Source organism: Sardina pilchardus, chromosome 19, assembly GCF_963854185.1.
Source record: "Sardina pilchardus chromosome 19, fSarPil1.1, whole genome shotgun sequence".
In the NCBI taxonomy this organism is placed as follows: Eukaryota; Metazoa; Chordata; class Actinopteri; order Clupeiformes; family Clupeidae; genus Sardina; species Sardina pilchardus.
Genome location: NC_085012.1, coordinates 14,570,542 through 14,828,041, shown reverse-complemented (window position 1 = coordinate 14,828,041; position 257,500 = coordinate 14,570,542). Strand labels below are relative to the sequence as shown.

Here is a 257,500-nt window from a genome sequence, read left to right as displayed (position 1 = left end):
CCTCCCTCACTGATGTGTCATCTCGATAGAGCTGTTTTTAGGCGTTCGATATTTATCAGACGCAGGTAGGCGGACAGCGGCTCGGAGATAAAAAAGCGCTCCGTGGAAGAAATAAAAAATGAAATATGACTCAAAAGGTTAGCGCTTAACGGAACACCGTGTATCCACTCGCTTTTTAGCCCCCAGAAAGCCTTTTACAAGAAAATAATATTTTCTTATGCCGGTTCTATAATTACACGTCTCCATAGGCCTGACGTATCTTCAGCGCGACCATATCAAACGCATGTGCGTGGAGTGTGGCGTCTGGTTCTCATTCCGCTGGATTAGTCCTGTCTCGCTCTCCCTGCCCAGTCTTTTATAAGTCCCATACTTTTCTCTCTTTTCTTTTTCCCTTTTCTCCCCCCCCCACTTCTTTTTTTCTTTCTGCTCTACTCTTGCGAGACGTCACCCCGCCTTTTATGTATTTGTGCACACAAACGAAGCCGGACCCAAAAAAAATAATTAGAAGATGCTCCGGTTCTCGACGTGCCTGCCAATATGGAGGCCCTCGTGGCACGGAACAGGAGAACCGAGACCCAGAATGTCTTTGCCAACAATAAAAGCGGCGAAATGCTGTTTCTGTCATCATCAGCGATGACATCATTTCACTTTATATCTGAGAATGTAGCAAATAGGCGGTTTATGGTCCCTTCGCTGGCGCACACTCATGAGTTCACACTGGAAACCTAAGTTGTATTAAATTGTTTGGAAGGCAGCGCTGATTTTGAAATGCGCTCAGTTCAGCGTGTTGTGCCTTTTATCTCGCTCTTGCCCCCTTCTCGATGCCTCTCTCAAACTTTTCCGCTCTCGCTCTCTTTTTCTTTACGCTGAACTTAATGCACACCAGGTTGTGACACACAGACACAAAAAAAAAAAACCAGACACACGCCCTTACCCTGGCACTCACAAACGCACACACACACACACTCACATTCACACACACACACATATGCCCAAGCTCGCAGAGTTCAACATGTGTTGACGTGGTTTGTTGATGTGGTTGGAACGTCTGTGAAGTCGCCTGGAGGCTGCCTGCAGTGCTCATTTCTTGAGTGACTGGTTCCAATCGATGGCGTCCTTTCTTGTCTTTCTGGTCGGGCAGGCCCACGGATGACAGCAGCCAGCCCCCGGGCCGAGGGGTCCTGTCCATGAACGGGCTGAGCCACGGCGTGATCCGCGTGGACTCGGAGGAGCGCCTGTCCGTCCTCACCGTCCAGGACGTGGGCACCGTGATGCCAGGAGGTCAGGCCACTGTTTATACACACACACACACAGTAACGTAAACGCCTACTCGAAAACAAACACACACACACGAACAGGTGCAGGTTCAGAACGAGTACGTACACATGCACAACATGCCATAGACTGCCCACGCTGCCCTCAGTGCTAAATACAGACACAGAAATAGAAAAACCTCACATGCATGGACATACAGTACAAACAAACACACACACTCTCTCTCTCTCTCACACACACACACACACACACACACACATGCATACACACAAATAGCCTGGCACAACCACACTTTGGGAGATGCAGTCATACAGTCAAAGAAATTGTACACACCCTTTGGTGTAAGCTGTGTTCAGTCATGTACTGTAATAGTGCAGTACTCAACACTCCCACCCATAAAACAGGTCATTTATTTCAGAGCAAATTCACTACTCTCCTCAAATGAGAAATACTTAATGTATGCATAGATGTTTATATAATGCTGTATGTGCGTTCACTTATTCATGTGTGTGCGAGCGTTAATGTGTGTGTGCACAAGTAACAGCATACTAATAGTGACGTGTGTGACTGTGCCGCAGCTATGATGTGTGTGGTGAAGCCCGAGGGAGTTCCTCAGCTGTGTCGAACGGACGAGATCGGGGAGATTTGCGTGTGCTCCATCGCCACGGGAACCTCCTACTACGGCCTCTCTGGCATGACGAAGAACACGTTTGAGGTGCGGGGCGATGTTGATGTCCTATTGCTTGCCTCGCACACACACACACACACACACACACACACACGCACACTCACACACACAGGCATATCCAACACAAACGCACGCTATGTCAAGCTTAAGTGGCTTCCCAGAGTTCACAGTGCCACAGGCCCTCATGCGGCACCGCCAGAAAAATGTTCCTTTTTTAGAGGCTGCCATTAGATTGCTCAAATTAATCTAGCGTGATTCTTCAAGACATACCATTGGTTTCAAAACAATCGTTTTTGTTTTTACTTGTAGCTGTAGCTACTTGCCAAATAGATATAAATAGAAATCAGATTAAATGTATAGAAATGAAGGAATCTATGGAAATATGTATCGTGTATATATACAAATCAGATGATGATAAGGTCTTAACCTACACAGATCCATGGCCTTGCTCTCCTCACGACTCCTCCTCTTCCTCCTCCTCCACCTCCTCTGCAGGTGTTCCCCATGAGTGGCACGGGCGCCCCCGTCAGCGAGTACCCGTTCACCCGCACCGGCCTGCTGGGCTTCGTGGGGCCCGGCGGCCTGGTCTTCATCGCCGGCAAGATGGACGGCCTGATGGTGGTGAGCACGCGCCGCCACAACGCCGACGACATCGTCGCCACGGCGCTGGCGGTGGAGCCCATGAAGTTCGTCTACAGGGGCAGGTAACGGAGCCGGCGCCGCGCTGACCCGGGGTCAGCCTTGTTTAACTGTAACCGCGGCGCGCTGTTGATACACAAATCTATTTCAAAACAGCGAAAGGATGCTGTAGTAGCGCGCCGAGGCTCAGAGGTTAATAGTCTAGCAGCAGAGGTTGCATTAGCAAAAGCTTAATTAGTTTTTTAAATTACTTTTCAGGAGCGAGCCTTCATGCAATATGATATCCATTATTTATCATTATCTGAAAGGCCAAAGCTGTTTCATGAACAGGAATTTCACCTCGAGTGTGTTCATAATGCGAATGCAGCCCCCTTTTTTTCCGTCTAGCCCAGGCCATTGGTCCCACGAGGTACAGTGTTATTGACTAAGTCATTAGCTAGCCGCAGTCATAGTCCAGATGCTACAGCAAGCACTAACTGTCTGGGTGATCATTAGATAATTAACATGCTGGCCTGACGCAGCACGGGCGGACTGGTCAAGAGAGTTCAAGCGCAGCCCGTTGCCTTGGCACAGTCGGACAGCGCACACCCTGGTTGGGTGAATGAGGAGGTAATTATGGGAAATGTAGTATGTCCACCACGCATGAACGGATGCCGTCTAAGAGGAAGTGCAGACATGAAAGGTGTGAAAGCAAGAATAGACGCAGTATGCAGGTTCAGTAGAGGTTTAGGCATATTTTGATTTGTCTCTTTTCTGACTCTTTCTTCTTTATCTCTGTCCTTCGTTCCCTCTCCTCCTGTCTTTCTCTCTCTCCTTCCCCCTCTCTCTCTCTGTCCGTGCGGCCCTACAGGATAGCGGTGTTCTCGGTGACCGTGCTGCACGATGAGAGGATTGTAGTGGTGGCTGAGCAGAGGCCAGATTCCACAGAGGAGGACAGCTTCCAGTGGATGAGCCGTGTGCTGCAGGTACACACACACACACACACACACACACACACACACACACACCACTGCCACACTACCAGCACTATCTCAGCATCCCCGTTTGAGCCTAGTTGCTATTTATATTTACAGAGATGGCCCCTCTCTTGGCACACACAGCCCCCCCTCCCTATTCATCACGGCCTCTTTCTGTGTTGTTCTATCTCTCTCTCTCTCTCTCACTCTCTCTATCCCTCTCTTCTCTGTTAGACAGGCGCAACACTCAGCACTGCGTAAATTCCCCTTTGCAGATTCAATTAGCGGACAGGCTACGGGTGACCTGCCCCGGTTTTGGGATCAGCATTTTTTTTTTTTTTTTTTTTTTCCCATAAGCAGTCCAAGCAGGATTTTAAAAATAAACCGCCACGCCAGGAAAGCACAGGCCCTGGTGTTTTCTCCCCGCTCCATATGGTTTGACTTAGCTGTGGAGTTGTAGGTCATTAATCTTGTAAATGTGATTGTACCCCCCACCCCACCCCACCCCACGCCACCCCTCCGCTCAGAAAGTGATGCATGCAATGCTTGCTCTAAAGGTCACTGCCTACACCTAGCCCCCTGCGTTCTCACAAGTTTGGAGCCTAAACGCTCCTGTGTACCGCTCTCATTATTTCACTTTGGTCATCTTTCTTTCTCCTCTGTTCCCTTGCTTTTTGTCTCCCTCTCTCTCTCTCTCTCTCTCTCTCTCTCTCTCTCTCTCTTGTTCCCTTGCTTTTTGTCTCCCTCTCTCTCTCTCTCTCTCGTTCCCTCTCTACTCTCTCTCCTTCTCTCTGTCTCTTTCTCTCTCTCTCTCTCTCTCTCGTTCTCTCTTTTCTTTCATTCTCTCTCTCTCCCTCTCTCTTTGTCTCTCTCTCAATCTCTCTCTCTCTCTCTCTCTCTCTCTGTGGTTGGTGGGCCTCTCCTGCAGGCCATCGACAGCATCCACGGCGTGGGGGTGTTCTGCCTGGCCCTGGTGCCGGCCAACACGCTGCCCAAGACGCCGCTGGGGGGCATCCACCTGTCGGAGACCAAGCAGCTCTTCCTGGAGGGCTCGCTGCACCCCTGCAACGTGCTCATGTGCCCCCACACCTGCGTCACCAACCTCCCCAAGCCCCGGCAAAAACAGCCAGGTACAGTACATGCTGTGTGATAAGCTTTCGACTCCATGCAAGTGTGTATGTGGTCGTGTGTGGTCATATTGTTGCATGTTTAGCTCTATGTGACTTCTTGAGTGGATGAAGAAGTGTCTGCATTTATGTCCGACAGTTTGTGTGCATGTGTTTTTTTTTTTTTTAACCTCTCAGTATTTGTGATTATGTCCCTCAGAGTCGTTGACCTTTGCTTATATTCTATTTCTCACCGTTGTGAGTGTTTGCGTGCCGTTTTTACGGCTCTTATGAGGCCGCAGTATTTATAGCCAGACTCGGGTACTTCAGATCCATAGTCACTGAAGTGCGTCGAGACACACATTGCATTGTGGAGCTGTCTCGTGTGATTTTGCGGAAAAACCGACAAGTCGGTTATAAGTGGGCGGCACTAAGTGGCATGAGCGTAAAGATGTAACAGGTTTTTCTGAGCCACTTGTGCACATTTAATTTAATTATGCTCCATTTTCCCCAACTATAAACACCAAGCTAAAACCTCACACAGGCCCCAGCCAAACCTTAGTCTATTCCACTTGCTGTACAAAAATGCAGCGGACCTGTGTGGTTTGGATGTTTGTGAGAGGGGTGGATGTCTGCGTTTTGTGCGAGTGACTTTGTGTTTGCTGACTTTGTGTAGTTTATTGTGAAATGGTGTTAGTACACATTTGCGCATGGTCTGTCTGTGTGCATGTCATTAAAATTATGAATAGTTGTTTACCTCTGTTTGTCTGTGTGCGTGTGCATGTGTGTGTGTGTATGTGTGCGTGTGTGTGTGTCTGTGTGTGCGTGTTTTCTGCAGAGATCGGACCTGCCTCTGTGATGGTGGGGAACCTGGTGTCGGGGAAGCGCATCGCTCAGGCCAGCGGCAGAGACCTTGGTCAAATCGAAGACAATGATCAGGCAAGGAAGGTGTGTGTGTGGCACCTCGGGGGCCCTGATTTTCATTCATCCATCTCAGCCTACCGCAATCCATCCATCTCTCCATCCATCCATCCGTCCGCCCATCCATCCATCCATCCATCCATCACGTCCCATTAGAGCATAATAACCCAAAGAAGTCGCGCCGCTTTGGGGTCGTGGGAAGTAGACGTTCTTCCCCCCACGTAATTCGATTCCACGGTCACGCTTTTGTCTCGGATGGATGGCGTATTTCTGGGGTTGTTTGTGTCATGCTCGGCTTTTTGTTTTGGGCTTCCCTTAAAAAGCTCAGAACTGATTACGGAGACGAGACTCCTCATTATTGTTCGAGGGGCTTTGTTTCTTTCTCCTCCAGTATGACAGAATCAGGTGGAGGTTTTTAATCCCCCCCACACCCTCCCTCCTCCTCCTTCCTGCTCCTCTGCTGTATCCAGGAGACAGAGCCATAGCGGGAGAGCGCTCGTGATTCAAATGTCAGCTCTGGAAGAACGCAAGACGGCCTCATTAGCCTGATCCTCGCTAGCGTATTAATCTTGGCGATCAATAGCTGTCATGACCAGAGACTGCAGAGCGGGCAGTGCGGAGGCCAGAGGCAGGTAGCTGAGGCCCCCCTAGTTCGCCTGCGAGTAGTCAAGCATGGCCGGGGAGATGGAGACCGTGAGGCTTTAATGTTTTATCCGCGGGTCCTTTTCAAAGATGGTTGGAGGGTTGGACTCTGAGGTAATGCCATTTGGGAGCTTGGCTTCGGATCACGGCGTCTGATATTAATCCCTTCAAAAACTTTTTTCAGTCACAGAAGAAAACAAGTGTGGCCCACCCTGTCACCTTCTTGTAAAATGACAAAAACTTTTCAAACTTTGTCAAGCGGCGCTGACGTTTGATGGAAACTGCCCTCCCTCCCTCTCTCCTCGTCAATCGTCCAGAACTCACACATCAGAGTAATTACTCTGTACAGATGTCTGTTTCTGCGTTGTTGGGTTTTGGGGATGGCTGGCGCGTCGGGTTGTCGAGTTTGTTTATTTATTTATTTGGCGTCCACCGCTGTCAGTCATGACAACTTTGCCCATGACAGAATTCATTACTCTGTCCTCTCAGGCTGAAAGTTGCCATCCATTACCATTTCAGGTTGCTGTGTGTGTGTGTGTGTGTGTGTGTGTGTGTGTGTGTGTGTGTGTGTGTGTGTGTGTGTGTGTGTGTGTGTGTGTGTGTGTGTGTGTGTGTGTGTGTGTGTGTGTGTGTGTGTGTGTGTGTGTGTGTGTGTGTGTGTGTGTGTGTGTGTGTGTGTGTGTGTGTGTGCATGTGTGTCATGCCAGTACAACACAATGGCATAGCCTAAAGGCAGAGAGAGAGAGAGAGAGAGAAAGAGGGAGAGAGAGAGTGTCCTTCTACATCCACACCTTTGCCCGCTGTGTCGGATCAGAGCTCTGGCTGTCTGAGGCTGATGCGGTGCACTGGTGCATGCATGTGGCGCTGCCACCCTCTCCAAGCCACTCCTCGGGAATAACTGCACCCGCCACCGCCTCTCCACCCGCCACCTCCATCTCTCTCCCTCCTCCCCCTGCCCGCACGACGAGCATGCCTCTTCTCACGTCTCCTCTCTCTCCATCTCCCTCACTCATTCCCGTCTTCATTTGGCATGACTCAGCTGTCTTGACAGCATCCTTCGTGTGCGTGTGTGCGTGTGTGTATGTGTGCCTGTGTGTGTGCCTGTGTGTGTGTGTGTGTGTGCGTGCGCACTCTCTCTCTTGCGTGAGCAGTGGTATGATTTGGACGATAAGGTCTGCTCCATCCTCCCGCCTGCTCTTTTAAAATCACTGCTATGATTCCTGCGCTCATCCGCAGCCTTTCATCCATCCATCCATCCATCCGTCTCTCTATCCGTCTCTCTATCTATCTATCTATCTATTGCTCCATCCATGCTCAGCCATTCATGAAAATCAGGCCCTCTGTGTGAGTGGGAACGCTGCTGCTGCTACTACTACTACTGCTACTGCTGCTACTGCTGGTGATGCTATATAGATGATGATTGTTTAGCCTCTTCCTCCAGGGGAGGTGTCAGCACAATGACCGAATACGTTTTCCAGGCAGAGCTACGATGACCGATATCTCGTAATATTCCCAGAGACGGAATTTTTGCAAAGGCGCACCGTGGTTACCTGTAGCGCTCTGTTCTCTTTAGCCCAGCAAATGGTGCTGATGAAAGACAGATGGCGGAATCCTCTGAATGTTTGCGTGCTGATCTTGGACGCACGCCAGTGGGGAATTGATATGCCTCTTTGCTAATCACTCTGCATGTCAGCTTAAAGAAATAATGCACAGTTTACGAGTTTACACAGACAAATGTAATCGACGGCTCTGCTGAAATTTGTGGCTTCGTGGGTTGGCACTCATGAATTCTGGAGCTCTGCACAAGTGTTCAGGTGTCTGATGAATTTCTGTCTTCTATTTGCTATGTGGTGAATACCTGGTAATGTTTCCATAATAACTTAACAGCAGAGTGATTTCGTCCATATTATAAACCCAAAAAAACTATTACCGTTATGGTCTGACATTTAAGCAATGCTGTCACCCCAGTAATTGAACAATGCCGTGTTTCGTATGCTTTCAATCTGGACGACTAATAATACTTTGCACCTGCTGTGTATTTTATTTTCCTTTGCTCAGTACTAGAGTTCCTTCCGTCTGATGGCTTCCTCTGCAGATTCATTCTGCACAGGATGCAGAGTTCAGGCTGCAGACTGCCTTGTTCACAGTTCCTTAATAATTGAATGGGAGATTTTCTTTGTCCCCGTTGTGCACCTGTAGTTCCTCTTCCTGTCGGAGGTGTTGCAGTGGAGAGCGCAGACCACTCCTGACCATGTCCTCTTCACTCTGCTCAGCTCCAGGGTAAACAGCAGCGACTGTCGCGCTCATCACACACTCACACACACACACACACACACACACACACACACACACACACACACACACACACACACACACGTGCACGCACACTCCAAAGCACCAGCCACTGTCGCAGTTGGGTTGGGGCTGTCATGTATCACATGTATCAAGTTCTCTCTCTCTCTCTGTCTCTCTCTCTCTGTCTCCCTGTGTGTGTGTGTGTGTGTGTGTGCGTGTGGTTCTGCAGGGGGCTATCTTGAGCTCGCTGACCTGTGTGCAGCTGCACAAGCGGGCGGAGAAGATCGCGGCCATGCTCATGGAGCGAGGACACCTGCAGGACGGAGATCACGTGGCGCTGGTCTACCCACCTGGTACGTCACCGCCTCCGCCTCCCCCATCCGCCTGCCCAACACTCTCTCTCTTCTCTCTCTCTCTCTCTCTCTCTCTCTCTCTCTCTCTCTCTCTCTCTCTCTCTCTCTCTCTCTTTCTCTCACTCTCTCTGTCTATCTCTATCTCTATCTTTATAGTCTCTCTGTCTATCTTTATCACTATCTCTTTCTCTCTCTATCTCTCTCTATCTCTATCTCTCTCTCTCTCTCTCTCTCTATCTCTCTCTCTCTCTCTGGATCGTCTCAGACCAGCCTGGTTCTCCCCAACTGTCTGGGATCCCACACAAATGGAAGACCAGTGTTTTAATGTGAAAATAGCCACTTGATGTCTTCATGTTAAAATAAGCGGCTCGAGGTGACGGGTCAAGAGTGGACGAAATTGTCCTGTCCTTGCTGAGTTAATTACATTATCTTGTTGCCCTACTTCTCTCTTATTGTTGCACTTTTGACTCTCTGACCTGTCCGTGCCCCCGCAGGCATCGACCTGATTGCGGCCTTCTACGGATGCCTGTATGCCGGCTGCGTGCCCATCACGGTCAGGCCACCACACCCCCAGAACATCGCCACCACCCTGCCCACTGTGAAGATGATTGTGGAGGTGAGCTTGGATGGTTCATTCTGCACAGGATGCAGAGTTCAAGCTGCAGACTGCCTTGTTCACAGTTCCTTAATAATTGAATGGGAGATTTTCTTTGTTTCTTTGTTCTTTGTCCCCGTAGTGCACCTGTAGAGCTGTGAATGTAACGGAATAAGCTAACTGTGAGAGAAAAGATCGGAAAGAATCCATACTGTCATTTCCTGTGTGTTAGCGGCATTGTGTATAAGGTGCAGGATAGAGTTTTATGCAAGTTAAAAGAAACAGAACTACTGTATATCAATACCATATTAACTGCCCCCATGTTAACATCATAACTGAATAAATTTTGCGAAATCAATTTGTATAAGCCGAGGCTAATATTTGAGAAATGACGGTAGCCTAGATAAGAAGCAAGGCAAATGAGGGTCTTTTGTCATAACTGTGGTTGCCATGACTCTAAACCTACTGTATTATCATATGCAGTACAATAATGTACGTGTGCACGCATGTCTATGTGAGCAGGTGAGCCGATCGTCCTGCGTGATGACCTCAGTCGTGATTTCCAAGTTGCTGAAGTCTAAAGAGGCGTCCGCTGCGGTGGACGTCAGGACGTGGCCTCCCGTCCTCGAAACAGGTGACCACGAGCACCAACACACACGCACTCGGAGCACACTCCGTCTCCAGACTCGACGAGTCCACCGCGCACACTAATTACGATAGATAATTAATTTGATTTGATCTGATTTGAACTAATCAAGGCTTTAAGAAGGATTCCTCACTCTGTCTTTATCCTCCCCATTTGCGTTTTAATGCCTTGTTAATCACCAACACTCACATCCTCTCCTGCGCGCTGTCTCCTCTCTCCTCACACCTTCAGATGATCTGCCAAAGAAGAAGCCCCCTCAGCTGTACAAGCCCTCCAATCCCGACACGCTGGCCTACCTGGACTTCAGTGTGTCCACCACAGGGATGCTAGCAGGAGTAAAGGTGAGCTGGGGGTTCAGCAAAGAAGTGTGTGTCTCTGTCTGTGTCTGTGTCTGTGTCTGTGTCTGTGTCTGTGTCTGTGTTTGTGTTTGTGTTTCTGTGTGTGTGTGTATGTGTGAGAGAGAGAATACAGTATGAATAAAAGCATAGTGTGTGTGTGTGTGTGTCTGTCTGTCTGTCTGTCTGTCTGTCTGTCTGTCTGTCTGTCTGTCTGTCTGTGTCTGTGTCTGTGTCTGTGTCTGTGTCTGTGTTTCTGTTTGTGTTTGTGTGTGTGTGTGTGTGTGTGTGTGTGAGAGAGAGAGAGAGAGAGTATATGAACAAGAGTAAAAGCATAGTGTGTGTGTGTGTGTGTCAGATGGAAGACGCTCAGAGTAGTTTTGGCCTCCCAGCCCCGTACGCTGTTGTTCTCCTCTGGGCCGTCTGTTTAGGGATCAATGAGGGCCTCTCTGAATCATCCGCCACCTTCCTCCGCAAACGCCGCCAGCTTTAGCACTAAAAGGCTTTAAAAAGCCCTCGCCCACTCAAGACACCTCGCCGTGGTTAGCGGGCAGGATATCTGCTATCAGGTGTCAAAGGAGCAGGAGACTGTTTTATATTTCACGGCCATTATAATCCCTCTTTGGTGGGAGAGTGCTTGAATAGCCCTGGCCTGGTTTTTGCTGCTGCAGTGGGTGAATTAGCTATCCACAGGGGGAGTGGTGTAATTGCGCAACCCCGGTGTCCCTCCTAAAACAGGGAGCTTTTATTGTCTCGTAAAACCAGCTTCTGTCCTCTGTTCTCCGGCCCTCTTGGCAAATTCTGGTCCTCTGAGCTCCCTACATGTCCCCCAAATTGAATATGTTTCAAACAAATTGGCCAATTTTTACTAGACATTTACATAGTTATCCTGTTTGCCTACACAATAGCCCCTAAGTGGATTTGGAGAATAGTTCAGGACCTGCACAGACACAGGAGCACTTGTACAAAAACAACACACACAAGTGTGTTGTGTGTTGTCTGGGTCCACCAAAGTTTTATTTATACGACTTCTGACCTTCAGTTTCTCTATTTCCAACTCCAAAACTCCTCACTTCATTCTTGCTGTTCTTTCTTCCCTTCCTTCCATCTTTATATCAATCTCTCCTCTCTTCTATTCCTCTCTCTCTCCCTCTCCCTTTCCAGATGTCTCACAGTGCCACCAGTGCCTTCTGCCGCTCAATCAAGCTCCAGTGTGAGCTCTACCCCTCGCGAGAAGTGGCCATCTGCCTGGACCCTTACTGCGGCCTGGGCTTCGTCCTCTGGTGCCTCTGCAGGTCAGTGTCCACGCTCGGCTCCCAGAGCTCACCACCGACCACACCTGGTTCAGCACAGCCAGAGTCCGCAATCTGGACATTCCCCTTACAGTTATCTCTATCTTATTATACGGCTCTTCACAACGCAAAGAGTTGATTCTCCATTGACTTGAGTGGGATTTTCCAAAGTTCTACCGGTCATTATTTTTGACTAGAGGAAAAATAACAAGTCTGTTCGCTTATTGCAATGGAATTTCATTTAAGCTAGTCAACTAGTAAGACGCCATGCAACACCTGATAATGTATAGAACGCTGGTCGTTATCGGGAAAATAAGTACCTTCAGGGCGAAACAAGACCCCTCAGCTTTGCGTCCGGGGTCCGGTTCGCCCTGTCGGTGCTTATTTTCCCGATAATGACCAGCGTTCTATACATTATCCCTTACATACTGTATCTATTTGTGTTTTGTATGTATGGAGTCTGAGGGTTTTACTCACCAAAAGGCAAGTTGCCCACAAGCAGATTTACCTCTGTAGGTCGGTCTCCAATCTCGGCACTCGCCACTGACCACACGTCCTCATTCAGAGCAGCTGGAGTCAGCAATCTGATGTAGACAGTCCTCCCCCTATACAGTTATCCATGTCATGTCACAGTGTGTGGGGCTGCATTTTTGTATGGTACAGTATGTATGGAGCCTGAGGGTTTAGTCACTGAATGTCAAATTGCCCACAAGTAGCTTTCCTTAAAGACCTATGTCAGCAGAATAGCAGTGCTGGGCTTTACATGTGACAGCAAAATGACATGGTTCCTCAAGAGTGCAGGAAAAGAAGTTCAGTTGATGCCTGCTTGCTTTCGAAACATTTTGGACATCTAAAGTAAGCAGCTAGACGGCGGAGCATTTGGCCAGTTGAAGAGCCTCTTTGCCCTTTGAAAGTGCAGTGAAGGGCTAGAAAATAGACATGCAAGGCTGAGACGTCCTCTGCTGTCATTGATCCTGCTGATCTGACGATCTAGCCGGTGTGACAAGTGGGAAATCAATGATAAGTCTTTTACGTCCGAGTAGTCCTATTAACCAATTTGTGAAGAAGGGCCTCTTTGGTCAATCCTCTTTATGTGCCGTGCTTCTGGGCCTCATCTCATCTAAAGTGCCCGCTCTCTGACCAGCTTCATTCAGACACACACACACACACACACACACACACATCTCAACACACATTCACATGCAGAAACACAAATGCACTGACACATGTATGCTTCATCCTCTCTCCTCTCTCTCTCTCTCCCTCCCTTCATCCCTCTCTCCCTCTCTCTCCCTCCCTCCCTCTACCTCTCTCTCTCTCTCTCTCTGTTGGCGCGTGTGCAGTGTGTACTCAGGGCACCAGTCCATCCTGATCCCCCCCTCGGAGCTGGAGGTGAACCCCGCCCTGTGGCTGCTGGCCGTCAGTCAGTTCCGCGTCAGGGACACCTTCTGCTCCTACTCTGTCATGGAGCTCTGCACCAAGGGCCTGGGCCTGCAGACCGAGTCCCTTAAGGTAGCATATGCAAACATGCACACACACACACCAACCCACACACACACACATACACACACATGCATACACTCATACACACACACAAATATGCAAATATGCACACACACACACACACACACACACACACACACACACACACACACACACATACACACAAATACGCACACACATATACACATACACACACACAAATACGCACACACATGCACAAACACATACACATATACGCATACACACACACAAATACGCACACACATGCACACACACATACACATACACATACACATACACATACACATACACATACACATACACATACACATACACATACACATACACATACACACACACACACACACACATGCATGCAAAAACAGACACTGACACATAAGCATATGCACAGATTTTCATTAGTTTACAGTGGTGTACAGTATGTCTAAGCGTAGGCGTACACAGTGACCTATGTAACTACTCAAAGCTATTAATCGGTTCATAAAATGGCAATTTTCAGTTGTACAGTGTGCAATTGGTTATCAAATCTCACATCGTTAAATGCCTGGACACTCAGCACCTTTAGAACACCTTTATGCTCCTCTGCACACACACACACACACACACATAGCTAAAGTCTTCAGACAGTGCCAGTGGTTTCTGCTGACAGGCCTGCAGTGCCTTTGCTGGTGTGCGTCTGGCTGTGGAGACAGAGGGAGAGCTGAGAGTGCGTAACGAGTGGCCCGTGCTGCGGGAGAAAGGCCGAGCGTGCCTCCTGGCGAGACAGCCTTGTAAAAATGTGTTTTATTTACTTTCATTCAGTTTGTTCACATCGCCATAGTTACTAATGGCAGGCTATTGAGCCGAGTGCAGTTTATTACCATAGAGCCAATCGATGGAGAGGAGAGGAAGACACCCCCAAACTGTATTAATTCTGCCACTTTTTAGTGTGCAGCGGGGGGATATTATTGCATATTTTTGCCATTGTTTTTTTTTTTTTTTTTCAAAAGAATGCAAGGCAGAGCAGAGAGTTTTGATTATTTCTGCATTAGCTCAAATCTTCTATCCCTATAAATATTATCACAAACTTAAATATGATTAGAAAAGTAATGAAAAGATCCAAAGTATCGCACTCTCGCGCGCTCATTTCTGTATCAATAAACCCGCATCAGTTGCCTGAGCCTGAGCTAATTTAAGCCATGCTGTGATTCATACCAATTCATAAAAATGGAATTGGATAAGCTACACATGTGAAACCATACATCTCTGATCTTCTCTGGCATCCTGCTCCTCGTGCCTTTGGGAATTGTAGCTGAGTGCTAACCTCAAAACTCTGTCTATGGGTGCCTCTCATGCAGCGCTTATACGTCCTCCCTCGCTCCTCGATGCCTCGATCCTCACTGATCTACATAAGGAATGATGGGGGGAAACAATGGGATAGTCTATCCAGTGTTAGTTATAGATCAGTGGGAACGCCCCTCGAGGATCGAGCATCGAGGATCGAGGAGGCATGTTGAGAGGCACCCAGTCTTTCTGTCTGTCTACTAGCTAAGCGCTAACCCCAGCTCTCTGTCTGTCTGTCTGTCTGTCTGTCTGTCTCTCTGTCCCCAACAGGCGCGTGGCCTGGACCTGTCTCGAGTGCGCACGTGTGTGGTGGTGGCGGAGGAGCGGCCCAGGATAGCGCTCACCCAGTCCTTCTCCAAGCTCTTCAAAGACCTGGGCCTCCACCCACGCGCCGTCAGCACCTCCTTTGGCTGCAGGGTCAACCTGGCCATCTGTCTGCAGGTCAGCACTATGCTCTGTGTGTGTGTGTGTGTGTGTGTGTGTGTGTGTGTGTGTGTGTGTGTGAGTGTACAGTATGTGTGTGTGTGTGTGTGTGTGTGTATGTGTGTGTGTGTGTGTGTGTGTGTGTGTTTATTTATGCGTAAATATTCAATGTTGTGCTCGCATTACACATTGTGTTTTGTTGGACAATGTTACATGTACTTTCCTCATAGCATAGACTGAATCAGATTTGTTCCCTTGGAAGACATTTCCTCCGTTTCCTTGGTATTTTGAATATTCCTAACCTGGTTGCTCAGTTTGTCCCCGGGCTGCCGGAGAGACAGATTGGGATGTAATCTCTTGGCTAACATGGTTTGTACTTGTATGTGGGACTGGACGGATTACTGTATTCCGCCGTGGATTTCCCAGTTGCTAAATCGGGAATGTTTTGAGCTTTTAAGTTTTAGAGCCAGTGTGGGTATTTGGAGTTTAAGCAGGTGAACGGGACATAAAACCAGCACGCCTGTGACATTCTCTGTCAGGGTGAGGGAAGTACTACAGTCGCTACTGCTTCAGAAGTAACTGTTTTTGTTATTTGTTATTTATAGCGATGGATTACATTACTAGTAGGACATTGAGAAGGTGGCATACCGATAACTGTTTTCCAGCAGGTGATTTAAGTGATGTATTTTTAAACATGTTTAAGGAACAATAGAGGAAACAAACATCTCATTCCTGTTTGTTATTGTTTGACATCCGGTGACATTCCTTCTGTGATTCTTTGATTCATTGTGTTTTTTTTGTTTGCTTTTGTTTTTCCCCACCCTCATGCTGTCTTTCATGTTTCCTTTTTATATGTCATCTTCACCCCCTCACCCCTCCCTCTCCCTCCTCCTTCTCCTCCCTACTCTCTTTCCTCCATCCTCATCCACCCTCTCCTCTCTCCCAAATCTCTCCTCATCTCCTGCCTCTCCTTCTCTCCCTCCTTTCTTCCCCCTCCTCCTCCTCCTCCTCCTCCACCTCCTCCACCTCATCCCATCTCTTGCTGATGCAGCCTCACAGGCTGGGGAAGCTTGCTGATCAGGTAGGGAGGCCTCGCCCGTGTTCCCCAGCCAGCCGCCAGCTACGGGATGATGGGCGCTGACTAGCTTTGCTTCAGTCCTCCAGTGCAGGGGGAGGGGGGGGGGGGGGGCTTGTGGGAGCCTGATCCCTGTGGTGCATTGTGAGACGCATTCCTAGCGACTGGGGTTTAGCAGTGTTGGTGGTTTAAGTAGCCTTTGTTTTCCACCAAAGGGGATGTGGCTGCTGGACTAATCAACTCATAGACTAATGGACTAATAGAAGAACCTTGTTATCCCTGTTTTTCTGTCGGTAGTCTGCTTTAGTGTAGATCTACCCTCTTAAGGAAAATGTTCCTCTTCTCATGATTATTAGAAAATACATAGGCCCCAAATGTCCCATCTGGGCTCTACTACATTCAGAAGAGTAGTTAGGCCCAACTTCAGTCCGTTCACTTTTCCTTAAGAGTGTAGCTTAGCCGTCTCCCAGTGGAAGGAGCCAGCTCTGCTCTACCTCCGCGATAACAGGTTCGTGACCTCGGTCATTACCCCAGCTGAGCTCCACACACTCGGCTCATAGAAGAGGGCTGGTGTTGTGTGACTCAGCAGACCAGGAGGTGGACGACTTAATCCCCTCTCAATCACCCAGCTCATTAAGACCCACACAAAGCGAATCAATCAGGGCGAGCCGCACAGCTCCAAAACAAATGATCCAGGCGCAAAGGTGTCGCGCGGACAACAACACCGCCCGCGTGTTCCCGTTGCCCCGTGCGACGCCCGCCGTCGTCGTCGTCGAGCCTGCTCCTTGGCCGGTCCCCGAGCCTCACCCAGAGCGCTCCCATTCCATCACCTCTCCTCGGGCGGTCGTTAATATCTTGGCGGTGTAGGCGGGAGTGTTGGAGCTGGGGACCAACACTCTGTGTGTGTGTGTGTGTGGGCTTTGATGGAGAGCCCTGGGTGAGGAGGAGTAGGGGCCGGAAGGCTCCTGCTGCGGCTGCTGCAGGTCTGGAGGAGGGGAGGGAGCTGGAGGGAGCCCTCTGCTGGCTGCTGCCCCCGCTGGGAGCCAAGGCCCCGACCTGGTGCTGCCCGGGCTGAGCCAGCGTCCACATCCGTGCTGCTTGTAGCTGGGTTAGCAGCGCTAGCTGGGCTGGGTGGATGGCGAAGCGCATGCAGGCTTCTGTGGTGGTGGAGGTGGGGGAGGGTGTGGTGAAGGTGTGGAGAGGTGGAGGGGGGCGGCTTTGTGATCGCTGGGTGGACGAATGCTAAATCAAGGACACTTCTGCAGTGTGCCGGAGGCGTCCGAACCTGATGATGTCAGTCATTTGGGAATCACCTGAATTGCTGCTTTGCTGGAAGTGACTTTGCCGTGACTCTTGGAGCTGAGTCACCAGTTCGGTGTGGAAATGCGTTTACAACGGTGTCATTAAACTGCGCTGCTTCACCGCCAACAATCACAAGCGTGACGAAAAGGCCCTCCAAGCCTGGAAATCTGGCAAAGCAGACAAAAGCTTTTGTATTTTTAATGAAGGAGGTGACTAAAACGTCTCCAACCCATGAGTGAAGTGCACTTCTCTCATCTCTGGAGCTGCCACTCAACATTTGTACTGCGCCACCAGCCAGACAACAGACATGACGGAAGTGCTCATCATTCTTGCGATTTGTGGACCGGGGAATGAGTCTCCTCTTCCTCTGACTTCACTGCCCTCTCACACACACAGTATTCCATCCTCCATTACACTGTTATATATTATACAGTATGTAGACGATGTTAGTCTATACTAGATATTTAGTGCATTATAGTGCTGTGTATTTTCCCCATGCTGGTTTCTGGCTTGTTCTACTGCTCTGGTGATTCGGTCTTGCTTTGTGATGATTCTGATTTGGCCATGATCAGTGGGCTTGGCCTTGATCCTGAGTTAAGCCCTCTTACTAATGACTACTACTGATTAGTGTATTGTTGTGGAAGGGCTGAAGCAATGCTGGGTAACATTTCACATGAATGTCTCCGAAGTGAGGAATTATTATGGCTGAGTTTGAAATGCCTGACACGGTAACCATGGAATTGAAGTAGGGGTACAGTACTCACAACAAAAGCCTGCTCTCGAGCTATTCGAGTGTCTAATAAATACTCGTGTTTGTCAGACTGCAGTTGCAAAGAATATGTCAGCATTTATTTGATGGAAAGGCAAAATCATAATGCTTGCTCATTGAATGTAAGGCATTGTAGTAGTGCATTATGTGGAAGGGGATATTCATAGGAAGTGATACCCAGCTTTTCTAAGAAATCAACATTTACAAGTCCAGGCTCTTTTGGGAATGCCAGCTGTGGTGCTCAAATGCTGAATCCCTGTGTGCCTGTAGAGCTCATTCATCACTGCAGGTAAATTAATGTGTGTCTCTATGCGGCTCTTGGTTTGTAGGGCACCTCAGGACCGGACCCGACTACTGTGTTTGTGGACATGCGAGCCCTGCGACACGACAGGTGCGTCTTGCCCCTTCACATGGCCACTCTGCGGAGGGATCATTCACTAACTACAGACTCACAAACTACCACCTCAGTGTAGAGATTTTTTGGAGCTTCATTCACTAACTACAGACTCACAAACTACCACCTCAGTGTAGAGATTTGTTGGAGCTTCATTCACTAACTGCAGATTCACAAACTACCACCTCAGTGTAGAGATTTTTTGGAGCATCATTCACTAACTACAGACTCACAAAGTACCACCTCAGTGTAGAGATTTGTTGGAGCTTCATTCACTATCTAACTGCAGACTCACACAGCATGGCCTTAGTGTAGGTATTGGTGGGGTGCTTTGTTTATCCTCTCATCCATCTGTGCATGACCCCTAGAGATATCAGTGGCAGTTTGAGCTCCCAGAACACATGGGCAGCTCTTACACTGGGTTAACGCTCTCTTTTTTCTCCGGGATGATGTCTTCGAAAGGAGCTTTTCACGATGCATATTTCATGATTTCTTCTCTCCCATCCAGAGTTCGACTTGTTGAGAGGGGATCACCTCACAGCTTACCGCTCATGGAATCCGGAAAGGTGAGTCATTTCATACAGAACTTTTCTGCCACCCAGAAAGTGTCACAGAGAGCTCAGAAATGAACGGGTCTTTTTTTTCCCCCCCACACAGATTCTGCCTGGCGTTCGGATCATCATTGCCAATCCTGAGACGAAGGGGCCTTTGGGTGACTCACACCTGGGGGAGGTGAGTCGGCGCTTACGTCTGACATCATAAAGACCCACACAGTCTCTTAGAAATGTTGGACTCATCGTGCAGGAGGTGTAATGCACTGTAGCTCTGGTTGTCTAATAAAATATTGAAATTATTTCCGTAAATAACGTCAGTGTATTATGTCAATGTCAATGTCAATGTCAAATTTATTTGTATAGCACAATTTACAGACGGCTGAGCCGCACCAAAGTGCTTCACAGTAAAGTGCAAATATGCAGAGAGTAAGTAAAAAGAGACACACATTTAGTTAAAAAGATAAAAAGAAACAAATAAAAACAAAAGGAGAGATATCAAAAGGTGACCATGGGACACTGTAAACAGGTGCTTAAAAGAAGGGGACCCTAATTAAAAGCAAGTGCAAAGAGATGGGTTTTTAACAGGGAACGTCCTGTATTATAGCGTACGTCCTTCTCAATACTTCAGGGTCATTGACTGCTGTTCCGGTCCTCAGTTCCCCATGGGCTGTGAAGTTGTCCACTCTTCTCTGATGAGAGGCATCCTGCCCCTGATAGTTTTAGCACCCTACAGTGTGGCCTTTACTTTGATTTGGCTCAGCTTCCTGACAAATGTGCAGATTTTGAAACAGAAATTTTGTCTGATAATCTGCTGAAATTTGTCATGTGTGCTGCCAAATGTCTAGTCCACCATAATCTACATTCCGCTTTCTGACACACCCATCAAACCCCCAAGCCCTTGTTGACTCCTCTCCAAATATGGCACAGATTTTACCATAAAGTCCAGTGTTCGTGTCTTTGGACCAAATTGCTTTTGGCCATCTGTCTTGAGGTTTCCCCAGATGCCGGTTGGCTCTGATTTTTGTACTGCGGTCACAAAAGTAACTCTTTCCTTGGCATCACTGCTGCCGCTTTTTGTTTGAGTACGCCCGTATTTTAAGCTTTATGTCTTTATTTAAGTGCGATTCCATCGTCTCTCCAGGGAAGCCTGGATTTATGTGTCGCCTTTTGTCACTTTGGACGAAAGCCAAATGGACCAGATGCAATCACAAATGCTCATAAATATTTCCCCGTCCTCCATCAGATCTGGGTGCACAGCGCCCACAACGGCAGCGGCTACTTCACCGTGTACGGCGACGAGGCGCTCCAGTCGGACCACTTCACCTCGCGACTCAGCTTCGGGGACACTGCGACGGTGTGGGCGCGCACCGGCTACCTGGGCTTTCTGCGGCGGACCGAACTGACCGACGCCAGTGGAGGTACCTCAGCACGTGATGCTCTCAATGCTCACAGACACAGGCAGTTGTGTGACATTGGGCCACACCAATAGTCTGGCTATCACCAGACTAAGCTCAATCTTTTAGGATTGAACCTTAGTCTGGGGAGCCTGCGCTGTATTTCTACTGCACAAGAGGCGTGATCAGTGGGAATAGTTCAAATGACCAATCAGACCAATGACGTGGGTGTGCCTGGTGGATAAGCCCGTTTGTGACAGCAAACGTGGACAGGAAGCAATAGAGATAAATGTGCAGATGTCCAGCCCAAGCTGCAATGCTACATCTGAATCGCCGGCAGATCGGGCTGGCCAGGATAGCCTCAAAAGATATTTAGAACAAATGGTGCTGATGTGATTACCTACAGAAGGGCTGGTGCCCCAACAGCAGTTCAGAACAATGAGAACCCTCTTCACCTTATCAAGCAAAGCAGTAATGTCTCAGGAATTAGGGCGCTTTTAAGGGTGGGAGGGAGCCAGGCTGCTCACATTTTACAAGTGGAACTCAAACAAATTTGCTTTATGTTATAAGATTAATATCTCTCCACCCAGTCATCCAACCCCTCACTTACCAACTGATTGCATTTGTGTTCTAGACCTATTATGAGAACATTACATTATTATTATTATAATTAAATGATAAAAGATCAATATTCTTTACCTAAGATGATATGACTTATTGTCTGGGAGAGCACAATCGTCCTAAAAATAACCACACAGTAAATAGCTCCGACCATATGACCGCATAAATGGGAGTGGTTGTTCAGTGTTTGGTTTTGGATGTGTAATTGTTTGTTCAAAGACTTAGCTCTTAGTGAACCTGCATTCAGTTCTTGCTCTTATGTACAGTTTAAATGGGCACGTATAGCCTGAATTACTGAACGATAATGGATCAAAGTCAGCTTACATCAGAAAACCTGATTGCCTGTAGAATTCTTTACTGGTGCTGAAGAAATGAAATACAAGGCATGTTACTTAACCCATTGGAATGGCACAATCCTTATAAATACAGTAGCTGATGAGTTGAGATCATTTTTCAGGAGAATGATATAAGTAAGTAGTCTGACTGTGTGCTTCTGTTGTCCGTCCCTCAGAGAGGCACGATGCCCTGTATGTGGTCGGGGCCCTGGATGAGGCCATGGAGCTGCGGGGTATGAGGTACCACCCCATCGACATCGAGACGTCCGTCATACGCACTCACAAGAGCATCACAGAATGGTAGGTTCCTCTTTTAAAGGCATCAGTTACATTTGAAATCAGGGTTTACATACATGTTATGTGACACAAAAGTTGACGATTCTGTATTTCTGAAACTAAGCTAAAATCAGGTGTGTGTAGTGATAGACCTTTGAAGGGTTCGAAGTTATCAACAGTGACACACGCCAATGATCCTATGCTGTATTTTGTCATTAGCTCAAGGAACATGTCCATAACTGCACAGCCTCCTGAATGACCGTGTCAAATGTGCCTGTGTGTGCCCACAGCGCGGTGTTTCCCTGGACCAACCTGCTGGTGGTGGTGGTGGAGCTGGAGGGCTCGGAGCAGGAGGCCCTGGACCTGGTGCCGCTGGTGACCAACGCCGTCCTAGAGGAGCACTATCTGATCGTGGGCGTGGTGGTGGTGGTGGACATTGGCGTCATCCCCATCAACTCGCGCGGCGAAAAGCAGCGCATGCACCTACGGGATGGTTTCCTGGCCGACCAACTGGACCCCATCTATGTGGCCTATAACATGTAGCTTGTGTATGGATGTGTGTGCGTGTGTGTGTGTGTGTGTGTGTGTGTGTGTGTGGTGAATGAGTATAGGTGTGTGTATGTTTATTTTTTATTTACGCAAGACTGCAAATGACCTCTTGGGTCTTCTTCAGGGGAGAGACAGAGCAAAAGGAAGAGAGAACCCCTATCAAAGAGAAACCAATGGGAACAGAGGATCATTGGCAATGTTGAATATTCAAAGGAGACAGAGCACAGGTCTTGGATGGGAACTGCATGGCTTTGAGAAAAAAAAAGAAAGAAAAGGCTGCTCCTGTTTTCCTCTCTATGGTGGAAGAAGAACTCGCTCCCCAACCCCCCCGTTGTAAAACTTGCTTTTTTTTGCTTGTTTTGAATATTGCATTTTATTTTTTTGAGAGAAAAAAAACAAACAAACTGTGTGTGGCTGTTTTCATGTAATGTAACTGCTGGCGTTCGCTCATTTTTAGTCAATGGCGAAGGGTATTTTTTGAAAAGAAAAAAAGATATATATATATATATCGACATACCGTGGCAAACTGTGTAACTTTATGTTTGGTAGTTTTATTTGGAGTAGCGTGTTGGAAGTATACACGTAACAAAGCAAAACTTACCCATTCGGTTCTTTCATGGAAGAGGAGGTACGGAAAAAAAGGATCTGTATGTATGTTGAAACCGTTCATCTGCAAAATTTGACATTCTGATTTTTGCTCTCTTTAAATGTACTTGTCCCTAACCCCAACTGGCTGGGGTGCAAAAGATCCCTGCATTTTCGATTCCTCCATGTTTAATATCATTGTACAAAGCTTAGGGTAAACACAAAGTCCAGTTGATATTGTGTAATTATGTACAGAAAATAGTTCTTATTTATTTTGTTCTTTTTAGAAGTGTGTGAGAGAAGACATTTGAAAATGTTTTCCTCATTAAATATTGCTAATATAAAAAAAAAACAAAGCATTGTATCATCTTGAGTGAGTAGTATCACATCAAGTATATGTAAAAATATAAATATATATACAAATCTATATAAATATATATACAAAATAAGACCTAGGAATCACCAATGAAAAGTTTCAAATGCAGTACTTCCCACTTGCATGGTGTGTGTCATAGGCAAAAGTGAGTTTTGAGAGTTACACACAGACATGAATATCAATCTGATTCCAATTACAATGAATATGGAGAAATATGAGAAACCAGATGTTTTAAAAAGGTGAAAAGTATGATGAATGCTGACAGAAAATGTGTGTTGCTGGGGTCAAAATATCTATGTGTGTGTGTGTGTTTCTTTTAGATGGAAAAAGTCTATCATTATGCCCTTATCGAGTGATAAAGAATCTTTAAAAATGTGCCTGGAATTCTGTTTACACTCTGCTTTACATAATTCAGATTCGCATCACAACCTCATATGCTGTGAGTTGCTGATTGTATTTTTTTTTCTGTTTTAACCGTCATTGATTTCACTTTGCCGTCCATCTCATTTCATGTATATTCCTTTTCCAAGATTTTTTTTTCTTATTTATTTTTTACATTTTTGTTTAATGTTTCATTAGCTTCTGTCAAGAGATGATCATTTGGGAAAGGAACTGATGAACAGCGTCTTTTAAAGATGTCAGAATTATGCGGTGCTGTAATTCTAACCAGATCCAAGATACAGCAGCTCAAAGATATTTATGACACAGGTCTGTCTCCAAAATCACTGTGCTAGTAGTCAAGGTGACATGTGGCATGTGAACGTCTTGTCTAATGTCGCTGTAGCTACATGGTCCATATTCACCAATGATTATGTGGAAGTGTCTTACTTGTCTAAAGCTCTCCAGATCTCTTACTGATAGGGGTTTTTGACAGTAGGCTTTTAAAGAAAGAGGAGCCAGTCATGTCTGAATTAACCACTTTACAGAGGGCAGTTCTCCCAAAGATGAATAATAGGCTAAGGCTACTATGAGACTAAAATAAATAACAATGGCAAAACTAGTGTTTATGTATGTGTAGCTACATCAGTTTCATTTTGTTTGTGTTTTTTTTTTATAGCAAACATCAGTCATGGGAACAACAATTAATTGCAGACACCTGGTGGTCATTTCTTCTGGTCACTCCCGTGAACCAGATTCTGTTTTTCTGTGATATGTAGATGACTAACATGGTGGCATTGTTGATTGGGATCTGCTGCAGTCAGTGACTTTTGACATTGGGATGAGCTAAATTATAAAAAGAAAAAATGTCAAAATCATGTTTCCTATTTTCCCCCTTTTTCTAGTGTGATGGAAGTTTTTAAGTATGGGAACTGGATTGGCACCTAACTATTAAGGTGAAAATGCAAATGTTTTGTTTCATTCTGTTGAGAAAGACAACAAACAAAAGTCTTAACATATGTGTTTGATAGCATTAGTGTTGTCATTCCCATACAAAAAAAAAAATAGAAATGTTTTCCCATTTTTGAAAAGAGAAAAAAAAGGTGCACATCATTTCCGACCTGTGACGTTATTTCCTTCTTTGGTTGGAAATCTAGACTTACTACGTGAGAGAGTCTGCATGGTGTCTGTAAATATTGTTGGTTACATTTAAAAGAAAAAAGCTTAAGAAAAAAAAGAACAAGATTTATTTTGTATGGTGCAGGTGTGTTTTAAATTCTGTTTTGTACACATAAAAAGTATTCAATGACACTTTTATAGGAGCCTGCTTCGGCCAACCTTCACAAAATATGGTGCAATAAAGTGCTTTGATTGGTAAAAACTGTGATTTTCGTTCAATGTAGATGCAAATCTACTGACTTAACTACGAGATGTTGTATCCTCGAAGAGACACCCTAAAATAGATTTTCAAACGCATTGATACCTGTGGATGATATGTTTATTGTACCTTGTACATATACATAGAGTACTATTACATATGTAAATGCAAGAGGGGGAATCTCACAGCGAAATGTCAGAGAGGGGTAAGACTGTACAGACAGATGCATATAAGGGAAGAAAAGGGGCGCTACTACCATGTCGCAGGCTGGTGGGTTGTGAATACTCTTTTCAGTAGTCATTTCTCTTCCCCACATAAATATTAACGAAATTCTGTTTAAAGTTTAAAAAAAAGTGGATTGGATCCAAAGGAATTAAAAAATATATATTAATAAAAAATAAAAAAAAAGATGAGAAAAAACAAAAAAGTGTAACATCAAGGAAATGTGAAATAAAATGAAAGTCAAAGTAAGAAACTTTTAAAAGAAAAAGAAAGATATACAACCCACTTTTCATGCAGACGGGAATACAAAGAGTTCCCCACCTTAAAAATCACAAATACTCATTTTTTTACAGATTGAACTTTTATAAAATACATAGTTAATGCATTCATGAAATGTACATATGCTACTAACGTGCAAACGGCATCAAATGTTCACGTTTAGTGGCAAACATTTATTTACATGTAGTGCAACGGTGAGGTGGGAGAGCAAGGGGTGGGATGGGGTGGTCTGGGGTTGGGTGGGCGGCAGAGTGAAACCAATAGAGCGGGGGGGGGGGGGACCTTTGGCTGTACAGTCTACAAGCACAGCGGACACACACCCAGTGCTTCACAGAGACAGAAACTAAAGGCACCCATGGAGGAGCCTGTGCAACACCGATGGACAAGCTGAAGTGTTCCCGCCTCTTGGCTCCCTCCCCCCACCAATGGCTCTGCCTCAACGGACTGACTCATGGGCCGCAGTGACCATCATCAGTTTGCACATGCCATAGTCCTCTCTCCGTGCAGCCCAATACATGATCCAATTGCATCAACAATTTCAATTCAACTGTTTAACCGAAAAAAGAAAAATGAGAAGAACGGGTCATTATTTTTTTTAAAAAAAAATCATTAATTTACTAGTTGGTGTCAGTTACACTGGTCCACCCGCAGCCTGCTGCTACTTTGTCATGATTTTTTTTTATCTGTAATCAGTGAATGAGTTTTCTAAAAACATGATAATTTAAAAAAAAAAAAAAAATCACACATCTTTATGACCTGACAGGAAAAAATAGAACAGAAAAAGAACTGTAGAACCATCTGGATTCACAAGCAGAGGAAGAATACACAAGCAACACTAAAAATTAGGATGTATTATACAAATCTAAAAAATAAAATAAAATAAAAATCACTGTACACTCAACCTCAGCAAACAGTTCGGAACATCTTTCCAGTCATGGAATCCAAAAGAGATTATTTTCATTAGATTAAAAAAAAAAAAATCATGTTTAAAGGGGGGACATGAAATGTGCATATTCAGACATGGAAGATTGTTTTAGCTTGTTTTTTTTTTAAAGGCAAGTGAACTAACCTGCCATCATCACCCTGTTCCCAAAACTGTGAGAGCACAAACCATTTAGGAAAAAATACTATTTTTACAAACATCAAAGTCAATGTTTGAGGCAAACATTGCCCACCTTACAACAAAATCAAAATAAAATCCCCCACATACATTTGATCAAAGATCATCTTGCACTGAATTTTTCCCCGACTACTTTTATGGCAAGCAAAAGGCATTTGAATTTTCTTCGATGGAGAAAAAAAAATCTTGTTTACATTGAGTAAAGGGATCTAGCCAGGGTTAATGAGATGTTGAATGTTGAATCTGCACCTTTTCATGATTACTGTTAAAAGAATGGGACAGGAGCCTGATTCACACCTGGTCCACACCTATATCTTGTCCACACTCGCCACCAAATGTCTAAAAGGTCTTCCTCGCTCCTGTGACCGTGATTTCTTTGAAAGCAACATAGTTGTTTAAAACGGTTTTAAAAACAGCCGATTCACCTCCCAGGGCCTTGGGACGCCAGCATTGAGTTGTGGTGAGAAAGGAACAAACCCAGTCATGAGTCTCACAGTCTTCAGGCGTGCAAAGCTGGGGGCTGTCGGAAGGTCTGTGGGCTGGGGCCTGGGGTGGGTGGGAGGGGTATTGATGGGTGGGTGGTTGGGTGGGGGGCAGTCGTTGGCGCGGCTCATCTCTTCCTGCGGCAGGTGCGCTTGTGGTCGGCATGCCAATGTTCCTGTTGACACTTGATGGAGCAGTAGGAAGTGTTCCAGCAACAGTGGTACATGGCCTCCTCTTCACAATTGTAGCACTAAGACAGTTAAAGACAACATCAAGACGTCACATTTCACTCATTTAAGGAATCTTGTCAACAACAGTACTCTGAGTTCCAGTGAAGGCCTGACACAATGCATTATGGCAGTGATGAGTCTTGATAAGCCTGTGTTAAGTCTTACAACTTGTTCAACAAAAATAAAATGATATGGTCAACTGCATGTCCAAGACACACATATTAGCACACTAACAAGTTTTTATCATAGCTAGCTGTGCCACTACTTCAAAGGTTCTCAACGTATGAGATATTAGTTTGAAAGTTTTTCCCCACAACTCCTTAAATGCTACTTTAAATTCATTCTATCCCACTTACCCCAAGGATAAATTAAGAATTCTGAATCAACTTTTAAACACTTTTAGTCACTAGTGTCCCGGATTAATTAATGCATTTTATAGTGAAGTCTCCGCTCTATGTTTCATAAACAGAAGTTTTTGGAACCTCACAGCAGTTACAGCTTTGCCAATTTGGCTTTTTATTGCAAGGGTCCTTAAAATACTTGAAGTCTTTAAAGTCACAGCAAGCTCAAAGCCAGCTTTGGATCAGACACATCTTATCTATGCAGTGATCTCAATAATACCACCAGAGGCAAAAAAAAAGAGGTTCAAAGGTTTCTTGAACACAGAGGCAGAGGCAAGTGTTTACTTCTAGTAACTGACAGGAAATATGCGCATTAGACATGACTGTCTCTTAATCTATACTGCCTAATGTCTATAGCTCATTGCTAAGGTAACCGAGGGTCAGACCACAGGTATTTTTAGATCTAAAACATACTTTTAAACTATATACAAAAGGATAGTAATAATAAAAAAAAGTCAGTGGTTAAAGCCATTGGCACATCAGCATTACTGATAGCAATGGAGATTTCAGACGGACGTGGCTTGGTTATGAACTAACAGAGAGACAAAGTAATGATGGGTATGCCATTATCTTTGAGAAATGTTCAGAGCACTACAGCTTCTGAAGAATGGGCAATAGTATGACACATGTTAAATATCCTGTGGCCATGATGAGGCCTAGAAAACAGATTATGTACTGTAGGCAACACCATCAACAATAGTTGGGCCTACAAAACATTTCAAAGACAAATTTATAAATGAATATAAGTGTCTAATGACATTGGCTTATGATTGTGTTTTTTGTTTTATTTTCAAAGCTAGATAATGTTACAAATACGCTTGGCATACTAAAATCAATTTTGATAAAGAAAAACTAACCACCACCTCATTAAAGACACAAACAACATTTGCTTCTTGCAAACGACAACAGGTCTCACAATCTCATAATTCCTCAACCCTGGTTTACTACAGCCCTGCTCTGAATTATGGAAGCTATAGATGTCTGGAAATATTGCCTCCTCTCTGTGTCTATGCAAATACTATGATCTAAAACGTTAATAAGATCAACCGCTGTGTGCAGACGTGACTCACCCACTGCTTCTTCTTGGTCTGGGAGATGAGCTGCTTGTGCTGGTTCACCATCTTCTTCATCTCCTCCATCAGCTCCTCTTTGCACTTCTCCTTCACCTGCTTGCACTTCCTGTCCATCTCCGCCTGGCCGCTGGCCACCGCCTTCTGCACCGCCTGCCTCTTCTCGTCCTCCATCTCCGTCCGCAGCTGGGGGGGGGGGGGGATAGAGAGAGAACGGGCCACATGAGATGCCTGACTGAGTAATCTCAGAGGACACTGAGCTCTTAAATCTGCCCTCGCCAGGCACATGTAGCTATTAAAATGTCATGGCATTTGTCTGTGCTTGTGACTTTAAAACAAGATTCAAAAGAAGCATTACAAGAACGCAACAGATTCTTGTGCCGCAGGGTTTCATACGGTTAGAAAAACTGACCAAATCATCCATCACCTCATGTTAAATCTCACCATTATATAACACAGGCATGCAAACTGGTCAGGGGGGAAAAAGGTGAGAAGAGTGCACAAAGAGGGAAATGGCCCTCTTCGCGCATTAAATGAAGAGCATTTAATTCATCTGTCACATTAGCCTTTGCTATACTAATAGTCTGCCTATTTGTGTTCACATTTGCCGATCCAATAGTTTCTCATCAGATCAGCACGCATCATGTAAGTCACCCATTTTGGATTCAAAACGGCGAATTTCGCCAAAAGTTGAGGAGTTTGCATGTCTGATAACGGCACTGTTTTCGGTCACCAATAGATTATTCTGAATCGGAATCAGCTTTATTGGCCAGGTTTGCGTTAACAATCGTTATTGTGGCCTGAGGGTCCAGGTGGGCTTCCTCTCACCTTCTCCGTGGCCTCCTTGATCAGGCGCTCGGTCTCGCGCTTGTTCTCCGACTTCATCACCTCCTTGACGTCGTTGAAGATCTTGGTGTACTTGTCGTGGCACATGTTCTGGCAGCTGCTCTCGTTCACCGTCTGGGTGAAGCGGTGCTGCATGCGCGGCCCGGACGACGAGCCCGAGGAGGAGGAGGAGGAGGAGGCGGAGGAGGAAGACGAGGGCCCCGTCTTGCGGGTCTGCGTGGAGACGGACAGGCGCTCGGGCTGGTGAGGCGTCGCCGTGGGGATCTCCTGGCTGGAGCTGACCGCCTCCATCTCAGGCTCTGGCTCCTGGAGGAAGAGGGAGGAACACGATCACCCAACCACAAGGACACCTGGTACAACCTGGTAAAGGGGCCTTCTACATTGGAACGCATACTGTGTGTGTGTGTGTGTGCGTGTGTGTGTAAATTAATTTGTAATTCATTTTTACAGAGGAAAAGACAAATATGACTCTCAGCAATAGTGGCTGCCACTCGTTGTGAAGTAGAAGTACACCAAGTTAATGATTATGTTGAACGGTCACACCGTGAGATATTTAGCCGCCGGCACAATCCATGACGCTACTACTGCGTCATTCCAAGCTCATGCAATCGTGAATCACATCACAACAATATAAAACAAATGCCATCATACCCAATCACAGCGAGCCAGTGAAAAAGGAAATTGTTAACTCAACTTGAGTCATTCGCTTTTTGAGGTTGCTGTAATATCAGTGCAGCTTTGAACTAATTTCCACCACCTCCACTGCACTGCAGGAGATGAGAGTCAGAAGGTAGCCTACTCCTCCACTCAAGAATAATGATCTTTGCCCAACTAACTCATAATAGGTTCTAATGTAATAACGGACGGCATAAAAGCTGTTTCCAGGCAAAACTGAATGACTGATTGCTATTGAAGTTTGCCAGTTATACTCTCCACACGTCAATGTTCACTTGTCACTTTAATCACAGCCGGTTCATTTATTATGACATCATGCAAGCATTAACGTCACGTTAACATTATTAATTGTCATTCTTATTGTCTCATGCCTTCAGAAAGGCCACTGATACGTGGTGATAGACGGGGCATGTTAACATAGAGTGTTTATAGACGGGGCATGTTAACATAGTTTTCTACTGTAAAAATTAATATTAAATTTAAATCTCTCACTCTGGCCTATAGGACACTGACTGGATCTGCTCCTAGCTACTTCAGTTCTTTGATCAAGATGTACATTCCCAACCGCCCATTGCGATCTTCTGAGGAGCGTCTGTTATGTCGACAAACCATTCTTGCTAGGTCAAACTGTAGATCCTATTCTTCAGTGGTTCCGTGTTGGTGGAATGAGTTGCCCAGTGCTCTCCGTTCCAGCAACAGTTTTGGATCTTTCAAGAGGGGTCTTAAGGCATATTTGTTTAATATGCACTTAGTCTTTTGAGCGTTTGTTATGTGTTATGGTTTGTATAATAGTATTGTTTTATTATAATTTGTCCATTGTTAGAATTTGACATTTATTCTGCTATTGTCCTTAAATTTAGCCATACCATACTATAGTTATTGTTATAATTAACTGAGTGACGTATTTGATTGCAATTCTCATTTCATTGTTTTATTTCTCATTAGGTTAGTGCTTAATTGATTGTTTATTGATAATATTGCTATTCTCCCTTTTTGTAATTGTTCACTGTTATTTAATTTGTATTGTTATTTATTTGTATGTCGCTTTGGACAAAGGCGTCTGCTAAATAACCATAACCATAACCATAACAAATCAAAATGTTCTCAGTATTCCAGGGGACATGTCCCACCAAAAGATACATAGTTAAACCCATACAGTGTCTTTACAAAACGCATAAAGAAACTAACTTTCTTCATTCACATTCTCGACTCTAAACTGATTTTTTGTTTTGTTTTGTTTTGTTAGTCATTTTGAGTGTGGAAGCATCTGCAGTTGTCAGAGAAAGACAACCCTCACAGGACCCATGTACAATATAAATATACATGTAGAATGTACACACAGACACACACATGTAGAATGTACACGTACACACACACACACACACACACACACACACACACACACGTAGAATGCGTGCACACACACACACACACACATACATATATATAAGTAGAATATACACATACACACACACACACAGTGTATATGTATATGCACAGTTTATAATGTGAAACATAAATATACATAGAAATATAAAATTAGATTCTACTACATGCTGTTTGCGTCTACACTAGAGCCACAGGAAATAACCCATGTGTTGCATGATTAGACACAAGATTGGGGATTTTGACGCAATGCCCATTTTCATGAGAGCGTACAAGTGGGACCGAAAACCCCATCCTGTGAAAACATCCACCTGTGAATTTTTTACAGACGGAATCAGGACAAAATGTGCAGGGCGCGGGTGGGACTAGGACATCGTTTAGCAGAGGCGGAACAGGATATTGCAAGAGCAAGAAAATCCATCTTGTGCCCTCAATACTGAACCGCTGCTCATAATCCGTTTGATGTCACCCTGATGTCATGCTAATGAACTAAAATGAGACACAGTAGTGTCAGCTCTGTTGTGAATGTAGTGGCACATGCATTAGTGTGACTACTTTTATATGACTACCAGTCCTATATGAAGGGAAGTGGAGGAAAGGGAGTATTATGCCAGTGCCTTGCTGACAAATGGACCTCAGTGGGAATATGTTCACAAATCACTTGTTATCTCTTGTTATTCTCGTGTCTGCTTCAGGCATTTTATAAGGACCTGCCAGGCTTTCAATCACAGTAATCACACACACATACACACTCTCTCTCTCTCTCACACACACACACACACACACACACACACACACAAACAAAGATTCATGTTGCAAACAAACATGCATTTATAATCAGGGAATTTAGACACACAAACACACACACACACACACACACACACACACACACACACACCTCCTCTTTGGGCTCAGGAGGTTGATTGCGACGGCTCTTCTTGGCCTTGGGCTCCTGGTTAATCTTCAGCTGTGATGCACATAAAAAAAAGAACACGAGAAAAAAAAAAAGTCACGACTCACTGCAAGTCTGCACTATACACAATGTTTACACCATCTTTACCCCAAACATCTTGTTTTATTCCACCCAGTATTTAAAGGACACTGAGGACTAGTCATCACATTTGGGATTCAGGGGTGTTTCAGTTATGGAGATGACGACAGCGCTTGGCTAACGTATCTTTCTAATCGGGCTTAATTAAGCGTGATCAGCCTATGAAATTCCTGACTGAGTCGTCAGAGGAGGCGTGACTAATGACCCCTTCATTCCAGTTAATAAAAAAAGAATCATCCTGTTCCGCGCATAAATCAGGTCTCTGTAATTACACCGCAATATGAGAGATATGCCGTCTGCCGAAAACCCATTTTTATCCCAAGCCAAAGCCGAAACACAGATCCCCGTAATTACTGTAATCATTCTCTAAATGGCAGCATAAGAAACAAAGGGTGACAACACGTGTGCAATGTCATCGAGCGGCCACCAGATGGCGCCAGAGACAGGAGTCTGCCACAGCAGCAGCAGCAGCAGCCCGTGGCCCCCGTACCTGCTCGTTGCTGGTGGAGGAGATGCTGGACTCTGCCTCGTCTAGCCGCTCCTCCGGCCGCTCGTCGCCCAGGCCCTTCCAGGAGCGGCCCTCGGTCATGAAGCGCTGGTGCATCTCCAGCTCCTCGCAGGCCTTCTTCCAGCTCGAGCTGCGCTTCACCTGCAGCTGCTGGGCGTTCACCGTGATGGGCTGGATGTTGTCTGCCGGGATCCAGGCCCTGGGGGCGACAGACGGCAACAGACGCTGTTATCCAGAGGACTTGACAGTGATTAAGTCAGAGTAAACTATTAGGCTTCTGCTCAAATCAAAAAGGCAGTAGTGTATTTAAGTGGTGAATAATAAGCAGTGATTTTTATCGATTTTTATATATAATCTCATGGTAATAATCTCCATGTTTAATATCCTGCCAATTTCTAAAGGGTCAAGGAAAGGTGAAAGATTCTGTGTTTGCCACTTATGAACTCTCAATTCAATTTAGAATGATCAGAGAGTCAACTTCTGTCTTTCTCCAGCACTTTTCTCAGTGCCACTGTCCAAGCCTTTACACACCTGTTGACATGTAATAACGTCAGGACAGGTGGCTATTTGACTGTTTGCATTTGACTAGGACACGTGTGCGTGGATGTGGTTGTACTGTTAGGTCTGGATGAATTCAATGATTAATAGACAGACAACCACCTGGGTGTAGTAGGAGATTTGCTTAAGAAATGTTGACACAACCAAACTGCCCGTCCTCCACTCCCATACGCCACTCACCTCTGATGCTGATAGCCGAAGAACCTGACGTCCACTTGGTTCCCGTCTTTCTGCATGACCTTTGCTGGCCAGTAGCCAAAGCCTTTCATGCGGGCCCACACCAACTCGTGAGTGGGAGTCTGGAGGACACAGAGGACCACCTTCATTCAGAGGCACACACCGAGACGGACACACACAGACAGATAAGACGAGCCTGGAGGAGGATGTGTGTTCCAGCCAGTGCGTCAGACCCAAAAAAAAGCGCAGTGCTGATACTCACACAAGGGTAGCAGAACCAGTTGTCCGGCCGTGCATTGGAGAGGTAGAAACAGTTTTTACACAACAGCAACTCATTCAACTGGAAAAAGAGAGCAGACACACAGAGAGGGTTGGACCTCGAGAGCACACCTCGCCATGCTAAAAATCACAGATTTCACAGGAAAATGCGCTATTTGACTTGACTTGACGTGTGCCCACTCACAACGTACCTCGTGACACGTGTCGTTGTAAAGCATTCTAGCAATTTCAGTCTGATCACTGTGCCCTGTGAACAAAAGTCACCACTTCAGATCAAACCCTCACACAAGAATAAGTTAAAGTTTCTTATGTTACTATTCATAAAAAAGGCATATTTGAGGCGTAAAACTTTAGGTGGAATTTTAGGATATTATATGCTTATCAGTGAAGTGGGGGGAAAAAATCCCACTGAACACAGAAGAATAGAGGATTTTTAAGAAGTGGAAACGATGGATACAAAAATAGATGCACAGAAACAGTCATGTCTCTTTTCCAATGAACAATCATTTAAGCCTCCATGTGTGGTGTGATAGTAAGTTATGAATATTCACAAAAAAAAAAAAAAGCCACAGAACACAAGGAGACACACAACCATCTGCGGATGAACTGATTCTCCTCACCTCCAAACAGGATGGCTGTGTTGTGGACAATGAGCTGAGCATCTGCTTTAAATTCCTCAAAGTTCTTGTATTTGCCCTCCGTGATGTTCTGCAGGAGGGATAAAACACAGCTACACGTCTGAAGCTTCTTAAGGGCATTGCACACCGCCTCCGTGCCATTTAGAGAATTTAGAGATGTGATGGAGGTTTCATACAACTTGACTTCTACAACCTAGCCGCTAATATAACACAAGGTGTGGGCAAAAGGTAATGAATAACACTGAAAATATTCAAAGCTTGTCTTTGGGGTCTGCAGTAACGTATCTTAACTACTTTGATTCCCTAACTCTACATGATCATCATCTGGTGGAAAAGATCCGTTTAGTTGAACAGCTCTCGCTCTCTCATTCTCACGGTCATTCTCGTTCCAAGCTTCCTCACCTCCTGAACGTTTTCCACCTCCATCTGTGTGTGGATGAGTCTTCTGTACATGGGCTGCTTTGTGTCTTTACCCTTTTTGTTAAGGTCAACGGCCTAAGGGGAGGTAAATGTCAAAGCAAAAATCAACACGAGACAAACATTAGCCTCAATTCTGACCCTGCTACCATCTTTTTATATCATGTGTTAAACACCAACACAACACAGGCTTTGTTGACAATTGAGACATTTTAATGTTATATTACAAAACATGTTGTCTTCCTCCTTTAAGTCTGTCAGATAGCCACATTTTATAATGTTTTTCTTCATAGTTCTTAACTGCAGATAGAAATGAAAACCACCTATAAAACTCACCCTCTCTTTCATTCGCCCAACAATAAACTGCAGGTATGTGATCATCTCCTGCTTGGAACAGGTCTTCTTCTTGCTACCCTGCAGAGCACATTCAAACGAGGGAGTCAAAACAAACAGTCAGTGATCCATAACCGTCTACATGCACCACTGGGCCCCCTGATCCACAACCGGGCACTTGATCCACAAATTTGACTTTTCAATTTGATTCCAATTGATTTTTCCAGAATGAAAGTATTTGGTTTTGTGGTCTTACCCTTTTAGCCAATAGCCACCCTATCTAAACACCCTTGTAGAGACACACACACACACTCACACACTCACACACACACACACACACACACACTCACACACTCACACACTCACACACTCACACACTCACACACTCACACACTCACACACTCACACACTCACACACACACACACACACACACACACACACACACACACACTCACACACGGACACACACACTCCTGCCCAGTGGCTTGACCTACCCTGCAGATCACACATTGCCAGTGGGCACTGCTGTCCCTGGGCCGGTGCTCCTCTGACAGACAGCGCATGTGGTAGACGCGGAAGCAGCCGTCGCACTCCATGACCTCGCCGGGCAAATGGCACTCGAAGCAGTACCAGTCGTGGCTCTCCGGCTCCCACTCCTGCAACACAGACCCTCAGGGTAATACACCACCCTCGGCCCCAGCGGTGGCGCAACTGGCACCTGCACCGCACGCCGGCGACCCGGGTTCGATTCCCGCCCCGTGGTCCTTTCCGGAACCCACCCCGACTCTCTCACCCATTCACTTCCTGTCTCTCTCTACTGTCCTGTCAAAATTAAAGGCACAAAAGCCCAAAAAATATACTTAAAAAAAAAAAAAAAAATACACCACCCTCCCGCCAGCTAGACCCTGCATCCCTGGCATGGCCGACTTACATGGATATGCGCACTGCACACACACACAAACTTGTCTGTGCCCAAGCTCACACACACACACACACACACACACACACACACACACGCACACGCACACGCACACGCACACACACACACCTAATGTGTGTGCCTGTCCTGTATTCTGTGCTATAGCTGGATGTATGTAAGACATTATAGAAGACCTACATACACATCTCCTGACAGTCCAGTGAGACCCGAGACTATGTTAGCTTATCTATGCTAATTTAACATGATCAAATGCTAGAAGACTTCATGACTTAATTGTGGTATATGAGAAGCACTGGAACGGTAGGGTGAATGCTCACTCCAGGGGTGCGTTTCATGTAGCGTTTATACGTCCTCCCTCGCTCCTCGATGCCTCGATCCTCACTGATCTACATAAAGAATGATGGGGGGGAAACAATGGGATAGTCTATCCAGTGTTAGTTATAGATCAGTGGGAACGCCCCTCGAGGATCGAGCATCGAGGATCGAGGAGGCATAATGAGAGGCACCCCTGGGCACCTCTTTCCATTGACCTTTTAAGGTGTACACATAGCGGAGAGAAAACAGTGAGTTGGAGGGCAAAAATGTCTCACATGCCACACAAGCTCCCTCCCCAACCACCATCTCCTCCTCCTCCTCCTCCTCCTCCTCCTCCTCCTCCTCCTCCTCCTTTCTCCCATCCAAGTCCCCCACCATCAGCATGCAAGGTGCACACGACACACACTTCAACAGCATCCCAAACTACTATCATTAGTAAGACCACATCTGATCACAACTACAGTATGCCCGTCACAGAGAGACTGTCATTGTTGCCCAGTGCACTCAGTCTGCAGTCTATTTTTTCCTGTGACCACATACAAGGTGAAAGTACTGCACATTTTTACACACTGTACTTTTACGATGAAAAAAAAGAAAAGCGTTGTTTGCATATGTGAGAGGGGAAACTGCAAAGAGGCAGAATACTTGATATCTAAGACATAATACTTACGGTAATAACAACAACAACATTATTCAGGGGCTATGATAATACCAAGAAGGAGTTGAGGGCACATTGAGATTGTCCCATAAAGCACAGCGATGAAATTCAATGAAACTTGAGTCAGGTTTTTTTTTTTTCTTCAAACATTATCTTATTTCAGGATACAATGTGTCAGTGTTCATTCTTTTTTTTAAAAAAAAATTGGAAATTGCACCCATTTACAGTGCAGAGAATAAATTATAGAATAGACTTTTTAAAAAAGCTCCATTGAATCCAAAACTGTGCTGTGAATTGACCACACAGACTAAAAGCTACTGGGACGGCCTTGTTAGTGTAGAGAGGGAGAGAGAAAGAAAAACAAAACAAAGATAAAACAAAAACGACAAAAATGAAAATCCAAACATACCTTGCTTCCCTCAGACATCTGCTCCTGTGATAGCAAGTGATCCAAAAGACAGTGTTTTAAATCCTAATCGCTGCACGCACCTAACAAGACACACCTGCCGACCACACGGACGCTTACCGGCGGGAACGTGCTGCGAGTTCGTGAAACTACCACACACAACACGCCCTCTGCTCATGACGTCTGACGTCGACGCAACACACACAAGCATTGGTATCATCCTGTTTTGAATTTCTAAACTTAAATCAATGTATAAATCACACATGACTGCCTAGAAAGACAACCTGGCCTGACAACATAACATTTCATAAGTGGAGCTCCATAGGTAATCAGCTAACAAAAAAATACATGGTTCCCTCTGAAAGCTTCTGATCTTTCAATTTTGACACTTCCATTTCTTTTGAGAGACAGTGCTCTCGTGTAAAGGTAGAATGTCCCTAGACACTGATAAAAGGTAACTGTGGAGTGCATTGCCTTTAACTTAACAGTTTCACAAGTTCCCTATGACAGCCACCAAACCTGTCCAAATGTATGATGTAGAGTCTTTATTTAAAAAGGCTTTAGTTAAAACACTGTGTCATGGAAATTGTTTCTATTCTTGTATGTGTATGTTGCGGAAGAGGTGGAACATTTTTCTGAATGTGACTTGGACAGAGGTCTGTAAAATGGGGAAGGAAGTAAAGGGTTGGACACTACACACACACACACACACACAAATGGTTCCTCAGGGGGAAACGCATTTTCAGAAAACCATGTTATGGAAACAAACAGGATCTCTGTACTGGGATATCACATCACTTGCTAAATCCCTACTCCACGCTGGCCTGAAATGAATTGGGTGATGTCAAATATCACCAACATAACTGTACAGCTGAAACACATTTGCGTTCAGCCGAAGAGGACCACGTCTCCATGTTGCTGGTGTTTCAGCTGTGCCCACACACACACCAGCAGGCCCACATGCAATTAGTGAGGACAGAGGGACGAGAGCTCTGAAGGGTAGGATAGTGCCTCACCATTTCGTCCCCTGGAAGCCAGTAGCCCTCCTGCTCCACGCCTGCCTTGGAGCCCTTGCAGCCCACTGTGAGGGTTTCCACCACCAGCCCATCCTTCACAGCCAGCACCAGCTGCCTGCCCGTCTCCTTAGGATGCATCCCATACACCCGGCTCAGGTACCTGCACAAAAGGAGGAAAATGGTCTCCACTCTCTGTCCACACATCGGAAATGTACATACTGTAGCAGACCATGCAACAATATTTTCTTTAACCCACAGCCACAGTCATAAGGTAACTAAGTTTTTCTGTGACACTTCTATGTACCACAGTCAAGACATCTCTTGAGCAGAGTGCAAATGGTGTATTAGATAATACACGATTAGATACGAAATAGATTTTGTGACTTACTTTGAAATCCTGTCCATATTTGCAATTTGCTTCTGGTTGCGAATAACCTCAACGGCCGACCACACAAACTGGACAACTTTGGGGTCGGCCGCCCTTTTTTTCACCACCCGCGCCATTGCTTCCCAGCTCACTCTGGAAAGACACAAAGGAAGGCAACAATTTGCCATAAGTGTTTCGTTAAATAATTGAATTTGACACAAACATTTGATAAAATAGAAAAACACAGTTCTTTTAAAAGATTATGTTTTGTATTTTCATGCTATCATGAATACAACCACTTCCAAAAGTAACATCAGGCAATACACCTTTTTTATTGTCTATATTCTACAACCAACACATTGTCTCCTCACTGAGAGCCCTTTCATGGTAAATAAATAAATAAACAGACAAACAAACATTCCCTCTCTCCTCCATAAGGCTTTGATAATCGCATGGAGTAATCACATGTGGAGAAGAATGCTGAGGGACAAGTCATCTGTCTGAAGTTAGTGCAGTTTATTTGAGAAGCTAACCGTTCTAAGTGCTCTACAGTCCTGAAACATATGGGATTGTTTTTTTTACAAGTTTTGTGTTTGGTCTTCTAAATCTCTATAAAACCTCTAGGCTACTTCAACAGTCCTCTTACACTGAGCGTGAGAAAGAGCGTAAGAATTAGGCAATAATGTCGGTTTCTGACTAAGTGAAGGCCACGAAAAAGAGCGGCTTGAGCAAGCACCCGCGTCACAACCCAGTCAGTCTCGCCGGAAGAGACTACTGGTTCTCAAAAAAACTACATCCACGCTTCCAATATCATTCCATCAGGCAAGGCCATCAGGACGCAAAATACATTACATGTGGCACAATAAAATAAATGAATGAGCCGCTATTTCCTTTACATTAAAATAAGCATCCAGCAGTATTAGCTATAGATATATTTCCACATAAATATCAGGGCTAAGCATGATAAACGCAATGTTAGTGAGGATGTTCATACCACTGGAATGTAAAGCTACTTTTTAACAACTGAAACTGACAATAACGCTTCTTTCGAACTTACAGTTACATTGTAGCCCAAGTTGAGACGATGTTGCGGGGCGGAGTGTAAAGAAACAAAGAATATTCCAGGAGCTAAAGCCAGACATATAATCTTGACTACTGCACGTAGCCTATGGATTGGGAATAGGCATTATGGTGCATTGACTGAGGGCTATGCATAGAACCGATAGCACATCATTGTTCTCAAAATATACAATATGTGCCCGGTCAGTTCACGGATTAAGAGTTAAGCAATGTGTGCACATTTCTGAGCAAAGAAGGGCCTCGGTCCAAATGATTCATTATGCAATTTGAGTGATCTTGGAAACACAAAAGGGATACTATCTTTCTCGTAGCCTACCCTACCCTGTGCTAGGCTCTGTCGCCAACAACGCAAAGACGTGTACATAAAACTGTTACAATCAGGGTCTTTTATGAGGTGACAGACATTTATAAATACGCATTTGTATTCGGCATCTGTTTATTGTGGTAGAATCGTTCTATTTCGACATGTAAAAAATGTTCGCGATTGGAGGGAAATCCCTTATCGCCTCACATTCTTGCTAGCAGAAGGGACGCCATGTTGCTACTCCTTTCCCTCAGTTGAAAACAGGACCAGCTACTTGGTTGTAGCTATTTTCTTTCCCTCAAAGCGAATTGTCGAACTGAAGATCACACTTACCGAAATCTTATAGATTAATAATGCCCCGCCTTATATTCTCGCTCAGGTCCTCAAAACAAGGCTGGTTACATTTGTATTTCCGGGAGTTATATGTCAGAATAATGGTTGAGGCACGGCCACAGTTCAGCGCTTCAAGGGGGTAAACATAAGCCAGGTTGGATTTTGTAGATGGGGAACTCTAGTGGTAGCACGCAGAGTTGCGGGTTATTCCAGCCCTTTATCTGTGTTAAAGAACAATTGTGCTGTTATTAAGGTAAATTATGCTTTTAAATACCAGAAGAGACAGTTGTTTATTTGAACACTTAGGGTGTGACTAGGTTATCACTCCCATTCATGTAGGCTAATTAAAATGAACAGGACCATACATTCTGCAAATAAAATGCAGTTAAATAGCCTGGTTCATTTTTGTACAGGTAAGACTTAATCTTTTCTATCCTACATTCAGCACGAAGCTTCAATTTATGTTTGACTGGAGAGTTTTCAAGAAAACGAATAAATGATAACCTAATCCATTACATGACAGATTATGTTGCTGATTGGCATGCTACTCATTTGATTCCTTGTAAACTCTGCCTTAATTAAGTGCACATGCTGTGCGTAAAGGCATTGCTGAAGACGGCTGGAGAGACCACAGATCTAGTTAATTGTGTGCCATACCAGTCTGTTCTCTGCAAATAAACTTCCCTACAGTCTCAACTATGTGCTATTAAGCAAATCATTTTGAAATGCTGGATATAGGCTCCTTAAAATGCCAAATAATACTGATATAGGCCCTTATAGGCCCTTTCCTTGAATTTTCCCTTGGAGATCAATAAAGTATCTATCTATCTATCTATCTATCTATCTATCTATCTATCCTTGGACATTAAATATGCTTGAAATGGCGACAGACTAAATTGTATACCAGTGGTTCTCAAACTGTGAGGTGGGCCCCACTAGTGGAGAATAGAAACATGACAGGCAGGGCACGATAAACTGGAGTAAATTATGTCCTTTTTGTAGCTGTCTTCATGAATATCTTTCTTTTTTGACAAGGAGGATCATACATTCAGCACAAAATAGCCACACACCAACAGGCGTCATAAACAGGCCTACAGATAGATTAAAACAACATCTAGTGGTGGGTGGGTCAACATGAACTTGATGTGGTCGAATTTACAGAGTTACTGTATATATTGTTGATCATTTTGGAGAGGAGGCACATTTATATAAAAAAGTATTTCTTTACTGTCTCAGACTATGGTATAGTATCGATATACAAATGGTCTTGTATGAGATTAAAGTGGTCGCTTGGGGGTCACCGATGTGTCCTCATTGTGAGTCCTTCTGATTGATCAGATTTTCAGTGGTAAATTGTTGGTTGAAGTTGACCTGCTGTTTGCATGAAATCACTGCTTCTGTTAACCAATGTGAGAGTACCTAATCTCTGTGCTGCCATGACAGCATCATATCAATCAATCAAATTAATTACATTTTATGGTACTGCAAGCCGGATATTCAGGGAAGGCTGCCTGAGCATTACATTATTTAGTGTCCTGATTTCACAAAAAAACACAACAAAAGGCCAAACGATACAGATGTATATTAAAAAAAATAAAAATTATAAACAGATTAAGCAATTTTATGCATGTCAGTCAAAACAATAATATTGTGGAACAGGAAATATAGAGTAGATTAAAAAAACTGCTAGGCCTACTTAATCTTACCATCATCACCAGTCATCAGGATACATTAACCCTTATGTTACTGATCTCTCTTACTTTAAATCCCTATGAAGCTGTATCCATTGTCTTGGATGTGTCTTCTTTATACTTATACTCCTAAAAACATGTCCTTAGCATTATTTTTTTTATTATGACTGCCGCGCAGCGAACCGGTGGTCATATAGGTTTAGTCAGATTTTATTTGATTTGATTTTTTTTGTGCAGAGCAAATTTCCGTCAAGAATTCCCAGGAGACTGAAAAACCAGGGTGCACGAAACTTGGTGGGAATGTAGCCCCACATAGCATGTTGCCATCATTGATCTGTCACCCCCTCCGCCGGACTGGGCCCCCCCCGAAAGGAGGGTAGGGCGGAAAAGTTTTCGGTGAATAACTCGAGAACCGTAGGGCCTATGAGGACCACCTTTTTTCATAAGTTGGTCTCAAAGGGCCATGTCATCGCATCCCGTAAACACTCATTTCATATATAGTGCCACCTAGTCAAACATAAAAAAGCAAAAATGAGGTGTTGTAATCGCAGGTATTTCTGATTCTGACCTAACATGGTCAAAACTGCACGAAATGGGCAGTGTAGGATCATTTATAACACCCTCTGAATGCACACCAAGTTTCATGGGAATCCGTTCATGGGGGGCCATGCAATAAATTAATTTATGCTATACCTCAACTTGCCTGTTGGTGGCCGGAGACAGTTTTCTGTGAATATCTCGAGAACCGTAGGGCCTAGGAGGAGGACCACCTTTTTTGTGTGTTCGTCTCAAGGGCCATGTCAACTCATTCCATTACCACTCATTCCATGTATAGCTGCACCTAGTCAAAAATGAAAAAGCAAAAATGAAGTGTTCAAGTGATCACAGGTATCTCTGGCTGACATGGTCAAAACTGCACAAAATTGGAAGTGTAGGACCGTTATGACACCCTCTGAATGTATGCCACGTTTTGTGTAATTTGATTCAAGGGGGACCATTCAATAAATTAATATATCGAAGGCTGAGAACCAAAGGGGCGTAAGTGACATTTTGGTCAAAATTGAGTTATATATATCAACTGAAAGCTCTTGATGAGCTCTCTTAGCTGATAAAATTATAGAAGTAAAATATTTATATAGTTATTGAACAAAAACCAAAGGTCTTTAACTGTAAACGTATAGAAGCAGTTAGATTTGTTTTGGCTCTCCTGTAAAGTTGGTGAAATGTCACTTACGCCCCTTTGGTTCTCAGCCCTTGATACAGTATGTGTACATTTTGTGACTACAATATGCACACGCTTGCACAAACACATTTAAAGATACATGCACACACATGCAGATACGCACACAAGTACCTGCATGCACACACATGTAAACATGTAAACACACATGCACAAACACACCCACATGCATGCACACACACATGAACACACACACACACACCATTACCCACACACACACAAGCGAACAAACACACAAGCGAACACACACACAAGCGAACACACAAGCAGACATAAAACAAGTAGAGGCATACACACACACACAGGGATGGAGTAGCAGGAGATGGACAAATTGACAAGCGTGATTAATTTTTGTGGAGAAAATTCCTTAATATTTTGAAGAAACTGACCATATTTCCTTCTGCATGTTTTCAATTCATTTGCATATGGGTATATTTGCAAGTACCTTCACAGCTTCCAAAAGATCTCATAAAGTTATAGTTAGTTTGACAATATTTGTGCCTTACAGTATGTTCAGGTCTGTGTACACAAAGGTGTTTCGCCAGGTGGGTAGAATCCAAAGATACTGTAGGTCGAGTAGACAGGTGAAAACAGGAACCCATAGGGCTGAAAAGAATGCCTGCAGGGCCTTATTGACTGAAACTGAGACACACACATTCACTGAAATAAAAAATGGATTTACGTAATTTCATCACGGCGGTTGCACATGAATGAAATGCTTAGAATTAGTCCAGCATTTCTCTTTTGATTTACAAAATTGATTCATGCTGTGTTAACCCAATTTGATCAAGAAATTCCAATGAAACTGGTTAGGCTAGTGTCTGTGAAATATTCTTCCTCGTTCAACATTCTCAAGTGGCCAGATAGGGTCAACATCTAGATAGATAGATAGATAGATAGATAGATAGATACTTTATTGATCCCCAAGGGGAAATTCAAATTCATCTCATGTTCTCCTTCAGAGGACCATACGTCCTCTTTCAGTCAAGTTCTCTTGGTTCTCTACATACTGTATACTACTGTATACCATAGCCCTTGTTGTGAGTGTGGCCACATAGTTCAACGAGAACCTTTAGCAAAGTGTACTGTATACATTTGCCTCTAGTCGCCTGTCAGCACAGTGGCACACAGCACGCAGAACTGACAAGTGTGAAGTGACAGAGAAAATTATTAACAGGTTTTGCTCTACACAGTTTTGTCCTCTGCCTTTGAGTGGATACTGTGATCTTCGGTACAGTACGTGAAGATGGCATGGCACACTTTGATCTTTGCCACCCCAGAGCTAACTTTGGTTCTTTTTTGGAGGCAAACTTCAGAGGTCTATGCAGACTGCATGGTGCTTGAACCCACCTGTGGAAAGGGACCTGATGAAACCCATGAATAGTAAAGAGCAAATCTGATTGTGATTGTAGTCCTCAGCTTGCTGGTGTGGAAGAGTTGTCATACTGTATGCACAAGGCTAAAAGCACAGAGCATGATATGGACGAACTGGTGACATCCTGGCTATTCACAGGTTTAATTAGGCCCCTTTCCACAGGTGTATTAATCAAGCACCATGCAGTCTGCATTGACAATCAAGGTGCTTGATTTTATACACCTGTGGAAAGGGACCTGATGAAACCCATGAATAGGTCTGTCCATGTGACCGAGGTATCCGGGCAAGAAGCAGCCTTTGTCAAGGACGAAATGATCATTATGAGAGGTAATGTTCATGCATCACTGATCGGGCCTACCGGGCCCAGGGTCCCAAGAACTCAAGGGGCCCTGAATGGGGCTCCTCAGTCAAATAACATGGGTTATGTTATTCACCCCTGACAGCTGAATGGGTTCCCTCCGTCATTAAAGGGTCCCTCAATCATATACCATGGGTTACTATTCACCCCTCAATCTGAGAGGGGCCCCTCAGTCAAATAACACAGATTACGCTATGTGTGATATGTTATGATAGGGCCCCTATTTAGCTCAACCTGTGCAACAGCTTTTCACAGTCAACAGATCAACTATGCTGACCTGCCTGTAACATCTTATAGCTTACTGTATCAGAGATGTACTCAAGAGGTCACTGGATCATCTTCCTCATCTCAATATTCTATCACAAGTGTGGCCAAATTACTTAAGTCAGCACCAGTCAGAGGCTACATTCATCGTTTTGTACATTTGATGCCATCACGTCCCCAAAAATAGGCCTATTGGTTTTACAACAAAAATATTTGGCAATTTGTTTCAATTGCAAAAATACACAACTAAGTATTTTGATACCAAATAGGAAGCCATTTTCTTCAACCCAATCAAATGTAAATGTCAAACAAACATTTTTGTATTTGAAGTATTTCAAATACATGCCCATCCCTGGAAGTAGACATAACTTTTTTTGAGATATCATCTTTGGTTCCGTTATAGTGGAACATTTAATGTCTGCCATGAACTGAATCCAACAAAAATAATTTCTGATTAAATAAGTTTTGGGTTTGGTGCCTAAACTGGGTGCTTAGATTGTGCTATAAAATCTTTGTCTCATAGGACATGCTGGCTACACTGACAACCTAACACAAAAATATTCTCACTCACGGTATCATACACTGGAATCTGTTGCCATCACTATGTCATAACATTGAGGAGAGCATGGTCCCAGCCTGCAGATCCCATCTTTTCACGAGAGTATAAATGAGTAAACACTGTCGACACACATATCCCATATAAGGCTGATAGTGGGACTGCGCTGTGCTCGGCTGCCTTCTCTAAAAGCTCCGAATCCATTATGCACTCTGGAAGCAGTCTGGCCTGGGCATGGGGATCATAACTCAACAGATGCCACAATGAAAATGTCTTTGAACACAAAATGTAATGGACAGTTGAAAGGTGGCATACTGTACAGGCTCATTAAAAACATTCTCAGACAAAGTAGCAGCTATCATAAGGTTCTTAAAGTTCATATGAGGTCCATGAGTTAACACATGTTAACAATTTTAATATCATTTAAATATTTCGATATGAACCATTTCTCTTATTCAAGTAGTATTATTGACCCCTAATGCTAAATCATCACATCTAGATCATTTGGTCTCTTTTATAGCCCTTCAAATTGCTTTTTTAAAATGACGTCTTTTGTCTCTTGTAAAACAACATCATGCTCATATTCGATTGTTAGATGATGCCATGCAATACCATACCCCTGCAATAACAAGAGTAGTATTGTCACCAGTACACCTGTAGAGGTCAGTGTGATCCTGTAGAATTTTCTACAAACCAGATTTGATGTCCAGATGAGTTCCCATTTGGGAAACAAAGCAAAACCTTTTTTTTTTTTTTTTTTAAATCGTTTAATGTCAGACGCTTATTTTCTAATAATTTGTTATTCACTTAATATGTCAGTCCTTTCCTTAGTTTGTTGCACAAAAGTAGCAGCTACACTGATGTGCTATCACGTAGCTCTGATATGGCTTACTGACAGCCTTTTCACTGGTCACAGATATTATAATTTTCTAAACACAAACAATTTAATCCTATGTAATTAAATTATGTGCAGTGAAATGATTGGCATCTTTGTATAAATATTCCTGAGAAGATGCACCTAATAATGCACTGGCAACTAAATATTCATTAGATTAGAGTCTGTGACCATTTTCGATGGTGATAATCTGTCCAACCAAGCACATAATTAAGGTTACTATTAGGATGGTAGATAAAAAAAAATCTCATAACATGAAATGTCTAGGGGGAAAGCTGAAGTGACACATAAACTCAAGAGACAGCTGAAACACATTCAGTGAGCCAGAACTATTATTGTCTTTCTTTCTGCACAGCATCTGGTTTGAGAGATAAGTGCTTACTCAGGCAAATCAAAACTGCTCTTATTCCTTCCAGGTCTGTGGTTTATTGATTGTCACTGCATCTGTGAGCACTGCCCTTTGAAGTTTGTCACCGAGGGCTTCAGACTGTCACCTTAGATGCTGTCAGGTGCATCACACCCTTCCTTCCAGGGGAAGTGAAGGGGGTCAGGTGTCTGCCACCAGGTCTGGTTTCTGCTGATGAGTTGCAATAAAATAAAAAAAAAACACTTAATTATGTATATAAGATGTAAAAGATACTGGATATGAACATCTTAAAATACCTTTAACACTCACACTGATAGTGAAACTATAGATTGCAGTGTGGCACCCAGGTACTTGAGCATCATGTCACAAGTGACAGATTACGTGTAATATTATGTGTTCAAGATGGCTTAGACCTGGGAATAAGTGCCATCACCCCACACAGCTGCTTTTCAGTCTAATGGTGATATGCTGAGTCACATACTGTAGCAAGCCAACATGTCACCTGTCTGTCACCTAAACAAACATTGAAGATGCCATTTCTCATCATAATAACAGATTTTCTCCCAAGCTTACAACTTAGTGTCAGCAGCCAAGAGGATAAAGCTTATGATAAGAGAAGTCAAAAAAGTCATTGAAGGACACTGAGTTTTTTTTTCTCCACCGCGAAATTGTAAAGAGGAATTGAAAAAGAGGTGCTTTCAGTTCCCAAATCCACAGTTTAAACTCAAACATCCTCACATTCAGCCCTTTTGGAAGACTGGCTGCAGGAATGCCAACCCTTAAGAAGGTAGGCCCTGATACTTTGTGACTCAGGAGTCAGGAAAGGCTGAGGAAGAAATCGGAATGAAAAGCGTTATGTTTGCACACCTCTCCCTGTAGAGCTGTGCAAACAGTATGCCATCAGTGCCATGCTTAGGTGTGGAAAACACCGATCCACCACGGCAACGGAAGGAGCTGCCTCTCCATCTGACACGCAGCTCATATGCTACAGACAAAGCCTCTCCCAGATAAACGCTGCGGCATCGAAGGCAGAGGAGCTAACCCTCCATGCATCAATAAGAGGGCTTACACTTATCCACATGGTTGCGCCTCTCTCTCCATGCAACCCTGACTGAAGTAGACTGGAGCTGATTCTGACACCCCGAGTATAATTTTTGCGCTCGACAACAGCAGCAGAGGAAAGCTGATGAACGATTCCGAGGAGAGGGTAGAGAATGCTGTTTGCAAGCCAAAACAGGCGGCTGTGACAGACTCCTTCAAAAGCCTGCATGATTAAAGGGCCAGCTTCCAATCCTCCGTCTGTCTGATGTCTGCACCATACCATTGATATTTTAGTGCATTGCGCCATTGACCTGTAATAGACCTCGACTGCCCCAGTGATGGCTGGCAATGTAGCATCCTTAGGGAGGATAACATCCCCAAAACTCCTCTCTGTCAAGATTAAAGGCACTGAAGACACATGGTGACCGACCACAGACATGAGCAATAGAAAAGTAGTCATGCAACAATGTCCCCTGTCTTCTGCAAGATACTGATTAGAACACAATGTGCATGCGTCAGATGAATCCATATCCTCCACCAGATGCCCAGTCACAGCTATGGGGAGAGGGGCAAGGATTGCATACAAATCATGCTGGTGCAGAAAGCCATTGACGCCAGAGGAGCAGGTCCCCCCTGCCATGGGTTGTCCAGCTTATCTCATCACGAGACCAGCCAATGTATGGGCTGTAGTAGCAAGGGACCCTGATGTAAAAAGGTATTGACCAAGGCCCTGTGACAGGGTAGAGCTATATGATTTTCTGTGCTTAGCATCCCAACAAAGGAATTAAGGACTTTACCAGAACCACCATGTCTGGATCGACTAAAAGAACATTGACTGAAAACGCATCTTAAAAGGATCAGCATTGCAGGTAGTGCATGACCTTCAGGTAACCTACAGTAGGGTGTCATCTGACAAACACTACAGTACATGTTGCAAGCTGATGTCATAAGGCACATGTCAAATGAATGACTGCCATGAACCAAGGCTGTAATTATAATGTACTTTGAGGGGGACATACCCCCCACCCCCCAACATTCAACTATGCTCGGGGGGACATACCCAGCCGTCCCATATAAAACATAAACTGTTATACTACAAGAGCTGTCCAAAATAATAATTTGCAGGTGTAATCAAAAAACTAAACTTTTGTTAACTAAAATAAATTCTTCAGGCCTAAGTAAACAGCCAACACTTCATTTCCATAAGGTTGGAAAACCAGTAAAACAGGGTTTGTGTTTTTCTAGACACTCTGTGGCTTGATTAGGGTGAAATTCTTTGTTATGACTAATCCACACACTTTGTCACACATTTACAGTTGGCTGTGGGTGTTGGAATTTCTGACAAGAATAACACAAAATCTGATAATTACACTTGTGTGCTCTGAATGTATTACTTTTATCTGTGAGGTTCACAGAAACACAGGCTATTCTATGAGGGCGGGGATATCAAGCATCACACACTGATCATGAGACACAGATAGATAGATATCGCTAGATAGATCTCACATGGCCTCACGTCACACTTTAACCTCATTGCATGTGAAAGTTGAAATAATAATGGAATCTGTTCATTTTGTAGTTTGCAGTTTACACCTGCACGTACTGTAACCTATACGATATGCATACAAGAATAATCACACAACTGAACTCATTTAAGATCATTTAAGCTATAGCCTTGCTTTCTGATGTATTCTTCATGAACGACTTAAAATAGCAATCTTATTCAATAACACCAGACTTCTCATTTAAAATGTCAAGAAAAAAAGAAAGTTGTGAGCTAGGTCCTTAAATACTCTGCAGGTGACCCTGCAAATGTATAGATAATTTATCCATAAACTCTCCTTTCTGTCTTTGTTAGTCTACACCTCCTCTCTCTTTCTGTTTCAATCAAAATACACACTAATAAAAGCACACACACACACACACACACACACACACACACACAAAAGCGAGGCAATAATTGTGCAGCTTGAAAGCGATCCAATAACACCACCAGCAACAACCAAAACCCAATCAATGTCGAAATGCAACATTCTATTGCAAATGAACTTTCTTTCTGTCAATGCTAACGTTTCATCGTAAAGATGCTATTTAAAAACACTGTGACATAGCCTTCTCTGTCAAGTGGTAGAGCGTCTGCTTGTAGTCTTGTTAGTGTTTGTGCTAGCCTAGTCATTTAGTGCATGCCCTTTCATCAGCACCGACCTGGCGCTCATCAGCCAGTCACAGTGGTCACTGCAAGTAAGCCTGTGCATAAGAATTGACATCAACCATAGTACAGTAATAGAGCCTCTCATCTTATGCACTGGCATGCTATTTCTCTTTACTTACATTTTTGAACAGCTTCTAAGAAAATGTTAGTGTGAGGACTAGGCCCATGCAAGGTTGTAAAAATTGAGGTAAAACATGTTTTGTTCTTTCCAGGACTTCTTTGGCCTGAATGGGATGACATTGTTTCTGTGATAACACACACACACACACACGCACACACACACGCGCACACACACACGCGCGCACACACACGCACACACACGCACAGGCACACAAGCACACACACACACTCTCTCTCTCTCTCTCTCACACACACACACTCTCTCTCTCTCACACACACACACACACACACACACACACACACACACACACATGCACCCACACAGACACACACACACACACACACACACACTTATTTTATCATTTCTGAGAAAAAACTAACACAAAATCTGATCTCATCTGGCATATTCAGTTACAGATGATGATGTCCATCCTTTATATTCCCATGCAGGCAGAGTAGAAATGGCCACTGATCGATAATATGGGGTTTCCTGAGCAGGTGGAGTAGGCAAGATTGCAGAGTATCAGTCAGTCTTGCTGAGGAGTGATTTGTGGTCAAACCTCGGGGCCACCATGACTGCACAATGCAGCATGTCAGTGTCAGCCAGTTTCATAACAAAAGTTTCAGATCCCATAATTTCCCCTAGCAATAGTCTATCTGTTTCTCCACGGCTTTAGTAATTGGAAGGAATTTGAAGGAAATGAGGACTGATATCATGCCTTCAGCGGCACTTACATTCTTACCGAGGATTGAAAGGTCTCTGAAGTCATTTCCATGGCAGACAAGTTGAGATTTCGAGACCCACGACACATTAGGTTAGATTATTAAGTAGATCATGATTATATGATTAAATGGACTATTTAAGATGCAAATTCTAACAATTTGTAATACATTGCGTTAATTACGCGTCAACAAAAAAACACCAAAAGCTTCCAGAGAGAAAGTATGAAAAGATAAGTAGGCTGGTATATGAATCAAATTAATGCGCATTAAAAAGTGTCTGTAAGTTGTGTCTGTCACGATGTAAATGTTATTAGTTAAAAAGAGGTTGCCAAACTGACGTGCAGCATTAGAGCGATTGACGATTGAGCGGGAGGAGATAAATCACACTGCGCTGGGATTACCTTCCATCTGAAAGACACTCGTTTCCTTTCGACGCATTTAGAAATCTTCCCCCTACAGTTTTATGTTCTGAATCGTTTTCCCCCTCGTACACTCGGGAGTGACAGAGACCGACATGAAGTAGCCCCATAACTGGAAGTCGTATTTTGCCTACTTGGATATCTATGACTTTTTGGAGGGCTCTGGGTTCAACGAAAGATGAAGATGCCTCTTTCGGTGTTGTTAATACTTTGGATGTTTTCTATGGTGAGTAACTAACTCTGTGTGGACTTTTAGGACACCATGGTATTATTTAATTAGCTATCAATGGTGGATGGGCTACGTGTGTTTGGATGATAGTAGCACGTAGTCAGTAGGGATGCGTTGTTAAGAAACTGAAACGGACCTATTTCAAACTGAATTGAATTTGGTCAGTTTGTAGGCAAATGTGATCAGAATTAGATAGAATTTTGGTGCTGTTCAAAATGCTATGGTCGTTAAACTAAGCTTGAGTTAACATGCGTAATGTGATGTGGGTGGTTTTATGTGTCCATCTACGAGAGGCGCAACTGGACTTTCACAATTGAACGCGCTTTTAAAGTTCGGGTCAAGCAACATACCACAGACATCTATGTTCGGAATCGTGTGAATATGGAAAGAGACTTAATAGAATTTATAAACGAGCAGTGTCGTTGTTTTCTTTAGCGCGATTGATCACGACTGGCATTGGTATGTTTTTTGAGAACTGAGCATCTGGCGAGTGGGGACAGAGCCCAGGTGTTCGGCCGGAGGGACTTCCCACCCGTCGGCTACCATACAAGACCTCTTCAGGGCCAACGTGTTGTGACAGTCCAGTAAGACTTTAGACCTGGAGAGTTCTTGAGAAAGTCTGGAAAGCATGGGGTTATTACAATCAAATGCATATTCCAAGAGTGTGGCTATTTGTTGTAAGAGTTGGTTTATTTTTGTTTATTTTCCCATCAGTTGATACAACAAATGATTATGGAACATTTTCTGTTGCATGTAGATGATGGTAACACTGGGTTCCCATTATATTCTAACACAAGTATGTGCAGCATACATATTCTTGTCTGTGAAGACCCTAAATTTACTGGTTTCAAGTAGTCCCATTTGGCCTGTATTGTTGAAAAACATAATCGAATGAAGTTCATCTTCAAGAATTCTTGATGAAACAAGTGGTGAAACACGTGGTGAAACAAAACCCTGAAATGTTCCTTTAGATGAGTAGCCTATTAAATAACTTTCCATTCCTATAATAGTGGTTTTCTGGCTGCAGTGGTTTATCAGTTGAGGGGTGTCTGGGGTTAAATTATTCTCTCTGCCTCTTTGTTCTGTTCTCAGTCTCGAAATAACTGCAACACCACACATATTGCAGTGGAATCCCAGAGAGTAATCCACCATAAAACCTATGCTATGCACGAGCCTACATTTCCTATACAATCCCATCTGCACCAACCTAATGCCTGTTTTAACAGCAGACTCATGAATACCCTAAAATTGTGTTTTCTATCCCTGGATCAAATCTGCCCCTCTTACCCATAAGGTGTATTGTGATGGGATCCCCATCAAAAGCAACAATCATGTCTGAGTCGTCGTTTGCTGTGCTTCATTATTTTTAAAAGCACTAGCAGTTTAAGAAAATAAAATGTAATACCCAGACAATCCTTACCGAATCATCGCAAAATTGCATGAGCTGTGTACTTCCATCCAATAAAATACCCATCTGCCATCAGCCGACCTTTATTGTCATCATACTTCATGATGTATAATGGTACGAACGTCTCATGGAGCTGTTTACAGTGGGGTTGCTGGGAAGGGGATTAATTTTGAGCCTGCGTGGCTGTTTTGGTAATGAGAAATACCCAACCCACTTGTCCTACCTACTTGGCAACAGAATCCTCAGCAAATTCTCATCCGCAGCGACCTAACACAAACAAACCTCATCAAGGACTCCCTGGAGATCTAAGAGTCTTAGAACCCAATCTGTGATACCGCCGTCTTAATAAGACCTTAGCAGTACCCTTGCCTCTTGAGGTGGAGAGGGATTTTGAGGTCATGGACTGCTAATTGACACACACTGTTTGATACAGTATATACAATGCAGTGTTGTTGTGGTTTTACTAAAAAAAGGAGAAGTGTAACAAGCACCAGATGTCATGTGAGTTAAGTAGTGGTCAGTAGTCCAGCTGAACCTATGGATTTTACCATCCTGTTTCATCGTGGTACTGTTTGACATGCTGTGAAGCAAGTAATGCAAAGAAGTACTTGAAAAAGGATATCTATAAAGGATCTCTTTTTGTGTTTGGTGCTTTTCATCTGGGCAGTTTGCTCTGGAGTACAGTTTATCTGTTTCTCCATCTTTTTCTCTCTTATTGGTTTTGGGCTTTTTGAAAATGTCTTTCAGGAGCAGGTTCGTCTTTAGAAAGCAGATGGATTTTGCGGCTGCACTTTTTTTTCTGGTTATAGGAAGATAGACACATCGCAGATGGAGTCTGGAGTTTTTGTAGCTTTTGTTCACAAGCCAGCAGAGTTTTGTGAAATGCGATAATCAACAAAATGTGTGACTTTCACCATTGTCAGATGAGCTGTACAGCACAGCAGTTAATGGCTTCTATTTCAGCTAACCTGCAGCAACTGGGACAGAATATTTCAATCCGAGTGAAGCTCACACTGTAGCGGATTCAGTCTGGAGAACTTTGGCAACTGCTCTCTTTCTCATGTTTTCACTCTGGAAACACGAAGACATCTGAACTTCATCCCCTCTCAGTCACACCATATCCACTTTGAGCCTTTAAGAGGCAAATTTAGAACAAAATAGGTAGATTCAACACAACCTTTTGAGGAAGGATTGCCTCGTTCAGCTGTGGCACTGAGGAGCGAAATCCAGAGACTCTTAAAGAGATGGACCTTTCTTTAGACGTAGAGAAGCTGTCAAGAACCACTGCTTCAACTGGGCACCTAGAGGATCCAAAGGGTTTTGCTCTGTAAATGCGAGACTGTCAAGTCGTTTGTTAAAGTGTGCCGCTGAAAGTTTGTGTTTGAAACTGGGTTTTTGGATAAGTGGACACTCAGGATGTGCGTGTGAAGAGCTACGAGGGAGGCCTGGCAGCGATTACCTCTGAGACCGGTGTGAGAAGTTGAAGGAAATCTCCAAAGACAACTTAATTACTGGAAGAGCCGTCCTTAATGAAATTTAGGGACAACATTGTACACAAAAATTAGAATGGACCTCTCATACACCATTACACACTTGATCAAATTGGAGAACATGACACTCACAGGAGGAGTTCTTTCAAAGATTATTGTCTAATCCTAATTAGGCCTAGATGAAAAGCAGATCAGTAATGAAGAGTTTCCTTTAATTCAGGAATAGCGAAAAAACTGGCTTTATTATTATTATTATTATAATTTGCCATGCAGCACTGTGCAGACCGTGTGATTTGAGCAGAGGCAGAGGAAATGGAAATTTTCTTGAAGAAATGCCAAGAAGCAATCATAACAAACGAGAGCTGGCAGAGGCACCAGGGAGACGTGTCTCCACTTCATCTCACCCAAAGAGGCAAAGACAAAGTCACAGTGATTTCGAAAAGTCAAAAGCTGACCTCAAACAAGGGAGGGCAGGACTGTGGCTGTTTGTCTTCGTGTCAGTTGTTGTACATGTAACGGGCTGCCGCTGCTCATCTCTGGAGGGAGAGAGAGAGAGGGGGGGGGACGTTGGCTCTTTTTGGGGGAGGATGAGTAATGGTGGACAGGAGGGGGGCGGGGTAGGCTACGGCAGTGTTTACTGCTGATTCAGATGAGCGTTCTTGTGTTTGTTAGGAGAACCATGTGCTGAAGGGCTACAGAACGAGACATGCACCCACACGCAAATGCACACCCGCGCACACATACACACTAATACAGTACATGGATATGCATACTGTACACACAAGCAAGTGCACACACACACACACACACACACACACACACACACACACACACAATGCGGCGTCTGTTGTATCACTTCATTTGACTGTCAAAATATACATATTTGAATCCGAAATATGTTTTAGATTGTGAGCATGTGGAGTCTTACCCTCATTCCCCAAACAAATGTGTCACACTTGCAATTCAGTTCACAGTCTACTGTACAAACAGTAACTCTCAACTGAGCAGAGTCACTCTCGTTCAAGCCACTTTGCAATGTCCTTTTTCCTTGGATGCCATGACATATAACATATCCCATAAAACTCACAGAAACCTCTTCTGGGTCTTAGTCAGTCGGGATGGCTGCTTTGATCACTGCGGATCTGCGGCGGACACTGTCATTCTCAATCCTTCGCATCGACTCTGAGCTGCTGAGTATTCTCCAGCCTTTCTGCAGACAAAAGGCCACATGTCGAGACAGAATAACTTAGAACCCCCCCCCCTCTCCCTCCCAGAGACCTGTGTCAAAAGGGCAAAAGTCATGAGCGCTCTGTGAACGGAGAGTAGAAATTCAGTGTGTCACATGTGACATTGACCTTAGACCTTTTCTGTTGCAGGTGAATGGGAAGCATCCAATGTGTCACTTCATGTCTGAAATACAGAGAGCAGGGAAAGCTTGTATTGGAAGACTGGGGGAACAGCCACCTCCCAATTTCCAAGGTGAGCACAGACAAACATCAAAGCAACTTGCTAACAAACAGATCTGCACTGACTTGATTATTTTATTTTTATGGAATATTCCTGCTGTGTGGGACTATTATTATAGACAATTTACAATGAATTCAACTGTTGATATTGTCATTTCAAAAGACACACATTGGAGTCATTGTGTAGGTTGTCAACAGAAGTTTATGGTAAACAAGTAATGAGTATATTGCCATTCAGTTTGCATATACCCCCTCAGTCCGTTGTCTGTGTCTCATTCAGAGGATGCCTGTTTGTCTTTGTATTACGGTTCAGAGGCCTATTTTCAAGCTCCCAAAGATCACTTTGGGGAGGACAATTTGTCTTCATGACACCAATTTGTCTCTTCAAATTATGTTTCTTTTTTCTCACCCAGAATAAAATAGATTGCTATTGTGACTCAGAGATAATTGAAATGCACAGATTGTGTCCAAGAGGTTTTACTGCACCTTAAATTTGTCTTGACATTCATTTTGGGTGATTGAAATTCAATGAAAGCAATGAAATATATGGCTCAGAGTGTAAGAATGATGATTTGAATAATGATTAGAGGATATAAAATGGATGATTTGAGAGTGACAACTTTGTTCACAAACTTGAGCAAAGTTTTTACTTTGTAGGCTACTCTTGAGTATGTTACGTTTTGGTTTCTATGAAAGTCCTCAAATAAGGGAGGAATTACAAAGATATGTACCAGAGATATGAAATTAATCAAAGCTGGATTCTTGGTTGAAAGTGGTAGGGTCACTCTAAGTGTAAACTCTCCACCCTGACCGATGACTCAGAGGAAGAATGCTCATAGAAGGATTTATACATGATATCCAAACAGGCCGTCAGCTGAATGCCCTGATAAAAAAAAAAACCCAATGTGTTTACTTGATTGTAATGTCTACATTGGTTGCAGATGAAATGTGTTGTGAAATTGTATTAGATCAATGTAGCATTTCTCTTTGGGTTTACAAAATGATTAATGCCTTGAAAGCACAATTTTGAGCAACTAATTCCAATTAAATAGTTGAAATTGAACTAGCAATATTGTGTTGTACTGGAAGATCCACAATCTGGTAATCTGAAAGATTACGGGTCTGGCCACGAATAATGTTATGGCCCAATTTGAGGGGCCGCACCAAGCCATTGGAAAATCTCACTGCACGCAATTGGATAACACTACAACCAATGTATACTGACTTCCAATGTTGCAGTGCTGTCGTCATCAGTTTAGCTTGCTTTTGGCCTGCCTACAGTATATCAGACACATCGATTTGATTGGTCCGTGGATGCAAGCGGTAAAAGTAGCATGCATCGTTGCTAGGGTTGCAAAGGGGCGGAAAATTTCCGGTAAATTTCCGGAAACTTTCTGGAAATTTCCCATGGGAAGTTAAACTGGGGAATTTTGGAAATATTCAAAATTGTAAACTTTTATGGAATTACAGGAAATTAGGGAATTAATGTAGCCTGGCTAACGCCTACCACTTCTCAAATGAGACGTGGTCTGGCAACCAGACGCTCATTTTCTCGTATTTGAAAAAATGCCCAGATCCGTTCATTGGGCGCCACGGATGTCTATCAAATGCGCATAGCTCACCCAACTCGTTCGTATGCAACGCTAAGGGCTGCCATTGACATCAGTGTAAATCCTTTGGCGTCGAATGTAGACGCAACGGAAGGCAACGAAAACTTCTCGGATGTTCTGTGATTGGTTCGCCAACATCAGGCGAACATTTGGGCGTTAGTTTCCAGACTGGCTTAGCAGCGGGATTGAAATCACCGCGCAAGGCAGTATGGGAAAACCCAGGCTAGAATTAATGGGAATTTACGGGAATTTTGTTTTTTACTAGCAGTTTACATTAGCTAGCCAAGACTGCCGTGAACACTGACTTAACTCGACTTGTTACAAAAATGTTTAATGAATTTATTTCAATCCTCGGTTGGCCAAAAAATGCCGATATTACATACATGTATGACCCCAAACCTCACAGATTGTGATCATTTTAAAAGTGCCAAGCTAAATCAGACCAGTAATATGACCATATGATTATTAACCATCCCATTAGAGCTTATGCAAAATTACGTTCTTCCATTTACATGACAACAGTGATGACACGCCAAGAACTGGGCGATTCTGTTCGCAAACTTCCCCCAGTTTCGCACCAGTTATTCCCACATGAGATAACGTTTGCAATGACGTTTTCACCGGGAAAATTAGGTTTCCTATATGTCTAGTAGCCTATGTTGATTGTTGTGTGCATGTAATTGACCTGTGTGCAGGGTAGAAAATAGAAATTCAACTGAATTTGCATTAAATCAGGTTGTTTTAACTAACATTATGCTGAAAGATGGGTTTTTTCCAACTACATTAAGGTCTGTTATATACTAACTTGCAAGATACAATATTTCCAGTTTATTCCCATTAATTCCCATTTATTCCCGTTAATTCCTGTATATTCCCGTTAATTCCCATGGAAAGTTTCCAACTTTGAAAATTCCCAGAATTTTGCAACCCTAATCGTTGCTCATTGCCAGAGTATCTTGCAGACACAATTCAAATTGTGCTCCTGTGAGAACTCTGGATTTCCAGGGTAGTGTTATACAGCTTCAGATACTGGGAATAGGTCATTAGAAGCTGTTGCTAGAACATTAATAGCAAAGTCACCCCTTCTTAATAGCTAATAATTGATAAGAAATAACACATTTTTAATAAGTTGTGCCACAGTATTCAGCACTCATTGTAGGAATCAAGTGACATGGAACTTCTGACTCCTCCGATATCTCAAAGGCCCAGTCTCACTCTGTAAACTCAAAGACTCCCAGACTTTGATGCTCGTTCCCAGTAAATTTGTGAGGGCTTAGGGCTGTCCCACTGTAACATCGTGAAGTGCATGAGGGCTCGGTCGCTCACTTTCTGAGCCCTCTCCATAAGTCGGCATTTATGCAGACTTTACCTGAGGGAATTACCAAGAATTCATAGTGTTATGAGATGAAATACAGGGTTACCCATGTTTGCAATGTGTATTTGGTGTTGTCAACTTCACAATGTCACGGGTGAGGTGCTGTCCAATTCTATATTAGTAGCATTTTGAGCTCTTACAGCCTCAAACTCAATCATTTGTCTGTTAAATCTTTGAAGGTTCAGGGCCTAGTGAGTGAGAATGAATGAGATTTAGCCAGTACCTAACATACTTATGGTAGTTGAATTGAACTTGAATTTCCCCTTGGGGATCAATAAAGTATCTATCTACAGTATCTATCTATCTAGCAACAATGGCTCATCTCAAAACATAAAATAAAATCCAATACCAAAATTCTGCTGGTGTCTAAGAATAACTAACATTAACATACACTTCTGAAAGCTTTTGGTAACGCTAAGAAAAAACACAAGAAAGTGCGGGTAGCAGATTTCCTTGAAACCCCATCTGATCGTTTCCTTCCTGATTCAAGTTGCCTTTTTTTTGTTCCAAGAACCTCTATTTGGGGAGGATCCCCTCTTAACCGTAACAATTAAGCATGCCATTTGTATTCTCTGAATTTGTATCCAGGTTCACTAGGCCTATCTCGTGTTTTCTAGCTAGTGTAACTTGGTCTTTTGTCAATTTTGGATTTTGCATCACTTGTCGATATACATAGCCTAGAAATATAGACGCCCCTAGCGTAGTAGTCTAGCAACTCTCTATAGAGCTTGGGAGCTGGGCTTTGGCAGAAATCACTGGTCCAATCACATCGTGTATAGAGTCGGTGAGTGGGCTTAACATAATGATGACTGAAATGCGACCAGAAGTTGCAACCGTTAAGCATCCTGCTACTTGAAAACAAGAAGATGATTTGTTTAGCGCTATCCTATTGCGTGGAGAGGGAATTTGAAAGACAACTGTTTATCCCACCAGATCTTGATGTGGGTCTGGCTGGTCAGGCTATTGTTGATATCGACTGACTCAAAGATTTCTACACAATTATCAGCTAGCTAGCTGACAGATAAGCCAAGCTAAGCAGCAGTAGGAATGGTTCTTCATGACCCGAGTGAAGTTTTTCAAGTGAAATGTTAATGTGGATGGCAGCAAATAGACAGAATTTGAAATTGTGAAAATGGGCGTCATCTGTAGAAAAGATTTTTGATGATAAAGCATGAAAGGGACACTTCACCGATTAGCATTAAGCTTTGTATCTTTAGAAAACCAGTCATGTTTTTGAATGGTCGTGCATCATTCCCTCAGTTTGCCTTGAGACGGGAGAAATATGGATGTCAATGTTGGACTTCCTGCTTTCATGATGTAAAATGATTTTTACATCATTGAAAGCAGGAAGTCCTATTCATGGGTTTCGTTGAAATCCGTATTTCTCCCATCTCAAGGCAAACTGAGGGAATGATGCACGACCATTCAAAAACATGACTGGTTTTCTAAAGATACAAAGCCTAATGCTAATCGGTGAAGTGTCCCTTTAAAGCAATAAAGCATTAAAGTAAATTATTTTATGCATTATTTTCCCAGACCCCGTTTTGAGAACTACTGACCTAGTCACTTGACTTATATGATTCTGTTGGATACATTCATTCAAAATTTTAGTTCAACACAGCATTCAAGAGAAACATGATTATTTCACCACCCTCCAGAGAATAACACATGGAGTGAAACCTTGAGAAATTACACAAGTGAATGCTGAAAAAAAAACTGTAAGCGTGAAGAAGAGCAGCTCCACAAAAGACTGATGTGGTCATCCGGACAAAAGAAACAAAGAGAATTTAAAAGCACAGCAGACAGACAGACAGAGTCCCATTTAATTTTGAGTCAAAGCTGATGTGTGTGTGTGTATTAATCATTAAACTCTGAGTCAATATGTGGGAAAATAACTCTCACAGACTGGACTGTTGCACATACCTCACAGCTTTGTCATGTCTTAATTTACTTAAAATAACATTTGCAATTGTCAACTCCAGGACTGTTATATATTTCGATTGGTCTTGCTTTTTCTCAATGACTACGCGCTCACTGATTCAAAACAAGTGATGTGTACTCTTTGAGCATCAAGATAAAAGTGGGTGTTCACAGTAAAGTGACGGCTTGTGTACTGAACCAAGGTCAAGATTCCTCTCTCAAGTACCGTCCCTTGAGTGTCCTTGTGATGCAAAATGCAACACACAAAAGCTATGTAGCTCCAGTACAAAGGACTGCACTGCATTGGATGTCTGTGTGGCCCTGGCTGATTGACATGTGAATCCTTATTTGGTTTGAAAATAGAGAAACAACCAAATATTTTGTAGACCACTCAAGTCTCGAGTAGGCAGTGACTCATTGCGCGTGTGTGTGTGTGTGTTGCATCCTCTTGGGAGATTGGGGTAAACCCCAGGACTAGTCTCTGATAAGTAATTTGTTTATCCCATCTAAAGAAGTGTTTGTCTTAAACTTGTAACAGTGAAGAAAATTGCATGCGTGGGTTAGTTTCTGTACCATCTTCAGTTTAAGAGGAGTGCACAAGAGAAGACTTGCAGCTGCTGTGTCTCATAAAACTGAAAGGGAAACCGCTAATACATGTGTGTTTGCCCCAGAACATCTACCCTGGAGTGGATCACGTGTGTTTAAATCGGATAGACTCCCAGGAGATTCTGGTTTTGTACGTCAACATTTCGGCTGCTTGATGATAAGGTTGTCAAACAGTCTTAGATTAGGCTTTAAACACTGCCCAATGCTGTGCGTGACTGTGTGTATATTTATCTATTCAGGATTATTCGGGATTCATCTACACAGGATATTCAGGATTCATCTAGACACACAAGTGTGTCCAAGTGTGCGATAGGTTTATCTTTATGTTACGTCCCACGACAGTGTGTGACATGACTGCAAGGCAGCTGTTTTGTGTCTATACCCTTTATGGGTCCTCAGTGCACATTTAGATGAGATATAACAGCCGTATTCTTAATATACACAGAAAAAATACAGAAAAGAAAAAAATGTCACCATTTAGCACATTTCTTGTGGAGTAGGAGAGATGGCGTCATTCACCAGATGTGCTCGACTAATTTCCTCCCATCTGTTAATGAATGAAGGCCTTATCACTCCTCACTGCTAGCTCAGGGTTATCTGTGGCCCTACGACAGTTGCTAGTTTCCCATGATGGAGAATGGGCGCCAGAGCTAAATGTACTGTTGAATGGGTCATTAAAATCCTGCTGTGAGAGGGAACCTGTGATTGGTAGTTTGGAGCACAGCACCGAAACCACTCAGACAATTTATTTTTTAAAAGTGGGTGGTGAGTTGGTGAGTTAATGAATGACGAATGTACCCTCCAGAGACGTGGAATGGAAATGTCTTGAACACGATGGCCATTTATAGGCATGTTTTGTTTGCTACTTGTTTTCGACTTCTTAAAAGTTTTCCTCTAAAATAAATAAAAACAATTGTCCCACAAAAAGTTACACAACGAAAGTAAAAAGGTATCGAAGAGTAGCATGAGGACATGGTAGTGTCCATATATACAATACTGTACAGTACATTTTGTGTCAAGGCAGGCTCTTCCCAGGCCTATTCCCAGGATGACAGAGGCTGAGGAGGTGCACTAGGTGTATGGCAATTATAGGGGTCCAGCTCCTTGCCTCAGGTGAAATGACCTTTGGGCTGGACAGTGTATCCCCAATGGGTCCCTGAGAGATTTGTAGTGCCTTGAGTGTCTTGAATGTGAAGCGTTTCTCGTAAAGCACAGGAAGTAACGCAACTCCATAACCCGTGGAGTTGCGTTGCAGCAGTGCTGTCCATTAAACAGTGTTGGTTGCATTGGTTAGATGTCTGACTCTAGGATTAGAGTGAAAGTATCTCTATTTGGCACATAGTATGGAATTCTTGTCCAATTCTTGTCCATTCTTGTATCTACACTGCTAACTATAACTTTCACGACTACTGTAACTATAAGCATCCGTTCTGACCAATCATAAGGAAAGCCTTTCAGGAAAATGAGTCATGCCCATTATTGTGATATCAATTTGTTGGATTCTAATTGGCTTTCAGTGTTTCTCGTTCACAAAATCACACTGACCATGACCACCAACAATATCTTTCTCATGTTGTTGTTGTTACCATGTGTGTGCACTGGTTCTTATGAGCTAGAGTGCTATTTAAATAGTAGCGTCCTTTTCAGTTGTAGTTGCAGTTGTCTTTGGTGGTATGGACACAGGACAGGCCTTGAAACTAGCAAAGTATTTAACCACCCAAAAAGACAAAACGTACAAACATCAACAACAGTGGGTGGCGCCTGGTGATATTGTTGCCAAAGTGAGAGCTTGTCTTTCCATGTTGATTTCATTGCTTATCTCATTTTCATGTTGTTTTCATTGTTTATTTTTGCAGGAACCGTGACGTTTAATTCAGCGGGTAAGAACCGTAATGGCTGTGCTGTTGTTTGATTGTTTGTCTCTGTGGGCTGAGCCCTCCTCCAGGTTGCCGGGGCATGTGGGACAACATCTCGTGCTGGCAGCATGCGCAGGTCGGCGACGTGGTCACCATCGGCTGCCCGGAGGTGCTCAGGAACCTGTTCGGCACAAACGGTACGCACTTCCCACAACGCCCGCCCTCCTTTGCATTCTCTGTCTGTCGCTCGCTTCTCTCCAACCTCCCTGCTGCTGATGAAGGCGTCGTCGAGTGATGCGAGGAATGGACCTCGGCGCCTTTTCAAATCAGAGTTGGCCACATGCTGATCTCGCACAGCGTTTGAATCCCATATATGGATTTGGAGGATAAATCTTTGCTGTCCTTTTCTCTCGTAAATCTTCATCAGAATGCACGGCCTCATTGTTAATTATCAATGCTATTATTATAATGTACTTGGAACAGACAGAAGTAGAATTAATAATGGCTGTTTGAACAAATACATCTAGGCCTATATAATATTTTCTCTTGCGATGCCAAAGGAATGGCATCATAAATGAGCATGTTTGAGTGTGCAGTGCGTTAGCCATCATTTATGTTTGACCTTCAGCATATCACTGTTCTATTTTGAGTTCCACTATTTGCTGTCTTTGGGATACAGTATGGGCTATGGGCAATATATGAGGAGTGTATGGGGCTGTGGGCTGTGTTGTAGTAGAATACACAAGATTTACATGGAGATGTAAATTATGTGTGTTCAAGCTAAGGCAAAAAACTGTGTGTGTGTGTGTGTGTGTGTGTGTGTGTGTGTGTGTGTGTGTGTGTGTGTGTGTTCTGTGTGTCAGTGTGTGTTCTGTGTGTCAGTGTGTGTGTGTGTGTGTGTGTGTGTGTGTGTGTGTCTGTCTATGTAGTCCATGGGAGGGATGAGGTCGTCTGAATCACATCTCATCCCTTCTCCTGCACTATGCTCACTGACCCGTGAGCACAAGCCAAGTATCCAAACCACTGCACCATTCCCCCCTCTACTCCCCTGAGCTCCCCCTACCCACCCCTCTCCCCACCCTCCCCCCGGCCTGTCTATTTATGTCTCCTGACCTCCTCACGCTGAGCGGGCTCACATCCTGTTGGAAGAGTCAAGTGTTAATTAGGCCAATTAGCAAACAACATCTGGACCAACTACTAACCTAATGTAGCAATTAAGCTAATGCAGTTGAAGTTGTTGCCATGTGAACAGCTACAACAACAGTTTATACTGGTCATTTGTACTGTACTGTACTGTAATAAAATATTTTGTTATCGCGTATCTGTAGTGCTCTGGGACGTGCTTGGCAGTTGCTCGCAAAGTGGAGCCGTAGGTATGTGGGAAGTGATATCTGTCACAGACTCTCGGCTCTTTCTCAGAATGCCTCCACGTATGAGACACAGTCTCCACCTGTGTGCTAAGTGCACTGGCCCCTGGAGACAAACAGGGACGGTCAGTCTGGCTCGCGAGTCCTGACGTTGCCGTGGCAGCCCGTGTCACTTCGGATAGGAAGAGTTCTGGCTGACGGGACGGAGCAGGCCTGCCAGTCCCTGCATCGCCACGGCGACTGAAAGCAACTCCGAGGCCGCGACACAAATCACTCTGAAGCATCAATGACAGCGCGTTCATCAAGATAGCACCGTGCTGTTTCAGATTATGTCTGGGCTAATGTGTGTTGGATCAGCAGACAGATGTGACGATAATAGCACCTAGCCTCCCTCAGGCTTACCTGTTGTTAGTCATCAGGACCCCTATTCAGACTACATGTTAAGTAGTTCAGTCTGTAGCTGGATTTCATCAGTGTGATTTGATTGTACTTAGCATGTAGTATGTATGTCTATAACATGAATGGGAACATTTATGTGTGTGTGTGTGTGTGTGTGTGTGTGTGTGTTTGTGTGTGTGTGTGTGTGTGTGTGTGTATGTGTGAGAGAGAGAGAGAGAGAGAGAGAGAGAGAGAGAGAGAGAGCGTGTCTGTGTGTGCGTGTGTCTGTGTGTGCGTATGCGTGCCTCTGTGTGTGTGTGTGTGTGTGTGTGTGTGTGTGTGCGTGCGCGTGTGCGTCTGTCTGTCTGTCTGTGTGTGTGTGTGTGTGTGTGTGTGAGAGCCTATTGGCTCTTTCCTTTCTCATGTCCCTCTCAAGCTGCGCCGCTTCTGAGTCCTCTATGCTCTTTTGTCTCCCGCGTGATGAATGTAGAATATTGGTGGTCCTACTGTAGAAGAGCAGGCACACACATGAAAGATTCAGCTCTCTTAGCCCTTGTCCCTGAAATATACATGGGAGTTTATGCGCTTCATCGGAGGATGACTTGTGCGAAACATGACCATTATTTCTAATTCTTCCTTGCCTTTTGCACTGGGACATGTGGTTTGGAGCAGTGTGGAAACCGCCTGTAAACGCATGTAGTTCAAGGCTTTTGTTATTTTAACAGCCAGATGAACAAAATCTTGAATTCACCATTGCAAAAGAAGTTGGACTGTGAGATAAGTTGGCCTTCAACTGCGTCTCTCTAGGCCTGTGGTTATTACAAAGATAACAATTTGTTGCAGACGTTTTTTAAAAAAAAACTTGAGGAAGTTACTCACATCCTTGCTCTGCCTTGTGTCTGTGTGTTTTCTATGTATCTAAGGAAACATCAGCAGGAACTGTTCTTCTGATGGATGGTCCGAAGTCTACCCCGGCATCCACAGTGTTTGCTGGGACAAGCCACGACCCAGCAGGGTGAAAGCCCAGGTACGTTGCATCATACATCTAATCCTTGCATCCAGATTCAGCCCATAGCTTCATGTTTGTTCTGAGGCATTCGAATCGTGAGAACAGGAAGAACAGAAAAGTATGGCTTGTCTGAGAGCTTGTCTTGTGGTCCGTCCGTTAAAGTCACGGACAAAGAGTGACCGGAGAGGATTTGGACGGAAAGATGTGGTGACGGCTGGCCTGTCTCCATGATCTCGTGTGTCACGGGTGTAAATCGCGTGCTCCGACCGAAGCCTCAGGTGTCTGTCTGAGACGGGCGCCTCCATCCTCTCGCCTCGGCCTGCCAGATGTGGCCCGGAGCGGGGAGCGCTGGGGCCGGAGCGCTATCTACACGGCTGGCTCCGGCGTGGGGGTGTTTGTTATTGGAGTGAGATGGAGAGCGGGAGAAGCAGAACACGAGGGGTGGTGGTTGTGGCGGGAGGTGGGGCATGGGGGGTCAACGGAAATGTTTAACTCATGTCTCTCTCCAGATGTCAGTATTTGTGTGCGTGTGTGTGTGCGTGTGTGCGTGTGTGCGTGTGTGTGTGTGCGTGTGTGTGTGTGTGTGTGTGTGTGTGTGTGTACATGCGCATAGACATGCATATGTGTACTGTATGTGTGTGTGTTTGTGTGTTTATGTGTGCACATTTGTGTATTTATCTGTGTATATGTGTGTGTGTGTATGTATGTGTGTGCATGTTTATTTGAGGGCAGCAGAGAGAATGAGTGAAAGAAGACAGAAAGTGGGAGGGCGAACAAGAGAGAGAGAAAACAAGGATAACGAGGTGGGGAGAGATGCGATGCAGGGATAATGATCTCACATTAAATATTGGGATCCTTTTAGAGGCCTTCCATCTGTGAGAATTGGTCTTGACTCCAGCTCTCCGGCTCTCACAGTGTCTGCGGGAGAAACAATGAGGCGAACAATTCGAGTTACAAGGACAGCCAGTAAAAAAAAAAAAAAGAAAAGTGAGTTTTTCCTGCAGACATGGAGGCAGGAAAAAAAAACTGCTGAGCCCTAAATGAAAGAACTTTTCCAATAATGACTAAAGTTGCGAAGTTTCAAATTCTCCCTTCTAACTTTTAGAGGTTCTCTACTTCAGTGGTTTATCTTACAGCATTCGCAAGTTTTAGGCAAAAAAAAAATGTCATTTGGCCATGAAATTAGAAGTTTCATCCTCTGGTGGGTTTTTGGTCATGCTGCCATAGAATCACCGAGGCATAAACCCTGCCACTAGACAAGCATGGAGGTGAATGCTTTTTTTTTTAAGTGAGATATTATTATAGACACAGAAAACACCCAGTGCATCTGAACCCTGAACCTGGGAAAGCACCCGTGTGTGTCTGTGAGGCGGCGGCGGTGGTGTGTGTGCACGTGCGTGTGTTTGCAGGACAGAGAAGGAATGAGATTTGAGGTGACGCTCTCTGCATCCTAAGCACTTTGATCTGAACACACATGATGGACTTGCGTTATTCGGATGAAAAGATTAGTCTCCACCAACAGAGAACTGATTCGATCACTTCTCTCACAGAAGTCAACCAGTCATTAGCATAAGTCAAATGGGGTCAGTGGCGCTGTTAGCATAAGTCAAATTGGGCAATGGCTAGATTAGCATATGCTATGTCGGGAATGCAGATCGGTGATCTGTAGCATGGAAACAAATTGTGCTCGTCATTTTAGCTACTGCCCTTTTCATCGTTGCCTTCAAACTCGCGTGAGGGACATTAGAGCATACCTGCTACTATTGTCCTAACCTCATCAGGTGTTTGTGCTCAATGCGCAGCCAGAACAAGAACGAATGACTTGGAGAAGAAATAGGACCTATTTATCTTTATTAAAGTTCAAGATATTCGAGTGATTTATTTGGCTCTTGCATATTTGCATAGAAACAAAAAACAGTGAAATGAGACAGCAACTCCATGCTGTGCAAAGGGGAAAAATGTAGAGAAAGTAAATAAGCAAGAATTAAAATAGCAGTAAGTAAAATCAGAAAGGTGGGGTAAAGTTTAATAAATACAAATAAATAAACGATTTAAGGGGTTTATTTAAAAAGGAAGTGCTGGGGAAGTTATGCATTCATGGTCCATATGGCTTGGGGAAAGAAGCTCCTTAATCTTTCAGTTTTGGCTTTGAGGGACCGGAGGCGCTTTTCAGAGGGCACACATTTTAAAAAGATTTTGGTCAGGGTGGTGACAGTCCTTTATGATTTTCTCTGCCCTTGACTGGCAACACCTGGTGAAAATGTCCCGTTACCCAGGTAGTCCTGACAATACTCTCAGCACGCCTGATCACTCTGCAGGGCCATTTTATCCTGAGAATTGCTATTTCCTTACCTAAGTTGTTATGTTCCCAGAAATAACAGACTCTATCAAGTCAAGTCAAGTTTATTTATATGGCGCATTACACACTCAGAGGTCATTCAATGTGCTTTTCATAAGCAAAATCAACTGTAAAAACAAATAATAGCGTGGCAGAGTAAAAGGTCTTCTGCAGCTCTGTGGATATTGTGAATTTCTTCAGCCTTCTGAGGTGATACAGGCGCTGTCTTGCTTTTTTTCATTTGTTTGGACTGGAGTTGTGTGATGTCCACAAAAAATCCTCAGAGATAGTTACACCAAGGCAAGCTGCCCACTCCCTCTACAGGGGCTCCATAGATTTCCAGTGGAGTATAATGTCGTACTCCGCTTCTATCTTCTGAAGTCTACCACCAATTGCTTGGTTTTAAAGACATTTAGTTGTAGGCTGTTTTTCTTACACTATGCCAGCACCTCAACATCATTCATCATTCTCATTGTTGTTTGAGATTAACCCTGTCGCCACTGTGTTGTCCACAGACTTTACAATGTTTGGAGCTGTGCATGGCGGTGCAATCGCGAGTGTATAGAAAGTAAAGCAGGGGATTCATTTTGCATCCTTGGGGAGCCCTGGTGTTGAGGGTGATTGCAGTGCCCAATCTTCACTGCCAGAGGCCTGTCTGACAGGAAGCTGAGAACCCAGGAGCAAAGTTTGTCCCATTTTTTTTCTGCAACAGAACTCTATGCTTGTGCTGCTGTGGTGATAGTTGTAGTTTGACTTTGTCAGTTAAATGTGTTGTGCGAGAGAGTGAGGTATGGCAGGGGATGTTGTTAGTCAAGGAACATGTTTCTCGCTGTATTTATCGACATTTTGAGTCATGTAAGAAAAGTTTGTTTGTCATTAGCAATATCCTCCACACACAGACACACTCACAAACTCACAGATACACACACACACACACACACACACACACACACACACACACACACACACACACACACACACACACACACACACACACACACACACACACACACACACACACACACACACACACACCACACACACACACACTTTCAAACCTACTTCTGTGGGTGCTTTTTTGGTGTGGACCACCAAACAGTCCCACAGAGGGATAGGAATGAGGTCTGAGTTGTTTTTAGGAGAGAGAAATGGGTTAATAAGCGTTTGACCTCTTCACCTCTTAATCACAGAGAGACAACACTGCCTCCACTTTGGGACCCTTGCCAGGACACTTTCTGATGTTCATCTGCAAAAGAGCTGGCAGCTAGTTGTTTTTTCATTCCATACCTGTGTGCAGGGGGAAATTAAACATCTGAGCAATTTCCTGAAGGGGAACGCCGAACAGTAGCTGAGGTCATTCCCGACAAAAGCCTGTTTGGGAATTGTCTCTTTGAATTAGTGGCGATGACATATAAAGTTCCCCTCCCGGGGAATCGTCTGTGTGGGATGACCTTGCATTGGACTGGACTGGTCAGAAACCTGCTTTTTGCACGACTACGTCCACCTCTGACTGTGACTGTGCGAGGACCTGCCTGCCTTTGTCCGACAGTGCTTCTGGGCCTGGGGACGGATGAGTCTAGACTTTGATAATATAACCATGCTGTATTTATTTTATGTGACAAAATCCAGGGTCTTTTAAGGAAGCGTGAGTTATGAGCTCTCAGGTCAGAGGAGGGGCACTGTGTAGTTTATTGAAGTCAGATAAAGGGAGATGAGCTCTAACACTAATACTTTTGTAACATCACAGTGTATGTTGGCTTGCTTGTGTTAATAATAGATATTCAGATGTCTCAATTTTTCTCCCACCAGGTTTATTTGACGACAGTTAAGAGATAGATTTTTTTCATATTTGATGCTGTGTTTGTGTTTGTGTGTGTGTGTGTGTCTGTGTCTCTGAGAGAAGAGGTCTCTTGTTTCAGTATGTGTGGTATGAATCTGAGCTTTGGAGACATGCCTATGAGAAGCGGGTGATGTACTGTGTACTGTCAAACTTCAGCTGCTTAGGTTTGGAGGAAATGCGTTCAATCCGTTCATCAAAGTGTTTTGGTCAGCCCCCACTCCCACTATAAACTGAGCAGGACATGACCCAATGTGATGTATAGCAGCTGATGTATTCATCAGAATAATGCTACACTTCCTTGATTTTTGATAGGGCTCGGCTGACTGCCCGCTGTTCTACGAACAGTTTTAATGTCACCTTCTGTGGTCTGTGAGGCTCTCCAGGTACTTTCCATGGGCATCCCTGAAAGCACATTCCAAAGAGGCTCCACGTATATTTGTCTGCCAGTGTGTAAGTGTGTGTCTGGAAAAGGAAATGATTCTTCTTCCCCTCCAAACCTTCCTGTCTGTTAAACTGGGGGAGGATGGGTGGGGGGTGGCTGGCTTCTGTCTCGTGCTGATATGTTGTTGGGTGAACCTGAAAATGACGTTCAGCCACGACATATGTTTGAAATCTCTATCGGTAAAGCACAGGTTTATACGTATTTTCCTTTAGGCTTGCTCAGTGTCAAATATGAAGCATTCTTTTAGGCCTCCGTAAGCAATGCCTTTTTGAGCACAGTCTTTGTGGAAGGCACAGATGTGGTAATGAGAAATGCGTTTTTGTCTGGCCGGAAAAGAGGGTTTTTGTAGATGAAGATCGTGGAATATTGCACATAAACACCAATCCCTCAAAGCTCATAAAAAAGGGAGACCTTTGGCTACTATGTTTATGAGATTGGTCCATCAGGCCTCAAATATCTGCTTCTATCTCAGAACTCTCCCAAGCTGACACCTACAGCTCCTGGCATGCCATTTGATGTCTGGGAAGCATCACAGACGTATCACAGAGAAACACATCCGCACACACACTAGCACACACACACACACACACACACACACACACACACACACACACACACACACACACACTGAGAAACAACATTCAAATAGATGTCCGTCTGGAGTGGGCCCAGCTGGACGGCCAAATGGCTCGGTCAAGCACTGTGCTCGTTAGCTGAGGCGGTGCTCAAAGCATGCTGCCCTGGGTTTGTCCGGCGCGCGGCCGTGCCAGGTTTTGTCTCAGGGGTAAAGAATGCTGTTTATGAAGGATGCACATTTCTCAGCTTCATCTCACACACACACACACTCTCTCTCTCTCACACACACACACACACACACACACACACACACACGTATGCCCTTTGCACCCTCCCCCTCTCCACTCTTCATTCCTGCTGTAAGGAGAGGAATTTTTCACAAGTGTCGCTCAGAGATTGTGATCTGGCTACGCAGAAGAGGCTTAGCTCTGCCATAAGACTTTTAACTAAGACACAGCCGTGTGTGAGTGTGTTTTGTGTGTGTGTGTGTGAGTGTGCGTGTGTCTGTGTGTCTGTGTGTCTGTGTGTGTGAGTCTCTCTCTCTCTCTCTCTCTATGTCTCTCTCTCTCTCTCTCTCTCTCTCTCTCTCTCTCTGTGTGTGTGTGTGTGTGTGTGTGTGTGTGTGTGTGTGTATGTGTGTGTTATCTTCAACAAACTATTTAAGGGATGTGCTTGATTGATGATTTATATAAACCTGGGGAGAGAGATAACAAAAGTGCACTAAAGTGTGGCCTAACGTTGCCTCTCCATCAGATAGGTGTCCTCCCAGCTGTAGATCATCCTCTCAATAAGACATGACCGATGTAGTAGGGCATTGGTAGTGCAGTGTTGAAGGAGCTGGGCTAGCATGCAGTGCCCTGAAAGTTGTCAGTTCAATTCCCGGCTTCCACCGCTGTGCCCTTGAGCAAGGCACTTCATGTAATGTAATCCCTTGTAAATGTACTTTGGAAGTCCATGGTCTGCTTGATATAATGTAATGTAGTAGAAAATAACCAGTGGATACCATTACTGTATATCTGCATGCTACATAACAGACGCATTAAGTTACTGTGGCACAAGCATGCAGCCAAACCCCTCAAAGTTGTTACAGTAACTGGCCTATTACAAGCACAACTCCCGAGACGTGATTTGCCTATTGGATGAATTGATTTAGCCGCCTGCAGCGTGTGTAAATGGCTGGATGTGAATGCGAGCCCTGTGGGCTCCTATTGGGCGCGTTGGGTGATGGCCTCTGCTCTGCTCTGCTCTGCTCTGTGTCCCCTGGGCTGCACACAGCTGGCGTTTTACGTGGTGGTGAAGACGCTCTACACGCTGGGCCACAGCCTCTCCCTCATCGCCCTCATCACGGGCAGCGCCATCCTGTGTCTGTTCCGGTGAGAATGGTGACAAGACGACGGTATCTGTACACACACACACACACACACACACATACACACACACATGCCAACACACACACAGACACAGACACACTGTTGAGTGTTACAGTAAAAGGGTCTTTGGCAGATATTAATGGCTATCATTAAAGACTTGGCCCGGCTATGCCTGTTGGTATTTTTGGATATTCCACGCATCCCACCACTATTTATCCTTGGTGACAGTAAATTTAAACATCCCTATCTTGTTTTGATAATATTTATCTCGCCAGACACTTGTGCTACAGTGGGGTTCACATAAATGAACAAACAGTTTTGATGAGTGATGTATTTCATTAAATCTCCTCTGCAGTTCCAGAGTTCGGATTGCTTGGTTGAGGTGATGTGAGGATTTTTCATTAACAAGATGACGATAACAAGATGGCTGAGTGGTTGTGTGTGGCTCTGTATGTTTGTAAATATGTGTGTGTGTGTGTCTGTGTGTCTGTGTGTGTGTTTGTATGTGTATAGAAAGCTCCACTGCACAAGGAACTACATCCACCTGAACCTGTTCCTCTCCTTCATTCTGCGAGCCATAGCGGTGCTCACCAAGGACACCATTTTGTTTACCGAAGACGAGAACTGCTCAGAGCAACCATCCTTTGTAAGTCCCCAACACCTGCAGAGGCAACGACTACATATACATCATGGTCATTGAGCAGACATTGGCCACGTTTCCCAGATTCGTTAAGAAGCTCTTAAGTGCTAAGAACTTCTTAGGAGCGCTCTAAGAATGTTCTAAGAACTCTCCTAAGAAGTTCTTAGCAGTTAAGAGCTTCTTAACGAAATCGCGGCCATTCTCTTTTCTCTCTCTCTTTGTCTCTCTGTCTCTCTCTCTCTCTCTCTCTCTTTCTCTCTTTCTCTCTCTCTCTCAGTGAAACATTGTATTGAGTATGTACTTCAGTAGTAAGGATTTACATGAGTTGTCAGTGTGTCAGTGTGTTGATAAGACTCAAGCCAGCCCCATCTCTCCCTTTTCCCATTATCTGTGTAGATTGGGTGCAAAGTGAGCGTGGTGTTTTTCCACTACTTTGTAATGGCCAACTTCTTCTGGCTGTTGGTGGAGGGCTTGTACCTTCACACCCTGCTCATGGTCATCTTCTCCGAGAACAGACACTTCATCGTCTATCTCCTCATCGGATGGGGTAGGTCTGGCCCGAATTCACTTTTACTTCCAGCCAATCCATCCAAGAACTTTGTCCTCGAGTGACGAGCGCTAGATGGGATGTGGTGGAGAGGTTTTTGGGCCTGTGCCTGGAACACAGAGCTGTATCTCCTAAAGTACTCCTTTCACTTCCTCTGAGCTCCTGAACGTGCCATGAATCTGTTTTCCGTCTTTATTATGTATTTTTATGAACCTCTCACCTCTCAACTGAAAGCACTTACAGTCATTAGAGCACTCGGGATCAGCACTTGGCAACGCAACCTGTCAGAAAAGGTTTCGCGTTGACTTTTAACCTCGTTGGATGTGTAGATGAAAGAGTGTTTACCAGTGCTGTGAGTCGCACGCTGATGGCTGTCCCTCCACATTCTGTCTCTTTCATGCTGATAGGAGCAATAATCAAATGGCATTAATCAAATACGGCTTTTGTTGTTTGTACACACACAAACACTCACAAGCACAAGCACACAAACACAAACTTATCTCTCTTTTTTCTCCCCTCTCTCTCTCTCTCTCTCTTTCTCTCTCTCTCTCTCTTAGTGTCTTAGTGTCTTAGTGTCTTTTCAACATAAGATTTAATCTCTCCACAAAGCCAGAGCTATCTGTATAACATTCTGCTTTATACACTCCACACTGGGGAATTGTTGTCCTTTAGAGGAGCACAAGAAACACACAGCTCTCATCCTGATTGTTTTCATGTCCTGTGCAACCTTTTACTTTTACACTCGGGCATCGTTTTCCCAGTCGATCTATCCTGGAAAAAACTGCCTTCCCAGAGGAGGAGGGAAATGAGGGTCTCAGAGTGCTTCTATTGGGGTTGCTGTGGCTGGGGTGGACTTTGGCTCACCAGGAGCATCAAATCAACACCTCGTTAAGATTCCCTTTCATGGTGACAGTGATAATAAAAAGACCCCCTCATTCAGATGTCTCAGTTTTCACTTAAGGGCCAGTTTTTATTTGAAGCTGTGTGTGTGTGTGTATGTGTGTGTATGTGTGTGTGTGTGTGCGTGCGTGCGTGCGTGCGTGCGTGCGTGCGTGCGTGCGTGCGTGCGTGCGTGCGTGCGTGCGTGCGTGCGTGCGTGCGTGCGTGCGTGCGTGCGTGCGTGCGTGCGTGTGTGTGTGTGTGTATGTGTGTGTGTGTGTTTGTGTGTATGGGTGTATGCGTGTGCGTGCGTGTGTGTGTGTGTATCCACAGCCTTCCTTTAAATGATCACAGTTTACTTCTATGAATTGGACACTGTATTGGACAACTTCGTCATTCAGGAAGCGCTCTGCTGAAGCGACCACTTCATACCTCACCCTTATCTGTGCCATTACAGTGCTCTAGGTTGGATGTGCAGAGGACTTTCTCAATGTTAACAAAATCAGTTTTGCCAGTGTTTACGTTTTCAAAAAACAATTTGAGTTTTTTAGTTCCTGTTTGTAGGAGTTTTGGCTGCAAATGGGAAAGAATGTCCATAATACAGAAAGTAATCCACACTCACTCAAATCCGTAAAATGTTTTGTTCAGGAGCCTGGGCCGGAAGTAATTTGCTCTTCTTTGAAATTTAGCCGTATGAAGACCACAACAGTGCTATGCGATGGTGGCATTGTTGCTGATATCACTATCTCTGCTGTAGTGGTGTCATTGTCTCTCAGTATGTTGATGGGTCATCTCTCTGATGTGGCTCTTGTCTCCTCAGGATTCCCCACGGTGTTTGTGATAGCATGGATCATCAGCAGAGTGTACCTGGAGGACACAGGGTGAGCATCTGAGCACAGCATTTATGCCATCATTTTTTTTGCTGCGTGTTTGTACTCCAGGGAACAGACAAAGTGGGGGGGGGAATATTGTCGGACAGTTCTGCTTTGATCCATGTATTGCATGATGCATACCATTCTTGTGATCATCTTGGACATTGTATGATTCGACACTCTGATCTGATGTGTCAGCACGTCCTGGAGACAGCGTGCTCCCTTGACAGGCACTTCTCAAACAAAAAATCAAACAACGTGAAAGAACAGAAGATTGTTCTCATATTGGACATATTTTCCCTTTCTGTTAGGTGCTGGGAATGGAATGACTCCGACATCCCTTGGAGGGTGATCAACTGGCCCATTATGGCGTCTGTTATAGTAAGTGTGCTCATATCACCTTGTTTATGTCCCCGAATCTCAAAGCTGTTAAACTGAGTGCTTTGTGTGAGGAATGAGTGCAATGTCTGTTTATCATTCGCATAATCCTGCCAGAGCAGTTTTCGGGGCAGGTGAATTAATCTTTCAGGTTTTTTTTTTTTTCAAGTGATCGATTACTGTTGATATACAGTACTCGTGCCCGTTGCATACTGTATGGACAGGAATGTCGGTTTTTGGAGGAGGGAGGGATAATGTTCTTGTCAAGACCTGCTGAGGTCCGAGGGTGGACATTACTGTAAGCTTATGAGTGGGAAAGGTATCACATGGCCTAGCTAAGCTCTTGGTTGTCGTTTTTGGTTGTTTGCACCCCCGTGCATTTGCTTCTGTTAATGGGCTTAACCACTTGTGCGCTTGTCCACTGATATGAGCTTTTGGGATTTCCATTCAGTAGGCGAAGCCTCAACCGTTCAGTTGGTCTCCTTGTCCTCTGCCTCAACCTGACAGAGGAAAACACAAATAACCATGAATGATGTTAGAGTTTGTGACATTTGTTTTGCTGGTCTCCAATGTTGGAAACACACCTCACCCCGCCCGCCCCCCCCCCCCTCTACCCTCCACAAAAAGCAGGCCTCTTTTGAAAGTAGTGTCAGAAGCACAGCTGAACACCTCCCCACGCTCGTAGTGTTTTCAGAAATGAGACAACAATAGATAAATGCAGGTGTGTGGGTGGCTGCGTGTCAAGCTGCTCATTTAAAAGCTCCATGTGGGCCACTTTAGAGAGAGACTCGCCGCGTCGCCCCACAAAAAGCCTCCGAGCTGACGCTCTGTTTTTTTTTTCCGTTATCTCTCCGAGCTTTAATTAATGCCTACGCCTGCATTTGACCCGCCAGCCTTCTCGGAAGCTTTAACATTGATCGTGATACAAAGCATCAGGAATCCATTTCAGATGAAGTCAAGACACATAATGGCGTGAATGGACCCTATGATAGTGCAAACGGCAGGGAGTGGTTTGATGATTAGAGTGCTTTTAAAGAGTATAAAAACAGCAACCAATTGTTTTCATGTTTACAGGAATAGACATTTGTGCGTGTTTTCTCATGGCACCTGTGGAAAATAGTGCTAATGTTATGATGGAAAAAAATGTGACGCTTTGTTCTTCTTTCATTAGATCAATTTTATCCTCTTCATCAGCATCATACGGATCTTGGTGGAGAAGCTGAGATGCCCAGATGTTGGAGGAACTGATCAGTCTCAGTACAAGTTAGTCTCTCACGTTTACATGTCTGATTAGAGTGCTAAAGTGGTACAACACACAAATAATAGAAGTTAGTGCCCTCATGTGAACTGATACTGACAAAAGTCTAGAGTTGAAACTGCAAGTTGTCATTCATTGATTCATGTGGAGCACATCGTGTTCTAGGCTGATCTATTTCCCCAAAAGATTTTTTTTTTGTCTACGTTTCATTGACATGGAAGCCTCAAAATGGGTAGGAATGTATTCAGACTTAGACAGAAGAAGCGTGCTGTTCTTTCAGAACTATTAATCTAAACAGCTTGAGCGCTTGCAATCTGGTTTATTGTTCTCTGTGCTCTCGCAGAGTAAATGAGATGGGGTAATTTTCCACAGTGAAAATGTTACTTCTACACCCTTTTGTTATTGATTGATTGGGCAATTAGACAATCTTGGATATTTATGTATTTGTCTTATTTTTTTGCATTAAGTTGTGGTTCAATATCCATTATGCAATAACATCATGCAACATGCAGTCATAAAATATTGACGTATTATCTTTTTTTTTTTTTTTTGCTCAGGAGGCTGGCGAAATCAACACTTTTGTTGATTCCCTTATTTGGAGTACATTACATAGTGTTTGTTTACATCATGGGGAACAACAGTCAAGCCATAGAAAAATACAAAATATTCTTTGACTTGTGCGTCGGATCATTTCAGGTAAGGATAAAGCTTGCTAAGCTCGCATCTAGCAGTAAACTTCAGAGTGGTGTGTTGTGGGAAGATATCTTATCAGCACTCGGTCCAACAACAACAAAAAAAGAGATTAGGCTACAGAGAATCCGAGAGCAGTACGGTGTTACCACATAAGTCAAGTCCTCTGAGCCCTCTTTGGCTTCTAATGATTGGATTGGAGTATTTGAGACTTACCAACCATATCCACCAGCTTGACTGATCTCCAAGAAGAGCCCTTAGAAATGGTCAGCAGAATGTACAAAAGAATGCACTTAGGCTACTTGTAAATTTGAACTTCACAAAAACTGTTATCTTATCTTCCAGATCCAGTCATCCCTGTCTTGTGAATGAATGTAATGAATGATTTTCTTATCTCTAGGGCCTTGTTGTTGCTACCCTGTACTGCTTTTTGAACAGTGAGGTAAGCCCTTCCTCTACCCAGGCTCCTTTTATGCCATTATACATGTAATTCTTTTAGTCTAGTTCTTCAAACATTGCTGTAATTCTAGCACTGAAAAAGCAATTAGGCAACTTAAAGATCCTCTCAGTGTTACTTGTCATTTGTGGACTTACTGTCCGCCTGGTCTTAAATACTGTACAAATATCCACATGTGTGCACACACAGATGAGCTGACTTAAGCTACTGACAAACAAACAGACAGGCAGACAAACAGACAGACAGACCTGATTACAAAACCTCCAGTATTCAGTAGGCTACAGTACCTTCCTCTAAAAGCACAGGATTGACATGTTTATATTTTAAACAAACACCCATAAACTCACTAGTCAAGATACTACATCCAGGAACAATATAAATATTTTAAAACCACTTTGACTTAAATGCTAATGCATTGATTGTACAAGATAAATTGTGTTTTCTGGGTTCCCATGGCAACATCACTATAACTAGGTGCCAAGTGAGCATACATAAACATAATAAGCATTCTGTCACTGTTCCATAACTCCATAACTGGATTTAAACATGTCAGAAGAATTAATGATTGAAATTTAAAACAGTGCATAGTGTTATCCAGTAAATGTTGCAATGAAACTAACTAGTACTAGCTACAGTTCCTCAGAATTATGATTATTTGTGGCCTATGCTGTCTTATTGAACTACAAGAGCAGTCATCCTCAGAGCTGACCTCAGATCAGTGGACAGGCTCTTCGTGTCGCCTGTGGACCTTCATTATACAGAAATGCCCATCTGCTTCAGGGCCGAATCAAATCTGAACACATTATATTCTAACTGGAGGACATGGCTACAGTGCCGAGCCATTGCAGGCAACTCTTGAGTTTTGTTCCCCTTATGTCCACCATGTGCCCCAGGTCCTGAGCGAGCTCAAGCGGAAGTGGCGAAGCGTGTGCCTCAAGCGCTACGTCGGCCAGGACTACCGGCAGCACAGCTCGTCCATCTCTCGCAACGGCATGGACAATGTGTTGCAGTTCCGCCGCAACACCCGGGCTCAGTCTTTCCTGCAGACGGAGACCACCGTGGTGTAACCCGGACTTTTGGGAATCAGTGGGGTGGACATCTCCTGGAGATTTGACTTTGACCTTTCTACTGGGGGGGGTACAGCCGACTAAAGTGTGAAGTCCTTCTTGTGCTATTGATTTTGTTTCCATTTTTGAAATCCCAGAATTTGGTCTTAACATTGTGTTCTGGGTCATGCTTAAATGTCAAACATTTACATCACAACAGCTGTGGTATTTGTCACAGTGGCTTTGTGCTTGAAGCTTGATTATTTGATTAATATGGTTATTTTAGTACCTCTTTGATACTGGCTTGATGCTTTGTGGCATTTAGGTTCAAATTAAGTTTGTATATCACAGAGACGTGCTCTAATCAAAGGCAAACGTCACATGGGGGACAAGGCAGCTCATTTACTAGGGTTAATAGTGTCCACGATATTCAAGTGTGCTAATAATCTTAAAGCAACACCATGTAAGTTTTGCTCTCGGGGTCCCCCTACAGTTGGGAAACGGCCATTTCTTATATATGTCGTAAAATCTGTCACGGTTACACCAGAAGCAAGTTAGACATATAGCGTACAGTATAGGCTAGACTTGAGGCTGCACATTAAATATTAAATTATGTGGTAGCCTACTACGATACCAGTTATGTGATACATTTGTAAAACTAGGCTTTCAGCTCAGGTCTGTGCACGTTCTCGGTATTGGGATGATGTTGGTCATTGTTGGTCAATTACTTATTTAAAAAAAAAACCGATTACGATATTTATGAGCAATAGCGTAGCCTAATCTAGGGTGGTCATTTTTAGTGTCTTTATAACATAAAAAAAAATCGATGGTCACCAGATATTGTATTCTATGGTATTCACGTCCATAGTGGCATAGCCTATATTTGCACGCCCAAAATGTTTGGAGAGGCAGAGCTCTTATAATATGATGACAGAATCTTACACGTGATAACTTTGTTTTTCAAGATAATTGTTTGATCAGTAGCCTATAGGCGGTAGATTTACACGTTGAGCTATAACTAGCACACATAACCAGCTCCCGTGCAGTTTGGTTGGCAGCATGATGACACTAGAATCTGACTAGATGACAGAGCTAGGATAGGCTACACGTGCTTTTGTTGATAAGCCGATTTCTGCAGGAGGAGTTCTCACGTCTTGGGCAAACTCGGACTGCCTGCGTTGCAGCCCATAGCATGCATTTCAGCATATCATCATATGAATATAATTTCATGGGTTTTATTTTTTTCAAACGCCAAAAGATCACGTAGCTCATGTTTATAAGGCATCAACTGTCTATTCAACGCTCGCACAGAATTTGAGGAAGTGGTGGAGGAAGTGTGCCCTATATGCCGTAAAGCAGTCGAATTTTGGTTCGTACCGGTTCGTACCCGAACCCCAAAAGGTTGAAAAACTCCATGGTGTTGCTTTAAAGAAGGGCATCTGACAACAAAAGGGCAAGGCAATTAGTTTTCACTCAACCCTGTGAATGTAAAGAAAACAAATGGAGATGAGGAGATGAAGACATTTTTGCATCTTATAAACACTGACATATATACTGTATGTAACACCACAGGTCAACAGTTATACTGTAGATGTCTAGGCCCAGTACATATTTGACATAGGCCTGGCCCATGACATGACAGTGTTTGTGATGGTCCTACACTTCTCTAAATTAACACATTTAATATTGTGGTGTAGGCGATGCCATTTTGTCTGAGAGCCCCTCTGTTTAGACTTTGCTGAGGTGTGTGGTCTTGTATGTAAATACCAATACAGTGCCATCATTAGAAATATTTTTACATTGTTAAAAAGTGAAAGTGCTGAACATTTAGCAGTTCTTTCTCCCATATATCACCATTACATTATTAGCTAATTTGTCCCCCTTTCCTCATAACAAAAAGAAATCTAGCTGGTGTTTTTATGAATTTCTGCTACTCTGGTGGATTTGTTTTCTAAATGCCACATTAAAGCACAATATCAGTAGACCTTTATTCAAAGGTGTACTGAAAATACAAGCCATGCTAAAGTTTAACCAACACAAATTCTGCTCTCTGTTTTGTTGCTGTTGCAAGCTCAGTGTTCGCGGGGAAAGACTTCATGGAGGGCACAGAATGAATGTCATTAGTCGATGATAATGTTTCACAGCATGTGAATGTATTTTTCATTTTTTTGTACATGTGTATTTTTTTGATTGGATTAAACAGGATGGATATAGGAAGGATATTATTGTAATTGTGTGTACAGAGTTGTACATAGGAAATGTTCTTGTCAAGGAGGTTTGTTTATTGCTCTGTGGTCTTTTATGTATTGAACATGGAGGTCTGGCATTGTTTATTTGGTACAGTGTTATGATTGAAGTTCAGTCTTAATATCATTTAAATGAATCTTTGTGCCATATAATGTTTTTTTTTTTAAATATTAGCAAAAAGAAATAAGGGAAACCATGAAATAAAAGATTTATTATGTATTTATTTTCATGTGTCTGTTTGGTCTCAAAACCAAATATATTTTTCTGATACTGATACAATGACAAAATCTCAGGCTTAGAAAGAAACCTGTATTCTCCTCAAAAGCCAGTTTGTCATTATGCATATATTTTTTTAATTTGTCAGCATTTTTGGCATGTTCTGTTAGGGATTTTATTCAGCATGAGGAAGGGCTTGGATATCTGTCAGTCGGTGAAATGAAGACGGGGGAAGTTTTAAGGCTGCGTTCTAGTGAGAAGTTGTCCTTTGAAAGGTTGGCTTATCAAATATGGTCTATGTGTCGCAAACCAAACCAAACCAACATATTTAATGCCAGTCAGTATCATCTGCACAGTATGCACATCTTTGTCTCGTGCACTACTGTGTATAAATTTCTGCTTTTTGCATACTTCTATTCTGACAATGTGCTTCACTACCACGTGCCAGTGCGAGTACAGTAAAAAAAAAAAAAAAAAGTTTCAGCTCTCTGACTATGAATACAGGATATTTGAAGGCTTACCCACCTTAATACTTTGATATGTACAGAAAATAACAGTTCATATATCATCCTGTATCTCTCATCTGACCTGACTGCTGGAGAGTGCAGATCACAGCATGATATCATCACACAGAGCCTGTCTGGCCAAAAAACTCAAGTTGAATGTGGAAAATAAGCTGTTCTCTTTTTCGACCAACAAGCCTAAACATGCACTAGTACTCCCCCAAAAAGTACAACCTATTGAGATATTTGGTTTTCTAGGCTGTATTAATGTCTTGTCACAGAATGAAGGGGATTTCTTCTGATGGCTGTTGGCTCTTTCAGGCGTCCGGGTGGCAACCTTACGACAGTCAGGGTCTATTGTGATAGCTTAACTCTGCAACAGCTGCCCTTTCAATACCCAGGGCATTGAAAACTTCTTTGATGTGCTTCACTATGGCCCTTTTATGCTCAGACCAAGTCGCAGACGACGACCTTATGTCATCCCAGATTGTGGAAAAGGATTCTACCTGGCATAGAAGAAGAAGGCTTACGAAAGTCTCTTGGCAGAGAATGGCTTTGCCCAATGCTTCCTTTGTACTTCAGAGTGGCAGTGCGGCCAGGCAGGTTTTTTTTTTTTTTTTTAAGCGACAGAATGAACTAGAGGACTCGTGAGGAGCTTTCAAGCCTGTTAATTCCCCTGCTGCTTTGATGCTCCACCTTATAAATACTGCAGGTACATTTCTGCTCGCCTGCACGCAACATCCCTGCTGTTGGTTGTTTACTTGTGGGTTGAAGAAACATGACAATACTGTCTGTTTTTACAGTGTCCACCTGCAGGGGCTACCTGACTTGAATGTAAGCAGTATAGGCCCTGCAACGCCGTGATATTAGATTTGGGACCAGTGCGGCACCTTGTCTCCTTTCTGTATTTTTGCCAGTGTCTTTGGCTGAGTTCAGTTTTGGGTTTGATGTCGAGTAGACCAGGAGTGCGCATGACTCACTCAATGATGTCACACGGTAGACATAGTTTAGCCGGGGAGCTTTCACATTAGGATCCGTTCATTAGCTGAACGTGGCTAAATGCTGCTCTTCTTTTTAATTAGCTGCTAACTTTCCCCCCTCAGGCCCTGTGCTGATTGAAGAGATGCTAAGGGAGCACTAACGCTAACCTGAGCTGACAGTGGATGCGTCAGGGCTGCCCTTGACCATGTGTATGAGAATGGGAGACAGATGGCCAGCTTTATGCTCTTTGAATAATTTCCTTCCTTGGCACGGGCAACAATATATCTGACAGTTCCTGAATAGACCAGTTAAGAGATTAACACAAAGGTTCATGTCAGTCAATTTCATATCATTTTTGTCAAGGCTTTGTCTGAAAAGAGCACTGTATAGAGGGAGATTCTCTGGATTTGACCGCCCTGAGCACATTATAGAGGCCTACAGCAAATGTAAATGATTACATGTAACCACATTTTGCCTTTATAGGGTAAAGAATGTTCCAAATCAGACAAACAAATCAAAAAGAATCTGACTATTTTCCTTTTTTCCTTAACAAAAGCCTAGTGTCACGTCCAAAGATGTCCAGAACTCAGAAACTCAGAAGGGTAGGTAATAAAATGAAAGTTTGAGACTCATAGAAAATGAACTTTGTTGACTGTCAGGTTGGAAAAGCCTTGTCTGTGTTTCATTTGAAATGTTGTTTGTTTGTGAGCAGGAGGTTGATGCTGTGTGGAAAGACTATAGTGACAGAGAGTCTTCAGGGACTCTGACTGATACTTTCAACCTCTGCTCCCGTTTAAAAGTTGTTGACACCATGTGGAGGTGTGCAGGGGTCTGGGCTGATGTGCTCATACCTCGGCGTGACACGAGTTGTCTTGTGTGACGGGGTGAGAGAACAGGGAGGGCGTCTGTGGGACACGGCGAGGGGTGGTCATTCAAGCAGAGAGGAAGAGCAAGTGAGAGAGAGAAGAGTGAGGGAGGAGGAGGCCCAGGGGACTTGATGTGGTGGCGCCTTATGCAGGAGACACTCCTACCCCTGAGACATGCGCGCTCACACACACACACACACACACACACACACACACACACACACACACACACATACACACTGATACAGTACACTCACACACTCATGCAAACCTTCTGATAAATCTCTGCTTCATGGACTGCTGCACCTAGTTTAATCTACTTGACCCTATTTCAGTGTTGACAATTTGTGGTGTTCTCTCCTTTTTATTTATTTACTTCTTTTGTCCAAATGAGTGACTGCAGGTGTGCCTGGAAAGTTGTACCATCCTGTATGCATTTCTCCGGCACTAAAAAAGACCAGTTTGTTGTTGCCACTCGTCAATTCCCAGCGGAGGATGATGGAAACTGTATTGCCTCCGTTCTGAGTGACTTCGCCTGGTAGTCCTCACTTAGGCAGTGTCCTCCCATGCTGGCACAGCGCAGCGAGCGCTTCCTCTTATACGGTCATTAAAGCCCCTACCACTCTCAGCACGGCGCCTCTACGTTCATGTCGGGGCCAGTGTGATCAATAGAGCCTGCGGTGACTGCAGGATAATGGGTGCCGTTTGGACCTGTTTGCTGTCAGCGCTGTTGTGAGAGCAACATCAAGTCCATCTGCGTTTATTGACATGCAGCATGGGGCTTTCTCCTCGCTGTCTGGGTCAGGGTGAGAAATCAATACAAGGTGAGTTTCCAAGAGAAAAACGGCAATTAGACCCCTCACTGATAAAGGAGCCAGTTGTCTAACCGAGAGAAATATAAGAAATAAATGCATTGGTGGGCGCTGAGACAGATAAACAAATAGACTTCCATTGACAAAGTAATTTTTTTTTTTTTTTTTTTTAAAAGCCGCCTATTTGATTCAGAAAACATTTGGGCACGTTTGGCGTCTAAGAGAGAGATTGTGGTGGCTCGGACCAAAGTGCGAGGTCTGACGGACTCAGATGGACTGGGCCAAATCAGACCCACTGGCAGCAGATGGGAGTTCTACACACCTTGAATAATGAATGTTCCAACCAGGAGGGGAGAGAACACTCGCCACTCACACTGTCCTCCCCACTCACTCCCCCTCCCCCGAGAGGATAGTCGAAAATACCCACACAAAAATAGCAAATAAGAACAGGATAACATTCACCCCCATTGATGTTTCATAAACATGCTTCTAGACAGCATTTGTCTGAGTGCCCTGCTTCATTCAGGTTTCAGACATGGACTTAAATAAATGATGATGTGTGTATAAAATACAAACTTAAGAAGACCCAGAGATAAAAAAAAAAAAAAAAGAAAGAAGGGAAAAAAAACTGTGCCGTACACTCCCAGCTCTTCCAGACTGGATCCATGAATGTAAGAATAATTCCAAGTTCCATCCATGTCTTTTGAATGGCCAGTTAGATTAATGCAGGGCATGCGCAAAGCGTTTAATTACTTCTCTCCTTTGTTCATGGTCAAGTTCATTTGTAGGTGGGTCAGGGGATTCAGTCAAGCCATGAACAGACCTCATTGAGCAGATGGCTGACCGAGGACGCTGGAGGAACAGTGGCCCATGATGCAAATCTGCAAATGAGGACACCTGAATGTGACATGTGTGCCAGAGATGGACTCCTTCGCCAGCGCTACAGGATAGACGCCAAATATCTGTCTCTGCTTTTCCTGACATGCCGGGTCTCTTTCAAAGATATTACTGTGATAATTTCTCACTAAATCACTATCACTATCGCTAAATTAGTGTTTTGTTATTAGAATGCGCTTAATTGGATTTTTTTTTTTTTTTTTCAACATTGGCACCGCGGAGTGAGCTTTGCCCTCCACTGGGGTCATCGAGGAGTCCTTATTCACCCGGGAGAGAGTGATGTAGCTCCAGGCATGCCAATTAAGATCAAATATATTTCTCTCTGTTTCACTCCTACACGTCAGGGTCTAATTAAAGCACAGCCTTTGTTTTTGTCCATTTATAATGCTCCCATGGGAATGCCAGGATTTGTCCGAGGTTATTATTTTCCGACTTTTGCTTTGAATAAATGCATGCCAATCTTGTGTCTCTCAAATGTGACCAAGGCTGCACGCACATGCGTGCTAATGTTTGAATGAGAATTGAGTGCATCCCCAGTACACTCTGCTTAATATTCCTTTTAAATTAGCCGTCTTCATTACTGGTGGGACTGGAAGCTCAAGTGGCTCCAAAGTTTCCTCAGTCAACCCTCAGCTCAGGTCCGTAGAGACGTAGGCTATCTGAAATCCACACAGTGGCTTGTGACAAACAGTGGGGGGAGATTTCCACCAAGTGCTTACAACACCCACGCAGTCCTACCAATCACTATACCTCAATGGTATGAATCAGAGGTAAAAATTGTGCTCTTGATTTCGAGGCTGGGTGAGACTGTGTTCTTTACGCCCATTAACACAATATCGCTACGTATAATGAGGGAGTCACACAGTTCACTTTAAGATAAGTGCTAAAACCCCGATCTTCAGTTTGTCTCTTTGTCAGGACTGTGCTGCTCAGTGAGGTTTTGATGTGAGGGCAGACACAGCCAATACCCAGGATTGTCTAGAAGGGTTGACCTAGGGGGTAGCAGACTCCCATCTCATCAGTGGGAATCCTCCATGTAGCCCCCAGCCTGGTGGGTCTGATGCGTCCTCAGCTCTCTCTGCCAGCCTGGCCCGGGGCCGGACACGGGGCAGAGATGTGAATGCAGAGCTGCCGGTCACAGCCAAACCAAGCTGAGCTGCGGTGAAAAAGAACCTCGCCACCGCGGCCCCCTAGAGGTCTGCCGCCTGCATCTCGTTCTGTCATCGAAAAGCTCCTTTCATGTCTCTCAGTGTGACTGTGAGGACGAAAAGCTGGAGACATGAGAAAGGGAGAAATGTGAGCCGCAAAGCTGGCAGGCTTGGAGACCCCCCCCCCCCCCCACCCACCCCCACTCACCCCCCATCTACTCTGTCATCTGAACCCCCCCCTCCCATTCTCCATCCAGATTCTCCTCCCTTGCCAGGCCTCTTTGTGATTCTCTCTTTCACTACTGAATGTTTCATCTCTTTACCAAACCATGCTTCGCCCCAGTAGAATGCTCTCTCTATCTAACCAGCAGCACATATCTCTCCATGTCTAGGTTCAATGCCTTTTGTGCTGCCTCCTTGCATTTTGCAAGAAAGCGTAAATAATGAATACCTTCGACTTTCACCAAACAGGACATCTGTATCAATATCACTTTCTGCTGAGATTTTTTACCTTTGACAGACATGTGTTCTTTGATTAGAACAGACTGGAAATGTGTTGAGGAAATAGAGTTGAAAGAAAGAAGGGATTAAATATAAAAAAGCACTGTGCCTGTGAAGCACGGCGAGAAATGAATACATTTGAAATGAAGACATACTCGTACTTTTTTATTTTTCAAAAAGATACGGTTAAATCCAGCTTTTTCCCCTTCCACCCCCTTCACCCTAAATGGCCCATTGACATGAGCTGGTTAGAGCACTTACTCTGTTTACCTCCAGATCTGTCCTCATGACAGCTGTTCTCTCCATCGGCATGGTCATGAGGTATGGGGGGGAGTGGGACGTGGCCGGGGGGTAAGGAACATGACCGCTCTTAACCGTCCGGTCATGAATGAGCCCAGTCACGTCGGACTGAGGGCAGAGGCCATAGCTCTGGTGCTGTCGCTAAACACTGTCTATTTTGAAAACAAAAACATCAACTCGCCCCACTGCAGTCTGTTTACCAGCTAATTTACTGAGCACTTGGAAGTACCTGATTGGGCAAGAAGAGCAAAGAATATAGCTGAGGCAAACTAATTATGCCTCCACTCTGTGTTGGAACACAGGGTCAGACAGAGCAGCAGCCATCTCTCGACACGAGGCACTCATGGGTTTTGACAAGAACCCTTTACTCCCATCTCTGAAAGGAGAGAAGAGTGCGCTGTGGGGAAGATGTTCAGCTGTACTTGGGGACAGTGACAGTGACCTGCAATATGTGGGGTAGATGTCATTTGGATGTCTGCCTGTCAACACTAAGACCCTTCAGGACAAAGAATACTATCGGACCAGGTATGTCATCAACTGAAAAACACTCCATCCCTTGAAGTGCTTCAGTCACAAAGCCTGCCTGGATTAGGCTGAGAGCTACCATGTGCGTCATGGAGGACAGTCATCTAATTGCAATTATTTCTTGTCTTGTTTGACAAATGTTTACTCCTAATGGCCTCTGTTCCATGAGTGTACCTAAAGACGACTGTGCTCATAGTCCAGCACAGAAGAAGCACTCACAGAGATGATGAGGCTGATGGAAAATTTGCTCTCTGTGTTCCATTCACCTGAGAGTTGTTTTCATGTTTGGTCTCACACCCAAAAACAGAATGGTGTCCATGTTTTTTTTCTTGTCAGAGATATACTGTAACTACACAGATTAGAACATATACCTGTTACCTGAATGAGTGGTCTATTATGGTAGTGACTGATGAGTATGATATTCTTTACCTAACATATTATAGCATATGCCATCATACAGTATATCATAAACTGATCATGAGTATGAATTCCCAATACCCTCCATTTCTGGCATGACAAATAATATGGAAACATTAGTGAAAAACTGAAGAATGCTGTCCTCTAGTGGTAATTTTAGTCCTTCACCATTCATTAAAAAATATTGTGTAGAAATGTTTCACAGATATTTACAATATTTATGTTAACATACGCAAATATATATACAGGGGACATTATCACCAAACACAATGCATGAAGATTTAAAACAAACCTTTATTTGAGTGTATGTCACTCAAAGAAATACTGTTACCATTCAGTCAAAGTGTGATGTCAGAGTGTAGTCATCTTTCTATTTTTAAGAAATGAATGATGATGAATGAGTGAGTGAGTTAGTGAGTGAGTGAATCAAGCTATCAATTGATCAATAAAATATAATTAGAAAATGAATAAATCAATGCAGTCAAAAGGGTGGCATGCCCAAATGCTGAACATCACAGTATGGCTGCATGAGATGACGGGTGGTGGTCCACAGGACATCCATACTGTCCAGGCCAGGGATGATGGAACAGGAGGGTGTGGCCAAACTGAGGAGACTCAGGAGCAGCAGCAGAACACCCAGTCCGACAGCAGCACCAACCCAGGCCCCTCTTTTAAAGCACCCCCAGGCCTGACCCAGCCAGCTGACACTTCAGTGAGGAGACAGGGAGATGGACAAGGGAAAGACAAACAGAGGAACGACAACATCAATACGGACAGAACACTTTGGACACGTTTCAGAACAGTGTTTCAGAGGAATGTTCACAACAGGAATCTCTGCAGATGACGTCTACACCAAATTAAGACAATATTGTTCCTATATGAAATGTCAATAAAATGAAAATACATCAATTTAATCCCACTGTTTGAGCTGACCCTAAAATGTACCTGTTCTCGCTGTGCTGTGCCTGCTCCACCTCCAAGGCCTTGAGCTCTGCCAGGTCTTTTTCCACCTCCTGCCGACTGATGACTCCTGCCTCACCTTCCAGATTACCTGGGTTCTGAGATGCCTCCGTGTTCTCCTAAGGATAAAAAAGAAACTAAGTAACTGGTATTTAGCAAATGCATTTATCCTACGCAACACAGACTCATAAGGGGCCGATCAATTGTCAGGAGGTGAAACTATTGCTTTGCTCTCCTGTTCAGATTCTGTCATGTCATCTACTTCCTCCTGTTGAATTAAACAGCAAATTCTTTTGAATTTCATGGCCTCCTGCTGATTAAAAATTCACTCGTGTCTTTATAGTAACTATAGCTAGCTCCATGGCTAGTGATATGTTCTAAGGTCCTGATGTTTTATTTATGACAGAAAGGATACATTTCCTGTTGGCATGTAAAAAACAATTTAGTTATTTTACAACTCACCAATCCAGGCATCATGCTGAACTCTTCAGCAAGAGAGAGAGGATTCTCTGGGGCCAGAAAGAAAGTGCCGTCCAGGTTTAGGAAACTTCCCCCTGTGGAACTAATCACAAAATAAAGATATTTGAGTTTATTTTTTATTGGCAGAGGTCAGGACATGTTAATGTGAACACTAAATGATACATACACAACGGCAAATTCCTTCTGGCTCTCCAGGTCCTTAATGTTACTTTTTAGTTGCTGAAAGTCGAACAGAAATACAACAATATGAATTAGCCTAGATGTTTTCATCAGTGTGATTTTTATTTTTTTTTTTAAAGAAAGAAACAGTAGGAACAATAATAAGAATTTGAAAATAAGCAGTGAAATACTTCTCCAGTTGTGTTGAGCTCCATTAAGGAAACTTTCTGCCTGTCAATCATGCAGTCTCTCTGAAATATAAACAACAACATGATGAGACTGAGTGTAATTATTTAACCATGCATGTACGGTAACTGAACATCTACAGTATCATCAGGAATACATGTTAGCTGCTAAAACTTACTAGCTGAATTATTTCATCTTTTTCAGCGACCTGCAATTTCGTCTCCTGCAGTTTTTCCTACACACAAAACAAACACTATGATTACTTTACTTGACACTTCGGCAACATATTTCATTAACGTGCATTCATACCTTCCATGTCAACTGGTGGTGGGTTTTTTTTTCAGTAAGTTTATCGCTTTTATATATCAAATAGGCCTATGTGTAATATAATAAAACATCTGAATAGCCAAGATGATTAGAACAACAGTACCTCTAAAGTCTGCACGATTTGACTCGGATCTGTTATTTTCTTTTTGTCCATTTCTCTTTTGGGCAAAATAACAGATATCTGTGGGGTCAAGCATATGTTATGGAGGAGATGTTATGAAATTAAACAAACCGTAAATAACACTTAAATAGAGTAAAAAATATTCCTTCCTGATACCTCATCGTTGATGGCTGCAATCTGGCCATTCATGGTTTTGTTCTCCTTCTCCTATAGTGGCAAAAAAAGAAAAGAAAAATACTGATGTATTAATTCCACAGGTTCTACCCAACTTGTTAGACAGATACAAAGATACAGTCTGTGGCCGTCCTCGCTGTAGATAGTATATTTGTAGTTTCTCACCAGCTTTCTGATGCTGGCCATAAGGCTACATGTGGCCCTCTCCTTCTCAGCAAGTGCAGCATGAATATCATCCATGTTGTGCACTAACTTTTTCCCATCCAGAACGGACTGCTTCATACTGCACGTACCAGATAGATAATGGAAATCATTAGTGTTACTTTTTGTCATACAAAACAGTCATGTAAAATGTTCAAATCAGTTTCACAGGAGTTTTCAGAAAGCATGACATTACCATTACTGTCAATGGTAAAACATCTATGGTTTTGATGTAAATGCACTGTTTAGCCTACCTTTTAATCTGTTTTTTCAGGGATTCGTTTTCCAATTCCAGATGAGCATTAGAGTCCTCACAGTGGGCATTTGATATCAATTTGACATCAATATGACATCGAACATTGATGTCAAAATTACGTCACGAAATAGGTCTAGAATGAAAGTCATATTGACGTCAATGTACTGATATCAATTTGATGTCAAGATTTTGACCTCTGCTGATGTCATTTTGATGTTATTTTGATGTCATGTTTTGTCGGGATTTGATGTCAATTCAACATGTATTTGATGTCATGGTGGTTGATTATGTTTTGATGCTATTTTGATATCATTCAATATCAGGCTTTGATGTCAATTCAACATTTATTTGACATCAAGATGTCATGATGTTGATGTCATTTCCATGTCAAGTTTTGTTGGCATTTGATGTCAATTCAACATTTATTTGATGTCAAGATGTCATGATGTTGATGCATAGGAAGACAATGTTTTAATGCTATTTTGCTATCATTCAATATCAAGCTTCGCTGTCAATTCAACATAAATCCGAAATCAAACATTAATGACAAAAGTATGAACATTTATTGACAAATTTTTATATAATTTCAATGTCAAGAATCACTCAGGACAGGATGAGAAAGCGTAGACCCCCAAACCAGACTGGAGCCACTTGTGAATAACCTGTAACACAGATACATAAATGTACATTTCATTAGAGAGCTTTTCGGTAGAGGGTAGGTTTTATTACAGCAGACAAAGGCATTTAAGCATGTTGACATTTACCTTCACTTCGTCCTGAACTAGTAACACCAGTTACAGAGGCATATGGTTATTTTTTATTATTAATGTTTAGACCAAAAGTCAAATAAATCAAATGTAAAACTGTATAGCTTACTTCACTTGGGTGGCAGGACAGGATGAGAAAGCTTAGACCCCCAAACCAGACTGGAGCCACTTGTGAATAACCTGTAACGCAGATACATAAATGTACATTTCATTAGAGAGCTTTTGAGGTAGAGGGTAGGTTTTATTACAGCAGACAAAGGCATTTAAGCATGTTGACATTTACCTTCACTTCGTCCTGAACTAGTAGCACCAGTTACAGAGGCATATGGTTATTTTTATTATTGATGTTTAGACCAAAAGTCAAATAAATCAAATGTAAAACTGTATAGCTTACTTCACTTGGGTGGCAGGACAGGATGAGAAAGCGTAGACCCCCAAACCAGACTGGAGCCACTTGTGAATAACCTGTAACGCAGATATATAAATGTACATTTCATTAGAGAGCTTTTGAGGTAGAGGGTGGGTTTTATTACAGCAGACAAAGGCATTTAAGCATGTTGACATTTACCTTCACTTCGTCCTGAACTAGTAACACCAGTTACAGAGGCATATGGTTATTTTTATTATTGATGTTTAGACCAAAAGTCAAATAAATCAAATGTAAAACTGTATAGCTTACTTCACTTGGGTGGCAGGACAGGATGAGAAAGCGTAGACCCCCAAACCAGACTGGAGCCACTTGTGAATAACCTGTAACGCAGATACATAAATGTACATTTCATTAGAGAGCTTTTGAGGTAGAGGGTAGGTTTTATTACAGCAGACAAAGGCATTTAAGCATGTTGACATTTACCTTCACTTCGTCCTGAACTAGTAACACCAGTTACAGAGGCATATGGTTATTTTTATTATTGATGTTTAGACCAAAAGTCAAATAAATCAAATGTAAAACTGTATAGCTTACTTCACTTGGGTGGCAGGACAGGATGAGAAAGCTTAGACCCCCAAACCAGACTGGAGCCACTTGTGAATAACCTGTAACGCAGATACATAAATGTACATTTCATTAGAGAGCTTTTGAGGTAGAGGGTAGGTTTTATTACAGCAGACAAAGGCATTTAAGCATGTTGACATTTACCTTCACTTCGTCCTGAACTAGTAACACCAGTTACAGAGGCATATGGTTATTTTTATTATTGATGTTTAGACCAAAAGTCAAATAAATCAAATGTAAAACTGTATAGCTTACTTCACTTGGGTGGCAGGACAGGATGAGAAAGCGTAGACCACCAAACCAGACTGGAGCCACTTGTGAATAACCTGTAACGCAGATATATAAATGTACATTTCATTAGAGAGCTTTTGAGGTAGAGGGTGGGTTTTATTACAGCAGACAAAGGCATTTAAGCATGTTGACATTTACCTTCACTTCGTCCTGAACTAGTAACACCAGTTACAGAGGCATATGGTTATTTTTTATTATTAATGTTTAGACCAAAAGTCAAATAAATCAAATGTAAAACTGTAAAGCTTACTTTACTTGGATGGCAGAACCCCCAAACCAGACTGGAGCCACTTGTGAATGACCTGCAACACAGATACATAAATATGCATTACTTTTATCATCAGAAAGAAATGGCCAAATATTTATCATAACCAATAATACACCCCATTAAAAATGCATTATATTGGGATCCACAGAATATGGTGCTGATCATTTTAGCTCCTCTTCCCATATATTCTAAACATTCACAACAAAGTGTCTGGTCTGTGCCAAGGCAAAGCAAGGACATACATGAAGTCAACAAATGCCTCTTCTATTTTGCCTCTTCTCAGTTAAATCTTACTCCAAGGAACGTTCAATGTCATTAAATGAACTCGTAGACGACAGTATTTCTACATGAAAATTTAAAACAAATAGCCTCGTGCCCTTTGTGCATTTATATTTCGTAAAAGTTAGAGAGTAATCTCTAGCAGCTACAGTTCAATCTAAAAAGTCACCAGGAAACACGTCTGGAAACCGGACTTTTTAGATTGAATAGTAGGCCTGTTTGCTGGTTTCTAACGTGTACAAAATATAAGCACGAGTCCCAAAGCTATTTGTTGCTGCCAGCAGAGAATGTCGAGCTATGACGTATGTGTTTGAGCATGCGGCAGCTGGTTAGCGCTACCTTATTAGAACTAGCAGGCTACTGCTAACGTAATTCATAATTTAAAACCATTAGCTAGCAGCTAACGTTATCCCGGACTGGTGAACAATGTGAAATCAGCCTCCCTCCCAGAAAGAAATGATGTTTAGACACATCCGAATTGGCCTACGTTTTCTTAAAGACTCCCGAGTCCAACATCTAAGCTTTCATAACGTTAAGTTTTCCTGTAGCTAACTTTAATGCTATCGTTAGCTAACAAGCTAACGCTAACTAACGCAAGCCAACTTTTGTTGTTCACAAACACAAAGTTAGCGTTAAACCAAATTAAACGTTGCTCATTTCAAACTCAGTTCTGAGTTTAGCTTTCATTAAAAGGGTAACAAAGCCCTAGTTGGACAGGATTTAGCCCTGTCTAAAGTGGGCTAAATTAGCTTGCGAAAGCTAGCAGCTAGACCGTAGCTGGTGTGTAAATATGAGCAATATCTGCAGACCAGCAAATCTTCGGATAATATCAGCAAATAAAGCTAGATAAGTAGGTTACTTGTGTTATGGAAGTACTTTTTCAGTGGATAGACTCGGTAGCTGCATAAATAAAGCATATAGGAGCATACTTACAGTGAGCCTTCAGACGCCGCTGTTTCGTCTTCCACTTCATCAACGAGAAATTTGAAAACTGAAGGAGCCGTTAGGACTGGAAAGGGCGCGTTCGATGTGCGTATCCGCACGGAGTCCGCCGCAGAGGGTCCGTTTTGGAACCCTCTTCTGTGTGGGTCAGGATGTTGAAAAACTCGCGTCGATTTACAATGAGTAGGCTAATAATATACCTTTTCAGACATTTTAACAGACGTTGTTTTGACATAAATTTCACATCAATTTGACGTCTTATTTCCTGACATCAAATCAACGTTGATTTAATGTCAATAATATAGACCTGAGATGTAGGGACCAGAAAAAACATGTTAGATTGATACCTTTGTTGGGCCTCTTTACAACCACAAGGAAATCATTACAAAATATAATGAAATTATGCATATTTATGCACGTCATACATGTTGGTCAAAATCTTGACTACTTGTTGATGTCAAATTGACGTCAGGATGCCCGCTGGGACTGGCATAACGAGCCTTCTTCAGATCTCCATTAATCTGTATCTGGCGAGTCTTCCAGTGTAGAAGATCCACCCAGCGCACTTTCTCATCCACGTTCCTACAAATCCAACATGACATCCCATAGACTATTTCTACATAAATAAATACACAACAAAATAAAATGAACCTACTACCAAGCCATATTGTGATTATAATATATATATTACAACTTAATTTCAGCGGTAGGCTGCCAACTGTCTTCTCTGAGTAGCGTAGGGGGGATTTCTATAGCCTGATAGCCCTATACATACAGACGGCATCTCGTCATACTCATGGTTCCCGCCCCCAGTTACCGTGGTTACCATGGCTGAAACATCCCCGTGGGGGAAAACATTCGTTTCCACTGCATGCAATCTAATGGAGGTGGACGGTGTGAGTACAGAAAACACCTTTAAAAAGATTAAATATTTTAACAAAGATCAATAAACGGCAAAACCACATTTGGACTGATAGTTATCTCTGTATCACCGAGGTTAAGAGTAACATTAAGTTCCCTCATTTGGGTAATTCCAGTTAAATAGCCAGAACTGTCTCGAGTACACTCATTGTAGAACTGGTGTCAATGGCCGGACTGAGTAGCTCCGGTTTAGCAAGCTAAGTCTCATGGCATAACACCACATACACATAAGTTGCATCTAAATGTATTCTCACATTAATGTACATTTCCTACAATGTCCGTGGGAATAGTTTTAATACGTAATGTGTACGTTGGTTATGTTAAACTGATGATATTAAAGTTAGCTAGTTAGCAACCTAATGAAGCTACCATCGAATATTAGCTTCCAGCGAAGCTTGTCATCAAAATTGGGAAACTGAGAGTGAGTTAAGTTGTTAGCATACACTGGACAGTTAGGTAAACACAATTCCTTCACATCATTGTGTTCAGAAACAAGCAGAGCTGCATTTGAAAGTAAAACGAATATATAAAGTGTAACTGTTAGCTAGTTCGCCCATTCACTTTCACTGTGCGATGTTAGCATGTTTTCCCCCACAGAGGGGGCGGCAACCATAGATATATGGGCGGCAACCTTCTAACCGTCTGTATCTATAGGCTATACATAACCGGAAATCCCTTACATTTCAACCAGCGTTAAGTATCCTATAGCCACCATAGACCTAAAAGAAAAAAATCCGCACACTCTACTCTTGGGCTCTCAAGAGCGGAAACAGGTGATTTATATCAAGAGCTTACAATTACCTTGTTCAAAACAAATTTGGTAAAAGAAAAAAATGGCAGTCTGTGCGCAGTAGACAGGTCATTTGAGGGAACTTTTGGGCCTAGTTTTTGGTCAAGGCTTCCAGCAGGCACGCGGTCACCAGGGTGATGAGCAGGAAAATGCCCCCGGTGGACCGGCGAACTTGCGACCTGCCAAAGAGAAGCAGCAGTTTGGGGCATCAGAGAAACAGCAGAGTTTGGACTGCACCAGAGAAACGGCAGAGTTTGAGACTGCACCAGAGGCTAAAGAAAGTGACAGTGCTGAGTTTGGACTGAACCAGGCCAGTTTGAACTGAACCCGACCTAGACACACACACAGGTCTGTAGTGGAATCATTCATGATGGGTTGCAGTGGGTTATAACAAAAAGAAAAGAAAGAGCACATGAAACAACTGATAAATGATGAAACACATGAAACCTTTTGGCGTGTGTGTGTGTATGTGTGTGTGTGTGCGCGCACCTGTGTGTGTGCTTGTGCGTGTGTTTGTGTGTGTGTGTAGACACATTGTCTAAATATTGTCCAGGTATGTTATCTGTTCTATTGACACTTTCCGGTAAAGGCCACAGGTCATATTGACATGATGAAAAACAAGCCATCAGTATAGCTGTAAGTTAGTCATTGGGCTGTGTGTGTGTGTGTGTGTGTGTGTGTGTGTGTGTGTGTGGGTCAGTGTGTGGGTGGGGGGTATTGATTCCATCAGGCAGTTGAAATATAAGACTATTGAGTGCAGAGGAGCAGCACTGGTGTGTGACTCTCCCCTGCAGACAGGCTCAGTAGAATGGCCATCACTAGGATCCTGATTGCTGGAGGGCTGCTGAGCTGCCTCTACACTCTCTGCTCCTCCACAGCAACACCAGAGCCGTGAGTACAGCCCTCTCCGCACTGCTCTCATCACTCCTGCTGTTGGAAATGACACAGAGAGAGACTGAACTAATCAGAACATATTGAGAGGGTTAAGAGTTGCTTGCGTATAAGTACTGACTAGGAGCTGGTGATTGTATCTGACTGCGAGGGAAAGCATATAAATCAGGTTATATGGTGTCACGTTTTTTTTAAAATTATTATTACTATTATTTTTGTAAACAACTGTTGTTTATGATGCAATCGCTTCCTTGTCACTATTAGAAAATCTAAATGATCTTAGTCATGAGTCGGCAGCTTGGCAAGCCATCTATGCTTCTTTTGAGCTCTGATTTAGGACTGAGAGTAACATGAAGTGAGATCTGAGATGGTGTTAAAGACTGTGACAGTAAATGCTCTTCATGGTTCTGAATATTTTCACTACCTATTTAAGTCAGAGAGGCAACACAATTGAGATAATTTTTTAAAATGTGCGTTGTGAATAGATAAGCATAAACTCAGGCTATATAAGAATGTACTGTAGAAGGCTGCTTTTGTGATTGCATTGATAAGGCTAGTGAAAGTGAAAGCTGAGTCAAAAAGACTGCCAAGATATTAGACTTTCAGCAAAGTCTTTTTAAAGCAAGTCACGTCACTCGGCAGCCATATTGGCCATCGGGTCGGGCAGCGAGTTTGACCATAACAAGACCAGGCCCTATCTAAATTAATGGGGAGAGAGCTGCATGTCCATGTTCAGAGGTGTAGGGACACAAAAATCACATTTTTTAAATCACAATGAAAATCAGACTAAAATCGCTGAAAAGGTTTGGTGGTTTTGTATCAAATTAAGGCTTAAAAGCCTTTTTCTTACTGGTAATCTTGGACTGCGCATGCGTGACCGCCAAGGATCGGCAAAATGATTGGAGCAACGGCACTGGAAGAGGCGGGACATGTGCTAACCGGTGTAAACACCCGCCATCTTCGCATTACAAAGTTACCCCATGCATTTCAGTGGGCTATTTTTCCAGTGCAGTGTCTCCTCATACAGTATAAGTGTCTCTGCTTTCAGTTATGTCGGTTCTTCCGATTAAAGGTAGGGTAGGAGATCCTGGAAAACGATTCCAGCAAAGCTGCATTTTGAAAATACACAGGCCTAAAGTCCCAACCCCTTTCTTCAGACTTCCCCCCGAAGCCACGCCTCCAGAGTACAAGAACATGCAATAGATACAGACGGTTAGAAGGTTGCCGCCCCCTCTGTGGGGGAAAACATGCTAACATCACACATGAAAGTTAATGGGCTACCTTGCTAGCAGAACACAAATGTTTTCCCTCACGGGGGGTGTTTCAGCCATGGTAACCACGGTAACTGGGGGCGGTAACCATGATTATGACGAGATTCCATCTGTAAATATGCTTGTTCACGAGCGGGAGGGAGGAGTAGATTGCAGTTTGATAGATGCATCAGATTCCAATCATTGTTAACAGTCCGTTCAGTATGATTGGATAGTGTTTTTCCTGGATTGTTTGTTCTAGAGGCCACTAAAACTTTTAACTTTTGTGTCAAAACTTTTGATTAATTGGTTGCAATGGGGGAGTATTTCAAGCAATATGTTAAAAAATGCTCCAGAAAAAGATCTCCTACCCCACCTTTAAATGGGGGAGACACTAAAGAAAGTGTTTCTCATCTCTGCAGGTCTTTCCTGGTGACCTTTCCTGCCCAGATGAGGTCAGAGTCCGAAGCCAAACTCTGTGCCAGCCTCCTGAGTCCAAACGAGACTCTGCTCATGTCTATGTATCTGGCCAATGGAGACGAGAAGAAGCTGCTGCACCAGGAAGCATCAGACAAGGACTTTCACCGCTGCTACCAGTTCCAGGTCAGTAGCTCGCCTACTGTAACCATATGAAACTCTCTACAAGTGGCTGTTGAATGAGTGGCGTGGATAAGAAATGCTTTGTAATAAGGTTTGTGCCGCACCAGTAAAATTACAAGTAGGCCTTATTGTGTCACACTGCTCCCCTTGACCTCCCTAGTTGACTGACAACATGCGTGTGTGTGTGTGTGTGTGTGTGTGTGTTTGTGTGATTGTAAGCTGGCTGTCTCGGTCATGACAGGAGATCAGTTTACACTGTGTCTGATGAGAGTGAAGACTGTCCAAGTCCAAGGTCTGCCCCCCCCTTGTAAGGTTCACTGTACCTGGTGTTTATCACCCAGTGAATCTAGTGTTTACTCTGCTCTTTAAATAGGTCCCTTTGGTGAAAGAAGACTCTGTGCAGAAAATCATAGTAGAGGTCAAAGGTCAAACATCTCACTGGACCTTAGAAAGTCGGTTGAAGTTCAAGCCAATACCTCGTCCTGTAGCCTTCATCCAGACAGATAAACCCATATACAGCCCAGGCCAAACAGGTATGTCCACACCGACTCACAATGCATAGAGGTGTACATATGAGCATGTGTACTGTATTCTATGCAAAAGCAGATTCTCACACTTTTCTTGCCCACAGTGCATTTCAGAGTGGTCACCATAGACACCGACTTCATTCCACTCAGCGGAAAGGTGAGAGGCATTTCTAAACTACCATGAGGTCAAACAAACCTTGCTAGGTTACGCAGAAGTGCAGGGAAAGGATTGGTCAGCTGTGAGTGTTGAGAAACAAGAGCAAACAGAAGTGGCACATTAACATGATGTTGAAACTGGAAATGATTTTGGACCTCAAAGTATTATAAAACCCTACATCTTGACTAGGTTATGTGTTATATTAGACACGTTTGTTGTGGGTTCAACAGCTGTAGCATGTATCCATATGCGTATAGGGTGCATGTGTTATGACTAAGTTATAGCTTTTAACTACAGGGAAATTGTGGGTCCTACAGTAGATGGTGGTGTATCGTAAGGGACAAAGCAGACTCTACTTCCTAAGGAGGCTGAGATCTTTTAACATCTGCCAACCCCTCCTCTGCAATGTCTACCACACAGTGGTGGCCAGTGCCCTGTTCTTTGCTGTGGCCTGTTGGGGAGAGGGAGCCCGCACTGCAGACAGGAACAGATTGGATAAACTCATCAGAAAGGCTAGCTCAGTGGTAGGGGCTGAGATGGAGATGGTCCAGCAGATGGCAGGGACCAGAACATTGAATAGACTGGGCTCAATACTGGCCAACCCTGCTCACCCACTCCACTATCTGAAGGTGGTAAACAATAGCACCTTCAGTCAAAGACTGATTGCACCAGTGTGCAAGTCTGAGAGATACAGGAAATCTTTCATCCCAGCTGCCATAAGACTCTATAATGCACAAAAATAATGTTACTTAGTCATGTATAGTTTTTAAGTATTTTTAACTTATTATTAACTTATTAGGTCTGGATATATGTGTATGAATGTGTGGTGTTATGTCTGTCTTGAAGCTGCTGTGACACTGTAATTTCCTGTTAAAGGATTAATAAAAGGATCTATCTATCTATCTATCTATCTAGATGCAAGCAGCCTTGTACTGGTAGGCTACTGATCAATGTGCTGATACTGTAAGATTAGCACTCATGACTAACACATTTTATTTGTGTTCAGCGTGAATATCTGCCACATGTTTTTAGCGTTGAGTGTTGACCTATTTCACCTATGTACTTGCAACTGAGCATATCAGTCCAATTAACTCAACCAGAGATATGATTTTAAATACACCCTACACTATATAAGTTTTATTTACCATAAATTAATAGTTTGAGGTTGGGGCACTGAGAAGGGTGGCACAGAAACATAACATTTGAAAAATAAAAACATACATAAATGTAAACCTTATTATTATAAGCAGGAGAAACACACCCATGTCTCTTACAAAATTGTGATTTGTATGACAACACTGTATATGATACAGTATGATGTTTGGAAAAAAGTGTCAACTCATTCATGTATGCTCTTGTTTTTACAGTACAACCGCATATTCCTGGAGGTAAGAACAAAATCCTCTTGATGGATTTTCTCACTCTCACTTTCAAATCTTCAATTCTTAACATAGTCTCACACAAAGGCCATCAATTGTTTTCTCTCTCTCACTTTTCACAGGACAGCCGAGGCAACACCATTGCCCAGTGGCTTGATGTGACATCACAGGGCAAAATAGTGCAGCTCTCCCACGTGTTAAACCCAGAGGCTCCTCAGGGCCCATACAAGCTCGGTGTAGATGGCAGTCAAACACCATATCAGTCACATGATTTTCAAGTGAAAAAATATGGTATGTTTGTTACTTATGGTCGTATCCATACATACAGTATATAGAGAGAGAGATGCACTGTATGTATATATAGATAGATATATAGATATATAAACCATTTCACATGCTGTACCCATGAAACATCACTGACACATGATATCATATTCCACATGCTTTTGACTTCTGAAGTTAAGTTTGATTAAAATGCAAAAACAAAATGTAAAAACTTTTGCAAATCTCCCTCTCTGGACAGGGACATGTTTTAGCCACTTCCTGTGCTCTTAAGTAACTTTTTTCCATTTAGTTTTGCCCAAGTTCGAGGTTACTCTGAAGGCTCCAGAGGTCGTCAGTGTAGGAGCGCAAGAGCTCAAGCTGGAAGTGTGTGCTAAGTAAGTGATGCATTATAATTAAGATATAATTATAAATAAAGCAAATAGTCTCAAGAAAAGGAAATAAGTAATTTCTTAACAAAACAAGAGTATTACTACACACACCTACACACACACACTACACACACTAACAAGCGAACACACACACACACACACACACACACAATCACTTACATATACATAGCAAATTGATTGATTTGTTAAAAACTCCTTCCTTTGGTTGTCTGACATTATAACCTTTAAATGGAACTTCTCCTGTTGCTAGGTATACATTTGGTCAGCCTGTACCAGGAAAAGTTTCCATATCATTGTGTCAAGACTTAAATCATTATCGAGCTGAAGATGATATAGGTCAAGAGACGTCTTGTTTTGTCACATTAGCAGAGGTAAGGCTATTTCCTAAAACGCAATGTTTGCTTTCTGGATGGTAACATTCTTTGAAGTTAACATTACAGCATCAACAAGCAGTTGAAGACTTCTGACACATTATTGTTGTGTATAAAATTCTCTGTATTTTATGTCACACATGGTGATTCACACGTTGAAAACATTTAGCTGAGATGCAAACATCTGAAGTGTGTGTGTGTGTGTGTATAATATGTATGTGTTTGATTCCCACAGACGGGTGAATCTGGTTGTGCCTCTCATGTCTTTAATATGGTAATGTTTACACAACCTGACTTCAGTAGAAAACTTCAGCGCAGTTTCCGATTCAGTGCAACTGTAGCTGAAGAAGGAACAGGTGAGCCAACAGGACACTTTTAAAAACCTTATTGTTTATCTGCCAAAGGTGCCATATTAACATTACTTTATTTTCTCATCAGGCATCAGTCGGAAAGAAAAAAAAGACATAAGATTGGACTACTCGCTTGGGAAACTAACATTTGTCGATACACCAGGAGTGATTGAGGAGGGAGCAGTAATGGATGGCAAGGTAAGAAAATATACAGTGTGTAGACATTCGGGTGTGCTTATGAGTTAAGCACAGAGCCACTGTGTTTGTGTTTTGCTGTGTGTGTTCTGTGGTGTGGTGACATCAGTTTCTAGTCCTGGAAATGTAGAGCCCTAATGTGAATGATGCATGGGAAAAGCAATAGTTAACAACATTGCACTGTCGTGAGACAGGTTAGTTTTACCCTACTGATGAAGTGTTGTTACCACATGTAATCCTGCTCAGTGCGAGAGCAGACGCAGGTTCTCTTCTCTGTGAGTGTATTACTCCAGTCTAACAAGGGAGCTACACCAGGCGCGTAACTGAAGCGCTCCATTCACGAAGCGTATGCTGCAGCAGTTAATAATCACTAATTAGCAATGGAAGTAGCTACACCAGACGCGACAATGGCGCGTACATTCGAAAATTATAGACCAGTCTTCTGAGATGGATTTTATGTGTCGTGAACTGAACGCTTCAGTTACGTGCCCGCCCGGTGTAGCTCCCCTTTAACACCCCCTCTGTTAGCCTAGCTTAGCAGAATTCACTTCATCCACTCCAAAGGTCTATTGTAAAACCTCTAGATCCTTAGTACATGTTCACTAAGTGTGCTTTGTCTGTAGGGGGAAGCAGCGTTCATAAAACACACACACACACACACACACACACACACACACACACACACACACACACATCGGTCACCCAGCATCCAAGTGACAGTGGGTTGGCTGATTTCCACTGCAATAGGATGAGTCCTCTAGCCTGCAGAGATGAGAAGGCAATTACTTGTGATTGAGCAGTTGTGAGTTTGGAGCCTAAAAGTGCTATAACATCTTGCATATAATGTGCATGCATTTATGGTTCTTGTTTGTTCTCTCTGCAGATCAAAGCAACCCATTACAATGGCACTGGCATCGCTCACAGAGTGGTCCATCTATTTCAAGGTCCGAGATGGAGTTCAAAGCTCCTACTGAACCTGACCACAGACTCTGCTGGAGAGGCCCAGTTCTCTATTAACACTACTCTTTTCCCTGGAAACTTTGAGCTCCTCGTAAGCGTAAAACTGGCTGGCTAAGCTGTAATGTCCTTTCAAATAAATAATAACACTACAGTATGTGGTTGAGAGTATTGTGTGCTAATGCCTCAGTTATAATGGCTGTTTCTCGGTGCTTTGCTATTCACATTCTCTGGTCCTTCAACATTTTGTCAAACATTATATTTTGACAAAGATTTTTAGAGCATTGTTGGTAGACGCATAGAGAATAATAGCCTTTTTATTTTTCTAGGCAAGTACAGCAGCCGACTTTGTGGAATATGTTCCACGTGCCACTCCACATTATGAGACTGCAACAAAGTCTGTGTCCAGATTACTACCAGCATCTCCACACACAGCATCATACAGTTCTCTGACTATAAAAGCTGTCGATGAAACTCTTCAGTGTGGCAAAGACGTACCCATCACCATTAAGTACGCCTTCATTGGAGAAACATTCAGCACAGAGTCTGTGGATGTAATTTATGTGGTATGTGGATCACAGGTTACAGATCTAGTCAGAAACTACATCATTGGCATGTTATATCATTGAAACACTTCCTGTGGTAAGATGATACTTAGTTTACTTGTGTGATTCCATTTGTAGGTTTTATCCAAAGGGCAGATTGTTCATCACGGTTTTGTTGAGGCTTCAGTGAAGGGCTCCCTACCAGTGACTGAGGGTGAGGTGTCCTTCCAGCTCCCTGTCAATGCTGAGATGGCTCCCTCATTGAAAGTCCTCGTGTACTGTATCTTACCTAGTGAGACAGTCCTGGCTAATAGCCAAACCTTCTCAACAGAGAAGTGCTTCAGAAATAAGGTGTGTCAGCAGTTCCTTGCTTTGAAATGTAAAAAAAATGAATTTGGAATAGTTTTTCACACATATTTATTGTTTATATTTTGCAAATTGTAGTTTTGCAGTTGTTTGCTCTGCATTACAGGTATCGGTGCAGTTCTCCCCCCCTGAAGCGGTTCCTGGGGAGGAGAGCTCCCTGCAGCTCTCAGCCCAGCCTGGCTCTCTGTGTGGCCTCAGTGCTGTGGATCAGAGCATCTTTATCCTGGAATCAGGGAAACGCCTTGATGCCCAGAAGGTTAGCATAGCTGCACTCCCATAAATCCATATGCATGAGACGGAAAAGCGCAATTTGCCATTCTCACATACCGTGACAGGCAGTCTGCGCCTTCACCTCATTGCTGCTTGTTAGTACATACCTGGCCATCTTTTTATACGCACGTTGCGAAACAAATACGCCTGAAGTGGGCGTGAAAGCATTAGTACATCTGCCCCTCAGTGTTAAGGCCCAACTGTACCAAGAATGTAAAGTAGAGTAGAATTAAAACAACACTATGCAATAATTTGCCGCTTTATAATATTTTCATCACATGATTTCGGCGTGTCCAAATTCCTTTGGATAGTATATGAGGTCACGTGAAGGACAAAAAAACACATTCTGGTCTTTCACACCAGCCATCCTGGATGTGCATTGTACAGTTCTGTATTCCAGGTAAGAACACATGGCAAAAATGAAAGAAAAGCAGCAAGACATTGCTGTATATCAGCAAAGACTGCAGGGCCTTCAAGCAGTGCCAGTAAGGCTCTGGGGTGGTGTTGGCAAGGTTTTGCAGGCCTTTTAGGTAGCTAGCTCACTACTTTTAGACTAAAACGCCATAGTGCTGCTGTAAGCAATACGCACAAAGATTCTTTGGTTTACAATGATTTTACAATGGTTGTTGTAGATTATCAGCGTTCCTTAAATAGAGCTACTGACTAGCGGACTATGTTATCTGTCACCTAGGGTGATGCCTGCCATTGTTGAATAATGTAAATAGATTGTCAAACGTCACTGTTATGACCAGCTTACCTTTCTCTGAGTTTTCTGATGATGTGGCTTCGCATGTAATTCTCAGATGGTATTGAACTACTGTATCTCTATTATCCTAGATTTTTGGATTATTACCAAGGTCACCCAGTGAAGAAATTCCTTATGATGTTGAAGATCCTCTAGAATGCCTTAAAGTCAGACCCAGGCGTTCCTCCATGCCATACTTCCATTCGCAGCGCCGTGACCGTGATACTGGGGCATTTCAGATTTTTAAGGTAAATGAAACAAATACAGTACATATAATATATAATTCTAGTTCTATAACAGTACTAAATATGTATGTGGGAATTTATACAGTGTCTACTAGGTTCGGGATTAATGCTGATAGATGATGAATATCCTCCATTTGTAATAATAATAGTGCTAATAAACTTTATTTGTATAGCGCTTTTCATACACAGAATGTAGCTCAAAGTGCTTTACATTTACAACATACATTTACATTTGGTAACACAGTCATATAAAATCAGTCATTCATTTATTTAGACAATGTTATACATTTACCAAATGCAAGAAGCACAATAGACATTAATAGAGATATTTGAAAAACTGCACTTTCAAAGGCTGGGGCTGATCCACATAGTCAAAAAGAAGGCAGGTTAAATTCTTCCATGGATTGAACCCACAAACTTGGAGTTGTCAGCACCAATGTAACCTAGTTTGTGTTGATTATGTAGTTCAGTCACAAGGATCAAAACATGGAAATAAGCTTCAATGGAAGCTTTATTCATACTACTGCAGAAGTACTATTTTTAGCATGATAAGTGGTTAAAATGTTTCTTTTGGATATGTTTGGCAGCCTGCCCCAAGCACTTCCACTGTTAGCCTTTTGCCAGACTCGTTACTCCTGCGGTCAACATAATCTAGCCAGTTCGATCCCCAACCAGTAAGAAAAATGTGGGCACCTACTGTATCCCCAGTATGAAGGCAGCTCAGGCAGCTGCTTACTGTGTGTTCACTGTGTGCTGTGTGTGTTCACTAACTCACAAAATATAAGCATGTAGTTAAAGACACTCACCAGATCACAAACAAAAATGATATTGTAAATGCTTTTAACAACCATTTTATTAAGGCTGGGGACATATTTGAACATTCACATCCTGAAGAGGTCTCCCATAGCCCTGTGTCGTCACCCATCCAACATAATTCACCTGCTTCTTCGCTGGTCAGTGAGGGATTTGACTTTGAAATCATTCCCTCATCTTAAGGAAATTGACACTAGGAAATCAGCTGGCCCTGATGGCCTAGACCCTGCTTTACTGAAACTATCAGCACATATCATAGTGGAACCTATAACCTACATTTTTAACTTGTCTCTGTCTTCAAATGACCTACCAGACGTTTGGAAGTCAGCCCATGTGCTGCCCCTGTTGAAAGGGGGGGACCCCTCCATTCTTGACAATTACCGTCCAATCTCTAAATTGTCTGTGCTTGCAAAGGTCCTAGAGTCTTTAGTTAATACCCAACTTAAGAGCTTCCTGCAAAATCACAATATCCTCTGCCCAGCCCAGTCAGGCTGTAGAGCCAAGCATAGCACCGTTACGGCAGCTTCCAAGGTACTTGATGACATCATCTCGGACCTGGACAATAAGTTGAGCTGTGCTGCACTGTTCATCGACTTGTCAAAGGCCTTTGACACTGTCGATCACCGTATCCTGCTCAAGAGACTCCGGGACATTGGCTTGGGCTCTAAGGCAGTTGAGTGGTTCAGGAACTATCTTGCCAACAGAACTCAAACTGTGGTTGTCAATGGGCATAGTTCTGCCCCACTGGGGGTCCGGCGAGGTGTCCGTCAAGGGTCTATCCTTGGTCCGGTCTTGTTCACCATCTACATAAACACCATTGCCTCTGCTACAGATAATTGCAAAATACACCTCTATGCAGATGACACAGTTCTTTATTGTTCCGCCCCCACCCTAGCTCAAGCTTATCAGTTGCTACAGCAGTCTTTTAATTTATTACAGGCCACCTTTCTTGAACTGAGACTGGTTTTAAACGCTGGTAAAACTAAGGTGATGCAGTTCACAAAGTCCCGCACAGTACCTGTATCAACCGCTCTAGCCATTTCCACACTGGATGGGAAGTGTGTTGAAAATGTGTCATCTTATAAATATCTTGGTCTGTGGATTGATGAAAAGCTAACCTTCAAAGTTCATATTGACAAACTGGTGAAAAAGCTGAGAATAAAGCTTGGCTTTTATTTTAGAAATAAATCCTGTTTTACTCTCCAAGCTAGGAGGAAACTGATCAGTGCCACTTTCCTTCCAGTGTTGGACTATGGGGATGTGATTTATATGCATGCTGCCTCCACTACACTGCACACACTTGACACAGTTTACCATGGTGCACTGCGGTTTATTACTAATACCAAGTCACGCACACATCACTGTAGTCTTTATGAGGCGACTGGTTTTACCTCTTTAGGTCTGCGTAGGTGGTTCCATTGTCACATTTTCATTTATAAGGCTATTATTGGTCATTTACCCAACTATCTCAGTAGTCTGTTGACTTGGAATCATTCATCTTACAATCTCCGCTCAGTTAACACTCTGGCTTTACATATTCCACGTAGAAAAACTGAATTTGGTAAAACTGCTTTTAGCTATGCTGCCCCCTGGTGTTGGAATTTGCTCCAAAAAGATTTGAAGCTTTCTGTTTTTATCCCACTTGGACATTTTAAACAATTACTTAAAAAATCCAAATCTGAACAGTGCACATGTTTTCAATGATCCCTTGATGTAATTTTTTAAATACTCTCACATGTACTGTAAAATCTGTGTTGCATGTTGTGTCATTGGCTTTAGTTGCTGTTTGTTGTTGACCTGTCTAGTCTTCATGTCCTCTTTCTATGTTAGTCTATTTTGTCATCAATGTTTCTGTGTAACTTGTGTACTTGTTGCCCCAGGGCTCCCTTGTAAAAGAGATTCAATTATCTCAATGGGTTTTCACCTGGTAAAATAAAGGATAAATAAAATATAAAAATAAATATGGGATAAATGCAGAGAAACAATTCCTTGTATACGCAAGTATACTTGGCCAAGAAGCCTGATGTACGATTTACATTTACTTAATAACCAATATCATGTGTCTTTGTCTATTGTAGAGTGTGGGACTGAAGACGGTGTCAAATTTGGTTCTACGGTTCCCTAACTGCTTAATGTTTAGGGGAGAGACATATCACAGGGGTCATGGTATGACTCTATATCAATTCTTTGAAGCATTTTTGTCATTAGATCATTGTAATCACAAACAATGGATTGAAATAGATCTGAATACAATCTGCAACATTCTTGAACAAAACTCAAGATAGTTTAGCTACTGACATGAGCAACAAAAGTAAATCAATGACCTTAGCTACATAGAACGTATCACCTGTTAAATAACACTGATAACAAAAGTGAAATGTGGGACTAGTTCTTGAATATCTTTGTGCATGCATTTGCAATATTAATCTGTTCAAAAACAATAGGGCCTTGCACCTATGGTGCAGTGGCTGCTTCAGCGGACGCACCTTGGTGCTCGGGCCCTAATAACCTGTTCAAAAACAATAGGGCCTTGCACCTACGGTGCAGGCACTGTTTCAGCTGCCACACCTCGGTGCTTGGGCCCTAATAAAAGTGAAATGCGAGACCAGTTCTCCCTCTTGTAATAATGAATGTCTTTGTGCATGCATTTGCAATATTATTCAAGCCAGTAGGACATACTGTATTCATGTAGTGATTGCATGACCAGGATTGACAAATTATGCAATCATGATGGAAATTATTTCATCCACCAAAAACTGAAATAATGTTCTGTTTCAGGCTATATTGACTACCCTGTGGCCCATAGGGAGTACGCACTCGCCATGGCCGGTGCTTCAGGAATGGGAGGCCGTTCTAAAGAGGAATTTGGCGTGACGGTTCGCACAGTCTTCCCAGAGACGTGGATCTGGGACCTGGCAGAGGTTGGGTGAGTGGCCCCATAGAAATCAGGGGATCTTTTTTCTGTCTTAAGGGCCGTTCACACCAAGACCGATAACGTTAACGATAACTATAACCATAACAATAAAAGCGTCCACATGGTCAACGATAAGAAAAGTCTCTCCTTGTGTTAATGAATGTGATGGCTAGAATATTTTGGGTTCTGATTGGCTGTTAGCTTTTTATCGTTCTCCAAATCGCTCTGGTATCGTTCTTCATGTCGTTATCGTTATAGTGTATGTGTGAACGTTGTCATTCATATTAACGAGAGCGATATTTATTTATAGTTATCGTTATCGTTATCGTTATCGTTATCGTTATCGTTCTTGGTGTGAACGGCCCTTTACTCTAGTTTCCGTCCCCAAACCCACAGCCATTTCTTTAACATGTGCTCTCTTCACAGGGAGTCTGGAGAAGCACAAGTCCCTCTCACTGTCCCTGACACCATCACCACCTGGGAGACTGAGGCCTTCTGCCTGTCCCCTCAGGGCTTTGGTCTGGCCCCACCAGCTCAGCTCACAGTTTTCCAGCCCTTCTTCCTGGAGCTCTCCCTGCCGTACTCCATCATCCGTGGAGAGACCTTTGAGCTCAAAGCAACAGTTTTCAACTATCTACCCAAGTGCATCATGGTACAGAGATGCATAGCTGGACATGCAGATTCTGGTTTCAGTTCTCAAAAAAATAAAAAAAAACATCTTGTCATGGTTGACTTAATAACAATTATTGGAATTGTTTCAATCACCACATTTATAAATATACAGTTTCATTGCTTGCACTCCTCTCTGTTTTGTGTGTGTGCTAAACACAAGCCCCTCTCTGATGCTGAAGGTCACAGTGACTCCAGCCCCTTCATCAGACTTCACTCTGACCCCCTCCTCTGATGGTCAGTACTCCTCCTGTCTGTGTGCAAATGGGAGGAAAACCTTCACATGGACCTTGGTGCCGTCTGTGCTTGGTGAGTTAACACATTTCACAACTCACTGTAACGGTGCAGTCACACGCTTGCGTCCGCCAACGTTCGTCCATTGTTTTCCCATTCACTTTACATTGGCTGGACTTCATTTGATGCCGCACTGAATTGTGGGTCCGATGCGTTGCCTGGGATACGTTGCCTCTGCTAAAAAGTTGAGAAATGTTCAACTTTTGACGGATCGTGCAAGCGCCAGCCAATGAAATTCAGTGCATGGATTTTCGAACACTGACAAACTAATCAGTTCGCGTTTATGGAAAAGTGACGAAATGAGGCATACGTTGGCGGACGCAAGCGTGTGACACTGTAATAAGTACAAGACTGTAGCTATATACTGGGCAGAATTCGTCCCAAAAGCAGTATGGAAATGTATGTATGGTATAAAGATATTACTGCTGAAAGTAATGTAGTGTATTTTGCCTGGCAGGACTGATGAATGTCACTGTGGGTGCAGAGGCCACTCAGTCCCAGGGGCTATGTGGCAACGAGGTTGTGTCTGTACCAGAGAAAGGTCGCATAGACATAGTCACACGCCCTCTGCTGGTCAAGGTAAGTGGTGCCAAATATATTATTACCCTAGCCTCTGGTATTGTAATCAAGTATGTCCATCCGTGTCTGTCTGCTCACACCCGTCACAATATCTCTGTCCTCCTACATGAACATCTGGAACAGGACAAAATAGATAGAACTTTTATCTGCGCTCTTTGTCAATGTCAATGTCAATGTCAAATTTATTTGTATAGCACGATTTACAGACGGCTGAGCCGCACCAAAGTGCTTCACAGTAAAGTGCAAATATGCAGAGAGTAAGTAAAAAAGAGACACACATTTAGTTAAAAAGATAAAATGAAACAAATAAAAACAAAAGGAGAGATATCAAAGGGTAACCATGGGACACTGTAAACAGGTGCTTAAAAGAAGGGGAACCCTAATTAAAAGCAAGTGCAAAGAGATGGGTTTTTAACAGGGATTTAAAACTGTGCACAGACTGGGCCGCACGGATGTGGAGGGGGAGGCAGTTCCAGAGACTAGGGGCTGCAACCGCAAAGGCTCTATCCCCCTTTGTTTTTAACCTGGTCCTGGGCACTTCCAGTAGCAGCTGGTCAGCTGACCGCAGTGCTCTGGAGGGGATGTGATGATGGAGATCAGAAAGGTAAGTGGGGGCCAGACCATGGAGGGATTTGAATACAGTCAGTAAGAGTTTGAAGTCTATGCGGTAGCGGATGGGTAGCCAGTGGAGTGATGCAAGGACCGGGGTGATATGTTCGCGCTTTTTTGTACAGGTGAGTAGTCGAGCAGCCGAGTTCTGCACTAACTGTAGGCGGCGGAGTTGAGATTGGTCAATGCCGATTGTGCCAATGTCATGCTTCCCTTATTTAAGGGGGAGGTTCTGCAGTCGCCTGGCTGCTCTTGTTATCATGGTAGTGGGTCTGTTGTATTGTAGGTCCCCTGCTCTAGACACAACACACTTCTGTTCTCTCTCTTCACAGAACCACAGGTTAAACACAAGAGGTGTTCACTACACATGAATCATTAAAGGGACACTTCACCGATTAGCATTAGGCTTTGTATCTTTAGAAAACCAGTCATGTTTTTGAATGGTCGTGTATCATTCCCTCAGTTTGCCTTGAGATGGGAGAAATACGGATTTCAATGTTGGACTTCCTGCTTTCAATGATGTAAAAATCATCATTTTACATCATTGAAAGCAGGAAGTCCTATTCATGGGTATCATTGAAATCCGTATTTCTCCCATCTCAAGGCAAACTGAGGGAATGATGCACGACCATTCAAAAACATGACTGGTTTTCTAAAGATACAAAGCTTAATGCTAATCTGTTAAGTGTCCCTTTAATCATGAATTATGAGTTATGTGTTCCAGTTTTTTATATACTCTGTTCTTTGTGTTTTTAGGCGGAAGGAACTGAGAAGACCGAGAGTTTCAGTAGGCTCTTATGTCCAAAAGGTGAATTGTTCCATACCGTTCCTATATTCCCCATTGCTTGTTTATGGTTTTGTGCCATATTGATATTCAAGTACAATTTTGTATGATGTAAGGATACCAGCTACTGTATCACAGCTACTGTAATAATTCCACTTTTCTCACATTGTTTCCACAGGGGGCGCTCTAACTGATGAGGTGGAGCTGAAACCCCCAGCAGATGTAGTGAAGGGATCCGCCAGAGCCTCAGTGTCTGTGCTGGGTACATGTTCAAATGAGTTCAATAATATTTCTGTCTCAGTAATTATAGTAACTGTCGTAACATGTCTGATACAATATTCTCCCTGTAGGAGACATCCTGGGTCGTGCTCTGAAGAACATTGACAGTCTTCTGCAGATGCCTTATGGTTGTGGGGAGCAGAATATTGCCATCCTCTCCCCAAATATCTACATTCTGCAGTACCTACAGAACACTGGCCAGCTCACGGCAGAAATTAAGGAAAAAGCTACCAATTTCCTGAAAAGTGGTGAGAAGTTATTTTCAGAGAATGTCTAATAAGGGGAGAAGGACCACTTGCTAAATACTTCCGCATGGTACTGCAACTAGAGGGCGATCGCGAGCAAGTGATGAATGAATGGGTAGCAATGGAGCTGAACCCCCCAATACCACATTTGTCTTTATATAATTTTTTCTCCTGAAATTGCATTAATGCATGCGATGCAGGATAACTTGACTTGACAATTAGCTGACCAATGCAATTTTCAATATGTGTTTGTATTCCTAAAAACCCTTTCAAAGTTTTCATGTCACGTGACACAAAAGCGAACCACTTTACGGCCATAGACCTAAAAGAAGGTTCAGCAAGAGAATGTCTAATAAGGGGAGAAGGACCACTTGCTAAATACTTCCGCATGGTACTGCAACTAGAGGGCGATCCGAGCAAGTGATGAATGAATGGGTAGCAATGGAGCTGAACCCCCCAATACCACATTTGTCTTTATATAATTTTTTCTCCTGAAATTGCATTAATGCATGCGATGCAGGATAACTTGACTTGACAATTAGCTGACCAATGCAATTTTCAATATTTGTTGTTATTCCTAAAAACCCTTTCAAAGTTTTCATGTCACGTGACACAAAAGCGAACCACTTTACGGCCATAGACCTAAAAGAAGGTTCAGCTTCACGACGGTCGTAAATCGGTCGCGATTGTCGCGAGCATCCATGAGCTAAATGCTAGCATGTTACGCGGAAAACGGCCCATCCTATGAAAAGCAGAAAGGACATGAGTGACTTTTTATTTCATTTCCAGTGGAAAACACACACATTGCGATTTTTTTCGCAATGTGTGTGTTTCCATTCACCACATTTCTTTTCGCAAATCTTAATTTGCGCAATTTAATGGTCAATGGAAACGCAGCTAGTGTTGCGACACAGACTGAAGACTAGTGATGTTATCCGTGAACCCCCTGCTTCGAGGCGTGTATCGAAAACATGAACCAATTTGGGATGAAGCTTGTATCGGAGCTTGATTCGTTTGGTGATAATCACGTGACCAGTGACGTCCGAAGCTTCGTTTCACACACACCCATGTGACTGCTTCGAAGTTTGATTCAAAGCCGTAGCGCGACACTGGGCGGGGGTTTAGGTTCACTGTGTAAAAGCACTTCGCCAATCAATTGACTCAAACTGACTTGCCGACGCATCAAATCTGCTGATGGCAGACAGGTCTAGAGCCTGGGCTCGTGGCCTTATTGTGAGCACGCGCGACCCCCCCGATCCGTCTCTTATATTTTGCGAGTTCGAGTCCGGGCGTGTGCAAGGCGCGACTGAATCGCGCAGGTTCGACTGAATCGCGCAGGTTCAACACAAAACAAGTTACAGAAGATCCCTAAATAACCTTAATTATCCATGTTATTATTTATTTATCCATTAACTCATGTTCAAAATGTATTCATCTTTGACTGACAGACATTCATAGCTGATTCATAGCTAATAACTACGAAACAGTCTGTGACACAAGGCTATCCTAAACTTTCACCACTAGATGTCCTTATAGAGTTCTGAAGCTTCAAGTACTGAACCTTTTTTGATACAATTGGACTGAATGCCTCACTGGTTCAGAAAGCTTCAGTTCGCCATCACTACTGAAGACCCAAATGCAAGACAGGACTCTAGGACTACTAGGAACAGACTTTACTCAAATAACACAAGGACCAGAACAACCATGACATGCACAAACACAATGACGAAGCAAAGACTGAAGGAAGACAGAGGGCTTAAATACACAAGGGAACGAGACACAGGTGATGACGCTGAAACAACAACCAGGTACAGGTGAACTTAACAAGGGATTAACAGGACTAATAATTAGAGACAGGTGAGGAGCGGAGACAAGAACAAATCAGAGCACATGGAGAGGGTAAACCAAAAAGATCATTAAGGGCGGAGCAAGATACTTCATGAGAAGCCACTTCCTGGAACCCGAAACGCAAGAGGGAGAGGGGGGGGGGGGGGCAGGGGCAAAATCCCCCTTTATGCAGAGCTCTTCCATTGAAGTCTATGGGCATGACACACCCCTTTATGCAGAGGAAGTGATCACCGTTTTGTGCCCATAGACAGAGAATGTCTAATAAGGGGAGAAGGACCACTAGCGAAATACTTCCGCATGGTACTGCAACTAGAGGGCGATCGCGAGCAAGTGATGAATGAATGGGTAGCAATGGAGCTGAACCCCCCAGTACCACATTTCTCGTTATATAATTTTTTCTCCTGAAATTGCATTAATGCATGCGATGCAGGATAACTTGACTTGACAATCAGCTGACCAATACAATTTTCAATATGTGTTGTTATTCCTAAAAACCCTTTCAAAGTTTTCATGTCACGTGACACAAGCGAACCACTTTACGGCCATACACCTAAAAGAAGGTTCAGCTTCACGACGGTCGTAATCGGTCGCGATTGTCGCGAGCATCCATGAGCTAAATGCTAGCATGTTACAGGGAAAACGGCCCATCCTATGAAAAGCAGAAAGGACATGAGTGACTTTTCATTTCATTTCCAGTGGAAAACCTATACTCAGGTAGCTACTACGACAATGTACATTAAGAAATGAAGTTGTCAACTGTGAAAAAAACGAGTTCTAGCCGCTTAGCCCAATAGACCACAATTCATGTATCACTTGCTCGGCAACGCCCCTAGCGGAATTTCAACAGATTGCATGAACAATCCGGTACAATGGAGTTAATAGGAAGTGGACCGGCTCTCCCTAAAGGGGCTCTGCCATAGACCTCTGAAGTTCGCCCAAAGATCCTTAAGGCGTAGCAAGATACGTCGTCGTAGTTCATGTCTATGGGCGCAAAACGGGGATCACTTCCTGGCGCGTCATTGCGTGTCAGACGTATTCATGGGTTTCATCAGGTCCCTTTCCACAGGTGTACAAAATCAAGCACTCGATTATCAATGCTTGATGATGTTCCAAAATAATCTTGCTGCTCTTTCAAGCCCTCTACATTTATTAGTTCTAATATGGAAGTAACACACACAAAGCATGTACACTTTCAAGGAATTGAATAAAAACATCAGTGGAATAATGGAAATATGTCGCTGCTCTCATTAGTTACCCCAGCGCCATCTGATCGTCGTTAGCACAAATCAGGATTTGTTTCAGCTGGCTGGCTAATGTGTTGTCAAGGTAGAGCGTACATAGCAACCGGCCAACATAAGCAGAATAAACAAGGGGCACACCTGATATAAAGTCAATTTTCTCCAGACGGGAATGCTCAAAAATTCAAAAAATGTACCTGAAGTGGTCAGAAGGGGTTGAGGGTCATGAAACCGTGCCCCAAATTCACAATCCTAACTCTAGAGAATGGAGATTTTAGCATATAGTTGAAATTCTGATCTATGTCCATAGACTTCAATGGAACAGTTGCTGCCTCTGCTCTGCATAAAGGGGATTTTGACCCCCCCTCTTGCGATTCGGGTTCCAGGAAGTGGCTTCTCATGAAGTATCTTGCTCCAACCCTTAAAGAGTCACTTCACCCCATACTCCACCCACTTCACATTTCTGAAAACGGCTTTCAAAATGGGCGAGACGTTCTGAAATTTGGAGAGAGAGTGTAGCACTGCTGCAACCAATCAACCATGGTGATTTCGTGTCAATCTGGGAATGAGTGCTGCAGACATGGCTTATCACAGGTAGGCTAATCAGGGCAGCAGGTGTTGGGGCGTTTCAGTCCTAATTTGTAACGACCCGGTGACGTAGTGTCGGACTAGAAGTGCAGGACAACGTCATCATTCCAATAGTATTTTGGACCAACATGCCATGCCATGTTTTCAAACAGTAGTATGCGCGAGAGAGCAATATCTCCAATGCAAAATCAGACGAAATGTTACGTTTGTCGAGAAACACGATTTTTGTCAATATTAACCCTGGTAATAGTACAGTTCACCACTTATGAGTATTTTCAATCAATCAACAGCTCAAAAAACCTATTTTAGGGTGCAGTGACCCTTTAATGATCTTTGGTTCGCCTACAAATAGGATCCAAAGCTGCCATCTTTGTAAAGTAAAGTAAGTAAAGTAAAATTTATTTATAAAGCACATTTACACACAGCATAAGCTGACCAAAGTGCTGTACAGTGAAAGACTAAAAAGGACACAAAATAATACAAAGTAATACAAAGAACATTTGCTAAAACATATATGAAATAATAACATTCAAGACAGGACAGGGCACACAGCACAGAACATATGGAGAAGAAACAGAAAGTACAGGATTAGGGAACAGGAAAGGCCAGGGAGTACAGGTGGGTTTTTAGCCTGGATTTGAAGGCAGAGATGGAGGGGGCGGATCTAATATCCAGGGGGAGCTGGTTCCACAGACGTGGGGCAGCAACAGCAAAGGCTCTGTCACCCCGCTGTTTGAGCCGTGAGCGCGGCACATGTAAGAGCCCTTTGTTGGTGGATCGAAGGGACCTTTGGGTAGAGTGGAGCTGGACAAGGTTGGTGATGTATGCTGGGGCCAGCCCATTTAGTGCCTTAAAAACAAATAATAAAACTTTAAACTGGACCCTAAAAAGAACTGGGAGCCAGTGTAGGGAGGCTAGAATTGGCATGATGTGCTCACGTCTCCTGGTGCCAGTCAGGAGGCGTGCAGCTGAATTTTGGACCAACTGCAGACGTCTGAGTGAGGATTGGGGGAGACCGAGGTAAAGGGAGTTGCAATAATCCAGCCGTGTTGTTATAAAGGCGTGGATAACTTTCTCATTGAGCACATGGAAGCACATGGAGCACATGGAACAGGACACAGGAAGTAAACAAAGCAAACAGGACGGAAGACACACTACAAACTAAAAGTCCAAAAACCCGAACCCTTCTGTATCCCAGACAAATACAACCTCTGACACACTAGCTTTTAGTGACCAGTTACCAGTAACAGAGATAACTAGAAATGCAATTCCAAGGAATTACCAGTGCATGAAAATGCAAAAATTTCTATAGATAACTAATTCGGAATTAAAAAACATCATGTAAACGCGGCCACAGAGAGCTGATACAGCTCTCTACTGAGAGTAGCCGATACAGGTGTAATCAATTTAACTGGCTAGTCTTAAGAGAGCCAGAGTGTATGCTTAAAGCCTGAGACAGAGTAGATTGTTTAAAAGTTGAATGTAGATGAAGAGCTGACTTTCATTTGACATATTGATATTCATCTCCAAATGTGACCAACAGGATACCAGAGGCAGCTTAACTACAAGCACGGTGACGGAGCCTACAGCACATTTGGTGGAGGAGAAAGAAACACCTGGTGAGTTGAACCCAACCCATCAGAAACAAACCATCTACAATGATACAGTTAAAACTATAATCTTTTTAGTAGTGTAACATGTTGTGTAATAATCTGGAAAGACTTGACAGCATTTGTTTTCTACTCTTCCTCCAGGCTGACTGCATTTGTGTTGAGGTCGTTTGGTAAAGCAAAGTCCTTCATCTACATTGACCATGACGTTATTAACAGTGCCAAGAGCTGGCTGGAAGCACAACTTGGTTTCAGTGGTGCTTACCGTATGCAAGGAAACCTCTTCAACAACAAAATGAAGGTTCTTATAATGATGATACATTTATTAATGACGTAGTTAAACAGTAGGCTACTTACTTAGTATTTTTTTTTTTAATGTATATGGGTTTCCTGTTTCTCTGTTTTTATTGAGTTTGATTTTATTTTGCAGGGAGGTGTAAATGATCGTGTGACGATAACTGCTTACATCGCTGCCACATTGCTGGAGCTGAATATGACTGTAACGGTGAGGAAATGTATTATTCTGTTGAATTGAAACCAAACCAGCTCAAACTTATCAGAGGTCTCATCCAGACTATGGTGTTATACAAGACGTTTTTAAAGTGTGGGGTGCCCACTCAAAGAAAATATAGAAATATTCAAAAGGAAATACAACCTTCAACTAAAGCCTACCTTACATTGACAGACTTTGCAAAGATTTGGGAAAGATTTTTGAAATCTCAGACCCTCTCACATCTAAAGACAATTCATCGAGTTTCTAGTCACAGGCCAGTCTCAGATTAGGATTTTGCAAAGACTGTGGGTCACTATTTACAAGACTGCTACTAGATTCCTTCAAATTATATCCATCGTGCACTAGCCTACATATCAACAGGAACTCATACAATAGCCTACTCATATTAAATGCTGCGTTTCTGCAGCATTGTTTCATATGTGACATCCCTAACAGTAACAGCTATAGAGCTGTTCTGTCACGTAGAATAATTAGATTAATAATTTATAAGTAATGAAATAACAAATAATCATATAGGCTACAGCTGTCGCCTATTTGGCCCCTTCCTGTTTGGTGTTGGAGCGAGGTCACTATTGTTTTTTAATGCTCATTATTTGCATGAGCCACGACTAAAAAGACTTCCGATAATATCAAACATGTTTGATATTGTCATAACGACAAAACTAGAAAAAGACTGACTCTGACGGACTTAAAACCGCTACAATTGGCACCTTACACTAAACGACTTAGTTGACGGGAGCGCGCCGCGATTCCAATACAACTCCCATGATTTCCGCCCGATTTTGGAAATTTAGTCGCCGACTGTTAAGACAGACCAAAATCGTACAATGTAAGCCAGCCTTTAGACAGGGTGCGGGCATTGATTGAATGAAACTGAAATTGTGTAAGTGTGTTAGTGTGTGGATATAATGGCCGGGTTTCCCAAAATCGTTAAGAAGCTCTTAAGTCCTGAGAACTTCTTAGGAGCGTTCTTAGAACATTCTTACAACGCTCCTAAGAAGTTCTTAGCACTTAAGAGCTTCTTAACGATTTTGGGAAACCCGGCCAATGTCCGATAGCAACAGCTGATGGATGTCTCTTTTTTGTTGTTGTTGAACTGAGCACCAAATGTTGAAAATCCAGCTTTTCAAATGTAGACACAATGCTTCAAGAAAAGTTTAGGAACCAATATGTTATACTAGTATGTGAATTAAATGTACTATTATATTTTTCCTTTTAATATAAACTTGTATGAGACAACCCAATATTTTGTTCCAGGAAAGGACCATGGCATTCTTGAAGTCCTACCACAGAGGGGAACCACTTCCAGGAGATATCAGCTCTTTGGTAAGGAAATAACTTGTGCTGGTTACTAGAAAAAGGTCTAGCCTACTCACAGGCTTAGTTTCAGGATCTATTTAAGCTCTATTTGCAGGCTGAGGTTATGTTGGGCTGGCTTCTTAGAATGTCTTTTTCTGAGGCATTACTAAGGACGCTGAGTATTTCTGCCTATCCTTATAATGGCTATATTTTAAGCCAATGCACACAGGCTCTATTGCAGACTTTTGTGCTATGGCATCGTGAAAGAGAAATAGTGATGACTCCATTAACTGTAACTAAAACTAAAGGTCTTTACATCCGTGATAAATAAACAATTAGGGCTATATCGACAATGTTTTTAATTCCATTTTATACGAAAACCTGGTACATTCATTTACTTATTGCTTTATGTACTTTACATTCTTTTAACTACAGTATTAGCTGACCTTTTGCTTTTAATATATATAGATCCATTTATTTCTAAAACCGCGCATTGATAACACCACCAAAACTGACACCACCAACACCTACACCACTGCTCTACTGGCCTACACCTTCAGCCTTGCTGGAGAAGAGGCAATCCGAGCTGAACTTCTGAAACGCTTGGACAGTGTAGCAACCTCTGATGGTAGGATAGACATAACACTGCGCCTGAACTCACATGTTGACCAACACTTGAACCTGCTTCCTTTATCTCATGTGGCTCATGTCTTCTCAGGGAATCTACTGCACTGGTCTCAGTCCTCATCAGAGCGAGCTGATTCCCTGGCTGTGGAGACGAGTTCTTATGTGCTCTTAGCTGTTCTCACCAAACCCACAGTGACTGCTGCCGACTTAGGCTATGCTTCCAGGATTGTCAGCTGGCTGGTGAAGCAGCAAAATCCATATGGAGGCTTCTCCTCCACACAGGTGCTCCACAAACATTTAGTTTTTAAATGTAATCTTTTGTGTTAGTGTGTGGTCTTTCTTCCAGCTTCAGTATTTGCCCACACTGAGGGTTGGGTTTCTATTCTCTCAGGACACAGTGGTGGCACTGCAGGCTCTGGCTCTGTACGCCACCAAGGTCTTCAGCCCACATGGCTCCAGCACAGTGACAGTGCAGTCAGCAGGTGGCGACAAACACCAGTTTGATGTGAACCAGCACAACACACTACTGTACCAGGAGTCAGCACTGCAGGACATTCCTGGGAAGTACAGCGTAGAAGTGAAGGGCTCCATGTGTGCTTCTGTTGGGGTCAGTGTGAAAGATCATATTTTACAGCGTTTTTAAACAACTGATGGTTGATATTCTGGTAGTAGTATTTATATTATTACTCTCTTCTGTGACAGGTGGCTCTTTTCTACAACATCCCCACCCCCACTGAGCACTCAACCTTGAGCATTAAGACTCAAATCAAGCCTCTAACTGAGGGAGAGTGCAACAAGGCTAATGGACAGGCATTCAGCTTAGACATCACAGTCCAGTAAGTATCCTTATGTACCCTTTACTCACTTCAAGTATATACAGGAACCAATATTAAGGTAGAATAAAGGTGAAAGGTAAAAATGGTTAACTATTTTCTAACCAGGGTAGTTTTCTATTTCACTGATGTCTTTTTCATGTAATACTACCTGTTCTTTTTAAGATGGATTTAGAGACACATATATGTATCCTTTCTTGCACAGGTATGATGGACCACAGGAGAGCACCAATATGGCTATAATAGATGTGAAGATGTTATCTGGTTTCACGCCGGACTCTGCCTCTATTGAAAATGTAAGTCATCCATCCTAACCCCCTGGTCAGACTAGCGACAAAGGCATATTCATTTTCAACCAGAGTTGATGTTTTACAGCTGACGTTTAAATCTACAAACTCTTGTTCTTGTAACTTGGGCTGGGAAGTTATGGATGTGTTTTTACCGCGACTGAAAAGCAACACATTCCCATGGTTTTGCAGGATACTGCTTTAATTTATTTATACTTAATTCACTCTATTTAGGAGGTCTATTCCTTTATTCCATATTATTTCCATGCGGTTTGAGGTTTTATCACTGAAAACGATTGTTTCTGAAAACTTCTTTTTGAGCACACTGAGGAAGGCGCTAAGCCGAAACGCGTCTGTGCAATAAAAAAACACGTTTGAATGCAAAGTGCGACCTTTTTTCCTTTTCTTAGTAAACATATAAGTTTGGTCTAGCACTCTCAAAAGCAAACCAAGAGACTGAGTGAAGCCTGCTCCTACCAAACGGCGTTTTTGCATTGTGACATGTTGTTCCCTCGTCTGTTTGATATCTCTGTTTGACCGCCTGTTTGCTTGAGGGGAACAAAGGAGGGGAAATATCAGTTTTTCTCAATAGCATACCCTGCTACGAATTTCGTTGTCTTAGATTTCGCTGTCGGATGTTGTACAAGCTATTGACAGCACAATAACTTTAATAACCAGTAAACAATGTTAAGGCATTTGTGGAGAAGTAACTTGTCTACCAGCTACTAATAGCCATACAGTTACTGGAATGTTCTTCCTCCAGTGTCGCCTGTGTGATCATTTGATCAAGAGAGAGGAATACTGATCCAGAGCAACACTGATGTTGAATCTTCAGATTTTTTTTTAATGTGGCAATCCAGCCAACATAAGGGACTAACTTTTCAACGTACTACCATGTTTTCGTCAGAGTCTAGTATGTTTAATGCATTAAAATAAATATCTGAAGTTTTAACATAATTGTTGGTCCAGTGAACTCTCTCTCGCTACATTTAGTCCTCTCCCGTTAATGCACCAGATAGTTAATCACAGTAGCTCGGAGGAACAATTACTTTTGTGACCATAGTATGAGCTATTAAATAACTTCCTGTAATGGTGCTTATGGCTCATTTATCTTTCTAGCTAAAGGGCAGCATATTTGTGGACAGAGTCGATAACAAAGATGACCACATCCTGGCATATTTGTCAGAGGTAAGAAAACATATCTGTACATAATTTAGACTTTCCTCACAGGTTTACTCAAAATGGCAAACATTGTCGATCTGATTATCTTTTGTTTCAAAAGGTTCCAAAGGGTTTCCCTACCCTGTACAAACTGACAATTCGACAGGATCTCCCAGTGAACAATTTGAAGCCAGCAGTGGTCAAAGTGTATGACTACTACCAAACCAGTAAGACTCTCTTATAAACCAGTATTACATTTGAAAACACATATGGAAGATACAGTGTTGTTTGCGGCAGACTGATCATGAAATCTCTCTAAATCAGGTGAGCAGGCTGAGGCAGAGTACCACTCCCCATGTGCATAAGAAGGTGTCCAGATATATTGAGTGTGTGTGTGTGTGTGTGTGTGTGTGTGTGTGTGTGTGTGTGTGTGTGTGTGTGTGTGTGTGTGTGTGTGTGTGTGTGTGTGTGTGTGTGTGTGTGTGTGTGTGTGTGTGTGTGTGTGTGTGTGTGTGTGTGTGTGTGTGTGTGTGTGTGTGTGCGTGCGTGAACTTGGCTATGTTTTTTCTGTTGAGATCCAAGCGCAAATGTCAATCCATTAAAGAAATTATGATGAATTTCAATGTTATGAGTATGTGTATGATGACAATAAATAAATAAAAAAGTCCATACATTTTTGCACAGTGACACAATTTGTTTTACTTGCTGGTGTAAAGGGGAAATCCATATCAAATTGTGGGTTGAACGACTGTTTTCAGACGGATGACACAGTCATAGGTGAAGAGAGAGTAAAGGAGAGGGCTCAGGTGTGGTTATCTAACCTGACAGACTTAAAGGTAGGGTAGAAGATCCTGGAAAACAATTCCAGCAAAGCTGCATTTTGAAAATAAAGTCAAAAGTCCCAACCCCTTTCTTCACACTTCCCCCGAAGTCACGCCTCCAGAGTACAGGAACGTGCAATGCTTGTTCACGAGCAGGAGGGAGGAGCAGATTGCAGTTTGATAGATGCATCAGAATCCAGTCATCGTTAACAGTCTGTTCAGTATGATTGGATTGTGTTTTTCCTGGATTGTTCGTTCTAGAGACTACTAAAACTTTTCATTTTTGTGTCAAAACTTAATTAATTGGTTGCAATGGGGGTGTGAAGAGTATTTCAAGCAATATGTAAACAAATGCTCCAGAGAGCATGCTCCAATCATCTCCTACCCCACCTTTAAGTCTGTTGGTTAGGCAGTCCAGAATCAAGTTACAAAGGGAGGTATTGATGCCCAGTTCACTGAGTTTGGTGATCAGTTTGGAGGGGGTGATGATGTTGAATGCTGAACTGAAGTCAATGAACAGTATTCTCACATACAGTACTGTAGGTGTTGCTATTGTCAAAGTGGGACAGGGCAGACTGAAGTGCTGTAGAAATCGTATCCTCAGTGCTCCTGTTCGGATGGTAGGCAAATTGGAAGGGGTCCAGTGAGGGTGGTAAGCAGGTCTTGAGGTGGGCCAGGACCGGCCTCTTGAAGCATGATGATGGGGGTGAGTGGAACTGGACGGAAGTCATGAAAGCTTGTTGAAGTGGAGTGTTTTGACACCAGCACAATGGGGTTGGTTTTACGGCATGTGGGGACAGCTGCCTGGGCTAGTGACAGATTAAATGTCAGTCCAAACCTCAGTCAGCGGCACTGCACAGCAGGGCATGTGAGCGGAGCTGAGCGCGGAGCGGAGCGCGGAGCGGAGCTTGCGAAATATAGTTTTCATTAGAAACGGTCAATCGGAGTCAATGGGAGTCAATGGGAACCTTAAACATTTTTGAATAGCAGTAGCCCAAGGAAGATTTCTCCGGATGACATGACGGCGGGCAGTGTCTTACAGGCGTAGGCCTACTTCGGTAAAAAAAAAAACGTCAGATAGTGCTCCCTCTTTTAAATTTCAGCGAGCGTGGAACGATTTCCCCGGAGCGGGATGAAATTTTAGGTGAGCAGAGAGCGTTTTTTCAGGCCCTGAGTAGCCTACGCATCCGGGGATACCATTAGGACCAACTGCCTTACTTGATGGCCACCTCCTTGCTCTTATCAAAGCGGCAATAGAAGTGGTTCAGCTCATCATTCAAGGAGATGTCGGTGACAGTGGGGATGGAGTCAATAGTTTTATAATCTGTGATGGCCTGGATTCTTTGCCACTCGTGTCAGGGGTCAGAGTTGTTCTTGAAACGAAGCTTGTGGTTGTGCTTGGCCTTTTTGATGCCCCTTTTCAGGTTAGCCTTGTGTAATTGCAGAGGCGAATTGAAAAATATTGACGCGGAATATTCAAGCGGAAAAGTGCCCATGTTTTTGTGAAAACATAGTGCACTTTGTGTTTTATAAGTGGTAAATCACTTCCTGTCCCAATCGTTCTCCCAATCGTCCCAAGGGTTCAAACAGGAAATCAGTCAACTCATAGGCTACTATAGTTCACACAGATCGGCTGTGTCTGAAACATAAGCACACACGCTGGGCAGCGTCCATTTTCTGGAAGTTACGTCAGAATAGACTGTCCGAAAGTCAAGCACTCTCACTAGATGGGTACTTCGTTTGGCGTGATTTCCAAGCATGCATCGATGCATCTTTTTTGTTCTCAGATATCCCATAATCCATTGCGCAGCGCAGGTCAAACTCCACACGTCATGCAAATCGTCAACACACCCCCCTCCCCGAGTCAGGTGATGCCAGCTAGTTTGTGCTGTCCAAATGTAGGTAAGGACTCATACTGAGGAGCAAGCTAACTGAGACGCTACTGGAAAGAAGGTACTATCCAGCGTGCGCCCTTGACTTTTGAACACGGCCTACGGCTGTATGTGTTCCCTGTGTTGTGTTACTGTATGTTCCCAGTGCTGTTTGTCCCTGTTTCCCTCCTGTTCTCTCCACCTCTGTTCAGGTGCATGCATGTGCTGGTCTAATTTTACTAGATTGTGCTCTCAATGTAGTATATCGTGCGTGCAATTTACCGGTACAAAATCGTGCGCACATTTTATTAAGTTGAGTGAAATCTAGTAAAATGAGACTACAATTTAGTAAAATGACCGCACATCCTTTTGATATACAGAGATATCTTGCTGTGGCCCCAGCCGTAGCGCAACTGGCTGGGGCACCTGCACCACACGCCGGCGACCCGGGTCCGATTCCCGCCCCGTGGTCCTTTCCGGATCCCACCCCCGCTCTCTCTCCCATTCACTTCCTGTCTTTCTCCACTGTCACTGTCAATAAAGGCATAAAATGGCCAAAAAAATATACTTTTAAAAAAAAAAAGAGATATCTTGCTGTGACACCTTCTGGGCTCTGGACAAAATAGTGTAATAGTGCAAAATAATCAGCACAATTACAAGAAATCAAATGCAATAAAATACCAGAGATTTCTCATTGCTTAAATATTGTCCAGATATGTTATCTGTTCTGTTTATTGACACTTTCCGGTAAAGGCCACAGGTCATATTGACATGATGATTCCCAAAAACAGGCCATCAGTATAGCTGCAAGTTAGTCATTGGGGTGTGTGTGTGTGTGTGTGTGTGTGTGTGTGTGCTAAATGTGGGTCAGTGTGTGGGTGGGGGGTGTTGATTCCATCAGGCAGTTGAAATATAAGACTATTGAGTGCAGAGGAGCAGCACTGGTGTGTGACTCTCCCCTGCAGACAGGCTCAGTAGAATGGCCCTCACCAGGATCCTGATTGCTGGAGGGCTGCTGAGCTGCCTCTACACTCTCTGCTCCTCCACAGCAACACCAGAGCCGTGAGTACAGCCCTCTCCACACTGCTCTCATCACTCCTGCTGTTGGAGATGACACAGAGAGAGACTGAACTAATCAGAACATATTGAGAGGGTTAAGAGTTGCTTGCGTAAGTGCTGACTAGGAGCTGGTGATTGTATCTGACTGCGAGGGAAAGCATATAAATCAGGTTATACGGTGTCACGTTTTTATTATTATTATTATTATTATTATTTTTGTAAACAACTGTTGTTTATGATGCAATCGCTTCCTTGCCACTATTAGAAAATCTAAATGATCTTAGTCACGAGTCGGCAGCTTGGCAAGCCATCTATGCTTCTTTTGAGCTCTGATTTACTGTAGGACTGAGAGTAACATGAAGTGAGATCTGAGATGGTGTTAAAGACTGTGACAGTAAATGCTTTTCATGGTTCTGAATATTTTCACTACCTATTTAATTCAGAGAGGCAACTCAATTGAGATCATTTTTTAAAATGTGCGTTGTAAATAGATAAGCATAAACTCAGGCTATATAAGAATATACTGTAGAAGGCTGCTTTTGGGATTGCATTGATAAGGCGAGTGAAAGTGAAAGCTGAGTCAAATAGACTGCCAAGATATTAGACTTTCAAGTCTTTTTAAAGCAAGTCACGTCACTCGGCAGCCATATTGGCCATCGGGTCGGGCAGCGAGTTTGACCGTAACAAGACCAGGCCCTATCTAAATGAATGGGGAGAGAGCTGCATGTCCATGTTCAGAGGTGTAAGGGACACAAAAATCACATGTTTGAAATCACGATGAAAATCAGACTAAAATCGCTGATAAGGCTTGGTGGTTTTGTATCAAATTAACGCTTAAAAAGCCTTTTTCTTACTGGTAATCTTGGACTGCGCATGCGTGACCGCCAAGGATCGGCAAAATGATTGGAGCAACGGCACTGGAAGAGGCGGGACATGTGCTAACCGGTGTAAACACCCGCCATCTTCGCATTACGAAGTTACCCCATGCATTTCAGTGGGCGATTTTTCCAGTGCAGTGTCTCCTCATGTGTCTCTGCTTTCAGTTATGTCGGTTCTTCCGATTAAAGGTAGGATAGGAGATCCTGGAAAACGATTCCAGCAAAGCTGCATTTTGAAAATACACAGGCCTAAAGTCCCAACCCCTTTCTTCAGACTTCCCCCCGAAGCCACCAGAGTACAAGAACGTGCAATAGATACAGACTGTTAGAAGGTTGCCGCCCCCTCTGTGGGGGAAAACATGCTAACATCACACATGAAAGTCAATGGGCTACCTTGCTAGCAGAACACAAATGTTTTCCCCCTGGGGGGGTGTTTCAGCCATGGTAACCACGGTAACTGGGGGCGGTAACCACGATTATGACGAGGTGCCGTCTGTATGTATGCTTGTTCACGAGCGGGAGGGAGGAGCAGATTGCATCAGAATCCAGTCATCGTTAACAGTCCGTTCAGTATGATTGGATAGTGTTTTTCCTGGATTGTTTGTTCTAGAGGCCACTAAAACTTTTCATTTTTGTGTCAAAACTTTTGATTAATTGGTTGCAATGGGGGTGTGAAGAGTATTTCAAGCAATATGTTAAAAAATGCTCCAGAAAAAGATCTCCTACCCCACCTTTAAATGGGGAGACACTAAAGAAAGTGTTTCTCATCTCTGCAGGTCTTTCCTGGTGACCTTTCCTGCCCAGATGAGGTCAGAGTCCGAAGCCAAACTCTGTGCCAGCCTCCTGAGTCCAAACGAGACTCTGCTCATGTCCATGTATCTGGCCAATGGAGACGAGAAGAAGCTGCTGCACCAGGAAGCATCAGACAAGGACTTTCACCGCTGCTACCAGTTCCAGGTCAGTAGCTCGCCTACTGTAACCATATGAAACTCTCTACAAGTGGCTGTTGAATGAGTGGCGTGGATAAGAAATGCTTTGTAATAAGGTTTGTGCCGCACCAGTACAATTACAAGTAGGCCTTATTGTGTCACACTGCTCCCCTTGGCCTCCCTAGTTGACTGACAACATGCATGTGTGTGTGTGTGTGTGTGTGTGTGTGTGTGTGTGTGTGTGTGTGTGTGTGTGTGTGTGTTTGTAAGCTGGCTGTCTCGGTCATGACAGGAGATCAGTTTACACTGTGCCCCCCCCCCCCCCCCCCCCCCCCCGTGTAAGGTTCACTGTACCTGGTGTTTATCACCCAGTGAATCTAGTGTTTACTCTGCTCTTTAAATAGGCCCCTTTGGTGAAAGAAGACTCTGTGCAGAAAATCATAGTAGAGGTCAAAGGTCAAACATCTCACTGGACCTTAGAAAGTCGGTTGAAGTTCAAGCCAAAACCTCGTCCTGTAGCCTTCATCCAGACAGATAAACCCATTTACAGCCCAGGCCAAACAGGTATGTCCACACCGACTCACAATGCATAGAGGTATACATATGAGCATGTGTACTGTATTCTATGCAAAAGAAGATTCTCACACTTTTCTTGCCCACAGTGCATTTCAGAGTGGTCACCATAGACACCGACTTCATTCCACTCAGTGGAAAGGTGAGAGGCATTTCTAAACTACCATGAGGTCAAACAAACCTTGCTAGGTTACACAGAAGTGCAGGGAAAGGATTGGTCAGCTGTGAGTGTTGAGAAACAAGAGCAAACAGAAGTGGCACATTAACATGATGTTGAAACTGGAAATGATTTTGGACCTCAAAGTATTATAAAACCCTACATCTTGACTAGGTTATGTGTTATATTAGACACGTTTGTTGTGGGTTTAACAGCTGTAGCATGTATCCATATGCGTATAGGGTGCATGTGTTATGACTAAGTTATAGCTTTTAACTACAGGGAAATTGTGGGTCCTACAGTAGATGGTGGTGTATCGTAAGGGACAAAGCAGACTCTACTTCCTAAGGAGGCTGAGATCTTTTAACATCTGCCAACCCCTGCTCTGCAATGTCTACCACACAGTGGTGGCCAGTGCCCTGTTCTTTGCTGTGGCCTGTTGGGGAGAGGGAGCCCGCACTGCAGACAGGAACAGATTGGATAAACTCATCAGAAAGGCTAGCTCAGTGGTAGGGGCTGAGATGGATATGGTCCAGCAGATGGCAGGGACCAGAACATTGAATAGACTGGGCTCAATACTGGCCAACCCTGCTCACCCACTCCACTCTCTGAAGGTGGTAAACAATAGCACCTTCAGTCAAAGACTGATTTTGCAAGTCTGAGAGATACAGGAAATCTTTCATCCCAGCTGCCATAAGACTCTATCATGCACAAAAATCATTTTACTTAGTCATGTATAGTTTTTAAGTATTTTTAACTTATTATTAACTTATTAGGTCTGGATATATGTGTATGAATGTGTGGTGTTATTGTAACCTGCGTTGTGTGGAACCACCGCGGTCCAGCCCTGCACACGCCCGGACTCGAACCCGCGAGACAGCAGCACCTCGGATCGGGAGTCGAGCGCGCTAACAATCCAGCTAAAAGCCCAGGCTACTAGCTTTCATGCCAGCAGCGCTCTTGAAGCGTCGGGGAGTGAGGTTTACTAACGTTCCACAGCATAGCTAACCAGCTAGCACCCGTTACATTATGTCTGTCTTGAAGCTGCTGTGACACTGTAATTTCCTGTTAAAGGATTAATAAAAGGATCTATCTATCTATCTATCTATCTAGATGCAAGCAGCCTTGTACTGGTAGGCTACTGATCAATGTGCTGATACTGTAAGATTAGCACTCATGGCAAACACATTTTATTTGTGTTCAGCGTGAATATCTGCCACGTTTTTAGCCTTGAGTGTTGACCTATTTCACCTATGTACTTTATACCTGGGCAAGTGAGCATATCAGTCCAATTAACTCAACCAGAGATATGATTTTAAATACACCCTACACTATATAAGTTTTATTTACCATAAATTAATAGTTTGAGGTTGGGGCACTGAGAAGGGTGGCACAGAAACATAACATTTGAAAAATAAAAACATACATAAATGTAAACCTTATTATTATAAGCAGGAGAAACACATCCATGTCTCTTACAAAATAAAAGTAAAAGTGATTTGTATGACAACACTGTATATGATATGATGTTTGGAAAAAAGTATCAACTCACTCATGTATGCTCTTGTTTTTACAGTACAACCGCATATTCCTGGAGGTAAGAACAAAATCCTGTTGATGGATTTTCTCACTCTCACTTTCAAATCTTCAATTCTTAACATAGTCTCACACAAAGGCCATCAATTGTTTTCTCTCTCTCACTTTTCACAGGACAGCCGAGGCAACACCATTGCCCAGTGGCTTGATGTGACATCACAGGGCAAAATAGTGCAGCTCTCCCACGTGTTAAACCCAGAGGCTCCTCAGGGCCCATACAAGCTCGGTGTAGATGGCAGTCAAACACCATATCAGTCACATGATTTTCAAGTGAAAAAATATGGTATGTTTGTTACTTACGGTCGTATCCATACATACAGTATATATATAGAGAGATACACTGTATGTATATATAGATAGATATATAGATATATAAACCATTTCACATGCTGTACCCATGAAACATCACTGACACATGATATCATATTCCACATGCTTTTGACTTCTGAAGTTAAGTTTGATTAAAATGCAAAAACAAAATGTAAAACCTTTTGCAAATCTCCCTCTCTGGACAGGGACATGTTTTAGCCACTTCCTGTGCTCTTAAGTAACTTTTTTCCATTTAGTTTTGCCCAAGTTCGAGGTTACTCTGAATGCTCCAGAGGTCGTCAGTGTAGGAGCGCAAGAGCTCAAGCTGGAAGTGTGTGCTAAGTAAGTGATGCTTTATAATTAAGATATAACTATAAATAAAGCAAATTGTCTCAAGAAAAGGAAATAATTAATTTCTCAACAAAACAAGAGTATTACTACACACACCTACACACACACACTACACACACTAACAAGCGAACACACACACACACACACACACACACACACACACACACACACACACACACACACATACACACACACACACACACACACACACACACACACACACACACACACACACACACACACACACACACACACACACACACACACACACACACACACACACACACACAATCACTTACATATACATAGCAAATTGATTGATTTGTTAAAAACTCCTTCCTTTGGTTGTCTGACATTATAGCTTTTAAATGGAACTTCTCCTGTTGCTAGGTATACATTTGGCCAGCCTGTACCAGGAAAAGTTTCCATGTCATTGTGTCAAGACTTGAATCATTATCGAACTGAAGATGATATAGGTCAAGAGACGTCTTGTTTTAAGACATTAGCAGAGGTAAGGCTATTTCCTAAAACGCAATGTTTGCTTTCTGGATGGTAACATTCTTTGAAGTTAACATTACAGCATCAACAAGCAGTTGAAGACTTCTGACACATTAGTGTTGTGTTTAAAATTCTCTGTATTTTATGTCACACATGGTGATTCACACGTTGAAAACATTTAGCTGAGATGCAAACATCTGAAGTGTGTGTGTGTGTATGTATAATATGTATGTGTTTGATTCCCACAGACGGGTGAATCTGGTTGTGCCTCTCATGTCTTTAATATTACACAACCTGACTTAAGTAGAAAACTGAAGAGCAGTTTCCAATTCAGTGCAACTGTAGCTGAAGAAGGAACAGGTGAGCCAACAGGACACTTTTAAAAACCTTATTGTTTATCTGCCAAAGGTGCCATGGTAACACTACTTTATTTTCTCATCAGGTATCAGTCGGGAAGAAAAAAAAGACATAAGATTGGACTACTCGCTTGGGAAACTAACATTTGTCGATACACCAGGAGTGATTGAGGAGGGAGCAGTAATGGATGGCAAGGTAAGAAAATATACAGTGTGTAGACATTCGGGTGTGCTTATGAGTTAAGCACAGAGCCACTGTGTTTGTGTTTTGCTGTGTGTGTTCTGTGGTGTGGTGACATCAGTTTCTAGTCCTGGAAATGTAGAGCCCTAATGTGAATGATGCATGGGAAAAGCAATAGTTAACAACATTGCACTGTCGTGAGACAGGTTAGTTTTACCCTACTGATGAAATGTTGTTGCCACATGTAATCCTGCTCAGTGCGAGAGCAGACGCAGGTTCTCTTCTCTGTGAGTGTATTCCTCCAGTCTAATAAGGGAGCTACACCAGGCGTGTAACTGAAGCGCTCCATTCACGAAGCGTATGCTGCAGCAGTTCATAATCACTAATAAGCAATGGAAGTAGCCACACCAGACGCGACAGTGGCACGTACATTCAAAAATTATAGACTAGTCTTCTTAAATGGATTTTATGTGTCGTCGTGAACTGAACGCTTCAGTTACGTGCCCGCCCGGTGTAGCTCCCCTTTAACACCCCCTCTGTTAGCCTAGCTTAGCAGAATTCACTTCACCCACTCCAAAGGTCTATTGTAAAACCTCTAGATCCTTAGTGCATGTTCACTAAGTGTGCTTTGTCTGTAGGGGGTCGGTCACCCAGCATCCAAGTGACAGTGGGTTGGCTGATTTCCACTGCAATAGGATGAGTCCTCTAGCCAGCAGAGATGAGAAGGCAGTTACTTGTGATTGAGCAGTTGTGAGTTTGGAGCCTAAAAGTGCTATAACATCTTGCATATAACTTGCATGCATTTATGGTTCTTTGTTTGTTCTCTCTGCAGATCAAAGCAACCCATTACAATGGCACTGGCATCGCTCACAGAGCGGTCCATCTATTTCAAGGTCCGAGATGGAGTTCAAAGCTCCTACTGAACCTGACCACAGACTCTGCTGGAGAGGCCCAGTTCTCTATTAACACTACTCTTTTCCCTGGAAACTTTGAGCTCCTCGTAAGCGTAAAACTGGCTGGCTAAGCTGTAATGTCCTTTCAAATACATAATAACACTACAGTATGTGGTTGAGAGTATTGTGTGCTAATGCCTCAGTTATAATGGCTGTTTCTCGGTGCTTTGCTATTCACATTCTCTGGTCCTTCAACATTTTGTCTAACATTATATTTTGACAAAGATTTTTAGAGCATTGTTGGTAAACGCATAGAGAATAATAGCCTTTTTATTTTTCTAGGCAAGTACAGCAGCCGACTTCGTGGAATATGTTCCACGTGCCACTCCACATTATGAGACTGCAACAAAGTCTGTGTCCAGATTACTACCAGCTCCACACACAGCATCATACAGTTCTCTGACTATAAAAGCTGTCGATGAAACTCTTCAGTGTGGCAAAGACGTACCCATCACCATTAAGTACGCCTTCATTGGAGAAACATTCAGCACAGAGTCTGTGGATGTCATTTATGTGGTATGTGGATCACGGGTTACAGATCTAGTCAGAAACTACATCATTGGCATGTTATATCATTGAAACACTTCCTGTGGTAAGATGATACTGAGTTTACTTGTGTGATTCCATTTGTAGGTTTTATCCAAAGGGCAGATTGTTCATCACGGTTTTGTTGAGGCTTCAGTGAAGGGCTCCCTACCAGTAACTGAGGGTGAGGTGTCCTTCCAGCTCCCTGTCAATGCTGAGATGGCTCCCTCATTGAAAGTCCTCGTGTACTGTATCTTACCTAGTGAGACAGTCCTGGCTAATAGCCGAACCTTCTCAACAGAGAAGTGCTTCAGAAATAAGGTGTGTCAGCAGTTCCTTGTTTTGAAATGTAAAAAATTTTAATTTGGAATAGTTTTTCACACATATTTATTGTTTATATTTTGCAAATTGTAGTTTTGCAGTTGTTTGCTCTGCATTACAGGTGTCTGTTCAGTTCTCCCCCCCTGAAGCGGTTCCTGGGGAGGAGAGCTCCCTGCAGCTCTCAGCCCAGCCTGGCTCTCTGTGTGGCCTCAGCGCTGTGGATCAGAGCATCTTTATCCTGGAATCAGGGAAACGCCTTGATGCCCAGAAGGTTAGCATAGCTGCATTGAAGACAGCACAATGGCTGTGTCTGAAATGGAAAAAAAATCCTGCCTACTAAGATAGCATTCTCTGGCAGCAAGGCATTGAGTTATGTCCAAATCAAATATTGCTATAAAAAGCTGTCTTCCAAAATACATTTGTTTTACTGAATCATGAGGGCAGCGTCATGGGCAGCATACATCCTTGTGCTGCCTTCAACCAAAAAATTCTTTAGAACATCTCTGCTTTAACTCCACTGATTAAAGTCAGCTGTAGATATACTGGCACGGCACCGCTGTTATGTGTTGCTATCTTGCAGAGCCGTCCAAAACAAAGTTCATAGCTGCTACCATGATGCCTGCTATGGCAAGTGACTCATGATTAGACATTCCATTCCATTCCATTCCTTCCATTTCGGACGCAGCCAATGACACTATAAATCTCCTCACATATTGAGCTCTCAGGGCCAGATGTACGTTGATTAGCGATCGTAACGTTGTTTGCGCCAAGGCCAACGTGCAGAAAGCACACGCTATAATACTTCAGTTTACGTCCTATTTACCAATCCTGAAATTCGTTGGGTAATCTGCGCCGTTCTCCGCCCCCTAACGCAATTAGCGAAGGACAACAACTAAACGACACTTCAATTAGAAGCGCAGTTGATTGAAGTTAACTGACAACATTAAAAGGAATCCAACGTTTAGCGATCATGAAATAATACAATGCATTATGTCAACAAGCAGGAAGATAATGAAGGGCAGTAGTTCTACTCAAACTAGGCTTACTTGTGCACGTAGGCTATGGAAGATTTATCAAATCTAACAAGTAGGAAAGTTTAAGCGGATGGCGTGAAAGTGAAAGTAGACGTTTGAAAGGCCACCGAAAGTTAAGGTTGTTTTTGATGTAGTACAAAGACGCAAAACTGGTGGTCTAATTAGCGATTTTGTTGTCTTTGAATGATTCTCGTATCGATGCATTTAACAGCAAACCGCATTTAACACCTGCTTTTACAAGGCGGAAATATTTAGGCGCAAAATAGACATGCGCTTTCACGGGCAGTTTTAGTACAGGGGAATAGATAATTAGGCGCATGTTACGCGTCTCCTCCCATTTTTTTACACAAACCTCCTACTACCATCTGACACTCCCATAAATCCTTCTGCATGAGACGGAAAAGCGCAATTTGCCATTCTCACCTCCCGCGACAGGCAGTCTGCGCCTTCACCTCATTGCGGCTTGTTAGTAGCCTACATACCTGGCCATCTTTTTATACGCACGTTGCGAAACAAATACGCCTGAAGTGGGCGCCAAAGCGTTAGTACAGCTGCCCCTCAGTGTTAAGGCCCAACTGCACCAAGAACGTTAAGTAGAGTAGAAATAAACCAACACTATGCAATAATTTGCCGCTTTATAAGGTATATTTTCATCACACGATTTCGGCGTGTCCAAATTCCTTTGGATAGTATATGTGGTCACGTGAAGGACAGAAAAACACATTCTGGTCTTTCACACCAGCCATCCTGGATGTGCATTGTACAGTTCTGTATTCCAGGTAAGAACACATGGCAAAAATGAAAGAAAAGCAGCAAGACATTGCTGTATATCAGCAAAGACACCAGGGCCTTCAAGCAGTGCCAGTAGGCTCTGGGGTGGTGTTTGCAAGGTTTTGCAGGCCTTTTAGGTAGCTAGCTCGCTACTTTTAGACTAAACCGCCATAGTGCTGCTTTAAGCAATACGCACCAAGATTATTTGGTTTACAATGATTTTACAATGGTTGTTGTAGATTATCAGCGTTCCTTAAATAGAGCTACTGACTAGCGACTATGTTATCTGTCACCTACTGTAGGGTGATGCCTGCCATTGTTGAATAATGTAAACAGAATTGTCAAACGTCACTGTTATGACCAGCTTACTTTTCTCTGAGTTTTCTGATGATGTGGCTTTGCATGTAATTCTCAGATGGTATTGATACTGTATCTCTATTATCCTAGATTTTTGGATTATTACCAGGGTCACCCAGTGAAGAAATTCCTTATGATGTTGAAGATCCTCTAGAATGCCTTAAAGTCAGACCCAGGCGTTCCTCCATGCCATATTCTTCGCGGCGTCGTGCCCATGATACTGGGGCATTTCAGATTTTTAAGGTAAATGAAACAAATACAGTACATATAATATATAATTATAGTTCTATAACAGTGCTAAATATGTATGTGGGAATGTACAGTGTTTACTAGGTGTGGGATTAATGCTGATAGATGATGAATATCCTCCATTTGTAATAATAATAATGCTAATAAACTTTATTTGTATAGCACTTTTCATACACAGAATGTAGCTCAAAGTGCTTTACATTTACAACATACATTTACATTTTGTAACAGTAATATAAAATCAGTCATTCATTTATTTAGACCATGTTGTACATTTACCAAATGCAAGAATCACAATAGACATTAATAGAGATATTTGAAAAACTGCACTTTCAAAGGCTTGGGGCTGATCCACACAGTCAAAAAGAAGGCAGGTTAAATTCTTTAGTGGTCTATGGATTGAACCCACAAACTTGGAGTTGTCAGCACCAATGTAACCTAGTTTGTGTTGATTATGTAGTTCAGTCACAAGGATCAAAACATGGAAAGAAGCTTCAATGGAAGCTTCTATTCATACTACTGCAGAAGTACTATTTTTAGCATGATAAGTGGTTAAAATGTTTCTTTTGGATATGTTTGGCAGCCTGCCCCAAGCACTTCCAGCTGCTTACTGTGTGTTCACTGTGTGCTGTGTGTGTTCACTAACTCACAAAATATATGGGATAAATGCAGAGAAACAAGTATACTTGGCCAAGAAGCCTGATTTACGATTTACATTTACTTAATAACCAATATCATGTGTCTTTGTCTATTGTAGAGTGTGGGACTGAAGACGGTGTCTAATTTGCTTCTACGGTTCCCTGACTGCTTAATGTTTAGGGGAGAGACATATCACAAGCATGGTGGTATGACTATATCAATTCTTTGAAGCATTTTTGTCATTAGATCATTGTAATGGACAAACAATGGATTGAAATAGATCTGAATACAATCTGCAACATTCTTGAACAAAACTCAAGATAGTCTAGCTACTGACATGAGCAACAAAAGTAAATCAATGACCTTAGCTACATAGAACATATCACCTGTTAAATAACACTGATAACAAAAGTGAAATGTGGGACTAGTTCTTGAATATCTTTGTGCATGCATTTGCAATATTAATCTGTTCAAAAACAATAGGGCCTTGCACCTATGGTGCAGTGGCTGCTTCAGCGGACGCACCTTGGTGCTCGGGCCCTAATAACCTGTTCAAAAACAATAGGGCCTTGCACCTACGGTGCAGGCACTGTTTCAGCTGCCACACCTCGGTGCTCGGGCCCTAATAAAAGTGAAATGCGAGACCAGTTCTCCCTCTTGTAATAATGAATGTCTTTGTGCATGCATTTGCAATAGTATTCAAGCCAGTAGGACATACAGTATTCATGTAGTGATTGCATGACCAGGATTGACAAATGATGCAATCAGCATGTTCTGTAAATGTCATGATGGAAATGATTTCATCCACTAAAAACTGAAATAATGTTCTGTTTCAGGCTTATATCGTGACTACCCTCTGGCCAATAGGGTGTACTACTCCATGGCCGGTGCTTCAGGAATGGGAGGCCGTTCTAAAGAGGAATTTGGCGTGACGGTTCGCACAGTCTTCCCAGAGACGTGGATCTGGGACCTGGCAGAGGTCGGGTGAGTGGCCCCATAGAAATCAGGGGATCTTTTTTCTGTCTTAAGGGCCGTTCACACCAAGAACGATAACGATAACCATAACGATAAAAGCGTCCACATGGTCAACGATAAGAAAAGTCTCTCCTTGTGTTAATGAATGTGATGGCTAGAATATTTTGGGTTCTGACTGGCTGTTAGCTTTTTATCGTTCTCCAAATCGTTCTGAAAGTGATCAGCAACGATATCGTTCTTCATGTCGTTATCGTTATAGTTTATATGTGAACGTTGTCATTCATATTAACAAGAGCGATATTTATTTATAGTTATCGTTATCGTTATCGTTCTTGGTGTGAACGGCCCTTTACTCTAGTTTCCGTCCCCAAACCCACAGCCATTTCTTTAACATGTGCTCTCTTCACAGGGAGTCTGGAGAAGCACAAGTTCCTCTCACTGTCCCTGACACCATCACCACCTGGGAGACTGAGGCCTTCTGCCTGTCCCCTCAGGGCTTTGGTCTGGCCCCACCAGCTAAGCTCACAGTTTTCCAGCCCTTCTTCCTGGAGCTCTCCCTGCCGTACTCCATCATCCGTGGAGAGACCTTTGAGCTCAAAGCAACAGTTTTCAACTATCTACGCAAGTGCATCATGGTACAGAGATGCATAGCTGGACAGTTCTCAAAAAAATAAAAAAACATCTGGTCATGGTTACAATTATTGGAATTGTTACTACCACCACATTTATAAATATACAGTTTCATTGCTTGCACTCCTCTCAGTAGTTTTATGTGTGTGTTAAACACAAGCTCCTCTCTGATACTGTAGGTGACAGTGACTCCAGCCCCTTCATCAGACTTCACTCTGACCCCCTCCTCTGATGGTCAGTACTCCTCCTGTCTGTGTGCAAATGGGAGGAAGACCTTCACATGGACCCTGGTGCCCTCTGTGCTTGGTGAGTTAACACACTTCACAACTCACTGTAACGGTAGCCTGGCACGCCCTCCCAGTGACGTAACACCTTCGGCTTTTGCTGTCGCTGGTCTGGTCAACTGCTATTCGGGAAGGATTTCTGAGTTTCCGAAATCTGCGGAACTGCCCCCTTTGGCCGAGAACCAATCAACTTTGAGCAGCTCCAACGGCTCTGGGTAGAGGCGTGTTCAAGGCAGAGGAAAGAGTGTTGTTATTGGTTTAAACTCGAAAACCGCTTTCTGACATCGACCAGTAGCAAATTAAGGCACTTAAAGGAGGCGGGTCAACCAGCGCTTGGAGAAACCGTGTTAGCACAGGCTCTTGGTCAGACTAAAGTCTCGCAGAGCCTTTGAAAGTCGATGGTAATCAGGCTACTGTAACGGTGCAGTCACATGCTTGTGTCCGTTGTTTTCTCATTCACTTTACATTGGCTGGACTTCATTTGATGCCGCACTGAATTGTGGGTCTGATGCGTTACCTGGGATACATTGCCTCCGCTAAAAAGTTGAGAAATGTTCAACTTTTGACGGATCGTGCAAGCGTCAGCCAATGAAATTCAGTGTATGCAAATTTTCAAACACTGACAAACCAATCAGTTCGCATTTATGGAAATGTGACGAAATGAGGCATACGTTGGCGGACGCAAGCGTGTGACACTGTAATAAGTACACGACTGTAGCTATATACTGGGCAGAATTCGTCCCAAAATCAGTATGGAAAAGTATGTATGGTATAAAGATATTACTGCTGAAAGTAATGTAGTGTATTTTGCCTGGCAGGACTGATGAATGTCACTGTGGGTGCAGAGGCCACTCAGTCCCAGGGGCTATGTGGCAACGAGGTTGTGTCTGTACCAGAGAAAGGTCGCATAGACATAGTCACACGCCCTCTGCTGGTGAAGGTAAGTGGTGCCAAATATATTATCACCCTCGCCTCTGGTATTGTAATCAAGTATGTCCATCCGTGTCTGTCTGCTCACACCCGTCACAATATCTCTGTCCTCCTACATGAACATCTGGATCAGGATAAAATAGATAGAACTTTTATCTGCGCTCTTTGTGCCAATGTCATGCTTCCCTTATTTAAGGGGGAGGCTCTGCAGTCGCCTGACTGCTCTTGTTATCATGGTAGTGGGTCTGTTGTATTGTAGGTCCCCTGCTCTAGACACAACACACTTTTGTTCTCTCTCTTCACAGAACCACAGGTTAAACACAAGAGGTGTTCACTACACATGAATCATTAAAGAGACCCTATGCAACTTTCTGCAGGAGACGATCGCTCCTTGTTTACATCTGGAAGTCTGAGACGAAGAACCACGCTTGCAATTTATATATTTAAATATAGCCTATACAATAAATATACACGCTAAAGCTCTGCAGAGAAAATGCAAGCATAAAACGAGCGAAAACGAACAACGAAACCGAAACCAGAGATGAAATCGCCAATCCTGCATAGTTCCTCTTTAAAGGGACACTTCACCGATTAGCATTAGGCTTTGTATCTTTAGAAAACCAGTCATGTTTTTGAATGGTCGTGTATCATTCCCTCAGTTTGCCTTGAGATGGGAAAAATACGGATTTCAATGTTGGACTTCCTGCTTTCAATGATGTAAAAATCATCATTTTACATCATTGAAAGCAGGAAGTCCTATTCATGGGTATCATTGAAATCCGTATTTCTCCCATCTCAAGGCAAACTGAGGGAATGATGCACGACCATTCAAAAACATGACTGGTTTTCTAAAGATACAAAGCTTAATGCTAATCTGTTAAGTGTCCCTTTAATCATGAATTATGAGTTATATGTTCCAGTTTTTTATATACTCTGTTCTTTGTGTTTTTAGGCGGAAGGAACTGAGAAGACCGAGAGTTTCAGTAGGCTCTTATGTCCAAAAGGTGAATTGTTCCATACCGTTCCTATATTCCCACTGCTTGTTTATGGTTTTGTGCCATATTGATATTCAGGCACAATCTTGCATGAAGTAAGGGTACCAGATATAAGTAGATGCAATTTGTATGCAAATTAATTCTGTAATAATTCCACTTTTCTCACATTGTTCCCACAGGGGGAGCTCTAACCGATGAGGTGGAGTTGAAACCCCCAGCAGATGTAGTGAAGGGATCCGCCAGAGCCTCAGTGTCTGTGCTGGGTACATGTTTATGTCTTCAAAATTCTATAATATTTCTGTCTCAGTAATTATAGTAACTGTCGTAACATGTGTCTGATACAATATTCTCCCTGCAGGAGACATCCTGGGTCGTGCTCTGAAGAACATTGAAAGCCTCCTGAAGATGCCTTATGGTTGTGGGGAGCAGAATATTGCCATCCTCTCCCCAAATATCTACATTCTGCAGTACCTACAGAACACTGGCCAGCTCACTGCAGAAATTAAGGAAAAAGCTACCAATTTCCTGAAAAGTGGTGAGAAGTTGTTTTGCTTTTGAATTAAATGTTTCTGTATCTCAGACAAATACAACCTCTGACACACTAGCTTTTAGTGACCAGTTACCAGTAACAGAGAAAATAACTTTCCCACATTAACTTAGCAGAGTCTAGCTTTGGCCTGCCCATTACTCAGAGGGGATATGGAGTCAGAAATGTCTGCATTTAGCATTTACTTAGTCTCAGCAACAACTCAATAGCCACATTTACATGGACACTTTTAATCCAATTACAAATGGAATAACACCTCAATCGGAATAAAAATGCCTGATCCGATCAGAAGTTTAATAAGAATGAAAGATGTACTGTAGTCCGTTCTTTTCATTCCAATTGAACAGCCTGTATATGATCAATCTGATTCCCTGCTAGTCTTCACAAGGAAAAGTTGTCAACAATGGTTATTCCGATCAAAGATTCTAAAGCGCTTGAGAGCACGATACGGCACAAGTGTTTAAATCGGAATAGTTTAATCGGAAGGACAAAAAAAACTGTCTTTCTTAACGTGGCTGTCGTGGAGTAATGAATGCAAATTAGAAAGGACTGGAGAAATGGCGGAAGAGCTTTCATTTTGACATATTGATATTCATCTCCAAATATGACCAACAGGATACCAGAGGCAGCTTAACTACAAGCACCGTGACGGAGCCTACAGCACATTTGGTCGAGGAGACGGAAACACATGGTGAGTTGAACCCAAGCAGTGCAGTCAACCCCATGGCAACCACAATCATGACTGAACACTAAGAAAAGTCCATCTACAGTACATGTAGAATTTTATGAAACAATAGTAATAAACACTATGTAACAAGAGCAGTAGACACATATCAGAAACAAACCATCTACAATGATACAGTTCAAATATATTATCTTTTTAATAGTATAAAATGTTGTGTAATAATCTGAAAAGACTTGACAGCATTTGTTTTCAACTCTTCCTCCAGGCTGACTGCATTTGTGTTGAGGTCGTTTGGTAAAGCAAAGTCCTTCATCTACATTGACCATGACGTTATTAACAGTGCCAAGAGCTGGCTGGAAGCACAACTTAGTACCAGTGGTGCTTACCGTATGCAAGGAAACCTCTTCAACAACAGAATGAAGGTTCTTATAATGATAATACATTTATTAATGACGTAGTTAAACAGTAGGCTACTTAGTTTTTTGATGTGGGTTTCCTGTTTCTTTGTTTTATTGAGTTTGGTTTTGTTTTGCAGGGAGGTGTAAATGATCATGTGACGATAACTGCTTACATCGCTGCCTCATTGCTGGAGCTGAATATGACTGTAACGGTGAGGAAAAGGATTACTCTGTTGAACTGAAACAAACCAGCTCAAACTTATCAGAGGTCTCATCCAGACTATGGTGTTATACAATAGTTTGTAAAGTGTGGGGTGCCCACTCAAAGGAAGTATAGAAATATTCTAAAGGAAATACAACCTTCAACCTAGGTGTGGGGATTGATTGAATGAAACTGAAATTGTGTAACTGGTTGTGTGGAAATAATGTCCAATAGCAGATGGATGTATTTTTTGTTGCTGTTGAACTGAGCACCAAATGTTGAAAATACCAACTTTTCAATGACACAATGACACAATGCTTTAAGAAACGTTTAGAAACCAATATGTTATACTAGTGCTTGGATTAAATGTACTATTATATTTTTCCTTTTAAAAATAACCTTGTTTGAGACAACCCAATATTTTGTTCCAGGACAAGACCATGGCATTCTTGAAGTCCTACCACAGAGGGGAACCACTTCTACAAGATATTCTAGGCATGCCACTTCCAGGAGTTTTAAGGCGTATTCACACCAGGAGGGTCCGTTAGTTCACTTGATTTGGTCCGGACCATTTTTTTTTTCTTTTTTTTCTTTTTAGTGCGATTCGCTTTCACAGTGTGATTAATTGCAACCGGACCAGAATTTATAAACAAAAGCACATGTGCTAACGTCGTTCAACCATTGGCTGGTAAACGTGTAGGTGGGGTGAGGAATAGAAAGCCAAAGTCAAAGTTGGCCCACGTAAATACTATGTTTGCGTACTGTACTCGTTATTATCTATAGCAATATAGTTTATACAGTTACAGCTTTGCAGAAGTGCTTGAGCGTCAAGACCGTTTGATGCAAGTTTAACAATATCATGCTCGTAATTTTGCAACGACGAAGACGTGCAGCAAAACAGCTGAGAAGAGCTCTCATGTGTGTCCAACATGCTAACAGCAGGCCTACGGAAGACGGAACGGGTAGGAGATGCAAAATCAAATTATTGTTGCCAAAAAAGCGTTAGCCCATTGCTGCTTAGGCCTACAGCTGTTGTGCGTCACGGAGCTATCCTACATTTCCCATAATGCGCAAAAACTACGGGAGCTCATCAAATCCAAAAAAGGTAGATTTCTGCAACTGGGTCGGATCGAGGTCGGGCTGCTTTCACACCATAAACGAACCTCACCAGGGTTCGATAGGAACCGCTCCGAGACCACCTCCTCAGCTGGGTCTCGGTCCGCTTGTTTGGTCCGCACCAGAGTTCGAGTGATGGTATTCACACCAGTCAAAAAGGTCCCAACCAAGCAAGAAACGAACTTGAGTTTGTTTTAATCGAACTAAACAAGGCAGGTGTGAATACACCTTATGTCTACTCAAAGGTCTACTCACAGGCTTAGTTTCAGAATCTATTATTTTCTTTCTGGCTCTATATGCAGGCTGAGATTCTATTGGGCTGGCCTCTTAGAATGTCTTTTTCTCAGGCATTACTAATGGCTAATGTATACCCGACGCACGACAATGTGACATAAAAATGACGTCATTTCCTGTGTCGCGCGCCAGATTTGAGCCTCGCACCGACGTCGGGTGCGTGGACTGTACCGATGCCTTAAGGAAGGAAGCGGAGTATTTCTACCTATCCGTATAATGGCTATATTTTAAGCCAATGCACACAGGCTCTATTGCAGACTTTTGTGCTATGGCATCGTGAAATAGTGATGACTCCATCAACTATAACTAAAACTAAAGGTCTTTACATCCGTGATAAATAAACAATTAGGGCTATATTGACAATATATGTTTTTAATTCCATTTTATACAAAAACCTAGTACATTCATTTACTTACTTTACTTTATGTACATTACATTCTTTTAACTACAGTATACTACTATACTACTGACCTTTTCGCTTTAATATATATAGATCCCAATCTTTCCACAGCCGCGCGATGATGCCGCCTCCAACACTGACACCACCAAAACTGACACCACCAACACCTACACCACTGCTCTACTGGCCTACACCTTCAGCCTTGCTGGAGAAGAGGCAATCCGAGCTGAACTTCTGAAACGCTTGGACAGTGTAGCAACCTCTGATGGTAGGATAGACATAACACTGCGCCTGAACTCACATGTTGACCAACACTTGAACCTGCTTCCTTTATCTCATGTGGCTCATGTCTTCTCAGGGAGTCTGCTGCACTGGTCTCAGTCCTCATCAGAGCGAGCTGATTCCCTGGCTGTGGAGACCAGCTCTTATGTGCTCTTAGCTGTTCTCACCAAACCCACACTGACTGCTGCCGACTTAGGCTATGCTTCCAGGATTGTCAGCTGGCTGGTGAAGCAGCAAAATCCATATGGAGGCTTCTCCTCCACACAGGTGCTTCATACACATTTCCTTTTTAATGATAACTCTCACCAAAATGCATCCTATGGTGTTTTTGTGAATGTGAGTCAAAAGCATAATTACGTCTGAAAAGCGCCAATTTTAAGCTTGTCTGTGTTGGGTCAAGTGGCGTTTTGAATGGGAATGGTAGGGGCACTGTTCATGTTCATGATACATGTTTGTGTTAAAATCACTATTTTCAAAGCACTAAGAAGGCTCAACAGAACATATTGAGAACATTAACAAAAACACCCTGGCAAGAGTTATCTTTTAAATGTCTTTTTGATGTGTTGAAGATTGTGAGCTTTCCTCCAGCTCTAGTATTTGCCCACACTGAGGGTCTGGTTTCTATTCTCTCAGGACACAGTGGTGGCACTGCAGGCTCTGGCTCTGTACGCCACCAAGGTCTTCAGCCCACATGGCTCCAGCACAGTGACAGTGCAGTCAGCAGGTGGCGACAAACACCAGTTTGATGTGAACCAGCACAACACACTACTGTACCAGGAGTCAGCACTGCAGGACATTCCTGGGAAGTACAGTGTAGAAGTGAAGGGCTCCTCGTGTGCTTCTGTTGGGGTCAGTGTGAAAGATAACTTCTTTGTTACTACACTATCGATGATCGATATGCTGTTGGTAATGTTTCTTCATGGGTAAACCCTCTTTAACAGGTGGCTCTTTTCTACAACATCCCCACTCCCACTGAGCACTCAACACTAAGCGTTAAGACTCAAGCCGAGCCTCTGACTGAGGGAGAGTGCAACAAGGCCAAAGGGCAGGCCTTCACCCTAAACATCACAATCCAGTATGCAACATCATTGCTGCACCAGTTGTTTCTGTTTTCTTTAATAATAATAATACATTTTATTTGTATTGCGCTTTATATTATGGTCAATCTCAAAGTGCTACAAAAATATAATGTAAATGAAAAACGGATAAAAACAGATAAAACAAATAATGCAACTTAAAACAGATCAATAAAATACATTTAACAGAAAGCTTATTTAAAAAGATAGGTCTTTATGATGAACATTGTCCCAGTCTCTTTAACCTTTTTGTGCAGGTATAATGGACCACTGTCAAGCACCAACATGGCCATAATAGATGTGAAAATCTTATCTGGTTTCACACCTGACTCTGCCTCTGTTGAAAAAGTAAGTTGTCCATCCTGTGTCTGTTTTAAAGGGGACTACACCAGGCATGAAACTGTTCACGGCACATCTGCTGCAACAGTTTTCTTCCACTGTAATCAATGGTGCTGGCTACACCAGATTTGACAGCAGTGCGTAGGCCTATATTGGAAAAAAATTGAATCATCTCCTAAAACTACTTGTACACTCCGCAAAACGTAACACTTCACTTGCGAACGCCGTGGGTCTTAGTAATAGGTCAGTAATTTCCAGTGTATTAGCCGCATTTTGTATAAGTCGCAGAACAGTGTTTTATGCAAGTTAAAAGAAACAAAAACCATGTTAATACCATATTAATTGCGCCCGTGTATTAACCTCATAGCTGAATAAATGATGCAAAATCAATGTCTAAGCCACGGCTAATAGTTGAGAAATTACGGTAGTTGTTAAATCAGTTAAATCGGTACTGTAAAGGTGCTCATCACAGCTTTGTCCTTCCAGCTACAGGGCCTCGTACTTGTGGACCGAGTCGATAAGAAAGATGACCACATCCTTGTGTATCTGGCAGGGGTGAGAAATAAACCTCTCACAAAATCACAAATTGTTCAGTCTGTACAGATCTTTACCCACCATGTACTTTACACATTCCTCACAGTTTTAACCCACAATGCAATGCATGAATCTGATGACTTTATGTTCAACAGGTGCCAAAGAATTTTCCTATTCATTACCAGCTGATTATACGACAGGATCTCCCAGTTAACAACCTGAAGCCAGCTGTGGTCAAGGTGTATGACTACTATCAAATCAGTAAGATTCCCTTATAAACCAGTATTGCATATATACATACAGAAGTCTCCCTTATAACCAGAATAAATTGCAAAAACAAATCTTAAAGTATCACTCATAAACCAGTAAGACTGCCTTATAAGCCAGTATTAGGACTACATGTTAATACAAATGCAAGACATTCCCTCGTAAAGCAATAGAAGACTACCATATCTAATTAAAAATGTGATCAAATGTTAAAGATTGTAATTAAGCACAGTTCTCATGTATGAACTATCGCTATCGCGTTGAATGTTGGGGCAGAGCTGACTCATCAATGTTTGGACTTTTACCCATGCACGTCTTACTTTTACCCATGGTGTTAACATTTGTATAACATTGATCTTTAGTTACAGTAGATAGGTAGACTTAAGACTGTGCTCTTTGCTCATCGTTTAAATTAGAGCCCATATTGTTATTTGCAGCTGATTGATGATGAAATCTGTTTCAATCAGGTGATGAAGCAGAGGCAGAGTACAACTCCCCGTGTGCGTAAGAAGAGGTCCTGGTAGATTCAATCATTCTGTGTGTGTGTGTGTGTGGGTGTGTGTGTGTGTGTGTGTGTGTGTGTGTGTGCGTGTGTGTGTGTGTGTGTGTGTGTGTGTGTGTGTGTGTGTGTGTGTGTGTTTGTGTGCGTGTGCGTGTGTGTGAACCTTCTTTTGCTTTTCATCTTGACAGACAGCTAAATAGACTAAATAGAGATTACATTCCATTAAAAATTCTAATTCATGATGTCTGAATGTCAATGTTTTTACTTTCATTATGAACACAACTACTGTATGTTCACAATAAATGTTTCCATTCCAACATGCACTACATGGACAATACACACATGCGGACAAGTACCAGGACAGCTGGACATTATAACACCCACAGGAACTTTTATGACATTCCATCTTAAATCTATAGGCATAGTATACTGTAGCTAAGCGTCCACTGTTTGGGGAAGGCTTTCCACAAGATGGATTTTTTTGCCCTTCACTTGTGAGTTCAGGAAATGATGTTGGACCAGCTCACCCAGCCTAGTACCAAGCTTGAGTTCATTGAGCTCGTGAAAATGACCTGTTCTTTCGAAAATGTTTGTGAATAAAGACTGCATGACAGAGTACATATACACGCAGTGTTGGAGAGTAACGCATTACATGTCATTGAGTTACGTAATAAATAAATTTAACAGTAATATAGGCCTATTACAGTTACTGGAGAAAAAAATTGTAATTCAATTACAGGTACTTTTGAAATTTGTAAAAATTACAATTTGAATTACATCTCAATATTGTCAGCAAAACCTTGCAAAGAATATTGTATGTAAAAAGAACTGCTTCCCTCCACAGCCATAGTTTGACACGGGACCTAGGCTCTATCACGTCTACAGCATCACCAGCGTAGGCCTACATGCCTGCCTGTAAACGTATTATGATAAAGGAAACAAATGCTGTGACCTATCTGTATGTCAACTCAGATTGATTTTACAGTAAAATTTGGCTTGAAGTCTGACCTTGTGATAATCATTTTATTATCCTCATAAAAAATGTGATGCTAATTCATGTATTAAAAGGGGCTCAATATAGCCTGGGAATGCCCATGCTGCCCAGTGTGCTTGTAGGCCTATAGAACTGCTCGGCAGCCTGGAGACCAAGGCCGAAATCTTCAAATGGATTTGGGGACTACAGTAGATATCATTTAAAAAAAATCAGAAAAGTAATCAAAAAGTAATTAGTTAAGTTACTCAGATAAAGTAATTCAAATAGTTACAATACTATTACATTTTAAACAGGGTAACTTGTAACTGTAACACATTACATTTCTAAAGTAACCTTCCCAACGCTGTATACACGAGTGGCAATGAGTTTGAATTAAAACACATTAATTCAAGGATTACGTGGTCTTCGACACTGGATGTTTTTCTCCTTAAGCTTTGGCTGGTTGACTAGGATCACACACAGAGACAGCCCTGATTACAGCCCACACAGAAACTCCACAAACAAACCACATTACATAGCAAACCTACCATCAACCAAACACAGCGTAGTGCTCATATCTACAGTAAAAAGAGTAATTAAATAGTGACAATCTCCTGCAACTGTACCTGGACAAGGGAACTGAAGGAACTCGCCTGTAGAAGAACGCATGGATATTTTACCTTTACACAAAGTAAGGAGGACAGTATATGAGAGGAAAAAAATACTTCAAGGTATTTACAAGAGTGAACGTGTGATAAACATTATAAACAAGTCAGAAATGTTCATGACATAACGCTTCTGTCGTTAAGTGTCATTCAGTGTTTGTCATGACAAATTAGCACTCGTGTCATGACAGTGTCATGTCACTACAGTATGTAGATACCTTTAAACAAAGTGTTACCCAGGAAGTCTCCAAACCGACCTTCATGCTAAATTAGGGTGACCAGACGTCCCCAGTTTTAGGGGACAGTCCCCTGGAAAATACAGAAAAACTACCTATGCCACCGTTTTTTGAAGATAAAACTTGTATGTATTTCAATCAGATTGATAGTCAAACTGAAAATGTCCCCGTTTTTTGGGATTATGTCCCCAGTTTTGGTCTCGGACATCTGGTCACCTTATAGTGAAGCCTTTCTTGCAATTGCAAGATTAATTGCAAATGTAAGGTGGATAAATCAGTTTGTGTTTGGTCCTTCCTTGCAAATTTGTAACGGAAGAGAAAAAATGTGCAGGTTTCCAGCTTGAACTACTGTAAGGCAAAATCCAACTGCCAGCAGATCGGGCTGGGTTTACCGAGTCTATAGGCGAAGTGACGAGAACTGACACCAGGGGCCGGTTTCACTATAGTTTAGACTGGTCTATGGGTTAAGATAGGTCTTAAGTTTCTTTATAGACCAGTCTAATGTAAGTAAGCCAGTTTCACAAAAGTTAAGATTTCATTTAGTGCTGCTTTGTACAACACTATTATTTAGACGTCTATGCTAAGTCTGACTATACCCTTAGTCTAAGTTATAGTCACAGTCTATTTAGTGAAATCGGCCCCAAATGGCAGCTGAAAACAGTAACTTTCTAGTTCACAATATGTAGGCTATAAACAGTGGTGTTGTTCATTACAAAAAACTTTTGTCAATGGGAGACCTTTCCACTGCTTCAGGTATGCAGCTTGCTGGTCTTACAATGTGCACACTGGATTGTGTGTGTTGTTCCAAGCTCACTGAGGTAGGCTAGGTATCCATGAAAAAGTCCAACTAAGCTAACACTCTGAATTACTACGTAAGTCAAAATGTTCAGATATTAAGTCAAATGTTTTCAGATTAAAAAAAAAAAGTGGTGGAATCTGGCTCCATTAGAATGAAATAACTGACATTAGGAATAACATTTAATTGAACCGTGTAAGGTTCTGGCCCTCTTAAACGGGAAATGTTTTTTCAAAGAATGAGGGTGGAAGTGCAAGGTCAGCCATTATATTTCATATTTAGGCCTACCTCTGAGTCCTGTCACTCCGGGGTTTAGACTGGTATGTTATAGATCGTATTGACATCAGCGCCAAATGTGGAAAGACAATATTGTCCCAAAGTTAATGATTTAGGTGGCTAACGGGAAAGGGCATCGGGGGTAAGGGATTTTTCTAGTGTCAGTGGTGATCGTTAGAGCAGCCGAGAGAGTCTTGTGTCCGAGCTCCTGGAGACACAGAAGAATGTCCCTCTGGAGGATCTACACTGCCCTTGGACTGCTGGCTACCGTGGGTTACGCTTACCCAGCACCAAGGCCGTAAGTGAAGCTGGCTGCACACACAGAGAGAGAGAGAGAGAGAGAGACCATAACTAACCCAGCGCCAGTGAAGCTATGTACACACACACACACACACACACACACACACACACACCATCTAGCAGCCGACATCTAGTTACAATGCACAGCCCTACATGTTCACACAAACACGCACACACACAGTGTGGGGTTAAATGCATGCAAATTAATAATGATTTCATTCTGATTATACTCTTTACCCCGGTATGCCTAGTCTCTCACAAGGAGGCCGGCGGTACCTTTGTAGGGTCCCAAATGACAAAAAAAAAAAAAACATGCGCACACACACTCTTGGACCTAAAAGCAAATTCACGCATGCATACACTATACATAAGAGCTGCAAGATAAGATATGCAAGATAAATGCATATAAATTGCACAAATAGGAGATACTGTACCGACAAGTTGACAAGCGTCATTTTGTTGAGAGAATGTGCCGAACTGAGCGGTGCTCATATTTGTACCGCCATGCGGTACATCTAGTTTTAATTTATATGTTGGCTGTTTTGTTTTGAATCTATGATCTTCACTGTCAAAAAAGAAAGGCATTATTAAAGAGACCCTACAGTTGTATGCAACTTTCTGCAGGAGACGATCGCTCCTTGTTTACATCTGGAAGTCTGAGACGATAGATTACTCTTTTATTCCCCACTAGTGGGGCCCGCCCCGCACTTTGAGGACCACTGCATAGACACAACATAATATGAGGCTATTCTCAGGTAGTAGAAATACTGTATTTCATTATTGCTTTAATCACAATCCCAGTCTTTGATCACACCAAAACCTGGGCAACCAAATTGTTTTATGCTTGCATTTTCTCTGCAGAGCTTCCCCGACAGCTTTAGCGTGTATATTTATACATGTATAGGCTATATTTAAATATATAAATTGCAAGCGTGGTTCTTCGCCTCAGACTTCCAGATGTAAACAAGGAGCGATCGTCTCCTGCAGAAAGTTGCATAGGGTCTCTTTAAATTCATAGCAAACACGCACCTCAGGAGGCCAGTCAGGCTGCCACCTTGAGTGGTATGGTCATGCTAACCTCCGGCCGTATAGTCTTGAACTGTTGTTAGCTATATGTCTTACCACGTTTTGCAATCCTTAAACTGCCTGTTTGTTGTCTGCTTGAATTGAACTTTTCTTACTTCAGTCATGCACTGCCTTATTCATGACATAGTTCACCAGTGAGTGGGTAGGCTACATCTATAGCGAGTCACTGTGCATCTTTCCACAGGTCTTTCCTTGTGACGTTCCCTGCATCCATCAATTCTGGCTCACGGGCTAAAGTGTGTGTGAGCTTTTTAAAGCCCTCAGCTGAGCCCACTGTCATGTCCATCTACCTGAAGCATGAGGACAACAACACACTGCTGCTTCAGGAGCCAGCAGATGCCGAATTCCACCGCTGCTTCCAGTTTCAGGTCAGCCGTTCTCTGAGGAATGAGCCTGTTTCACAACTGTGTAAACTAACTTCCTCTGGAACAGCTCAGTCTATAGGAAAGACAGAAACAGGGAGATGTTTTACCCTGCCAATCAAGGCATCATTAACATCAACTAGGCCAGGCACCTGGACACTGTGCTCATGGGACCAGAGACTTTCTCAGCACTCAAAGAATGCACCATAGAAATGTATGGCGTTAATTTGTAATGGCAGTGTCATGGCAGTTGTCTACACATATCCTGCTCCTTCCGCCACCAAAACTCTACATGTGAACATCATGCCAATCATGTGGTATTGTTGTGAATACATCGTACTTATTGTGCCAAGCTTGGTGCGAGATGGCAAAATGGGGAGGCTTGGGGAGCTGTAGCGCATTTGGCTGGGGCACCTGCGCCACACGCTGGCGACCTGGGCTCGATTCAGGAATCATCAGGAGATGTTTTCCTTTTCTCCTTGGCTCTTGAGCTGACGAAAGAGTTTGAACAAAATAGCAGGAGATGTTTTAACTTTCCCCTGTAGACTTCTGTCCTGATGAAAGAGTTTGGGTACAATAGGATGTTTTCATGTTCCCCTTCAGGCTCCTGTGGTGATGACAATGTCCATCCAGAAGATCCGGGTAGAGGTCAAGGGTCAAACTTTTAATCTGACAGAAGAAAGAAAAGTCATGTTCAACCCCAGTCCTGCTCCCAACACCTTCATTCGGACAGATAAACCTATATACACACCTGGCCAAACAGGTATGTGGAGATGAAACAGATTATGACTATGAAGCAATGGGCCCCACACAGCCCCACACATGTCTTAACAGATCTGATTATAACTTTGTCATCTTCTGCAGTCCTTTTCAGAGTGTTTTCATTGGACGCAAAGTTTATTGCTGTTAATGGAGAGGTAAGGCAAAGAGATCTCCCAAAAGCATATGACAATCCAATGCAAACTGAATCTAACCAGAAGTTGTCTCACTCCAAATGTCAACACTAGGCCTCATGGACTTTGTCACATTAAGAACCTGACTGCAGGTGCTGTGTGTTGATTAACTCAGCCCAAGCACTGGATCCCAAGTCAAACCAAGAGCCAACCCAAATCTGTTCCCCAGTCAGCAACTATTGGAGTAGCCCACAATCGTGTGGAGCTGTAGACTAGGTAAACCCAGCCCGATCTGCCGGAATCCAAAGGAAAAAAGGGTTAGCAGAGGCACTCCGAGATTTTTAGAAATGTAAAAAGCCTTTAATGGTTCATGGCAAGCACTGGGTATTTAAAAGCACATGGGCCTACGTGTTACGCCCATATTGGCCTTCATCAGGGCAGGAGATTGGCTTTTGCCCTGCAACTCCGGCTGGAAACCTGCATGTTTATCTCTCTTGCTGATTTTCCACTTTTGCTGGAACCAATCACAAACTGGCTTATCCACCAGGTGCGCCTGGATCGTTGGTCTGATTGGTTGAAGGACTATGCCCATTGATCAAGCCTTTTGTGCAGTATCAATAGTACAGCGCAGACTCCCCTGACTAATGTTCAATCTCAAAAGTTTGAGCTTGGTCTGGTGATAGCCAGGCTAGCGGGTCTGGTGATTCAAACCTCTTAAAAACATACCAGAGGAGGGCTATAACACATGAACTTTTATGATTTCATGCCCTGTTACTACACATAATCTGCAATACGGTATATTTGATTATACTTCATTCACAACTGTTCTTATAACATCTCTTTGTCCTACTTTTGCAGTATCCAGTTGTGGAACTTAAGGTAACACTATCTATTATTGTATGAGCATATCGTTGTATATCAGAAGTGTTTTTTTTGATCATCCACTGCAATATAAACATGTAAGAGCCTCCAGCATGTTTGTGTTTTGAGTCTCACTGATTCACCTCTTGTCCTGTTTAAACAGGATAGTGGGGGGAACAGGATTGGCCAGTGGCTGAACTACTCGTCACAGGGCCGGATCCTGGCTCTCTCCCATACCTTGAGCTCAGAGGCACGGGAGGGGCACTACTTGTTGTCAGTTTACACCAATCAGAACCATGCCACGGCGGCTGAGGGCTTTAAAGTGAAGAAATACGGTATGTCCAATAGCCCAGCTCTTTAACATGAAGAAATACAGCATGTCTGACAACCTAGGTGACAACTCAGCTGTTTACTGTGAAGAAATTTGGTACTATGTTATTTGTACACATCTTAAATATCCTCTGTTTTAGTGCTGCCTAAGTTTGAGGTCACAACAGACCATCCCTCTACGGTCAGTGTTGGCTCAGATGTCCTCGAGCTAAAGGTGTGCGGAAAGTGAGTCTCTTCACACACACTCAGTTGAAGTTCCCTTTTGTCACACATAGACACACACACACACTGACACACACACACACACACACACACACACATTCATGTACACATACAAAATGAATTATTTGGAGTTCTAAACCCAATTCTAAAGCAAAGCTCTGTTTTCAGATACACTTATGGGCAGCCCGTCCCAGGATTGGTGTCGATGGTTTTGTGTCGTAATGTGAAATCCTGGATGCTGAGACACAGTGAAACCCTCAGTCCTCTGTGCCTCAATGCTTCCGTGGAGGTAGGTCTCTGGTCCAGTGTCCATGGGGACCCAGGTTCGAATCCCACCTGATGTAGTCTCCAGAACCCACTCCACACTTCACTTCACTCACTTCCTGCCTACTCTACATTGTCATACTGATACATGCTTTTTTTTTTTTACCTGAAAATAAAGTTTCCAATATCATTGTGATCAAGTTTTCTGACACACTCTGAGCATGTCTTATCATGACTAGCTAGTCCATCCTGCTTGCAAGTGCGTGCATGCGTTCGTGCGTGCGTGCGTGCGTGCGTGCGTGCTTGCGTACGTGAATGCGTGCAAACAAACTCTCATGACCTGTTGAATATGGTTAAAAATTCACCACATACCAGAGGCATCAACATCATTTTGACATCACACTGGTGTGCATGGTGATGGCTGTGTCGAGCCCTTAATCAGTCTGACGTCTGTAGAGGGCTCTATTTAACTAGCCTCTTTTCATTCCCACAGATGGGTGGCTCAGGCTGTGCTTCTCATGTGTTCAACATGACATTTTTTTTTACTGACCGTGATTTTGATAGAAAGCTAGAAAGTGCCCTTGATTTCAATGCCACAGTCACTGAGGAGGAAACCGGTGAGTAATGAGGAGAAAAAGCATCTTTTATTGCCTGATGCCAATTCATAGAACAGCATCCAGACACACACGCACACAAACGCACACACACGCACACGCACACGCACACGCACACGCACGCACACACGCACACACGCACACGCACACGCACACGCACACACACACACACACACGCACACACACACGCACACACACACGCACGCACACGCACACACACACAAAGAAAACAGCCATGATAGAATAGCAAATCCACACATAAGGGTCATGATATGGACTTTACTGATGTTAGATTTTTTTGTTGTTGCTGTTGTTGTTGTTAGGACGATGGTAGCCTAGTGGTCATTAGGAGCTATAGGCTAGCCTGCAGTGTAGCCAGGAAAGTTGTGGGTTCAATTCCCGGCTTCCACTGTTATGCCCTTGACCATGACACATGGCAGGGCAACTCCAAGTTGCTCCAGGGATAATGGTGGCCCTTGTGATATAATTGAGATATGTAAGTCTGTAAATGTCTGTTATGTTAATCAATGTAAATCATTATTTTTACCATTTTCAGAGGTGAGCAAGTCCGAGACTGCAAGAATCGTGATTTCCTACTCCCTTGGAAACATAACATTTGAAGAGACCCCAAACGTATATGAATATGGATCAGTTGTCGAGGGAAAGGTATGGTCTAGACTTGAACTTATTCTATGATTTTCCCTGCCTGCTAATTTGCATGCCACCCTCTTGAGCCCAATCCCAATGTCCGGACTCACAGACTCACAGACTTTGGTGCGCGTTCTCACAAAATTTGTAAGGGCTTCGGGCTGTCCCAATGTCGAATTTCAACGGGCATGAGGGATTGAGTACACACTTACCATGCCCTTTCTATGAGTCTGCATCGGTGCAGACTTCATCTAAGGGAAATACCCACAATTCAGAGTGTTGTGATGTTTACCGCGGAGATCATAGGAAAATCCAGAAATTACAAAGGTAAACAACAGCACGACACACGTGCATGGTGCAAATGTCAGCAACGTCTTTATTATTAAACATCGCCAAGGTTCATGTGATCTCATGAAGTGATGTCCCAATCCTGTCTGAGCCCATAAGGCCTCACACACTCACTCACTTAGCACCTAAGATGAATTTGCCTGTGAGTCTTTAGCCCTTAGTCCTCAGGGCTCACTTTGGGATTCAGCCTGGCTCTGTCCTCTCTGCTCTGCATCTACAGATCAGAATGAGGCATTTCAATGGAACAGGTGTTGCGTATAAGGCAGTCTCTCTATACACAAATGTACGCGAAGAGCCCCTGATGAGCCTGACCACTGACTCTGATGGACTGGCCAGTTTCTCTGTCCACACCACTGCTCTCCATAAAGGCGACATCTTCCTATCGGTAAGACCCTCACTGACCTCAGCAGAGCTGATCCTTTGATACCCTGCGACATTGAACAAATGAACATTCATACGATGTCCCTGATTTGCAGGCAAGGGTCTCACACACACCAGCATACTATGAGACTGGAGTCCAGTTCTATGACGCAGAAATGTTTGTGATTAGTGATCTCAGCTCTCGGCACAGCTCTCTAGACATCACGGGCCCAGACGAACCTCTGAAGTGCCACACAGATGCAACCATTAGCATTAGCTACATCTTCACTGGAGAGACCTTCACCACAGACACTGTGGACATCATTTACCAGGTGTGTGTGTGTGTGTGTGTGTGTGTGTGTGTGTGTGTGTGTGTGTGTGTGTGTCTGTCTGTCTGTCTGTCTGTCTGTCTGTCAGGGACTTTGATCCCATCAGAAAGAGTGCATTTAAAAAAAGAACATTTCTTACTTCATCCTCAGCTCTTCAGATAAGCCATTTAAAATTGTCAACACAGGACGCTGAGTTGTTTTTGGCGTGTTGCAGGTTTTATCCAATGGTGAGATTGTTCACCATGGGTTTGTGAAGGCTCCAATAAAGATCACTCAAACTGTAGTTGAAGGCAAGGTGTCCTTTGCACTGCCTGTCACACCTGAGATGGCTTATTCCATGGACATTCTGGTCTACTGTGTCTTTCCCAGTGAGATGGTCTTGGCAGAAAGCCGGCGATTTCAAACGGAAAAGTGCTTCAGAAGCAAGGTAAGACGAAAGTACTATGCTTTGATTTCCAGCAGCAGTGAAACTGATCCCAACATGTGACATTTCTCAATAAGCCACAGATCATCAAACCACATACAGTATGCATTCATACACCCTATCAGCCAACCACCACAGTGACAAACTACATTAACTCACATTTTCATTTACAATGACACATATCTCAAACACGCACACATTGTTTTTGGATTTTTTTTTTACCAGTTGCTTACACACTTCTCTTTATGTCAAAACTCACAATCAAACCAAAAAATAAGACATAACCCTTGGCCTTGGAGATAAACAGCTCACATTTATGTCAAAGTAAAACTCTGCAGTCAGAATGGGGTGACAAGTAAACAGTTTTTGCTAACGAAGTCTTTGCTTGTCACACAATTTTCTAAACAGGTCTTTCAAACACCATAACTCATAGGCTGGGTGAACCCTGCCCGAACTTCCGCCCGGCAGCTCAGGCTGGAAACCTGCACATCTATATATCTCCTCTGTTCCCTGCCAGAATCTTTGGCTCCAATCAGATACTAGCTTATCCAAAAGACGCACTCCATCGTTGGTCTGATTGGTTGAAGGACTATCCAAGCATGCAGAGTCATTCGAACCAAAGATCCTTAAGGCGGAGCAAGATACGTCGTCGTAATTCATGTCTATGGGCGCAAAACGGAGATCACTTCCTCTGCATAAAGGGGGTGTGTCATGCATGTCATGTCCATAGACTTCAATGGAAAAGAGGCGGAACAGCTCTGCATAAAGGGGGATTTTGCCCCCCTCCCTCTTGCGATTCGGGTTCCAGGAAGTGGCTTCTCATGAAGTATCTTGCTCCGCCCTTAATGATCTTTGTTCGAACGATGCCCATTGATCACGCCTCTTATGTAGTTTAAAGAGTCACTTCACCCCATAACTCCACCCACTTCACATTTCTGAAAACGGCTTTGAAAATGGGCGAGACGTTCTGAAATTTGGAGAGAGAGTGCAGCACTGCTGCAACCAATCAACCATGGTGATTTCGTGTCAATCTGGGAATGAGTGCTGCAGACATGGCTTATCACAGGTAGGCTAATCAGGGCAGCAGGTGTTGGGGCGTTTCAGTCCTAACTTGTAACGACCCGGTGACGTAGTGTCGGACTAGAAGTGCAGGACAACGTCAGCATTCCAATAGTATTTTGGACCAACATGCCATGGCATGTTTTCAAACGGTAGTATGCGCGAGAGAGCAATATCTCCAATACAAAATCAGACGAAATGTTACTTTTGTCGAGAAACACGATTTTTGTCAATATTAACCCTGGTAATAGTACAGTTCACCACTTATAAGTATTTTCAATCAATCAGCAGCTAAAAAAACCTATTTTAGGGTGCAGTGACCCTTTAAAGACTCACTTCACCCCATAACTCCACCCACTTCACATTTCTGAAAAAGGCTTTCAAAATGGGCGAGACGTTCTGAAATTTGGAGAGGGAGTGCAGCACTGCTGCAACCAATCAACCATGGTGATTTTGTGTCAATCTGGGAATGAGTGCTGCAGACATGGCTTATCACAGGTAGGCTAATCAGGGCAGCAGGTGTTGGGGCGTTTCATTCCTAATTTGTAACGACCCGGTGACGTAGTGTTGGACGAGAAGTACAGGACTTCGTCAGCATTCCAATAGCATTTTGGACCAACATGCCATGGCATGTTTCAACCTGTAGAATGCGCAGAGAGCAATACCTTCAATACAAAATCAGACGAAATGTCACTTTTGTCGAGAAACACGATTTTTGTCAATATTAACCCTGGTAATAGTACAGTTCACCACTTATGAGTATTTTCAATCAATCAACAGCTCAAAAAACATATTTTAGGGTGCAGTGACTCTTTAAACACCGGCACAGATAACAGTCCCCATGTCAGTAGCCTACTCCACTCAAAGAAAGTACCTAAGGGAAGAGTATAATAAAGAGGGGAATATAAACTGAGCAGCCCTCGTCTCAAACCAGACACGTCTTGATGGGCTGCTTGAAGGACAGCTAGACCAGTGACGACCGGGTAGAAGTTACGTAGCCATCGATTCACGTCACACCCACAGGTGTGTAATTAATCATGTGCGGAATTGCTCTATAGCCTAACTACAAAAATCTAACAGGAAGTTAATTTCATTTTTCAAACACAACCTATCAAAATGGCACACTTATTCACCAGTGCTTCACTTTCTCTCCTCACATGTGTAAACACTCATTACTTTATTGAACACCATCCAATCACTGCCTTAGTATGCCTATAGATATGCTCTCTATACATACTGTAATGTTGGTATAGACCCTTTCAATCTGGTCATAGAGGATTTCTGGTTGAAATGTTCAGAACCAATGCAGATACTTGAAATTTACAAAAAGTACCATTAATTCAGTGTTTTTTTTCTGTACCTTCAGAAACGGCTTAGGAATGCTTATAGGGATGTTTGTTTCCACAGTTAAAATGGCCCATAGGTAGGGTTGGGTCTGATTACTTTGTAATCCATTACTGACTAGATTACATGGCACATTTTGTAATCAGTAACGTTGGATTACCCAAAAATGTAATGTACTTTAGGATCACTTGTGCACAATACAGTACAATATGTACATGATATACATGTACACGATATTCTATTTTCCACTGTCTTTAATTTAAAGTTGTGGCGATGTTGCTAAGCACTGAACTGACCGGGTAGTTTGCTGGCGTTTTGGTCCGCCAGTGAGATCAAATGCCCCAATATTTTGTCACTATTCGTTTAACATTTGTTTCATCCATCTTGGGTTTTGATATGAACCTTTTTCTTGTAAAGAAACTACAGGCAATTGGATGATAATGACATCTAGTGAACAAACAAATGGGCTGCTTGTCAAATTAAAACACTTGCTATGCTATCATAAAAATTGTTTGCATAATAAAATGTTATCAGGTAATCCCCAACAATGTTATCTGATTGCACATTTGTGTATTGTAACCTGTTAGACTATAGTTACTTGATTTTTGTAATCTGATAACGTAATCCAGATCACACACACACACAATTTTCTTTGAATGCTTGTGTTTGTAATAGGCCCATGTTGATTGCTGTGTTTCATTTTGCTGGAGATTTGAGGCACTTTGGATTTTGTGTGAGCAATAGTTGGACTTGTGTGTAGAGTTTTGAAAAAATGACAAAGAGCTTTGAAAATGTGCCTACACAGGTATCAGTGCAGTTCTCCCCCCCTGAAGCGGTTCCTGGAGAGAAGAGCTCCCTGCTGCTGTCAGCTCCACCTGGTTCACTGTGTGGCCTCAGCGCTGTGGATCAGAGCATCTTAATCATGGAGAAAGGCTCAGCCTTGGATTTGTTGGTAATTCTATATTTCTACGTATTCATTTAGACGGGCAAACTGAAGAAAACTTAGGAATCAGGTTTTATTCTTACAAGCAGAGAGGGTGAAAATTATCTTTAGTCTAAGGAGGCCATGGTCTTTGGATTGGACCAAAGACCATGGCCTCAGCATGTCCTCCTTCTACAAAAGTCAATCTCTCATTCTGACCAACACTGCTATTTCATCACAATTGTATGAATACTAACAAAGGGAATAGGGTGCCAAAAACAAGGCAAGGTTCACTTAGATGGCTTCAGTCACACACACTCACACCTAGTCACACCTAGACACACCTTCTCACTTTGATTAGATTTACATGTGGAGGGATATCATATACTGTATGTCAGAAACATCACTTATAGAATATTCCAAACATTCTTACACTGGAATCATGACAATCCTTACACTAAGACTATCATAATGATACCAGACATGAATAAATTTACATTTCATGACATATAGATATATTACATCAAGGTATCCTTTGTCTTAGGGCAAGTTGGTTAGAATTGCTGCTACTGTATCCTACCAGTCGTTTCACTGTAGGCTACTAAAGTGTCAGCTCTTGCAACTCGTTTGAAGTTGGCAACTTCATTTCAGTCTTTTAAATTCTAATAAATGAAGAGCTTTTTTCCTATAACCACAATTCTGATGCATTTTCATTAATCACTTTTTAAATGTGACTTTCCAAGTACTTTCAGTGGAATTGTAATTGGGTTATTGTTATTTATCTATTCGTCTGTGTAGCCTAGTTGTCTTTTTAACTATAGGCCTAATACAATGTTTTACACAGTCAGCAACCTTTTTTGCATTTATATGCAATGGTAATTCCTTCCATGGAATTACATTTTCTAGTTATGTTGTTGTTGTCTCCTCTCCTGAGCATTATGGGCAGGCTTATCATCCATCTATTTCATAAGATTCCTCTCTTGGCAGTGTATGCCGTCCACAGCATGTTAACTTGACTAGTTTTGTGTGTTTATGTTTCAATACAGATATTCCACTCCACGGCATGGAGGCACTTCGGTGGCATTCCCTCTCAAGTCCGAGATCATTTTGACTGCTTTCGCCTGAGATCTCGCCGATTCTCAGTGCCCATGCAAACCAGTCACATCACAAATGATGCACTCAATGTGTTTGAGGTGATTTGTACATACTCTGTGTATGGTGTGGATATTGTACCCTTAAACATGTTATTTCCTCAGAGTATTTACATGTTTACTTCAGCTATAATTGCCATCTGACTTTAAGAATATTCATCTGTTGCCCTTGTTTCCGGCAGAGATTAGGACTGAAGGTGGCAACAGACCTACATGTCCGCACACCTTCCTGTATTGTCTACAGGGGCTACCAATACACATTACTGCACGATTCATATGGTCAGTATGACAATGCACATTTAGTCTTGTCACATTCACTTCATACTCATTATATTCATACAAGTTCCAGTTTCATTGATAAGTCTTATGGGGTTTGTTCAGAGGACTGAGGGGTGTGACTTAATCACTCTCGTAGGGCCTAAGCAAATGGCGGGCTCAGTATTATCCCCTGCTTCCCCTGAGACTGTTCGTTCCTTCTTCCCTGAAACATGGATCTGGGAGCTTACAGAAGTCGGGTAAGAGGGCATAAAACCTGCATCACGTAAAGAGTTTTTGCCAAATAAACAATCATTTAACCGTATTCTTTAATAGTTGTGACTTATGTGACACAAATAACACAAAATGTACTCACACAAAAAGCTCAAGCTATGAAAATATGTACAGGAAGTTATCTACAGGAAGGTTTGGCTCTAATTAGTCCTTGTTGTTGTTGCTATGGCACTCTTCTGACCTGTGAACTGTCTTCAAGGGAATCTGGAGAAGCACAAGTTCCTCTCACTGTCCCTGACACCATCACCACCTGGGAGACTGAGGCCTTCTGCCTGTCCCCTCAGGGCTTTGGTCTGGCCCCACCAGCTCAGCTCACAGTTTTCCAGCCCTTCTTCCTGGAGCTCTCCCTGCCGTACTCCATCATCCGTGGAGAGACCTTTGAGCTCAAAGCAACAGTTTTCAACTACCTGCTCAAGTGCATAATGGTAATATCTACACCAAATTCTGTATGTTGGTAGTAACTGAGATCTACACATGAGGGGTTGTCCCCTCTCTCGAATTGCTTAAATGCTATAGCCCATGTGCAGATGAGGGTTGTTTGGCGTAATGGACTCCCACCTTGGGGCAATGGAGCAAGACAATTGCAAGTCTACCCGGCAGTGTTCGCGCTGTGGCTTTGGGTGTGTGTTGAAGGTGTATGCTTTTTAGCATTTTGTAGGATTGGAGTTGTCTTCATTGTGTTTGTGTCTCCTCCTTTAACTTGCATTGTATTTGATACGGTGCCATTTGACGTACAAAATGGTTTAACCAGATAGATGGACTAGAGCACTAGCTGATTGGCTTTGATTGGCTTTGATTGGCTTTGAGTAACCTGTAATCAGGTTACTCAAATTCTGTTGCTATTGTCATTCTTGAATGTTGCAAACCAGAAAAAGTTGTACACTTAGCTGCTTCACACATAAGCGCTTTCTGTAGCTGTGAGTTTGTGTTAAACATGAGCCCCTCTCTGTATACATATTTTGAGTGTGTGCTAAACACAAGCTCCTCTCTGATACTGTAGGTCACAGTGACTCCAGCCCCTTCATCAGACTTCACTCTGACCCCCTCCTCTGATGGTCAGTACTCCTCCTGTCTGTGTGCAAATGGGAGGAAGACCTTCAAATGGACACTGGTGCCCTCTGTGCTTGGTGAGTTTCTGCACTGTGCGAGGCCTGTCTTCACAGTAAGGAGAAGTGATATGTCTGTGTCTGTATGGTGTTTACTAATGCATTGGGGTGTGTGTATGTGTGCGTGCGTGCGTGCGTGCGTGCGTGCGTGCGTGCGTGCGTGCGTGCGTGCGTGTGTGTGTGAAAATGCCACGACAGGTGTGATGAATGTGACAGTGAGTGCAGAGGCCGACCAATCTCAGACTCTATGTGACAATCAGCTAGTAACCGTACCAGAGAGAGGTCACATTGACACAGTCACTCGCCAACTCCTGGTTAAGGTAAGTTTGTGTGTGTGTGTGTGTGTGTGTGTGTGTGTGTGTGTGTGTGTGCGTGTGCGTGTGTGCGTGCTTGTATGTCTGTGTGTGTGTCTGTGTCTGCGTGTGTGACTGTGATGTAGGCTACCCTACATTGATATATCAATAACCCATCTGTAACTGTGGTCACTAAAGGCAGAGGGCTCTGAGAAGACTGAGAGTTTCAACAGGCTTCTGTGTCCAAAGGGTGAGTGAGGCCTGCCCTCCACAGCCCTTTTCAATTTCATAACATTTAACCATGGCTGTAATATTATGGAGTAATTTAGTATAGATACTTATATCATCGTATGGGTTTGTTGTTACATATATTCATGTTAATGTGTACAATTTCTTCATTTTGTCAGAGGTGAAATATTTGATCAATGTCACTCTCCTTGTAAGTGTAATTTGAGTCTGGAGTTTTGTGTTGTTCCCACAGAGGGCGTTTTAATGGAGGAGGTGGAGTTAAAACTCCCAGCAGATGTAGTGAGGGGATCCGCCAGAGCCTCAGTGTCTGTGCTGGGTACATCTTCATATCTCAATCTGAGAGTAATAATGCCACTCAATCAATAATCAAGATACATCTTATTATCTTTTTCTGAAGTATGCTCTTCTTGTAGGAGACATCCTTGGTCGTGCTCTGAAGAACATTGAAAGCCTCCTGAAGATGCCTTATGGTTGTGGGGAACAGAATATGGCCATCCTCTCCCCAAATATCTACATTCTGCAGTACCTACAGAACACTGGCCAGCTCACTGCAGAAATTAAGGAAAAAGCTACCAATTTTCTCAAGAACGGTGAGAACTTAACTCCCCTTAAAGGGATATTCCACCATTTGGGGAATAAAGTTAATTTTCCACCTCCCCTTGAGAAATTTATATTTATATTTATTTATTTATTTATTGATATTTATTGATATCACGCACAACTACCTACGGGGACTATTTTCAGGTGCTGCGTGATACCACTGCACCCATGATACGTCCGCAATGTTCCTTGATTATTACACCAGAATGAGAGTGTAGCTCCATGTCAAATAAGCCTAAATAGCCATGTTTTAATTTTCACTTTTAAGCATGATGCTAGCAGGCGAGATGCTAATGGTCTAAACCGATTCAATGATCTATGCTAGGCTGGAGCTAAAAGTTGTATCACCAGACTTACAGAACAGCTGGATGAACGGGAAAAAGGTAAATATCAATAGTTTTTGCTCGAGGGCAGGTGGAAAATGAGCTTAATTCCCCAAATGGTGGAATATCTCTTTAAGGTGAAATATGAAGAATTCAAAAGCCTCTAAATGCCACCTCCATCAAAAATTAGATAATGATGGTGAGTGAATGCTCTCCACATAGTATACTCTCTTCCTGGTCTGAAAAAGGCAAAAACCAGGAGCCTCATAAAAAATGCTCCTTTAAAAGAACAGTGGAGACAGATTTAGAAGGTCTAACTAAACCAAAGATTGTATAGTTACTTTACTTTATAAGCCGTCTCTGTCTAAACTCTTCTTGTGCTGTGTCATATCTCAAGTTGTTTTGATGGTGTGCAGTAAACCCGTTATAACCACCAGGATACCAGAGGCAGCTGAACTACAAGCACCATGATGGATCCTACAGCGCATTTGGTATTGGAGAAGGCAATACATGGTGAGTTGTTAATGAAAGACAGTAGGAGACAAATCATTAATGGACTAACGGATGGGAGACTTTAGCTCTCAGAACAGGCTGAGGGGTAATTTTGTGTGGACCAAAAAGCAATTGACCAAAATAAACCAAAAATAGACCAAAAACTCTACTGGACAGCTGCTGCAAGTTGTGATAGCTTGTTCATCAAAGTCCCTATTACAGCCCCCCCCAACTGCTTAGGCCTACACACTAAATCTTCTAATCTCTAAAGACATTTTGCAAAACACCACACACAATTTTCTAACACACGAACAATCAAATGGCCGATGCAGAATAATGTTGTAATGCATTATAAATGAATTAACTATAGGCCACATCTTATAATGCATTTGTATATAGCTCCTTATGTTTATATCCATCTTTAAAATACACTTCAAGAGATCACAAGAATATGTGTGTAATACGTGCTGCAATGATAATGATTAGGCCTACTGTACCTTTGAATTGTTTTAGAAAACCAATTACAGCAGTCATCAGACTACAGTGAAAACATTTAGGCTAACTAAAAAGTTTATGTTGTTACCGTTAAAAAAAACGTCTCTATACAGGAAAGCGGTTCTGGTACTATTCCACTACTGTTTGTTTAAAATGTTCCACAGTGCTATGATTTACAGTAATGTACAGTAGGCTAAATGATCATAGAAGAGCACAGTATAACAGCAGATTTCACACAAATGGCTAACAGTGTTCCTGCTCTCCTTCTCCAGGCTGACTTCATTTGTGTTGAGGTCATTTGGTAAAGCAAAGTCCTTCATTTACATTGATCCAACAATTATTTCAAATGCAAAGACTTGGCTTGAAAGCAGACTTCAACCAGATGGTGTTTTTCATATGCAAGGGAAACTCTTCCACAACAGAATGAAGGTGCACATATATTGTGTTTTAGAACAACACAACCACAGTATTTACTTTTTTAGTTTGGACTTTGATAAATGCTTCAGTGAAATGCTTCATTGCTTGAGCTTGTCATTATACTATAGGGTGGAGTGAACGACACTGTTACAATAACTGCCTACGTCACTGCATCACTGCTTGAGCTGAACATATCTGATACGGTATGTACCGTAGGTTCATGCTAACTGAGAAAAATGCTGGTACCTTGTCAAGGAGCAAGAATATATCACTTTATTATTATTATTATTATTATTATTATTATTATTATTATTATTATTATTATACTATCATACATCAGAGAGACAAAGATAACTACAGTTCATCCCATGGAGAAATCAGAAAATGTTCTGTTATTCCAGGAAAAACCCCTCACATTTCTGAAGTCCTCCATCAGTGACCTCTCCAACACCTACACCACTGCTTTATTGGCCTACACCTTCAGTCTCGCTGGAGAAGAGAACATCCGAGCTCAACTTCTGAAACACTTAGACAGTAAAGCAACTTCTAGTGGTAGGACACATGTTTACAGTGTACCTGAACAGACACACATGAACCAACACTTGAACCTGCTTCCTTTATCTCATGTGGCTCATGTCTTCACAGGGAGTCTGCTGCACTGGTCTCAGTCCTCATCAGAGCGAGCTGATTCCCTGGCTGTGGAGACGAGTTCTTATGTGCTCTTAGCTGTTCTCACCAAACCCACACTGACTGCTGCTGACTTAGGCTATGCTTCCAGGATTGTCAGCTGGCTGGTGAAGCAGCAAAATCCATTTGGAGGCTTCTCCTCCACACAGGTGCTTCATACACATTTCCCTTTTAAATGTCATCTGTTGTGCTAGTGTGTCTGGTCTTTCCTCCAGCTTTATTTGCCCACACTGAGGGTCTGGTTTCTATTCTCTCAGGACACAGTGGTGGCACTGCAGGCTCTGGCTCTGTACGCCACCAAGGTCTTCAGCCCACATGGCTCCAGCACAGTGACAGTGCAGTCAGCAGGTGGCGACAAACACCAGTTTGATGTGAACCAGCACAACACACTACTGTACCAGGAGTCAGCACTGCAGGACATTCCTGGGAAGTACAGCGTTGAAGTGAAGGGCTTCATGTGTGTCTCTTTGGGGGTCAGTGTGAAAGATCATATTTACTGTGTTTCAAAATGACTACTAGTAGTGTTAGTATGTTAGTAGTATTTATGTCACTCTCTTCTGTAACAGGTGGCTCTTTTCTACAACATCCCCACTCCCATTGAGAACTCAATCTTGAGCATTATGATTCAAGCCAAGCCTCTTACTGAGGCAGAGTGCAACAAGGTCAATGGACAGGCCCTCAAATTAAATATCACAATCCAGTAAGTAACCAATGAAGAGTATAGCTAACTCATCCTCCCTTACTGTACAATGAAGGCATTTTTTTACATCAACTTGTCGACCAAACAATAGCTGGTTCATCATTTTAATTTACATACTGTCCATCCAAATATGAAATCCTGGTTAGAAATTCACTTAAAATAATGTGTTTGCTAAAGGGGGCAGTAGATTATCTCTCTATTTGCTTAAGGTATAGTGCAACCAAAGATAACAGAGAAAGGTTTATTACTATAAATTCACATTTGTTTGCAATTATATAACATGTTTCCTTTAAACAGTCCTGGGACAATCTTGCATTTTGATTCCATACTTGTCCATAAGAGTCATTCTTTAGGAGTATATTTGTACTTCACATAGCACAGTGGAGGGAAACTCACACTCACATTTCATTTTCTGAAGTCAAATGTTAATACCCTGTAAATATGCCCATGTAAACCCAACTGGTGTGTAATGTCATAACTGTAATAGCATATTGCCCCTACAGGAAAGACTTTGACTCTTTACACTCTTTCTTTCATAGGTATTATGGGCCACAGGAGAGCTCCAACATGGCTATAATAGATGTGAAAATGTTATCTGGTTTTATACCTGACTCTGATTCTGTTGAAAGAGTAAGTTGCCCATCCTCAGTCTGCATTAGTTATTAAATAATATCCTGTTATGGTGCCAATGATAGGTCTATTATTCCAGCTACAGCACAGCATATTTGTGGACCGAGTCGAGAAGAAAGATGACCACATCCTTGTGTATCTGTCACAGGTGAGATATAAAGCACATCACTGTGCATTTGTCACAGGTGAGATATTTGTCACTGTTTATCGTGAGATATTAAAGGTATCCAATGCAGTTTCAGAGTTTCGTTTTCGCTACTGGACTCCCCTGCAGATGAGGAGTATTTGTATTTTACATAACTGCATGAATGCTACTCATGGTTACCTAGCACCCTTCCCCCGGCCTGGACACAGCACATGTGGAATTGTTTACAAACTGGCAAAGATAATTTATAAAGAACATTGTACTGTCAAGATAATATTACATGATTTAATATATATATTAGGCTACGGCACAATTGATGTAAAGCAATTCATGATTCTCAATCTCCAGGTTGGGGGTTACCATGCCGAGTTTAATGCCGTTATTAGGGTAAAATAATTTGCATAGGATGCCTTTCATTTGTGGATTTTATGAATTACGAAACCATATTTTTCCCCAATTACAGATCACTGATATGGGTTACTCTCTGTTTTTGAATCCCAGGGTCAGGGATTTGGTTCTGATTCAAGCCTCCCTTGACCTTAAAGAGTTTTCTCATTGTTGGCTCTTAACAGGTTCCAAAGGGAAATCGTTTGTACTACGGATTAATCCTGAGACGAGACCACCCAGTGAGCAAACTTAAACCAGCCTTAGCCAAGGTGTATGACTACTACCAACCCAGTGAGTCTGCTAACATTATCCTGACATGTAAATCCTTGTCTCTGACGTGGAATGAAGCCTATGAAACATTTTGTTATCTGTCTATTTTGCTTTGACTAACCTTGCTTCTCAAGATGTATTCACTCTGAATCTTTCCGTTTCAGGTGACCAAGCTGAGACTGAGTACTCCTCTCCCTGCGTAGCCTAGGTGGGCTATTCTATTTCAATCACATGGTACTTCATCAAGGCCCCACCAAGAGACACTGGCAATAGAAAGCCAGGGCTTCAAATTGTTTTTAAGAATGTGTGTACAGAACATATGGGGCACAGAACTTTTGAAACTTCCCAGATAGAGGGGGCTGTACCACTGAGGACAGATCTGGTGGTCCGGTTATACTTGTTCTTTCATTTTAATTCAATGTTTCCTAATATTCTTATATTTGTTATCTAAACACCTGTAAATTATTTTGTATCCTGGTAAATCATTTTCCAGAATTTAGGTATATTTCATGCAGTCAATGCAGATCCATTTTTGTTTAATGTTGTTTCAGGAGATGTCTGAAGATGGGGCAGGGTGCTACAAAAGAAGATTGCACTGTTATGATGCCATTGTCTGATTTCAACATAATGAAATTGAATTAGTATGTCCTCAATGAATTAATTTCCCCATATGCACAATAAGCGAAATACCTGACAATTTCACTGCATTCCTTACATTAGTAATTATGTGACAAATAAACATCCTTGTATCCTTGTCTATATTCTAAAGTGTCTAAACTTGCATGCATGCATAAAATGCCCTATGGAAACTCCTCATTAGACTTTTGACTCTGCTGTCACTGAGATTGGTCTCTACAGTATCATACACACCTTAATGCGACAAAACAAGTTAGGACTAAAAATGACAGGGACATTACAGAAGACCTAAAATGAGGACCCCATCATTGGTCTCGACTTGACAAAATGATCAAGTTTCAGCACAGATTAGCTTCACGTGGTTCTGATAAGATTATTGGAAATATTCAGCCATAAGAATGCATTCTCTAGGACTAGGCCGAGGCTAGCCTGCAATTTAAGCCTACCTGACACTGACAGATTTTGACAAGAATTTGGGAAAGACTCTTCAAAGATTGTAGTCTTTTAACTAATTCCCCTCATTCAAGCTTTACTCAAAAGACTACAATCTTTCAAGAATCTTTCCCAAATCTTGACAAAGTCTGGCAGTGTAGGTTTCAGCCATAGGTTTCAGCCCACGGCAATGACTCCAGCTGTACTCCATCGATGCACAGGAGGGCACTATTCACTCTGTTTGTGGTTTGTGTGCGCATGTGTGACAGTCGGCCATGGCGGCGATGTATGTTTGTCCATGAGGCGGGAAGGGAGACCTATTATTTCGGATTAACACGAGCAACACCAAAGTTAACGATTATGGCTGGAGTATTCGACATAGATTTGGACCAGCCGGAGGAAAATGTTTCCGACGAGGAGCTGGAGGAGGTAATTGCGCTGACACGTGTGGTAGCATGTTGTGTTGAGCTAACGTTAACGTTGTGCTAACACAGGCCCGGTCTGGTGACAGACGAGGGAAGGCCCATTTTTGACAACGCCAGCGATACTCTGATATTCTGCTAGCTAACATTAGCGTTTGCGTGCCCCTGCAACTGCTAGCCTTTTCGGCTTCTACACTAAACTGTCATCTTGAACACCAGCTGACACCGCATGGAGTTTTCGAAGTGTTGGCAATACCCATAACGATTTATTACCTTAAATAACTACAATAAAGCCGGAAAGCTAGCTCCAGCCATGCACGCATAGTAACGTTAACGTTATGATATTCCGGCCACAAATTATTTGATCGTTCCAGCTGGAAGTCACCTACATTATTAACGTTAGTCAACTTGCCTAGTTTTGACTTCAGCCTTTTATTGCATCTAAATCAAATGGGTTTGGTTGGGCTCAGTGCTTTCGAAATTCACGACTGTCGTGCTGAACGGCCAGACTTTGGGCATGGATCATGAAGCTAACTCGCTTGTCAAAGTTAACGTCGATGTTGCCAACATAACACAGGCGTGCGGCGCTTTAAACCTGTGCCAACTTAAGCACTTAGATTACAGTGTTGCACGCATCATGCAATCGTTAGCTAACTTGTTGAGCTTGTATTAGTCACTCAAGTACGAGTTGAAGAACATATTACTGTATGATCCTGGATAAATACTTCTGGCAGCAGTGACAGCAATAACATTAGCGTAAACCCTCGGTGTTTTGATTCCCGTTACGGTTGATGTTGACTTGTGTGACCCTTTTACTGAATATTAAATAGTACTTGTACTAATACGGAACTTGTACATTGCATTTTGTAATTTTCATGTATTCTGTTGTCATGTATTTTTAGACGCAGATCACTGACTTCATGGATCAATGCAGTGGATTTGAGTTGTAAGTAACTCGACACCTTATGTCAATCATCTACGACTAATTGACACACACTCAAATTCCTATTTTGAGGTTAGCGTTAGACATCTGTTAATCTTGTAGGCTGTTTGTGTGATATGTGAAATCTCACCTGAAACTAGAGGAGTGTAGGAGGAGGATGTAAGGAGAGAGCAACAACTGCTGAGGTTTTTAAAATCTCTGGCCGTGGTCCTGAGTGAACTGTATGTCATTGTGCCTCAGTAACATGGATGATTGTGAGAAGATTGAGATATCCGAGGACAGCGTGAACCAGGGCTCGGAAAACATCAAGCCAGAGTGTTTCGAACTTCTGCGTGTATTGGGGAAAGGAGGGTATGGTAAGGTAAGGACATGAAAGATTTTTTTTAATATACCCGTAATTTCCTGACTATTAGCCGCGGCTTATACATTGATTTTGCAAAATTTCTTCAGCTATGAGGTTAATATAGGGGAGTAGTTAATATGGTTTTGTTTCTTTTAACTTGCATAAAACACTGTCCTGCGGCTTATACACAATGTGGCTTATATGCGGGAAATTACTGTAGTAACTTTGCTGTGTTTTGTACTTTGCTGTATTGAGGCTTATTTCACTTGAGACATCAGAATGTATCTTCTAAAATGGTCATGAAACCTTTTTACCCCTACAGGTTTTCCAAGTCCGAAAAGTAGCTGGAGCAGCATCAGGAAAAATATTTGCCATGAAAGTTTTAAAGAAGGTAATTTTTTTTGTTTTGATTAACCATATTTTTTTGTGCCAACATCAGACAAGGCATCTAATCTGTTTGTGATGGAGGTGATCACTATCCTGTGTTGTGATTCACAGCACTGCAGCTTTCCTTGTATTCACAGCACTGCATTCATGCAGCTTGGTTGTGCGGTTGTCCCCTAGGGAAAGTTACTGATCGCTCATCTCAAAATCTAACATTTTATTCTCACTACATAGTTGCTGGTTATAAGCAGAATTTGGGATCAGAAAGGCAGATGCGCTCAAACTCTGAATTATATAAATTCTTTGGATGCATAAAAAGAAAATAAACTAGTTTAAAGAAAGATAACGGCGTCTCAAATATGTGACCATTCAAAGCGAAATCAGTCGTTTTGTGCACAACGTTATTTTGAGAAAATCAACAATAACAAACTTCCGGGTTAAAATGTTGAATTTCACGTTTTTGCATAATTCGACTGTATACAGTCTACAGTTTCATATGGTGAACGCATTTCACGGAAAAACATACGTTTTGACTGTTAAACCCGGCGAAGATTCAACACATTTGCTGTCATTCCCGTTGTGCACGCGCCGCTTAAAAAGGTGATTTCTCCTCTTCTGGCATATCGTGACAGGAGAACCATGTCAACTTTGGAAGCGGTTATCTTAGCGATAGTTTGTGTAATACCCTCGATATACATATCGTTGGAAAGCTTAGTTTATGGTCGTTCACGTGAGCACAATAACTTAATTTAATATTTTTTACTCAAACGACTGGTTCCGCTTTACAGGGTCACATATGTTCTTGTGCTTTTATTTATCCTGACAGCATGTACAAGACGGACACGTTTCGGCAAACAGCCGTCCTCAGCGTCTACAATCTTTCTATAAGCAGAATTTGCCCACTTAAAAGTGGCAGTAGATAACTGTAGTCTATGAATGTGAAATCAGCTAAGCCTTAAACTTAGCCTGCAGGTTGCGGGCATGGACTAGATGTAACCTCTCGTGCAATAGATGTGGTGTTGATAGTGCATAATGGATGTACTGTTCAATCCACATACTCTGGTCAGAGAATGTTTGTGAGGCATGTTTCATCTGCTGTTTTGTAGTTGTGGTAAATTGCTAAATCCAGACACGTCTTATTTGGTTCACTTGTGGTTAACAAATCAAAGGATGTCTTCCAGGGTTGAAAGGCAGCAGAAAAATGTATGGCCTTTGAAGATAACGTATGGTGACATTAATGGCCTTGGACTAGAAAGCTGTGTTCCCACAAACATTCTTTTTCAATGGCCCTGTCTCTCACACAGACTAGAACCAAAGCATGTAGCAGACTTCCGAGAAAGACCCTTCTCCTATCTTAGCTTCACCCCAGATATTTGGATTTTGGAAAGTGATGCTATGTGTCTGGAGAGACCTGGTTGTGAGGGAAAGGACTCCTAGCATGTGGCTGTAGTTATCATCATGCTGAGGCTGTACTCATTCAGAACCTTTTAGATCTGTAGCAGTACTGAATGTACCTAGTATGTAATAGTACACACACACACACACACACACACACACACACACACACACACAGTACACAGTGTAATGCCTTTCCTGTGCGGTGGGATTTCAGGCTATGATTGTGCGCAACGCTAAAGACACAGCCCACACCAAGGCAGAGAGGAACATTCTGGAGGAGGTGAAGCACCCCTTCATCGTGGACCTGATCTACGCTTTCCAGACGGGGGGCAAGCTTTACCTGATCCTGGAGTACCTGAGCGGTCAGTACAGCGTCAGCAAATGCAGAAACTACCCCACACTCTCTTACCCAGCAGATAAACTGCCCCACACTCTCCTACCCGACAGAGAAATCCTCCCCTGCCTCACACTTCCGTACCCTGCAGAAAAATGACCCCCATTCTCTCCCTGCTCAGGCTGTTGCTGGGGCGCTACTTGTGATCATTAGTATGCTGCTCCGACCTTAAAACACACGTCTCTGCTCTTTGACATTAAGTTTTAGAGAAGAACCCTACAAGTTACAGAAGCTCACTGCCCATCAATTTTGTGCTCTCAAACCTTTGTGTCTGATTTTGTATGTGATTGTATCTGTTAGGTGTGTGTGCGTGTGCGTGTGCGTGTGCGTGTGCGTGTGTGTTAGTTAAGGCTGTATGATTAATTGCAATTACATTATTTTCCCGAAATTGTTCAGCCCTAGTGTGTGTGATATTTGTGAGTGTTAAATGTCCCGTGTGTGTATGTTGACAGGTGGCGAACTCTTCATGCAGCTGGAGAGGGAGGGCATCTTCATGGAGGACACAGCCTGGTGAGGGGAGGCCCTCAGCTCTTATACACACACCCTCTCCATCTCACACACACACACACACACCCTCTCTCTCTCTGCGTGCACACACCCTCTCCATCTCACACACACACACCTTCTCCATCTTGTCACGTGGCTTTTCAGATGTGTGTTTGGGCGAAAGCTAAAGGCTTTTTACTGTCAGCTTTTATTTGGCAGAAATCTCCATGGCCCTCGGCCACCTGCACCAGAAGGGCATCATTTATCGAGACCTCAAGCCAGAGAACATCATGCTCAACAACCATGGTAACGCACTTAAACACTAGCTAGCAAGCTAAATAAACAACCACATTGACATACAGTAGCCCTCCCAAATGTTAGCAAATAAGCAAGCCTGTGAAGGTAAGGTTTCAAAACTCTAGTAAGCGCACAAACCAAAATAAAGCTCCAAAAGGTGAAGTGATAATTGTATTCAAGGGTACATGTATGAAAGCATTTAGAGTGTGACACTGGTATACCAGTGCAATGAAGGAGTCAGCAGCATCTGTTAGGAGAATCCCGGCAATTTTTCACACATATCTCTATTTCTCAAGGTCGCCGAATACTGTCGGTATGAAAAAAAAAAAGAAAACAATCTGCGAATACCAACAGTACTCGGCAACCTCGAGAAATAGAGATCTAAGTAGTACTTCGATCTGTATTTCTCGAGGTCGCTGAATACGGATTGTATGGAGAAAAAAAAAACAATCAATTCTGCCTAGCTTGAGTTGATACAGCCACTGACGTCAGCTTCTTCTAGGGTGCTACACTCTCGGGCCATGTTCACGAGCCCTCATTTTCATGCCCCCAGAGTGTAGCGCTGTAGCTGCCTTCTGTAAATGCCTACTTCTCTTATTTTTTTTATTCAGTTGAAATTTTTTTTTTTTTTAAGTATATTTTTTGGGCTTTTGTGCCTTTCATTTTGACAGGACAGTAGAGAGAGACAGGAAGCGAATGGGTGAGAGAGTCGGGGTGGGATCCGGAAAGGACCTCGGGGCGGGAATCGAACCCGGGTCGCCGGCGTGCGGTGCAGGTGCCCCAGCCAGTTGCGCCACGGCTGGGGCCTATTCAGTTGAAATTTGACTGGATGTATGCTTTTTTTTCTAGGCCACGTGAAGCTAACAGACTTTGGTCTGTGTAAAGAGTCTATCCATGATGGGACGGTTACGCACACCTTCTGTGGTACCATAGAATACATGTAAGACACTCCAATGCTATTCAACATTCCACTACCACTTCTTCTGTGGTACCATAGAGTTCATGTAAGACACACCACTGCTGCTCTGACCCTGATGGACGAACAGTATGTCCAATGTTCTCATCGGCTGTTGTTGTAGTTGATGTGGCGTAGAAATGTTCTTTCCTCAATTAGGTCAGGTGTTCTGATTGGTTGCGGGTGTGATTGATATGTTGTGATAATTGTGTGTCCTTGCAGGGCCCCAGAGATCCTGATGAGGAGTGGCCACAACAGAGCGGTGGATTGGTGGAGCCTTGGCGCTCTCATGTACGACATGCTGACGGGAGCAGTAAGTTAACACACACAGCAATGTCACCTTAACCCTTACCTAGCTACCCATCTCTGGCCCACTGGAGCTCACACTACTAACCACTGTACCATACTGTACATCACTCTCTACTGTATCACTCTCTCCACTGCATCACTCTCACTGCATCACTCCCCACTGCATCACTCTCCCCACTGCATCACTCGCATCACTCTCTACTGTATCACTCTCTATTGCATCACTCCCCACTGCATCACTCTATTATATCACTCTCTACTGCATCACTCTCCCCACTGCATCACTCTATTATATCACTCTCTACTGTATCACTCTCCCCACTGCATCACTCTATTATATCACTCTCTACTGTATCACTCTCCACTGCATCACTCTCTACTGCATCACTCCCCACTGCATCACTCTCTACTGTATCACTCCCCACTGCATCACTCTCTACTGTATCACTCTCTACTGCATCACTCTCCCCACTGCATCACTCTATTATATCACTCTCTACTGTATCACTCCCCACTGCATCACTCTATTATCACTCTCTCTAATGCATCAGTCTCACCACTGCATCAGTGTGTTTTTTTCAGTATGTGGTTGCTTCTGTTAAGAGCAAACAGGTCAAATTACTGACCTGTATGTAAATTGCTTTCTTAGCCACCATTCACGGGAGAAAACCGTAAGAAAACCATCGACAAAATCCTGAAGTGCAAGCTAAACCTGCCACCCTACCTCACCCAAGAAGCCAGGGACCTCCTCAAAAAGGTATGGATGCCGGATGGATGGATGGATGGATGGATGGATGGATGGATGGATGGATGGATGGATGGATGGATGGATGGACTGACTGACTGATCGATTGATTGTTTAACTGATTGAGATCACCTGTGTTATAAATTAACGCCTTTCTCTTTGCAGTTGTTGAAAAGAAGTGCCTCCTCTCGTCTTGGAGCTACCACTGGTGATGCTGGAGAGGTGCAGGTCAGTTTGACACAACACAACTTACACGCTGATTTAGTTTACACACAGCACAACACACATTAGACTACACAGCAGCCATTTACCTGTGCTGGTAACATAAGCTAGGGCTGGCGGCGCAAACATTTCATGTCACAGTTCATGTCACAGTTCATGAATTAATGCCTAATGTTATCCGCGTGTAGTTGACACGGCTAACCACCAAAAACCCAGCTGTTCTAATATTATAGCTTACCAGCTTGTTGAATAATACAGAAGATAAAGAACTTACAAATAATTGCATATTAAATCGCAATATTAGGCAGGAGGAATCGCAATTAGATTATTTAGCAAAATCGTTCAGCCCTATATTGTATGTAACCTCTACAACACACATATAACACACTCAAGTTTTCAGGATGTAGGCATGAATTAAAAAATAAACCTCTCATGAGGAATGCCTGTCCAGCTTTAGCTTGTGTCACTGTCGTTGTTGTCATGGTCACAATCAGCTAAGACCCCATTGGTTCTCCTTTCCCGCAGGCCCACCCCTTCTTCAGACACATCAACTGGGAGGATCTGCTGGCCAGGAAGGTGGAGCCGCCCTTCAAGCCCTTCTTGGTGAGTGTGTGAGTGTGAGTGAGTGTGTGTCTGTCTGTCTGTCTGTCTGTCTGTCTGTCTGTCTGTCTGTCTGTCTGTCTGTCTGTCTGTCTGTCTGTCTGTCTGCCTGTCTGCCTGTCTGCCTGTTTGTGTGTTGGATAGAGAATGAAAGAATAAGAGTCCCTTGGCTGGTGGGGAGTAGTGTTGCACGGTGCACCGATACTACAAAAGAACTCCGTCTAGCTAACTATCCTCACGTCATGTCACATCACATCATGTTACTGTGTCAACAACACTACTAGGGGAGTGTCCATGGTTTATATGTTTGTGTGTGTTGGAGAGAGAGTGATAGCCCCTTGACCAGTGGGTCTCACATCACATGCCTCGCTTGTCCTCCTCCCTCTTGTCTGTGTGCAGCAATCGGCTGAAGACGTGAGCCAGTTCGACTCCAAGTTCACCAGCCAGACGCCTGTGGACAGCCCCGACGACTCCACCCTCAGCGAGAGCGCCAACCAAGTCTTCCTGGTGAGGCCTACCCTCCACTCGGTTACAGCCCAACTACCGCTGATGGTTTTCCCCTCACTACCTCCTCAGTGACTGCGTTTACATGCACTTTAGTATTCCGGTTATGAGGCTTATCCCGATTTTGATCATATTCAGGATATGGTGTTTACATGAACACAGAGAAACCCGGTCATTAATATCCCTGTTTACATGATGAATAATAGTATTCCGGTTACCAACGCTAAAGTTCTATTAGCACTCCGTATCCCGGGTACTAATGTAATGCGTGTTTTGCCTGAGAAACCGGCATAAGGTGTATACATGGAACAGTATCCCGGTTTCTCTGCGAGCACACCACCTAGCATAACCGGAATACTCGTAACCTGGATAAGGGCTTATCCGGGGTTCCGAAATCGGGGTATGATGTTTACATGTGCAAATACAAAACCGGGATACTTCAAAACCCCGATCGTAACCGGGATACTAAAGTGCATGTAAACGCAGTCATTGAGGGTCGAGAGAGCTCACCCATGTCCAGTCGCCAAACCGATTTGTCAGACATTTAAAGACCCAGTTAGCTGTAATAGAACAATAATGCTACTTATTAGATATCATGCAGAATGGCGTTATATTACCAAGTGCATTAGCACCTACAGTGGCTTGCAAAAGCATGCACCCCCCTTGGATATTTCCTGTTTATTGCTTTAATAATTGGTTTTATTGTTAAAAAAGAGGCCTAATTAAATGGTCACACATCCCCTCTTTAATGTCAAAGTGAAAGCAATTTACAGACCCCCCTCTCCTTCACACAGACTCCTCTCTCTCTTTCTCACTTACTCACACACATACACATACTCCTCTCCCTCACACACACTCCTCTTTCCTTCACACTCAGACTCCTCTCTCAGACTCCTCTGTCTGAAAGACTCCTTTCTCTCCTTCACACAAACTCCTTTCTCTCACACAGACTCTCCTCTATCACACAGACACCTCTCTCCGTCACACAGACACCTCTCTCCTTCACACAGACACCTCTCTCCTTCACACAGACTCCTCATATACTAATTTCTCTCCATCACACATACTAATTTCTCTCCATCACACAGACTCCTCTCTCTCTCACACACAGACACCTCTCTCCCCTGCACAGACTCATCTCCATCACAATATAGACCATATAGCATATAGACCCCTCTCCCCTTCACACAGATTCTTCTCTAATTCACAGACTCCTCTCTCTCACACATAGACCCCTCTCTCCTTCACATAGTCTCTTCTCTCCTTCACACAGACTCCTCTCTCACACACACCGATGCATCTCCCTCTTACCGGCTCCTCTCACACAGACGATTCTCTCACATGCAGAAGCATCTCTCCCTTACACAGAGTCCACTCCCTTCTTCACAAAGACTCCTCTCTCACACACACACTCTCCTCTGTTTTCTCTCACTGCAGGGTTTTACGTATGTAGCTCCGTCTGTACTGGAGAACGTAAAGGAGAAGTTCTCATTCGAGCCAAAAATACGCTCCCCCCGACGCTTCCTAGGAAGCCCAAGAACACCCATCAGGTTGGTCGCCATTCTCACATGCGAACACATGTTGAGTCTCTTATTATCATGTCACTACAGGCCTTGTATTTTTAGGTTTTTACTAACCTAAACTAATTAGGTTTTTTTTTGTTGTTGTTTTTTTTTAACTTGATACAATAAATCAAAGGTCTTCAACTCAATGTCCTTAGGCGTTAAAACCATCAAAACTTTTCTTGCTGTCCGTAAGTGTGATTCTGCTTCCTGACCAACCCCCACCCCCTTCTCGCCCCCCCCCACCCCCGCCCCTCCCTCCAGCCCAGTGAGGTTTGCTGGGGACTGGCACGCGGGGCCCCCCCTGCCCGTGGGTGCGTCCCTGGCCCCCCCGGAGCAGGCCATGGAGGAGTCCAGCCTGGAGCAGATGGACGTGACTGCTAGCAGCGAGGCCTCGGCCCCCCTGCCCATCCGCCCCCCCGCCGGCGCCCCCCTGGGCCAGTTCAAGCAGCAGGCGTACCCAGTCATGGCCAAGCGGCCCGAGCACCTGCGCATGAACCTATGACCCATAGCGCCTCCTCTGGGCCGGGGGCGGCTCTGCGTCTGAGTGGAGGCCAGGGTGAAGGGTGCGGGGCAAAAGCACCAGCTCCACCCTGCCTGTTGAGTCCTCTCGTGTGTGTGTGTGTGTGTGTGTGTGTGTGTGTGTGTGTGTGTGTGTGTGTGTGTGTGTGTGTGTACACTGTGCGAGTGTGTGTACACTGCGTGTGTACACTGTGTGTGTGTGTGTGTACTGCGTGAGTGTATTGTGTGTGTGTGTGTGTGTGTGTGTGTGTGTGTGTGTGTGTGTGTGTGTGTGTGTGTCTGTCTGTCAATGCAGCAGTGAGTGAGTAAGTGTGTGTGTGTCTATAGTGTGAGTGAGTGTAAATGTTGATGTATCTCTACGTGTGTGTATGTGTGTGTGTCCCTGCCTTCAGGTCACGCTCAGCTGCCTCCGTGCAGTATGCGTATCAGCATTGGGGCTGGAGACTTTGTGTGTGGAAATACAAAGAGACTTTTGAACTCAAGTATACCATCAAAGAAGAGGACGGGGTGGAATCACAAATGACTATTTCTTTGCACTGTTTTCTATGTGCAAACTAATGACCTGGTGCTCAATGCAAGATGATCAAGTGCTGTCGAGGAGTTGCTGCCGTGGGATGATCTGGATTTTCACGGTGTTGCATGGGATGCAATATAGCTTTCCTAGTCAGTATGAATTGTGTAAATCATTGTGATTTAAAAACAAGGAGGAAGAGAGAGACTTAATTTGCATTAAGCGGAGGTTCGTTGTATGGCTAACGTCTTAAATATTTGACTGAACGGATTCTTACTACACAGCTCAAAGGAATGATGGATCTACACACAAGAACCTCAATAAAGCAAATATGTTTACTTTTTAAAAGCGCCTCATCTGCGGGTTTTAATTTTGCTTCTCTCGGGTCCTATGTTCACGTCCTCACACACCTCATAGGTTCTTAACATAGGGCCACATAGTGGCTTTGTATAGGCTGCATTGAAAAGTGAAAACATATGTATGTAAATGTTTAGCTAAATTGTTCACTAATTCCACATCACTTATCAAGTCAAGTGTCAGGTTTGCCTCTACTGTCACTGTCACAGAGGACGGAGATGACTTAACAATCACTCGTAACACATTGAACTAATTAATTAATTAAAGGAATTAAAAGTTACTATGTGATTGAAAATACTTTGCTTTGAACTAAACAGTATAGGAAAACATTATACATACATGTTGTACAACAAATACCATTAAACATCATTTATACAAATATCACAAGCAAACATCACAGTGTGATAAAATGTCATGTAAACAGTGTAATTGAATTGAAGTCTACATTTTATGAAATCGTAACAAATGGCCTGTAATATTCCATTTAAATCTGATCACATCTGTCATGGAAAAAAATATTCAGTTCCGTTTATTCCGGAATGAAGATGTGTGTCATCAAGACACTGGATTTTTACTTGTTTGCCGAAAACATGTAAACTGGAATATTCCATATTATGATCATCCAATTGCCGCTTGTGACTGCACTGATAAAGAGTTGATGTGCTCGCTGACAGCAAGATGCAGCTCTAGCAACAGTAGGCCTACTTGTGCTGGCCAGTGTGAGTCACCTTGCTGAACGGTACTTTGTGCACGCAACTCCTCTTTCACTCTTGCAGTGCAAGTCAACAGTACTCTTTTATTATTCATTCATTTTAATTTAATGACTTTATTTAATAAGGGAAGATAACTCTTGTAATCTCTCTTTTTTTTCCAAGTGGGCCCTGACCAAGAAGACAAGTGCTATGAGTAGGTTTGATCAGTGCTGTATAGGTTTAGGATGTCTGTTGGCAGTTGCTGGCATGAAAATTGTGCAGTATATTGACCAGTAATGACACAAGAATTTCACAATGTATTGTAAGTGGTCCAGAAAACTTGCATAGTTGATCCAAGTAGGAATAGTTGTTTCCATAACAATACCTTTACTCTGTCAACATGGCAAATGTGTAATCAGGTCATAGCAAGCACTGTGACTAAAACACAGTAATTCTTACTAGCCTAACAACGCACACAATGAGGACTGGTTGTAAGTGTACGCGTGTGTGTGTGTGTGTGTGTGTGTGTGGACGCATCTCCAGAGAACAGAGGATCGCCAGCATAAATCACTATTACACCCACACACACCCAAACTCACTCATACTACCTACTGTATGCTCCTTAGCCTGGCTAACTGTAAAAGTTGATATAGGCTATATACACACAACTGAGATGCTGATGAAATTTGTGTAGTCAGTCTATGATCTGTGACTGATCCTTGCAGATTGGAGACCTGACCATTAGGTTTGGACACCAGGTGAAATGGTGAATAAGACTTGACAAGCTGAAGTTGACAGCAGAAGTCTGTCTGCTGTGAAGCTTTGAAGTTCAAGTTTATTATAGCCATTTCAACAGTAAAAAAAATGCAATTGATAGGAATGTGTTTTGGTATGCTCACATATAATGACAACACAACACCACAAGACTGAAGCCAAAAACAGGCACGCATAAATAGCAGGGGTAACAACACAAATACACAAAGAAAAGTGCATGGATTACAGAAAGCAGCAGTTCAGTTCAGTTGTGCAAAGTGCAAGGTAAACCAGGTTATGGAGTAACCCAAAAAGTGCTTAGTGCATGTTCAGGTGACGAATAGCTTGTGGATAGGTACTATCCCTAAAGCGTGATGTTTTGCATGTGATGCTCCTGAACCTTCTCCCTGATGGTAGGGGTGTGAATAGAGGGAGAGGTAAGAGATTATGTTTTTGGCTTTCCTGGAAATTCTGGAGATGTAATGTGAGGCTATGGTAGGCAGACTACAGCCAATGATTTTTGAGGCCCTGCGCACTACCCTCTCAAGCTGTTGTTTGTCCTGGCTGGTGCCTACCATACCAGACCAAGATGGAGAAGGTGAGTACACTCTCAATGTAGCCTGAGTGTATCATGCCTGCTTGACTGACTCCAAATTTCCTCAGCTGGCGGAGGAAGTGTAATCTCTGGTGGGCTTTGGAAATGATGAGACTGGTGTTCGGGTTCCATGATAGGGACTGATGGATAGTGGTGCCTAAAAAACGGAAGGAGGGTACCCACTCCACTACCTGGCCATTAATGGAGAAGCAGCCAACTATTGAAGGATGTTTTTCCATCAAAGTGGAGGAAGTGTATGTTTCCCATGACTTGCATCTAAGCAGCTGTACAGGGTCGCTGCCATAAACCCGAGTCTCACGTTGCACATGAAAAGCACTGGGGAATATCTTCTGCCATCTAGTGGGCTGTCTCAACCACAGCACGTCCAACCACTTGGCTCGTTCATCTTCAGTATCCCAACCTTATACAGTCTACAACATGCAGTCGAAATGAAGAACTCACAACACACATCTGCAAATATAACTGAAAGAGGTCTATGAGGATTCAAATGTGCATTTATTTTCCCTATAAGTAGTATTATAATTACGTTAATTTTATAGCGAACAAAGTTAGGATACAATATATATATATTTATACCAGAGGCGCGGAATCTGGGTGTTATCATCGACCCCACTCTCTCATTCCGGTCTCACATCAAGAACATCACCAAATCTGCCTTCTTCCACTTGCGCAACATTTCAAGACTCCGGCCATCACTATCCGACTCAGTTACTGAGACTCTCATCCACTCATTCATCACCTCCCGCCTGGACTACTGTAATGGTGTTGTGTCTGGGCTGCCTAGTAAGGCCCTTGACAGATTGCAGTACGTCCAGAACTCAGCTGCCAGGGTGCTAACTCACACCAAGCCCTGGCAGCACATCACCCCCATACTCAAGAAACTCCACTGGCTCCCTGTCAAAGCACGCATCACATACAAAATCCTCCTCCTCACGTACAAATCACTACACTCACTTGCACCCAAATACATTACTGATCTCCTCCACCCCTACTCCCAATCACGGTCCCTGCGCTCCACAGGCAAGGATCTACTCACCATTCCCCGCACCAAACTAAAGACCTTTGGTGATAGGGCCTTCTGTGTAACTGCCCCTACCCTATGGAACAACCTACCATCTCCCATCCATTCTGCCACCTCCCTGTCAATGTTCAAAAAGCACCTGAAAACACACCTCTTCTCTCTGACCTACCCCTCTTAGCCCCCCACCCCCTCCCACCCTCCCCACTCCTACTCTTGTTAAGCGACCTTGAGTATCTTGAAAGGCGCTATATAAATGTTATTTATATATATATTTAAATATACTGTATATATAGAGGTCCTCTTTGCAATATGCCATTCAAAGTGCATGAAAACCTCATTGGGTGCAGATGAGTTAGACCCCCATCTCTTAAAGGTATCTGCCCCTATCATTGCTGAACTCTCGAACCTTTGACTCATATCTTTAATTTACCACTCATCTCTGGTTTTATACCTAAATCTGATATTAGCGATGGCAACCTGCAACGGTGACTCCCCTGCAAAACCACCTTCAAGCTTCCATAGCAAAATTGTTAGAATCCTTTGTTAATGAACAACTTTATACCTTTCTTTCCTCTAATGCCATTTTGTCCATGTCCATATCAGTCTGGGTTTAGGCTAGCCAAAGCCCCATCACAGCAGTACTGGTTGTAAATGATACTGCTGTAGATCGTAAGAAACATTGTGTTGCTATTAGGGTTGGGTACCTATCACAGTTGAACCGATATTGGTACCGGTGCCGGTTCCTGAGGTTCGGTGTCGGTATTCAACGGTACTTTTTCCGATACCGTACCCTTCCCTTACCCTTACCTACCCTTACTGGATCTGTAACACCTTGTTTGTAACAACTACAACATTTTATTAAAACTTTCAAAAAGTTTTTAGCACAATACAAACAATTTAATCAGACTCAATCAAACTCAAACATAGAAAAAAATAATTAGTCCATTAGAGTTATGTGATGATAAAGCTATTTTAGGCCATGTTCCTGAAAAAGGCAATCCTTCCGATTTTTTTGCGTTTAATTTAACAGTAGCCTAGATCAGTGGTTCCCAAACTTTCCCCCCCACGGACCACCTTCTACAGTACACACGCTTGAACACCCCAGGGTAGCCACACCGGGCACTGACACCTCCAACACACATCACCCTGACCTGGACGAACTGCTGAAATGACTTACACAGGGCCACCAGAGTCACCCTACACACATGCACACATAGTGTAATATATACACACACACACACACACACACACACACACATACACACACACACACACACAGACTGTAATATGCACACACACACACACACACACACACACACACACACACACACACACACACACACACACACACACACACACAAACACTCTTCAACACACACACTGCAACTCACACAAACACTCTAATATACGTACACACATGCACATGCAATGATGAGAGAGAGAGAGGTACATGGAAATCTTACTCATCTTTTAGTGCTTGGGTGTGTGTGTTTGTGACCAACAGATAGAGATCTCTTTCAGGTGAATTGAAACCCCCCTCACAAACATCACCCCTTCCACACATACTGTACACACATACACACACACACACACACACACACACACAAACAATTTAAACCTTATTTTAGAGATTTGGGATTTTAGAGATCTCACATTCACACCCTCTGACATTTGTCTCTCTTCCTGTCAGAACATGAGATAAGATCTACACCTTGGTCAGTTTGACAGTTCTTACCAGGGATAGGCCTACTATTCTGATTCATTGCTCCTGGCGCAATATATGCAGGTTGAAATGTACCATTTTAAATTAGCAATAGTAACTTTCGTTTTTGACATAACGTTACACTCAGATATGACCTCAGATGGTGCACTCCGCTCCTGATGCACATGAAATACCGAAATTTAGCACCGTTCCATTTCACGTGAACCAATACCCGGTAATACCGACGTGATTCGGTCGGTGCCGGTAAAAGTACATGGTTCGGTACCCAACCCTAGTTGCTATGTTTATATGTTTATTGATCTGTCAAAGGCTTTTGAGGCTGTTGATAAGCTACCAGAAGCTTTTCTGGGTCTTGATGAACGGTCCTTTACATGGTTTCAAGATGACCTCTCTGAGAACACAATATGTCAATTTCAAATGCATTACGTTTAATAAATGGGGTTCCACAAGGGCCAATGTTGGGTCCTTTACTGCACTCTAAAAAATGCTGGGTTAAAAACAACCCAAATTTAGTTATTTTCAACCCAACTGCTGAGTAAAATGGGGTCCAACACAGCATTGGGTTATCTTAACCCAGCAAATTGGGTTATTAAATTTAACCCAGCGGATGGGTTGATATTTCAACCAATGTGTTGGGTTATTTTGACACGAATGTTTAGTTAAATTTACATAATGTTTGGGTTATATTTGAAACCAAATCCGAAAAAAATCCACTGGTTCATTTTTAAAACACTTCACTTAAATAGCCAAACTTAAAGTCACACATTTTGTTGACAGCTTGGATACAGACAATATATTAGCCTATATGAGAAATGGGCAAGAATAGCCATGCAATGAAATAAAACAGACATGATTATTTATTTTATACTTTTCTTTATTTTTGAACAGTCTGTGATAGGCTACTTCCATGGGCAGGCAGATTCCACGGTCCGTTTCGGGGGTCAGCCCTGTCAATCAAAGAAAAAAAAAGAATCAGTTATTTACAGAGCTTTATATCAAGACTTCCATGAACCATTATCAATGAATGATGTTGACAAACATTAAAAATCCACCAGGAGACCTAATATTATGGCGTTGTTTTAATCCTAATACAGGTAATACAAAACGTGCGTTTGGAGATGAGCTGGATAAGCAGGCTAAAAACGTAATTTCAGTAGTGGCGATGCTAACGTTAGCTAGCCAATGTTAGCACGTTATTCAGTCAGTGGATCCAAGGTGTTTGTAACGCTACTACCAAAATACACCCAATAAGTAACATGGCTATAATATGAAGCTACCCTAAATTAGTTAATAAGATGTTGTTTGCCATGATTATTACCGTCAGTTACGTGTGTTGGGCAGAGACTACTTCGCTGTAGCCTAGCTAACATTAGCTGATAAACCTCAGCTGCACCACAAAGCATAATTTTGTTACTTGTCTGCTAACATTACCTACAGCTGTTATGCTAATTTTAGTTCGTTGTAAAAGTTCGTTTTGTTTCTGTTCAGCGGTTCATACCCAGTGAACATAGAACTGTGTTTTTTATGAGTCTGTCTTTGTGTAGATTTAACATGAACAGATATTGTAAGTTTAAAGTTAACTTAGCTTAACTGCTAGCTAATATAGCTGTCATGCTTGAGGCTGAATGAAATCGTCAGGCAGAATATTCATTCATATCACAAAGGGTATGTCTCTGGGTGGACTTTTAAAATCCGTCTGGATTTCTTTTTAAAATGCAGAAGTTAAAAACAGATACATACCTTCCGGAATCGCCTGATTTCCATTGCATTTGTTGGCAGCAGCTGCTGGACTGGACGGTTGAAAGAATATGGCTATGTCTCATTCCGCCCACTTCTACCCTTCGACCACTTAGTTTTAAGTAGGTAGTGTAGATAACACAAAAAGTCAGTGCACTGAAGGTACCCGGATGACCCCCTAAAAACGGTCAAAAAGTTCAGTGTGGAACGATGGACCCTACTCGCACTAAACGGACGCCATCTTGACTAAAAAGCGGAAGGGGAGGGACCAAGGAGGACGTCGTGGAGGTTTTTCAAATTTGAAAACAATGGCGGACAATTCAACCGAGCCTGTATCGTCGCAGGTCCGGTTGTCTCTGCTTTCATAAATGTAAGCAATGGTGGTAAAACGAGACATTGTACTGTTGTCTAATGCATCACTTACATGTCCCTCACTGACTGAAGCCGACATAATTATTTGGCGAGTTAATAAGCCTAAAAGTTACAGGTTAATGCTACCTAGCTACCTAGCACGTTAAGCCAGACAGCCACTGGGATGAGCATGTTATACATGTTAACTCTGGTATTAATGTAAGTAACAGCAGAAATACAAAACGTTTACTGTTGTCTAATACATTAATTACATGTCATCACTGACTAAAGCCAACAATCATTGGGAGAGTTAACGTAACCTTACATGCTAATGCTACCTAGCTACCTAGCACGTCACGTTTGTAACGTTCATTCCGCCTGTCATTTCCTGTAAGTGTGTTAACAAAAGTGTTGATTTTGGGACAGTACTAATCATTGAAAGTGGGCACTACGGCAGTAAGTGGTCAGTGTCTGCCGATTTTTTTCTTCAACCTCTCAAATAACTATGCAGCTGTGTTAAATTCACCCAGGTGCTGGGCAGTGTGCTCCACATCAGGTGGGGGAGAGGAGGGGCACAGTCCTAAATGGTCAACCCAGCAGCGCTGTACTATCAACCCAACAAGCTGGGTTACAGAAATGACCCAATACGAGTTAAAACAACCCAATAAAATGACCCAGCAGCCTCAACCCAGCGGTTTGGTTGAAAAAATAACCCAGCATTTTTTAGAGTGTGTTTACACTATACATCAATGATATCTGTGTACCACTAGACCACAGTAATGTCCATTTTTATACAGATGATACAATTCTGTATACTTGTGCAACATCTATAGGCCTATAGAGAAAGCAGTATCATGTCTTCAATGTGCTTTTTCAGAGCTCCTTGAAAAGTCTCAGATTGGTTCTAAATGAATCTATAAGACTAAAGTCATGATTTTTTCTAAATCAAGAAAGTGTGATTCTCCTGCCATCTATGAGCTCCCTAAATGGGACACAAATTGAGCAAGTTGCTCAATACAAATTATCTTGGCATTTGGTTAGATGACAAGCTATTTTTTTATATATATAGCTGAACTCACAAAGAAGGTGAAAATTAAATTGGGTGCTTTATACAGGATAAGGTCATGTTTCTCTCCATAACAGAATGTCCATTGTTCAGTCAACTATAATGTCAGTGTTTGACTATGGCGATGTTTTGTATGCAAGCAGCCCCTCACATTGAACTCACTTGATAAGGTTTATCACAGTGCTTTATGTGATTTATTACTGTGATGGTTTCAGAACTCATTATTGTAAACTTTTCCAGAATGTGGGGTGGTCTTCTCTCTGTTGGAGAGAAATACACTGTATCCGTTTTATTTATAAGGCATTATAAGGGAAATTACCTTATCTTACCTCACATCTTAAACACAGTCCTCAACACACGATCACAGGGTTTAGAACTCCTCAAGAGTGGTAAAATAGCCTTTCAGTTCTTTGCGCTAACAAAATGGAACAAGTTACAATAACTATTACAATTACAACATCTTGTAGAAGACAGATTTAAGCCTTACTTGATGTGTACCTAGTCCGCTAGGTATCCCCCATATATAGCCTATAAATACGTTTATATTATATTATTTTTTACTTTTTTTGGTGTTACCAGTCTTTTTGTTCATTGTTAATTTGTTTATTTCTTCTTACTTTGTGATTGTTGTAGCCTATCAGGGCATTGCTGAAAAATAGCTTGAAGCTCAGTCAAGTTCTCCTGAATACAGAATGGTTGAGGATGTGAGGGTGTGTGTGTGTGTGTGTTTAATATAGGCCTATATTAAACACACACACACACACACACACACACACACACACACAGCCTACATATACACATGCACACATAATATATGTGCATATATCTCCATCCATCATACCAAACTTGGTAGCCTACTTGTACGCATTTTGGCCATACATTAGACTACCAGAGAGAGACAGAGGTAGTGGCTGTAGCCTACTGTATGTCAACGTCAGATATTCCGAACTCTTCACTGCGTTTGACCAATCGGCACAAGAAGGCGGAGCTCCTCCTTTGGCCGCCATTAAAGAGAGCAGTGCATATGAATTCAAATGGAAACCTGCAGGACTTGAAATCACAATCATGAGTAGCCGGACTTTTTAATTAGTTTTACTGGCGTTAGAACTTAGGTTGATTTTATGATATGTTGTTTTAGGACACGAAGTCGGGAGATTGTAGATACTACTGAGGGTGAATTTGTGGTTGGTCACCTTTGCTTCACTGAGATACAACCAGATAGCGTTAGCTCGTTTGTATGCTAACGGTAGTTAGCGAGCAGGCTAGCTAGCTGGCTAGCTTAGGTGCCAAGCAAAGGGGGAGGGGAGAGTTGTCTGCACACCTCTGGTGCTTTTAGTAATATTTATTCCTTCGTAGATTTTAATTTATGAGTGCGTTGGACTATTAACCATGTAGAGATGGTGGTGATTTTAATTCGGGTAGTTAAACAAGCGCTGCGTTCGCTTGCTTTTCATTTCTTTTAGAACAAGCAGTCAGACAAAACAGTCGAGGTTTTGATGAATTGGCGAGAGCAGTAGCAAGCCAGCTAATAGCACTTTACAACGACTTGTTTCAAAGCCGGTGTGTGATCAAATATTTGAAATCAAGTATTTGATCATTTTCCACATCACTCTTCTTGTGGTCTGAAATAATGGATTATTTGACTTCCACCTTTTGAAGATGAGTTCTTGTTTTGTACCAAACGGGGCGAGCCTGGAGGACTGTCATTCCAATCTATTTTGTCTGGTAAGAGATTTAAAAAACTATGAGGCCAGAGGCCATCTTCAGCTAGCCCACTAATAGCTAACTCTAGCTTGCTTATTAGCTGTTGCATAGTAGCTAACATTAGCAAAGGCCTGTTGAGCCTCCAAATGGCTAACGTTTACATGCCGACCTGTCCATTAATTGCAGGCGTGATCAATTGTATCAACATCCTTAAATACTGTTGCATTTACGTTGGAGGATAGCATGACTTTTCATAACATATGTGGAGTGAATTGCATAACGGTATCTGACATGTCTTGAGATAAATGTATTTGTCATTTGCTTTGAAACTAACTTGAGACAACCAGGCGTTAGCTAACAACTTTGCAAGTTAGCCAGTTAGCCAGTATGCAGCTGGCTAGCTAACTTGCAGGCACCTCAGGGCCAACAATTAGAGCTTGTTTACGAGTTTGGCATAGTTACTCTAATGCTTAATTGGTGGCACTGGCACGTCGTGAAAGATTCTGTTAACACGTAAGAGTTTCATTGTGGACAAACTTCGAGGCAAGATACACTGTTAGTGGTCAACGTTAAACTGGCAAATACTAAGTGAAGTCTTGTTTTCCTCAAGAGCGGTTGGTAGCTAAGTAGCTAACGTTTGCAAACTTACCTAGCTAGCTACGTCATTGGTTTGCATTGGTGTCTTCTTTAGCTTGCTAGCTGACTCGAATGTGGGACGCCTGCGATTGAAGTTAGGCAACGTTAACATGAACTTGTCCGTGTACTTAGCAAGCCACATCTTCATTAATTGCTACATAGTTTATTCGGGAACTTTTGCTGCCATTTGTGTATTGATATCAAGTTTTGGGTTACCTACAAATCATTACGTATGCCAGAGACGGTAATCTGAAAAGCAGAATGAAAGCTTGGAGAGCCAAGTTAAAGAAATGCTTTGCCAGTAATGACGTTACCAAGAATCAATTTGCTTCGTGCGGTTATGTATGATATGATGTCACGTGTTTATTTGTGTTTTATTACACTACCAGATTGTAACAGAAGACACTTGTGGTAGAGAGGCTAACCGTAAAGGAAGTGCCCCAGAACAGGACTTGTAGTTTGCGTCATCGTGACTACAACAGCCAATTCGTGACCCATAATTGTTTATGTTGCGTATTTGCATTTACCGACATATTCCGCCCACTCATTTATTAGATGAGGCGTGATTGGTTTCATGCAGACCTGTTGCACAGGCAGCATAGCTTTAAACGTTTTCTGTCTGTTTTAAAGAAGCAAAACTGCTTTATTTGTTTCACGGTATGTTCTGGTTGCTGTGTGAAGTTTGGTTTCAGTTTATTTGAAACTGATAGTGAAAACATCTATGTTCTCTGTGGTTGCAGTTGTACTATCATCCAAAACAAGTTCCTCCTGTATATATGACAGGACTATGGACTCACAACATTTACAACTTATTTACGAGTTATAAGAAGGGATCACTGTCAGCATTTGTCAGAATTTGAAAGAAAACACTAAGTTTCAATGTGACATTTAGTCTGAATAAAGAACATTTATTATACCAGCCAAAGTAATACGATGAGAGTGGACTCTGACACATTTGTAGATTAGTGGTGGTGTCGTCGTGCCAACCGTGTTAGCCACCCTGACATGTTGTAGTGTTCTACTGCAGTGATATTATGAGGGAGCTGTGGCCTAAGCACTAAGCGGGTGTCTCTTTTGTGGTTCTGAGACTGAGGCTTTGTGTGTTTACGTGTGTGTGTGTGTGTGTGTGTGTGTGTGTGTGTGTGTGTGTGTGTGTCTCTCCACAGGCGGACCTGACTGGCATCAAATGGCGCTGCTTCGTGTGGCAGGGCCCATCGTCATCGCCCATCGTGTTCCCGGTGACGGAGGAGGACCCCATCCTGTGCAGCTTCAGCCGGTGCCTGCGGGCGGACGTGCTGAGCGTGTGGCGTCGGCACCAGAGTCCCGGCCGCCGTGAGCTCTGGCTCTTCTGGTGGGGAGACGACCCCAACTTTGCCGAGCTCATCCACCACGAGCTCTCCAGTAAGTGCTCTCCTCCACTGTCGTCTCGCTCACTGCTCCTGGCCACCTGTTTTACCTGTCCTGTGTGTGTTTGTGTTTGTGTGATTGAATCTGGACATCGTCAACGATGGTAAGAATTCAAAGGATTCTGATCTGTCACTCAAACACACAACAATTCCTGCCGTTCCCGAAGACTGCGACCTTTGACTTTGTTTTTCTGTGGTTGTAATGGACGTTTCGTCCTGTCAAAACTGGGCTTAAAATTTGCAAGGTCTGTTCCCAGTTTTAGAGACATAAAACAGACATGTTTGTGTTGACAACTTTCTGGAATTGAAGGCAGAAGGAACACCCTGCTTGTCGAAGCCATGTTTTAGTCACTTATGTCATCACCTCCTGTGCCACCATGTGCCTAGAGTGGGCTGACCTACAAGACACAGATGCTTATGAACTGTGTGTGAATGTGAGTAATCAGAGTATTCTGTCCGTAGGTAATGAGGAGGGGGTGTGGGAGAGCGGGCTGTCGTACGAGGCCCGCACGCTGCTCTTCAAGGCCATCCACAACCTGCTGGAGCGCTGCCTGCTCAACCGCGACTTCGTGCGCATTGGACGCTGGTTCGTCAAGCCCTACGAGAAGGACGAAAAGCCCATCAACAAAAGGTGAAGCCCCACAGACACACACACGCACACAAGACACATGCCACATTCACTCACACAATACACACAAAAATCACATTCACACGGAGCGGAAAAGATGACAAACCTATCACCAAGTGGTGAGGCTACACACATAAACAAAAACTCCTACATGTTGGTGGAGAGAGGGAGATAGATACTCGCACTCAGACAGAGAGAGGGGGGCACAGACAGATTATCAGACTGCCCCTTTAGGCGGGGATCACACTAGCCAGCGGCAAGCGGCAGGTTTCCTATTGTTTTCTATGGTTCGGCAGCGGAACGGTGACAACGCTGGCGTAACGCTAGCGTTGAGCAAGCTGGGTGGTGAACTTGGTTCAACTTTGAAGCGCAACGCTCGGCTCATCACAATCAGTTTTAGAATGTTTAGGTATTTTGACCAATCAGATTCGTCTAAGAACGTAGCAACAAAGATTGAACTTAGGAACGAGATAGAATGTTTAGATTTATTATTATGGTCTGAGCATTGCGCTACACTTGTCGCTGGCTAATGTGATCCCGGCCTTATGCTGCTGAGATGACCGGAGTTACAGCAGACTCACGTCATGGTACTGAGGTGACTTCAATGGCCTCACGTCCTCATGGCGTTGACCCCTGACCTCTCCTCCTCTGTCCGCAGTGAACACCTGTCCTGCTCCTTCACCTTCCTCCTGCACGGCGACAGTAACGTGTGCACCAGCGTGGAGGTGAACCAGCACCAGCCCGTCTACCTGCTGACGGAGGAACACCTGGCACTCGCGCAGCACAGCTCCGCCCCCTTCCAAGGTAACGCGCTGGCTCCGGAAGCACGCACAAGACTGGGACCAGCACAGGCTAGCTCTGTCTTTGTGTGTGTGTGTGTGTGTGTGTGTGTGTGTGTGGTTGGCACATGTGTGTGTGTGTGTGTGTGTGTGTGTGTTTGTGTGTGTGTGTGTGGAGTCCATACGGCCTTAGTGACACTGAATAGCAAGTACTGGTTACATTATTAAATCTGTGTTTTGTGTGTGCGCAGTGATTCTGAGTCCTTATGGCCTGAGTGGCACTCTCACCGGCCAGTCCTTTAAGCTGTCGGACTCTCCCACTCAAAAGCTGCTGGAAGAGTGGAAACAGTTCTATCCCATCAGCCCCAGCACCAAGCCTCCGCCTGATGACCACCCCGAGGACCTGGACTGGGAGGATGACTCTCTGGCTGCTGTGGAAGTGCTAGTCGGTAAGCTGGAACACACACATATATACACACACACTTAACAGTACTGAATATTTACTTTCTACAACTATGTAGATACTGAAGAAACCCATTAACCTGTTCCATATGTGTGTGTGTCTGTGTTGCAGCGGGTGTGCGGATGGTGTACCCGGCATGTCTGGTCTTAGTGGCCCAGTCCGACATCCCAGTCATCGCTCCTTCAGGCCCCACCCCCAGCTCCAGCAGCCTCTATGCCATTGGCCAGTCCTCTGCCATCTCCAACAGAGACCACGCCCTTTGCTCTGTCACACTCACACCTCCAACATCACCAGAGGAGGCTCAGACAGGTAATACACACACACACACACACACACACACACACACACACACACACACACACACACACACACAAAACTTGCTCATTGGACATATATACTCACGCTCATAACATGTAAGTAGGCCCCTGCACACACACACAAAATATCAGCAGTCATACACACCATATTCACTAGGGGTGTCTTAAGTCAAAAATCAATCGAAATTACATCTCCATCTTTAACTTCGAAGTCAAATGTAGAATCGATGGTGCAGCCACACCCCCAATGTCACGTTCAGCATGCACTCCAAGAGACCAAAATCAGGCGTAATTTAAGGCATAACGTGTACATTGGTTCTGGTATGTTCCGTTACCTGGTAGGCAAATAAAAATGCGGTTTCAAAATATTAGTCCCCCAAAACAAGGAAATAAGGCAAATACAGTAATGAATTGAATCATGACTTAAACGAAAATTAGATCGATTCAAGGATTTGGAGAATTGTGGCACTATGAAATGCGCTATATGTGACCCTGTAAAGCGGAACCAGTCGTTTCGGTAAAATTTAATAAATTAAGTTATGGTGCTCACGTGAACGGCCATAAACTAAGCTTTCCAACGATATGTATATCGAGGGTATTACACAAACCATCGCTAAGATAAACGCATCCAAAGTTGACATGGTTCTCCTGTCATGAAATGCCAGAAGACGAGAAATCACCTTTTTAAGCGGCGCGTGCACAATGGGAATGACAGCAAATGTGTTGAATCTTCGCCGGGTTTAACAGTCAAAACGTATGTTTTTCTGTGAAATGCGTCCACAATATGAAACTGTTGACTGTATACAGTCGAATTATGCGAAAACGTGAAATTCAACATTTTAACCCGGAAGTTTGTTATTGTTGATTTTCTCAAAATAACGTTGTGCGCAAAACGACTGATTTCGCTATGAATGGTCACATATAAGTAAACTTGACTTGACTTGGCATGCGATATGAAGTCTGTGTGTTGTCTCTCTCTATCCCTTGCAGACTCCCAGCCTCCACAGAAGTGGGTCAAGTGTTCCGCGGCGTCAGACGGCCTGAGATCGGACAGCAGCGGTCACCATGGAGGCAAGATACCACGCAGCCTGGCCAATCAGCTGGTCGAGTGTGTGTGGCAGGAATGCAACCTCAACCGGGCACAGAAGTATGTGCACTCTCCACATTCACACATTACACACATATGCACACATGTATAGTTTAGAGAAAGTTCCACTCGCACACATTCCACACGTAGAAGATGTTGATGTGTATGTGTGTGTGTGTTTGTCTGTCAGGAGGAAGTTGTCGTCCGTCACTGGTGCAACATCGGAGGAGGAGCCGCAGAAAACCAGCAACTGGGACTTTGTGGACACAACACACCGGACCAAATGCAACTGCTCCAGGTGAGGACACACCTGCACACGCCTCCACGTCTGCACGTGACGCTTGCCAAGATGATGGAGCACTTCACACAACTGTCAGAATGCAGCACACAAAACACTCCCTTTCTAGCTCAAGGCATAAAACACAGCTGTACACACCTGTTGAGAACTCAAGTCTCAAGCTCTCCGTGTGAACAGATTACATAGTGTAGTCTGCCACAGTGCTTTATGTGACACTTAAGACATACACCTCAAGTATGCATCAAAGCTGTGTGTGAAGGAGTGCAGCATTTCTGGGTGTGATGTGTGAAGGAGTGCATTTTTTTTAGTGTGTGATGTGATCTCGTGTGTGTGTGTGTGTGTGCTCCTCCGTCTGCAGGCACAAAAGCCAGAAGCAGCGCTCCGGCCCCCCCACAGGTCCCCCTGCCCCCCCCTCCCTGGGCCAGCCCACCCCCCCGCCCCCGAAGCACAAGCTGGGGGCAGAGAAGCCGGAGAAGGCAGAGAAGCAGCCCAAGCGGTCGCAGACGCCGTTCCACCACCGCGGCTCCCTGTGCGAGGACGCCAGCCTGGAGGGTCCGCCCTCCTCGTCCTCCCAGAGGCTGTACCCCCCGCACCCCCACCCTAGCGCCGCCGCCTCCACCTCCTCCGCCGCGTCCACGCCCTCCTCCAAACCGCCCGCGCTCCACTCCAGCGCAGACCCCGGCTCTGCTGACCTCAGCCCCTCCCCCTTGCCGCCCCCCCTTAGCCCCCACCCCTGCCACCTGGAGGAAGGTCACGCCCAGAGAGCATCCCATAATGCATTGCACCTGTACCCTGCACCCTCCTCCTCATCCTCGTCCACCTTCGACTCGTGTCCGCCCCCCCAGAAGACGGAGGACTGCGCTATGGACATCATGCACCCTCCGCTCCCGCACGGCTACCCACAATCCCTTGAGCCGACGGTGTTTGTGGGCTCGGCCGTTGACCCCCAGCAGGACTCCGCCCCCAACCCCTGGCGCTACTACAAGTTGCCAGGGCGACGGCATCAGGACTTTTCCGCTCCTCAACTTCCTGCTGACCGGTTGAAGGGGGAAATGCACACTACGGCAGACGCACCCATCTCAGTTACAGAGTAAGAGTACTCACACACACACACACACACACCACAGCAGACGCACCCATCTCAGTTACAGAGTAAGAGTACTAACACCACACACACACACACTACAGCAGACGCACCCATCTCGGTCACAGAGTAAGAGTACTAACACACATATATGCGCACACACACACACACACACACACACACACACACACACACACACACACACACACACACACACACACACTACATTACTCCACCATACCAATTACAGAGGAAAGGCTGTTTTATGCTTCTGCATCAAATCGACAGCGGTGACACAGGCCTCAACGTCTGTGATTGGTTAACTTGCCCTGTGTGTTGATGGCCGACTGCTTCAAGCAGCCTACGGTGGGGAGTGGCAACATGCTAATTCGCTGACATAAGCTTTTCAAATACACTCACATATTTTGGTTACAATGATGGGGTTATACGTTTGTAAAGTTTGTATTTGTCAGTACCGTTTTGAAATCAGCACTTTGCCAGCAAGCAGTACTTTGTGGCCAATTGTGGGAAAGTTTGCTAGCTTACGTAAACATAACATGAACTAGCTGGCAGACACTTCACAAATATCCTTAGACTTATTTTCTGGTTACAATAACCAGGTCATTGGAATGTACTGTGTCTATTTCTTGATAACTAAGTTATTGTAAAGTTATTTCGTTTCCCAGTCCAATGCTTCTTTTTAATTGATCCTTATTAGGGAGAAGCTTTGCAAGAGTGAGAGTGTTTCGATGTAAAAAGCATCTTATTCCTGACACTGACTAGTTATTGTTTCTAAGTTAATGTAGCAGTGGTGGTGATGATGGCAACAGTTGTATAACCAGTGATATTTGGCCGCAGATTACAATATCTGACCGATTTAACATTTGTACCTTTTGGTATACATCACATCACATTTCCAGGGGCTGATTCAAATGCAGATGATTTTGTTGATTGAACAGATGGATAATAATGGCGTCACTGTGCATGTATAGTATAGCAAATACCTGGGGTTAGTTGCAGCATTACGTAAAGCCGCAGTGGCAAGATGTTTTTGATTTTTGTTCACTGAAACTGACCGTATGCTCCGACAAAAATCCACCACTTCCGTTTCTTCTGGTTCGATAAGCGCAAGGTAGAGATGCACCGATTGCAATTTTTTGGCCGATTCCGATTTCCGATTTTTCATCGAGTTTGACCGGCCGATACCGATTTTAGCCGATTCCGATTTAATTTCTTCTAACCACTTTACAGCACAAAGAGTTATTTTCTAGCCTATATTTTCTTTAATAGCCTACAACATGTTAGAAATGTAATCAACTTATCAATGGCTGGTAGAAAAATGTGAATAGACAGATTCTTCTTCAAGTCTTCTTCAGCTGCAGTAATCCCAGTGTGGGACATTCATTTCACACATGTAGAAATGCACTAGGAACACTTTCTTTCTTCTCACATCCATATGCAATATCCAACTGTAAATATCTTCAGAATAGCCTAGGCTACTGATAACTGAAGTTAGTGCTACATAGGCTGAGATGTTGGAAAATGACAACAAAAAAAACCAATTTTGAGAAGCCTTGAAACACAGCAAATGACATACATTCTCAGTCCACACTCTTCTTTGAACTTTCGCGATTGCTTGCGGATACTAAGGAAGTGTCCATATTTGGATGGCATAACGTCATGCAGGAGATCGACACACAGCTTTCCAACGACACCACGCATGATATGTTTTGTACTTTGTATCACGGTCGCGGTAGGCTAGTTTATGACACATTAGAATGCTAACTTTTGGCGAATTTAGAAGAAATACAGGCGTGATCAGACAAAAGGTAATGAAATAAACCTCTAAATGTGTAAATCGGACTTAGTTGTTGTAGTAGTGTGAAAGAATACATGATAAGTTGGCAAACCGAAGCAAAACTATGTTTATTCCTGCCGTGTCTCGCCTTAAGTTGAGTAAAGGCTATGTCGCTGCTTGATAGTGCTTGTGGTTCAGCTGTGGGCACGCAATTAGCGGCAAGGATGGGCTTTGATGAGCGCTGTAACCTGAAGTGACAGCTTAGTATAGTAAATTCCACGCAATATGGCAAAGCACAGCGTTCGCTGCATAGAAAAACTCAGTATTAGCGCTTTATCCAGCCCTGACTGTTGGCCTAGCTTCATCAAACTTTGCAAACTCAGCTGTGTGAGTGTGATGTTGTTACACGTACGTGCGAGTGCATTTGACCGGCATAAAATCGGCATGTCTCAGACTGACCGGCCGGTCGCCGGTCGTGGCCGATCACGTGAAAATCGGCCGATTCCAATCGGCGGCCGGTCGATCGGTGCATCTCTAGCGCAAGGGCCTTGTAATATCTCACCGTCAGTCACAGTTTGTGCACAGTCACTAACAAGCACAAACTCGATGGGAGGGTGCCCGGTAGGGGCATGAGAGTTGGAAACATTCAACATGTTGGTTAAAGCAACACTAAAGAGATTTTGGTACCTTAAAATAATGTTTCCAAAATCATTTCAGCGGTTCATCAACTCGTAACAGGGTGAACGGCACTTCTGCTTTCACTACGCGGCCCTCTATCGGCTATAACCGCACTATGTAACTTTACGAGGTGGGGTAGTGTATCGGTAGTTCGATGAAATGAGAAATCAGAAACTAAAATTTTTACTTGCTTCGATGTCGCAATACATTATACTTTCATAAAATCATGCAACATATTCTACCTTGTCTGTTATTTGCTGGATAAACAAATACCGTGTGTGCGACAGAAGAAAAGTGCTTTAGTGTTGCTTTAAGTCCCTTCCGTCTGCTTGACTTGCCGATTGCAGCTGTGTTGTGTAGTGTTTATGGAGTGCCCTGAACACTAATGAGAGTCAAGCAAGAGTTGTAGCTTTTTTCTGCATGCCATCTCCTATTGGATTGGTTGTGGCCTCTTCCTGCTGTGTTGTCATTGGCTTCCATCTCTTCCTGCATTGTGCTGATTGGCTGTTGTGTCCCACAGGACCATGGCATCGTCAGGGCGTCCTCTGAAGGTGTGTGAGGAGCGAGTGAAGATGTACGTGCAGCAGCAGACTTCACACCTGGCAGGGGCACTCTCGGACGGGGAGGGGGAGGCCGAGGCTGACCCGTATGCCTTCCTGGAGGGGGACGAAGAGTTCAGCTTCATGGAGAAGAAGGACAAGATGGCCGCAGAGAGGGAGAGCAAGAGGAACAAGGTGAGGAAAGAGGAGGAGGACTGAGACCCTGGCTATCACCAAACTAAGCTCAATCTTTTAAGATTGAACATTAGTCTGGGGAGTCTGCTCTTTATTTCTGCTGCACAAGATGCATGATCAATGGGCATAGTTCAAATGACTCTGTACACATTTGGATAGTCCCTCAACCAATCAGACCAACGACCCGGGCGTGCCTGGTGGTTAAGCTAGTTTGTGATTGGTTCCAGCAGACGTGGACAGGAAGCAGGAGAGATAAATGTGCAGGTTTCCAGCCTGAGCTGCGGGTTGAAATCCAATTGCCGGCAGATCGGGCTGGGTTTACCCAGTCTAGGACTGAGAGGCAGAGGTGGAAAAGTCCAGCATCAGAAAGTAAAAGTCCTACCATATATCTGTGTCAACCATTCACTTAAACCAGCTGCTTCTAGTTACCACAACTCTTCAGCCATTTAAAGTAGCCCATTAGTGAAATCAACTGTGTTCGGCGCACAGGTAGATTCAATACATGGTTTTACATATACATGGCTTTTGCTTTCTGAAGCTGGACTTTTCCACCTCTACCGAGAGGAGAGAGGGGGTGAAGAGAGTCTTTGACTTATGACCATACTGTCCATTCTTGTAATTGCTCCCTGTTCCCAATGCCAAGGCACTCTTCTGTAGCTTTGCAAAATGGTCTTTCAGGGTTGCACATTTGAAATTAATTATTAGAAGCAAAGATCCCTCTGTGTAACCGCAGTTTTTCCTACAGTTTTGTACTGTGCTCCTGTTGACTTGGGTTTGTTTGTTTGTTTGTGTGTGTGTGTGTGTGTGTGTGTGTGTGTGTGTGTGTGTTGCAGAAGGAGGACAACAGTACAGCAGCAGCAGATGGTGAGTGAGACTTTAATAATGAGGCTTTAATGGCCTCATGAACACTGTACAAAACAAACATCCAGAAATGTTTGGTGCTTGAGCTGTGTCTGTGATTTGTGTCTCAGATGGCCAGGGCGCGGCAGGCAGTAAAGCGGCTCCCTCCACCAGTCTGATCCATGACTCGGACCTCACCGTGTCCATCAACGACCTGGAGCACCTGTTCAACTCCGACGAAGACGAGCACACGGTGAGGGCCCCAGCACCAACCACCTAAACCCTAACACTGGCCTCACATTCCAACCACCTAAACCCTAACACTAGCCACACATACCAACCACCTAAACCCTAACACTAGCCACACATACCAACCACCTATACCCTAACACTGACCTCCCATACCAACCACCCTAGCCTCACATACCAACCACCCTAACCTCACATGCCAACCACCCTAACCTCATATACCAACCATCTTAACTCTTAACCTCACACTCCAGCGACCTTAACCCTAAGGTTACCCGATATGCAGGTGAAGTTGTTGATTAGTTGTGTGTGTTTGTTGTCCGTCCTTCAGCCTGGGTCCAGGAGAGCAGCACATGGAGCTGACGAGCGTTTCAGCAGCCGAGAGTCCAAACCTGCCGCCCCAGACCCCCTGTCCTGCGTCAGTAAGTATCCATCTGAAGGCTTTATGATGAGGAGCAGTTGCAGTCTCTGTCTCTAAAAATGTCAAAGCAGTTATTACAGACACCCATACATATCAATAGATTTCCATAAGAGAAGAAAAAATAAATAAATGAAGTAAAATAAAAGGGTGTGTGTGTCTGCACGCGTGCATGCATATGTGTACCCTTACAGAAATGTCAGGTTGCTGCAAATTCATACTCAGTCACATTTCACATGCAAATTAGGTTTCTGGCAAACAGTTGCGGTTAACTTCTGGCAATGTTGCAGCAAATTTGCAGCAATGCCATATGCAAATTAGGTTTATCGCCAGAAATTCACTGGATGTTTGCCAAATTCACTGAAAGTGTGGTGGTGGCAAATCACTGGCGAATACATGTGCCACTAGTGGCAGACCATTATTGCCAGAACTTTGCTGGAAGTTTGCATGAACATTGGCAAACTAGGAATTTCTGAATTGAATTTGCTTCTTGTGTGATTGAAGGATGTACATCTCTGTCTTGACTTTAACTGTCGCACATTAACCATATATTCTGTATTCTTTTGGTTGCCATGATCTTTTGTCTTCCTCTTTCAATTTCCAATTTTTGCTCACTTAGCCTGTGTTTGATTAGGCTCGGTTTCTGTTTTGTTTTATCTGACAATAGAGATATTCTGCCAATTTACTCGATTTAGGGCCAGATAATCTGCTAATCTGCTTCGGTTTTTAGTGTCTTGTTTCCTGTTTTCTAAATTGGCCTCCTCTACTTTTTTTATTATTTTTAAAAAAAAAAAAAAAAAAAAAAAAACATTTTGTACAAACGTATTGTTGCTCACAGCACTCTCTCTTTCACTCTCCCACTCCCAGGCTCAGCAGACCTGCTGCACCAGATGTTCCCCACCCCTCCATCTCTGGAGCAGCATATAATTGGCTACTCTCCCATGAATGTGGGCAGTAAGGAGTATGGTGGCCTGGAGGGTCCAGGAGGGATCACGCTGCTGGACGGGGCAGGGCTAGGCAGCTTCAAGGTGGAGGTGGAGGAGGGATTCTGCAGCCCCAAGCCATCAGAGATCAAGGTGCCCACTCAGAACACTCCCCACTGAAAACATTCCGTATCCAGAACACTCCCCACTCAGAACACTCCTATCCAGAACACTCCCCACTCAGAACACTCCTATCCAGAACACTCCCCACTCAGAACACTCCTATCCAGAACACTCCCCACTCAGAACACTCCTATCCATAACACTCCCCACTCGGAACACTCCCCACTTAGAACACTTCAGATTCAGATCGATTTATTTGTCACATTCACAGTTATAACCGTGTACAACAGGTAGCAAAAGGTAAGCCTGGTTAGCTCCATGACTTTGTAAAATGAATAATATAAAGACGACATTAAAGATTAAAAGTGATCGTAATAATAATAACAGTAATAAGAAAAGTGTATGATATTAAAATGGGATATACAAAATAAATGCTGCTGTTTGCAGATGACAGTTGGAACCTCTCAATCAATTGCATCCAATGTATTCATAATAGTTGCAGGCTTATTCATATTGAGGAGTCGAATGGCTTGAAGTAAATAGCTCTTCCACCGGTGCGTGGCTTCAGTGTTCTGTTTCCATATGGAGCCGTAATAAGATCGTGGACGTTAGCTAGCATTGCTAGAAACTTCTAAACAGTGCTTTGCAATGACACCGTGAGCACACGTAAAAAGAATTGCAAGGACATTTAATTTAAAGTCATACAATTTTCAGAAGCAGTATACTCAATTCTTTTGCAGTTTTTATACATATCTGTAGATCGCGTTTCTTCACAAATATAAGTCTAGTCTGTTGCTAGACAACCCTTCTCAGTTTTTATTGTTGCATTGCATCGAATTGCATTCCATTCCAAAAGTCCACGTTTTTGTATGTGGTTTATTAATGTGTGTGTGTGTGTGTGTGTGTGTTTTTGTTTGCAGGACTTCTCATTTGTGTTTAGGGCGGAAGCGTGCCAGGCGTTCGCAGGCTGCTCGCTTTTCGCCCCCCTGAAAGCTCTGCCCAGCCAGTGCATGGTGCCCATCAAGGTGCCCCACGAGTGTGTGTATCGACCCAGCTGGACGCTGGGCAAACTGGAACTGATGCAGCCTATGCCCACCATCAGGTACACGCAGGCACACACACACTCACTCACACAAAAACATTCATACACACTCAGAAATAAATGCTTATTACATGCATATTACACAGACATACAAACAAAAAACATCACATTCAGTTCATATGTAATACACACTTATTATTTGCCAACTCTCCCCCAAACACACTCTTATTACATACAACAAACACACACACACACACACACACACACACACACACACACACACACACACACACACACACACTTTTCACGTGTCACAAGCAATAACTAATGTGTATGTGTGTGTTTGCAGTAACCTGCCCAATGATACCAGTGGCCTGGACACAGATTACCAGGCCTACACTCCTCAGACGCACACGCCCCTCATGTCTAACAGCGCGCCGCCTAGCAACAGTGCCACCCCTGGCATCCTGCCCTCGCCTTCCCCTGCCACGCCCCGCTTCTCCGCCCCCACCCCTCGAACCCCGCGCACCCCCCGCACCCCGCGAGGCCCCGCCAGCGCCCAGGGCTCGGTCAAGTACGAGCACTCGGACCTCTACTCGCCGGCCTCCACGCCGTCCACCTGCCGGCCGCCCACGGTCCCCATGCTGCCCGAGGCGCACAGCCTCTACGTGACGCTCATCCTGTCCGAGTCGCTGCTCAACCTCTTCAAGGACTGCAGCTTCGACAGCTGCTGCCTGTGCGTGTGCAACATGAACCTGCGCGGCGCCGACGTCGGCGTGTATCTCACTGAGGCCGCCGGAACCGCCACTGCCGCCGCCGCCGCCGCCGGCCCCTTCGACCCGCCCTCCGAGGCCTGCTCCTGCGGCTTCAGCGCCGTGGCCAACCGCCGCTATGGCAACGGCTCCGGCCTCTTTCTGGAGGACGAGCTGGACATCATGGGCCGGGGCTCGGACGCGGCAAAGGACGCGGAACGCCACCTGGAGACGGTACGGGCGGCAACGGCGACGGCCAATCGCGAGCGTCTCCCTGCCGACTTGCTCCTCCTCCTGCAGGACCAGTGCACCAATCCCTTCTCCCCGCTGACCACACTGGACACGCCCCCACAGCCACGTCCCCCGCAACGCCTCGAAGATCGGGATAACCGTGGCGACTGTTACCTGGCACTGGAGCATGGCCGGCAGTTCATGGACAACATGTCCGGAGGGAAGGTGGACGAGGCCCTGGTCAGGAGCTCCTGCCTGCACCACTGGCCCAAGAGCAACGGTGAGCATGCCTACTCCTGCTATTCACTGAACACTACTCACAGACCAGGGGTGCGTTCAAGTTCACAAACATAGGCAAACGTTTGCGAACGCTCGCAAACAGTAATCCATTATCCGTTATCCGTTTAGTTTTTGCCGAACATTTGCTAGCAATTGCAAACAGTCTCAGGAGGTAGTGCTCCGCGAACATACAGGCGAACTGGACGTGAGTTTCACAAACGTAACAATGCAATTACTGTTACAATGGAATGTTGGCAGCAAATCGTTCAAATTTAACTGTTCAAAGAAAACATGTTCACCACGAACGTTCGCTACTGTCTGTCAAATTTGAACGCACCTCTGTACATACAGAATTGCATACAGAACAGGCTGCAATATCAATCAAGTCAAGTTTATTTATACAGCTCATTTCATACACAAAGGTCATTCAGTATGCTTAACATAAACAAAACCGAGCAGTAATAACAGATAAAATTATAGATGGACAACAGTTCCAAAAAAAATCATAACAAAACATAAAAAGAAAGCATAAAACACAAGGTATAATTGTTTAAAAATAACAAGAAAACATCAGTCACAAGGTGGTATGATTAAGACGTATACAGAACTTGGTGCTGTTAGCAGAAAGCATCTTACTGTACGCACTGCATACAGAACACAACCCCCTAGTACCCACGGAACACCACCCACAGAATACCACCCACGTAACGCTACCCACTGACCGACAGACAACATACTGTGTACTGAACACTTACTGCTTCATGAAGAAACTTAACACACTGAAGTGCATACTGAACAGTGTTCTACTACTACTACTACTACTACTACTACTACTGGTTTCTTAATATTTAAGTTATTGTTACCACTACACTGTATTCTGAATATTGACGCCACTACTTAGCACTGATTGAACATGACTAAATCCTTGCGGTGTGCTGTGCGATAATAATCCATACAGCATGTATGATATAGTGAATCCCCTGGACTGACTGCTACTACTACTACTACTACTACTACTACTGTAGTTATTGTTACCACTTAGTGCAGATTCCCCTGAACTGACTCTATCTCTACTCTACTCTATGCTCTCTCTCTCTCCTCCCCTCGCAGCGGTGGACGCCAGTCAGCTGTTCTCTCAGGACGTGTTGCGTATGCTGCTGTTCCTGCAGCCGGTGCTGCAGGACGCCGTGCAGAAGAAGCGCACCATGCGCTCCTGGGGCGTGCAGGGACCCCTCACCTGGCAGCAGTTCCACAAGATGGCCGGACGAGGCTCCTATGGTACACACACACACACACACCTTAAATTCCCCCATGGGGATCAATAAAGTATATATCTATCTATCGATCTCACATACACCTTGAATTTCCCCTTGGGGATCAATAAAGTATATCTATCCACACACACACACACACACACACACACACACACACACACACACACACACACACACACACTAGTGATGCGCGGGTCGGGTATTTTTTCAACCCGCGGGTCCCGCTTTTATGAAATTATTTGGCCCGACCCAGCCCGCCCCGCACCACTGTATCTATTTTGACAACCCAACCCGCCCCGCACCCGCGACTATTACATACTGGCCATTGTAAGTGCTTGGAAACATCGCCTGTAAACTGGCAACAACAAAGGCTATGATTATGAATATGAACGATAATCAGGTCATTATAACAAGATGATAGGCTACACATTTAAAAAATCTAGAAATACACAGCAAAAACCTACAAAGCAGCGTTTGTAATCTAGGCTAAACATTATAGCCTACGAAATACGTCCGAAATAAAACAAGGATTTGTATAGGAAATTGAGGCGGCTGAAAACGGAGAAGAATTTGAAGACAGTCAGTGTTGTTAATTTGCTCCTGGACAGATAAAGATTCATCAGTTTGGCTAACTTACTTGTAAGCTACTTAGTGTAGGCTAAATTGACATTTCAAATAGCCTATGACAGTCGAACAAACAAGTTATGCATGTTTGTGCAAAGTAACGTTATGTGGAGCCATATGGAGGAGGTGGATCATTGAATTGAAAAGGTAGGTTAAGGAATTGTTTGGGAAATAATAACGGCTAGTCATTGCTGACGTTAGCAATGCATTATCAGAGTTCGTTTCTCTGTCAATATGCTGAGGAAAACAACATTAGCACTTGCCATTGAAAGCTAGCAGCCTGTTGCTGTTCACTGTTGGATCCTGCAGCAAGCTGGCAACCGCGACTCAGAGGGGAGGGAGAGGCGATACGCCGCGCAACAGTATTTTGAAAGTAATTGCAGTGGGCTAGCCTACTCGTTTTGGCCACAATCCTGCATACGGTTCCTTTAATATAGGCTATAGGGAATTGCACGCAACATACATGGATTTTAAAATGTAAGTTTTTAATGACCCGCCCCAACCCGCCCCGCAAATAAAGTGATCATTTCTTTACCCGCCCCAACCCGACCCGCGGGTTACCCGCGGGGTCCGCGGGTTACGGGCCGACCCGCGCATCACTAACACACACACACACACACACACACACACACACACACACACACACACACACACACACACACACACACACACACACACACACACACACACACACGTATGTGATGATTCCAGTCTCTGTCCAGTGGGGGTTCTCACTAAGCTCTCCTCCCCTCCCCAGGTACGGATGAGTCTCCAGAGCCGCTTCCCATCCCGACGTTCCTGGTGGGCCTGGAGCATGACTACGTGGTGCTGTCTCCGTTCGGGCTGCCCTACTGGGAGAAGCTGGCGCTGGAGCCCTACGGCTCCAACAGGGACCTGGCCTACCTGGTGCTCTGCCCCGACAACCCCGCACTCATCGCCAGGGCGCGGCTCTTCTTCAAGGACCTCTCCACCGTCTACGAGGTAAGACACACACACACACACACACACACACACACACACACACACACACACACCTGTGGGGTATGCTTAGGGATGTAACGGTATGAAAATTTAACCCCACGGTTATAGTGACCAAAATTATCACGGTTTTCGGTATTATCGAGGTATTTTAAAAATTGTGTGTACAATATGTTAAGAAAGCGCTGATGGGTGTAGACAAGCTGAAATATTTTAGTTTAAAAAAGTGTTTCTCACATTAAAAATATAGGCAAACCCTTATTGCCTTCAGCAGGATACCGATCATTCACAGCAGTGGCAATCCTAGTCTCTGCTCAACCCTCCACACACACAGAAAATGGCTTATCTTGTTTCTATTGCATATTTTGAATTCATAAACTTTATATATTTTGATAATAGTTTAGAATATGTTAGGATCTACATAATTACTTATAGCTAAAAATATTCAGTAATTTGAATACTTCATATTGTTTTTTTAAACTATTACACTTGTCTTTAATGACATTACAGGGGTGTTGTGTAGGTCTAATTGAGAGCCTGTCACTTTAAGAGATACGTGAAATAGCCTAATTATATTAACCTTCATTCGGTTTTAGGAAAGTAGTCACGCATAGTTCAAGGATATCCGTTTTCATTGAATAAAATGAATGTTCAAAAAATTAACAAGTCAAAGAAAATACTGCTGGGATCATAGAAAAGATAAGTGTCTTGCAACGTTAACTTCTATGATTTTGGTGACCACTAGGCTACTGTACATTAGCCTAATTATAGACATGACGCATGAGCTAACGGGATAGTTACCTTGATGGAAAAGATTGCCGATAGGCTGTGTAGCTTTTTTCGGAAATTGAATTAAACACTACAGTAGGCCTAAATGAACTAAATTCCATAGCCTACTGTAGGTAGGTTACCGTGGCATTGTGCTCACTTTTTCCTTGGTTGGAAATGTTGGCTGCTTATAGCTTAACTTATGATTTGGAGTTTGGTATTTCTGTTATATCCAATGAGTGACACCCAGCGCTCAACATAAAACTTTCCGGCATTCTCCTGATAACGTTAGTGGAATAGCCTAGATTTAATGTGAACGTGTAGCCCTAGGCTACATAAAAAGAAGCAGAGTGGCTACATGATACAGCGCACGTTTTGGGGTGAAAATGTTGCGCCCTTTAAAAGCAGGTGTAGCCTTATCCGAATCATGCTTAAATCCATCAATTAGAAAACAGAATTAGTAAGGTAAAGTTTTGTTTCATAGAAGCCTTCCAGCTTGTGTCAAAAGCAGGCTCGGATGAAGCTGGGAGGAATTAAACACGCGGTTACCACACCGTAGTATCAACCGTGATAATAATGATATTCGAAATGAATGCGGTAATTGTTATCAACATTTTTATCATGGTTTACCGTCACACCGGTAATCGTTACATCCCTAGGTATGCTACGAATCTCGTTGAACATAACCAGGTTTTCTTTGGATGACCTGGATTGCTAAAAACGAAAGTCGCAATCAGAGTTGAGTGGTACTACGAAACTCACTCACGGATGCATTTATCAAACTAGGCTTTCAGCTCAGATCTGTGCGCGTTCTCGTGGTTGGGGTGACTTTGACCAATCGGGAAACGTGGAGATGCACAAGACCGCCTTGGTTGAAAAAAAGGATTACTTTCGCATTTATGAGCGGTAGCAAAATCTAGGGTGGTCTTTTTTAGTGTCTAACCTATAACATCAAAAAATCGATGGTCATCAGATATTGTATGCTATGCATGTCCATAAAAGTGATATATCTGCATGCACAACATAGTTAAAGCGCCTTCGAGTTGTGAAGAGGCGGAGCTGCTCCAGTAGATGCGATGACAGATTCTCACACATGAGATGACTTCGTTTTTCAAGATAATTGATTGGTCACTAGTCAGTAGGATTAGTCAGAGGGTGGTGATTTTTCACGATTTGAGCTATAACTCAGCACATAACCTGCTCCCGACCAGGTTTGGTTGCGAGCATAAGATACCATGGTGATACAGCGACGCTAAAACAAATCCACTTTTGTATGACTGCATACCCTGGCTTTGAGCGCAACATACCTCGCTAACCCACTAATCGAGATTCGTAGTATACCCCGCTGGGCTCACACACTCACCAAGCTTGCCCCCTTTTTGATGTCCTGGGGAGAACACTCGTACACTTTTTTTAATACACAATTTTATATAATTTATGTAGGTAGCATCCACATTTACATATAAGTATACACTCTTATATGCATGCATTCACATGGATAGATTTATGATAGAATTGATTGGTTGATTGGTTGATTGATTGATTGATTGGTTGATTGACTGATTGATTGATTGATTGGCTCTGTGTGCTCCGTAGGCATGTCGACTGGGCAAGCACCGCCCCATCTGCTCCTCATACTCAGACGGAATCGTGCGGGTGGGTGACACCAGCCCGGCCACGCCTCCTCCTGAGCAGACACTCAGCGATTGGTTCCTGAAAAGCTCCGCCCCCAGCAGCAGCGAAGCCCTGTCCCGACTCAAGCTCTTCGCCCACGCGTGCAGACACGAGCTCGGTAAATCCACACCCACACACACACCCCCACACACCCCCCACACACACACACCCTAAATACTGTAATAGTTGTTCATCTTTAAGAAATGTGGCCTGAAGTTTTACTGGAGATTTCTCAGAAATATACAGCGTTTACTCCTTTTCTTTTGTGTCAGTGAGGAGACTGGCTCTGTGGGCTTGATAATAAGTCTGCCTCAACATGGTGATTGATTGATTGATTGATTGATTGATTGAATGATGGATGGAGAATGATTATGATTTGAGAATGACTGAGTGCCACTGAGCATGATAAAGATAATTATGTGGTTGATTGTTGATGATGATGATGATGCTGATGATTCTCCTCTTGTTTCCGTGCCGCAGCTCCTTACTTGGCCTCCCAGCCACTGGACGCGTCGCTGCTCTCCCAGAGTTCCTCAGGGTCGTCACACTCCTCTCAGGGTTCCTCTTCCTCCTCTTCCTCCTCCTCCTCCTCCTCCACCCCCGTGGGCCCTCAGAGCTCCAGCTCCCAGCCCAGCAGCATGCCCTCTGTCGGGGCCTCCAGCCAGCAGAGCAGCACCCAGCCGGCAGACCCACAGAACCAGGCCCAGAACCAGGCCCAGAACCCCACCCCCACCCCCACCCCCATCCCCGCCGAGCCGATCCCAAGGTCAGAACACACACACACACACACACACACACACACACGCGCACACTATACCACATTCTCACAAGCTCATTCATTCGCTTCCTGACACCCACACACACACTTTCTCTCTCATGTTCTCACATTAGGCCACTATATTCATTGGTGATATGTCTCCTGTGAATACATTAATAGACACATACTGTACGTAGGCACTAGGTCTCACGCAACACACGTTAATCAATGCATGCTCATACTGTATGTGTGTGCGTTTCTTTGTTTGTCCATCAGCACTATGGATCGGGAGAAGGTGGGCATACCGACAGACGGGGAGTCGCACGCTCCAAGTTACCCCCCTGCCATCGTCGTGTACATTCTGGACCCGTTCAGCTACGAAGAGGGCGGCGGGACGGCAGCCAGCAGCTTCTGGACCCTGGGCCTGCTGCGCTGCTACGCAGACATGCTGCAGGAGCTGCCCCTGCACATCAGGAGTGCCGTCAGCATACAGGTAACGCACGCACACACACCGACACACACACACACACACACACACACAGACAGACAGACAGACATGTTCAACAGCTGCCCTTGCACATCAGGAAATCTAATAGCATATAAGACACATAAACACACACACCCACGCCTAAATGAAGTGCATATACACTGTCGCTAATCTTACTCTACTTCTGTGTTTTCCTTGTGTGTGTGTGTGCAATCAGATCGTGCCGTGCCGGTACCTGCTGCAGCCTGTGCACACTAAGGAGCTGCATCAGTACTCGCAGCACCTGAAGTCCCTGGCCTTCTCCGTCTACACCCAGTGCCGCCGCCAGCTCCCCGCCACCTCCAACATCAAGGCCCTGACCGGCTTCGGCCCCGGGCTCGCCCTTCACAACGCCCTTAGGGACACACAGGTGAGGCCCTCAGAGACTAATGATAATGATGGTAGTAGTGGTGGTAGTAGTTAGGTTGGGTTTTCCCATACTGCCTTGCGCGGTGATTTCAATCCCGCTGCTAAGCCAGTCTGGAAACTAACGCCCAAATGTTCGCCTGATGTTGGCGAACCAATCACAGAACATCCGAGAAGTTTCCGTTGCCTTCTTGAATCTACATTCGACACCAAAGGATTTACGGCAGCCCTTAGCGTTGCATACGAACGAGTTGGGTGAGCTATGCGCATTTGATAGACATCCGTGGCGCCCAATGAACGGATCTGGGCATTTTTTCAAATACGAGAAAATGAACGTCTGGTTGCCAGACCACGTCTCATTTGAGAAGTGGGAGGCGTTAGCCAGGCTAGGTAGTAGTAGTAATAATAATAATAATAATAATAATAATACTTTCAGACCTTCTACTGAAATTTTCATTGAAATCCATCCCTAACTTTTTGAGTTATCTTGCGAACAGACAGACAAACAAACAAACCCTGATGAAAACAAAACCTCCTAGGCGGAGGTTAAAAACATCTGGCTAACTAGCTTTAGCTTGGGTCACATGTAGCCCATAGGATTCCATTCAAACAAACCAGTTTCAGCTCCCCCACCAGGAAGCTGTTCTATTTGAATGGAATTCTATGGGATGCACCTGAGCTAGGCACATAGGTAGCAATCACACTTTAACATAGGATCTACCGTAATTTCTCAACTATTAGCCGCGGCTTGTACTTTGATTTAGCAAAGTTTCTTCAGCTATGAGGTTGATGTATGCAGTTAATATGGTATTAATATGGTTTTGTTTCTTTCAGCTTGCATAAAACCCTGTCCTGCAGCTTATACACAATGCAGCTAATATTTATTATCTATTTATCAGTATCTTTTTTACCTTTTTTATGCAGAGTCAGTGGCAACGACATTTCGTTCCACTTTGTAACTACAAGGTGCAATGACAATAAAAAAACCTCTTGACTTGACTCTTGACTAATACACAGGAAGTTGCTGTAAAAAAAGGGAGATTCCGTTCTCTCTGCACGCCTGTGCAGCTGACCCCTGCCTGACCTCTGACCTTTTAACCTCCTGCAGCGTCCGGAGTGTGTGCACCTGTTCACGCCGCCGTTCATCCTGGCGCCGGTGAAGGACAAGCAGACGGAGCTGGGCGAGACGTTCGGCGAGGCGGCGCAGAAGTACAACGTGCTCTTCCTGGCCTACTGCCTGTCACATGACCAGCGCTGGCTCCTCGGCTCCTGCACCGACCAGCACGGCGAGATGCTCGACACCTGCGTCATCAACATACACGTCCCCAACCGGTGAGTGTGTGAGTGAGGACAGGGAAGTGCTCGAGGCCATCCCCGACGTGTGTGTACGCATGTGTATGTGCGGACAGGGAAATACTTGAGACTTGCATCAACATCCATGTCCTCGACGTGTGTGTGTGCGCGTGTGTATGTGCGGACAGGGAAATACTTGAGACTTGCATCAACATCCATGTCCCCGACTGGTGTGCTGTGTGTGTCTTGCTGGAGACTAATGCTGGTCATCTCATCTGTCTCTTTCACACAGTGTTGCTATTTCTGATTGTGTATAACATTACCCACCACCAGTCGACTGTATACATTCTTTCCAAGCTTAGAGTGGTGGGTGTGTGTAATTATAATGAGTAGTCTACAAGTGTAATTCCTGAGTAGTGTATGGCTTGTGGTATGATCTGTTTAATTACTGTGGTGATATAACTGTGTGTGTGTGTGTGTGTCAGGGCTCGCAGAAGAAAGGGTTCAGCCCGCCGCCTGGGACTGGAGAAGCTGTGGGAGTGGTGTTTGGGGCTCATCCAGATGACATCAGTGCCATGGCGGATCGTGATTGGCCGATTGGGCAGGATAGGACACGGAGAGCTGCGAGGTAACAATCTCTAACCAGACATGAGCTCTGACGGAGCATCCAGCATCTCAACATGCATTACGGACAGGGGCGAGTTTCCCAAAACTATAGTTGCCAACCTTTTAGCAACTTAGTTGGTTGCAATGAAATTTCCCATTGTCAACCAACTAAGTTGCTAACTTAGACAGCAACTATGCTATTCAGGGGTCTGTTTCTCAAAAGCAGTCACAAACATCACAACAGACTTATTGAAACGTGTGTAGAAATGAAGGCCCCAGCCGCTACGCGTGGGCATTTTTAGGTCCATGTTGGACATGTCAGTTTAATAAAGACAAGACATTTAAACCATTTGGAGTGCCTTGGTTGTGGAGAAATTCTCCTTTTCTACACAAACTATTTACCTTGGACCAAAGAGCACCCACCAACAAGCAGCATCAAAAGAACAAAGAGGACTGAGCACGCCACTAACTCTGAACATTTGCAGACTTATTGAAACATTGCCCCCCCCCTCCCCCCCCAGATTGGAGCATTCTGCTGAGTCGACGGCGTCTGCAGTCCGAAACGCGGCGTCTGAGGGACATGTGTCGCATGTGCGGCATCTCCGTCTCAGACACTCCCAGCATCCTCAGCGCCTGCCTTGTGGCACTCGAGCCACAGGCTTCCTTCTTCGTCATGCCAGGTGTGTGTGTGTGTGTGTGTGTGTGTGTATGTATGTGTATGTGTGTGTGAGACTTCACATTCTGCTCTATGTACAGTGAGTGTGTTTGTGTGTAAAGAAAGTGTGTGTGTTCTCGGTGTGCGTTTCCCATAGGTGCATTCTGCATCTGTGGACTTAATGTGTGTCTGTCTGTGTGCAATTGTGTATATCGTCTGTGTGTGTGATCCTTCTGCCAACTGCCTACATGCTCCATGTTTATGTGTGCAGTTCTAACTTCTATGGATATATATTGTGTGTGTGTGTGTGTGTGTGTCTCCTGTGCAGACTCCGTGTCGACGGGCAGTGTGTTTGGGCGCAGCACGACCCTGAACATGCAGACGTCCCAGCTGAGCACGCCGCAGGACACGTCCTGCACTCACATCCTCGTCTTCCCCACCTCCGCCTTCGCCACCGCCTCCAGCTACAACACCGCAGACACGGACCTGAACTTCAACGCCAACGGTACACACACACACACACACACACACACACACACACACACACACACACACACACACACACACACACATCCTTACCCATAGTAGGTCACTGACTCCAGATACACAGCAGACACAAGCATGGGCTTCAACAGTACAGACACACGGGTCACTGTCTCCAGTCCCACTGCTGACACAGACCTGGGCTTCTACACTAATGGTACACACAGGCACATGGGTCCAACTACATGCTCAAACATGAACTCTGATAGTACATATATATGCTATGTATATGTACTCTATATATATATATATATATATATATACTGTATCCATTCATCCATGAAGTTATTTATCTTTGTCTCCCTCTGTCTTTGTCTCTGTGTGTGTGTAGATGGAGCGGGCGGTATGGATGGGATGGACGGGATTCTGGACCTGCTGAATGACAATGACCTGGTAGATCCGGACCTCATCAACATCCTGCCCAACTCCCCGACCACCTCCCCCGTACACTCCCCGGGCTCACACTATCACCATGGAGGAGACGGCAGCAAGGTACACACACGCACCCCTACACACACACACACACACAGACACACACACACGACCCCATCCACTTCCCGGAGTCACACTACCATCAGCAAGTAGACTCCAACAAGGTGTGCACACTGATAACAACACTCCCTCGCTCACTCGCCTCCCCCTGAATACAAATCCAAAATATGATGGTGATGGTGTGTGTAATGCGTACCTTTGTGCCTAACGTCCTCTCTCTCCATCTCAGGGTCAGAGTTCGGACAGGATGGACCCTCGCGAGGAGACGCCCAACATCCTGCAGCAGCCGCTGGCGCTGGGCTACTTTGTGTCCACTGCCAGAGCAGAACCGCTACCGGACTGGTTCTGGGCCGCCTGTCCACAGGCGCAGAACCAGTGCCCCCTCTTCCTCAAGGTACACACACACACACACACACCAACAGTAACTGTCTGTGTTGACTAGGGCTGCTTGATTATGGCACGAATTTACTATTTTGGTGAATATTGACGTTTTGATTATTTGAAACGATTATGGTACTCAATGGCTGTGTGTGTGTGTGCGCTCTTTCCCCAGGCCTCTCTGCATGTGCACGTCTCTTCTGTGCAGTCAGACGAGTTCCTTCACAGCAAACACTCCCACCCGCTGGACTCCAACCACACGTCAGACGTGCTGAGGTAAGGCACTCAGACACACACACACACACACACACACACACTGTGACTAGGTCTGGGCACAGATTATAACTGTTTTGGTGAATATAGACATGTTGATTATTAACTCCAACCACAGTCCAAGGTGACCCTACTGATATGTACTGTTTTTCTGTGTGTGTGCAGGTTTGTGTTGGAACAGTACAACGCCCTCTCCTGGCTGACATGCAACCCTGCGACGCAGGACCGCCGCTCCTGCCTGCCAGTGCACTTTGTTGTGCTCAATCAGATGTACAACTTCATCATGAACATGCTGTAGGACCCCCCTCACACACACACACACACACACGGCCTCAGGCAGAACCTACTGTCAAGTCTCGCCCTCAGCACGGAATCTACTCTGCGGAACCGGTTCTGTGTGTTGGTCTTTGTGGATCCGTTCTGCACTGTGACATCGGGCCTTTCTCAGCAGGCCACTCCGCCACGACAGCGGACCTCAGCCAGGTTGTCTTCTGCTGGGTTTTAATGGGCTTTTAGATGTGCACGCACCAGCCTCACCAAAAGGGGGCGCTAACCTGATGTCACTGCGCAAGGTGCTGCCCCTCCTCCCCACAGGTTGGGTGGAACTGCCCCTGTTTGTCCTTTTGAAATGACTGGAAAAAAATGCAAAATGCAAAATGACATGAGATTTACTTCAGTCACCATTCTCATGAGGCTTTTACAGTTGCCCAGAGTTTTAATATTTGGGGGTAGAATTTTATCTCTTGGAAAGGCCTGCATATACATTATTTATTGTAAGTTTCTAAGTGTGTAATTTCTTAATCTTTTATATATACATAAAAGGTATATATATATCAAGCTCGGAGGGTGTGTGTTGCCCTCTGGCTTAAAGGATTTTAAAAAGTGTATGTAATAATTGTCTTAATTATGAGCCCTTGGTCGTTCCTGCGGGCTGCTTTTAGAGAATTATTTTTCCAGAGATGAGATGTTTCTATGGCTGTACAGGTGCGATGTTTCTATGACTGTGCAGGTGCACAGCAAAGCAAGCCAACACCATGTACAGCTGCCCAGAGTGCAAATAACAGGACTACAGCCAGAGTGTCTGATTATATATATATTTTATATGACCGATTTAGAAGAGAGAGAGTGTGTGTGTGTGTGTGCGCGCGCGCGCGCATGAGAGTGAGTGTGTGTGTGTGTGTGTGTGTGTGTGTGTGTATGTGTCTGCGTGCGTGTGTGTATATATATGTACATACAGAAGTGTGGCACTATGGCTGGTGCAGGTCATGTTTTAGAAATAAAGTGCATTAATCAGACCCCGAGTTGTGTATTTGTGTGTGAATGAATGAAACCTTTATTGCCCCGAGGGTAATTTGTCTTGCACTCAATGGAGCCACAGTGAACATTTAATCACAGACAACAATAAATAACAATAAATAATAAAAAGACACATCTAACAACATTGAGGACGTAGAGGATACAGAACATTAACAACAACAACAACATCAACACAGCAATGATAGTGATGTGCAATCATCAGTCCAGTAGCTAAGATGCATGAATAAAATCAGATCAATAATCAATGGTGCACATTTAAAACGTCTATGTGCTTGTGTCTGATCTGTTCAGTAACTGAATTCTCCTTCGCACAAATTCTGTAATGGCACGTTTGTTTTTTGTGTATGTTTTCTGTATGACGTGTGTCTTCTGTGTGCCATGTACACTATATTGCCTAAAGTATTGGGTCACCTGCCTTGACCCCCATATGAACTTCAGTCACATCCTATTCTTAATCCATAGGGTTTAATATGACGTCGGTCCACTCTTTGTAGCTAAAACAGCTTTAACTCTCCTGGGAAGGCTTTCCACAAGGTTTAGGACTGTGTTTATGGACATTTTTGACCATTGTTTCAGAAGCGCATTTGTGAAGTGATGCACTGATGTTGGACGAGGAGACTTTCTTTTTGGTTGAGGTCAGTACTCTGTGCAGGCCAGTCAAGTTCATCCACACCAAACGCTTTCATCCATGTCTTTGTGGACCTTGCTTTGTGCAATGGTGCACAGTCATGTTGGACCAGGAACTGGCCATCCAAAACACCTCCACGGCTCCTTCCGCCACCTTGCTTCTGAAACTCAGCTAAGTTTCTGTTAGAAGCGAGAGAGTGATCTACAGTTTGTTATCCTCTCTACATCGAGGTGTGTGTGTGTGTGTGTGTGTAAGTGTGTGAGGGTCTCCTAATGTTTGTTTGAGGTGCCATGTGACATGCAAACTAAGCAAACACTTCCTCACTCCTCCACTTATTACACACACACACACACACACCCCTCTCCTCTTTTTCCTGCCCTCCCTCTCTCTCCTCCTCCTATTAACGTTGTGTGTGTGTCTGATGCTATTAGTTTAAGTCCAAACTTCCCACAAAGTTGGGAGCATGGAATTGTCCAAAATCTCATGGTAAATGCTGACGCATTCAGAGTTCTTTTCACTGGAACTAAGAGGCCAAGCCCAGCTCGGGGATGGCCCCTTCCTGTTCCACATGACTGTGCACCAGTGCACAAAGCAAGGTCCATAAAGACATGGATGACAGAGTTTGGTGTGGATGAACTTGACTGGCCTGCACAGAGTCCTGACCTCAACCCAATAGAACACCTTTGAGATGAATTAGAGCACAGAATGAGAGCCAGTCTCCTCATCCAACATCAGTGTATCTCTTCGCAAATGTGCTTCTGAAAGAATGGTCAAAAATGGCCATGAACACACTTCTAAACCTTGTGGAAAGCCTTCCCAGAAGAGTTGAAGCTGTTATAGCTACAAAGAGTGGACTGACATCATATTAAACCCTATGGATTAAGAATTGGATGTGACTGAAGTTCATATGGGGGTCAAGGCAGGTGACCCAATACTTTTGGCAATATAGTGTATGTGTGCTCCTCTGTGCAGCATACTGTATGTATCTCCTGTCACTAAAAATGACTGCATGTGCACAGCAGTGTCATCTAGTGGCAGAAAGAGGAAATGCAGCAGATGGCAATGGCTGTCTAATCAGAGCCAGACTGCCCCAAACCCCCCTCCCCCTCTCTCTCTAATGAGCAGACAGCCATAGGTATTAGAAATCTATATACCATATTGTCCACTGAGTTATATTAGGTGGCATACGAAGACGAGGCTGACATATTACTGGGGGCAACACCTTACTGTCTATGCACAGCACTTGCCAGCAATCAGACACACAATAAAGGCTACACATTTTTCCACAAGGTGTTTGTTACTGTTAATTAGAAAGACAAATCTTTAGCGTGCCCCTTTACACATTATGTAGAATAGAGCAGTGGTTCTCAAACTGTGGTACGGGTACTGGTGGTACTCGAACTCGGTGTGGTACTCTGGCAGTCTCCAAGATGTTTTTTTTTTCCCATGAAGATAATATAATCATTATTCATAATATTTTCATAATTGTTCAATTTAAACTAGTTTTATCTTTCTTGAAAAAAACAACAACAACATAAAAAAAAAACCCAGTATGTACAATGTAAAATATATAGACCTATTCAAATTGGCCTATGCTACCGTATGTTAATGCTGGTCAGAATGTTGGTACTTGGAGAGCCAATTGTTATCTGAGGTGGTAGGCTACTCATTGTGAAAAGTTTGAGAACCACTGGTAGGCCTAATCTGGTATAGAGGATAAACTGCCTTACTAAAACATTAAAGTCTGCTGGTGAGGAAGAAGATGTCCACAACCATTGGCTATTTCCGTTCAAAAATACGCAAGCAGCGAGAAAGGTCAATTGGCTCAGGTTGTTAGTAAAGCCAGTCGGTCAGCCTGGCTGGAGCCGTTTCATCAACTGTAGCCTAAAGTTAACACATTAACTCACTGAGCCTTGTGGAAATGCGTTGTGTAATTAAATCAAAATCACATCAAGGGCTTGAGATCTAAGGAGATTAGTGGTACTAAGTTACCAGCAGCACTTAATGCATGTTTGAACTTGCCAGCAGAAGGACAACAACTTATCTGCAGTAGGAGACTCTAAGACCGCAAAGCACATTCAGGTGGAGGGATGGAGGAGTAGAGGTGAAGAGGGAGCATGAGAGAGGCTGAGCCGGGAGGCTGGGTCTAAGAAATAAAATAAAAATTTGTGTGTTTATATGGCTATATTTTCCATGTGCAAAATGCAATACAAAGTGCGTTACACATAAAATGAAGACACAGAAAACAATTTAAAGGAATCCAATTATAACCAGCTGTGAATTATTATTATTAATGTCCATCAGCGATAAAGAGTGAAGAGCGGACAGCATGGTGACATTGAACAGGCTACAGGCAGTAGGTTACTGACAGTCTTTAGAGCCCTGAATGCACAGATCAGATTGACCTCAATATCACCGAGTCATTTTAGGGAGTTCTCACATGCAGTTCATGCAAGACAACCCAAGAATTTATAGGATCTGAAGGCTTTTTGTTATGAAGACTCTACCATTTGTGAAAATAAACAATGTAAACCACTGAAAAGTTGGTAATACTACATTGGATAAAGAGATAACAATAATAAACAACAATGTCAATTCCGTCAATAGCCTAATGAAAATAACTAAATAAACCATAATGCATGAGAAATGCGTACTAAACTAAATGCATGAACAGATGCCTTTAGACCCCTCTTGGAGGACAGCTCTGGGAACTCACTGGAACTCATTTTACCAACAAGGACTGAGGAAAAGTTTTGAATTTGACCTAAATTTCATGGCTGGTCGACACAACAGACAGTCATCAGAGGTTAAACCGCCATCAATTACAATTACCTATGAAAGGATAGGTAAAAGTTGAATGTCGTCTAGAAACATAGTCAAATTCAAGGGAGCGAATGGTTTCAAGGGAGTGGTGCAAATGAGGAAAGCAGGGGCCCTAATACTGATCCCTGAGGCACACTTGTGATGAGGTCATGAGGCTTTTATACCTATCCCTGCCAAGCCACACTGAAAGAATGCCCTTTAAAGTAAGATTTAAACCAGACAAGAGCTTTTCCAGAAATTCTTGATTCAGACGGAAAGGTGAATGTCATGATGAACAATATCAAAGGCTGTTGATAAATCTAATTAATACTGATGGCTGAGCAGAGGACTTAGCTACTCTCAATGCTTCAGTCACAGACAAAAGAACGGTTTCAGTAGAATAACCACTCTTGAAACCAGTTAGACTGCATAGGGTCTTGTAGGTTATTCTGCTAAAGGGAAGGTACATACTTGAAGAGCACTTTCTCTAAAACCTTTGACAAGAAAGGAAGAAAGGAGACAGATCTGTGTTTTATTCAGTTTAATCAGTTTGATTAAGTGTTATGTGTGACTGCTGGTAGAACAGCAGGTGCGATAGACTGTAGAAGAGTAGACAGGACGGGATCCAAAGGGCATGTTATTGGATGACTTCTCTGACGCAGTTGAGAGACCGTTCACTCATCAAGAGGAGAGAAAGAGTCAAATGATGACATCATGCCAACACAAGGCAAAGCCCTCCTCGTAGGTTACAAACTGAGCATATATTTTAGCTACTTTTTCCTGTCACTCGTCTCTGTCCTATCAGAGGGCAGGGCAAAAAGGGTAAAGAAAGATTTATAAACCTCTAAACTGCCATCATCCCCTTACTTGCTTTACTATGTTTTGTTGAATTATTACACTATTCTGTGATCCCTTATGGTTTTATTTTAATCCTAGTAAAATAATAATAATATTTTTTTTTACAAATGACACATTTTACTATTCTACAGGGTAAAGTTATGGGCATAACTCAACAGTGTCATGCTTAAGAAGCTTATACTTAAAGAGGCAGATTTAGAGACCTGGTGTCAATAGCTTCGTCTGCAGAACAGGCTTAAGCTAATAGCATCAGACACACACACAACGTTAATAGGAGGAGGAGAGAGAGGGAGGGCAGGAAAAAGAGGAGAGGGGTGTGTGTGTGTAATAAGTGGAGGAGTGAGGAAGTGTTTGCTTAGTTTGCATGTCACATGGCACCTCAAACAAACATTAGGAGACCCTCACACACTTACACACACATACACACACACACACACACACACACACACCTCGATGTAGAGAGGATAACAAACTGTAGATCACTCTCTCGCTTCTAACAGAAACTTAGCTGAGTTTCAGAAGCAAGGTGGCGGAAGGAGTCGTGGAGGTGTTTGGGATTTTGGATAACATGCCCCAGACTGACTCCCAAGGAGGACACGCATGAAGCCAGAGGGGCAGACTGGGTATGAACCTTGAGCCTTTTTTTCAGCAGTCTGGAGAGTGTAGCTTTAAAATGGTCACATTATTTACATGCCATTTTATCCTTAGTATCTCATTATCATGAAGTTACAACAAGAATAAACAAGGTCCAAATTCACTTTTGCAAAAAAATCCAGCTCTAAATTCATAATCAAATAATCATTCAGTTAAAATGTAATCACTTAATCTTGTATTATTCTTATAATATGTAATATTACATACATTTATTTATGCTTATATCATATTCAAAATCATAACTTGTGCTGTTTGCATCAACATGTCAGATGGGCCTTGTTCTAATTCTAAATGGACTATTTGAAATGCTGATCGTGACGTTAAAACTTGAAGTTAGAAGAAGGAGTATGTGTGGTGTATTGCAATGTATTTAATTGTGCTGTATAAATGTACATGCATTATTCTGATTGCACATGAAATTGAGGAAGGAGGATACCGTAGGGGCATAGTGATATTAAAAACCCAGACTGGCCTCAGCCCTCTCAGCCATCCTCAGGGTGTGGTTTGTGAAGAATACCTGAATGAATGGGGTGCGTATGTGACCATGTCTTCTCTACATATACAATCATTCAAGATCACCTTGCATGAACCTTAAGTCAATCTAAGTGTTTGTCTGTAATCGGCATAATTCTAGTGATGTTGAGGAGTGAACGTTGTGTGAGCGTTGTGTGAGCATTGTGTGAGCATTATGTGAGCGTTGTGTCAAGCCTCAGGGCAGGCCACTCGTCCACGATAATGTGGTTTGTATAGCGCGGGTATTCACATGCTGCCTTGCGCACGATTTGATTCACACTGCTAAGGCAGCCTGGAAACTACCGCCCTAATTTTTGCCTCAGATAGGGGACCAATCACAGAACAGGGGGGAAAGGAAGACGATGATGAGCTATGCACAGACACATTTGATATCTGGGCATTCGTTCAAATACGAGAAAATGAATGTTTGGTTCCCAAACCATGTTTTATTGAGAAGTGGTACCAGCTAGCCAGACTAGTTTGTACCAGCAACCAGCAAAATTTGTCAATGTCCTCCAGATTATGTCTCACTGCTGATATAGAAAAAAGACTGTCTCACTGTGTGTAGCTAACTGACAGCAACTAATTCAGAAGTGAATTCAGAGGTAATTCAGGTACACTGCTAAAAAAATTGAAAAAAGTTATTAATCTTATATTAAGAACAAAAAATATATTTAGTATTATTATAGGTATGAAGAGACATACCTAGTATTCACTCAAAAGATAATTTTGACTTAATTTATTCAGGGCTCCAGACTAACTTTTTGCATTGGTTGCACTGGTGCGCCTAGCTTTTTTTTTAGGTGCACCAACACAAAATTTAGGTGCACCCACATTTTTCATTGCATCTCCTTAAACGCCAAAATGTCACCTTTTATCGCTCTCCTTTCATACAATATGAATGGTTTTTTAACAATAAGGCGTAGAAAAAGCTTGTCTTTGAAACACAATATATAAAAAATCTATTCTTTATAAAGAATTATACTATTATAGTAGTACTTCTATACAGTTTGGTAAAGTTCCATGCATAGTCTACAATGAAAATTTGTGACAGAAATGTATGATTTCACCCGAGCAGCGTCAGGTGCACCAGTGCGACCTAGAATTTTTTACAGGCGCACTCTTAAAGATTTTGGGCGCATATGCGACCAAATTGGTCGCACTCTGGAGGCCAAGAAGATATTTTGACTTATTTTAAGAAGTATTAACAAGTCACACTGGCAGACTAAGTTTTCAGGATGAGACGTCTTAATTAGGAAGAGTTTGACTCCTTTTAAGTTAAATTATTTTATAAGAAAGTGCTAAGTAAATCTAGTCTGGCTATATCACCATCAATCTTTTAGGACTGAACATTAATCTTGGGAGTCTGCACTTTATTTCTACTTCAAGAGGCGTGATCAATGGGCATAGTTCAAATGACTGCACGCTTTTGGATAGTCCTTCAACCAATCAGACCAATGATCCGGGTGCACCAGGAAGGGACAGGAAAAAGGAGAGATAGATGTGCAGGTTTCCAGCCTGAGCTGCAGGGCGAAATCCAAATCACCGGCAGATCAGACAGGGTTTACTCAGCCTAAGGTAAGACTCTTTATACTGAAAATGATACCAACTAGATTTTCTGATCTTAATAAGACACTTAGATTTTTTATTAAATAAGCAGTGCAGTGTACGGGTCCCAGGCATCATGTGAGGATCTACCTGCATCATGTGAGGAGCTACCTGTATCTGGGTGTCCTCCTACCCACTCATGCCGATGCCTATAGTCTGTTGTGTCTAGGCATGGCAGGAGCAGGAGGTCCATGTCTGCACTGCAAAAAACTGCTTGTCTAATAAAATCTAACCAAGTGTTTTAATCTTATATCAAGGTAAATAAACTAGTTGGTATTGTTTTCAGTACAAATACACTTACCTAGTGCATTCTTTTGAAATTATTTGACTTAATTTAAGACTTAATTGACTTATTTGAAGTCAATTCTTCCTGAAAACAAGCAAAATTATCTGTCCATGCAGTAAGTGAATTTATCTTGATAAGACTCCTTAAAATAAGTCAAAGTCTTCTTAAATTAAGTGAGATTATCTTTTGAGAGAGCGCTAGGTAAGTATTTTCATACTTAAATATCAAATAGATTTTTGACCTTGATATAAGATAATTACACTTGGTTAGATTTCATTTTTTGCAGTGTGGGGAGGTCCTTATCCACTGCCTGTAGTGTAGAAGGTGTACCAGCACGGATGGGGAGTTGAGGGCGGCATTGAGGGGGAAAGAGGACTGGAGACGAACCCTTCATCCCACTGGCAAAGAGAGGAGCAGGGGTGACGTCTGGCTCTCAGTCTTCAGCTATGCTTTTGCATGCAGACAAAGGTTCTTCTCAAAGCCACTCAACCCAATTAAAGGCTTTCCCCTGCAAATTGGCAAGGACAAAATTTAGGCAATGAGTGTTTAACCTCCAGCTAATCTTGTTTTGGAGAGAAAGAAAAGATAAGGCCATTAGATCCAGCCTGTGGGTGAGGGAGCACTCACCCCACAAAGATGACCTGTCACTTCAAGCCACGAATGAGTTCATCTGTGTGTGTGTGTGAGTGTGTGTGTGTGTGTTGTGTTGATATAGGGGAATCGTTAAATGTGTTTGAATGACCATAAGCTAGAGTCATGAACGAGGGATGACCCTGTTCAGACCTGAAAAATTCCAAACGTAGCCAGTTTTCACTGATTCTTTCATAACACTATTAGCGCTAGCAACTGGGAAATTACACACCTCCCCTTTGCTAACAAGCTCCTGTTTGAAGTGACTGGGGAACTCCTTCTTCTCTTCCTCCTGTCCTCCTCATCTTCTTCCTTCTCCTCCTCCCTTCTCCTCTTCCTTCTTCTCCTCGTGTTCTCCCTGTGATACGGCTTCTCTTTGACTTTGTTAGCTCCTATGCTCCTGTAAAGGAGGTTCACACATGTGCGCTGAATGTCTCTCTTGGTCTCGAACGCCAAGATGGACATCAAACTTCAGTGCCAGACTGCAGATGTGTCATGCTTAATGAGATGTGTGACTTGGACCACAGACATCCGTGCTGCTTGATGCTCAGACCAATCGCACTCAGACTTATTCTCCATCCTAAAGGCTCACACCGCATCTCAGGGCTCAGGGCTGTGGCAGGGCTGGGGGCTTCACAGGGTCTCCAAGTCTACTGTCCCAGACTGACAGTCTGTTATGAATCCCCAAGAGGAGGTATTTGAACCGCAGGAGTGACTATTGGTCTATAAGACGAGTCGTTTGTAACGCAAGAATGACTATGAGAGGAGTTGTTTGTGCTGTAGGAGAGACTATAAGTAGGTATGAGATGTGTCATCTGTACTGCAGGAATGACTGAGTCTATGAGTAGTTTGTACCACATGAATGACTCTGAGTTTATAAGAGGAGTCATTTGTAGGCCTACAGCAGGAATGATGTTGTATTTAACCCAGGCAATTGGTTTGGATTGGATCATTGATCCCTTTTGAGGGATTTCAGAAGGGTTATTCCAGAATATTAACCAGTTTTCTAATCAGTCTTTAATGTGTGTCTTCAATATTTTTTCTGTGAAAAAATTCAATAATAATCCTGTAGCAAACAGAAAGACTTTTGGCAAAGATCCTCTGCTTCATCCCTCTCTGCTTTTAATCTTAATGTGAGATACTGTATCATTCATGTCCTGCTATTATCCATAATGACGCTTTAAAAATCCAATCAGTTTTTGTTGATTCTGTTTCTTATAGCGGTCATGGACTTTCCCCTTAGCGTGTTTGGTCCCCCAGAATCCACATGTGCTATAGTTTCTGTGCTAAGCTTCTCGCTAACAGCATTATGCTAATCACTCTAACAGAACAAGTAGATCCTAAATTGAATAATTGGCTTATTGAAGGGCTGTTGCTAAATTGGCTTATTCTTCTACACAGCCAAGCTCAGGGAGGATCCACTTCCTGTCAGAGTGGTCTAGCGTGTTAGATAGGCATACTGCCAAATATGTGCTTTTTAAAGTTCAACACAGATTTTGCAATCAACATTAAATCTGACAAAACATAATGGATGTTTTCCATAAGATAATGACACTGTTACATTGTCAATGCTATACCATGCTGGTTGCCTAGGCCTACTTATCGACTCACTAAACATGGGCTATTCAAAATATTAGGATACTGTACATTTAGTCTACCTGCCTGAGACATCCAGGCTCACTTAGCAGTCTGGGCTCATCTTCCAAAAAAGAACTCTGTGAATTCAGTCTCCCTGCTGAAAGTACCATCTGTGGCCTCGTCAAAGAGTGCAATTCCTCCACCTGTCAGCTGTATAAGTATATATATAGCTGGAGCCTCTTCCACCAAGATTGGTTAAGTGCTGTCTGCCATCCATTGCTTGATAATTACATCAATTACCATCGCTCTTCTAACCTGGATTGGATTCTGACAACAACAATTACAGGCCTATTTCCAATTCAAGAAGCTAGTGGCGACTCAACTCCAGGATCTCCTGAAGGACAATGATCCCTGAACCATTCTAGTCTGGATTTTGTCCTATATGCACAGTAGCCTGCTGAAACGGCCATGATTAAGATTACTAACGATCTCCTCTGTGCAGCTGACGATGAATGTATTTCCATTCTGATTCTCCTTTATCTTAGTGCATTCTTTGATTCCATCTCTCACCATATTCTGTTTAGCTAATATCAGAGTGCGTGGCAGTGCTCACCAGTGGTTCACCTCCTAACTCTCTGGAAGGACACGGCACATACAAATGCTGAGTTGCAAGTCTGAGAGTACTGCTGTGACAAGAGGGGTGCCCCAGGGGTCTGTTTTGGGCCCACTGTTCTTCATCATACTGTACCTCTTCCCACTTGGCACTATCCTCAGGCAACATAGTGTTCTATTTCACTGCTATGCTGATGACACCCAGCTCTACTTTTCAACAAAAGCTACTGCCACTCTTCCACCAGCTGTAATTGCTGCCTGCCTCCATGACATCAACTTGTGGATGACACAAAATTACCTGAAGCTGAATAGCAGCTAAGCTGCTTGTAGTTGGTTCCAAATCAGCTCTTGCCAAGATGGAACCTTTTAGCATTTGTGTAAATGGCAGCACCATCCCTTGCTCCAACCAGGTCAAGAGCCATGGTGTCGTACTGGACAATATGTAAGGTTTGGATGTCCAAGAATTGAATATCAGATAAGATGGTTAAAGATGTTGAATCAGAGCAGCAAGGCACATTTCTCCATCCACAAGCAGGTAACAAGAACATGAACTGCAGTAGGCCTACTTCCTGTCTAATTACTAGAGTCAGAATACTCACAGCACCACCTAGTGGTATAATGTGGGATCTACATAGTAAGTGAACACAACACAATACACATTCATTCAGCACGCACATAAACGCCCATCTAAGGAACATTGCATTGTTTTGCCCAGCGCTCACCCAGCAGAGTACAGAAGTCCTTGTCAATGCGTGACATCATTGACTACTGTAATAATTCCATCTTGTCTAGAATCCCTAGTAAGGTACTCCACTGGCTCCAACTCATCCAGAATTCTGCAGTGAGGATTAAAACATGTTCCAAATCCACTAGCCATGTAACACCATTGCTTATGCAACTGCACTGGCTTCAAGTTGCCTACAGAATTCATTTCAAAGTCCTGCTCCTGGCATACAAGTCCCTACACAATTATACCCCCACCTACCTCACTGACCTGGATGTTTACATCACTGTCCATTAAGATCCTCCTTAGCAGCCCTACTGCATGTGCCTAGTGTGAACCTCAGCACCCTGGGAGAGGGCTGTCAGCTACATCACCCCCAAGCTGGATTTCATTGCCAGACTACATCAGACACTGACTCAATTGCTGACTTTTTGATAACGCATTTAGCCTACTTTACAGAAAAATTTAAAAAGCCTACTATGACAGATCTGTCTGCATGATAGCTCTATAGCCAAGTTGTGGGGATATTGTAACCAGCGTGTCTTTTTAAAGACATATTATCAGCATTTAATCACACATAAATCCTAGGAAATTAATAGCATTCAAGCCTTATCAACCCTTATCAAAAAAGTCCTATAGGATAGGATCAGATTTTGGAACCAATAGGATCCTATGGGATTGACATTTTTTTTTTACAATCCTATAGGATTGTTATATTGGAATCCAATAACATTTTGGTTCCAAAATCTGTTTAGAATCTTTTTGATAAGGTAATTGCATAGAAGGGATCATATTTCTAGGTCTATTTCAAGGACAAAACCGCTGTGATCTGTATAAACTTCATCTAGGCCTATGTCAAGACTAAGCTAATAGCATATGCACAAATACAGTAGGTGCCCTCATACCCTGAACACTTTGAAGACAGTGATTGAGATCAAGGTAAACGCTGTAGCAGATAACAAGAGGCAAAGCAATGGGGAGTAAGAAGTCACATGACATATTTGTCTAATGCGAGTTTAAAACTGTATTAACTCAAAAAAGTGGGGCTAGGCTAGTGACAGAACAATTGCCCCAAGGTGTCTAGGGGTGTCATGGACTCTGTCCTACAGCTATTCACTGTCACTATGTTCACTGGACCAAACAGGCATGGAATATGGAAGGCCAACTTCCATGCTGTTATGGCGAATAACTGGCAAGTCCATGTTATACTATAACAAATTTGTTTTTTTAGCATCAGGTGAGTGATTCTGATGGACTGTCTCTCTAAAGTGGTTTTGTTTTCCATTTTGTTGCAGCAGGGTTGACCCACCAAGCACCCCCAGCAACCATCACCCCTGGCAACCATCACTCTTTGGAATCCTCATTCTCAGCAACCATCACTCCTCTCAACTAGTTCTACCCAGAGCCTTATCTCTTTAAGGCTCTGGTTCTACCCCTTTCACTACACTGCTCGGTGTGTGTGTGTGTGTGTGTGTGTGTGTGTGTGTGTGTGTGTGTGTGTGTGTGTGTGTGTGTGTGTGTGTGTGTGTGTGTGTGTGTGTGTGTTCCACCAGCAGTCTGAAAGTGTGAAGGATGTTTGTTCCTCTGGGGGCCCTGCCCCCCACCATGGCCCCTCTGCACTTGATCAGCCCTGCTGGAGAGAGCTACTTAGGTGCGTACCTCACCTCATCATTGCCACCACACCCCCTTAAATAGGGTAAGCCATGCTGGGCGAAGTTTATATTTATTTGTTTATGACATTTATGGTCATGTTTATGTTTCTTAGCAGATACTTTTGTCCATAGCAACTTATATTATATTGTGGTGCCAATATACTGTATAAGTATATTTGAAGAGGGTTAAAATGGGTTCAAGTTTGCTCCTGGCTTGGGAAATTCATTGGTCACACAGAAGTAAATTAGTTGATCAGTTGATTAGTTGATCAGTCTATAGGAATGTGTTGGAATGTGTGTTTGTATTGTCTGTATATTAGTAGTGTGTGTGTGTGTGTGTGTGTGTGTGTGTGTGTGTGTGTGTGTGTGTGTGTGTGTGTGTGTGTGTGTGTGTGTGTGTGTGTGTGTGTGTGTGTGTGTGTGTGCGTATGTGTGTGTGTGTGTGTGTGTGTGTGTGTGTGTGTGTGTGTGTGGCAGCGTTAACTAAATGTCTATGTGGTGTGGTGTGTGTGTGTGTGTGCATGCAGAGCAAGACCTACTGCAACAGAAACTCAACTCTCACCTCCTGGCATCGCAGAGTGCAAAGCGAGAAGGCCACACCCTTGCCACGTCCTTCCTGGATACACACTTCATGGCTCCACCCACCTTCCAACGCACAGAAATCTACCGACACACACACCAACGCCAGCATCAGCACCAACACAAACACCGACACACCTTCAGGTCTTTCACCCCAGCAATGCTGCCCCCCACTACCCTGCCTCTGGTGAGTCAGTCTGTCATGAGAACCACACACACACACACACACACACACACACACACACACACACACGCATGCACGCACGCACGCACACACACACACACACACACACACACACACACACACACACACACACACACACACACACACACACACACACACACACACACACACACACACACACACACACACACACACACACACACACACACACACAGAACTGATGATAAATGCCAGCTGTGAGAGTGGCTAATGCTCTTCAGGACATGGTCATAATAAGCTGTCATATCTTGGCATGTCTTGTGTCTCTCCACCTGTCTGTCCTGTAGTTCAAAACCTGTCTGTCTGTCTGTCTGTCTGTCTGTCTGTCTCTGTCTGAGAGGCTGCCATCCTCACCACACCTGTGTGATCTGTCAGGTTGGATGGAGTACAGAGATGAAGGAATGGGCATACAGGCAGACAGACAGACAGCAAAGCAGGCAGGCAGGCAGACAGGCAGACAGACAGCAATGCAGGCAGGCAGGCAGACAGACAGACAGCAATGCAGGCAGGCAGGCAGGCCTACCGACAGACATGGAAACAGGCAACCAGACAGTTGTTAAACAAAGCAGAGTGATGATGCTTCCTACTGAAAGAATGTGTTTTCTGTTCTCGTCTGTGTAGAAACCAGGGAAATGGGGTTCCATGCATGTGACCATCGCCTGGAAGGTCTACAACCATCAGCAGAAAGTAAAGGTCTGCAATGGGCACTGGGTTTATTAGGGCCCGAGCACCAAATGGTGCCAAAGCCCTAGCTATTGTTTCAGTAAGAAGTATGACTGTATAGCTGCAGAGATACTCTACAGTACTTCATAGGACTTTTCTTGAGGACACATTGCTGTTATTCCTGATTATTTACCCAGCCCGTTTTTTAGTTGAATATGTAAGAGCCTGTGTGTTTATTGAAGCATATTAATTTTCGGATTTCATTTTCCACCGCAGCACATGTCACCTGAGTCACATGAACTGGACTGTGGGCTACAGCAGGGGCAGAGGCCATTCCCCCTCAGACCTGTTGCTCTTAGGGCACCCCTGCAGCCTCGTGACCTGCCCTGCTCCTCCTCACTCCTCCTCAATGCAGGTAATGTACCACAACAGGTAACACATTATTACAGGTGAGACACACCAGTACAGGTATCACATCAGCACAGGACAGCTTCCTTCTACTTCCTTTGTTTCATGCCCTATGAGCCCTTCTAAAAAATGCTGGGTTATTTTTTCAACCAAACCGCTGGGTTGAGGCTGCTGGGTCTTGTTTGGTCTCCAAATTCTTGAATTTCCCCTTGGGGATCAATAACATATCTATCTATCTATCTATCTATCTATCTATCTATCTATCTATCTATCTATCTATCTATCCTCCAGGTTCCATTCACCTCTCAGTCCCTCTGTCTGGACCTCCTGCTGCTCCTCCCCTCAGCTACTTCCTGCCTCCTCAGATGGGTAAGGGCAGAGAATGTCTAGTAAGGGCCAACCACTGCTACACCCTCAAACCACACACCTCTATATGCTGCATCCGTGGTGTACCATTTTAAACCACACTGTAGCTTTTAATCTCAACCAATCAGCAGTCAAAGTTGGGCGGTAGGTGTAGGCTACTGTAAGTAAGTAAGTAATCAGCAGTCTGGGAGAGTGACCACCAGTCATCCTGCTTCAGCACAGAAACACCTTCCAGCAGTCAAAAGTGATAAAACTGCGGCATGATGCTACATGTTTATGTGTTTTTAGCTGCAGATTACTGAACCATAACCGGTCTGAATTTCCTTCCATCCCTGTCCAGTGCATCAAGACAGGAGAATCTCAGCCTCAGATTTGAGCCGAACGACAGAATCCTGGAGCCGACTTCAGCATCCCCCGCCACACTTTCCCACCGCCTTTCAGGGGCAGGGCATCCGGACACAGCAACACATACACAGCTCTGTCCAGAGGCACCCGATGAGCTTAACCCCGATACCTTTCATGAGCTCAGCCAAGAGACCCCTAGTGAGTTCAGCTCAGATGCACTTAACGCAGAGGCCAGGAACCTTTTTAACTGGGAGATCCATGAATACCAAAAATGTTTATTTTTATTTTCGTTGAGAGCCTATTATTCAATATTGGGCTATAATTGTTGTATTCAATTCTTTACATCTTTTCTTGATTGCTTTGATGCACTTACTGGAATCCTGATGATTTTCAGCTTTACCTTCCTAGCGCAGCAGAAGTCATCTCTTACAAATGTGTTAACCAATTTTTTTTGGTTTAACACACTTTTTTGCATCTTGACATTTAACCAAAGATCCTTAAGAACCCTTTTTCAACCATCTCTGATTTAACACAGTTCTCATACAAAGACCCCAAACTTGATTGCCTGTGTTGAACAAATGAAAAACATTTATTCACAGCTAATATCCATAAGGTATATACTGTAGTTGGGTGACCAGACGTCCCTGGTTTCAGGGGACAGTCCCAGTTTTTGGTTGCCTGTCCCCGGCAAAATAAAGAAAAACTATTTCCCTGTTTTTTGAAGATAAAACTTATGTATTTCAATGAGATTGATAGTCAAACTGAAAATGTCCACATTTTTGGGATTATGTCCCCGGTTTTGGTCTCGGACATCTGGTCACCTTATACAGTATAGCCTCTGTTCTGTGTTGCTATTTGAAAACATGGATCCAAGGCACATTTAGAGAGTGTACTGTTTTACATATTTAGTCCAGGATTTTGTCAGTGAAATGTACTGTAGTATTATTTACTATTTCAATGAAAAATGTCTCATCTAGGTGATAACTGTTGGTGTCATGTCAATGGCAGCTGCATCTTGGGAGAAATTAATATTTTTTTTTTTTTTTTAATTAATTTGGTCTCTTCAGTTTTTCTGATTCCAGAAAAATGAGAAAGAAATGACACTGACATAGCAAACAATGAAGGCTGCACTTTGTTGTCCATTGTGTAATGATTGATTGAAAACAGTGATTTGACAACATGCTGTTTGAAGGCAAAATTGGCTGCATGTTTTAAAGTTAGTATCTTTAAGTATGTATCATTTTGGCTTCTGTTCAAGCCAAAATGTGCCCGTGCCCATACAAACAGAGATCTGCTTCTAGTTAGACCCTGCAGAGGAGCTTTGAAGGTGTAAGGACTGCATTCTGTGAAGATGCCTTGAAGGAACTCAGGAACTCAGAGGCTTTCCCAACAACTGGATGCCTCCACAACAGTGGAATGTTATAAGACTTTATACAACAATAACAGAAAATGCTGGATGCCTCAAGTAAAAAATTGTAAAATTGTGTTTTACTTTATATAAAATAACACAAACAGAGGATTGTCTTGAGCATTATTTTATTTATACCAGGTCAGTGTCCAATGTTCCCTCAAGCCAGGACAGAGCAGAGCATGGTGGCCTGGCTGAGTTGACTCATGGTAGACCATAAACCTCCTAAAAGAGGAGCCTTTTGGGTTTGCTTTGCTAGCTGAATAAAACCATAGGGCTCCACTATGAACAAGTTTGCCACTTTCTCCGTACCCATGGTTATCAATTAACTACATATATATTTGAAATCCCCCTCCCCCCGGAACCTGTTGCGTTATGAGCCAGCAAACGACCTGTGGCAAAGCAGCACCCTGCTCCTGAGTCTCAGCCACACCAGCCATGCCAAATATAAAAACACCTCATCGCTCTATAAAAATACAATGGAGAAAAACTGTTTACAAAATTAAATAAAAACAAAACAAAATAAACAAGTTAATATATCAGTGCTCTCTCTATGTGGACACTGAGGCCATGAGGCAGATGATCAGAAGTGTTGGAGCAGGTGTGTGAGTGAGAGATCTGATGTGGGGCAGGTGTGTGAGTGAGGTCTCATCTGTTCAGGAAACCGGATTCTTAACATCCCTTATCCGCTCATCAGGACATTCTCACATTCTATTGGTCCAGGTGATCAGACCATTCTCACCTTCGATTGGTCCTGGTTATCAGACCATTCTCAAATTCTATTGGTCCAGGTGATCAGACCCCACCCACACTCACTGGTTCCTGCACAGCCATGGTAGTGTCTCCATATCATTTAATTCCCAACCAAAAATAGACAACAGCAAACATTGTAAAAACAGATAAAACTAATAAAATCTCTAAAATCTGGCTCATTAAAACATATTCACATCTCTTCCCCACTAAACTTAAACGTTAGGCCACATTTGGGCCTGTGTGCAGGTGATCTTAAGCCAGGTCCCTTCAGACCGGCTGACAACCACATCACCCCTAACACACGCACGCACACAATCAGGTGAGCTATAAAAGAATAAGGGTAGGAAGTCCTTTTCATCCTCGTCGTCAGCCTGACCCCTGACCTTTCACACCACATCCATGCCCAGCCCCCTCGCCACAGCCGCCAGCGCCCTCTCCGCTCCTGATTGGCTGCCGCTTGACTCCGCCTGCTCGTCTTCCTCCTGCTCGGCCCCTACGTGCGACAGGGTCTTCAGGACACAGTACACAGGCCCCGCCTCCTGCGGGCGTGGCGAGGAGGCGTGGTCTTCCAACAGCTCGGGCGGGTCAGGGGACGACGGGACGGAGGGATCCGGGTCGGAGGAGTCGTCTGTGGAGGACTCGAGGGCGGGGCGTTTGGGCAGAGGGCCGCCCCCGGGGGACTTGCGCGGCGTTCGCTTCGTGGCCATGTTCTTCATGATCTCCTGCGTCACCTCCACCGTCTCGTAACGCACCATGTTCAGACGCATGAAACCATCCTCATCTTTCTTATACCTGAACAAGAAACAACTTATTATACACATGAAACCATCCTAACGTTGCTTATACCTGAACAAGAAAACAACTTATTACATACACACATGAAACCATCCTAACGTTGCTTATACCTAAACAAGAAAACAAGTTATTATACACACATGAAACCATCCTCATTTCTCTTATACCTGAACAAGAAAACAACTTATTATACACATGAAACCATCCTCATTTCTCTTATACCTGAACAAAAAAACAACTTATTATACACATGAAACTATCCTCATCTTTCTCATACCTGAACAAGAAAACAACTTATTACATACACACATGAAACCATCCTAACGTTGCTTATACCTAAACAACAAAACAAGTTATTATACACACATGAAACCATCCTCATTTCTCTTATACCTGAACAAGAAAACAACTTATTGCACATGAAACCATCTGTAGTGGCCGTTTTTGACCAAACTTAAGAAAACTAAACTTTGGAAATTAAACTTAAATTAAATACTTAAACGGCAACTTCTGGCACCCTGGGCAGGTAATGTACGCAGGCAAGAGAAGAATGTCCAGGCTTAGATTCCATTTTAGTGGTTGGTTTATTCATTCCAGCAGAGCAAACATTTCAGCATCTCTCTCGCGCTGGTAAAAAACCATGTGCCCACCACCCAGGTGCAATACAGGCCTCCTCCTACTTCCTACCTATATTACGCACACACCTTTACCTGTGCTCACTACTGCCCCCAGGTGTCTAAACCAAAATAAATGATTAAACTAAGCACGATAAACTAAACATAAATCAAAACAATTAACTAAACAAATAACTAGCAAAAGAATATTACAAAACATATTACTAATGTGAGCAAATCATAATAATCATAATCATAATAATAAACAAATTAATTAGCAAATTACGACCACTTGAACACAGTAAACCAAGTGTAGCTCTAACACTCCGGCCCCTAATTGTGCACTATCACAATTACTGAACTATAAAAAACGGAGCTACACATTAATCTACTATTCTGACTACATCAGGCACAGATGTCTTCTTGCCCGACCTGCAAGAGAAAGAAAGAAAGAAAGATGGAGAGAAAAGGAGAGAGAGATAGATAGAGAGTCAGTGAATGATCACACTGCCGTCTCCAGCAGTAGGCACAGCTTCGTCACAGGCCTCTCCAGGATGCTGGTCTTTGTTTGGAGGCGGACGGAGCGCACAAAGCCCTTCACATCTGATCTGACATCTAGAACTTTCCCCATCATCCAGGATCCTCTTGGAGCTGTAGCATCTGCCACAAGAACAACATCTCCAGGTGTGAGATTTCTTCTTAGTGATGTCCATTTTTGTCTCTGTTGCATCAATGGCAGGTACTCAGATATCCACCTCTTCCAGAAAAGTTCCGCCATGTACTGTATCTGCTTCCATCTTTTTCTGACGTACAGATCATTTCTATCAAACAGTCCTGGTGGCATAATTGGTTTACCTTTCAACAGCAGAATGTGATTCGGCGTCAAAGCTTCCAGGTCATTTGAATCATCTGAGGTCTTTGTAATGGGCCTATCATTCAAGATTGCCTCAGCTTCGCAAAAGATTGTTTGGAGGCCTTCATCGTCCAGGGTCTGCTGCTTAAGGACTGAGGTAAGAACGCTCTTCACTGAGCGAATCAGGCGCTCCCAAACACCACCTTGATGGGAAGCCGCTGGGGTGTTGAATCTCCATTCTATGCCATCCTGAAGAAAGGCTCTTTGAATTTTATCATGATTCAGAGAAGTCAGACTTTCTTTGAGCTCACGGCTGGCTCCAACAAAGTTAGTTCCATTGTCAGACCTGATGGTTGAGACTGGGCCTCGTCTGCAAAGGAACCGTCTCACTGAGTTTATACAGGAGTCTGTATCCAACGTGTATGCTACTTCCAAGTGTACAGCACGGCTGGTCATGCAGGTGAAGAGCACTCCGTATCTTTTGACAAGACCCCTGCCTCTTTTAACTTCAATGGGCCCAAAGTAATCAATGCCAACATGAGTGAAAGGGGCTTCATCCGGCAACACTCTTTCGGCGGGTAAGTCCGCCATCTTTTGTTCAAGGAGTTTTCCTCTGTTGCGTCTGCAAACAACACAATCTGATATGACCTTTCTAGCAGCAGAGTTTGCATTTATAATCCAATACTTCTGCATTAACTTGGACAACATATAATTTCTTCCAGCATGACCTATCTGCTGATGAATGTGGCGCAGAATTAGTGTTGATACATGCATGTCTTTTGACAGAATAGCAGGACACTTGGATTCCACTGGCAGTGCGGCCTTGCCTAACCGCCCACCCACTCTGAGGATCTCACCATCCATCACTGGGTCCAATCTGTACAGTGGACTGTCCTTGGATATGGGTTTCACACCACTCTGCAACAAGGTGATTTCATCCTTAAAACGGTGATGCTGCACATACCGGATGATTGACAGCTCTGCCCTGGTCACATCTTGAGGCGTCAAACTCTGTCCTTTGAGCGTAGCCTTAAAGCTCTGCATTTGGCTTTCCACCTGCTGATTGCAGTCTGGAGTGTCCCTTAGGTCAGCAGAGGCATAAAGTTCCTTTCTCCTATGTCCCAATAACACAAGAGTGTCCTTGATCTTAAGAAGCCAAGCTACGGCTACTTGCAATCTCCTCCAAGATGAAAAGTAATGGATCAGGTGGCTCATGGCATTGTCTGTGTCTTTAACAGTAGCATTTACCATCAAGTCCCTTTTGATTTCAGGATCAGCGCCAGGAATCACCTGAAGGTCTACATCTAACTTAGGCCACTCATCCTTGGCCTTGTAGAGGAAATCAGGTCCCATCATCCATCTCCTTCTGTTCAGGAGGTCTTCTGCCCTCATCCCTCTTGAAGCATCATCGGCTGGATTTTCCTTTGTCCCCACATACCTCCACTGGTCAACGTCAGTTGCCTCTCTGATGACTGCTACTCTGTTGGCCACAAAGGTATGGAATCGCCGGCTTTCATTTGAAATGTATTTAAGGACTGTTGTGCTGTCGGTCCAGAAAACTGACTTTTCCAGCTTGAGTTGCAACTCCTTCTGTAGCATTCGGTCCACTCTTACAGCGAGGACTGCAGCTGTTAGCTCCAAGCGAGGAATTGTCGTCTGCTTGAGCGGAGCAACTCTGGCCTTCCCCATCATAAATGCAACATGCACCTTATTGTCCCTTTCCAGTCTTAAGTAAGAGACAGCTCCATACCCGACCTCACTGGCGTCAGAGAAGTGGTGAAGCTGTACAGTGACAGGGTTGCCAAAGTCTTTAGGCTTGATGCAACGATCAATCTTGAATTCTGCCACCTTGTGGAGATCTTCCAACCAGCCAGCCCATTGCTTAGCGAGAACATGGGGAATATCTTCGTCCCATCCGAGGTTTCTTTTACAGAGTTCCTGCAGTAACATCTTAGCCATCATGCTGAATGGCGCAAGGAAGCCCAATGGGTCGTACAGGGAGCTGACCACCGAAAGAATTCCTCTTCTCGTCTGTGGCTGCTCCTTTGCTGAGGTCTTAAATCCAAAATGGTCAGTCTCAACGTACCACTGTAGTCCTAATGTACGTTCAACAGGAAGTTGATCTGTATCCAAATCCAGCTCCATCATATCCTTTGCTCTGTGGCCTTCGCTGACAGAGCGCAGTACTGCACGACTATTGCTGGCCCACTTCGACAGAGTGAATCCTCCCTTTTGACAAAGTGCAGTTAAATCCTGGATCATTTTCCTAGCTTCCTCTTCTGAGGCCATTGAACGGAGGCAATCATCGACATAAAAGTTATTTTTCACTGTACTCACAACCTCTGGGGGGAAGTGTTCTGCGTTGTCATCAGCAGTTCTCCTCAAGGCATAATTGGCACAGCTTGGCGATGACGCAGCTCCAAATAGATGTACCTTCATGCGATATTCCTGCGGAGCTTGTGCAGTGTCACCACCTGGCCACCAGAGGAAGCGGAGAAAGTTGACGTGTTTGTTTGAGACATGAACCTGGTGAAACATAGATTGGATATCAGCCACTATTGCAATAGGCTCCTGCCTAAACCGGACAAAAACTCCAATGAGGCTGTTGGTGAGATCGGGCCCTTGCAAAAGCTGACTATTGAGTGATGTTCCTTTATATGAGGCTGCACAATCAAACACAACTCTTAGCTTGCCCTTCTGAGGATGATACACCCCATGGTGAGGGATATACCAAGTTTTCCCACTGCTCTGTGTCAGCTGGTCAAGAGGAACTGGCTCGGCATGTCCCTGTGTTATTATTTCATTTAGGAATGTGGTGTATTCCTCCTTAAACACACTGTTCCTGTCAAACTTTCTTTTCAGGCTACATAAGCGCTGCTCTGCTATATAGCGATTATCTGGCAGGGTAACATTTTCCTTCCTGAATGGCAGGTCAATGCAATAATGACCTCCAATTAGTTTTGCTGTGCTATTGACAATATGCATGAACTTAATATCTTCTCTGGACATTTCAATCTGCTCTTCTGATGAGTTCTCATTAAAGTCATGGTGATACTGTTTTACAAGCATTTCCTGCAGGTGTTCAACAGAGATGCGGTTTGTTGTTACAGCAGAATAGCCACGCTTACCTCTACAGCTTCCACTATGAAGAGGACCATTAACGACCCAGCCAACCCTGGTTCTGACAGCGTATGGGCCTTCATTTATGCTATTTACCACTTCCCATGGCTCCAAAATCTTAGGAGCATCAGTTCCAATAAGCAGATCAACATTTGCATGAATGTCATGGAGTGTTACATCCTTCAAATACGGCCATGGATCAATATCTGCTTGTCGTGGAATATTAAGTGTAGACACAGGTATAGTTCTTTGAGTCAAAACATCAGGAAGCTCTATGAAGTCTTCAACACCCATGCCAGACACTTCAAGACCTGACAAAACATGAGCATTCACAACCTTTTGTTGGCCCATTGTTTTCAACAGAATGCTTGTCCTCTTACCTCGCAAATCCAGACTTTTCGCCATGGTCTCTGTACAGAATGTGCCGGAACTGCCAGGATCTAGAAAAGCATATGTCTGAATGGTCTTATTAGTCAGTTTGCTTCTCACCTTTACTGCAACAATAGAGAAGGTAGTCTCATCTTCCACACCGGCCCCAATATGGCCACACGTCTGAGAGGTTACGGTTGAATCCCTTGGAGAGCTCACAGGGTGTGTAGCTTGTTCTACAAATGTGCCTTTATCCTGTCTTTCTATATGAAGGACCCCGGGGTGTTTCTGGTGACATACACTGCAATCCAATCGACTCCTACAGTCTTTGCTTATATGGCCTACCTTCAGGCAACCAAAACAAATACCCTGGTCCCTAATGAAGATGATCTTGTCCCTGTGCGCTTTGGCTTTAAACTGTGAACACTGACCTAATGTATGGTTTCTCTGCCGGCAGAACAGACAGCAATGAGTGGAGGGGGTGTTGTATCCTGCAGACTGTGCCATATCTTCCTCTCTCACAGGAGTGACATTTGTGGCATAGCTGCTTCCCTTCCTTCTTTCCTGTAGCTGGCTGCTACCGGAGGGCTTGACATTAGGGTGTGGAAGATCTTGAATGTTTCCAAAAATTGGATCTAAAGCTATTTTAACTTGTCTCTCAATAAAATTAACAAGATCAATGAACATAGCTCTCTGTCCTCTTCTTTCTTGCAGATCACAAGCAATATTCCTCCATTTTTCTCTTAATTTGTAAGGAAGTTTTAAAATGATGCTCCGCATGTTAGATGGTAAGTCCAGTTCCCTCATGTACATCATTTGTTCTGTTAGGTTTGAACATCCTCGGAGAAACAGAGAGAATGATTGCAATCCTTTTACATCTTCACCTTTAAGGGGTGTCCAGTTAAATATTTTCTCCATATAGGCAGATGTGATTTTGTGTTCATCTCCAAAGTGCTGAGCAAGAAGATTTTTGGCTCTGTGATAGCCTTGATCTGGAGGCAGATGTTGACAACTGTGCACAAGATCCTTTGGCTGCCCCCTAGTGTACTGTTCAAGGAAGTGCAAACAATCGCTGAGATCGTTCGTTTTCTTCTCCACTACATTTTCAAAGGCTCTAATAAAGGAGTTATATTGAAGAGGGTCTCCATCAAAAATAGGCAAATTTCTTGGAGGAAGAGCAGAGGATACATTTTGCTGAACCAACAGTGCAGTGATTTCGTTTTGTTTTTGCATAATGCCCAACATGTCATTTTGGTTGCTTCTGTTTTGAGTTTGAGAATTTAATATAGGCCCCATTTGACGTCCATAAGCAGTCTGCACTTCTGGGGCTTCTGAATCAAACAGCATTCCATTCATTGGCATAGCAAATCTTTGTCTTGGCCTAACAACTGGTGCAGGATCAGGTACAGCAAGAACATCATTATCATGTGGGACAAAAGCTGTGGCAAGGGGATCTAATAAACCGATGGATCTTTGTGCTTTGCTCCTCTCCAAATAAGAGTTCATTCCATTAGCTCGTCTTGAACCATGCTGTGATGTGTTCGTTTCTAAAACCTGAAGCCTTGCGGTTGTTGCTGCGAGATCTGTTTCAAGCGCCAATTGCTCTTTTTCTCTACGAAGCCGGTCCTCTTGCTCTTCTATGTAATGTTTCCTTTTTAGAGCTTCGGAGCGTTTGAGAAGAGCCGCTCTCTCGGCCTCCGCATTAAGGCGCGCCGAAGATGTTGCAGAAGTCTTTGATATGCCGGTAGCGCGTGTTTTTGCTAAACTTGATCTTACGCTTAAAACGTTAGAAATACTATCCTCAGGTTGTATTCCGTCATCAACGTCGATGGGTTCCTTTGGTTGTGAGTATGGATGACCAATTTTAGACAGCCACTCTTTCACTTCTTCAATAAATGCTTGACATGATTTCATCTTCTCCTCAAAGTTTTTAGTTTTAGTGATAAGTATTTGATCATCTTCTGGTAGAGGCAATTCCATAAATGTTTCATGTATAGAGAGTGCTTCATCATAACATTTAATGAACAAAGCGAGCTGAGTGTTCACTGCAACGGCACTTCCACTTAATTCCATTAACGCACGGATTTTTTTCATAAGCTTTTTAGCCTGACTAGTTTTTGCAGTGCGCTTTTCTTGGCAAGTTTGTATGTACAGACACATTCCTTTGGAAGTCAATGTGATTGACCGCTTTGATTCCGGCTTTTCCAGATCGGGTGCAGTCTCTGGGTCCGTCATTTTGTTGCAAACTTAATTGCTGATAATAGTCCGCAATCGGGCGACAAGGCTATCAATGGATGGCCACGTTATTGAAACAACTTTATCGAGCAAACAAATCCTCTTCAAGCGCTCAAGCCGCAGCGCACAAGGCCACTTGGTGCGTCGATAATCCAACAGTGTACATCCAACTAATGTTAAAACTGTCCAAGTTTAAAGTCACTTTTCGTGAAACCGTTTTCCAATACGGCGTTTGTAGTACACATACCAACTGGAGATTTTCGGGCCAGGCCTCTGTCTCACGCCAGCAGACAATCCATGAATGGCGAATCAAACAATCCGTGCTGATCGTCGGGTATTCCAATAATATCCGATGCGAATTTCCAGGAAAGTTCTTCTTTCTTTCAGTAATCCTTAGTCGGGTTTTTACTTCTTCTCAGTAATCCATAGGCAAGTTTTTACTTCTTCTCAGTAATCCATAGGCAGGTTTTTTACTTGTTGTAGTGGCCGTTTTTGACCAAACTTAAGAAAACTAAACTTTGGAAATTAAACTTAAATTAAATACTTAAACGGCAACTTCTGGCACCCTGGGCAGGTAATGTACGCAGGCAAGAGAAGAATGTCCAGGCTTAGATTCCATTTTAGTGGTTGGTTTATTCATTCCAGCAGAGCAAACATTTCAGCATCTCTCTCGCGCTGGTAAAAAACCATGTGCCCACCACCCAGGTGCAATACAGGCCTCCTCCTACTTCCTACCTATATTACGCACACACCTTTACCTGTGCTCACTACTGCCCCCAGGTGTCTAAACCAAAATAAATGATTAAACTAAGCACGATAAACTAAACATAAATCAAAACAATTAACTAAACAAATAACTAGCAAAAGAATATTACAAAACATATTACTAATGTGAGCAAATCATAATAATCATAATCATAATAATAATAAACAAATTAATTAGCAAATTACGACCACTTGAACACAGTAAACCAAGTGTAGCTCTAACACCATCCTCATCTTTCTTATACCTGAACAAGAAAACAACTTCTGAATGGAGTCAGTAATCATCAGTAGGCTTTTCTCTTGCATACCATGTTTCAAATTCCCACACATACATGTTAAGTAGTGGACCATGTCATTTTATTCAATTAACATTTGACCCCTTTCAAAAATACTATTCCCATTGCACGTCAAAAATGTTGTTGGTGCATTTTAGGTTAGCAGTACCTACAGGCTTATTGTCCCGAAAATGAAGTGAACTGTGACTTCAAAACCGAGGTACACATTGAACCGTGAAGTTTGTGCATTGTTACAGTCCTAAACCTCATAATTTAGAGCGGAGCTCTGAAGGTAAACCACTCTCAGCCTCTGTGATTGGCTGACTGAGGGGTGGGCGTCGGCGGACCCACCTGAAGCGTGCGTGTCCGGAGGGCCACTTCAGCTGGTGTTTGTTCCGCAGGTGTAGCGTCAGGGTGTAGCACCAGGAAAAGGTCTTATCACACAGGTGGCACTTATACCGCGACACTGTTGCACCCTGTCACACACACACACACACACACACACAGAAACCCATGAACATAAATACCACAGACATCAGAACGTTATGATTGACAAAAGGAGGCATCTAGGTTCTAAGCATCTAGGCAAGTGGTTCACACAAGTGTGTATATATGTGTGTATGTAATATGAGTGTGTGTGTGTATGTATGTATGTATGTGTGTGTGTGCAGACCTCATGGTATCTCCTGTAGTGCTGACGCATAGTGTGGGACATTCGTGAGGTGTAGGCACATCCATCCACTTGGCACTGGTACTCGCCCTCGTTATGCGTCTCCATGTGTTTCCTGAGGTCGTGCTGATTCTTAAAGCTGCAGGCACAGGACAGGAGGCACAATCACACAAAGTACAATCAGATTGACAGGATTGTCTGGTTAGTCAGCTAGTCAATGTAGTAGTTCTGGTGGTGTGTATTTTTTAGAGGTAAGGAGTGTGTGTGTGTGTGTGTGTGTGTGTGTGTGTGTGTGTGTGTGTGTTGCGAGGCAGGTACCAGCTCTCGCAGAAGTCACACGGGAATGGCCGCTCATCACAATGACGGAACTTGATGTGGATCTTCAGCGTCGCAAGAGAAGTACAGGTCATATCACAGAGAGGGCACTTTATGTGGTTCACTGTGAGAAAGAGACACCCATGCTTTATGAAGTTTGTTGCAAAACACACTTAGTGTTGAGGCATATGCACACCCACACACACACACACCCACCCACCCACACACACACACACACACACACACACACACACACACACACACTTACCATGCTGGCGTACATGGTCTCTCAGGAGTCTCTCATTGGCGAAGCGTTTATCACAGTGACCACATATCAGCGTTTCTGGAGGAAACACCCACACACCATTACACACAATCATCACAAGCCTCTTTACAATACACCACAGCTGGATGTGGGAGGGTGTGTGTGTGTGTGTGTGTGTGTGCATGTGTGTATGGTGTTTTACCATCACATTGAACCTCATGGTAGGTATGAGAGTGTGTGATCTGGAAGGCTGTGTGTGTGTTTGCGGTTCATAATTAAATTGGGCATGACGTGTGTGTGTGTGAGTGTGTGTGTGTGTGTGTGTGTGTGTGTGTGTGTGTGTGTGTGTGTGTGTGTGTGTGTGTGTGTGTGTGGGTGTGTGGGTGTGTGTGTGGATGTGTGTGTGTGTGGATGTGTGTGTGTGTGGATGTGTGTGTGTGTGTGTGTGTGTGTGTGTGTGTGTGTGGATGTGTGTGTGTGTGGATGTGTGTGTGTGTGGATGTGTGTGTGTGTGTGAGGGACTCACCATCGGGCTGGGCCTGGCGCTGGATGTGGTCGAAGAACTTGGTGTTGCTGGAGAACATTCCCCCACAAGTGGGGCAGGCGACGATGCGCTCCTGTGTGTGGCTGCGCAGGTGTTCCCGCAGCCGATACTTGATCTTAAAAAAGGCCTCGCAGCCTGGCGACAGGAAATGGGAAGGAGAGCAGCGATATAGTCATCCATCTACTCAAACAGCAGCCATCACACTGTCAATGTCTGGGCTTGTCTGACCACTAGCCCTACAATCAAATTAGTTACAAGAGACAGTGGCAAAGCGAGCGGCTGCCATTCATTTTCAATAACAGTGGACGTTGCTCAAGTGACAAGAGCTTGTTATGCTGGCAGCTAGGCAGGGCCAAAACATACAAGGACTCAATTTTATGCAAATGCTGAGCGATGCGACACGGTGACTGCCAATCCAAGTGAAGGCAGCGTGACGTACAGTACATTGCTTGAAACTTAACTTGAGAAAATGTCCAAGATGGCAGAACTAACTCATAGATGGCAGCATTTCTATATAAAGCAAATAATTAACGCCTATTCAGCGGCAAGGCTCTTGCAGCTAACGTGACTGTAAGGGAACACACATCTGTGCAAATTTCATCTCTGAGAGTGCAGCCAGGCTAGCAACATGGAAGACGCAGAAGTGCCGTTTGAGGCTGGCCAACCCCTTTCATAAAGGAAGGACAGGAATGGGGAGGAGGAGGAGGTGGGGGAAGGAGCACAGAGGAGACATGTGAGTGAGGAGGAGCGGAGAAGTTAAAAGGTGAAAGGAGTGGAGACGAGATTAGAGGAGAAGACGAGAAGAGAGACGAGAAAGAAGATGAGAAGAGATAGGAGAGGAGAGGAGAGGAGAGGAGACACAAAAGGAAAGGAAGAGAGAAGATAGGAGAGTACATGAAAGGAGGAGAGGAGAGGAGAGGAGAGCGCACCTTTCCAACTGCAGAAGAGCACCTGCTGGCGATCAGGTAAGGCGCGCAGCTCAGTGCAGTGGGCATGCATATCCACATGCCGATAGAACCACTCAGCATTGTTAAACGTGCTCTGTCAACAACAACAACAACAACAACAACAACAACAAAACAGAAACAAACATATTTAAGCATAACAGCACAAAAAGCAAACGTTTAAGTGCCCAACCATGAACACGGCAGTGCCTGTCATAGTGTGGTGTGTGTGTGTGCGTATGTAAGAGAGAGAGAGAGAGAAAGATACTTACGTCACAGTGCTCCCACTCGCACACGAAGGCGTCTCCCAGCTCGGTGATGAGGTTGCTACTGTTGAGCTCCTGGGTGCAGGTGGGCAGCTCGGGATGTGCCTGCAGCTGCTGCCGGCCAACGAACATCAGCTTGGCGTGGAACACGTGGAAGTGTGCGTGCACCGCCAACTCCTTGACATTGCCCATAGCCACAAACTCACAGCCACGCCACAGGCACGGACAGTCATCTGCACATGGGCACACACACACACACACACATGAACACACTGACAGGTGAGTCCACACAGCAATTGTAGATGAAAGCAGGAAGTCTTGACAGGTTTGGTACATCAGCCAGCAGGATGTTATTGCATTACCTTGGTGTCAGTAGTACAGTACATCACACCATTCTGACGCCAATGTGCTAAAGAGAACAACCACAGACTTGAGGGCTCTGACTGACAGGGGAGAGGCGTTTGCACAGATAAGCTCAGTAGTGCACGTCAGCAATATTGCTACTGCACCCCTCTCCAGCTCAGAATTATCCTTCCCATCACACTAGACAGCCAGCCAAAGTGGACAAGCTGACCACGGATGTGATGTCTCTTCTTACCGAGTTCGTCCAGGTTGTCTCCCTCGCCTACATGGTCCTTCAGGTGCTGAGACATGTGTTCGCTCAGGTCCTCCATTCTGGTGCCTTTAAAGGAGCAGTTCCCCCACTCACACGCCACCACCATCTTGGACAGATCTTTTCGCCTGAGCTGATCTTTACGCTGGGCCATGGTGACCTGAACCACACAAAATCACGCAAACGATGTGACACAACTTCAGTACTGAGCAAATAAAAACCAGTCGTCAGAGAACTGACTTTACCAGTAACAACTGTGATGGAGTATCCTACATGCCTCCATAGCAAACCTAAACTGTCGAATAGCTATCCGACAAACAGTTGAGCTATGAGTGGTGCTGTAATCATAGATAAGTTAGCTTGCAATAGCTTGTTAGCAAACATTAGCTGTTGACAAGTCTCACATCATAGATTCATTTTTGTTTTACACTATTCATTCCAACAATTTATTCAATACACATTTCTACACAATAATTCAATATCTTCACAGGTAAATTCTGTACATACTGCAAGAAATGCATATGTTTGAATGTAGTTACTAATTTTAAGGAGCACTTACTCTTCTCTCGTACCATAACAGTAGTGTGAAACTAGCGACAGTAAAGAAAAATCCAATATGGCCGCCATTCGCGAATCTTTCAAAATAAAAGTCAGAACATATTCATTGCTTTTTCAATTCATGAGGACGAAAATTATTCATTTAAAACTGTATTGCGTTACCAAAGCAAGGTAAAGTTAGAAAATAATTAAATAAGACATTTAAATCAAAAATACACCTTAGAATGTTATTTAGAATGTATTTTTGAATGTGCCTTATCTACCTTATTGCCTAGTGTTAAATTAAAACTGTGAAGCTGATAAAACTATAACGTTGTGCTTATTTAAAAGGTGGGTTTATAACATGCACTATAATATTGCAGATATCTATAGGCTACCAATTCTGCCTTTGTGGGTACCAGGCCAAACTAAGTGTGTAGTGAGTCACATAATGGCCTGCCATTGACACACAGCTGTTGAACTTCAAATTGTGTGGCTGTGAAAACAATAAGTTGTGCATATGTAAAAGGGGGGTGAAATGGAATCCTTAGAAGGTCTACTTTCAGGAAATATATAGATGTTTATACCGAATTCGCCTTTGTGAGTACCAGGCCATACCAAAGGTGTACCGAGTCACATACTAAGCGTTACTTTGACACACAGCTGTTGAACTTCAAATTGTGTGGCTGTGAAAACAATAAGTTGTGCATATGTAAAAGGGGGGTGAAATGGAATCCTTAGAAGGTCTACTTTCAGAAAATATATAGTTGTTTATACCGAATTCGCCTTTGTGAGTACCAGGCCATACCAAAGGTGTACCGAGTCACATACTAAGCGTTACTTTGACACACAGCTGTTGAACTTCAAATTGTGTGGCTGTGAAAACAATAAGTTGTGCATATGTAAAAGGGGGGTGAAATGGAATCCTTAGAAGGTCTACTTTCAGAAAATATATAGTTGTTTATACCGAATTCGCCTTTGTGGGTACCAGGCCATACCAAAGATGTACCCAGTCACATAATAGGCCTGCCATTGACACACAGCTGTTGAACTTCAAATTGTGTGGCTGTGAAAACAATAAGTTGTGCATATGTAAAAGGGGGGTGAAATGGAATCCTTAGAAGGTCTACTTTCAGAAAATATATAGATGTTTATACCGAATTCGCCTTTGTGGGTACCAGGCCATACCAAAGGTGTACCGAGTCACATACTAAGCGTTACTTTGACACACAGCTGTTGAACTTCAATTTGTGTGGCTGTGAAAACAATAAGTTGTGCATATATAAAAGGGGGGTGAAATGGAATCCTTAGAAGGTCTACTTTCAGAAAATATATAGTTGTTTATACCGAATTCGCCTTTGTGGGTACCAGGCCATACCAAAGGTGTACCGAGTCACATAATAGGCCTGCCATTGACACACAGCTGTTGAACTTCAAATTGTGTGGCTGTGAAAACAATAAGTTGTGCATAGGTAAAAGGGGGGTGAAATGGAATCCTTAGAAGGTCTACTTTCAGAAAATATATAGTTGTTCATACCGAATTCGCCTTTGTGGGTACCAGGCCATACCAAAGGTGTACCGAGTCACATAATAGGCCTGCCATTGACACACAGCTGTTGAACTTCAAATTGTGTGGCTGTGAAAACAATAAGTTGTGCATATGTAAAAGGGGGGTGAAATGGAATCCTTAGAAGGTCTACTTTCAGGAAATATATAGATGTTTATACCGAATTCGCCTTTGTGAGTACCAGGCCATACCAAAGGTGTACCGAGTCACATACTAAGCGTTACTTTGACACACAGCTGTTGAACTTCAAATTGTGTGGCTGTGAAAACAATAAGTTGTGCATATGTAAAAGGGGGGTGAAATGGAATCCTTAGAAGGTCTACTTTCAGAAAATATATAGTTGTTTATACCGAATTCGCCTTTGTGGGTACCAGGCCATACCAAAGATGTACCCAGTCACATAATAGGCCTGCCATTGACACACAGCTGTTGAACTTCAAATTGTGTGGCTGTGAAAACAATAAGTTGTGCATATGTAAAAGGGGGGTGAAATGGAATCCTTAGAAGGTCTACTTTCAGAAAATATATAGATGTTTATACCGAATTCGCCTTTGTGGGTACCAGGCCATACCAAAGATGTACCCAGTCACATAATAGGCCTGCCATTGACACACAGCTGTTGAACTTCAAATTGTGTGGCTGTGAAAACAATAAGTTGTGCATATGTAAAAGGGGGGTGAAATGGAATCCTTAGAAGGTCTACTTTCAGAAAATATATAGATGTTTATACCGAATTCGCCTTTGTGGGTACCAGGCCATACCAAAGGTGTACCGAGTCACATACTAAGCGTTACTTTGACACACAGCTGTTGAACTTCAATTTGTGTGGCTGTGAAAACAATAAGTTGTGCATATATAAAAGGGGGGTGAAATGGAATCATTAGAAGGTCTACTTTCAGAAAATATATAGTTGTTTATACCGAATTCGCCTTTGTGGGTACCAGGCCATACCAAAGGTGTACCGAGTCACATAATAGGCCTGCCATTGACACACAGCTGTTGAACTTCAAATTGTGTGGCTGTGAAAACAATAAGTTGTGCATATGTAAAAGGGGGGTGAAATGGAATCCTTAGAAGGTCTACTTTCAGAAAATATATAGATGTTTATACCGAATTCGCCTTTGTGAGTACCAGGCCATACCAAAGGTGTACCGAGTCACATACTAAGCGTTACTTTGACACACAGCTGTTGAACTTCAATTTGTGTGGCTGTGAAAACAATAAGTTGTGCATATGTAAAAGGGGGGTGAAATGGAATCCTTAGAAGGTCTACTTTCAGAAAATATATAGATGTTTATACCGAATTCGCCTTTGTGAGTACCAGGCCATACCAAAGGTGTACCGAGTCACATACTAAGCGTTACTTTGACACACAGCTGTTGAACTTCAAATTGTGTGGCTGTGAAAACAATAAGTTGTGCATATATTAAAGGGGGGTGAAATGGAATCATTAGAAGGTCTACTTTCAGAAAATATATAGTTGTTTATACCGAATTCGCCTTTGTGGGTACCAGGCCATACCAAAGGTGTACCGAGTCACATAATAGGCCTGCCATTGACACACAGCTGTTGAACTTCAAATTGTGTGGCTGTGAAAACAATAAGTTGTGCATAGGTAAAAGGGGGGTGAAATGGAATCCTTAGAAGGTCTACTTTCAGAAAATATATAGTTGTTTATACCGAATTCGCCTTTGTGGGTACCAGGCCATACCAAAGGTGTACCGAGTCACATACTAAGCGTTACTTTGACACACAGCTGTTGAACTTCAATTTGTGTGGCTGTGAAAACAATAAGTTGTGCATATGTAAAAGGGGGGTGAAATGGAATCCTTAGAAGGTCTACTTTCAGAAAATATATAGATGTTTATACCGAATTCGCCTTTGTGAGTACCAGGCCATACCAAAGGTGTACCGAGTCACATACTAAGCGTTACTTTGACACACAGCTGTTGAACTTCAAATTGTGTGGCTGTGAAAACAATAAGTTGTGCATATATTAAAGGGGGGTGAAATGGAATCATTAGAAGGTCTACTTTCAGAAAATATATAGTTGTTTATACCGAATTCGCCTTTGTGGGTACCAGGCCATACCAAAGGTGTACCGAGTCACATAATAGGCCTGCCATTGACACACAGCTGTTGAACTTCAAATTGTGTGGCTGTGAAAACAATAAGTTGTGCATAGGTAAAAGGGGGGTGAAATGGAATCCTTAGAAGGTCTACTTTCAGAAAATATATAGTTGTTTATACCGAATTCGCCTTTGTGGGTACCAGGCCATACCAAAGGTGTACCGAGTCACATAATAGGCCTGCCATTGACACACAGCTGTTGAACTTCAAATTGTGTGGCTGTGAAAACAATAAGTTGTGCATATGTAAAAGGGGGGTGAAATGGAATCCTTAGAAGGTCTACTTTCAGGAAATATATAGATGTTTATACCGAATTCGCCTTTGTGAGTACCAGGCCATACCAAAGGTGTACCGAGTCACATACTAAGCGTTACTTTGACACACAGCTGTTGAACTTCAAATTGTGTGGCTGTGAAAACAATAAGTTGTGCATATGTAAAAGGGGGGTGAAATGGAATCCTTAGAAGGTCTACTTTCAGAAAATATATAGTTGTTTATACCGAATTCGCCTTTGTGGGTACCAGGCCATACCAAAGATGTACCCAGTCACATAATAGGCCTGCCATTGACACACAGCTGTTGAACTTCAAATTGTGTGGCTGTGAAAACAATAAGTTGTGCATATGTAAAAGGGGGGTGAAATGGAATCCTTAGAAGGTCTACTTTCAGAAAATATATAGATGTTTATACCGAATTCGCCTTTGTGGGTACCAGGCCATACCAAAGATGTACCCAGTCACATAATAGGCCTGCCATTGACACACAGCTGTTGAACTTCAAATTGTGTGGCTGTGAAAACAATAAGTTGTGCATATGTAAAAGGGGGGTGAAATGGAATCCTTAGAAGGTCTACTTTCAGAAAATATATAGATGTTTATACCGAATTCGCCTTTGTGGGTACCAGGCCATACCAAAGATGTACCCAGTCACATAATAGGCCTGCCATTGACACACAGCTGTTGAACTTCAAATTGTGTGGCTGTGAAAACAATAAGTTGTGCATATGTAAAAGGGGGGTGAAATGGAATCCTTAGAAGGTCTACTTTCAGAAAATATATAGATGTTTATACCGAATTCGCCTTTGTGGGTACCAGGCCATACCAAAGGTGTACCGAGTCACATACTAAGCGTTACTTTGACACACAGCTGTTGAACTTCAATTTGTGTGGCTGTGAAAACAATAAGTTGTGCATATATAAAAGGGGGGTGAAATGGAATCATTAGAAGGTCTACTTTCAGAAAATATATAGTTGTTTATACCGAATTCGCCTTTGTGGGTACCAGGCCATACCAAAGGTGTACCGAGTCACATAATAGGCCTGCCATTGACACACAGCTGTTGAACTTCAAATTGTGTGGCTGTGAAAACAATAAGTTGTGCATATGTAAAAGGGGGGTGAAATGGAATCCTTAGAAGGTCTACTTTCAGAAAATATATAGATGTTTATACCGAATTCGCCTTTGTGAGTACCAGGCCATACCAAAGGTGTACCGAGTCACATACTAAGCGTTACTTTGACACACAGCTGTTGAACTTCAAATTGTGTGGCTGTGAAAACAATAAGTTGTGCATATATTAAAGGGGGGTGAAATGGAATCATTAGAAGGTCTACTTTCAGAAAATATATAGTTGTTTATACCGAATTCGCCTTTGTGGGTACCAGGCCATACCAAAGGTGTACCGAGTCACATAATAGGCCTGCCATTGACACACAGCTGTTGAACTTCAAATTGTGTGGCTGTGAAAACAATAAGTTGTGCATAGGTAAAAGGGGGGTGAAATGGAATCCTTAGAAGGTCTACTTTCAGAAAATATATAGTTGTTTATACCGAATTCGCCTTTGTGGGTACCAGGCCATACCAAAGGTGTACCGAGTCACATAATAGGCCTGCCATTGACACACAGCTGTTGAACTTCAAATTGTGTGGCTGTGAAAACAATAAGTTGTGCATATGTAAAAGGGGGGTGAAATGGAATCCTTAGAAGGTCTACTTTCAGGAAATATATAGATGTTTATACCGAATTCGCCTTTGTGAGTACCAGGCCATACCAAAGGTGTACCGAGTCACATACTAAGCGTTACTTTGACACACAGCTGTTGAACTTCAAATTGTGTGGCTGTGAAAACAATAAGTTGTGCATATGTAAAAGGGGGGTGAAATGGAATCCTTAGAAGGTCTACTTTCAGAAAATATATAGTTGTTTATACCGAATTCGCCTTTGTGGGTACCAGGCCATACCAAAGATGTACCCAGTCACATAATAGGCCTGCCATTGACACACAGCTGTTGAACTTCAAATTGTGTGGCTGTGAAAACAATAAGTTGTGCATATGTAAAAGGGGGGTGAAATGGAATCCTTAGAAGGTCTACTTTCAGAAAATATATAGATGTTTATACCGAATTCGCCTTTGTGGGTACCAGGCCATACCAAAGATGTACCCAGTCACATAATAGGCCTGCCATTGACACACAGCTGTTGAACTTCAAATTGTGTGGCTGTGAAAACAATAAGTTGTGCATATGTAAAAGGGGGGTGAAATGGAATCCTTAGAAGGTCTACTTTCAGAAAATATATAGATGTTTATACCGAATTCGCCTTTGTGGGTACCAGGCCATACCAAAGGTGTACCGAGTCACATACTAAGCGTTACTTTGACACACAGCTGTTGAACTTCAATTTGTGTGGCTGTGAAAACAATAAGTTGTGCATATATAAAAGGGGGGTGAAATGGAATCATTAGAAGGTCTACTTTCAGAAAATATATAGTTGTTTATACCGAATTCGCCTTTGTGGGTACCAGGCCATACCAAAGGTGTACCGAGTCACATACTAAGCGTTACTTTGACACACAGCTGTTGAACTTCAATTTGTGTGGCTGTGAAAACAATAAGTTGTGCATATGTAAAAGGGGGGTGAAATGGAATCCTTAGAAGGTCTACTTTCAGAAAATATATAGATGTTTATACCGAATTCGCCTTTGTGAGTACCAGGCCATACCAAAGGTGTACCGAGTCACATACTAA

The 257,500-nt window shown here is 43.4% G+C and overlaps 10 protein-coding genes and 1 long non-coding RNA gene across 18 annotated transcripts in view; 7 read left to right on the top strand and 4 right to left on the bottom strand.

The window, feature by feature from the left end:
- Positions 1–25,099, top strand: part of dip2ca (disco-interacting protein 2 homolog Ca) — a 98,396-nt gene extending 73,297 nt beyond the window's left edge. The window contains exons 18-38 of one of the 2 annotated variants that reach the window (XM_062521897.1): positions 1,142–1,281; positions 1,854–1,990; positions 2,459–2,667; positions 3,453–3,567; positions 4,487–4,688; positions 5,503–5,612; positions 8,427–8,507; positions 8,752–8,875; positions 9,370–9,491; positions 9,993–10,104; positions 10,348–10,457; positions 11,616–11,746; positions 13,087–13,255; positions 14,861–15,031; positions 16,065–16,094; positions 18,489–18,550; positions 19,062–19,119; positions 19,211–19,285; positions 20,351–20,525; positions 21,634–21,757; positions 22,024–25,099. In XM_062521897.1, coding sequence (XP_062377881.1) covers positions 1,142–1,281; positions 1,854–1,990; positions 2,459–2,667; positions 3,453–3,567; positions 4,487–4,688; positions 5,503–5,612; positions 8,427–8,507; positions 8,752–8,875; positions 9,370–9,491; positions 9,993–10,104; positions 10,348–10,457; positions 11,616–11,746; positions 13,087–13,255; positions 14,861–15,031; positions 16,065–16,094; positions 18,489–18,550; positions 19,062–19,119; positions 19,211–19,285; positions 20,351–20,525; positions 21,634–21,757; positions 22,024–22,276 — 2,710 coding nt within the window. In that variant the 3' untranslated portion in view covers positions 22,277–25,099. The remainder of the gene's footprint in view (positions 1–1,141; positions 1,282–1,853; positions 1,991–2,458; positions 2,668–3,452; positions 3,568–4,486; positions 4,689–5,502; positions 5,613–8,426; positions 8,508–8,751; positions 8,876–9,369; positions 9,492–9,992; positions 10,105–10,347; positions 10,458–11,615; positions 11,747–13,086; positions 13,256–14,860; positions 15,032–16,064; positions 16,095–18,488; positions 18,551–19,061; positions 19,120–19,210; positions 19,286–20,350; positions 20,526–21,633; positions 21,758–22,023) is intronic. The other variant, XM_062521898.1, reaches the window with a different exon arrangement.
- A 2-nt stretch (positions 25,100–25,101) lies between these two features.
- zmynd11 (zinc finger, MYND-type containing 11) lies at positions 25,102–41,236 on the bottom strand. Of its 3 annotated transcripts, none has more exons than XM_062521899.1 (16): positions 41,093–41,236; positions 39,397–39,528; positions 39,009–39,168; positions 37,996–38,019; positions 36,168–36,329; positions 35,676–35,753; positions 35,325–35,417; positions 34,905–34,992; positions 34,476–34,531; positions 34,268–34,345; positions 34,009–34,127; positions 33,253–33,469; positions 32,610–32,678; positions 29,633–29,956; positions 28,805–28,990; positions 25,102–27,353 (listed from the first exon to the last, which is right to left on the bottom strand). In XM_062521899.1, the coding sequence occupies exons 2-16, from the start codon at positions 39,510–39,512 to the stop codon at positions 27,231–27,233; spliced, it is 1,893 nt and encodes a 630-aa protein (XP_062377883.1). In that variant the 5' UTR covers positions 39,513–39,528; positions 41,093–41,236; the 3' UTR covers positions 25,102–27,230. The 3 variants fall into 3 exon arrangements, with proteins under 3 accessions (XP_062377883.1, XP_062377884.1, XP_062377885.1); XM_062521900.1 differs by lacking the exon at positions 41,093–41,236 and adding an exon at positions 40,433–40,530; XM_062521901.1 differs by lacking the exon at positions 37,996–38,019.
- A 10,928-nt stretch (positions 41,237–52,164) lies between these two features.
- vipr2 (vasoactive intestinal peptide receptor 2) lies at positions 52,165–80,988 on the top strand. The gene is made up of 13 exons (XM_062521680.1): positions 52,165–52,579; positions 56,857–56,959; positions 64,403–64,510; positions 66,982–67,085; positions 73,539–73,636; positions 74,147–74,279; positions 74,670–74,820; positions 76,520–76,580; positions 76,883–76,952; positions 78,121–78,212; positions 78,765–78,903; positions 79,298–79,339; positions 80,248–80,988. Exons 1-13 carry the CDS (start codon positions 52,532–52,534, stop codon positions 80,419–80,421), a joined length of 1,323 nt encoding a protein of 440 aa, XP_062377664.1. The 5' UTR covers positions 52,165–52,531; the 3' UTR covers positions 80,422–80,988.
- Positions 80,989–90,294: 9,306 nt separating this feature from the next.
- Positions 90,295–92,730, bottom strand: LOC134066574 (uncharacterized). Its single transcript, XM_062521939.1, has 10 exons — positions 92,676–92,730; positions 92,386–92,503; positions 92,203–92,253; positions 92,029–92,106; positions 91,777–91,833; positions 91,604–91,663; positions 91,420–91,472; positions 91,236–91,335; positions 90,759–90,892; positions 90,295–90,520 (listed from the first exon to the last, which is right to left on the bottom strand). The coding sequence occupies exons 2-10, from the start codon at positions 92,500–92,502 to the stop codon at positions 90,295–90,297; spliced, it is 876 nt and encodes a 291-aa protein (XP_062377923.1). The 5' UTR covers position 92,503; positions 92,676–92,730.
- Positions 92,731–94,134: 1,404 nt separating this feature from the next.
- On the bottom strand, positions 94,135–96,689 carry LOC134066009 (uncharacterized). Its single transcript, XR_009936352.1, has 3 exons — positions 96,210–96,689; positions 94,980–95,031; positions 94,135–94,194 (listed from the first exon to the last, which is right to left on the bottom strand). It is a non-coding gene; the product is annotated as an uncharacterized LOC134066009 (long non-coding RNA).
- Positions 96,690–98,664: 1,975 nt separating this feature from the next.
- Positions 98,665–149,768, top strand: LOC134066422 (alpha-2-macroglobulin-like). Of its 3 annotated transcripts, XR_009936426.1 has the most exons (36): positions 98,665–98,820; positions 100,493–100,673; positions 101,044–101,203; positions 101,302–101,354; positions 102,722–102,742; positions 102,856–103,024; positions 103,308–103,392; positions 103,658–103,778; positions 104,014–104,134; positions 104,217–104,326; positions 105,207–105,374; positions 105,610–105,846; positions 105,964–106,176; positions 106,298–106,447; positions 107,299–107,454; positions 110,343–110,430; positions 111,043–111,190; positions 111,605–111,830; positions 112,030–112,156; positions 112,599–112,720; positions 114,086–114,137; positions 114,292–114,375; positions 114,464–114,640; positions 119,855–119,930; positions 120,066–120,222; positions 120,352–120,426; positions 121,693–121,761; positions 122,203–122,362; positions 122,453–122,643; positions 122,753–122,968; positions 123,064–123,197; positions 123,400–123,490; positions 124,601–124,669; positions 124,764–124,869; positions 124,967–125,083; positions 125,184–125,320. XR_009936426.1 is itself a non-coding variant. In XM_062521765.1 (35 exons), exons 1-35 carry the CDS (start codon positions 98,738–98,740, stop codon positions 125,005–125,007), a joined length of 4,437 nt encoding a protein of 1,478 aa, XP_062377749.1. In that variant the 5' UTR covers positions 98,665–98,737; the 3' UTR covers positions 125,008–125,320. The 3 variants fall into 3 exon arrangements, 2 of the variants coding, with proteins under 2 accessions (XP_062377749.1, XP_062377748.1); XM_062521765.1 differs by having other exon boundaries at positions 124,967–125,320; XM_062521764.1 differs by lacking the exons at positions 112,030–112,156; positions 112,599–112,720; positions 114,086–114,137; ... (13 more) ...; positions 124,967–125,083; positions 125,184–125,320 and adding exons at positions 140,855–140,981; positions 141,778–141,899; positions 142,842–142,893; ... (12 more) ...; positions 148,913–149,018; positions 149,492–149,768 and having other exon boundaries at positions 98,668–98,820.
- A 2,852-nt stretch (positions 149,769–152,620) lies between these two features.
- On the top strand, positions 152,621–172,089 carry LOC134066423 (alpha-2-macroglobulin-like protein 1). The gene is made up of 35 exons (XM_062521767.1): positions 152,621–152,770; positions 154,043–154,226; positions 154,824–154,983; positions 155,085–155,137; positions 155,972–155,992; positions 156,138–156,309; positions 156,445–156,529; positions 156,695–156,815; positions 157,284–157,407; positions 157,961–158,070; positions 158,621–158,785; positions 158,877–159,092; positions 159,304–159,516; positions 162,722–162,868; positions 163,885–164,031; positions 164,172–164,268; positions 164,405–164,504; positions 164,738–164,963; positions 165,539–165,665; positions 165,843–165,964; positions 166,136–166,187; positions 166,419–166,502; positions 166,600–166,776; positions 167,547–167,622; positions 168,369–168,525; positions 168,642–168,716; positions 168,915–169,065; positions 169,159–169,349; positions 169,458–169,673; positions 169,767–169,900; positions 170,440–170,530; positions 170,610–170,678; positions 171,248–171,353; positions 171,497–171,540; positions 171,884–172,089. The coding sequence occupies exons 1-34, from the start codon at positions 152,697–152,699 to the stop codon at positions 171,538–171,540; spliced, it is 4,287 nt and encodes a 1,428-aa protein (XP_062377751.1). The 5' UTR covers positions 152,621–152,696; the 3' UTR covers positions 171,884–172,089.
- A 553-nt stretch (positions 172,090–172,642) lies between these two features.
- Positions 172,643–183,345, top strand: rps6kb1b (ribosomal protein S6 kinase b, polypeptide 1b). The gene is made up of 15 exons (XM_062521768.1): positions 172,643–172,829; positions 173,725–173,768; positions 174,006–174,126; positions 174,431–174,499; positions 176,105–176,252; positions 176,737–176,794; positions 176,976–177,076; positions 177,917–178,007; positions 178,245–178,335; positions 178,981–179,088; positions 179,242–179,304; positions 179,824–179,901; positions 180,298–180,405; positions 181,840–181,952; positions 182,229–183,345. Exons 1-15 carry the CDS (start codon positions 172,659–172,661, stop codon positions 182,467–182,469), a joined length of 1,605 nt encoding a protein of 534 aa, XP_062377752.1. The 5' UTR covers positions 172,643–172,658; the 3' UTR covers positions 182,470–183,345.
- Positions 183,346–192,338: 8,993 nt separating this feature from the next.
- Positions 192,339–220,284, top strand: LOC134065765 (mediator of RNA polymerase II transcription subunit 13-like). The gene is made up of 30 exons (XM_062520835.1): positions 192,339–193,038; positions 194,820–195,054; positions 195,522–195,690; positions 196,346–196,491; positions 196,718–196,915; positions 197,041–197,238; positions 198,237–198,393; positions 198,524–198,631; positions 198,990–199,721; positions 202,712–202,925; positions 203,759–203,789; positions 203,897–204,018; positions 204,346–204,436; positions 205,300–205,508; positions 206,399–206,580; positions 206,870–207,783; positions 208,893–209,060; positions 210,438–210,661; positions 213,023–213,218; positions 213,581–213,866; positions 214,134–214,350; positions 214,562–214,753; positions 215,858–216,081; positions 216,528–216,670; positions 217,170–217,328; positions 217,632–217,808; positions 218,178–218,338; positions 218,568–218,732; positions 218,892–218,992; positions 219,155–220,284. The coding sequence occupies exons 1-30, from the start codon at positions 192,973–192,975 to the stop codon at positions 219,285–219,287; spliced, it is 6,318 nt and encodes a 2,105-aa protein (XP_062376819.1). The 5' UTR covers positions 192,339–192,972; the 3' UTR covers positions 219,288–220,284.
- Positions 220,285–232,737: 12,453 nt separating this feature from the next.
- LOC134066573 (autism susceptibility gene 2 protein-like) lies at positions 232,738–235,392 on the top strand. Its single transcript, XM_062521937.1, has 5 exons — positions 232,738–232,850; positions 233,379–233,617; positions 234,275–234,346; positions 234,593–234,731; positions 235,379–235,392. The coding sequence occupies exons 1-5, from the start codon at positions 232,772–232,774 to the stop codon at positions 235,390–235,392; spliced, it is 543 nt and encodes a 180-aa protein (XP_062377921.1). The 5' UTR covers positions 232,738–232,771.
- Positions 235,393–237,246: 1,854 nt separating this feature from the next.
- zgc:112083 (uncharacterized protein LOC550461 homolog) overlaps positions 237,247–257,500 on the bottom strand; it is a 26,501-nt gene continuing 6,247 nt past the window's right edge. The window contains exons 1-10 of one of the 3 annotated variants that reach the window (XM_062521581.1): positions 250,799–250,823; positions 250,225–250,399; positions 249,633–249,859; positions 249,346–249,457; positions 248,399–248,551; positions 247,876–247,950; positions 247,611–247,731; positions 247,296–247,431; positions 246,974–247,098; positions 237,247–238,388 (exon numbers count right to left, since the gene is read on the bottom strand). In XM_062521581.1, the coding sequence (XP_062377565.1) occupies positions 237,983–238,388; positions 246,974–247,098; positions 247,296–247,431; positions 247,611–247,731; positions 247,876–247,950; positions 248,399–248,551; positions 249,346–249,457; positions 249,633–249,859; positions 250,225–250,393 (1,524 nt within the window). In that variant the 5' untranslated portion in view covers positions 250,394–250,399; positions 250,799–250,823 and the 3' untranslated portion in view covers positions 237,247–237,982. Of the gene's footprint in view, positions 238,389–246,973; positions 247,099–247,295; positions 247,432–247,610; positions 247,732–247,875; positions 247,951–248,398; positions 248,552–249,345; positions 249,458–249,632; positions 249,860–250,224; positions 250,400–250,746; positions 250,769–250,798; positions 250,824–257,500 lie in introns of those variants that run through there. The other 2 variants (XM_062521582.1, XM_062521580.1) reach the window with 2 other exon arrangements.

Coding starts and splice junctions, on each gene's coding strand:
- zmynd11 (XM_062521899.1), bottom strand. CDS start 39,512: ATGGCGCGGGTGGTGAAAAAAAGGGCGGCCGACCCCAAAGTTGTCCAG. Junction 28,991..29,632: donor TCAAGGAGGCCACGGAGAAG/GTGAGAGGAAGC, acceptor CCCCCCCCCCAG/CTGCGGACGGAGATGGAGGA. Junction 27,354..28,804: donor AGACCAAGAAGAAGCAGTGG/GTGAGTCACGTC, acceptor TAACTGTCTTAG/TGCTACAATTGTGAAGAGGA.
- vipr2 (XM_062521680.1), top strand. CDS start 52,532: ATGAAGATGCCTCTTTCGGTGTTGTTAATACTTTGGATGTTTTCTATG. Junction 64,511..66,981: donor GAACCTGTTCGGCACAAACG/GTACGCACTTCC, acceptor TATGTATCTAAG/GAAACATCAGCAGGAACTGT. Junction 78,213..78,764: donor ACTGATCAGTCTCAGTACAA/GTTAGTCTCTCA, acceptor TTTTTTGCTCAG/GAGGCTGGCGAAATCAACAC.
- LOC134066574 (XM_062521939.1), bottom strand. CDS start 92,502: ATGAAGCAGTCCGTTCTGGATGGGAAAAAGTTAGTGCACAACATGGAT. Junction 91,336..91,419: donor CAGAAGGAATTTGCCGTTGT/GTATGTATCATT, acceptor TTTTGTGATTAG/TTCCACAGGGGGAAGTTTCC. Junction 90,893..91,235: donor TCAGCATGATGCCTGGATTG/GTGAGTTGTAAA, acceptor TTTTATCCTTAG/GAGAACACGGAGGCATCTCA.
- LOC134066422 (XM_062521764.1), top strand. CDS start 98,738: ATGGCCATCACTAGGATCCTGATTGCTGGAGGGCTGCTGAGCTGCCTC. Junction 102,743..102,855: donor ACAACCGCATATTCCTGGAG/GTAAGAACAAAA, acceptor CACTTTTCACAG/GACAGCCGAGGCAACACCAT. Junction 141,900..142,841: donor CACGCCCTCTGCTGGTGAAG/GTAAGTGGTGCC, acceptor TTGTGTTTTTAG/GCGGAAGGAACTGAGAAGAC.
- LOC134066423 (XM_062521767.1), top strand. CDS start 152,697: ATGTCCCTCTGGAGGATCTACACTGCCCTTGGACTGCTGGCTACCGTG. Junction 166,503..166,599: donor AGCCTCAGTGTCTGTGCTGG/GTACATCTTCAT, acceptor CTCTTCTTGTAG/GAGACATCCTTGGTCGTGCT. Junction 170,531..170,609: donor ACTCTGATTCTGTTGAAAGA/GTAAGTTGCCCA, acceptor CTATTATTCCAG/CTACAGCACAGCATATTTGT.
- rps6kb1b (XM_062521768.1), top strand. CDS start 172,659: ATGTGTGACAGTCGGCCATGGCGGCGATGTATGTTTGTCCATGAGGCG. Junction 176,795..176,975: donor TTCATGGAGGACACAGCCTG/GTGAGGGGAGGC, acceptor TTTTACTGTCAG/CTTTTATTTGGCAGAAATCT. Junction 179,089..179,241: donor CCAGGGACCTCCTCAAAAAG/GTATGGATGCCG, acceptor TTCTCTTTGCAG/TTGTTGAAAAGAAGTGCCTC.
- LOC134065765 (XM_062520835.1), top strand. CDS start 192,973: ATGAGTTCTTGTTTTGTACCAAACGGGGCGAGCCTGGAGGACTGTCAT. Junction 195,691..196,345: donor GAAAAGCCCATCAACAAAAG/GTGAAGCCCCAC, acceptor CTCTGTCCGCAG/TGAACACCTGTCCTGCTCCT. Junction 196,916..197,040: donor TGCTGTGGAAGTGCTAGTCG/GTAAGCTGGAAC, acceptor TCTGTGTTGCAG/CGGGTGTGCGGATGGTGTAC.
- LOC134066573 (XM_062521937.1), top strand. CDS start 232,772: ATGTTTGTTCCTCTGGGGGCCCTGCCCCCCACCATGGCCCCTCTGCAC. Junction 232,851..233,378: donor TGCTGGAGAGAGCTACTTAG/GTGCGTACCTCA, acceptor GTGTGCATGCAG/AGCAAGACCTACTGCAACAG. Junction 233,618..234,274: donor CCCCCACTACCCTGCCTCTG/GTGAGTCAGTCT, acceptor TCGTCTGTGTAG/AAACCAGGGAAATGGGGTTC.